General features: G+C 40.3%; 1 protein-coding gene across 1 annotated transcript; it reads right to left on the bottom strand.

The window, feature by feature from the left end:
• Positions 1 to 50,115: 50,115 nt before the first annotated feature.
• LOC126299577 (Down syndrome cell adhesion molecule-like protein Dscam2) lies at positions 50,116 to 262,349 on the bottom strand. The gene is made up of 13 exons (XM_049991586.1): positions 262,275 to 262,349; positions 256,034 to 256,271; positions 222,273 to 222,419; positions 214,609 to 214,764; positions 211,711 to 211,850; positions 201,224 to 201,492; positions 173,197 to 173,351; positions 156,611 to 156,709; positions 151,645 to 151,830; positions 109,340 to 109,633; positions 94,922 to 95,095; positions 92,569 to 92,834; positions 50,116 to 55,325 (listed from the first exon to the last, which is right to left on the bottom strand). Exons 1-13 carry the CDS (start codon positions 262,308 to 262,310, stop codon positions 55,212 to 55,214), a joined length of 2,274 nt encoding a protein of 757 aa, XP_049847543.1. The 5' UTR covers positions 262,311 to 262,349; the 3' UTR covers positions 50,116 to 55,211.
• Positions 262,350 to 275,467: the final 13,118 nt, after the last annotated feature.

The raw sequence follows: 275,467 nt of genomic DNA, 5'->3' as shown, positions 1-275,467 counted from the left end.
TCACTAGTACAGATTGTCTGTCAAAGCTTGTGGGCATCCACAAAAATTTTTGTGGGGGAGGGGTAAGACTAAAATTGCCATTTTTATATATAAATTCTTCAGTTTTCAGATACTCTATGCACACCTTCTCCCACCTGTATCAACTGTGGAGAGCATCACTCCCCCTGCTCGCCAGACTGCACAGTACTCCAAAAGAAGAGGAAAATTCTGGCATACAATACCCTGGACTGGATGACTTATTGGGAGGCTAAACTGAAGTATGAAAGGTTACACCTTATTCGATTGCTATCATCTTACACAGCCGCCAAGATGACATCATCCTCCTCAGACACAAAAGTCTCCTCACTTAAACCTTCTACAGTGGCCCCTGAGGGCCACCTTTCTCCGTCCCTCCTCCTGGTAGTTGGGGGCACATCTGTTTCTCCCAAAGCATCTCCTTCATGAGCACTGACCCCCCCCCCCCCCAGACACTGGGGACACAGTTCTCCTCCACCAACCAGAGAAACAGCAGCCTTCTCTGGCTCCTTTCCCATGGAACGGATCCCTTGGGACTCTGCCTTCTAAGGTCATTACAAGTGCAAAAGTGGACGTCAGCCACTGGCTGAAGGAGCCACTAGCTGCTGGTGGAAGGGCTTCATGGTCTTCATCCGTACTTACAGCTGCTTCCAAGAAGCTCTCCTGGCAAGCTCCTAAAGAGCAGTGAGAGGGCAGACAGTCCAGATCCAGACGTAATTGCAGAGCGTCTTGCCGAGCATTATGCTTGCACCTCTGTGTCTGGGAATTACTGCTCCACCTTTCGTCTCAAAGAGCGGGTGGAAGGACATCATCTTTCTTTTTCCCCATTGCCACCATGAGCCATATAATGGTCCCTTTAGTGAATGGGAATTTCTCACTGCCCTTGCCGACTACCCTGAAACATCCCCTAGCCCAGACCACATCCATTCCCAAATGATTAAACATCTGTCAGCAGATTACCAGCACCATCTCCTTGCCATCTTCATCCGCATATGGAGCAATGGCAAATTCCCGTCACAATGGCAGGAAAATATCATTGTTACAGTGATAAAGTCTGGTAAGAACCCGCTAGATGTGGATGGATATTGTCTTATCAGCCTCACCGACATTCTGTGAAAGCTGCTTGAATGTATGGTGAGCTGACGGTTGTGTTGCTCATTGAGTCTCGGGGCCTTCTGGCTCCATCCTAGGACAGTTTTTGCCAAGGGTGCTCCACCACCGACAACTTGGTCCACTTGGAGTCTGCCATTTGATCAGCCTTTTCCCAGTGACATCATCTTATTGCTGTCTTGTTTGACCTGACAAAGGCCTATGGTACCACTTGGCAGCCCCATATCTATGCTACTCTGCATGATTGGGGTCTCCAGGTCCCACTCCTGATTTTTACATGGAACTCTTTGTTGCCCCACACTTCCAGAGTTAGTGCTTCCCACAGTTCACCCTCATATCCTAGAGAATGGGTCCCCACAGGGCTCTGTTCTGAATGCAATCTTAATGGGGGGAGTCTGGCCATTTTAACTCTTCCTCACTCTTTCTTTGCTGTTTGTTTGGCTTTGTGTTCATTTTGTCCCTGTGTGTGTTCAACTCGCCTTGTCTTTTAGGCTGGAGCATTTTGTGTATTGCAGAGTGGCTGTCTCATGCTTTTTTGTTCTCGTGATCAGCCAGCCCAGGCCAACTGCTATTTTATTTTAATACCTTCCCTTATTTTTCCTTTTAGTGTATGTTTTCCCCTTTTGGTTCGCTTAAGCTTTCTCTTTCAGTTGTTCCCCGTTAGTGTTATGCCCCTTTGTTTTCTGTGACTCCTTTTTGGAAATTGTTTTCACTTGAGACTTCTTTGTCTGAGCAGGGTGATTACGACCCGGGAGATCCGGGAAAAACCTGGGTAGTTTTTCATCCCGGAGAAAACCGGGAAAAATCCGGGAATTCTTTTGGAATTCTGGGAATTTTTCATTGTTTCAGTTTTCACTTAAATTTTTGTTATTTTGACTGGTAAGAACCAATACTCTAACTAAGAATATTACTGTATCCCGCCTCTGCAGAATAATACTGCAGGAACAAAACATGAACACAAAAAAAAAAAAAGAGTATAACTTAAGTCGCAAAGGAAATGTGCTGTATACAACAAAACACAGTGCTCATACAAGTTTCTGCCAACAGCAACGTGTGTCAAAGACTTTAGGAAGACTATGCTATGCTTCTTAACAACAAATTGCCTCAGATGAGCATAATGTGACAGCTGTTTACAATAGATTCATTTTAGTGCAAGATCTTTTAATGTTTTACACGTACGAACATACGGCCTTCCTGCGTCATCGTAGCTGCGCAAGTGCAGTGACACCTATTATCTGGCACTCTCTGGCAACTGCTGAACCGAACCTATTTCTGACAGGTCACAGGAAAATATTGCGAATGGTGGTTTGAAAAGTGTTACTTTGAAAGTTAATTTCCTTTTATGCAAGATGAACTATGTGCAAGAATGTACGACGAATTTCTTAACTCGGAGCATTTGACTCTCATTTTAAAAATCAACACTTTGGGGACAACCATCTAGAATAATTTCTAGCCCAGAAGATCAGACATTTACGTCCGTATTAAAAATTTTACTGGCTCATTTATGTGATGTCTCTTAAAGTGTAACATGCGGAAAAGAGATCAACATTATATGTGAAAGCTTAGCTTCTCTTGCAGCTTATTAATCTTAGAGACCAATATTATATGTGAAAGCTTTGCTTTTCTTGTAGTAACAATATGTATATTAATTTAAACCATTAACTTTCCTTATTTGCGTGTTCGCGCTACTTAAGAGTGATCTTGCTACTGGCTGACTACATCATGTGTCCTAAGCTGTCATCAGCTGGCGAGATCACATGACATGAGCTGTGACTGGCTTATGAAACCGCATTGCAATCTCAATTTCACTGCTTTGGAAAGTAACCTGCGGTGTTTGGTGGAATTTGAATTTATACTTTCGTAACACGAAAATATGCAGCGTACATGTTGCTGCACATCAAATATCTTTCGGAAACATGTTTTTTCCCTGAAGTTTCATTTTCTAAAGTGTTGGGTAATTCTACGTCAGTGTATAAAACTATAAACAGTCAAAGGATTGATAAGTTTTACAGTGCCGAGGAAAAGTATACTGCCACTTAACACGGAAAAAGTGTATGTTCATCTGGGAGAAAGTGTGTGGTCATCTGGGAAAAAGTGTATTTTCAACCAGAAAATCCGGGGATTTTTTTCCTTGGCCATGTATACACCCTGCTGAGGAAAAAGGGACTGATGACCCTGTAGTTTGGTCCCTTTACACCCCAAACAAACCAGTCAGATTCGAGATATCATCCTACAAGGAATAAATAATAAATCTTGTTGGTGACATGGGAAACTTAAAATAGCCCAGCGAATTGTGGGTATCCACTCAATATTTGTTATAATTAGATTACTTTGATTTTTAAATGTAGGATTAAAATATGTGTACTTCAGTTTCCAAAGGAGAGGTGGAGTAACCCTCTGCAGCCTCTTGTAATGAAACATCCTAAAACTCATTATGAGAAAATATGACAACTCATTAATGTTTTGTACGTTATGATCCCTACTATGCCCCAGTGGATTCTCATTGTGATTAACAGCTATTCCTATCTACAAGAATATACTGTCTTTATTTCTGCCAAAGTATCATTGATTTTTCATTATTTGGAAATTAAGAAATATACTCCGTCCAGTTCAAAAATACTCTGAAAATGTTGTTGTTGTCACATGCACACTTCTGATCATAAAACTTCAAAGAACTAAAACAACCCTCAAAGGTCATGATTTTCACACCATTGAAGTGATCTACTCAGCCGTGATAATGTTTTGAGTGAGATTCTCACCAAGGCCTTCCAGGATGTGTACCAAACCTGAAAAAAATTGCTGGAAAAACGTATAGGTGCATGGCGAGAGTACTTTGAAGATTTCTAAACATTTGTAACTACAGCCTATATATTGAATAAATCGTTTTACCACAAAATTTGCATTGCTATATGAACACACCCGAGGGGTGTGTAAAGTCAGTGAAAGGATCCAAAGCGTCCATCAAATATATTGTGGAACAGTCTGATGTTGGAACTGAAGACACCACACATGAAGCCAATGTATTAAATTCCAGATTTAAAAATGTATTGCAGCATGGTGGTGGTGCTGCCATACAAATATTTTACCACTGCACAAACCATCAAATGAGAGAGGTGGAAGCACACTTTGTATTGAAAAGCCAGACAAAATTCCCATTAGTTTTTTCATTGAATACTGCACAGAATTTATCATTTCCTGTCTCATATTTATCAATAAACATTAATAATTGGATGCAGAAAATTACACCTCAAAATTACTATCATCTGTTTGTTGCAGAATTCTTAAACATATTTTAAACTTGAATTTTATGATGTTCCTGAAGGAAAGGAAGTTTCTCAAGGAATCAGCGTGGGTTCAGGAAAATGACTCATATGAATCAGCTTTAATTCTGTACACTGTATCTTATAAATAGTACGTGCAATGAAGAAGGTAGTTCATCTCGTCCAAGTTTCTCAAAAGACATTCAACACTGTCCATTGCCTGGAGCTGGAGGGGGACAGGTATTGCTCACCACATCTGTGGCATTTTGAATAAAACCACACATACCCCTTGGGTCGTTCTAATTGTCGAGTAACTCAGTATTTGTTTGTTCAGTATGGGCTTGGCCAACCCAGGTTTCGTCAGCTGCGGACTGGTAAATGCCTCTAGTCCTCTGTGGCCGTAAGCTCTGGGCATGCATCAGCAATCACCATGCATTGTGGCAGTGGATTGTTGAGCACCTGTGTTACGTATGGCAGTTTCAGAACATTCATTAGGAGGCAAACTCTGGAGCACCTGCCATACCTCAGTTGTATAAGGCTTACTCAGGCAAGTGGGGTTCTGTTTGAGTGGATCCTTATTTCTCTAGCTGCTCATGGGTCTGACATGGAACCATCAAACTTTTCCAAACCTCCTGCCAGCAAAATGAATTTACTGCTGGTAGGTATCAAAACCCAACCAACCAAGACAACTCATATTACTGGTCCTCCTTGTACAGGAATTTATTTCAATACTTAAGTTTATAATGATAGAACATAGGCTGCTAGACAGGGTCTGCTTTTAATAGTCAGGAGAATGAGACATTAGCTGTGTCTACATTCAACAGAGTTTAGAGGGCATTGTTCATACCTTAAAATGTATTAAGTGATTAAGGAATGTGACTGTTGGTTGGAACATCTGGTTCCCAGCAATCAATAAACCACTAGAAAACCGAATGTTTCAGGGAATATGCCATCAAAATAGAGCTACACAATGCCTAGAAGTATAACAAAGTTTGCTTCATGCAGGGTATGACGATATTTGCTAGGAAGAACTAAAGGACTAACTTGAGTTTCATGTGCAGCACAAAAAAGGTAGGTGGTGAACTGGTGAAAGTGGAATCCTCTGTTCTTAACATTCATTAACGCAGCCAAGGGATGAGTCAGTGTGTTTGTCAGTAACGCACACCATTCCTCTCCTCTGTCCTTGCTCACTGACCTACAAGCAGTTACAATTCATGTAGGTCAAAGAACCACTGTATGCTCACTGTATTCACCTCCATATGAAGCAATAGAATCTGATGCTCTCATAGGTTTTATAGACCAACCCACCCTGACCATTTGTCATACTGAGAGACTTTAGTGCCCACAGTGTATTATAGGACACTAACTGTGCTAACAGGGGATGAGTTTTAGAGAGCCTCATGACGTGCATCCTAAATAATGGACAATTCCATTCACTTCAAGGCTGCTAATGTGTCATCCTCAGCCATAGAGCTTTTTTTCTGCTCTGCAGTCCTCACCAGTTCAACTCAGTTGACCTTCATTTCCTAGTGATCACTTTCCACATTGGATACACCTACCAGATGGAGCAATACTTGTAAGGAAGCCACTATGGTGGATGATCAGCAGGGATACTTGGACCCTGTTTAGCCAGCTGACTGTGTTTGACCATGGAGGCAGCATTCAGGAATTGCTGTCCACATCAAATGAGTGATCCACTATGCTCCCAGCATAGCCATTCTGAAGTCATTCAGTCATCTTTGATGGCAGCCTATACCTTGATGAATTTATTCATGCCACTCAGAAATCTGGGTCAGGTGTCTGTCTCTGTGAGGGTTTAAGTGTGGCCCAACAGCAGGATACATTGCAGCCTTTCGAGCAGCAAGAGCCAAAGGTGGACACACAATCAGAGTGTAGAAAAATAAAAAAAATATGGAAAGTAATAAGGAGGATTTCTGGAAAATGCAGTCGGTTCCCTATAGCAATGGTACTAAAGCACTGGTGTTCCACACAACTCTCGGAGGCATTGCCCAGACAATGTTTGAGGCTCATCATACGGTGCCTGGTCACAATCAAATCTAATACAGCATGCTGCAAAACTTGCAAACAGTACAAGGGAAATACTCTTAGAATGTTTGAATTCAATATGGAATAGAGGACAGTCACAAAACTCTTGGAGGGAGGCCACTTTGATACCACTCCTAAAACCAGGATAGTACCAAATGTGCCCCAGTAGTTACCAGAGCATTACCTTAACTATTTGCATAGGAAAAACCTTGGAGCAAATGATTAACCATCGCCTGGTCTGGATGCTAGAGGCCAGACAGATTAGCCTTCTCAACGTGGATTCAGAAGATGCACAATCTGATGCTGCTAGAGACAGCTTTCCTATGTAAACTACATTGTACAAGGATATTTTTTGACATCAGTAGGATGTAGAGCACTACTTGGAAGCCCAATATTCGTAGACACATTCACCAATGGGGCTTTCTTGGGCATTTGGTGTGACCATTTGGTCCTTCTTATCGAAACATTTTATAGGTGCAGTAAGGAGTTGGTGATGTGTTGTTGGGTACTTTTGAGAAGAAGAATAATGTTCCTAGAGAGGTATTTTAATTGTTACCCACTTTGCCACAGCCTTTAAAATTACAATATATCCATGCGCCATTGTGCACGTGCATGTGCATGTATGTAAAATTTAGTCATTCTCGTATTTTTATTTTACCTGAGACACACTGATCTACATTTTAAGGTATCAGTGAGATTTCTGAGCCTAAGTTTTGATTCCAAACTGTGGTGGTTACCACACCTGAAGGCCAGGACCTAGAAAGCACTGACCGCCTTAAAGTGCCTGAGTCACAGGTTATGGGCTTGGCGCCAACTCCAGTTTTATACTGTTTTTGTGTGATCATGGCTATAGTATAGCTGCACAATTACAAATCAGTGAGACCTTCTTACTCAAGATTACTAATGCTATCCACCATGAGGGGTTCAGGCTGGCCATGGGTGCTTACAGGACCAGCCTCACATGCGGTCTTTGTGCTGAAGCTGGGGAATTGCTATTCACCATTCGACACATATTATATTGTCACTTGTTGCTTCTCCAACCATCCATGAGCAACAAAGCCATTTGGGACCTGCGTGAAGCATGTGCTGCTGTCGCATGGTGTGTAGCACGCTCAAACTCAAATGTAGGGTTTTAACCAACTAGCTCCCTGATTACTGCAGAAGCCTAGATTAACTTTAGATTTAATTTTTTATTGTAGAGATGGCACTCCTGTATCTGTTTTTAATAAATATTTTATAACATTTAAATAAGCACCAAAACTGTATAGCTGATTCAGAGATAGGTTTAAGAGTGTTTTCCCTGATTGTGTACAAGATGATATTTTGGGTGGATGTGATTTGTAATTTTCCCTGGTTGGCACCAGTGACAGAGCTGAGGCCAAGGCAGACTAGTATGCAAATATAGATTGGAATGCCAACAAGGAAGAATTGTTGATATTGCATGTAGCACTGACACACCACTGAGTTAATTGGCACACACTACACATTCAGTTATCCATACCACACAATAATGTCATTATTGTAGACCGACAGGTACAAATACACTGACCTCCAAAGTTCAGTTCCCAGATAACTAATCCCGAGGTAGGACTTTTCATGGTCCATCTGTGGTCCACCTAGATGACTGATCATGATGCATCAGCCAGTCCAGCCTGAAGGACTGAGCTACCATGGGCTGCTGACCCCTCATCTGATGGACAGACTTGGGTAATTAGTACCTCCGGGACCCTGGAGGCAGGTGATGGTACCTAGTGAGCTGCCAAACTATCACGATACCAGGGGGTGCAGCAGCCAACCGTGGCCTGCATTTGCAAGCAGACACTGGCGTCACTGGGCATTCTCTCGATGAGAGGCCGTGATACAACTCTTCACAACTACAGCTATCTTGTGCAGAATTGTTGGGTGCCTTTCCTGGAGAACACTCTGTGACATCAACAAGAACACCCTGGTAACCTGCTAGCCATGCTGCTGGCCACAGGGTCTATGAAGGCAACATTCACAGTGCATCCCCCACAATGCCCTGTGATGTATATGGTGCTGCATTCACAACCCCATTGCTGTGTCAGCCTAGAGTTTGAGCTGCACAACATCAGTGCATACCAGCTTTGCATGAACTTCACCTGCAAGCTTGACTATGGGCCATCTTAAAGAAAACTGTGTATCCATGAGCAATAAAAATGTTTTCTGTTAACAGTGTCCTACTACCACCTTCAGGTATCTGACAGATCCTTAACCCAGCACCCTGCACCACACTACCCTGACAACCATAGAAGCCACAGCTTTGGCCTTCTACATTTGAAGTCAGAACAGGTATTTGAATCCACACCCACAAAAGTGTATGATACCTTGATGCTAGAACTGTTGCCAGTGTGTATCCCATACCAAACATAACAGAAACTCTTGGCAAGTTGCGTCAGTGTAAATGTTTTTTGAGAGTGGATTTTAACAGTGGCTATAACCAACTGGAAGTAGTGCTGGAGGATCAGCTGGAAACCACTTTTACCATTCCATAAGGCCGTCACCAGTACCATTGAATACTGTTCGGACTCAAAAAATCACTGGCTTATTTTCAGAGGATGTTGGATGGAGTACTTAGGGGGTTAAAACCAAAATAATGCATGGTACTTCATGATGATATCATAGTGGTTTTGAAGGAAATGGAAGAATGTGGACCATGATTGGAGGAGCTGTTTAGAAGACTGCAAACAGTTTGTCTAATGCTGAAATTTGATAATTGTCATTACACAGCAACAGAAGCAAAGTGTCTCAAGCATGTGATTAGTCAGCTAGGCGTAAAAACTGATCCGTGGTTAGTTTAAGTGGTTTGTAATTACTTGTCACAGGCAGTGAAACAGTTGCAATCATTTTTAGGAGTTTGTAATTATTATTGGAACTGTGTTAAAACTTTTGCCGAAACTGCTGGTTAAAGAAAGGAGCACAAATTTTAATGGCCTATCAACAGTCAGTCAGCATTTGATGCCTAGAAACAGGTGCTAATGTCAGATCCAGAGTTAGTATTTCCCAGGTTCATAGAGTAATTCACTTTGCTCTGTGATGCAAACAATGTGGTGACTGGATGTGTGCTCAGTCAGAGTATAGATAATAAAGATCACTCAGTATCATATGCATCCAGACAATTGAATAAAGTGGAGGGGGATTATTTCACTATGAACAAGGAAATGTTAATAGTTATATACAGCATTTCTTACTTCCATTATTACTTGCCTAGAAAAAAGTTTAAAGTAGTGATGGCTCATGCTTCTTGAGTTGGTTGTTGGTATTGAAAAATCCTTCTGGTAGATTGACAGGTGGGTACTTAAGTTGAGTGAATTCAGTTATGAGGTGGGTAGTCCACAAACCAGGAAAAAGCATAGCAACACTGATAGTTTAAGCAGGAAAACTAGAGTTTTACAAGCACCGGGCAGGAGCATCGCTGAATGGCAGAGTGCACAGGTGACTGACACCAACGTAAAGGCAGTTAGGTCACACCTACAGCACATGATACACAATAGCCTATTGTGTAGAATGACAAAGTGCAGACCACCTGTGGTGGTACCAGTCGTATTCAGGGATGAAGTTTTGAAACAAGTGTGTGAAGTATGTTGGTAGGTCATGGTGCTTGCACAACTGACCAATGGCTAGTTGAAAGGTTTTGATGGAGGACTAGGAAACAAGATGTTGACCAAATTTTAGGAACTGTGTATCTTGTGTGCAATGAACTGACCTTGATCTTAATGAATTCCGTCACAGAGACTGCCAGAAGCCTTTAAATTATTTGCAATGATAGGACAGGATATTATAGCCCCTTTCAATCAAACATCTTCAAGCAATCATTACATATTGACCCTAACAGATCATTTTCCACAGTTTATAGCAATGATATCAGTTCGTGACCAGCAAGCTAGTACAACAACACAACCAATGGTGGATAATTGGTTGCTCACAATTAGCAATTCCAGATACTCTAATCATGGATCAGGGCACTAATTTTACGTCCGATCTGTTGAAACCGTTATGTCAGCTGCTTCACATTTGCAAACTTCAAGTATATCCTGACCACATTAATAAACCTTTAGAATGTCAAGAATGGATGGAACAAGATGTGAGGAAATTGTTATAATATAGGGTTGGCCAATTGGTTTTGATAATGAATCCACACACACCTAAGGTTAAAATGAAAAAATTTCCTAACCCAATACCAGGGACCATACCAAGTTGCAGAAATGACATCACCTGTCAATGTTAAGCTACAAATTCCAATGAGAATTATTATTCACATGGGGAGCTGCAGATGCTTTACCACAAGTTCTGACATAATCTTCAGCACCTAGTGCTGAGTCTACAAGAGTAAAAAAACGACCAGCCAGTAATAACCAAAGTGAACACGGGATGGCTTCTGCACTTAGACAATGTCAGTAAGTAGGAATGTGAACCAAATTTTTAGATTATTTTTGAAGGTTATTATATGCACTGGTTCTCTTTGTTCTAGGTTAATGATGGTTATTGCAAGCTTATTGTTGTGTTATGTATTGTGTATTTTGGAGGTTTGTTTTCTTTTCATTCTTTGTTTGTAAACTATGTGGGTAGGTAGAACAGAAGTTAGTTTTTTTTCTGTGTTATGATTGTGTTGTTGAAACTTGTAAATATATCTTTCAAAGGAAGTGGGGGAAGTAATGATGATTCTCCCTCTCACATGGTGCACCAACTTGCACATCCAGCAGGAATGTCATAATCATGCTGATCCTACATTTCATCAGAAGGGAAGTAGTGAATGCATTGCAGGACCAATCTCTCTAGTCTGGAATACTATTCTTCAGTCAACAGGATGCCTTACTGACTAACTGTCAGTGGACTCTTAGACTGACCCTCAGTAAATGGGAAAGGAGGAATGAGGTGTTGCAAAACACAGTTTTTGAGTTGTGTAAGGAAGTGCAGAAAGAAGGAGCTCTGACACATGTTCAAGATGGGTACCAAGAATTGCGACTCTAAAATGGGAAGGTAAGGGAACAGCTAAAGCAAGTGATGGACCTGGTACCATTAGCACTAGTATGTGGAAAGAGGATGTGGTTAGATGCAGGTGGAGAACTGCTCAAACAGTGTTTGTCGCAACAGACAGTGGAGACATTAGAAACCTGAATGAGACAGTGGGATACAGAGGCAGACAGCAGATGCTACTGAAACCACAAGAGAAGTTCTCTGTTGTTGCCTCTACAGTAATTTCTGGCCAGACTACATAGGGCAAAAGAGAGAATATACAACAGTGTTACAGCATATAGTGGAACCAACCACTAAAAAGAGTACTGTTGGAGCAAGGGTGAATGTGATAATTCTATTCCCAAAAGCAGGCATGAACTTATGATCGCAGTATTTTACAATATACACCTGCCTGGTAAAGTGGAAAACTATAGGAAAATGGGTACAGGTGCAAACCCAAGAGGTACTAGTAATTTTTGAGCAAAGTGAAGCTTATATTCTGATGTCATTGGACTTATGGAGATGTCAAGAGGGAAACATTACATTATGCCCAACTAGGTTGGTTCAGACTGACACACAGGCATGCAAGGTGCAATTGTTCTTGGGAAAAGTAGAAGAACTGTATGTTGAAGGGTAGTGTCAGCACCACACACACATTTTTAGTGAAAGAGTGTACTAGAATGTAAGAGATGAATTTGAGACCATTGTGGGTTAAGAGCATAAGTTCAATGTACTGAAAATGAAACATAATGTTATAGGATGAAGGGAGTAGGAAGATAACCATGATATACAGTGTATAAGTATTGATGTAAAACATGTATGATAAGATTGTTCCAGGAACATTCGAAGCTAAAATTTGAGTCGGATTTGCTGAAGGAAGGAGAGTGTTGTGTCCATGAACGATATTCAAGGCATACATGGAATGCCAGAGCTGGAACCCAGGCAGTAATACACAGCATCTAAATTGGAATGACCACTGATATGGCATGTAGCATGGGCACATCACTGTGTTAATTGCCACAAACCACTTGTGCTAGATGGCCAAAGTGCCGATGCAGCAGAATGATGTCAAGTCATTCTGTTGACTAGGCACAGATAAATTACAAAATGTAAGTCATACACAATACTGGCTTTACAGCACACAGACACTGCAGAACTAACCAAATTAAAAGCCTGAAGGAAAGAGTTGTGACATCACAGTGTGGTGCAGAGCACTGACGGGCTCAGAAAACTAGGGCACATTCTTGCCACATGATAATGTGATTGGCATAGACAGGTACAAATACTTTCACTTTCAAAGAGAAGTTCTCAGTTCACATCTAATCAGTCGCAAGGTGGGAGCTATGATGCTCCATCTATAGTCCACCTAGATGACTTTGATCTATAATGGAGCAGCCAGCCTGGCCTGAAGGACTTGACTGCCTTCAGCTGCTGCCACCCCATCTCTGCCTTGTCTAAAGACTTGGGTGCCTCCTATCACCAGGTCCCCAGGAGGCCTACCTGATGGTACCTGGTGAGCTGCCCAACTATCATCATCCTAGAAGAGAGTAGTAGCTTGAGCAGACACTGGCATTGCTGGCGATCTTCTCACTGAAAATCCATGACTTATATTTTCACACCTACAGCCACCTCATGCAGAGCTGCTGTGTGCCCTTCTAGCAGTACTGTCTTTAATATCAATGAGAGCAGCCTGATAAGCTGCTAGCCATGCTGCTCGACCCCGAGACCATGTGGACAATGACCTGTGATGTAGCTGTCTGCTGTGTGTGCAGCCCCTTCATTGCAGCAGCAGAGACTGAGAGTCTCAAAGGTTTCAGTGCATACTGGCCGTGAGTGAGTTTTACTTCCCCACTTGGTTACTGGCCACCATAAAGAAGACAACTGAATATCCATGTGCAACAAATGTGTTTTTCATTAACAATGTCTTACTAACACTTTTGGGAATCTGACAGATCCTCACCATCACCTTCACACTTTACACCCTGCTGTCCTGATAACTGTAGAAGCTAAAGGAATGAACGAAGGTAACGGCTTATTGCATAGCTGTGGCATTTAGTGGCCAGTAAGCATATTTATGTGTCTACACAGAGATATGGAGAGAAGAAATATTTACACTCAAAAATCAAGTAATGGAGAGAGCTTAGTATGGTGCACATATGTCTGTGCTTGATCACATGAAATAAATTTATTTTCTCATCTCCAGTAGATTGTAGCTGTACTACTGATTGGCATGTTGCCCCTTTTGAATAATATATAAATTTCAGAAAAGTAAATGAGTAATTGCTTGAAATTTAGATATGTGTGTTCCCACTTTAAAAAGATGATGTGAGTTCCATTTTTGTCACACTTCTTTCAAGATTATGTTGAAAAGTGTATGATTTGTGCGATATTTTTTAAATTAGTTGTCATTGTTGGTAAATTCCTGTCAAAATGAATATTTCCTATGCTAAAGAAAAACTTACCTCTGTTGTGCAAAGTAGTATTTAAGGTTTCATTGCTTGATTACCATGAGGCATTCAATTAACACATGTATTGTAAATGTTTGGCCATGTAAAGATAGCAGGGTGAAGTCAGTGTTTACTAGTTTCTGCAGCATGCATTTTTCAAATAACAGATACCTTGAAATTATCTCTGAACACATTTGTATGTGCGAAATGTGTTCCAGTTACCTTGTGATAGTGTGGATACTTTTTATGAATACATCAACAAAAATTCAAGTTTACCTAAAAAGGTTCATGCAGTTTTGTTTGGAGGTATAATTATAAACACACATCTTATAGATGAAAGTAGTAACACATCCTTAACAGTTTTGGCACATCCTTGTGAGTCAACAGTGCAACAAATGTAACTACAATATCAGTGTAGACAATATACCATGTGACCAAAATATGGAGATGGGAAAATGTGACACAGCTGTAGAAGAACTTGGACACTCATATCATGTCAGCCAAATAATAACAATAAAGACAGATATAGTAAAAATCCCCACACTGCAGGTCTAAAGAACTTTTTTTATCAAAAATGAAAATCCAAGGTTTTCAAGAGATTTAGCAAACCTAAGTCAGGATGAAGAGTATACTGAAACCAGTGTAAACATGTCACTCTCTAGGCTCTCAACATCATTAAAACTAAACTTTGAGAAGTCATTTCCAAAAGTACTCACATTAGTAGCAATGTCTCACAAAAAGAAATGGATAACAGCAGGCACAACAAGTTCTCCCACATACTTAAGTAACTTAGTTCCATGAAAAAAAAAGAGACATAATGAGCCAGAGTTCTTAAATTACTGTCACAGGTGCAAAAAGTTTTATAGGAGGGTACTGATTGTTGTAAAATTAATTTAATGACAAAATAATATATACTGCAGAGAATAAAAGTAAACCAGTGAGGGGTGTCATTAAAGAGGAAATGGAGAGGGAAACAAAAGCAAAATAACAAAATGTGAAGGGAAGGGGGATAAAGTAATAAATGATCTACCCCAACTAGTAAACTATGTGAATGATCATTTTTAAAGTATTGCTGAGAAATTACAACAAAAAAACAAAAAACAAATATAACACTTGTAAATAATTGTGTAGTAAGTGCAATGATGTTATTATCATGCCCAGAGCATGAAATAAGATAAGTATAATGAACACTTACTATAATAGGGTATCTAATCCTAGTTTATTATTTACGTTTCATAGATTCAAGAAAAGAGCCTAAAATGTGAGCTGTGGTGGTTCATATTGATAGTGGTTGTCCGCTATTATGTGTTTTTGTTAGCCAGCAATGGTTTGGTCATGTCCAGTGAGGGGGTGCAACCTGTCCACCTGCGAGGCTTTTACTTGAGTTACCACACAGGCTACATTCATTCTATTTTGGTGTTTGAACTGGATTGGCAGGGCAGCACCACCCAAGGGCCATGTGCTGGGGTTGTGCAGACACACAAGAGGAAGTGGACATGCTGGCAGAACTCTATTGTGCAAACATATGTGGTACTATGAGAGCACCAACTAGTGGCAAAAGAAGCTGGATGGCTGTACTGCTGCTGACTCCATCTCATTCAACTACTGCCATCACCAGGGGCATAATATTGGTGAGCACATTTCAGAACATATGCTTCTGACATTTCTGCAGTCTACAGACTATGCCTGTTGATACTCATCCATCCCAATTTTGTTTGGACTGTAAAGCTTCATCAGTTGCAGTAGCAAGTGTTTCAAATATGGTATTAGGTGCCTGATGCTGCTCTTGCATCTAGTTACTGTAGCGGATTGATTGAGGACTGTTCTGTGTTCCAGAGATTGACAGATGGTGTTTTTCTTAATGTTCAGGATCGTTATTTCATTAATTTTGCTGGGAATTTTGGAGTTTGAAAAACTTTTTAACTTTACTTTGTGTTTTCCTTGAAATTTACATAATTTCATTAATTTTACTGCATATTCCCGATGGATTAATTACTCTATTGACTGTATAGGTTAAGATAAGGCAGATTTATTGATTTTTTTTTATTAATTTTTAGGCACTTTTGATCTTAAAAGTTTGTAAAGGTGTTCACTATCTCATCTTGTGTAAAACTTTTATGACTTAGTTTCCATAAATTGCTTTATGAATGTTATAGAATGACCTGCCAGGGAGTTATGCAGAGTTAATTTCCAGTACTGGTGACTTGATCCAGCTCCTGGTTGATGGATTATCCAGAGTGTTTTAAAGGTATATAGTGTCTCTCTGGCACAGTGTGTTTTTATTGTAAGACTTTTAGCAACTAGTAATGCATCATATATGATTAGTGCAATACTGGCCTGAGTAAATATAATTTTGTTTTCTTTTGGAGAAATATGGCTTTTTTCCAACTGGCAATTTCTGGTCCCAGTTCCTCTCTCCCTTTCTTTCAAAAAAATTTTCCCTTATAAATTCATAATTTAGCTCCAAAATTATAAATAACACCTTCAACCATTAAATATGACTTCCATCAATCGTATAACTGTGGCTGCTTGTATTAATTATGCTGACATTAAATCAATTAGTAATTACAAAATATCTAGATAAGTTAATCACATTACTGAAAAAAAAACATTTGGTCTAAAAATCTTACATGTAATACAGAAAAAGTGAATAAACAGGCAAAAATAAGACTTTTGTAAAATTAGATTTTAATAGTTAAATTTAATTAATAAATTTATAAAATCACAAGAATATTAAGAAAAGAAAGAGAAAAAACTCAAAGAACTTAGAACACAATATTCTTATGACCAAAACAACTTCTCTATTATACATAATCAAAGATAAATGTGGAACTGGTATCCCAGGAAATGTATTATATTATTGTCTTTTATTATTTAATCAATCTTTTCTATTATTAATAAAGAAAGATTAAATAACATAAATTATTAAAACAAATATAATCAATAATATACAATTAAATGTATTGTATTTAATTATATTACTATAAATATTTTACTATGTAATAATTTCCTTTTCTGTACAAAATAGGTAGCTACAAGATTTGATAATCACATAAATTAAAATAATCAGTAACTATTAAATAATTAAACTTGTAATGATATATTTAATTAAGCTTTTCTTTAAATTTTAATACATAGAGGATGATGTCCATCTATGACGTATAAACCATGTATATTGACAAAACAGGGATACAATGTTATCTGCAATGAACCCAGCCCTTCAGCATTACCTCTCAGTTACGGAAATTGGACACACATTTGAATTACAATCCATAAGTGGGTGGATTAATACAGAATACAGTGGTAGCACATTGATGAAAGAGAATCATGTAAGTAATAGAAAATTATCAAAACAAAATATATGCTCAGGAAATGAGAGAGAACCCTCCACTGTCATCCACCGTCTAATGACAATGGGCTGCTGTTGCTTCCTCAGACATGCTGAGAGTCAGATGCATATCTATATCATGTAGATGACTATCAACAGTATCTCTGTAATGTAGTGTGGCATTTGTGTAGTCATGTATGAAAGTAAGGGGCCCATTGAGCTTTGCATCCCCATTTGATGGACTTTACTACAACATTGGTATTCACTCTTCAGGGTGAGTACGGGCCATGATTTTTTTTTACCATACTGGGATCCAGAATACCTCTGGGTCAGTGCTATAACACTAGCACTCATTAGTGGTCTTTTTTACAGAGGCCTACATTCAAAGCCGAGTTTGTTAGTGTGTCTGGTGATCACACAATCGACCAGACTTCAGTCCTCGGTACTGACATGGATTTTCTTGATGGAATCTTTGGAACAGAAGACAGTTGGTTTTGTGATTAGAACAGAGGACCTAATTGGAGAGGAAAAAGTGGATCTGATTTTACAAGACAGGATTAACATCTGGAATATTAGTCACCATATACTGCTGCAATTCCATTTTATTTTATTTACATGTCAAGTTCCGTAGGACCAACTTCAGGAGCAAATCTCCAAGGTCATGGAACGTGTCAGTACATGAAATTACAACATAAAAGTAATAACAGATAAAAATAAATGTTCATGAACCCGTAAAAAGTCAGTCCATAAATTTATTTAAATGCAGTCAACAATACAATAAGAATCAGCTTAAGTCTTCAAGGTGACAGAATAGAAGGAGTGACCTATGAGGAAACTCTTCAGTTTCAATTTGAAAGTGCATGGATTACTGCTAAGATCTTTGAATTCAAGCGGTAGCTTATTGAAAATGGATGCAGCAGTATACTGCACACCTTTTTGCACAAGAGTTAAGGAAGTCCAATCCAAATGCAGATTTAATATCTGTCAAGTATTAACTGAGTGAAAGCTGCTTATTCTTGGGAATAAGCTAATATTAGTAACAAGAAATGACAGTATGATAATATATATATTGAGAGGCCAATGTCAAAATACCCAGACTCATGAACAGGGATCCACAAGAGTTTCATGAACTAACACCACTTACTGCCCGAACCACCTGTTTCTGAGCCAAAAATATCCTTTTAGAATGGGAAGAGTTAGCCCAGAATATAATACCATGTGACATAAGTGAATGAAAAGAAGCAAAGTCGACAATTTTTTTATGTCAAACTATCACTTACTACTGATACTATTTGAATAGTAAAAAAGGCAGTATTAAATCTTTGAAAAAGATTCTGAATGTGGCCTTTCCGCAACAGCTTACTATCTATCTCAACACCTGGGAATTTGAACTGTTCAGTTTCACTAATCATATGCCTGTTCTGAGAAATTGAAACATCAGGTTTTGTTGAATTGTGTGTTAGAAACTGTAGAAACTGAGTCTTACTGTGATTTAGTGTTAGCTTATTTTCTACAAGCCATGAACTTAGATCATGTACTACCCAATGTTGCACACAACATCCTTTACTACCAAGCTAGTGTCGTCAGCAAACAGAAATACTTTAGAGTTACCTGTAATACTAGAGGGCATATCATTTACATAAATAAGGAACAGGAAACAGGAGTGGCCCCACTGATCCCACAGATCCCTTGGGGGCCCCCACTTGACCATACCCCACTCAGACCCCACATCACAGCTGTTATCAACATTGTGAATAATGACCTTTTGCTGCCTGTTCCTAAAGTAAGAGGTGAACCAATTGTGAGCTGCTCCCCGTATTCCATAATGGTCCAACTTCTGGAGCAATATTTTGAGACCAACACAATCAAATGCCTTAGTTAAATCAAAAAATGTGCCACACGTTCAAAAGCATATGTTTAGCCCATCCAGTACCTCCCAGAGAAAAGAGAATATAGCATTTTCAGTTATTAAATGACTTCTAAAGCCAAACTGTACATTTGATATCAAATCGTGTGGTATAAAATGATCAATTATCCTTACATACACAGCCTTTTCAATAACTTTTGCAAACACTGATGGCAAAGAAATAGGTCTAAAATTATCTACATTATCCCTTTTTCCCTTTTTATAAAGCGGCTTTACTACTGAGTACTTCAATCACTCAGGAAACTGACCATTCCTAAAGGAAAAGATACACAAATGGCTAAAGACAGGGCTAACATGTGCAGCACAGTACTTTAATATTCTGCTAGACCCTCCATCATAACCATGAGAGTCCTTAGTCTTCAGTGATTTAATTATCGACTCAATCTCCCTCTTGTCTCTATCACAGAGGAGTATTTCAGACATAAATATCAGAATGCCATTTGCCAAGAAAGTTATATGATTCCCTGTAGAAACTAAATTTTTATTTAATTCACCAACAATTCTCAGAACATGATTGTTAAATACTGTGATTGAGTAACCAAGGCAGTTAAAGTTTAATGTTCTGTCAGCCACTAGGACATTAGTGACAGAGCACCAGATCAGTTTCTCAGGGATGGTGGAGGAAATCAGCATTGATCTTTTGAACAGATTTTTCATGCCATTATCCTAAAACAGTTCATTGAAACCACATGAAACATAAATGTGGATGACCAGAAGATTTTTAACACTTTGACTGCTGCACACATAGTGATGGGTGTTTCACCTCCAGGTCAGTAGACACATGGCATCAGGCATGAGCAAGGTTCTGCTGTGATGGCCAACAAACACTCAGTATGAGCCATGAGGCTCTGCTGTGGCAAACAGCAGCCTCATGCCTGCCAGCTTTGGTAGGAATCGAGGTCTCATTCACAGAGCCACTATGCTTGCACTTGCACGCTTTCTACCATCTTACAGAAAGTTTCATTCATTATAATGAACTGAGATGCCACTTTCTCCATACCACCGATTAGTGTTGCTAGGCTGGTACCTATAATTTCAAAACTGCAGCACCAACATATCTCAGTTTCTTTCATGTACTAAGACAAACATGTTCAAAAATGATTTGCTGAGAGATTTTTAGATTGAAGCACTCTATTGTATACAAAAATAAGCAGAATACTTTCAGAGAAGCTAATGTCACTCTTCTTTTCATGAGTTTTTAGAAAATTTTTTGAAATACACTTTAATCCATACTAAAGTGTACTGCCATGTACAGCCAAATGGATATTATTGTCATCTATTTCAGAAACTACAAATTATAACTCATCCCTCTACATACATTTACAAAATTATAATCATCTTTCATGGCAGATAAAAGTTATTTGAGGAAAGACATTTTAGCCATTTATAACACAAGAAATTAAATTTAGTCTCCATGGTATATGAAGATGAAAAATGGGCTTATAATAAATTAATAGGCAAAATACATACTTATTGTGAAGCTAGATCATCTAAAAATATGAAAGCAAAAGGTTTTTGTTGGAGAAATGCTACTACCCAATAGAGTAGTATTGTTATGAATAACTTAGTGTAGGTAATCCATTGAAGGACTCATATGGAATGGAGCACTGCATGATATAAATTGTGAATAATGTTTCATTATGCTCAAATCAAACCAGAAGCTTGCAAAGGCATACAAAACCATAGTGAATAAATGCTAAGGATATCACACACATCACTATTCCTTGTTCTCATATCCTCAGTCATCTGTATCAATACTATTTCATTATTGCATTGCATCTTCCTAGGATGAAGTCCCCACAGAACACCTCTGAACCCCCCCCCCCCCCCCATCCCCCACCTCACCCCACCTCACCGCACCCCGTCCCATCCCACCCTGTATGTTGGAGCACTGGGGAAGGTGCAACCATGACTAAGGATCCAATTGTGTCCAATACAAATTTGGAAATGAGCTACTCCCTACTCTTCAAGATATGCTGAACTGTAAAACTCAGGTCACTACACTGGAACTAAGTAAAAAGTAGGAACTGGAAATTCACAATCTGTATGGTAAATTTGGTACATTTATCTTTTTTGGGAGGATGAGAATGATGGCAGTATTTGTTCTGTACAACATGAAAACCAAACAGGTGAATTTTTCAGCAACATGAGTAAGTAGTTCTGCATTTGGAAAAAATACTGTTGTAGGGAATATATTGTGCAGAATGGTACATGCAGCTACATTCTGTTTGAAACTTAACAAAATTGCAGAACAAAGTAGATAACATTTGCGAGTAAAAAAGCAATAATTTTCTAAGATTTGCCACAAGTTCTTAGTTTTTGGGTATAAAATTAATACTATACAATAGTCAACAAAATTTTAAACATTATAACTGGTGATAAAAAATTTACAAACTGTAAGTTACTCAGAACCATATACACTGCAATTAACAGTTCTGTTTCTAAATTACTGTTTATAGTACTATCAGTGTTTCAGTTTTTTATGTGATAAACATTTCTTCGTCAGTGATGAAATCCTCAAGGTGTGTGGATCAGGTGGCTGAAGCGTGGCAGTGGGAGTGTAGACAAAGAGTCTGGTGGGCATAAGATGGAAGGAGCTACCTCAAATGTAGCTGAATGTTGTGTTGGGCCAGAGTGCACCTTCTGTGGTGCATTGGTAGTTCTGTGAACTGGGTCATAGACCTGTTAGTCAGGTTCTGAGTTCAATACCCATGCAGGGTTGATTCTATGTACTGAAACCTTAATGCACATGTTGTATCTTGTAAGGCTCAGAATAGAGTGGCTGAAGTTTTGCCGTTATAGTGCAATCACGTGACATCACATCCTTATAGGCCACTAAGACTTTACTCACAAAAAACTTGGGAAAGCTATGACGCTGTGCCAGAGGCATCCTGACATTGGAGATATGCTGTCTGACTTGTTGGACCATTTCCCACAGTTCAGTGGTGTCAGGTAATGCCACAGGGTTGACAAAAACTACTGGGAGGTTCAATTTTTCATTTATGCAGTTCCTCCAACAGCGGGGCCTATATGTCCTCCATGAAAGCACTGTGAATACTGAGAAGCACCCATAGAAGGGCTTCTGACTATTGTCTTCCATGGCACATTGGCAACATTTTGAGCGAGTGGTGCCACAAATCCACCAACCTATTACTCTGCAGCTGATAAACTGTTTGTGAAAGCATTGTATATAAAGAGGCTCCACTATTCTTTGAACGGTGCTGCCTCAAATTGTCTGCACTGGTCCATCATTATTGTGGCATAGCTACCAAACCATGAGATCCATACATGCACAGAAGATTCATCTGTTGTCTTGGCCATGTTGTCCAGTATCGGTATAGCCTCAACACACCACATGACTTGATTGATGGCTGACGAAATACTCTTGTATACACCAGAATGAGGCAACAGATGGACAAAATCCAAATGTACATGCTGTAATCTACCCACTGGAGTGTAGCATTATCTGAGCTTTGGGCTAGCATGCCTGCCTGTTTTGCAGCATTGCCATGTAATGCATGTGTGCACTCACTTTTCAGTCATCAACCGACCAAACAAAGTGGTGTGTTACAAGGTTGGTCATAGGGTGGGTACCCAGACATGATAAATTATTGAGACTATCAAACACAAGTCTTCTCATTTGTGACAGAAGCAACGGTCTAAATTTCCCTCTCGATATGTCACACCAGACTTGTCTGTTCAATCTGGGGAGGCAGTGGTGCTCAAACCAAAGGCTCATCAAGGTGTTCTGCAAAGTTCTTTGATTTATGCATCTGCCTTCTGCAGTGAAGCAACTGCAGTGTGAAACTACACACTGGAACAGCACTGATTCTTGAGAGGAAGTCTGCCCCCTAAAATATGTTGCAACTCATTCGTAAACTCACTCACATAGTCCAAATGGTGAAGATGTCATCGTGGGCAGTCATTCTTGGGATTCTGTATAGACTCTTCTAGTCGTCTGTGAAAATAGTGAAGAGCTTACCTTCCACATCTGTTTTGAAATGACATACTGCTCTGTACACTACTAACAGCTCTCTGTCAAATAGAGACCATCTGCACTATGACTCCATCAGTTTGTGACAAAATAAATGTAACAGTTGTTGGAACCTGTTGACTAGTTGTCAGAGCACTGCACCAATCACCACATCAGTTGTGTTAGTGCTAACTGACAAGGGAGCCTCACTTACAGGATGTACCAGTCACGGTTTGTTGGAGGGACAATTCGATGTTATAAAAGGCCCTGAGCATTTCCAAAGCCCATGTCAAACCCTTTTTTTTTTTTGCCAATTTGAACGTTGGCAGCCCTGCAGCCAGGCGACAGCGCGAGTTTTGATGTTCTCGTAAGGATAAGTCTTTTAGATTATAAAACATATAGTTTACTTCTGATTATGTGGTAAATAGGTGTATTAGTGTGCCTTTTAAGTGTACCTTTAAAGGTTTCATTTTTCTTTAAGTAATATAGGAAAATACATGAAAAGATCGTACAGTCGTATTTTCTGTTTGCGTTTTGCCGCGGCAAATCTATAGAATTTCATTTAGTTGTTCTTTGCTCCCTCCAGCAATTAAACTGTAGCGTACCTCTTCATTATTTAACTAATATTTCGGGAAAGTAGCGTAAAGTTTAAGTTGTTGTTTCAGAAACTTTGCACTGTTGGTTTTGTTTACACGTAGTTGCGTATAGGCCAAATTTGTGGAACAATATTTTCGTGTTTATCTGTAATTTAACTGACTTATTCTTAATAAACTATTACTTTTATCATGAGTGAAAAGTGCTTTACTTGCTGTAGAATTGTTAGGTCGAGGCTTTGGTGTTATGGGTGCTGTAGTTTTTTCAGTGTGGGTGACTGTAGTGGCGTGGGAATAGGGAAAGTAAATGAGACTCATCAGTGGTTTTGTAGGATTTGTAATAGAGATAGGAAGATACTAGAACAGGATGGGAAAATTGCCACCCTTCAGGCTGAGTTAGACAAGGCCAGGGGAGATCTTGACAAGTTAACGAAGGAGAAGGGTAAAGAGAGGTGGGAAGTGGCAACAGGCAACAGCAGGAACAGGCCTAGAACTTTGTCTGACAGCTTCATAGTGAACGTGGAAAACAGATTTTACCTGTTGTTTCAGTTAGAAGCTGGTGATCCTCAAGCAGTTGCAGGTGTAGACAGGACACAACAAACTTTCAGCAGAAAATTCAAAAGTAAGAGTATAGGGAAATCAGTAAAGAGAAAGAAAGTGTTGTTATTAGGTAGTTCCCATGGAAGAGGTGTTGGCCAACTTTTGCAGGATGAACTAGGATCAGAATACCAAGTCACCAATTTTTTTAAACCTAGTGCTGGTCTGGAGCAGGTGGCAGAGGATTTAGGACCACTTTGCAAAGATTTCACTAAGGAAGACACCATGGTTATAGTGGATGAGGCAGATAATAGTATTGACAGAGATCCTGGGTACAGAATATAGTGTGACCTGGCAAAGATTGCATCAGCATCAAAGCATACTAGTGTTGAGTTTGTATCTGTTCTTGGGCGCCATGACCGACCTCATTTGAACTCTTCTGTAAAGAGAGTTAATTTGGAGTTGGAATGGCTGCTTATGTCGGGTGCCGGGGCACGCATTGGTGGGGTTCCTGTTGATTCTCTCAATAGGTGGGATTATATTAGGCATGGCCTTCACCTCAACAGGAAGGGGAAAGGTAAACTGGTTGGGAAAATAGCAGGAAAGTTAAAGGGGAAGGCACTGTCATGAGTGATAAAATACCAGTGGTTATAGGGTTCAGAAAAGTCCCCTTTTTTAGGGTAGCAAGGACAGAAAGAAACCAAATTTTAAGAGAGGTTACGACTGAGACAAACCTCCAGTTTGGGGAAAAAAAAGAGGGAGAGAGAGAGAGAAAAGAAAAAAAAACACCTAGCTTATTACATCAGCATAAACAGCTATTGGTTAAGAATTTTCAACAGTCAGCAGATATTTTAACTCTACCCAATTTTAACTCAGTCAATGTGAAATGTCAGCTATCTTCATTGCAGCAAAATATTTGAGGGCTGAGAAATAAAATTAATGCATAGATGAATTAGAGTCTTCAAACCCAGCTGACATAATCTGCCTCTCTGAACATCATGTGACCACTGGTATAGAACTTTTAAGTGTTACAGGGTTTAGGTTAGCATCTAACTTTTGTAGATCAGAAATGGAGAAAGGCGGTGTTGCCACATTCATCAGGAACTGTCATAAATTTAGGAATATAGAAATTCATAATTTTTTGCCTAGAACAGCATGTGGAAGCATGTGCAACAGAATTAGAATTTCACAAAAAATCCTTCATAATATTAAGTGTATATTGAGCACCTGTAGGTAACTTAAATCTGTTCGTAAACCACCTTGAAGCTGTACTGGCCCATTAAACAACCAAAAAGAAAGAAATAATGGTTGCTGGTGATTTCAATGTAGATTTCCTTAAAGACTCTACCAATAAGAACTAATTTGATTTAGTAACACTATCATTCAACTTCATTTCCACTGTAAAGTTCCCCACTAGGGTAGCCAATTGCTCACAAACAGCCATTGATAATATTTTTATAGAAAAGTTCAATGAACAAAATTATATTACAAAACTAATAGTCAATAGCCTCTCAGGTCATGACACGCAGTTCCTTCTGTTAAATGTTAATACTGAACAGTATATAAAATCTGTTAAATCTGAGCTCAAGAGGGTAATGAATAAGCCAAAAATTGATTATTTTAGGGCACTCCTCAGAGACATTACATGTTTACAGCGCTCATGGCATGAATAAAAAATATAACACTTTGCTAATAAAGTGCTTACCTTATTCAAACACTGTTTGCCCCAAAAACTTACCAAGGTTGGAGCAAAGTCTACAAAGAAGCCATGGATTACTCAAGGAATAGGGGTATCTTGTAAAACAAAAAGAAAACTGTATCTGTCAATCCAAAAAAGTTCCGATGTTGATGCTATAGCACATTACAAGAAATACTGCAAAATATTAAAGACTATAATATGCACATCAAAGCAAATATATTACAAGGAAAAGATAGTCATATCAGATAACAAAATAAAGACAATATGGGATATAGTGAAGGAAGAGACCGGTAGAACCAGACATGAAGAGGGACAAATAGCATTAAGAATAAATGATATATTGGTGACAGATGTGTATAGTGTTGCAGAACTTTTTAACAAACATTTTATAACTGTTACTGAAAAGATGCAGTTGTCAGGTTCTGTAAATGCTGCTATGGAATACCTCAGACCAGACATTTCAAGTAACTTCCATAATATGAATTTGACACTCACTGCCACAGCAGAAATAATGTCCATCATAAAATCTTTAAAATCAAAAACATCTAGTGGGTATGATGAAATATCAACAAAGCTGATTAAAGAATGTGATTCTGAGTTAAGTGACATATTAAGCTATCTGTGTAACCAGTTGTTTATCAGTGGAATATTTCCTGAATGGTTAAAATATGATGAAGTTAAGCCACCGTTTAAGAAGGAAGATAAAGAAATAACATCAAATATCCATCCAATTTCACTTTTGCCAGCATTCTCAAAAATTTTAGAAAAAGTAATGTGCAATTGGCTTTATAACCATCTTATTTCAAATAACATACTGTCAAAGTCACAGTTTGGATTTATAAAGAGTTCTGATATTGAGAAGACTATCCACACTTGCAGTGAAACTGTGCTTAATTCATTAGATAAAAAATTGCAGACAACTGGTATACTTTGTGATCTGTCAACGGCATTTGACTGTGTAAATCACAATATCCTTTTAAGTAAACTAGAATATTATAGTGTAACAGGAAATGCTGCAAAATGGTTCAAATCTTATATCTCTGGCAGGAAACAAAGGGTGTTATTAGGAAAGAGACATGTATCGAGCTATCAGGCATCATCCAACTGGGAACTAATTACATGTGGGGTACCACAAGGTCCCATTTTAGGGCCCTTACTTTTTCTTGTGTATATCAATGACCTTTTATGAGTAACATTACCAGATGCCAAGTTTGTTTCATTTGCTGATGATACAAACATTGCAATAAATAGCAGATCAAGTGTAGTCTTAGAAAGATCTGCTAATAAAATATTTGTGGACATTAATCACTGGTTCCTAGCCAATTCTTTGTCACTAAACTTTGAAACAACACACTACATGCAGTTCAGAACTTGTAAGAGGTGCCCCACGAGTATATGCCTAACATATGATGACAAGCAGATAGAAGAAGTGGACAGTGTTAAATTCTTGGCATTACAGCTTGATAATAAATTCAACTGGGAAAAACGTACCACAGAACTGCTGAAGCGTCTTAACAAATCTCTATTTGCAACGTGAATTGTGTCAGACATAGGGGATATATAAATGAAAAAGCTGGCATACTATGCTTACTTTCATTCCATAATGTCATACGGGATTATTTTTTGGGGTAATTCATTAAGACAAGCTAAAGTTTTCTGAGCACAAAAATGTGCAGTAAGAGTTATATGTGGTGTGAACTCAAGAACATCCTGCAGAACAATGCTTAGGGAACTAGGGATACTAACTACTGCTTCCCAATATATTTATTCTTTAATGAAATTTGTCATTACAAATATATCACATTTTCAAACCAACAGCTCAATTCATGAAATCAATACTAGAAATAAAAATAATCTTCACAAGGATTTAAAGTCACTTAGTCTTGTTCAAAAAGGTGTGCATTATTGAGGAACACACATTTTCAATAACTTGCCAGCAGCCATAAAAAGCTTAACAACCAATGAAATTCAGTTTAAGAGAAGCCTAAAGGATTTATTGGTGTCCAACTCCTTCTACTCCATTGATGAATTTCGAAGTAGAACCAACAGATTTTTGTGTATATATGTATAAGTACAATATAACTTCTGCACAATTTCAGTGCAGTAATGTGTTCATTATAAATAAGTATTATAGTAGTTGTATTACATGTTTATTACCTTATAAATAAATAAAAAAAAGCTTTATTGTTTTAAGTTCAGTGCATTAGTATTTGTAAGCTGATTCTTTCATATAGTGTTCATTAAAAAATGACGATCATTCCAGTTGGGACCTGTGGAATGGTACATTAGCTTATTTGTTTGAGTTGTAAATATTTGTCACGTATTTTTGTTTTTTTCTGACATGTTCTACATCCTGGAGGATCTCCTCACTACAGATCAATTGGAATGAAAGTAAATCTAATCTAATCAAATCTAATCTTTCCATGTTTATTTTTTACTGCCAGTGGGACTTGAGTAGTTTCAACCTACAGTTGATGTTACCTATAGAAGTTGATGGTTCCCAGAACTCACCTTAATTCTTCATAAGTTTGCAGCCAATGTAGAGCTTGAAGCAGTGCTGTTGTTTCTGTGTTAGGGTGGACCCCTGCTGCATTAATCATGTGCCCTAGAAATGTGACTTGCTCTAGGTGTAACTGGCATTTCTTCGTGTTGATCTCACCGCCATGATGATCAAGGGTATCAAACATAGAGTGAAAGTGTACCTCATGATCAGCTACATTTGATGAAAAATTCAAAATGTCATCACGGTAAGAATAAAGAAAGGAAAAATCTTAAAATTTTGTCAGTAAAACACTGCCATCTGTGCATGGCATTTTTTAGGCGGTAAGGCACAAAAAGATACTCATACACTCCTGGAAATGGAAAAAAGAACACATTGACACCGGTGTGTCAGACCCACCATACTTGCTCCGGACACTGCGAGTGGGCTGTACAAGCAATGATCACACGCACGGCACAGCAGACACACCAGGAACCGCAGTGTTGGCCGTCGAATGGCGCTAGCCGCCGCCGTCAGTGTCAGCCAGTTTGCCGTGGCATACGGAGCTCCATCGCAGTCTTTAACAGTGGTAGCATGCCGCGTCAGCGTGGACATGAACCGTATGTGCAGTTGACGAACTCTGAGCGAGGGCGTATAGTGGGCATGTGGGAGGCCGGGTGGACGTACCGCCGAATTGCTCAACACGTGGGGCGTGAGGTCTCCACAGTACATCGATGTTGACGCCAGTGGTCGGCGGAAGGTGCACGTGCCCGTCGACTTGGGACCGGACCGCAGCGACGCACAGATGCACGCCAAGACCATAGGATCCTATGCTGTGCCGTAGGGGACCGCACCGCCACTTCCCAGAAAATCAGGGACACTGTTGCTCCTGGGGCATCGGCGAGGACCATTCGCAACCGTCTCCATGAAGCTGGGCTATGGTCCCGCACACCGTTAGGCCGTCCTCCGCTCACGCCCCAACATCGTGCAGCCCGCCTCCAGTGGTGTCACGACAGGCGTGAATGGAGGGACGAATGGAGACGTGTCGTCTTCAGCGAAGAGAGTCGCTTCTGCCTTGGTGCCAATGATGGTCGTATGCGTGTTTGGCACCGTGCAGATGAGCGCCACAATCAGGACTGCATACGACCGAGGCACATAGGGCCAACACCCGGCATCATGGTGTGGGGAGCGATCTCCTACACTTGCCGTACACCTCTGGTGATCGTCGAGGGGACACTGAATAGTGCACGGTACATCCAAACCGTCATCGAACCTATCGTTCTACCATTCCTAGACCAGCAAGGGAACTTACTGTTCCAACAGGACAATGCACGTCCGCATGTATCCCGTGCCACCCAACGTGCTCTAGAAGGTGTAAATCAACTACCCTGGCCAGCAAGATCTCCGGATCTGTCCCCCATTGAGCATGTTTGGGACTGGATGAAGCGTCGTCTCACGCGGTCTGCATGTCCAGCACGAACGCTGGTCCAACTGAGGTGCCAGGTGGAAATGGCATGGCAAGCCGTTCCACAGGACTACATCCAGCATCTCTACGATTGTCTCCATGGGAGAATAGCAGCCTGCATTGCTGCGAAAGGTGGATATACACTGTACTAGTGCTGACATTGTGCATGCTCTGTTGCCTGTGTCTATGTGCCTGTGGTTCTATCAGTGTGATCATGTGATGTATCTGATCCCAGGAATGTGTCAATAAAGTTTCCCCTTCCTGGGACAATGAATTCACGGTGTTCTTATTTCAATTTCCAGGAGCGTATTTAATGGAGTGTCATTTGCTACATGTAGTAGTACTTACCCTTTGCCATCTTGAGGAGGTCCTGAAGTACCTGGCAAGGTATTCTGACCCTGAGTCAATAAGGAAACAACATATAGTCTCTTAAATGTTCCTTGAAGCTGTGTTATACTTCCAGAATGAGATTTTCACTCTGCAGCAGAGTGTGCGCTGATATGAAACTTCCTGGCAGATTAAAACTGTGTGCCCGACCGAGACTCGAACTCGGGACCTTTGCCTTTCGCGGGCAAGTGCTCTGCCATCTGAGCTACCAAAGCACGACTCACGCCCGGTACTTCTGCCAGTATCTCGTCTCCTACCTTCCAAACTTTACAGAAGCTCTCATGCGAACCATGCAGAACTATACTTGTTTAGCTTTTAATCTGGCTGGGTAGGTGACTTTTTGGTTGAGTGTGGCCCTGTGCACCTATCACAAACTTCCCCCAAAGTTTGTAGTTTGTGTAATTACATGGAACTGAGCAATTGCATACATTGTCTTCAAAGCGTGCATGGTACCAGGAAATCTACTAGTGTATCAAAGCCACAGCACATTAACTGCAGGAGTCAGCTGAGGATGGAGCAGAATTAGGCCGAAGGTCAGTGGACCCTCTTTGTGCACCATTGAAAGTGCTTGTGGCTGCTCAATCGGCAGAATCAGTGCAGAGCTGTTGTGGCCCCATCATGTCTGAGGGTAGCAAGTGCTGAGCTTTGTGGGAAGTGACTGCAGTACCCTGCGTGGTTGTGGGGGACTATGCAACCTATTGGCCAAACATTACCAGTTCTCTGAAGTGTCATGTCTCTCACAATTAACACTGAGTGAATGAGTGGTAGGAGTTTAAGCATCAAAACTGCCCTCCAAGTTCTGAATCACATACTATCCTACACGACAGATTTCCATAGTAGTATCCAAAATTGTGAGAGTGTGGTGTTACAGATTCTCTCTTCACATGTGAGTTGTTGAAGTTGTCTTCATCAGACGCTGTAGTAGTGCCATCTTTTCTGATTCAAATTTCCCAGTAGCCTGGGGAGGAGGGGGGGGGGGGGGGGGGGCGGGGTGGGGGGGGGGGGGTGGGGGGGTACTTGTAGAATGTCACTGATGATGTGAGCATGACTGGAGAGGTTGCACAGAAGGGTTACAAATTTCCGCATGTCATCCTCAATATAGTAACACTGCAAAGTGAGATCAGTCATCTGAAACCAAAAATGGAGATGAGACTGAAAAGCAGGTAGTTTGACCATATGACCCAGATGAAACAGTTTGTCACTAAAAGTCTGTCCTGGAAAAGTGGTAGACAACTCATTTCATCAGCATGGCCCAGAAGGAAGCCCAGGGTACATGTCACAGGGTTCAATTGATTGAGGACAACTTTTGTGGCACAAATGGGTTTCTCTGGAATGACACAAGCATGGAGGCATTTATTTTATTTTATTTCCTGTTATTAGATATGTGTATTCCATGGATCCATACATGCAAGTGATTTGCTTGGATATGAAAATTGTCAATACAGCTATACAAATACAATTAATATTACAGAATATTCATGACATAGTACAATAATATAAATAATAGTAAGTATCAATTTTTCTGATTTACTAGTGCATATTTATCTATTATTGTAATTCACTGTCTAACATGAACATAGTATTGTATCTTTCATCCAATAACTGAATAACAAGCTATATCTTTTTATTCAAAAAGTCCATAAAAGAGTAGATGGGAACTTTTAATTATCTCTGAAAAAGAATTCATCTAAGGAGTACTGTGGATGTACAAGCAGGTATTTCCTTAACATACATCTGAATGGCTTTTCATTTTCTTTTGCACATTAGTGCATTAAAAGTCTTAATAGCAGCATACTTTACCCCCTTCTGTACAAGTGACAATTTTTTTTTAAATTTACGATGGAGATCGTCTTTACCTCTAGTATTATATTTGTGGTATGAACTACACTCCTGGAAATTGAAATAAGAACACCGTGAATTCATTGTCCCAGGAAGGGGAAACTTTATTGACACATTCCTGGGGTCAGATACATCACATGATCACACTGACAGAACCACAGGCACATAGACACAGGCAACAGAGCATGCACAATGTCGGCACTAGTACAGTGTATATCCACCTATCGCAGCAATGCAGGCTGCTATTCTCCCATGGAGACGATTGTAGAGATGCTGGATGTAGTCCTATGGAACGGCTTGCCATGCCATTTCCACTTGGCGCGTCAGTTGGACCAGCGTTCGTGCTGGACGTGCAGACCGCGTGAGACGACGCTTCATCCAGTCCCAAACATGCTCAATGGGGGACAGATCCGGAGATCTTGCTGACCAGGGTAGTTGATTTACACCTTCTAGAGCACGTTGGGTGGCACGGGATACATGCGGACGTGCATTGTCCTGTTGGAACAGCAAGTTCCCTTGCCGGTCTAGGAATGGTAGAACGATAGGTTTGATGACAGTTTGGATGTACCGTGCACTATTCAGTGTCCCCTCGACGATCACCAGAGGTGTACAGCCAGTGTAGGAGATCGCTCCCCACACCATGACGCCGGGTGTTAGCCCTGTGTGCCTCGGTCGTATGCAGTCCTGATTGTGGCGCTCACCTGCACGGCGCCAAACACGCATACAATCATCATTGGCACCAAGGCAGAAGTGACTCTCTTCGCTGAAGACGACACGTCTCCATTCGTCCCTCCATTCACGCCTGTCACGACACCACTGGAGGTGGGCTGCACGATGTTGGGGCGTGAGCGGAAGACGGCCTAACGGTGTGCGGGACCGTAGCCCAGCTTCATGGAGACGGTTGCGAATGGTCCTCGCCGATACCCCAGGAGCAACAGTGTCCCTAATTTGCTGGGAAGTGGCGGTGCGGTCCCCTACGCACTGCGTAGGATCCTATGGTCTTGGCGTGCATCCGTGCGTTGCTGCGGTCCGGTCCCAGGTCGACGGGCACGAGCACCTTCCGCCGACCACTGGCGACAACATCGATGTACTGTGGAGACCTCACGCCCCACGTGTTGAGCAATTCGGCGGTACGTCCACCCGGCCTCCCACATGCCCACTATACGCCCTCGCTCAAAGTCCGTCAACTGCACATACGGTTCACGTCCACGCTGTCGCGGCATGCTACCAGTGTTAAAGACTGCGATGGAACTCCGTATGCCACGGCAAACTGGCTGACACTGACGGCGGCGGTGCACAAATGCTGCGCAGCTAGCGCCATTCAACGGCCAACACCGCGGTTCCTGGTGTGTCCGCTGTGCCGTGCATGTGATCATTGCTTGTACAGCCCTCTCGCAGTGTCCAGAGCAAGTATGGTGGGTCTGACACACCGGTGTCAATGTGTTCTTTTTTCCATTTCCAGGAGTGTATATTAGTTTCATACAGAGCATAGTTTTTAATGACAAAATTCATCAAAGAGAAAATGTACTGAATTATTCCTAACTGTGTGAAGAGTTTTCTACATGAGGTCCGTGGAGAAACCCTATGCATGATTCTGACTGCTCTCTTCTGAGCTGTTAGTGTTTTTTTGAGACTGGTGAATTACCGCAGAAGATTATGCCATAACTCATTAATGAGTGAAAGTACCCAAAATATGCTGATTTTAAGGTGGTGATGTTCCAAGATGAGTGATGATTTTTATAACAGAAGTTGCAGATGACAGCCTTTTGTAAGTCGGGGACACATGATGTTTCCAGTTCAGCCTACTGTCAATATGAACCCCTAGGAATTTAGTGGAATGCATCTGTTCTAGTATCCGGCTGTCATGTGCAATGACTATGTTTTCTGGATTTTTATTTTTAGTGTGGAACTGAATAAAATTAATTTTTTAAATATTAACTGAAAGAGACTTAATAATTGATATACTTATGAGCCTGTTGCATGGATCAAGGTATGTGGTCAGAGTAAAACACAGATGCTCTACAACACCTAAATTAGTGAATTGTTGATACATTTATTGTTTCCACGCACGGTCACCATTAACAGCATTGTCTGTACATTGCATCATAATGCATCTCTGTGTTTTAGTTCCATCTGATAATGGTCAATGGAAGCACTATTCCATATGAGTTGTTGAAAAAATGGATGCTGCTGAAGTGTGTCAATTGTTGAAGCAGCACTTAAATGTCACACAAATCCAGAACGGACAAACAAACTGCTGCACAGGAATGGGGTTGCCACCATAGGTAATCCATTGCACAACTTGTGCAGAGTGAAGTGTTAGCTGATATAAACTGTGAATAATGTTTTATTCCTCTTAAATCAAACGAACAAACGTGTGAGTGTCTGCTTGCAAAGGCTTATAAAACCAGACTGGCTAAACACTAAAAACATCACACACCTCACTATTCTTTGTTCTTGTATCCTCAGTCATCTATATAAATACTATTTCATCATTCTATTGCATTTTGCTGGTGGGGCGGTGCTTATATTCTGTTGACCTAGATGCCGCTCCTGTCTGGGTGTCGTCCTAGTCAGCATGCTATTGGCTGACGTCATCTCACAGCACAGCCCTCTCTCCTCTTCTGTTCTTCATCATTGTGCTGGCACTTGTCGTTATGCCAGAACATCCCCCCCCCCCCCCCCCCTACCCCACTAAAGTGACACAGGATGTAGGCAGCACAACAATGGCAGGGGATTCAGGAGGGTGGACACTTTGCTGGACTGGAAGTTGTGGCTGCAGGGGGCACTAAGGTTCTGGTCGTACCCCATCATCCGGCCTTTGCTCTGGTGGAAACGCCCCTGGAAAACAACCAGATGGGTAAGCGTCCACTTCCTGACGATAAGAACTAGATGGAGAAGGTGTCAGTTACTGTGGTGTGGGCGGGTTCAGCTCCATCGATAGGACGAGAGGAGGTGGAGGAGGTGTAGGCTCGTCTCCATGGGGTCATCCTGTAGTGTCATGATGACACCCTCTGGTGGCTGCTGTGGCCATGGTGTCTTCAGGGTCTGTGAATCCAGGGGAAGAGACGCAGAAGGATCACCATACAAATGAGAGTGACAAAGTTGATTGTGATGTTTGTGCTGCATATTGCCTGGAGCTGAAATGGGATACATGCAGGGACAAAGCCGAAGGACGGTCTTGCCTCGCACCCACCATCTGCTGCCACTAAAAACCCTGTAAACACAATATCATGCAGTGTGAAGCAGTACTTTCCCTTCCTTTGGGGCAGGATATTGAGGAGGGTGGAGCAGGTGGAGCAGTGTCTGATGGCAGCATCCGTGAAGCAATTCCGCGGGCGATGGTCCATCTTGTAGGTTCCGACGATAGGAGGTGAGAAATAGTTACAACACTTGATCCCTCATGTGTGTGGAGCAAAGTCTGGCCATCTGATGCTTGGAGGTTCTGACAAACTGTTCCACTTCACCATTTGACTGTGGATGGGATGGTGCACTAGTTAGATGCTGCATGCCATCACATTCACAGAATGTTCCATATTCATTTGATGTGAACTGATTGCCTTTGTGTGACTCTATGACTTCAGGTAAACCTTTGGGGCAAAAAATAGAAGACAACACCTGAATGTTGCTACATGACATCATTGAGTTCATTGGCACAGCAAAAGGAAATTTGCCATATGAGTCAACCACAATCAACCAATGAGTGTTCCAGAAAGCTCCTGTAATGTCTATGTACACACATTTCCATGGTGATTGTGACTTAGGCCAAGCAGAGAATTTTTGTTGTGGAGCGGACTGATTTTCCACACATGCATGACACTGTGACATCATATGTTCTACACTCCTGGAAATTGAAATAAGAACACCGTGAATTCATTGTCCCAGGAAGGGGAAACTTTATTGACACATTCCTGGGGTCGGATACATCACATGATCACACTGACAGAACCACAGGCACATAGACACAGGCAACAGAGCATGCACAATGTCGGCACTAGTACAGTGTATATCCACCTTTCGCAGCAATGCAGGCTGCTATTCTCCCATGGAGACGATTGTAGAGATGCCGGATGTAGTCCTATGGAACGGCTTGCCATGCCATTTCCACCTGGCACGTCAGTTGGGCCAGCGTTCGTGCTGGACGTGCAGACCGCGTGAGACGACGCTTCATCCAGTCCCAAACATGCTCAATGGGGGACAGATCCGGAGATCTTGCTGACCAGGGTAGTTGATTTACACCTTCTAGAGCACATTGGGTGGCACGGGATACATGCGGACGTGCATTGTCCTGTTGGAACAGCAAGTTCCCTTGCCGGTCTAGGAATGGTAGAACGATAGGTTTGATGACAGTTTGGATGTACCGTGCACTATTCAGTGTCCCCTCGACGATCACCAGAGGTGTACAGCCAGTGTAGGAGATCGCTCCCCACACCATGACGCCGGGTGTTGGCCCTGTGTGCCTCGGTCGTATGCAGTCCTGATTGTGGCGCTCACCTGCACAGCGCCAAACACGCATACGACCATCATTGGCACCAAGGCAGAAGCGACTCTAATCGCTGAAGACGACACGTCTCCATTTGTCCCTCCATTCATGCCTGTCCCGACACCACTGGAGGCGGGTTGCGCGATGTTGGGGCGTGAGCGGAAGACGGCCTAACAGTGTGCGGGACCGTAGCCCAGCTTCATGGAGACGGTTGCAAATGGTCCTCGCCGATACCCCAGGAGCAACAGTGTCCCTAATTTGCTGGGAAGTGGCGGTGCGGTCCCCTACGGCACTGCGTAGGATCCTACAGTCTTGGCGTGCATACGTGCGTTGCTGCGGTCCGGTCCCAGGTCGACGGGCACGTGCACCTTCCGCTGACCACTGGCGACAACATCGATGTACTGTGGAGACCTCACGCCCCACGTGTTGAGCAATTCGGCGGTACGTCCACCCGGCCTCCCACATGCCCACTATACGCCCTCGCTCAAAGTCCGTCAACTGCACATATGGTTCACGTCCACGTAGTCGCGGCATGCTACCTCTGTTAAAGACTGCGATGGTGCTCCGTATGCCACGGCAAACTGGATGACACAGACCGTGGCGGTGCACAAATGCTGCGCAGCTAGCGCCATTCGACGGCCAACACCGCGGTTCCTGGTGTGTCCGCTGTGCCGTGCGTGTGATCAGTGCTTGTACAGCCCTCTCGCAGTGTCCGGAGCAAGTATGGTGGGTCTGACACACCGATGTCAATGTGTTCTTTTTTCCGTTTCCAGGAGTGTATTTGGATATCCGCACCCTGCCAAGTACAGTATCGACGCGTTAACTGGTTTGTACATACAATCCCCCAGCGGCTTTGGTGAAGTAACTGCAACACTTCCTTTTGCAAAACTTTAGGGATCAACACACAGGACTGTCCATTGTCATTTTGAACAAGAATCACACCTTTCTGTATAAAGAGGCTATGCCAACATGCAAAGTATCAGCATATACAGAGTTCTTTATGCTATGCAAGGAAAGAGGCCAAGTATCTTATCAAAATCTTCAAATCTGAATCAGCTTTCATGGCGTGTGCAATTTTCCTATAGTTCAGCGGAAAAGATTGAAGCAATTCATAATCCTAAGTATTGATGTTACAACAAGATGCAGCAGAAGTATCAAAGTCTGTATCAGGGCCAATTGGAAGATGTGAAAGTGTGTCCACATTACCATGTTGAGCTGTCAGATGACTCAAAATCTCATACTGGTATTGAGACAACAACAAAGCCCATCTTTGCAATTTTTGGGCAGTTTGTACAGGAACAGGTTTCATTGGATGAAACAAGGGTAGCAATGGCTTGTGAGCTGTTACTAAGTAGAATTTTTTGCCATACAAATAGTGGTGGAATTTGGTGACACCATACACTATAGCCAATGCCTCTTTCTCAATTTGTCAATAGTTACACTGAGTGTTGGACAACACTTTTGATGCAAAAGTGATAGACTTGTCTTTATCACCAATTCTGTGTGAAAGTACTGCACCGATTCTGTAAGAGGAAGTGTCAGCTTTCAGTACAACTGGTTTGTCAGTATCAAATTGAACTAACCATTGATCACTAAGGATTGCATCTTTAAGATTTTGAAAAGCTACTTGGCACCCATCTGTCCAAACAAAGGGAACACTCTTGTAATGCAAGAGATGCAATGGAGCTGTGATTTGTGCAACATTTGGCATGAACCGAACATAATGGTTCATTTTCCCTAAGACTGACTGCTATTCTGGGACATTCCAAGGAACTGGCAAATCTCATATGGCTAACAAATGCGACTGAAGAGGATGTATACCTTGGCTGTTTATAACATGACCAACATACCCCAACTCAGGTTTGAAAAAATCACACTTGTCCAATCTACACTTTAGCCTTGCATCAGATAATGCATGAAACAAAGCACGCAAATTTGCAATGTGTTCTTCAGGTGTATGACCTGCTATGACAATATCGTCCAAATGGTTTGAATGGTTTGGTACTTGTGCAGTCAGCTGTTCCAAATACTGTTGGAAAATGGCAGGAGCAGAAACACTGCAAAAAGGCAAATGGTAATATTTGAACAAGCCCAAAAGAGTGTTCACAACACACATGGTTTGAGATTCTTCTCATGTGGTATTTGAAGATATGCACCATGCAAATCAATTTTTGAAAAATAGTGACCAGCACCTAGTCTGTGCATGAGATCTTCTGGGCATAGCAATGGATATATATCAGAGTGTGTGGGTTGACTGTAGACTTAAAGTCAACACAGAGGCGAATGTGACCTGAAGGTTTGGGTAGCAAAACCAATGGACTTTCCCACTGACTATCTTGTATGGGCACAACAGCTCATCTATCTTGCAATTCTCTATGTTCAGCAGTGACCTTGTCCTGTAATGCAATGGGAACAGTTCTGGCCCATCACAATTTTGGCTAAGCATTGTATTTCAGAGTGATATGTGCTTGGAATGCCGACACTGACAACACATTGTCCTGAATGTTAAAGTCAAACAAATCAAATGAATCAAGACCAAAGATGTTCCCACAATTGCATGCTTGTAGCACTATAAAAGTCACTGTTCCTGTAGTCGAGCGATACATGGCAGGCAGAGTACATATTCTGAGAATGAAAACATCTTGTCCATTATAAGCCAGCAGGTGCATGCTAATTTTAGACAGGCATGGGTAGCCTAATGTTTCATATGTGTGATGATACACCAGTGTAACAGAGGTGCCCGTGTCCAATTGAAATTTCCCACAAAGAAACAAGTGAACAAAAAGCTTGTTGGACAGGCTCGCTTGCTGGTTTTGATAATACCTTTTGCAAACTTTGAATATACTGCAATAATGACATGGGTCTTGTGACTAGATTTTTGTGAGTGGTCCGAATTCCAGTGTTTGTTCCATTGCAAATGTATGGATTGTACATGTCCTTTCTTGCCACAAATGTAACACCTTGCTTGTCTGTAGGGGCAGTCTTGGTGTTTGTGCCATGAATAACACCAAGGTCGTGACTTAATTCCCTTCAGTGGTGTAGTCACCTGTTTACTGAGGTGCTTATGCGGCATGGAGAGTCATTTACACAGTGTGGTGAGTGCAAGCTGTTGCTGCCAAATGGGCCATGGCAAACAAGGAACTCAACCTGACAAATTGCTGGCTGCTCAAATTTATCAGTGAACAGGGCACCTGAATTGTAGTGATCTAGTATTTGCACTAATTGCTGAAATTGGGACTGTTTCAAAATTTGTTCTCTGAGTTTGACATCACTTACATTGTACACGATTGCATCATGCAACATAACTTCTGAAAATAGAGCATCACAAGCACATTTGAATCTGCATTTCCTCGTCATACCCTGCAAATCTGTTACCCATTTGTGATAAGTTTGTCCTGACCATTATTTGCAATAAAAGGATTGATATCTAGCTGCTACCACAGTCACTTGTCAGTCATATTAGTTAGTTAGTGAATCTACAACCTGATCATATGAAACTTCACTCTAAGTGGCACTGGGGTACAGTTTTTGTAGGAGCCTAAACACTGCACTTCCTACTGTTGAGAGAAAGTAATGGATTTTCACAGTATCTGGTACATTGTGACTATGTGGGTTTCAGACTGTTGCAACAACTTGAGCCATTCCTCTTTTTGTTCATGAAACTGGCGAAAAGGCAATATAGCACTGGTAGTAGATTTTGCGTTTGCTGCATTAGTGGTTTGGTTTACCAGGAGCTGCCGTGCCACATTTAGCAGTGAGGATAGTTGCTTGTCCTGAAACTGAAACACCTGCATTAGTTGCATTGTATTTAGCACTGGCAGCTGTGATGTGTGATCAGAGGGTGGGATAGGTGGGGTGGGCATGTTGGAAGAGACAAATGTAATAGACAGGCAAGTCACGCAGGCAAAATAAGTACAAAAGCAAAGAAAATGTCTGCAACTTACTAGCAAAAATATGATAAGAGACTGTTAAAGCAAGTAAACACTCTGCAAAGAAAATACAAGAGACGATTAAGGCGTCAGAAAAAACAACAAAAGAAAATTCTGTGGCCATGAGGCACTGGGTTCTTCTTATAACTCATTGCCAATGTAGTATACTCCCCATTCATCTAATATAGGGTGCCTAGGAAGCTGTTTTCTCAGACCACAGCACAATAATTCAAGGAAATCGTATTAATGGAGTTTGTTACTCTAAGTTAAATTGACAATTCTTAACTTTGCATATTAACAAAAATGTGTTGCAAGCAACTAGTGACAGGCAAATAATCACTGTCCTTCAGTGTGTACAATTTCAATGCAAGCAAAACAAAACAGCTCATAAGTCACTACTGTAGCGTTTGTATGATGGCTAGTCTTCTACTGCCTGCGGCTAGGTTGAGTGGGGCTTATATTCTCTTGGCAAAGATGCCACTCCTGACTTGGTGTTGTCCTAGTCAGCATACTATTGGCTGATGTCGTCCCACAGCCCTCTCTGCTCTTCCATTCTTCATCCTCATACTGGTGCTTGTCGTTACGCCAGAACATTCCACACTCCAGTTGATGTCCATCTGTGTCATGTACTGGGGAAATGAGGCGAATCTGTAATGTTAACGGCATGTAGGTGAAGTTGTGTCATGTATTTTCCATTAACAGCGAGATACCAAATCACACAAGAACTGGAGGAGGACATGGTGCACAGAATGCCAGACCATGGGCCATGTGAACATAGGGTGCCCATCTCATTCCAGGTGTGATCTCTCATCATCAGGTGATACACTTCACATGCCGTAGGGTTCTTGATATGAGTCAAGTCTGCATGGAAATAAATGTAATTGATGAAGAAGATCCTGATGTTTGAGAGGAAGGTAGAAATGTGTGCCACTGCAACAGGTGGCACTATCCACAATTTAATCATCATATTTACATGAAGGGCAGCCACTCTTGCATGGATACTGACAACTCCAAGGCAGCCATCTCAAGGAGGAAGAGTTAGCATGTTGTAGTGGACTTTGGTGATAATATCCATGCTCACAAAATAGACAAACACCACCAGCAGTCTGTGTGCTGTTGCCTTAGGCATCAGTAAAATCTGTGCTAAACAGGAGAGTCACGATGCCAGATGAGTTCTGACAAATTCAACACATTGAAGCATGTCGAATGCTCCTAAGATGTTCCCATGAACATTTGCGCAGATCTCATGAAGAAGGTGTTCACTGTATGTTGCGTGTGAAGCTGATACCCCAACATTTGAGCTTTTCCAGTAATGGCAGTGGGGCCACACTCCTTGCTGCAAGACCTTACTAAAGATCATAGCACCAGACTTTACATGGGTGATCGCAGCAGCCACATATTGGGTAATCCATGCCAGCGTCCTTGCTCTTTATTGCCCAGTGGAACCAAGAACATCAAGTCACCTGCTTATGCATAGAAGATATAAGCATGTCCCCTCATTGGGATCCTAGTCAGCTGACTCCAGAAAACCATGTAACAGGGGCTCAAGGGTGATGGTATAAAGAAGCATTGTCAGCAGTCATACCTGTCACACAGCCATTGTCCAGCACCCACAACATGGTATCTTCAAGGAGTCACAAGACAATGTGCATAAATGTGTGGGCAGAGTCCATCTGTTGCAACACTGTCTCCAGGAAATCATGACTCACTCTATCAAAGACATGGTTGAAGTTTGCCATCACTAAGGCACTGCAAAACTGACAGGTTGCTGCCATGTCTATGATATCATGATAATTGCTGAGTGCTGTCTGAGTATTGCTTTCGCCACCAAAGCTTATTTTATCCATAGAGATGATTTGAGGTAGGGTGCACTGAAGGTGGATTGCAAGACTCAGGGTAAAAAACTTGAAGTTACATTTTAACATGATCTCCTGTCGATAATGTCGAACTCCCTAATCCCTGGATGGCTTTGGGACTGGGATAAGAGATCTTCTAAAAATACAGGCAAGAGGAGAAAGTCAGGGGTCATCAGTTCTTGATACATCTCCATCCAATGTCAAGCCATGATGTTGTGGAATGCATGATAAAACTCCAGCAGAAAGCTGTCTTGGCCTAGGGATTTGTTTGCTGCTCCCTTATGAAGAGTGTCAGAGAAATTGTCAGTGGTAATTGTGACCATAAGCATATCCACAGTCACTCCATCGAGGGTTTCCATTAATGAATAGTGGACATTACCCATTGTTTTGGTGTCCTAGTCCATTGCCACAAAAAATTGTTTGTAGTGGTACACAAAGGACCAGCAATAACATACAGGGACATTGATTGGTGATCATCTGGCATGCTGTGGGCATGGACCAGCACTCTCTGACACCACTGCTTCTCTTGGATAATACAATGCATGGACAGGGGTTCTCCTCATACCCAATCTTACATCTCGCATGTACCATTGTTGCCTTAATGCAGTAATGTGTAAGCAAACTTACCTTCACCTTAATGTGTCGAATTTCAACCTGGCCTAATAGTTTGCAGAGTAATGTGCAATAATATTCCATACCACCCAAATACCACTACATTTTGTCACAACCATAATTTATCGTCAATTGATGTAAAGCGGGCTTGGCTCAGTCAAGCCACAACCAGTGCATTGAAGGTTATGATGGAAGGCATCTCTCATAGATGTGCTCAGTCATCTATATGAGCTGCCTGCATTCCAGATCCTGGAGATGTGTGACACTCAGCTTCCATGTGCCTCACCCACACCACATCCCCTGCTGCTACAGAGAACAGTGCAAATGTAGGCAATATGGTCAGAGGAGGCTGTAGGCAATAACTCTCCATCAAGTGTGGCTGCTGTGAGTGCTTGGGATACATATAAATGATCAAGACATCTTGCTGAATGGTTGGTGACATATGTATAGCCAGGCCAATCACCATGCATGTGGTACCAAGTATCAGCAAGATTCAGATTGTGCACTGTCATCTTGAGTTCATAGCATGTGGTAAAACGGGGATGTTGATCCTTCTGGGTTAACACACAATTGAAGTGGCCACCAATAATAATATGGTTGTAACAGCCCACAAAAAAGGAGTGACCTGTTCTAAATAGAATCGTAACTATTCTGGCCACTTGACCATGCCCAAGGCAGTGTAAACATAGATGATTCAGACACCTTGGAAGATTACAGCAAAACCCCTAGCTGATATTAGGTAAGCCACTTTGTCAAACACAATACCTTCTTTGATATGAATATAATAGAGGGCAACATTCCATGTGGGAAAAATATATCTAAAAACGAAGATGATGTAACTTACCAAACAAAAGCACTGGCATGTTGATAGACACACAAACAAACACAAACATACGCACAAAATTCAAGCTTTCGCAACCAATGGTTGTTTCATCAGGAAAGAGGGAAGGAGAGGGAAAGACGAAAGGATGTGGGCTTTAAGGGAGAGGGTAAGGAGTCATTCCAATCTCGGGTAAGGAGTCATTCCAATCTCAGGAGCAGAAAGACTTACCTTAGGGGGAAAAAAGGACAGGTATACTCTCTCTCTCTCTCTCTCTCTCTCTCTCTCTCTCTCTCACACACACACACACATATCCATCTGCACGTACAAAGACACAAGCAGACATTTCTCATCTCCTGTTATCATGTATAAAATATTAGAAAAAAATTCAGTGTTTTATTGAAGAAGTCAATCTATTAAGATATGTGCCATAAATAAAGAGAAAAATCAAGTTCCATAATGAGAATAAAACAGCTTTTCAGGACAAATCTTGACCATTCACCTGTTCATTCCACTGAGGAAACATTACTTTTAATTTCGATTAACTAGTTTGCTACTATGTCCAGTGTAATTGTCCAAATTATCTTAAAATGTGTATTATATTATTGTCAGTGCACATACAGCATAAACTGGTATGAAAGAGGACGCAAAGAAATTTTTCCAATGGAGGGGGAAGGAGACAGGACTGTGTAATTTCCACTTTTCATACAAACAAGTTTGTTAGTATCGAGACCTGTCATGCCATGGGAACTAAATTTTATAATTAACACAAAAATCTTAGATATCTCATAGAACAAATGATTATCCTCTTAAAGCATAAATAAAAATTCAGTATCCCAGACTCAAGAGTAAAAATGGTGTCAAGTAGCACCTCTTTCTCCATCTTGTGGATGCCGATTCTTGTATGCATTTATGCAGAGCTATTGTTATACTTCTTCTTCATTTTTTTAAGGAATGGTTCATTATAATATGTGGTCCAACTTCTTAAATCATTCATTCATTCTGTTAATTCATTCAGGACAAGAATTAGTGTTATATTTGGACTGGATGACATTCCTATATGAGAAACAATCAACAGTTATACATGATTACAATTGATTACAATTATGTTGCTTAGGTTGCTCAATATGCTTCCAGTTTTGCAGTATGTTGGAGAAAGGGTGCTTATGGGGAAAAAAACTGAAGTCCATGTGATTCATATGGAGAAAAACTAAGTAAGTGAATTGATGGTACTATTTCATTGAGCAGAAGAAAATAGTAGGAAAGATGCTGCTGAAATCTCCCAACTGGCAAATCATGGATAAACAACAATCAAACCTGCACCAAGTACTGGAAAAAGAAGTTTATGTAGAGGGAACTTCAGTGAGGGCATGTGTCTTCAAAATTCTTATAGCAGAAAACATTAATTTGGGAAAAATGTTTGTCACATTCTGAGCAAGATTCACCCATAGGCTGTACCTTGGGCAAATGATTACTTTTATTACATCCCATTTTCCAAATGAAACAACTTTCATATAAATAACAAAAATCCAAAAATCAATTTTGAAAAGTCAGTCCCATTTGAAAATGGGAAACACTGTTAATCCTTTGTGATGGTATTGTTATCTGTAAATTGAGATGTTGAAGGAGAATTTGGGCTATCACCTGACAATTTATATCTCCATTGGTGTGTGAAGAACACCTGAAATTCAGGATGACTAGATCATAATTCAGTATTCCTTCAGAATGGGATGTGACACAAGAGGAATGACACTGATATTGCAAATCTGTTTACTTACCATAGCTGTCACTTTTATATAGTACCTACTTGAGTCTATACACATGCATTCACATTTTCTTTCTACTGCTCAAAATATTTATACATTTCATTTTCTGTGAAGCTCCAGAGAAGCTCCACCATTTTTGCATTTACCTCTTTCTTAACTGAAAAAGTCTCTGTCCTAGAGTGGATTTTCAGTGACAGTGATGTTTTTACTACTAAAAAACTGCTTCATGGAAGTAAGCTTTGTGTATAGGCATGTTTTCCTGATGCAGTATCCACCCATGCCTTTGCAACTGAGGGAGCTTTTTTCTCACATCTTCATTAAATATTTCCAAGTCTTTTTTATAATAATTTTGTTAAACATTTCACCACTGGGTACTCATTGTATCATAATGATGCCCTATAAACACAAGAAACAAATACACGTTACCTTGATTTATAGTGCAGAGACTGCTGCTCAGTTTCCAGATCATATGTAAAACTGCACATCTTAACAAGAACAAAAGTTCTAGATGACAACTCCTTCTACTCATTGGCTGAATTTTTAGATATAAATTAAGGGAGGGAAAAAAACTAACTTAAGCATTAGTGTCATGCAATATTTTGTGTAATGTAATATCTTGCACAGACATCTTTCATTAACCTGACACGTTCCACATCATTATGAAGTGTCGTATTCATGATCTATGGAACAAGTATTAATCTAATCTAATCTAATCTAATCTTCTCTCTCTCTCTCTCTCTCTCTCTCTCTCTCTCTTTATAACTGATTTCTTTATTAGGTTACTCAAGAAAATTAAATTAAATTTGTATTCCCCATCTGTGAAGCAAATCAGACTTTCAGCACAGATTTTTATGAGGGTGTGCTAGAAAGTAATGCCTCTGAATTTTTTGTGTGTGGAAACTCAAAACTTTTTAAATAAAATGAACAATATTTACATATTGCAGCTTTAATCTTCATGTTCACATATTTTCAGCATAAAATAACTATGTTGGTGCAAGAGGAACAGCATGCTGTAATTGAATTTTGAATTCAAAGAGTTTGTTCACACACAGAACACCCTCTCATTCAGTGTGACAATACCAGACCACGCATGAGCACTACGATATCTGCAACAATCTGATGACTTGGGTTCAATGTCACTGATCATCCCCATACAGTCCCGACTTTTACCCATCTGATTTTCATTTGTTTCCAAATCTCAAAGAACAGCTTTGAGGACTTCACTTTGATAGTGGTGAAGCAGTGCCAACAGAAGTGAGGCTGTGACACCATCAACAAAGTAAAACATTTTACAGAGGTAGTATCAACAAAATGCTCTCTCATTGGGAAACATGTGTTTGCCATCAGGGTAATTATGTTGAGAAACAAATATGTGGCAATGAAGAATAAGGTTGTTAAATGTTAATAAAGATTGTTTTATTTAAAAACTTAAAGAATTTTCACATGAAAAATATGGAGTTAATTCTTTTCAGTGTGCTCTCATACATATGCTTTCATCCTATTTTTTTCCTTTTTCAGCAAAGTCATGAACAATCAAATTTAGGTATTTCCAGGGCTGTATTGGAGGGCTAACTTGGGTGAGCACTGTTCCCCTTCTTTTTTTCCTAGGGGTACAACATTCTCTTACTATTTTATGTGGAGAATATTTTCTTATTACAGCAATTCTTTCATTGTCTCTCTAAATTAAATTATTGTCAATTCTGAGTTATAACTCATAGAACATTTTAGCTTTGGAGCCAACTGAACATTGATAATATATTCAGACAAATAGTGCAATATAAAAGAGCTATGAACATCAGGCACGTGGGGTCAGGCATCTGAGCAAAATCAAGAAGGAGGTTCGGCACAGCGTGGCAGGTGTGAAATATCAAATCGCACTGCTCTGCAAAACAATGTAAAGTTCCATGCAGTGTCGAAACAAAAAAGGAAATGCACACTCTGTTTGGACACTATTTCTCATTTTCCATTATTATTGACACACACATGTGCACACAATGGAGCATTGCTGGGCACCTACAAACACTCTGCTCCAATCTTGACAGTTTTGTGCTGCTCTGCATCATTCTGCACTCGGCATGGCTTATGGCATGTGGCCTTGACACTGACTGATTTGACTCTATACCCCAATATAATAACGTATGCACATTCGAAAATGAAAACAAATGCAGCGTAAATGCCTCCGCATTAGCACTAATTGCACGAGTGCCTGAAGATTAATAATTAAACAAACCTAACTCCTGTCTGAATTCTAATCTGTAAGATAATATGTCAATAAAATAAAAGCATTTCCTACTTCCTTATGCTGATATTGCAATTTTCAATGATATAACCACAATATTGTATGCCGGCTCTGGATTTCACCCTGTGATATGATATCATTCCAGTAGACCTGTTTATTATTTTGAATCATTGCTGTGCCTTTCGATTGTGCATTTATATAGTCCAATTGTTAACAGCATTAATCTGTAGCCACTGCGTGACTGGCATGGGTAATGTTGTTCAGTTTTCTTTTCAGTGAAGTTATAGGCATTGTAATAAACAGCTCTGTTGACTCCTTCAGTTCTACATATTACTTTGCTGTTTTCAGGTCTTCTAGCTGTCGTCACTGCCAAATGTAGATGTTGGCGTGTGGTGGAGGAATGTTGGATGTGGATGGAAACTGTCAGTATGTGCTGTATTAATACTCAGCTGTGATCTTCAAGTGTTTTATTATTCCCAGCTACAGTGCCGCGTGTCGAGTGGCCCGCCACTGCCTGGCTACGGACCCCATGTTGGCCTCAGAGGGTAGAACCAGCGACCCACCATGGACTGGAGCGCTGGTGCCGCATATGCTGCTGAGTGTAGCTGGTGGTGTGACATGCCCCACCATCCAGAAGAGCTGCCACACTTGAATCCTTCTCATTAGAAAACTGGCACCTATTTATATTCGGCTGTGCACCTCTGTTTTGCTAACGCACCACCCCGAATCATGTACTCATAACACATAGGTTGGGCCAGTGGGCCCTTCTGCCTGTAACTTGCACCATGCAAACTGCTGTGTTTACTCTTTTCAGTGGTTCTATGGCCTCCATTCTACTTAGCAACTACTAGTAATGGTAACTTACTGTCAACAGGCCCGTGCCTGGCTGGAACTTGTGCGCTGAGAAATATTGTACCGAATCTAACTTTTTCCTATCTTAAACAGTGGTGCCACTACAGTCTGGTATATTTCATTTTTATGTGAAAAGTGTATAAACTGTGCTAGTAATTGATAGGTGTAATTTTTCAGTATAAAATGCAGTATAGTAGATTATTTCAATAAATCTAGTCCCGGGGTTTCAACTACAGAAGATGGTCTTTATGATTCAAAAAAACATGAAGCTGATAATGGCCCATCTACTTCACATATGAGTAGTAGCACTGCAACAGGTATTTTAAAAGATAAATGCCAAAGATGTGAAGTAATTCCTTGTTATTTTGATCCCCAAAACATATGTAATTGTCCTGTTTTTTGGAATGACAGTACACAGAGAGAGTTTAAGATGAAATGTGAGTGGTTAGTGTGTAGGGAAGAGAAGTAGGGTTGCTTAGTATGTAAAGATGTGCAGAAAATGGGAGTGAGTAGATCACAGGGAGTGTACAACACTAAAGAATGGAGTAGTATTTTGGTGGGTCCAATTTAACTGCATGCAGACAATGAAAAGAAAGTCAAGACAATGTTCTAGAAAACCTTGTAGTTGAACAGCAGAAAGATATTTTTGAATATACAAGTAAAGTGTTTTGCACAGCATATTTTTTAGCGAAAAAATAACAAACCATATTTAGACTTTCACAGACTTGTGGATTTGCAAATTCAAAATTGTCTCAACATGGGCTAAACACTGCATAATAAACTCAGTTGTGCCAACACCATGCTCTGCACTGTGAACACTATGAGGAAGAATATCTTTTCATCTATAATATCGAAGAATTCCTAGGTCTTTGTGCTCATTGATGAGTCTATATCTGTTACTTCACAGTCAGTATTAATAGTGTATTTAAGGTCTGAAATCAGTGATGGGTGTGTAAATACATTCTTTTTGGATATTATTGAATTTAAAAGAACAGATACAGAAACAACAGAAGCAGAATTTCTTAAATGTCTCTCGCAGCATTGTTTTTCTTCATTATTTGAAGACAATTTGATCAGAGCATGCAGTGATGGTGCTAGTGTAGTGCTAGGTAGGAATTCAGGTGTTTTAGAATGACTTGAGAACAAGTGCAACAAACTATTCAAATGGCATTGTTTGTGCCACCAAATGAATTACCGGTTGCTGATGCAATCAAAGAGGTTCCTGGTGTGAATTATATTATCAATTTTTTAACAAGCTGTATCATCAGTGTCCAAAGAATCATCTTGAACTGTCAGCAGTTGCACAGAAGTTAGGTGCAGAACTTGAGAAGATATCTAAAGTATTGTCAGTGTGTTGGGTGGCTACAAACTTTAGAGCAGTGCAAGCAGTATGGAAGTCCTACCAGGCTCTGAATGCGTATTTCAATAGATGTTGGAATGATGTGACTAGAAAATCAATTTAAGTGAAGAGCTCATGGGTTTGCAGAAAACACTGTCAAGCCCTGAGCTCATGGGCAACATTGCACTGTTTTCTGATGCTCATGAAGACATTAGTATCCTCCCACAGTACCTCCTTCATCATAATGGGAAATTACAAGGTCAGTAAGAGCCATTGTACAACTGAAGAAAATGCCAGGTGCTTCCATGAAGGAAGCAGAGAAAACTATATCTGAAGGGTGCTTCAAAGACGTTTCACTGGTTCCCACAAGAGAATCAAGCAGAATGACTACCAAAATTAATACGAAAAAGTTCTGTCAGAGTCTTAGTGACAATTTGAGGCAAAGGCTAATTTAGAATGACAGTGAAGAATTCAGATCCTTTGTGAAAGAGATCAATATTTTGGACAGAAAAAATGGCCCTATGACATTGTGAACCATGGCTAAAAGGGGAAGAAAATCTAAGAAAAATACGCGAGTGTTTTCTTCTTCTTATCAAAATCTAAGAGAAGATTTCAGAGATTATATAAACAACAGTGGAGAGAACATTCCTGAAAACATGAAACCACTGATTGTTTGTGTTGATACACTCCCTGTGAGTACATTGGACTGTGAAAGGCTTCAGTGAAATAAACTTAGTTATTACAACACTGTGGAATTCACTTTCTATTTGCCACCTCTCATCCTTAATGTTTGTTTGAATCATGGAGCCTCCACTGTGTCTCTGGAACTCCGAGGATTACATCAAATTATGGATGAAAACCCTGAGACAAGAAGACACATGCAGCAGTCTGGTCAGTACTCCAACATATGAGATCTTCTTTAGATTAGTCCACCCACTATTTTTGTTAGGAAAACAGCACTGGGTATTTCTGTATTGAGTTTTCAACATCTGTAACATTTTCTTTGATTTTGTGGTAGTTGGCAAGGTTGGCTGTCACCTTATACACAGCCTGTGCATTTGGATAATTTATTATGCCACTGACAGATTTTCATCTTAATTAATTTCCAGTAAATAGTGATAAATCTGTAGTATTAACTCTTTAAATTTCATGAAGAACTTAAAGTACTTAATCACCTAAAGCTATATTCACACTGGGGGATTTGTCATAGAGATTAGTGCCTGGCACAAGCCATGGAGAAAAGTATCTTGACATGTGTACATTGCGACGTAGTTCAGAGACACGTGCCTGGCACAAGCAGCCAACGAGATTTCTCACTAGTGACACGAAACCACTCAGTTTCAGGAAACATGGTGTCCAGTGCAGAACTTCTATTTTTATGCACTAGCACAGTGAATATAATTATAAAAAGGAGAAAGGAATGTAGATGGTGGGTGCTAACTTCCTCATTAAATGGTGTAGTCATGGAGCTTACTGTTCAGTGATGAGTGACCTGAAAGTTCAAGACATGAAAGATTTGAAACGTTTTGTTTGTATGTCTATGACAAACTTTGAAGTATTCCTAAATATGACAGTTGCAATACTATGCACTGAGGGATGCAAATTTTTGAGAAACTGTAACTGCTGCTGCTGAACAACTTGTCATTACATTACATTATGTTTTTTAGCTACTGGAGATTCATACAGCTCCTTAATGTACATGCATAGGATTTCCATATCAAAAATCAGTGACATAATACCAAAAGTGTGTCAGGCTATAAAAAAGGCACTTTAGGGAGAAACTGAAGTAGGAACTTGTAATGTTTATTTATTTTTATTTAAAACTAAAAGCCATTAACTGCAGTTTGAAAACAAATTGATTTGGATTGTAGAAAATTTAGTTGTCTTCACTTAAATGTAACAAATTCTGGCTGCCCCTCATTCGTGCCAATTGGTGAAAAATTTAATTCCATTACTGCACTTGATTCATTCTGAAATTCGTATAGTTCTTCAAGTTTTGCCTAAAAAATTATGTCCTGCGCCCTCTTCTGCAGGGTCGTAAGACATCTTTTGTTTAAAAATTCTCAAAGTTCACATTCCAAATATTTTTCAAATGACATAAACTTGTCCACCTTTTTCATTAGGATATTTTCGCTGCATGCATGATCTGTCGAATTTTGTTGCACAAGTTTGTCCTTCTTGTGTGGTGGATTTTGAGGTGGCTCCAAATCAGTAATCGAAGTACTGGTACTTTGTTCCTCTTCCAATTGTGTTTCCTCTTTGACACTTCACATGTACCCTAAAGAAAGGAAAAGCACATTCTTCAGATTTTTTGTTTATATTTTCAGCTACTGAATACTGAATTGCAATGGAAGGAAATTGCATGAGAATTTGAGATTTGCTGGAACTTTCCCAATTGCACATGGGCTTTAGATGGAAAACACATGGGACTTGTTAATCCTGTTCATGCTGGAAGCGCTTACTACAACTATAAGGACACTTTCAGCATTATGTTAATGGCATTAGTGGGTGCTGATTACCAATTTCTTTATGCAGATGTGTGAATGCAAGAATGTGTCTTAGGTGGGAGGTGTATTTGACCTTACAACCTTTAACAAAGCTCTTCAAGAAGGTGAGCTGCACATAACAGGGCCGGACTCTCTGTCTGGTAGAGCAGTGTCCTGTCCACTCTCTATGTAATTGTTGCTGATGATGCCTTTGCAGTACACAAACATGTAATAAAACACATTCCAGGTAATCATAACAAAGGCAGCAAAGAAAGAATATCTTCTGTACAGGCTCAGTAGAACCCAAAGAGTTCTTGAAAATGTTTTTGGAATACTATCCTCTTTTTTTTTCATTTGTACAAAACCCTATTGAGCTTGAAACCCATAAAACAACTATTGTGACTTTGTTCTGCTTTTATCTTCATAACTTCCTAAGAAGAAATCGGGAAGCTCGCCTACTTTATTCACCACCAGGCAGTTTCGATTCTGAAATTCTAGAAACAGAGACCATAGAACCTGGGAGGTGGAGAGACCATCCCAGTTAAATCATTATAATGAATAGATACAAATGTTCTCAAAGGCACTAAGCAAGTGAGAAATGAGTTTGCAGCACACTGGAGGATAACTGGAGTGACAATATTTGTTTGCTTAGTGTCAATGATAGTTCAGTGATAGTTATCAAGTTCACTGAAAATGCTTTCCTTTTAATGCACTACTGTAAATAACACATTTGCATTTTTCATTGTTATGTAAATAAATATCTATGATGAAAATCATGTAAAATAAACATGCTCTAACTTAACTCAAATGTGGATAAACTAATTCTTGGTTTGTTTACATCCTTCAGGAAGAGAAGAGAATTGGATATGTACACATCTTCTCTTCTCGATCTCAGTATCTTCGAAGATATAGGTTTATTATGTTCTTGGAAGAATTGTGATCTGAGGGTATCAAGTTTGCTGTCCATCTACATATCAGACATGCCAAATAAAGATGCTAGCTGGTATATTTCATCATGTTTGTTGTCATGGTTTTTATAAACTGCAGATGTAGGATCCCATAATGAGCGCATTTCGTGAAATTCTTCAGTAAGTTTTGCCACATTATTTTTTGGGCACTTGATCTTTGCAAACAAATGGAAAACAATGTTACACTAACTGCTATGGAACATACACAGCTATAATCTCCATGTAGATGTGTACCCGAGATGCAACATCACAAGTCTGCCTGTGACTGTGCGTCCACAGTAAACAATGCATCTGGTGTTTGTACCATGTTTTCAATGAGTGAACAAATAGAGGAACATGTGCCAGAACAAAGTATTTCTCAGAATTCTAGCATCAATTTTGGAAGTTCATGTTGCAGGAACTTGCAAATTGTGCCACACTTCATTGGCTAGATGTTCTGGGCACAAATCTCTGTGATAAATCCCTCAGTGTGAATGTACCATAAGCAGTTGCCACAATTTGTCATCTATGTTTGTCATTGGAAAATAGTAATAATACTAACTGAATATCATAAACCAGAAGTCCACATTACCACAATGTCATCTTTGTCATTAATGAAAAATGTAGGCATTTTGTTTCATAAGTTTTGGTTTGCACATGTTCTTAAACTCATCCTGTTGATATTATCCTGTCCTAATCAATACCGGAGTATGTACACGGCATGATTCTGATGATTCTTTGTTTTTTCTAACATATTCTTGGCTGTGGTTGCACATTTGGAAATGTTCACCTCAGGACATATACAGCATACAGTTTGTTTAAGCATTTTGGACTCTGACTGATCTGCTGGGCTAATTACTGTACATGCAGTGTGCATATTCACTTTGAAGCTGTCTTGCTTCCTTTTGTTGAAAACAATAATTATTTAGTGCATTATCTTACGTAAATAGATTTATAGACACAATTTCACATTTATACAACATTTATTTTTTCTGGTGAGACAATTTAATGACATCTTATTAAATAATTTACATTATGTTATATAAATAGATATATAGACACCACTTCACATCTATACAACATTTATTTTTCTGGTGAGACTATTTAATGACATCTTGTTAAAGGATTTACACTATGTTATATAAACAGATTTATAGACACCATTTCACATTTATACAACATTTATTTTTTCTGGTGAAACAATTTAATGACATCTTATTAAATAATTTATAAATATTTTTAAATTTGTACAAAGTTGTCAGTAATGTAAAACATTTAACAACCATTCTTAATCATTATTTAATACTTAATAAGTATCATGAGTTGTTATGTCAAGTCAGAGAGTAACAGTTAGTTGTATGTAATATTCCAATGTTGCAGTGTAAGTAATAAAATGTATAGGTTCCATTACCTCCACTAAAAGTTCTGAAATACTGATAGATTTATCATCATTCTTTTATTGAGAGGTGACTGACATCATTTTAATACAGTAGATGGAGTGTCACAAGATAAAATATTTTGGCTTACTGAGTGGCATAAAATAAATTTTATATGCAAATATTTTTTTATGTGTGGAGAGAAACATTATTGTCACAATCACTAATAGTAGAATGATTTTGTACAAAACTTCAACCTGAGATCAACATCAAATATATACGTATATTTAAAAAAAATCACCTGCCTCATAAAGCTTTATAAATAGTGTTTTATTTCTTCAGTTAGAAGGCACTTAGGAGTTGACTTGCTTCTCTTTACTGCATTCTTCAGTGACTTAGTCATATTGCAAACTGTGAAGGATGGATGTTAGTATCTGTGTGCTTGATACAAATTATGCAAAGGAATCCATTCAGGAGTTTCATTTCCATGTTGAAATCCCTTATGAATTCTGGAGTATGTTGACTCAGTGCTGCTACCACACTGTAAAAATATAAAAAATAGATTGGCAAACACATAATCAAATTAAATTAAACAGAATTTGCCTTTTACCCAGTGGGATAACATTAGATCGCATTATTTGAAATAATAAAAAAGTAACTAGCTATCTTTTTCTTCTTAACTGCAGAGTGTGAAAGGCTGAAACAAACTGGAGGAACAAGTTAAAAAAATTGTCAACTCATTACATAATACAGTAGAAAATGCATGCACTCCTGCAGTACACTGTCTATGTCTTCTGGCAGTAATATCAAATACACTATTCATTTGTGGGTCATTAGGGTGTATGTTATCATTGCTTACATTTATTCCATTAAATGTTTACTCTTCAGTCCTCAGCATCGTGTACAACAGTGTGACTAATACAACAAACACCATAATTTTAAGTTGGCAATATGACATTATATTCTTGAATGAATCTTGCTTTAGTTTTTGACAGTTTGCTATTTGAATGTACAGCATTCAATACTGATGTCATCAGTCTCTACATAAAATTCTTTTTGAGTAGTTGAGTCTCAGACTTAACAGAAATATTTGCTTTTAATGTGTTAAAATAACAGTCAGGTGCCAGTCTCTGTTGGTGATGCACCAGGAGAGTAGTAAGTCACATATTTAGCTATTCCTGTTGGTTTTCACAGTTTAATTCTTATATTACTTGCATGTTTTTTTTGTGATTTCATAGATAAATTCTTAAATTCATTCCATGTTTCTGCATTTGAGAGGGTAGTCTTGTGTTTTAGTAACTGTATTGTGTACATTTGTGCACTCTGTAGTGCACTTGTTATTTGTTTTGAATGTCCAGTCACTGTTCATCACAGAAGCCACCCACCAGCCTCCATTGCTGATGCACCAGGAGAGCAACAAATCACACATTTACCATCTTTTATAGTTTAAACGTTAAGTTAGTAGTAGTAGTAGTAGCATAGATAGGGGGTATTCATGTTGTGAGCAAATGCATGAAGATCTCTCTGCAATTCATGAGCAGCTGAAGCCACCAATGGCTGTGATCAGCTGTTGCAGGCTGGCCTCAGGGTGTAGTGGTGGTGGAGCTGGTGCATTGCATGATACACCACAAGTGTCGCATGTTTCGTCCATCGGCTCTGCTGTCGAGTTCACCTTCCAGTACACCCAACACAGGGCAGCCACACTCACTGCAGAGTGAGTGGCAGCATGTTACGCAGTCATGTCACTTGAGGCAGAGTGTCACTGTGGAAATGTGGAGGCTGGCTATCTGTCTTCACCCATTCACCCTGTGAGTGGACAATGCCACAGTCCGAGCTGGTACACTGTAGGGGGAGGTCCAATGTTAGGTGCATTATGAAGCCCTTTAGGGAGACAGAGTCCAGAGGGCCAGAAAGAAGTCCAACATGTACTTGTTTGATGGAGGGCCTCATCCGAGGTGTAGAGGAGACCCTGCCTGCAGCTATCAAGGATGTAGGGTGCAGTCATTTGCAACTTGTTATTCATGGTGGTATCAATGATGCCTGTGCTTGTGCTCCGAGGCCATCCTCAGTTTGCATGGGTGGCTGGTGGAAGTGATGAAGGCTGCTGACCAAGTTCACAGGGTGCAAGGAGAGCTGACAATGAGCAGCATGGTTCCCAGAACTTATCAGGACTCTCTGGTTTGGAGCTGACTGAAGGGCCTCAGCCAAGGACTCCATTGATTCTGTGATGGTCTTAGCTGCAGATTTGTGGACCTGCATTATGGGGTGAAGAATTGTAGGACTCCACATGATAGGTAAGTTGAGCACTACACAAAGAAGCAGCTACTTTAATAGTAGACTACTTGTGGAGTGCACATGCGGGTTGTATAGACTAGGTGGTAGTCTGAGGTTTTATGATGAATGCTCACCAGCCTATATGCAGAGAGAAAAATCAGATGGTATACAAAATAAAGAAACTTCCACTGTCACAATTTTAACAGTGAACTGTCAAATTATTTGCAGCAAAGTTCCTGACCTTCATGCCCTCCAGGAAAGTTGTCACCTTCAAATTACTCTCTGAACTAAGAACTGCTTGTAACCTGAAGTAGAAAGCATTGATAAATTTAGTGAAGCATGGAATATATATTGACAAATATATCAGATGCCACAGGAGAGAGAGTGTTCAATTCAGTTGACAAAAATATAGTGTCTATCAAGGTCAAAATTGAGCCTGACTGTGAAGTTATTTGGACAGGAGTAGTTGCCCTAGACAAACTAATGTCAGTTATAGGATGTTTTTATGAGCCACTTAATTTAGCCTTAACAGATGTAGAATCATTCAAAGAACGTTTACACTCAGTAGCATGGAAAAACTGAGATTATACGATAATAGTTGGAGACAACTTTAATCTACTGCGTGTGGACTTGGACATCTATGGATTCATTGCAGGTGGTATGGACAGTAAGTCTTGTTGAATATATTTTCTAAAATCTGTTTTGAGCAGCTAGTTCAACATTCCAAATGCAGTGAAAGTACTTAAGACATAGTAGCTACAAACAGGCCTACTCTTACTGACAATGTCAGTAGAGAGAGAGAAATTAGCACTCAATATATCATAGCAATGATGGTTACTCAAGTTAAGAAATCCATCAAGAAGGCTAGGAGATAAATTATGCTGGAAAGAGCAGATAAGCTGTTGTCAGCATCCCACTTAGACGATGAATGAACAACATTTAGTTCCAATATGATGGCCATAGATGAATTACGAGCATAGTTTAAATTGTCTGTAAATCACGCCACGGATAAGAACAAGCTGAATAAATGGATTAAGGTTGGAAAAGATCCACTATCACTTAACAATAAAATTTGGAAAATGCTGAGGAAGCAGAGATTGTTGAGCTCTTGGATCAATAAAGAACACTCATGTGTCAACAGATACAAGTTACTAAATGTTCATGTGTCAGTAAGAAGATTGATGCATGAAGTGTGTAACAATTTTCACCATCACACCTTAGCAAAAGATTTAGTGAAGCACCAGAGAAAATTCTGGTCCTACATAAAATCAATAAGTGGGTTGAAGGCTTATGTCCTTTCATTCTTCAACTAGTCTGGTGCGGCAATAGAAGATAGCAAAAGGAAAGCTGCAGTTTTAAATCTCGCATTTAAGAAATCGTTCATGCAGGAAGGTCATACAAACATACTGTTGTTTGACTGTCACACAGACTCCCACATGGAGGATAGTAATAGGAACCTCTGGCATAGAGAAGCACCTAAAAGAGTTGGAAACAAATCAGTCACCAGGTCCAGACACAACCCTATTTCAGTTTTACAGAGTACTCTAGGGCACTGGCCCATTACTTAGCTTGCATTTATCATGAATCTCTCGCCCAGCACAAAGTCCCAAGTGACTGTAAAAAAGCACTGATGACTCCCATATGTAAGAAGGGTAAAAAGAATGAAATTCACATGATTACAGACCGATATTCTTATGGTATTTCTGCTGTCTGACACTATTAATGCATTTATTTCACTATATAAATTTAAGCCTTAGGCCATTTTCAAGTGTTATGGTGCCAAAAGTCATTCAGCTTGTGTGAAACACAAGTTATCGCCAAAAAATATAAATCAGGTTGTACTTATAAGCCAATTGTCCGAAAAGTAGCTGCGAGGACATATCTTCAATATACAAAAAGGCTGTAAATTAGTATGTGTGGCAAATGTAGTGAAGCTGTGATGTAAATAAGACATCCAAAACAAAGGCATAAGCTTAATTTATATATCACTGTATTTAAACATCAACTGATGTTTAGACACAGTGAAGTGACTGTGGCTCAAAAAGAAAAAGAAAAAAAAACCTTAACATTGGTTTGTTGCAGAATTCTTATACATAACTTATTCTGAGTTTGAGGGTAATAAATTACTTACAGACAGAAAATCATTTGTATTAAACTCAGCTTGCCCTTTTCTCGTGTGATATCCTGCAGTCCATGGATGGACGGCGATGGGGTATTCCATATTCCTAGATTTCCAGAAAGCATTTGACACAGCAGCCCACTGCACAGTGTTAACGAAAGTCCAAGCACATGGATCATGCTCCCAGATATATGAAGGCTTGAAGACCTCTTAAGTAGTAGAACGTAGTACATTGTCCTCAATGGTGAGTGTTAATTGGAGACAATGGTGTCATCAGGAGTGCCCCAGGGAGGTGTAGTAGGACCACTCTCTAAATATAAATGAAAGCCAGTTGGCATTCTGTGCATGAATCAACTAAACTCTGTCCAAACAGGCCTTGGAAGGCCCTACAGTACTGACCAGCTGCTGAGTGATCCTCAGCCCACAGGCATAATTGGAAACGGATATGGAGGGGTATGTGGTCAGCACATTGCTCTCCTGGCTGTATGTCACTTTACAAGACCAGAGCAGCTACTTTTCAATCAAGTAGCTCCTCAGTTTGCCTCATAAGGGCTGAGTGCACCCCGCTTACCAACAGCGCTTGCAGACAGGACAGTCACCCATCCAAGTGCTAGCCCAGCCCGACAGTGCTTAACTTCGATGATATAACAGGAACTGGTGTTACCACTGTGGCAAGGCCATTGTCCAAATAACATTAGCAAGACAAATATTTATTCAGTTTTAAGTATTACAATTGAATGGTCTTCTCTGCATCTGTGGCAAGGACAATAGATGAAGCACACAACAGTAGAATGTGCTGACAGACATCTCTGCCACAGAAAGATATCATGGATGAATGGAAAGAAATTTTTTAAGTTCTTTCCACCAGCCAGCACCAAGCCATATCAAACCAGGCCAGTGTGCCATGTAGCAATCATGATGTCAAACAGGTTGAGAACCAATACTGCAAATATTACAAATAATGTGTCATACTGCAAATACTGTAAATAATATGTCAAATCCCAGAAGTTATTACTTCATTTTGCTCAAGCGAGAAGTCTGAATTGTTAATTCTGTAACATGACCTCACTGAAAAGGGATCAAAATGTCATCCTGGCAGCTCAGCACGACGCTGCAAAAATGGCTAAATGTTCCACAACACCTTTCAGCCTTCTGAGATCGCAGAAAAGCAACAAGCTGAAGTACTGAAAGCCACTATAGTGACACTGAGGTGCGGCAAAGAATGCTGAAAAGCCAGAGCCTAGAAAATGAGGATACATGTGGTCATCCATTGCAAAACATAATGTCATTGCTTCACGTGGACAGCAATAAATACTCAGGCTTCCAAGCCCACATGTGACCCTATCATGTGCTGCCTATATTTTGTCAGATGATAACAGTCTTCTGCATTTGAAACTGGCAGCAGAATAATTTTACTCCACTATTGTCTATTTCACATAAGACCCAAAAAGATAAGATAAGAGATATTAGGTCTTGTATGGAAGCATGTAAAGAGTCATTTTTCCCTCGCTTCATTTGCAAGTGAAACAGGAAAGGAAATGACTAGTAGTGGTACAATATACCCTCTACCATGCACCTTGCAGTTGCTTTCCGAGTATGTAGGTGTAGATGTAATAGTTTGTCCAATAATAATAAACAGTTATTTATCAATGTTCATTGGATGCAGGTGGCTGGTTTATCACTGACGTCAGAAAGGAATAGTTAGCCACCATTACCCTTCAAATATGTGTGTGCTTGTGTGAACACATGCACTTGTCTGCCTACATGCATGCATCTACATCTACACCTACATCTACATCTACTTGGTTACTCTGCAATTCACACTTAAGTGCCTGGCAGAGGGTTCATCGAGCTATTGTCATACTACTTCTCTACCATTCCACTCTCAAATGGCGCATGGGAAAAAAGGAACACCTTAATCTTTCTGTTCTACATCTACATCTACATCCATACTCCGCAACCCACCTGACAGTGTGTGGCAGAGGGTACCCTGAGTACCTCTATTGGTTCTCCCTTCTATTCCAGTCTCGTATTGTACGTGGAAAGAAGGATTGTCGGTATGCTTCTGTGTGGGCTCTAATCTCTCTGATTTTATCCTCATGGTCTCTTCGCGAGATATATGTAGGAGGGAGCAATATACTGCTTGACTCTTCGGTGAAGGTATGTTCTCGAAACTTTAACAAAAGCCCGTACCGAGCTACTGAGCGTCTCTCCTGCAGAGTCTTTCACTGGAGTTTATCTATCATCTCCGTAACGCTTTCGCAATTACTAAATGATCCTGTAACGAAGCGCGCTGCTCTCCGTTGGATCTTCTCTATCTCTTCTATCAACCCTACCTGGTGCGGATCCCACACTGCTGAGCAGTATTCAAGCATTGGGCAAACAAGCGTACTGTAACCTACTTCCTTTGTTGTCAGATTGCATTTCCTTAGGATTCTTCCAATGAATCTCAGTCTGACATCTGCTTTACCGACGATCAACTTTATATGATCATTCCATTTTAAATCACTCCTAATGAGTACTCCCAGATAATTTATGGAATTATCTGCTTCCAGTTGCTGACCTGCTATTTTGTAGCTAAATGATAAGGGACCTATCTTTCTATGTATTCGCATCACATTACACTTGCCTACATTGAGATTCAATTGCCATTCCGTGCACCATGCGTCAATTCGCTGCAGATCCTCCTGCATTTCAGTACTATTTTCCATTGTTGCAACCTCTCGATACACCACAGCATCATCTGCAAAAAGCCTCAGTGAACTTCCGATGTCATCCACCAGGTCATTTATGTATATTGTGAATAGCAACGGTCCTATGACACTCTCCTGCGGCACACCTGAAATCACTCTTACTTCGGAAGACTTCTCTCCATTGAGAATGACATGCTGCATTCTGTTATCTAGGAACTCCTCAATCCAATCACACAATTGATCTGATAGTCCGTATGCTCTTACTTTGTTCATTAAACTACTGTGGGGAACTGTGTCAAACGCGTTGCGGAAGTCAAGAAACACGGCATCTACCTGTGAACCCGTGTCTAAGACCCTCTGAGTCTCGTGGACGAATAGCGTGAGCTGGGTTTCACACGACCGTCTTTTTCGAAACCCATGCTGATTCCTACAGAGTAGATTTCTAGTCTCCAGAAAAGACATTATACTCGAACATAATACGTGTTCCAAAATTCTACAACTGATCGACGTTAGAGATATAGGTCTATAGTTCTGCACATCTGTTCGACGTCCCTTCTTGAAAATGGGGATGACCTGTGCCCTTTTCCAATCCTTTGGAACGCTTCGCTCTTCTAGAGACCTACGGTACACCGCTGCAAGAAGGGGGGCAAGTTCCTTCGCGTACTCTGTGTAAAATCGAACATCAGGACCAGCGGCCTTTCCTCTTTTGAGCGATTTTAATTGTTTCTCTATCCCTCTGTCGTCTACTTCGATATCTACCATTTTGTCAACTGTGCGACAATCTAGAGAAGGAAGCACAGTGCAGTCTTCCTCTGTGAAACAGCTTTGGAAGAAGACATTCAGTATTTCGGCCTTTAGTCTGTCATCCTCTGTTTCAGTACCATTTTGGTCACAGAGTGTCTGGACATTTTGTTTTGATCCACCTACCGCTTTGACATAGGACCAAAATTTCTTAGGATTTTCTGCCAAGTCAGTACATAGAACTTTACTTTCGAATTCATTGAAAGCCTCTCGCATCGCCCTACTCACACTACATTTCGCTTCGCGTAATTTTTGTTTGTCTTCAAGGCTTTGGCTATGTTTATGCTGTGAAGTTCCCTTTGCTTCCGCAGCAGTTTTCTAACACGGTTGTTGTACCATGGTGGCTCTTTCCCATCTCTTACGATCTTGCTTGGCACATACTCATCTAACGCATACTGTACGATGGTTTTGAACTTTGTCCACTGATCCTCAACACTATCTGTACTTGAGACAAAACTTTTGTGTTTAGCTGTCAGGTACTCTGTAATATGCTTTTTGTCACTTGTGCTAAACAGAAAAATCTTCCTGCCTTTTTTAATATTTCTATTTACGGTTGAAATCATCAATGCAGTAACCGCTTTATGATCGCTGATTCCCTGATCTGCATTAACTGATTCAAATAGTTCAGGTCGGTTTGTCACCAGAAGGTCTAATATGTTATCGCCACGAGTTGGTTCTCTGTTTAACTGCTCAAGGTAGTTTTCAGATAAAGCACTTAAAAATATTTCACTGGATTCTTTGTCCCTGCCACCCATTATGAACGTTTGAGTCTCCCAGTCTATATCCAGCAAATTAAAATCTCCACCCAGAACTATAACATGGTGGGGAAATCTACTCGAAATATTTTCCAAATTATTCTTCAGGTGCTGAGCCACAACAGCTGCTGAGCCCAGGGGCGTATAGAGACATCCAATTTCCATGTCTGAGCCTGCTTTAACTATGACCTTCACCCAAATCATTTCACAATTCGAATCTCCGTCAATTTCCTTCGATACTATTGCACTTCTTATCGCTATAAACACGCCTCCCCCTTCACTATCCAGCCTGTCTCTGCGGTATACATTCCAATCTGAGTTTAGGATTTCATTACTGTTTACATGTGGTTTCAGCCAACTTTCTGTTCCTAGTACTATATGGGCGTTGTGACCGTTTATTAATGAGAGCAGTTCTGGGACCTTTCTATAGACGCTCCTGCAGTTTACTATTAGCACATTAATATTGTTATTCCTTGTTGCATTTTGCCTACTCCTGCCTTGCCGCGTCTCAGGCCTAGGGAGGGAATTCTCTAACCCAAAAAAATCCCATGTGCACTCCACACGTACTCCGCTACCCTCGTAGCTGCTTCCGGCGTGTAGTGCACGCCTGACCTATTCAGGGGGACCCTACATTTCTCCACACGATAGCGGAGGTCGAGAAATTTGCACCCCAGCTCACCGCAGAATCGTCTGAGCCTCTGGTTTAAGCCTTCCACTCGGATCCAAACCAGAGGACCGCGATCGGTTCTGGGAACGATACTACAAACAGTTAGCTCTGATTCCACCCCGCGAGCGAGGCTTTCCGCCTTCACCAACTCCGCCAACCGCCTGTACGAACTGAGGATGACCTCTGAACCCAGACAGCAGGAGTCATTGGTGCCGACATGAGCAACAATTTGCAGTTGGGTGCACCCAGTGCTCTCTATCGCTGCCGGTAGGGCCTCCTCCACATCTCGGATGAGACCCTCCGCCAAGCAGACAGAGTGAACACTGGCCTTCTTCCCCGACCCTTCCGCTATTTCCCTAAAAGGCTCCATCACCCGCCTAACGTTGGAGCTCCCAATAACTAATAAACCCCTCCCCCTGTGTGCCTGCTCAGACATTGCTGAAGGAGCAGCCACATGTCCATTCACAGGCAGAGCGGGCGATGCCACACGGCCAGGCCCTCCACCTCGTGCGCTGCGAACGCCGCTGAACCCGCCACTCCTCTTGGGGAGAGGGTGGCCCAACTGAGCCCGGTACCCGCGAAGATGTCTCGACAGCAGGGACAGTGGGTGAAGCATGTAACACCTGGGGTGTACCCTGCGACGCACCAGACTCCCCACTGCCTCTACACTCCGAGGCAGCAGCCTGAAGACAGCTGACCGCGGCCATCAACACGCTCAGCTGTTCGCGAAGAGTGGCTCTTATTTCTCTTATTTTATTATGGTGATCATTTCTCCCTATGTAGGTGGGTGTCAACAAAATATTTTCATATTTGGAAGAGAAGTTGGAGATTGAAATATTATAAATAGATCTCACCGCAAAGAAAACCGCCTTTGTTTCAGTTACTGCCACCCCAACTCACGTATCGTATCAGTGGCACTCTCACCCCTATTACATGATAACACGGAATGAGCCGCTTGTCTTTGCACTCGGTCAATTCTACATGGTAAGGATCCCACACTGTGCAGCAATATTCCAGCAGAGGATGGAAAAGTGTAATGCAGGCTGTCTCCTTAGTGGGTTTGTTGCATCTTCTAAGTGTTCTGCCAACAAAGCGCAGTCTTTGTTTCACCCTCCCCACAATATTACCTATGTGGTCTTTCCAATTTAAGTTGCTTGTGATTGTAATTCCTAGGTATCCGGTGTATCGTATGCCCAAAATTTATCGGATTTCTTTTCGTACCAGTGTGGATGACCTCACTCTTTTCTCTGTTTAGTGCCAATTGCCACTTTTCACGCCATATAGAAATTTTCTCTAGATCATTTTGTAATTGGAATTGGTCACCTGATGATTTTACTAGATGCTAAATTACAATATCATCTGCAAACAATCTAAGGGGGCTGCTCAGATCATTGCCTAGATCATTTACGTAAATCAGGAACAGCAGAGGGCCCATGACACTACCTTGCAGAATGCCAGATATCACTTCTGTTCTAGTCGATGATTTATCATCTCTCACTATGAACTGTGACCTCTCTGAGAGGAAATCACGAATCCAGTCACATAACTGAGACAATACTTAATATGCATGCAATTTGATTAATAGTCACTTGTGAGGAATGGTATCAAAAGCCTTCTGTAAATGTAGGAATATGGAATCAATCTGAGATCCTTTGTCGACAGCACTCATTACTTCATGGGAATAAACAGCTAGCTGTGTTGCACAAGAATGATATTTTCTGAATCCGTGTTGGTTATGTATCAATAAGTCATTTTCTTCAAGGTGATACATAATGTTTGAGTACAGTATGTGCTCCAAAATCCTACTGCAAATTGAGGTCAGTGATATGGGTCTGTAATTCAATGGGTTACTCCTATTTCCTTTCTTGACTATTGGCGTGACCTGTGCTACTTTCCAGTCTTTAGGAACAAACCTTTTGTCAAGTGAGTGTTTGTATATGATTGCTAAGAAAGGCACTATTGTGTCTGCATACTCTGAAAGGAAACTGATTGGTGTACCATCTGGACCAGAAGACTTGCCTTTCTTAAGTGATTTGAGTTGTTTAGCAACACCTAAGATATCTACTTTTATGTCACTCATGTTAACAGCTGTACTGGTTTTGAATTATGGAATATTTACTTCATCTTATTATGGAAAACTGTATTTGGTAACTTCGCTTTAGTGGAACCATCATCGGTAACATTTCCATCACCACCGTGCAGTGATGGTATTGCATATTTTTTGCCACTGGTGTACTTTATATATGTTCAGAATCTCTTTGGGTTTTCTACCATATTTTGAGACAATGTGGGAACTATTAAAAGCATTTCGCATTGACATCTGCACTAAATTTTGAGGTTCCATGAAACTTAGCCAGTCTTGGGGATTTTGCATTCTTCTGAATTTGGCATGCTTTTTTCATTTCTTCTGCAACAGTGTTCTGACGTGTTTTGTGTACCATGGTGGATCAGTCCCATCTCTTACGAGTATTAAGTTATGCGGTATGAATCTATCTATTGCTGTGGATGCTGTATCTTTGAATTTGTGCCATATCTGGTCTACACTTACATACTTAGCTTGGAAGGAATGGAGACTCTCTCTTAGGAAGGCAGCAAGCAAATTTTTATCTGATGTTTTAAATAGATATATTTTGCCTTTATTTTTATTAGCTTTGGTTGATATGGTTTGAGCCTCGCTAATCCCTGTATCCATCATTACGCTCTCTATTAGATCAGGATTATTTGTGGCTAAGAGGGCAAGTGTGTTTTTGCAAAGCATTTAGTACAATTTTGGAAGATGTTTTCTGTCTACCTCTGGCCTTGAACATGTATTTTTGCCAACAAATCGAGGGTAGATTGAAGTCTCCGCCAATTATAACTGTTTGAACCATTCAGCTATTATATCATCTGAGTCGGAGGGTCGGTAGAAGGAGCCAATTATTATCTTGGTACGGCTGTTGAGTATAACCTCTACCTATAGTAATTTGCAGGAAGTATCTATTTCAACTTCACTACAAGATAAACTGCTACCAACAGACACAAACAAACAACCACCTACTTTATTTAAGCTATCCTTTCTGAACATGATTTTTTGCCTCTGTAAAACTTTTGGCAGAATTTATCTCCAGCTTTAGCCAGCTTTCTGTTCCTATGATGATTTCAGCTTCAGTGCTTCCTATCAGGGCTTGAAGCTCCTGTACTTTTCCAACACAGCTATGACAATTTACAACTACAATGCTGACTGTTGCTTGGTCAATTCTTGTCATTTATTGGCCCTGTACCATTTGAGACTGGAGCCCTTTTTGATCTTTCCCAAGACTGTCTAACCTAAAAAACCGTCCAGTCCACGCCACACAGTCCCTGCTACCCATGTAGCTGCCTCCTGTGTATAGTGGACACCAGATCAATTTAGCAGAACCTGAAACCCCAGCACCCTATGGCGCAAGTAGAGGAATCTGCAGCCTACATGGTCACAGAACGGCCTGAGCCTCTGATTCAGACCCTCCACTCAGCTCTGTACCAACGGTCCACAATCGGTCCTGTCGATGCTGCTGCAGATGGTGAGCTCTGTCTTCATCTCACTGGCAAGACTGGCAGTCTTCACCAACTCGGATAGCCACCAGAAACCAGAGAGAATCTTTTCTGATCCATAGTGACACACATCACTAGTTCCGACATGAGCCACCACCTGCAGTTGGCTGCACCCTGTACCCTTCATGGCATCCGGAAGGACCCTTTCCACATCTTTGATGACTCCCCCTGGTTTGCACACGGAGTGCACATTGACTTTATTCCTGTCCTTAGCTGCCATATCCTTAATGGGCTCCATCACCCACCTAACACTGGAGCTCCCAATGACAAGCAATCCCACCCTCTGCGCTTGTCTTGAACTCTCAGGAAGACCGGCCCCTGCCGCAACAGGTGAGGCCACCCTTGCTGGCTCAGAAGTACTTTTTGCAGTGGGAAGTACCTCAAACCTGTTACGGAGGTGTACGGGTACAGACTTGCGGCCAGCATCAACTTTCGCCTTCCGCCCAGGGATTTGTGACCCCGCCACGGTTCGCCGATCGCCGTCAGGCAAGTATCAACTTGCAGGGATGTCTGAATCCGAGGGCACAGTGGCAGCAGAGATCGCAAGTGACGCTACAGATTCCAGAGGCAACAAAGCGCTGGCCTTGGGTGTCCCAATGTCACTGCGGCCCAGGGCAACAGCCTGGAGCCTGCCAAACATGGCCAACAAAGCTTCCAGCTGTTTACGGACAGTGGCCAATTCCCCTGAATCTGTACACAACAGGCGCAGTCCCTATCCATCCATAACAATTTTTTTCCTCTCTTTTATCTCACAAGCTGTTAAAAACAAACAGATGACTGATGACTATGTGAAGTTACACTATACGGGTACTAAAACGCAATGCTACAACTCTCGAGTACTATAATGTGCCCGAAATTTGAGAATTAAAATATGCAAGTACCCAAAAACACACAAAAATTTCTGAGCTTAGCCACATACCCAGCCATGTGGTCTCTCATTGTCAGACTGCTTTTCGTGTATACAGTGTAAAAAATATGTGCAGGGTGATGGCTTACAGTATTATGGTCAGCTCTCCACAAACCTGCTATTTAATTGCATTTGGTACTAGTGTGCCTTATTGCTATAAGTGGTGTAGGGGTGCCAAGTGGAGACCCCTCTAAATTGTCAGGATAGTGTTGTAGATATGTTGAGCATCTTTTGGCTCTAATGAAATATGATCAACAAGTTAATATTTATCGTTTCCGATTTACAGTTCAATGTCTTCACATCAGCCTTAGCTGATGCCTCATGCAGTGACAGTGGAATGCTGCTGACTCTTGTTGCTGGCTCAGTCCAGCTGGTTGCCAAGTCTGTTGGTGAAGCCCCATCATGAGAGTATGACCTATACTGTTAGAGCATCCTTGAAACAGCTCTGAAAGATGACAGTGACCCGTGATGACCCATCAGAATTAACCTCATTGTTGTAAGTTGTGTAGTTGGCTGATCCTGTCTCCACCAGACAGGTAGGCCATAAGCATCCTGAAGTATGTACAGCAATGATCAGGAACAGAGGAATTGGATGCCCCCCTCCCCCCCACCCCCCCACCCTCCACCCCACATTGATAATGATGTGAGTGCACTAATCACCACGACATGTACTGTTGTTGGAAGACCTTCGGTTTCACTATCATGATGTGGTAGTAGCAACCAATGGGAAGTCCCAGAAGTGGCAGGTTGTGGTTACTTGGATGTTGTCATTTCAGGAATGGTAAGCAGTGTATTCACGAGAAGTTCTGGAACATGTAAGACATGGATGTTACTACACAGTAATTATCACTGAATTGAGTGCCCCGGTATAAACATTATTGATCCTAATGACCAACTGACTTCAGATCCAGAGAAACACAATATTTATGGAGCCGGGCAGAAGGTAATGGCGTGGGGCCCTGTTTGTAACGACCATATGTAGCCCACTTCTTCACTAGTGCTCAGTGGTTCTCATTCTACTGTGTTTGCTTAACAATTTGTTATAGGCTCTTAACTGCACTGTCAAGTCTCTGAAATATGTTATTGCATCTGGGATAATACTTGTTGCGTGCTCATGTATGTGACCAACTTACAGTGTTGATTGTTTCTTTATGCTGCATAGCTATGCCACCACATCTGCAAGATGTCACATGTGACTGTGCTAGTGTGAACTTAAGAAAAAATTTAATTTCTTTCCCTTTTCTGCTCTGTAGTGTAACATTCCCCTCTTCTTCACAAAATCTGTCCTGAATTTACATTCTCTATATGTTACTAAACTAGTGTGTACATGTACTTACAATTTAATATTACTCAAAGTTCAGTCCCTCGGTTGCTTCTTGAGCTGAGCTGTAAGGCTCCTAATCTTAGTCTGTGTTAACATAATTATCCAACTTACATTGACTTTCTGGTCTGTTTCCTACTAGTAATACAATTTACAGATCCTATCCCTGATTCTTATCACTAGCACATATCTATTACATGGATATTTGATGGATTGGCGATCCATTTAAGCAAGATATTTTGCATTTTAAGCAGAAGTAAATTGCACAAATGAGTGCTATAGTCAGGATAACACTCGTGGATACCAATATCTAGTATGTTTTCTTGCTTTTCTCATGATATTCTTTACGTGTTGTAGCGTCTGATAATATTCATAATAGTTCTTCCAGCCAATACAACACTGATCCAGGTAATTATTGCTGTTCCTTTGATCTTAGTTAGAAGATGAAACTGTGTTCTGGCTATGTCACATTTGGTTCTGTTGATTAGTAATCCACTATTCCACAATTCTAAACTTGTCATCCATATTGATTTTCTGTTTCTGTAACAGTTGACAATCACTGTACGTAGTGAAAATATGCGGTAGTTGTCAGTGGTCTCCAATTTTTTGGAAATATGGCCCCGGGGATAGTACTTCCCTTTTACACAGCTTCCATTTTTCCAAGAAATAGTTGCAAAGTGGTTCAAATGGCTCTGAGCACTATGGGACTTAACTTCTGAGGTCATCAGTCCCCTAGAACTTAGAACTACTTAAACCTAACTAACCTAAGGACATCACACACATCCATGCCCGAGGCAGGATTTGAACCTGCAAGCATAGCGGTTCCGTGGTTCCAGACTGTAGCGCCTAGAACCGCTTGGCCCCACGGCCAGCTGAAATAGTTGCATTTCACATGCCTGTTCATCAGTCTGAACTATTCTGGCTGGACAAATGGTAATACGAGGTGCTATCCAAAATTTTTGGGACTGGTGCTGCCATCTGTTGAAAACCTTACCTTTGGACTAATGGTCACCATCACCCTCTAAGTAGGTCCCATCTGCATGTACACACTGGTCCCAGTGCTTATGCCACTGGTTAAATGATTCCTGAAAGTCCTGTTCTTTGAATGTGTTTATCACCGCCAGTGATGCTTCTTGAATGCTCTCTAGAGTGTCGAACTGATGGCCTTTCTACTTGAGTTTCAGTTTTGGGAATAGTGTGAAGTTGCAAGGTGCCAAATCTGATGAGTATGGTGGGTGGGGTACAACCGCCATGTTGTTTTTTGCCCAAAGGTTCCAGCTGAACAAGGACGTGTGACAGGGTGCATTGTCGTGATGCAGCAGCCAATTCCCTTGATGCCAGAGTTTGGGCTATTGACACCGCACATTTTCACAGAGCCATCGCAAAATGTCACAGTAGTAAGGGGAATTCACTGTCTGGTTGGGTGGGATGAATCCTGTCTCCATAGAACTTTTCCCAAGATTTGCACAGAATTTGGTACACACGCACTTTTCTGTTCATGGATCCATCATAAACTCACCACACACCAAACACAGAGTATTATGGAAATCACTGTGGACATGCAACACGTCCTCCCAGCTGAATGCCACTCCGCACACTGACTCATCAGATATGCAGCTCTCACCACCTAGCGGTGCAAAGATCTACTACTCCTAATTTACAGCTGGCAGCATCAGTCCCGAAAAGTTTGGATAGCATCTTTTCGTTCTGAGACCAATAACACTTTGTAAGTCTTTACTTGTACCCATTTATTGGTGGTGTCTCACTTAATCATATATAGATGGATGGTAAAACAGTGATATGGTGCATTTATGCCTACTACCAGAAATTGTATAGTGATGGATGAATCACTCAGTCAGTGCTAAATTTAATGACACATATGAGATGAAAGATGGGTATACATTTTTCTGCTACATAGGAGAAAAATGTTTTTAACCCTACGTAAATGTCCCTCTATGCATGTTGTAACACTATCAGAAATTGATGTGGGGTTAGCAGCATCACACTTAACTATCCACGGGTGATGAGATGAACTGCTTCTTGCAACAATTCAATTTCAAGCCTCATATCCACCAAACTCTCTGCTAGTGAATACAATCACTTGGCTACTACCATCCATTCGTCAAGCGCACTTAGGTACTTTGCACCTCCTGTAAATTACTATTCAGGGTATCCATAGTGCTCCATGTATACTGCTCTAATTCTCTTGTTAATTTCTGCACTGGTTTGGTAATATTTAATATCACTTCTTCTGTGTTAATTAGTTGTACTGTGTGCCAACCCACTATTACTTTTGCCTCTTCTGTCACACCCTGTATGATTCCTATAATGTCATTAAAGCTTGCTATGTCCACATTGTTTGCTGTTCCAAACAACATTTTAATGGATTCCACACTAATGATCATGGAACTACTTCCATCAATTGTTGCAATTGAGCCTTTAACTCGTTTTGAGCCCTTAACTCCTTCTGGGCCCTTAACTCTTTTTGAGCTTCTGCTAATATCCCTCCTTTCATCACCTCTTTGTGCAACTCTATGAACAGGCTCTGTAGTCTTCTGGCTTCCTTTCTCATATCCAAATTGTTGAATGTCAATTTAATTCTTCACTCATGATTTGTGAGTAGCACATCTGGTTATCTTGAGAGAAGAATCTACATGTCCAGAGGCTGGTCCTGAATCGTATCTCCTCTGCAAAAGTGTGATTTGTGAGTAGCACATCTGGTTATCCTGAGAGAAGAATCTTCATGTTCAGAGGCTGGTCCTGAATTGTACCTCCTCTGCAAAAGTGTATTAGTATTACGCCCATGGTAATCCTTCTGAATACCATGATTGGTTCACCACCTAAGAGAAAAGGAATCCCCTCCCTCCTCTGGATCAGTGTATATCTATGGGATCAAAAGACAAGCAAATGAAAAATAATGTTAATCCAATTAGCGTTATGTATATCTCAACATATGGGACATTACGTCCATCTTCTCCTTCCTATGGCAATGTCTCCTTATCTGGTAATAGTGAAAGAATCTGCTGTAACACATCAATTCCTCTTTAAAAGGCATCACTCTGCTGACATGGACTACAGATATCTCAGTAAGTAGTCACAGTATTTGTTACCCATGGAGTTTTGTTGAGAGGTCCTAACATATTGAGTCCTACCATTTGAAACAGTTTTTCAGCTTCTGGTAATCTCTGTAACTGTATTTTTGATGACTTAAATCACCTTTAAGTGCACATGGGATGCACTATTTGACATACTGTTCTACGTCAGTACACCATGTTTTCCATGAAAACCTTTCTGGAGCTCACTTATCAGTTGTCCTCCAACCCTAGACCTGACAATACATGGTCATATACCTGTTGTAAGACTTTGGTTCTGAGGATTGCAGGAACCAGGATGTGTCGACCACATTTTGTGATTCTGCATAGTAAGCTCTCATGTATACTATATGAACAAAAGTATCCAGACACCCCCACAAACATACGTTTCTCATATTAGGTGCCTTGTGCTACCACCTACTGCCAGGTACTCCATATCAGTGACCTCAGTAGTCCTTAGACATATTGAGAGAGCAGATTGGGGTGCTCCACGGAACTCACGGACTTTGAACGTGTTCAGGTGGCTGGGTGTCACTTGTGTCATTTGTCTGTATGTGAGATTTCCACACACCCAAACATCCTTGGGTCCACTGTTTCTGATGTGATAGTGAAGTGGAAATGTGAAGGAACATGTACAGCACAAAAGCGTACAGGCCAACCTCGTCTGTTGACTGACAGAGACCGCCAACAGCTGAAGGGGGTCATAATGTGTAATAGGCAGACATCTATCCAGACCATCACACAGGAATTCCAAACTGCATCAGGATCCACTTCAAGCACTATGACAGTTAGGTGGGAGGTGAGAAAACTTGGATTTCATAGTCGAGTTGCTGCTCATAAGCCACACATCATGCCGGTAAATGCCAAACGACGTCTCGCTTGGTGTAATGAGCATAAACATTGGATGGTTGAACAGTGGGAAAATGTTGTGTGGAGTGATGAATAATGGTACACAATGTGGCAATCTGATGGCAGCGTGTGGGTATGGCGAATACCTGGTGAACGTCATCTGACAGTGTGTGTAGTGCCAACAGTAAAATTCAATAAAATATGAATTCCTTCTCAAAATCAGGCAATAGCAACATGGAATCTGAGGTCAGTATTTCCTACAATTTCTCAAATGTTTCCTAACGTTCTGCTGTCCATTGAAACTTAACTCCCTTCTGGAGTAACTAAGTTAATGGCTGTGTCATTTCAGCAAATCCCTTTACAAACTGACTGTAATAGTTACGCAAGTCAAGAAATAACTGCAACTGTTATGTTATCTGTGGTTTTACAAAATCATGCATGGCTGACATGAGACAACAATCCACCCTCACTCCCTCCTGACTGATAATATGCCTTGGGTAATGAACTTTTGCTTGAGCAAAATGATTCTTCACTATAGTTACATTTCTTGAAAAATTATTATATCATCAAGATACACAATACATATCTTTGGTTTCAGCCCACAAAGTACTTAGTCTAGCAAGCACTGGAACATAGAAGGAGCATTTTTTAATCCAAATGTCATCCTGCAGTATTGATAATTACATGAGGATGCTGTGAACGCTGTTTTAGGCCTGTCTGATAGAAATGGTTATCAACAACTTGAAAGATGTCTGCAGCTCATGGTCTAGTGGCTAGCATTGCTATCTCTGGATCATGGGGTCCCGGGTTTGATTCCCGGCCAGGTTGGGGAGTTTCTTCACCCAGGGACTGGCTGTTTGTGTTGTCCTCATCATTTCATCCTCATCATCATCATTCATGACATTGGCTAGATTGGCCCGTGTAAAAAAATGGACTCTGTAAAAAAAATGAGACTTTGTACGGGCACTGGTGACTGCGCAGTTGAGTGCCCCACAAACCAAACATCATCATCTCAACTTGAAATACTTCTAAGAGCCATTGTCAGAAAATTCTTACATTGTCCCAAATTGTTTAATCCAGGATTGGATACACACCTGTTATAGTGTGTGTGTGTGTGTGTGTGTGTGTGTGTGTGTGTGTGTGTGTGTGTGTGTGTGTGTTTTAGGTAACAGTTGTCACAACACATTTTACACTTCTTGGTTCCATGACCTTTTTGGTACAATGACAGTATCACCATGTTTGATAATGCCCTCAGTTAGCTGTTGGTCTATAAATTCATCTATCAGCAACTGTAATTGTTTTGGTGTACTAAATGGCTTCCTGTAGACTGGTGTGTTATCACCTGTTGGAATGCGAAGTTGTGTTATGGGTGTTGCTGGTAATGGCCATCTGAGTTAAACATGTCTGAGTATTCGAGTAACAATGTTTCCATGGCTTCTTATTCACTGTTTTTCAAGTAATGAACTTTAGTGTAGTGCAGATGCAATGATGGTTTGCTTGAGGCTGAATCATCTGTTGATCTATTGATATCCTCATTGAGAATCTCTAAAGTAGCTACTATTATGTCCATCCCAAAATTATCCAGGCTTACCATTTTCCATTTATGTTGCTTATGCACACTATGCTCCTGCATATAAAATATAAATCAAAGTCTTTCATCTAATGCTTCATTGTTTGACAATGCCTCAACCACACATAGTACTCATTTTAGTATGTTGACATTCATGGTTACCCAGTACTTTGTTGTGTGAAACAATCTTTAATGCACTTGTTCACAGTTCAATTGGTGAAATTTTAACAGTCAATGTACCTTCTGACATTGAAACATTTTCAGCCGATACATCCATTGGAAATGAATTAATAATAAGTTCAACTGTATGCTTCCAAACATTAACTTTGGCACAATGCCTAGCCAGGAAGTCAAGCCCAGGAATCATGAAATATCCCTGTCCCACAGTTGGCAACACTTCCATGTGCTCACAAAACTCTTTGTTCCTATCTTAAAGCTTGCCTCTGTTGTCCCCAGTGATCTGCTCCACGTTATCAGTAACCTGTAGTGCTTAAGTCTCCTCCTGTCCACGCGATCCAGACTAACGACCAATACATACACACCAGTGTCTACTAGGAATATATGTTCCCTGTCCTGTACTAAGCCTATCAAAGCACAGTCCATCTCTGCACATGTTTTTGCAGTATTATGGTCTACTAGGTATGTTTATTGATGCTCTAAACATTCCCATTTATATGTAATGCCTGCTTCTGATTACTTTGTTTAACCTGTTTCTTGCTTCTACATTCATGTGCCTTGTGACCAAAGCATTCACAGCTATAATATTGTGGCTGGTGGCACTGCACCTTCAGATGTCCTTTCTTCTCACACCGACAACAATATTTTTCAGGAGCAAAGATTCATTGATCATTGTGTACTTGTGTAGCAAAGTTGATTTCCTGCAAGTGCATGGCAAAGCAAATGCTGCAGCAAAATCATTCAGACTGTTTACACAGACTAAATGTTAAAATTCTGTAGGAATCCCCCATAGAAAGATGTCTTCAGTCCTATTTACCAATCTGCTTCTGGATTTTGTGATGACTTATACATCTATGCATTAATTTTTTGAATTCTATCAGAAAAGGCATTGACAGTTTCACTGGCTTTCTCTACTAATCCACTCAGCTTCTCTCTAAAACACTGGCATTTGGTGTTTGCAGTATCTATGCCATAAATCCTCTGATAATTACTCAAATGTGCCAGGTTTGCTAAGTGTCTTATGATGCATCACTTATATTTTAGTCACCTGTTAAATATCTAATGGCCGTCTACAAAGTAGTTACACCTGAACAATTATTCATTACAGCTGTAGCTGAAACATCATTTATGTGTGCTGTCACATCCTCAGTTGTTTGTCTTCAGAAGGGTTTTCTATGTTAGCTGCTGTAGTGGCAGCTTCTGTCACTGAATGTAACAGCACACCAAATGCAGCGGGAAGAGGTAGAAGGCACTGTATTAAGACTTGTCTGATCTTTCCAAGTGATTTACTGTTTCCAACTACAGTGCCCCCATTCCTCTAGATCTGCATCACTGGGCCCCGCAATGCTGAGGACACCACTTCACTGTCTGTGAAACACTTTGGCAAGGAATGGCTGTCTCAGCAACCTGTGCACACACTGCTGTGAGTCAGCCTTGTACAGCAGCGGAGTTGTGTCGTTGTCAGGATGCCGGAAGTTGACTCAGCGGTCTATGACCCTGCCGACTCAGTGCCGCTCGGTGTGAACTGAAGGTGGCCAGCTGCGTGCTTCTCGCTGGCATGCCTAAGATTGCGGCAAAAACAAGCGCCCTTGATCCAGAGTCTGAATCTGCTGCCCTCCCCTCAGGATGCCTCCGGCATGTGTTGGAAGCCAGAACAACTGCCCGCAGTAGCAAGCCATGAAGTGGCCCACCACTGGCTGGCTATCGACCCCACGTTGGCCTCAGAGGGTCAAACCAGCGACTCGCTGAGGATTTGAGTGCTGGTGCCCCATCTGCTGCTGCGTGTAGCTGGTGGTGTGGCATGCCCCACCATATAGGAGAGCTGCCACACTTGAAAGAATCTTGTTTATATTTGGCTGTGTGCCTCTGTTTGGCCATACGTGCTGCTTCATGTCACATACTCGTAACATGCTAGGTTGGCGAATAGGCCCATTCTGCCTGTGATTTGTGCCATGCAAAACTGGTACGTATTCACTTTTGGCAATTTGACGGCCCTGTGGCCTCTGTTCTACTTCGCAACTGTTGGTATGCGTAACTCACTGCAATCCAGCCCGCACCTGGCTGTAACTTGCGCTCAGTATATTGCACTAAACTAACTTTCCCTATCATAAACGGTGGTGCTGCTACATTATTCCCCTCTTCGGAAAGATCCAGTCCCCGGATTGACCCTTAACTAGCTCTTAACTTGTTCAGGCATGGCATATTTCCTTACTATTAGAAAACTTAAATCTGGTCTAGTGCTGTCCACAGCAGGCTGTATTCAAAAATACATACTACATATGAAAATACAATACCTAATTACTCTATGCAAACCCAATGATACATGACACGAAAAAAAAAAAAAAAAAACTATAAATAATCTCCAGAATGAGATTTTTCACTCTGCAGTGGAGTGTGCGCTGATATGAAACTTCCTGGCAGATTAAAACTGTGTGCCCGACCAAGACTCAAACTCGGGACCTTTGCCTTTCGTGGGCAAGTGCTCTACCATCTGAACTACCAAAACACGACTCATGCCCGGTACTCACAGCTTTACTTCTGTCAGTAGTAAAGCTGTGAGTACCGGGCGTGAGTCATGCTTCGGTAGCTCAGATGGTAGAGCACTTGCCCGCGAAAGGCAAAGGTCCCGAGTTCGAGTCTCCGTCGGGCACACAGTTTTAATCTGCCAGGAAGTTTTATAAATACTCTACTACTTTCTGGGTCACAAATCATATGGTACTTCATGCTGTACTCTACCTTCCTGGTTTTCTCTGTGCTTAGCACCTCTCTTCAATATCTCTTTATTCCTCTTCCCTTCCTGTGTCATCCTGGAATCACATTTGGGCAACCCATAAATGGCTGTAACTGCCCAATGTGTGCTATCGTTGTTCTAGTTGGCAGCTGAAGCTTAACTTGCAACAATTTGGTATGGCCCTTGATACCTCGTAAGGAAATTCTTTGTTTTCCCTTTTTGCATATAGATGCTAGACAGCACTACCCATTGCCCCACTCTATACTGCGATAAACTTCCTTTCTGGTTTACTGTGTCTTCCTGCCTTTCCAAAGCCTTTGTATTCGCCTTTTGTACCTGTTTCCAAACATCTCAAAATGGCCTTGTGAACTGATGTACAGACTTACCAGTGCTTCCTTTCTGTAGCCTCACCAAATCAAAAGGTGATGGCATTTTTTGACCGTACTCTACCTCATATGGAGACAAACCGGTATTTGTATGGACTTTTGCATTGTACATGCATACAATATGCTTCAAATACTCGTCCCACTGATGGTGATGAGAGTCCACATAAAAACTCAGCATCTTCTCGATTGTTCTGTGTACCCGTTTTGTCATTTTGTTGGTCTGTGGATGCAATGTGCTCATCATCAACTCCTTTACGTTCAACAATTTACACAGTTCCTTTATTAAATCCAACATGAAGTTGGTCCCTTTGTCAGTAGTTATTGTCTCCAGTACACCAAACTTCAAAATCCAGTTGTTTACTAACACTTGCGGAGCCATTGCTGCCTGTTGATTTGGCATAGCCAACATCTCCACATACCTCAAAAAATAGTCTATTATCATCAGAACAAATCTGTTACACAGTGGTGTTCACCTGAAATGTCCTAAGACATTGATCCCCAGCATAGATAATGGACATGTCGCTTCCGGCAATCATTGTAGCTGTATCTGTTTCTGGCTCAAATCTACTCTCTGCGCACATGGTGTACAATTCTTGACATACTGATCCACATCTGTTTTCCTACCTTTCCACCAATACCTTTCTGCCACTCTCCTATTGATCGCTCAACACCATCCATGACCAGATAACACGTGATCATGTGCTTCCTTTAAAACCTCATCCCTCAACGTCACTGGCACTACTACCCTTGGCCCTAACTTCATTTCCCTGCACAGAAGACCATCATATACATTAAATTGTAGCTGTGTCTGATACAATTTACAATCATTGTCTGTGTCCCGTAATTCTTGCCATACTGCTAGGTCATGACCTATGACTTCTACTTTCGCCACCTTCCTACTTAGTGCATCCGCATTACCATGCTTCTTCCCAGGCTTGTGCACCACCTCGTAGTCAAATTCACTGAGCCTTACAGCCCATCTAGAGAATCTAGTGGACGGATCCTTCAACTCTAACAACCACTTCATTGCAGTATGATCTATCACTACTCGAAATCTTCTCCCATATAAATAACATTTGCTACGAAAACTCCTTTCCTCACATTCGCATCTACAGCAGTAAAATTATCCACGTTCACAGGAACTACTTGCCTGTCATTCCCCTTCTGTATCCGTACAACACTGCATTTCACAAAACAACCCAATGGGCCCAAAACTTCATTATCCTCCAACAGTCCAATAACACATACTGTACCCACAGGTAGATTTGACTCCACACTTACGCAAAGCAACTTCCTGGTGCCACTAGACACACACTCATGTGAATTAAGCCCTACTACTAATGTATGTGGTTCAATTTGTTTATTCATTACATTGAATGCCCCTCGCAACAGCTCTGCATTGACAACAGTTTCCCCTTGTTGAAAAAATATTCCACCAAGTTCCACAGTTTGTTGTCCAAGGTCAATTTTGGCATGATGTTGATGCGAGAAATCTACTCCTAGGACAATCTCGTAGCCCTTGCTTACCCATTGTACTACCTCAATGCATGCATTAAATCAGACTTCCTCTATTTGAAAGTCAACTCTCACTGACCCCAAAGGCGTGACTCCACGCAACCTATAACGTGGTGGGTCTAGCTTCCTTCATTCCATTATATTTTTAGTAGCCACTGACACTTGTGTCCTACAACATCTTAAACTTTTTGTTCCTATGGATCCTATCACTGAACATTCCACCTCTGCATACATTTTCGTAACATTGAAATTAAACAGGTGCTCCCTTAGGTGGATCTTGGCCCCCCTCTGCCATGTAACGCTTGTCCACCTCTCCTATCTCCACTTCTCCACCCTCCCTGCTGCGGATTTACACCCCTTCCTTTATTCCTCAGTGACTGGGTACATTGCCCCTGCACATGTTCTGTATGACCACACTTATAACATTTCACATCCGCTGTCAACACTGTTTGCCTCTCACATACCCCTGTTGCCACATCTATTTCCTCACATTGAATTTCCAGCTGAATGGCTGAATACAAATCTTTGAGAGTCTGTTCACGCACTTCCCACGACATATGTGCCAGTAACCCTCTCAAAAATACATAAAGTGCCCATTGCTCGGCCTCCTGCAACAGAATACTATTCGCTTCATCACTATGACCCAACTCGTAAGTATACTCATTAATTTCCCTTATCCTGTCTGCAAATTAATCCATCATCTCCCTCTGTCTCTTTAACATTGTACTTAACCTCTCTCTAAAGAAACAAGCACTATTCTGGTTTTTTTTTTTTTTTTACCTTTGTAAAAGCCCTTCCTTTAATTGCTTAAACTGTCCTGCCTTCTTTAAGGTCTCAGAACACCTTACATAGGGTTTTGCTTCACCTGTTAATCTAATCTTGGTTATCTGTAACAACTGCTCATCAGACCAACAATTCATCACTGCTGAAGTGTCGAAGTCCTCCACAAACAAATGCACAACCCCAGATGCCTTGCCAGAAAATGGAATAATCAAACTCAAGGAAGCTGGATCAATCTCCTGCACCCTAGGCAACAACGACTGATCAGATGCGGTTTCCCACTCGCTACTAGATGTTAATTCATTTCTCAACTGCATATTGTCTGGTGTCAATTGTGCTACTTTTTTCAACAAAATCTGTACTGGTTCTGGTTCTGACACACCTCACATTCCTGACTCTGCCATTGTGTTGCTTTTGTTGCCAGGTAGTCCCGAAACAAAATATTTAAGTACAAGAATAACCCAACTCCTTACACCTCAGTATCATCATACTCAGTAACATCATAATCAAGCCAATACAGAAGTAATTAAATGCCATGAAAAAAAATCTTACTGCCCCAAACACACTAACACTTATTCTGACAAAAAATAATAATATGCCTATACAAAACATCTGAAATGCCCTGGCAAGAAAACGTCCAATACTAAAAAATAATAATAATAATAATAAATAAAATAAAATAATGATAATAATGATAATAATAATAATAATAATAAACAGGTCAAAACTCACGACATTTTGTGAGTGTAATGTGGATGGTGGGCTCAAACATCGTACTGGACAGACAACATCCACTGTTCTGACATCAAATGTAGTGGAAACTTCTGTAACAGCAACACCAAATGTAGTGGGAAAAGGTAGAAGGCACCATATTAAGACTCATCTGAGCTTTCCAAGTGATTTATTGTTTCCAACTACAGTGCCCCCATTCCTCTCTCATGATCATTTCATCCCCATCTGGCATGCAGGTCACCCAAATTGGCATAGAATGTAATAAGACCTACACCAAGGCAGCTGGACATGCCTCGTAATGACAACAAACGCTAATTTCCAGTGGGTCCCACAATGCTAAAGACACCACTTCACTGTCTGCAAAATGGCTTGGTGCAGAATGGCTGCCTCAGCGACCCGTGCACAGTCGGCTGTGAGTTGGCCTTTTATGGCAGCGGAGTTACGTCGTCATCAGGATGCCAGCAGTTGACTCAGTGGTCTGTGACCCTGCTATCTCAGTGCTGCTCAGTGTGAACCGCAGGTGGCCAGCTGCATACTACTCGCCGGCGTGCCTAAGATCGTGGTGACAACAAGTGCCCACGATCTGGAGTCCAAATCTGTGGCCCTCGCCTTGGGATGCGTTTGACATATGTTGGAAGCCAGGACGACTGCCCACAGTAGCAAGCCATGGAGTGGCCCGCTGCTGGCTGGCTATGGCCCCGCGTCGGCCTCAAAGGGTCGAACCAGTGACCCGCCATTGACTGGAGTGCTGGTGCTCCATCTGCTGCTGTGTGTAGCTGGTGGTGTGACATGCCTCGCCATCCAGGAGAGCTTCCACACTTGAAAGAATCTTGTTAAAAACCTGCACCTATTTATACCTGGCTGTGGGCTTCTGTTTTGCCATATGCACTGCTTTGTGTCATGTACTCATAACATGCTAGGTTGCCCAGTGGGCCCCTTCTGCCTGTGATTTGACTCAGTGGTCTGTGACCCTGCTATCTCAGTGCCGCTCAGTGTGAGCCGCAGGCGGCCAGCTGCATACTACTCGCCGGCATGCCTAAGATCATGGTGACAACAAGTGCCCACGATCTGGAGTCCAAATCTGTGGCCCTCGCCTTGGGATGCCTTTGACATATGTTGGAAGCCAGGACGACTGCCCACAGTAGCGAGCCATGGAGTGGCCCGCTGCTGGCTGGCTACGGCCCCGCATCGGCCTCAAAGGGTCGAACCAGTGACCCGCCATTGACTGGAGTGCTGGTGCTCCATCTGCTGCTGTGTGTAGCTGGTGATGTGACATGCCTTGCCATCCAGGAGAGCTTCCACACTTGAAAGAATCTCGTTAAAAACCTGCACCTATTTATACGTGGCTGTGCGCTTCTGTTTTGCCATATGCACTGCTTTGTGTCATGTACTCATAACATGCTAGGTTGCCCAGTGGGCCCCTTCTGCCTGTGATTTGCGCCATGCAAAACTGCTATGTATACTCTTTCGGCAATTTGATGTCCCTGTGGCCTCTGTTCTACTTCGTCACTGTTGGTATGAGCAACTCACTGCAATCCGGCCTGCACCAGGCTGTAACTTGTACTCAGAATATTGCACAAAACATTTTTCCCTATAGTAAATTGTGGTGCCACTACACAGCTGAAAATGTACAGATGAATAGTGTACACTCACTACTGCCTTAACCATATCTGAACCCAGCTGTAACTATTGCATAGCTTGCAAAGCTTTTAGGTGCTTACGTAACTTGTCATTACACAACTTCTGCTCAGCACCATCCTCTACCAATGTTGATATGTGCACCATCAGAGCAGCTACAGTATTACTCATATTAGCTGATTGTATTTCTAGCACATTTGTGTAATTTATTACTTCCTTCACAATCACAAGTCTAACATAAAGGAAACACAAAATCTTTTAAAAGAAACAGAAGAATGCCACAGACATAGATACCCAGAATTCACGTACGTAGTCTTAACAATTCCTTATGCCTGATCACTGCCCAGCAACTCACTACAGTTGTGTAGTGCATAATAAGTGGTGCAAGTTACTGATACTATTCCAATACATGGGCTATTATGACCAGTTAAATTACAGCTCTCACTTTTTAACAGGTACCAAATAAGTTTCCCTACATTTTCCTCTAAATTGTGACAGATCTACAGGTTCTTCAGCATTCACAAAAGTCACTTTCCACTCTGCATGCCAATCTCTATGTCAACTCTGCCAGTATAAAACAACATAATAGAAAGGGCAGTAGAAAATGCTGTTGCAACTCACCACATTGTGGTCATAGACATGTGGACGCCATTTGAGATGTCAGATAGTTATTGCTGATGCTGTGACATCCTCACCTGTTTCATCAATCACTCCTAGACATCAGTGTCATACCAATGTCACCAAAGATCGCTTCTGGCACCAAATTACATGGGGGGTGGTGGTGGTTGTGGTGGTGCACAGAGTCACCGCTACATTGTCAGGATCTGTTGAGCATCTTTCAGCACTAATAAAACATTACTAACCAGTTAACATTTATTGATTCCAATTTACAGGTCAGTGTCATCTCATCAGCCTAAGCAGACGCCACATGCTGGTGATGGTGGCACTCTAACTCACTCCTGTTGTCGGCTTGGGCTGGCTGGTTACCAAGGCTATTATTCCATAAGTTCAGATTAAGTCTTGAGGAAGCAAATCCATAGTGAGAGAGTATGCCCCACACTGTTAGATCATCAACCTGCCAATGTAAGATGACTATGATCCATGATGACCCACAGGGATGTACCACACTGTGACAAATCGTGTAGTCAGCTGATCCTGATACCAATGGACAGGGAGGCCCTTGGCCACTGAAGCGCCTGCAGCGATGATTAGAAAAAGAAGCACTAGATGGCCCACTCACCCAGCAATGATGACAATGTTAGCACGATCAGCACCACAATAGGTACTAGTGTTGGAAGTGCATCAGTCCCCCCTCCAGCAACATGGTAGATGGTGACCAGTTCTAAGCTCCATGAGTGGCAGATCATGGTTACTCAGATATTGTCATCTCGGGAATGGCAAGCAGTATGTTCATGAGAAGTGCTGGAAAAACTAATACAGGGATGTCACAACACCATAATAATCACTGAATTGAGTGCTCTGGTACAAACAGTATTGATCCTAATGGCCAGCTGAATTCAGAGCTAGGGAACCACAGTATTTATGGAGATGAGCTGGAGATACTGGCATGAGGCACTGTTGATAATGACTGAATGTGGCTCACTTCTTTACTAGTGGTCAGTAGTCCTTGTTCTGCTGTGTTTGCTTAACAATTTGTTACAGTCTCTTAACTCCACTGTCAAGTCTCTGAAATTTGTTATTGCATCTGGGGTAATACTTGTTGCTTCATGTAACAAGAGCTAACAAATATACCTCCATCCCTTTCTCTCTCTTGGTTGACAATATGCTAAATTTGTAACTTTTGCTTGGCAATTGGTGCTGATGTAGCAGAGTGTGCTCATGTACAGACCAACTTACAGGGTTGATTGTTTCTTTCTGCTGCACAGATATGTCATCTCCTCTGCCAGGTGTCACCTGTCACTGTGCTAGCATGAACTTAATAAGAATTTAATTTATTCCCCTATTCTACTCTGTGGCATAAAAGTGATAATGGGTGTTTCGGACAGTTTGATTGAGCTGGGGTTAGGTTCCATTATGTACTGTATATTGGAGATGAGAATGTTCTTATTTTGAAAATTGAAAGAAAAAGAAATTGACATTAAAAGCAGTCATCCTCCAGATCTGAGCCATATTTTATTCTAAATGCAATTATTTGTTACCGTCCCTAGGAAGCAGAGTTTGTAGCACCTGAAACTTTAAACCAGCCATATATATTCTAACCCAGACACAGGTCATGCTACTTTCTTCAGTGGGTATATAAATGTCTTTCTCTAATAAAGTGACTACACAAAACATTGGCTTCACTTAGTGTTTAAGGGAAACGAAAAACTTTGCAAAAATTTAGAGTATGCATTATGGGCAGTGTCCAGTAGACCAGCATTAATAACAGTCAAGCCTAACCTACCCTCCATAGAGAAATATCTGAGAAGAACAGATGAGTCCACAGCAGCAACACAACTGAAAGTAGATAGAGAATCATCAGGAAAGCATAGGAAGCAGCCACAGAATCAAACAAACCAAACAGGACTGCTTCTTCATTGACCCCCCCCCCCCCCCTCTAAGCAGAAGTGCTTTCTGCACAGAAACCTCTTGTTGAAGAGGCACCATCAAGAGCAGTAACAGAAACACTACCATGAAAAAAAAAAAAAAAAGAAAGGAAGGCGAAAGTGCAGCTTTTTGTAATTACTGCAGCAACATTGCCAGCAGCAGTGACTCCAACAGCTCCATCAACGAGTTCAACAGTTTCACTACCAGTAGAATTGCCAGCAACAGCAGTGGAAACAGCAGCAATACCATCACCATCAATGGAGAAGTACTAGCAACAGCAGTGGCACCAAGAACACCAGCCACAGTAAGTGTCAACTTAAGGCCAAGATGTCCTGAAACGAAAAAGGATTTTTTCTCTCCCATCCCCCAAAAAAGATCAAATGTGACAATATTACTTAAGGTACAGTCTCACAACAATGCTATTGATAAATCTAGACATTCAATTGTAATTAATAAAACAATGACAGAATCTTCTCACAGAAATGTATGGACTAGTATAAATCATTAGTCTGTCACAAAAATCTATCTTCGTAATGTGCAGGAACTTAAGAATAAGCTAAATGAGTTAGAACTGTTAACAATATCAATAGTGAACTATCAGACACTCAAGTACTGTGTATTACTGAACACCGTATGAGGTCTCTCAAAACAGAATCAGTTGTATTAGTACATTTTAGGCTAGTGCATCCCTTTTCAAGAAAAAACTTCAGAGGTGAATGAAGCTGCATATTTGTAAAAGACACTGTTTCAGCTGCTCCAATACATATTCAATTCCTACTCTATTGAAAAACACATGAAATTGTCTGGCATTGAAACCAAAGATACTGATGATCATGTAATATCAGTTTATAAATCTCCCTTGGGCAACTTGCACTTCTTTTATAGAAATTTCACACCAGCATTAGAAAAAGTGATGAAAAGAAAACTATCAATGGTCATAATTTATGATGACTTTAATATCAATTTCCTCACTGAAGGCAATGATCAGTCTGACTTTAAAAACTTTATGAAATGTTACAACCTTAATATGAAGGGTACATCCCAAACTGGGGTAACTAGCCAAAATGTAAGCACTTTTGACCAAATGGTTAGCAACAAGGATTGTTCTGTTAGATTATAAATTTGGGATTTTTTGATCATAATGAACTGATTTTACAGACAGTCTTTCTTAAATATAAACATCAACTCAAAAAAATGACTATACAGTGTATAAGTTTCTGTCAAAGCAATGTACTCAAATTTCTGTCCCATATGAGAAAAAACTGGGAGACTGTATACCACTCTCAAACAGTAGATGGAAAATTTTAAACTTTTCCAAACATTGAAGGTATTTTTGTTCTGTCATTGCAACTATGCAAATGCATGATTTTTTTCAGCAGATGTGTTTGACTTTATTGAGGTAAAGCATCATCAGTGTCTGTAACTATGTTTTTACATTTTGATTTGATTTTAGATAAAAAAACAGTTTGTTAATAATATGTGGATTTGTATTTAAATCCAATCACTAAAATCAAATCAAAATGTAAAAACTTAATTGCAGACCACTCACTGATGATGCTTAACCTCAATAAAGCGAAACGCGCCTGGTGAAAAAAATCATTCATTTTTGTAGTTGCAGTGACAGAACAAAAGTACTCTCAAGAATTGTAAAGCAACTACAGACACTATGATCACACAAATGAAGAATTTTCTAAACATTTTCTGCTGCTATTTCAACTATCAATTCCTTTTAAAAACAAAAACCGTATGTAACAATGGAGCATCCTCCAACTGGATCACAGCAGGTATTATGCGGACACTATGTCATGGCAGTTTTAGGTGGGGAGTGTTTTGAACTGTATACCAGTAAAGGCCAGGCCTGAACTACCACTACCAACTGCAGCAAACAATGCTTTGTGTACTCCATTTTTCTTTCTGTTGTGGATTGCTTCTTCTTCTTCTTCTTCTTCTTCTTCTTCCTTTTTTTAAATGCGACCCTCACCAAAACAAAAGGAATCTGTGATCCCTATGACCGTTCTGTCAGTTTTGCTTTCGTGGAAGCACAGAATGCGGACATAGAGTGGCAGCCCTCCAAGTGTGAGGGCCTCTTCTCTCAGGCAGTCTAAGTTCTCATTTGTTTATGGTCATGGCTGACTGCCATGATATACTGTATGCATAATATCATAACATCAGCAAAGAGTAAGAGTGAGCTGTTCTCCCTCAGGGAGACTAAACTTTTGCACCAGTAAACAATTTACAAAAAAACTTTACTGCATACAAAAGAATATTTATAAATGTGAGTGCTGCTAAAAAACTACAAAATGACATCCTTCTGAAGTCTTCATACAACAAAAGCAAATACCCAGGGCAAATAATCAACACAAAAACAGATAGAAATAGGAAGAATGTAAGTAACATTAAACTTAAAGTAAATTCAACTTTAATTACTGACCAAGAGGAAGTAGCTCAGGAATTTAATTCATACTTTATTGAAACTATAGTAACACAAACAGAGCATCTAAAAAGCAGTGGCCTCCCTCAATCAGTCCTCAGTACCTCCATTAAAGACAATTTTTCATCACCTACAAGGGGAGCAGAGATAGCAAAATTAATCAGTAGTAAAATAAACAAAAGAAATCATCAGCAGTAGAAGACATTATCCCCTGCTTCGTTCTCCATAGATGTAGTAAAATTATTAGTAAGCCACTGTCTCACATAATAAGTGCTTCATTTTTTGATACAATATTTCCAAGAAAACTTAAAATGGCAAAAATCATACCCATACATAAAAAGGTATCCAAAGAAGATCCTAGCAACTACTGTCCAGTTGCAGTGCTTTCACTATTCAGTGAAATATTTGAGTATGAAGTGGCTGCCAGACTTAACTCATTTCCCAGAAAAAATAACATTCTTTCCTCTGCTTAGTATGGTTTTCAAGAAAATAAAACAACTACTGATGCAATATATGAATTCCTTGATTCTACCCTACACCTGGTTGCCAAGAAATTTCCAGCTTTTGGAATTTTTCTTGACCTTGACATGGTGAACCACAACATAATTTTGCAAAAGTTGGGTTGGTATCGGATAAGGAAAACTGTCTGTGGCTGAATTAGTAGCTTATTAAAGACTAAGCCCAGTATTTTCATATAATTAAAGTAAATCAAATTTACCAATGAGGCAAAATTCTTAGGGATCCACATCAAGGACACACATACATGCAAAAACCAGCAAAGTCTGTTATATGCTTCACTCAGTGAGGGATGAGCTAAATACCAGCACATTGACTTGTATGTATCTTTTCCATTCAGTATTAAATTATGGAATCATTTTTTTGGTCATAGTACCAACTCAGTGAATTTATTTAAAAAAAAAGATCTGTTTGAACAATCCTACACAAGCATCAAAGACAAACCTGTAAACCACTCTTTAAAAACTAAACACACTGCCTGTCTCTAGTCAATACATTTCCTAATGATCTCCTTTATTAAACAAAACATCAGTAGACTGGAGTGGAACCTGGATTATCACCACCATGACAAGGCTGAAGAGATTGTTGAGGTTTGTTCCCCATTCAACTAAACTCTACAGTAATGGAAATCAAACTGTATAACCATCTTCTGGAAAGAATAGGAACTATTCAAGAGCGAACGAAACTTAAGAAAAACTTGAAGAGCACTGTTAATAAATCATTGCTTCTACAGTATACAATACTTCATTCAGTGTGATCTATAAACCAATGTGATGTATACTAAGTGAACCAGAGGTATGTGTATATATGTTCCCTATTATGTTGTGCACAATGAATGATTGGGTAGGAATACATATGTAATATGTCTGCTGTGTGATGTATACTATGTTTAACAATGTTGTATGTATATGTGTTTTTCATCATCTGCATGACATGTCCCATATTGTGTTGTAAACTTCTGTACACTGAATGATTTAATGGATCAATAAAGATACAATACAAAAAATGTAAAATTCTGCATCATTCTTGACCACCCAACATGTCATCCTCTGCCAAAGGCATGACTGCATGCGGTACAGATGGGCCAGTTGTTAGTACACTCCTCTCCTGATTGTTGTTGGGTTTCTACTACTTACCAGTCAAGTAATCCTTGGTTAGCCTCATGAGGCTGAGTACATCCTGTACCATCCCCTGATCAAGCCTGGCCCCCTGTATGGCAGTCAGTCATGCTGACCACTCAGGTACTGAGGTGGATTCATTTCTTCAGTCATCCACGTATAAATTTTGCAACAAAATGAGCTCTATCAGGATTTAGCAAATCGTTAGCATATTTGTGCTACATTTTCATCTGACATCTCCAAACAGCAAATGATTATATATTTAAGCTTTTGCATTTACAAATGGAACCATCTACCAAAACTGGATTGCTGATCAGTTTTATGTAATGTATAGGATCTTTATTTAATTAGTGACTAAGCTCACATTACACTTAAATGATAATCTCATTTTTTTGTAAACTAAACCAAACTTAAGTATTTCTGTTGTAGAGGTGCCATAACAATGGTACTATGTAACAAAGATAAACAAATGGCAGGTAATCCTGTAAGTAGTGTAACAAAATGATGGAATGTATTACATGTAATGAGGTCTTTTCGTGAAGTACACATATTTGCCTACTATAAAGAAGTGAAATTTCTTTCTTTTTGAAACACACTATAAATCATGTACATACTTACTTACATAAAAATTGTAATGGTCAGTCCAGCACCTCAAGCATCACTCTGTATTTCAAGAACATCCATAAAGAGCTGGTGCAGTAAACTTTTGCCATAAAAAGCCCAACAGAAATCAAAATATATCTCAAAGAAACTGGCCACATAATAATTTTGAAATGAATTGGTGAAAATAAATGTAGATATTTTTAATACTGTAACATATCTCATTAGGAAGTTTTATTCCGCGGGGAATAAAAATAAAATAAAGTTCAAACTTTCTGTTGTGTTGTGTTGCCTACCACTTGCTTCAACAATATGATATGTTAAGGGAGTGTTACATAATATCCCATCATCCAGCAATAGTAATGTATAAAGACATCACAAAAGGAAGAGTTTGAAATTAGATTTCATTTATAGTCTGAGTAATTCGACACATTACAGTTATAATCTTGTAGGAGAAAATTAAATTATTATGCACCTAGAGAAGACATAATTTTAGATGGAAACTGAGAGAGAATGGGAATGGTGTATACAATGATTATGGAAGACAAATGAGACTGTGATCATTGATTTGAATAATATGAGAGAGAATAAAAGCACAGGGTGACAATTATTGAACTAGATGAAATAAAATTATCATAAAATTTGAATAATATGATAGACAATAAAAGTACAGGGTAACACTTATTGAACTAGATGAAATACAATTATCATAACTTCTGAACAGTATGCATTAGGATGTTCAAACTGCATGCTTGGCTGCGGGGCATGATAGGAAGTATGATGCACTTTGTTGTTTGGTTTAGGGATGAAGCACACTTTGATTTGGAAGGGTTTGTGAATAAGCAAAACTGGTGCATTTAGGGGACTGAGAATCCACATTTTGTGATCAAGAAGTCTCTTCACTCTCAATGGGTGACTGTGATGTGGAGTGTCCAGTCATGGAATAATCGGAGCGATATTCCTTGATGGCACAGTGACTACCAAATGGTATGTGGTTTTGGAAGATGATTTCATCCCCATTATCCAAAGTGACCCTGATTTTGACAAGATGTGGTTCTTGCAAGATGAAACTAGACCCTATCAAAGCAGGAGAATGTTTGATGTCCTGGAGGAGCACTTTGGGGACTGCATTCAGCTCTGGGGTACCCAGAGGCCACTGGCATGGGCCTCGATTATCCACCATATTCTCTGGATCTGAACTCATGCAACTCCTTTTTGTGGGGCTATATTAAAGACAAGGTGTACAGCAATAACCCCAAAACCATTGTTGAGGTGAAAACAGCCATTTAGAAGGTCATTGACAGCATCGATGTTAACGACGCTTCAGGGGCTCATGCAGAATTTTACTATTTGTCTGTGCCACATCATTGCCAATGATGGCAGGCAATCAAACATGTCATAACCTAAATACGAATATCTGTAGTGACATTTACATGTTGAATAAAGTGTGTGCAGTTTGTAACTAATTTAGGTTTTTTTCATATAGTTCAATAATTGTCACCATGTAAGTCAACTGATACTTTTGTTGTTTTCCATTATTTTGCTCCCTGACTTTTTTTCCACAATAACACACAATTTTTATCATTGACTCTAGATATCCTTCTTTTCATTAAAGAAAAACTTCAAGTTAATACAAACACTAGTCACTTTATGGTCTGCAAATGAGTACACATGCATTGTCACATGTTTTTAAAAAAAGAAAGGAGAGATTCCACTCATTAAATTTTGTTCTGTTAATGAAGTGTGACTGTCAACTGAATATAATTTAAAATTGCCTTTGTTTAGTCAACAGTAACTTGATCTGATCTAAGTCTGACAGTTTAAAATACAAGTAAATTACTGTAATTGTGTTGGTATTGAGCATATACACCTTATACCATGGTTTAATGCCCATATCACAAAACCTGCCAAGGATATATTGATTATATTATGCAGCTAGTTACATAACAGATTTATATCAAATAAACATATTACTGTCTTAAATAGTAAATGTACCTTGCTTATGTGTTGTTTGTGACTGATGTCCTGTGTCTCTGATTCCACTTCACCATCAGAGCAGTTAGGGCCACCAGAAACTGGCACTTGGAAAGTTGCATATGGACTTATGTTTTGTCTGTGACCAAGAGTCATGCACATAGGATTTGGCAGATATGTTGGTTCTGGGATGTTTGAGGAGTCCTTACCACTATCGCTGTTAACATATGTATTCTGTGCCACTCTTTTGTCTGCAATGGCTAACTGTCCTGTATCTTGAGGTTTCTCTGCAAATACAGAAAAATAAAAATCCAAGATTTATTCATTAATTGAAATTCTGAATGCTGAACAAAAGTTTTTATAGATTTTACTTTGAAAAACAACAGAAAATGAAAACTAGGATCTGCATGTTATTAGAACCTAACATGTTAACATATTCAGCTCAAATTAACTATTCCCAAATAAATAAAGAAGCTTTAGCCATCTTCGTTCACTCTCATAAGTTCCATTGCTACCTCTACAGAGTCCTAACAAACTGATTGTGAACCGTAAGTTGCTTCTGATAATTTTAGGTTAGAAAAATATATTCTGGAATGTATAGAATAATGACTGAAGAACTGGACATTGCTATTGAGTAACTATCACTGTAGCATTAATTTTGTATGTTGTTCAACACATAAAGGATACACCAACAATGGACTGAACACCATGGTCCATCACAACATTACAACAGATGGCTGGTCCTATAGTTTCCATGTGTGGCATCTGAGCCTCAAGAATATGTTTCCATTCATTATCTTCTAAAACTCCAACAAAAATAGTGTTATACTTGCCATAGAAAGTTATCACAAGCGAGAGACGTTGACACTGAGTCCCAGCTCAAGGTTTCCATATTCACCTTCTTACACATGCTGAATGGTATTTGTCATCTACCCCACAGCTCCATCCCATGGCTCTTCACAAGTACCATAACATAATGAATTATCCTGACTTTCAAGTCACCTCAAGAAATGAACTGCAGTGTGGTACTCAAGACTTTGTTTGGCAGCACTGTCCACAAAACCCCCATCAACAAGATGACCCCAGCCCAAATAATACATGGGCCACAATCTATAAATGGCAGTCCACTTTCTTTCCCTAGTGGAGCAGCAACTACTTATTCAAGTGTATAATTTATGTGCACCTTCTGTGAATGTTATATCACCTCTTCTTTTGAAGGTGAGCTACAACCAGGATCTAGAGACTTAACAGTGGCAGCTGCAGCAGGACAGTGATAATACTGCCCGGCAGTCCTCAAAGTACCTGCAGCTCTTTCCAAACATATCCAACATCCTTAGAGCAGGGGGAACTCATATACCTGCCCACAGTTGTTACTGAGGGATTGCCAGTTGGGGAAGTTAACTATGTCACATACTACAAATTTCCAGCACATATTACTTCTAAGTGCAGTTATAAGGAAGCACTCACTAGGATAGAGGAAGTTCACACTAATTTACACATCTCACTTCTCTAGCAACAAATGTTTGCATATTTATTGCTAGTGGAAATCATTATTCAAGGACATAGCCCACACAGCCAGTAGCTGGTCCTTACTTAAAAACCAAAGGTGTATGTGACATCTTTGCTTTTAAATCAAATACTGAATTGAAAGCTGTTGCATCTACTGTGTTATTTTGTACTGCTGTCTTTGTTTTATTTGCAATCTCTGAAAAAATATAGTTTAGACAAAACTTCAGTTATTATGGAATCACAACAACTGACAAACCACTTAGGCAGAATTATAAATTCATTATCAGTTTCAAGAAAGCCAGAACATGTTATAGATATTGACTAGTAGCAAGTATCCCCAGAACCATTTGTTGTGAAATTTCAAAAGCATTTTGTCAGGTACTGCAGAATTAATGTGAGTTGCACCCCATCTCCCACCCATATTGTCTTGGATTCTGGGTACACTCTTGACATGAGGTTTTTACTGAAGAACAGCTAGATTAATCTGTTTGTGTAACACCTCATTTCATTAATTCATTCTCCACCAGCAAGCCGTAACTGATTCCTTTCTTTATCCTTACCTAAACAAGCAGCTACTTTGGATTTATTAAATTTTGTAACAAAAATAAAGTTTTTGTATTATCTGATATTCTAAAGCTTTGTTTCTGATTTGATTTGTAATTTATTGTTGTTATTTCAGTAAAGTCATGTTTTAAATTGATCTTGCCAGATCATAGTTGTAAGGTCAGATAATTTACTACATAGATTAAAATTATATAAATCAAAGAAACTATCAATATTTTAATATTCATGACCATATTTGATAGAAACAAAGAATAAAAGATTAAAAAGACTCTCCAAAATATCAAATGTAAAAAATTGTTACCTCTGTATTTGTTACATGATATCATATTGTGTCTTCTCAAACAGAAAAACAAAACAGAAGTTGCAATAACAGCAAGTGTTAGACCAATGATAATAGCTGCTACTGTTCCTGCATCATTATAAAATGGTTTTCTTCCAGATCCAGAAGGTGCTCTTAATTCTGGAGCAACTGTAGCTGAAAGCATATTAAACAAAAAGCATCAGAATGAAGACATTAATAATCACAGTGCTTAGCTAGGCCTGATACTATTTGAGGTAGTACACCTTTGCTTTTGTGAAGCCTGAGAACCAGTTCACCCAGTGAATGATAGGGGTAATACAGTCTAATGTGAAATCTGGACATTGGTCCATCATACACACACTATTCATTCACAATAATGAATATCACATGAAATGCTACTAACTGCATAAAACCATCAGGGATCAAGCTTTCCATCCGTCCGAGTTTGTTGTCTGATGCTATCATACTAAGCCACAGTCCCACATATACGACAATGTACATGTCACACAGTATATGTCTAAAACTAAGGAATGTTAGGAGAACATAGAAATCTGAAGATCTCTCCACCCTGAACTAAAGAATTTAATGTTGTTAGAGAGAATAGAGAATAAAAAAGGCAACAAACATAGTTAAATAATTCAATATTATATCATATAATAGAGAATGGAAATGGCAGCAAAATAAAAGAGGAAATATCTATCTGCATAAAAAAGTGAGTGAAGTAATATGAGTGTATGCTGAAAAGTAATGCCTCTGAATTTTTGAATGAAAAATCTTAAAACATTTTTAGCATTCTACATCTTTATTCATCACGTTTATGTATTTGCAGTACTCTGCCTCTAGAGGATTCCAAATAGTAGCACGTAACATTGTGGTGTGTAATGTAAGTCTGTTGGTGCATGAGAAATGTAATCAAGTGTCAAATTTGAAGAGTTCATCCACACATGAAGCATTATCTCCTTCAACTTGAAAATGCCACATCACACATGAGTGCTGTGACATCTGCAACATCCCTACACCTCGGGTTCATCATAATTAATTATGCTCCCTTCAGTTCTGACTTGGCCCATCCATTCTTCATCTGTTTCTACAACTTAAATTACACCATCAAGGACTTCACTTTGATGGCAATGAAGTAGTGCAAGCACAGCTGAGGCTGTGGTTCCATCAGCAAAGTCAGACACTCTCAAGTGACAGTATTGTGGCGGCCCGCTACACAGCCGTGCAAACGCTAGAACTACTATCGCAGCTGACACAGCATTTACAGTGCGTGTGCGCAGATTTACCATTAGCCAAAAGCACGACAACAGGGAGGCGCACACCGGACTTACGAAACAAAGCGAGAACCAGTGCAAGCCATTATTGGAACGCACTGGACACATCACATCAAGAGCTGTCCTGCCTAGCCGCGAAGCACGTGAGTTGAGTGATCACATACTACCCACAAGTACACACGCAGAAGACGTCCTGTCCATTTATGCAGCCGCTTTCACCTTGCCCATGAAAACCACCACACTCCATAAATAGTGCCAGGAGCCGGCCATACAGAGACTTGCCCATGAGCACATGCCTATGCAACGTCTTGTGGAGTGTACACCCTCTGGATCACGCACTGCTCCACCTCAAGCTGTCAACCATGGTTACGCAGCCAGCAATGCACTATATCACACTCGAGTAAACACATCTCAATCCTTGTAATAAATGTGATTGCCTATCACCGGCATTTAATTTGTATTCAGTCGCCTTGGCCTCATCTGAGCAGAGTGTGTGGGCGTGACTAAAGGGTTGGCTCATCGCACAAATAATCATAAGCAGAATTTTGAGCAATCCGGCTACACTGATGACCCCGACATGATGTGTAGATCAATTCGTGAAGACAAATTTTCTTTTTACCACTCGCCATGCCACAAACCGCTTATCTATGCTTACGACCTCGCACAGTGCCAATTTTGTTTGTAAAACACAGTCGTGTGTGAACCTGAACTAAACACTGATTTTTGTGTTAAAATTTTGTGTGGATTTGTCTAGTATCATGTAAGATGGCAACCGCAGAGGAACTGGAAAGGACAGTCCAGGACATGCTAAGGCACAACCAGGCACTGGAGGCTGAGCTACGGGCACGAACAGCCCATGAGAAGTTAGCCTCCAAAAATTCACGCATGCATGCCGTCACAAGCACAGGACGCATATTAGTTAGGCTGCCACCATTCTGGTCACGTGATCCATTCCTGTGGCTTAGTCAGGTGGAGGCAGTGTTCTATAGCTACAACATGATGTGCAAGTTTGCGAAATTCAGCCACGTCGTAAGCCAGAATGTCGCTGTCAAAGTGTGAGACATTATCACTACCCCACCAACACAATCCTCACATAAGCAGCTGAAGGATGGACTAATCCGCCATATTTCAGCATCGCAGGAGCAACAGGTGCATCAGCTGTTGCAGCATCAAGAATGTGACCACAGGAGGGCCCTCGCAATTCCTGCGCCATCTCCGGGGCCTGTCATAGCCTGATATGGTCCTGGATTTGCTATTACACCATCTGGGTGTGCAGCCTGCCAACACAAGTACAAGCAGTGATTGTGGCCCAACTTCAGATGGAGTTGGACAGTGTAGTGGACCTGGCCGACAGAATCCTCGATGTGCTCGCAATGGTGCCAAACACCGCTGCCTCTGCCACCTGTACCGCGATAGAACCAGCACCAATGCTCAGCCCACGTCGAAACACTGCCCTGGCCATGCCGCAATGGATTCTGAGCTCCACACTGAAGTCTGCAACTTGGCTGCCCAGGTGGCATCACTAACCAACTAACCATACCGGTTGAGCACTTGGTGTGTTCACTGCCAGAGCACAGCAGGAACCACAGCAACAGCCATTCCGGCTTCAGACGATGCAACCCAAACTGCACTAGTCAGCCTGGCGGTATGTCACTGACGTCCGAATTAATGCCCGATGCTTACTCTTGGTACCTCGCCCGCTTTGGCAATGCCACGACAAACTGCTGGCCACTGTGCTTGCGCCCAAACATCAACCGCAGCCAGAATTTGTCGTGTCCAGCTGTGGTGCCATATCGAGGAGTCTCTACATAGCAGAGCGGGATGACAATGTCAGCTACCTAGCAAACATGGACTCTGACCTCTTTATATACCCACGATCTATGCTCAGGGATAAAGAGTATGGCACACACTACCAAGAATTGAACTTCAGGCTGCGCCGCATACTCGCGTGGACATTTACTGTGACAGACGTCATTGAGCCAACCCTGGGTGTGGACTTTCTAGCTCACTTCAATTTGCTAACTGACACAGCAAACGCCCCGCTTATTGACTCTGTGACTGGGTTGAAGATAGAAGGACAGCGGTGACATGCTGCCTTCTTCAATGTGAAACCAGTGCAGTGCCCTGGACCCTATGCCCACATACTAGACCAATTTCTGGAACTAACTCGACCACCTGGCGCACCAAAAGAAGTCAAACATTCCACAGTACACCACATATTAACCACAATCAGTCCACCAACCTCAAGCCGACCACGTTGCCTTGCCCCCGATCGGCTCACCATAGCTTAGTCCGAATTTGAGACTATGCTGCAACAAGGCATCATCTGCCCATCAAGCAGTCCCTGGTCTTCCGCCTTGCATCTCGCTCGAAAAAAGGACATTTCTTGGCGACTACCATGAGCTAAATGGGCGAATGGTGCCAGATCGCTACCCGGTACCACACCTGTAAGACTTCAGCCATGCTCTGGTGGGGTCGGTACTATACAGCAAGATTGACTGTGCAAAGCCATTCATACAGATCCCTGTGGCACCTCAGGACCTTCCAAAAATGGCAATAGGGACACCCTTAGGATTATTTGAGAGCCTCTTAACGACTTTCGGATTCCGAAATGCGCCCCAGACTTGGCAGCGTTTCCGACAGTGTGCTACGAGGCCTACCATGGTGCTTTGTGTACCTCGAAGACATCCTTTGTTTTCAAGGTCACCCGAGCTCCACGCCAACACCTGACAACCATTTTACAGCGTCTCAGCGAAGCCAGAATTGTCATCAATCCGGCAAAGTGCGTGTTTGGAGTCACTGAGATAGAATTCCTCGGACATCTCGACAACCCCAGCAGCTTCAAACCACTTCCCAAAAAGGTATGAGCGATCGTGGAGATGCCTCGTCCACAGAAGTACAAGGAATTACGTCGTTACTTGGGAGTGCTGAATATTTTCCGATGTCACATACTGAACGCCAAGGCCATCTAGGAACCTCTGACTGCACCTCTACAAGGCCCGACAGCAGAAGAGAAAACTCCTGTTCCTTGGACGGACGCACTGGAAAAAATTTTCAACTATTCGAAACGCGCCCTGACAGAAGCGATGCTACTTGCACAACCAGTGCATGACAGAGAGCTAGCCGTCGTAGTAGACGCCAGCCAGTCAGCTATAGGCGCGGTATTGCAACAACGCGTTGGCGACAGCTGGCAGCCACTCGCCTTCTTCTCCAGGAAGCTCTCGGAATAACAACGCCTTTGAAGCGCTTATGACCATGAGCTACTAGCGATATTCGAGGCTGTGAAACACTTCTGTCCGTCTGTCGAAGCTTATATTCACGGATCATAACCTATCACGCACGTGTTCGTGAAAAATCACAATAAGTGTTCACCACGCCAGTTCCGGCAGCTGGAGTACATCTCGCAGTTCTCTACAGACATCCGCCACATCTCTGGCATTGACAACATCATGGCCAACTGCCTATCTCACGTATGTGCCGTTATCCCTCCCCCTGTGAACTTTGAGGACGTTGCCGATGTACAGGAGAGTGACGACGAACGAAATAGCTCCGCCACGACGCCTACAATTCGAACTTCTGCCTGTGCCCGGCTCCGATTGCAAGATCTGGTGTGACACTTCAACAGGCACGCAGCGGCCATTTCTCCCCGAGAAATTCTCGCGCAGCACCTACGACCATGTGCACCGACTCTCGCACCCCAGTGTCAACAGCACTACGCCGCTCGTTGCCGCATGTTTCGTCTGGCCAGGGATGTGGAAAGACTGCCTTCAGTGGGCACATGCCTGCATTGCATGCCAGCGCGCCAAGGTCGGCAGACACACCCACGCGCCCGTTGGCTCGTTCCCCGATGCAATAAGGCGCTTTGCACACGTTCACGTGGACATCGTGGGTCCTTTTCCCTCGTCCCATGGCAAGGACTACCTGCTGACCATGGTAGACCGTTTTACACACTGACCAGACGTGACACTGATTGCAGAAATCATCGGCTTCATTGAAACTTGAGTGGCCCAATTTGGTTTCCCCAGTCACATGACCACTGACTGCGGCCACCAGTTCGACTGTGTGCTGTTCACACATGTCGCCTGACTGTGTGGAGTACACCTGCAGAAAACGGCAAGCTACCATCCAGCGTCCAACAGCGTGGTAGAGAGGCTCCACAGGATGCTAAAATCCACCTTAACTTGCTGCGATACGACTTGGACTGAGACACTTCCCCGATTCTGCTCGGTCTACGAGCCTATTCCAAAGGACTTCACGGAGAAATCACCACTGCCGCACGACCATTCCGCCCCACCACTGGCAGAACGTTTACGTGCACACATGGCTGGCCTCTGACTGCACGTGCCTACATGGCACAGTACAGGCAAAGAGTTTGTGCACGCCGACCTGCAACACTGCAGCCACGTCATTTTGCGCACCAATACCACACAACTGACCCACATACTCGGGACTGCACAGCATCATCATCCGCAGTGACAGAATGCTGGAGCTCGAGGTCAATGGCAAGCCGACGAAGGTCACCATCGATCGTGTCAAACCGGCTTATGTTTTGTCCGCTCCTGACACTGCACACTTCCACGACACCGTGGAAGACGTAACTGCCGACGAAGCTTGCCATGCTGCCAGCCCGGCGGCACCAATACCCCCCACCGACAATGGCACACAGACACTGCTGGCTGTCATCCTGCCGCCAGATGTCACCGTGACTCGTGTGTGCCTCACTCCAGCCCGCCCAGCCAGCTGGTGCAGTAGCCCGAATCACCCTCACCACAGCTGCCAGAAGAGTGTGTCACATGCTTTGGTCGGTGCGTCTGTTTCAAACGTCCTTGCTGTGGGACAATTGCGCCATGCCACCAGAGACTGAATGGGTGAGAAGCCAGGATGCCAGCCGCCGCCTGCCATAGAGACCTTGTCTCTAGCAGGCCACCTCATTGCCGAGCCGTTACCAGTCGAGCCCCAGACTCTGCCACCCACGTCACTGGTTGTGTATCCATTGGCACTCTTGGGACCACATCCATGCTGTGTTGCCTCCGCCACATCAGGCATCGAGGCAGGTTTCCCCTGCACTGGTCCCCGTAATCAGAACCACGTCTGCGCCAAGATGCCTCTGCCACGCCAGGTGTCAAGGCAGTCCTACACCCACGCCAGTTACTGTAACCGTTTCCCTGTCGAGCTCCTTACGCCACCCCAATGCTGCTGATGTGCCTGTCACAATTCTGGGACTCACGCACTCGTCACGATGTTACAGAGCCATGTGCTTATGCCATGCGATGCTTCAGACAGTTCAGAGCCAGTGCCACCAGCTGCTCCTGTCATAACCGCTGCACAGGAGACATGCCTCCCCCCCCCCCCCCCCCAGTTGCCCAGCAGTACTGCCTGCCACTGATGCCACTGGCCGCCGCGAGAGGACTTGCCACTGCATGCCAGCCAGAACTATGCGCTGACGTCACCAGCCACCTCACAATCGCTGCTTCACCAGACTATAGCCACCATGCTAGTGCTGATGTCACCACACAGTGCCCAAATTACAACAGGATGGTGTTGTAGACTGATGGCTGCACTGTCATGCAGCTCTCGAGCTCCACTTTCCAAAGGGGGATCTGTGTGGTGGCCCACTGGACAGCGCTGCAATTGCGAGAACTACTATCGCGGCTGACACAGCATTCGGAGTGCACGCAGGCAGATTTACTGTTAGCTGGAAGCCCGGCAACAGTGTGGTGTGCACCAGACATGTGAAGATAAAGTGAGAACCAGTGCGAGTCAGGCATCAGAATGCACCAGACACATCACACAAAGAGCTGTCCTGCCTAGCCGCGAAGCACATAGGTCGAGTGATCGTGAACTCCCCACACGTACACACGCAGAAACTTGTCCGTTTTGCAGCCACTTCCACCTCGCCCACGAAAAGCTCTGCACTCCACATATAGTGCCAGGAACTGGCCATACTGAGACTTGCCCATGAGCACATGGCTACGTGACGTCTTGTGGAGTGTACACCCTCCGGATCACGCACTGCTCCACCTCAAGTTGTCAACTGCAGTCACGCAGTCAGCAATGGGCTATATCAAGCTTGACTGTATGCATCTCAGTTATTGTAATAAATGTGGTTGCCTCATGTGGGCATTTCATTTGTATTCAGTCTCCTTGGTCTTCTTTGAGCGTGGCCACAATTATAGGGTTTGCTCATCGCAAAAATAATCATAAGCGGAATTACGAGCACTACAGTATCAACAAACTGGTCCCTCATTGCATTGCATGAAATGTTTTTGTTACCAGGATGACTATGCTGAAAAAGAAATATAAATACACGAGGAATAAAGATGTAGAATGGTAATGAGATTTGTTTTATTCAAAAAGCTTTACGAGTTTTCACATAAAAAATTCAGAGGCATTACTTTTCAGCATGCATTCAAACTTTTGGTGAACATACAGGGGTATCAACATAAGACTTCTTCCTGGTTGCACCATTTGATGCTTTTATATATGATCCTTCTCTTTATTTTGTATTGTCAGTGATGAAACTTCATTCTGTAGTGGGAACAGATGTTTAGTTGTCACTGAAGCCAAAACTATAATATACAGTAAACACCATCTCTGTATTATACTGTTTATCATTCATACACATCTCTGTTCATACACTGCACAGTTGGATCCTGAGTATAGCCATGTGTAGACATTATGGCAAATACATCAACAGAAAAAGAATCAGTACTCCATTTTCAACGTTTAAAATTCACTCAAGATTTATTGTTGCATCAGTGTATATAGAGTTCATGAAATCATTACATTTTCAGATCTATAGCACAAGCAGTTTTGAGGTACCAGGTATCAACCCATGCTGAAATACCCACATTAGTATGTGTTGCAGCCTTGACAGGCAGCAATGTAGGTGCAGATTCTGCCATACAGTCATACAGATGTCGGATACTGCCCAGGGATATGTTATGCCACACTTGCTTCACCTGCTCACATAGTTCTGTAATAATTGTTGGTAACGAGTTGTATAAGTCACTTCTTCTCCCAAATATCCTACACATGCTTGACTGGAGATAAGTCTGCAGACATGCTGGCCATAGAAATTGCTGCATGTCTTGCAGAACTTTGAGTTTCATGGGCAGTGTGTGGGAGAGCATTATCCTTTTGGAACAATACATCACCTTCCTATTGCAAGAATCGCAAAAGAATGGATCCAACAATATTCTGCATGTACCGAGTACTGGCTAGCACCCCCTCCACAAACACCAAAGGTGAATGACAGTTGTAGCTTATCACACCTCGAACCATAAGTCCAGGTGTGGAACCACTGTGTCTTGGATGAGTGTACTCTATGAGATGGTGTGCAGCAGGTCTACATCATACAAGCAAACTACCACCACCTGCATGCAAGCAGAATCTGCTTTCATCACTGAAGACCACATCACACCATTCCATCTTCCAAGTGATCCTCCGATGGCACCAATTGAGCCATGCACATCGATGCTGTGGTGTTAGTGGAAGATCAGCTAGAAGTGTGTGTGCCCATAGTCCTACAGCTAATAACCAGTTTGCAACAGTTTGTGTTGTCATATCTGGGCTCACAAGCTCTCCTTTCTGTGCTCTGCTAGCTGTAAAATCTGCTACTGCTGCCTTTACAATACAAAAAATGTGGCACTTGTCAGGGCTGTATGTTCATACAGAACCTCATTTATGGATATGAGAATGTCCACTGATGCAAATGTCAAAATTAGGTGGCACTTCTCTGAAAGGAACATTCTGCAACTCAGGAGGCCACAATTTTACCCCTTCCAAACTCACTCAGTTGGCTGTAGGAAGCACTAGTGTATCTTTATGGCATGATTGCCTCCTTGCTTCACATGTTTGCACCACAGTGAGATTTCTGGCTGTGAGTATTCCCTACTAAAGGGTAGTCAAAGATGGCGCTCTGTTAGCAGTGCCACTGCACTATCTGTTGGTGGAAAATTTTGAAACCATTATCAGTACATCTAATATCCCGCATACTGTGGCTCAGCACCTGAAGAATAATTTGGAAAATATTTCGAGTAGATTTCCCCACCATGTTATAGTTCTGGGTGGAGATATTAATTTGCCGAATATAGACTGGGAGACTCAAACGTTCAAAACGGGTGGCAGGGACAAAGAATCCAGTGAAATATTTTTAAGTGCTTTATCTGAAAACTACCTTGAGCAGTTAAACAGAGAACCGACTCGTGGCAATAACATATTAGAAATTCTGGTGACAAACAGACCCGAACTAATTGAACCAGTTAATGCAGAACAGGGAATCAGCGATCATAAAGCGGTTACTGCATCAATGATTTCAGCCGTAAATAGAAATATTAAAAAAGGTAGGAAGATTTTTCTGTTTAGCAAACGTGACAAAAAGCAGATTTCAGAGTACTTGATGGCTCAACACAAAAGTTTTGTCTCAAGTACAGATAGTGTTGAGGATCAGTGGACAAAGTTCAAAACCATCGTACAATATTCGTTAGTGGAGTATGTGCCAAGCAAGATCATAAGAGATGGAAAAGAGCCACTGTGGTACAACAACCGAGTTAGAAAACTGCTGCGGAAGCAAAGGGGACTTCACAGCAAACATAAACATAGCCAAAGCCTTGCACACAAACAAAAATTACGCGAAGCGAAATGTAGTGTGAGGAGGGCTATGCGAGAGGCTTTCAATGAATTCGAAAGTAAAGTTCTATGTACTGACTTGGCAGAAAATCCTAAGAAATATTGGTCCTATGTCAAAGCGATAGGTGGATCAAAACAAATTGTCCAGACACTCTGTGACCAAAATGGTACTGAAACAGAGGATGACAGACTAAAGGCCGAAATAGTAAATGTCTTCTTCCAAAGCTGTTTCACAGAGGAAGACTGCACTGTGCATCCTTCTCTAGATTGTCGCACAGTTGACAAAATGGTAGATATCGAAATAGATGACAGAGGGATAGAGAAACAATTAAAATCGTTCAAAAGAGGAAAGGCCGCTGGTCCTGATGGGATACCAGTTCGATTTTACACAGAGTACACGAAGGAACTTGCCCCCCTTCTTGCAGCGGTGTACCGTGGGTCTCTAGAAGAGCGAAGCCTACCAAGAGATTGGAAAAGGGCACAGGTCATCCCCGTTTTCAAGAAGGGACGTCGTACAGATGTGCAAAACTATAGACCTATATCTCTAACGTCGATCAGTTGCAGAATTTTGGAACACGTATTATGTTTGAGTATAATGTCTTTTCTGGAGACTAGAAATCTACTCTGTAGGAATCAGCATGGGTTTCGAAAAAGACGGTCGTGTGAAACCCAGCTCACGCTATTCGTCCACGAGACTCAGAGGGCCTTAGACACGGGTTCACAGGTAGATGCCATGTTTCTTGACTTCCGCAAGGCGTTTGACACAGTTCCACACAGTCGTTTAATGAACAAAGTAAGAGCATACAGACTATCAGATCAATTGTGTGATTGGATTGAGGAGTTCCTAGAAAACAGAACGCACCATGTTATTCTCAATGGAGAGAAGTCTTCCGAAGTAAGAGTGATTTCAGGTGTGCCGCAGGGGAGTGTCATAGGACCGTTGCTATTCACAATATACATAAATGGCCCGGTGGATGACATCGGAAGTTCACTGAGACTTTTTGTAGATGATGCTATTGTGTATCGAGAGGTTTCAACAATGGAAAATTGTGCTGAAATGCAGGAGGATCTGCAGCGAATTGACGCATGGTGCACGGAATGGCAATTGAATCTCAATGTAGACAAGTGTAATGTGATGCAAATTCATAGAAAGATAGGTCCCTTATCATTTAGCTACAAAATAGCAGGTCAGCAACTGGAAGCAGTTAATTCCATAAATTATCTGGGAGTACGCATTAGGAGTGATTTAAAATGGAATGATCATATAAAGTTGATCGTCGGTAAAGCAGATGCCACACTGAGATTCATTGGAAGAATCCTAAGGAAATGCAATCCGACAACAAAGGAAGTAGGCTACAGTACGCTTGTTCGCCCACTGCTTGAATGCTGCTCAGCAGTGTGGGATCCGCACCAGATAGGGTTGATAGAAGAGATAGAGAAGATCCAACGGAGAACAGGGCGCTTCGTTACAGGATCATTTAGTAACCGCGAAAGTGTTACGGAGATGATAGATAAACTCCAGTGGAAGACTCTGCAGGAGAGACGCTCAGTTGCTCGGTACGGGCTTTTGTTAAAGCTCCGAGAACATACCTTCACCGAAGAGTCAAGCAGTATATTGCTCCCTCCTACGTATATCTCGCGAAGAGACCATGAGGATAAAATTAGAGATATTAGAGCCCACACAGAAGCATACCGACAATCCTTCTTTCCATGTACAATACGAGACTGGAATAGAAGGGAGAACCAATAGAGGTACTCAGGGTACCCTCTGCCACACACCGTCAGGTGGCTTGCGGAGTATGGATGTAGATGTAGATGTACTGTTTTTCTAAGTGTACTAATTTTTTTCTCCTGGCAGTGTATATGGCATATGTCATTGATACCTCACAATCACTGGAACTAGTATTCATTGGAAACAAAAGAATTTATAGATTTACAATATAAATATATTGTGTTAGGCCCACTTCTGACAGATGCACCCCTGAAAGCACTTGTCATTACCCAGCAATACTTTGACTAACATTACTTAACTAAAACAACATAATCACCTCTTTTATAGCATGTTAGTACACCTTTTAAATGCAATTCTACATGGCATGGATCTGACAAGTTCTTGGTTGCTTTCTGGAGGTATGTGAAACAAGATGTCCAAGCAGAGGTCACACAGCATTTCAGACATTTTCCATCAGGTTCAGATCAGGCAAATATTTGGGGCCAAGGTATCAGAGTGTGTTCATTATCATGTTCCTCAACCCTCTGTAGCATGATTATGGCCTTTTTGTTTGACAGTTACCTTGCTGGAAGAAGCTGTCACTGCTGTGCTAGACATTAAGTGTGAAGGGATGCAGGTAGTCAACAATAATGTTCACATAGTCCACAGCTGGTTTTGTACCTCTGATTACTACCACATGTCCTGTGGAAGCCCCAGTGAATGATCATATAAAATAACCTCCAATGGCCTGTGTCCATGGTGCTGTGCATATTTGGGTGTTTGTTTGCTTGGATAACATCATATTCAGAAATGACTTCTGAGTTAGTGTTACAAGAAATGACCAGGCAATATGTTTCCATTGAATCAAAGTCCAAACTTGATGATCCTGTGCTCACTGAAATCATAAGCAACAATGCTGTTGGGTTAACATGGATGATGTAGGGGTAGTCTCCCATGGAGCCACGTTTTCAGCAATGTGCACTGAGCTCTGTGCTTTTAAACACTTATGCCTGCCCCAGCATTGCAGTCTACTGTCAAATAAGCCACGAAGTATTACTGATCCTGCTTTACAGACTGGGTTAGTCTCCAACCTACATATACTGTGCTGAGGGGTGGATGTCCAACACCTTGTTGCCTATTTGTGATTTTTCTGTCCTTGAATCACTTTCCATAGATGCTCATGACAGTAGCCTTGAACAGCTGACTAACTTCATCATTCCTGAGATACTCATTCTCAGGGATAAGGCCATAAAAATCTGTCCTTTGCCAAAGCCAGTTATGCAGTGTACTTCGCCATTTGCATCCTGTATCATTGTTAGAATGATTCCTCATTCTTCTCTGCTCCACTTATATACCCTCCTTTAGTGTATCCATATGCCTACAATCCCACTAGGTGCATTTTATCTCATGGTGCGTAATGGTCAATGTTTCAGTTCATTAGTGAATTTTAGACACCTCATCATTAGGCCTCTTTGGGCTGTTCTGTTTTCACGTGTTATAGTCTTCTTTATAAGTTCTGGATCATTATCATCTTCATTCAGCAATTCATGGGCAATGGCTACGTGATGTCATTTTTGGTCAAAATTCAACAATTTTGGAACAAACTTTGTTGCTACATGTTTCATTCCAAAAGCAACCCAAAAATTGCTTGAATGAGCCAAGGGATATGAAGACATCATCAGAAACCTCTCTGATGGTGATTCAGTGATTTTTTCAGAGCCATTTTCTGTACTTCTTCCACATTGTCATCAGTAATTGATGTTCCAGAGCATCCCAGGTGGCCGTCATCTTCATGTTCTCATCCTTCTTTGGAACTGTTTATATGACTCATAAACTCTTGTCTTGTTCATAGTAGATTTTTCAATCAACATTTTCAATGTGGTGCTCCACTTTACTCCATTTTTCAAGTAAAATTTAATCCAGATTCTTTAATTCATCTTTATTGAAAGTAAAAATTTTCTAAGCACCCAAAAGCACGTATAACTTTTTCAACTATAAACAACAAACTAAATATTCAAAATAGCTGAAAATTCAAACATACATCAGGAACATGTGTACCAACAAGGAAAAAAGTTTTGAAAATTGGATATATAAAGCCTATGAAATTAAAGAATTCTCATTACTTTTTTATCACACCTCATGTAACAAAAAAATTGGTACACCAAAATTTGAACTCAGGTTTCTTGGTAAGTAAGTATCATAAAAAATATGGATGTACTATAAATATTTAAGTAAAGGGAACAAAAACTATAAAAGCTAGTAACAATCTGAAAATGATTTTTATGCACAGTCTAACATGAAAACTCAAAAATAAGGAAGATATCTAAGGCAGCAGCTAAACAGTATCTTTTAGATAGCACACACAGGGCTGAAAAAGTATGGGACTTTCACATTACTTCTGTGACTTAATACCATTCACTGAGAACTAAAAGAGGTGAAGATAAGTATAACTAAATATCATACTCTGGCAATTAACTGCTGCTATAAACGTAATGAAAAAAAAGTAATAAAATGGAGTTGGAAAATATGGTGCAGTGGAATACAACTCAGTCTGAGAAAGATACTTATGTAATGGGATTTAAAAGCCTATACACCATTCTTTTAAACCCAGTATTTTGAAGCAAATTTTGTGTAACAATTACATACAGATTAATTTGATTTCACGAGGCATCTGTATTCATTTCCAAATGCAAATTTTACATTACATGAAGAATATTCATTATATCCATTTTATTAAAAAAAAAAACTTTCAGTAACTTTTATGATAAAGCTTTTTATCAGAGACAACAGCAAATATATTACCTCCAAAATGTGTGAGAGTAACAAAATTGTAATGCTCCACAGTTGAACCAGCACTGTTATGAGCAGTAACACGTAAGGTATACCAAGTGCCTGGATTTAGATCTAAAATGAGAAATTCACTCTGCTCTTTCTTGATGTTATTTGAAACAAGTGTCCAGGAATTATCATTCTTTTGTCTATACTCAATTACAATAGATGTAATAGGACAATCGCCATCATCCCATGATGTCAGGTTTAACAAAATAAAACTGGAATTTACTTGTATTAAATCAGATATGCTCGGTGCAAATGGTGCTGAAATAAAACGCACATGTTAATTTGTAAGTAAGGAAATATTACCATAATCACAATGATTCATTTAATTTACAACTTCTACATATCAATCATTTTCAGTCCACCAAGAACATAAATGTTTTATATTATGAAAAAGCAGCTCTGACACAAGTAAACAGACAGTTACAATGTTATTAGCATAACATGTAAATTCCATAACATATTCAAATATAGGAAAAAAGATTATCACTGAGTTGAGCACTACCTCTTTAAGTAATTTTCATTTGATGTATCACTGCTAAGTAACATAACTCAGTGAAATGTGGGTCATACATAGAAAGAACTGCTACAGTGTAGTACAGAAAGCACTTGAGAGAAACACACAGTGAGGAGAATGGAAATGACATTTTTAGTCAAATACAATAATTACGCTGATGTTATGACTATTCATGATGGCCCCTGGACATTAAAAAAAGTGGAATATCCTTCTTAACACTTAAACTAAACTCTGATACTAAACTTTCAAATGCAAATAAATATACAATTATAAAATAGCAATTTTATTGCTATGACTTGTTTTAATCAAAGCCCCAAGAAAGCTACAAACATACATTTATTACAAAATAAAAAGAAAAATGGACATAAACTACTGTGGAAATTATGAGAAAATAACGTTGTTTTGCTCTATGACATGTTTTTAATAAAAGCCACCATATTTATAGAAATACTTTGCACACACATACTGAACACTTGCAGCAAATATGAATTTGTTGCAGTCTACACACAGATTCTTGGTTTTATTTGAACTTATGCATCCTCTTATCTGCCAGGTCTTCTGTATCAGTATCTTTCATTTTTTAGTGGCTGTAATGAATGTGTGAAAAGGCCCTTTTCTTGACTATACAAACACAGAGAAGAGTCTGCTATTCTGAAAAGAAACATTTGTGAGGTAATATTTCTTTCCTACTGTCATCTCTCTGTAAAGGATCCATACATTGACTTCAGGAAGGTCTAGCACATTGAATAAACACGCATAGGCTGCCTGTGAAAACCAAAATTAACAGTGTACAGATGAGGCATCTGGTCCAGAATATCAATTCTGGATTTTGTGGAATTGTAGACAATCATCTATTATCTCCCAATATTGTGGAACTGTAGAGGCTCACCTGAATAAAACCACTGATGCACCATAATAATAAATGCTAAGCTTCTCCAGAGCAATACAACACACTGATAGAACAGCAACTACAGTATGTGATTCTTGAGTTTCTCCCGGAGTATTTGATAATCAAAATATCCACGGGTGTAGTGCCGGTCTATAGTGTCCAACGGGCACAATATTTCGGCGATCAAACATGTCGCCATCATCAGGTGAACTGACGGACTGAGCTCCTGTGAACGCGCCGGCACGGAGATCCGTACGCTATGACTGCTCAGGGGGAACTGGGTTCGGTCGCAGCGGCGGCCGATTTAAATACCCTCCGCCCGAGGTGCGCTCCCTCCGCCGTCCGCGCCCCGCGCCACGGTAGCGCGGTGGAACAGATTGCGACGGCGTCTGAGATGACGTCAGTGTGATGGCTCTGTCCGCCATGGTCGTCACAACTATGCGTTTGCTCGATTTACTCTTGATTAACCCAATCGCTGGTTCCCAAGCCTTGCTAAGATTATAGCCACAGTCACGGTTTATGAGGTCGTCATTGGTGCGAATTTCGATGGCCTCTAACAACGCTGTCCCAGTATCTCGACGTCTGTACCAGAATCCTCGTGCGGTCATACTCCATAGCGTGATTTTCCGACAAACAATGTTCAGCGACCGCCGACTTGCTGGGATACATCAGTCTAGTGTGCCTCTGGTGTTCACGGCATCGATCCTCGACGGTACGCATCGTCTGACCAATATACGACTTGCCACATTGACACGGAATCTGGTACACGCCGGCCTTCCTCAAACCGAGGTCATCTTTGGCGCTCCCCACCAGTGCACGAGTTTTATTCGGAGGACAAAACACAGTTCCGACCCGGTGTTTCTTCAGAATGCGGGCGATTTTCCCCGAGAGTGCGCCTGTGTATGGAATAAATGCAGTGCCTACCTCCTCCCTCGTGACTTCATCCATCTCAACAGGTTGTGATGCAGTGGTTGGGCGGAGAGCACGTTGGATCTGCCACTCTGAGTACCCATTTTTTCGAAATACAGTTCTCAGATGTTCCAATTCCTGGGGTAGACTCTCTGTGTCAGAGATAGTGCGCACCCTATGTACAAGAGTTTTAAGTACCCCATTCCTCTGTGAAGGGTGGTGGCAGCTGTCTGCGTGCAAATACAGATCAGTGTGTGTTGTCTTTCGATACACCCCATGACCTAGGGTGCCGTCAGCCCTTCTCCTGACCAAGACGTCAAGGAAAGGTAATTTACCCTCCGTTTCAGTCTCCATAGTGAATTTGATGTTGGGGCGTATGGAGTTTAGATGTGTAAGGAAGTCAAGGAGTTTATCCATACCATGTGGCCAGAAGACGAACGTGTCGTCCACGTAACGGAAAAAGCAAGTAGGTTTCCATTCGGATGACGACAGGGCTTCCTCCTCGAAGTTCTCCATGTACAAATTCGCTACTACCGGTGAGAGTGGGCTACCCATGGCGACTCCTTCCGTTTGTTCGTAGTATTCTCCATTAAAAAGAAAATACGTGAAAGTCAAGACATGCCTAAAAAGTTCAGTGGTATTCTCGTCAAACCTCTGACCAATCAACTCTAGCGACTCTCGCGGGGGACCCTCGTAAACAAGGAAACGACGTCAAAACTCACCATGATGTCTGACTCATCCAACCTGAAGCTATCAAGGCGTTTGACAAAATCCACGGAATTACGGATGTGATGAGGGCATTTACCCACATAAGGACTTAATATTCCCGTCAGGTATTTGGCCAACAAAAATGTAGGTGCCCTGATGTTGCTGACTATGGGGCGTAATGGTATCCCCTCTTTGTGAACCTTCGGGAGTCCATATAGTCTAGGCGGTACCGGACCTTGGGGTAACAATTTATTAGCGTCACCCTCCGGTAAATCTGCGTCCTTGAGAAGAACCCTCGTCTTGTTCTCCACCTTCTTTGTAGGGTCAACGCTGATCTTCCGGTAGGAATCGTCATTTAGCAGGCTGTGCATGTTATCAGTGTAGTCCTTATGGGAGACAACAACTGTAGCATTGCCTTTGTCAGCCGGTAAGACAACAATTTCAGAGCGTTCCCTCACATCACGAATGGCCGCCCTCTCTTTACTGCTGATATTTGACTTCATCGGCTTGGATTTCGTCAACGCACGACAAGTTTCACGACGTATTTCTTTGGCTGATTCTGGCGGAAGTCAATGCCGTCCTAGCATTCTTCACCCGAAGAATACTCCGAGCAGCTGAGGAAGCCACGCCAAGACGTCGCCAAGGAACACGAGACTTCTCGCGACAGCTACCGCGCCCTATCCTGGACGCGATAACCGAGAAGAACCGACTGTTTCGTGAATGGCAGCTCACTCGCCTACCAGACACGAAGCGCCGATTTAACCGCACGAGACGGGAAATTAAGGCAGCAGTCAAGCATCACCGGAACCAGGAATGGGAAGACCTTGTGTCTACCCTCAATCTTGAGGATGGCAGTGCATGGAGGGTGGTAAAGTCCTTCCTACGCCGGCGACAGCGAATACCGCCTTTACAGGTCGGGAACGACTTTGCCAGCGACCCTGACGCGAAAGCCAGCGTCCTGGCTGACGCCTTTGCAGCCAACTTCACACCGGTGGCCGACGTCATCGACGACGACCACATACGGCGAGTCCACGAGCAACTACCAACCATCCGCGGCGCAAGGGAGGAAGGCGACGTTATCGAGTTGATACGAAGGAGGAAGTTGCTGTGCAACTTCGCTCGCTGAACCCCAAGAAGGCCGGAGGCAGCGATGGCGTCACAAACCTCCTGCTGAAGAACCTTCCACCGGGCCTACACCGGCAACTTGCCGATTTTTTCAACGAGATTCTCCGATCGGGTGACTACCCCTCTGCGTGGAAACACGCGGAGGTCGTGGCCATCCTGAAATCTGGCAAGTACCCACGCCAGGCATCGAGCTACCGACCCATCAGCCTACTCCCGTCCCTCTCGAAAGTTTTTGAGAGGCTGTACGCGAGAAGACTGATGCGACACGTCACCCAGGAGGGCATCATCCCGGACGAGCAGTTCGGATTCCGAGAAGAGCATGCCACTTCCCACCAGCTGTTGCGGGTGGTATAACCGGCCATGAGGGCACTGGAAACAAGGGAATTCCTTGGCGCAGTGTTCCTCGACGTCTCCCGAGCGTTTGACTCGATGTGGCACGACGGTCTCGAGTTCAAACTCTTTGAACAAGGGATACCGACGTCTCACATGACGTTGCTGCGGTCGTACCTGTCCGAACGAACCTTCCACGTGAGGGCTGACGACGGTACGTCCACAGACCGGCAGATACGTGCAGGGGTGCCGCAGGGGTCGGTTCTCGGCCCCTCGCTGTACTCACTGTACACTGCAGACGCGCCGAAAGTGGCAGGAGTCGAACTGGCGCTGTACGCTGATGATACAGCCCTGTTCACGCGCAGCATGAATGCCCAGGTGCTGAGAAACCGCCTCCAACGCGGGTGCGACGCCTTGGGCTCATGGGCAACAAAGTGGCGGTTGAAATTCAACGCCACAAAGAGCCAGGCAGTCGTCTTCACTCGAAGACTTCTGCCGCCAGGGCTTACGCCGCTCGAAATCCTGGGAGAACCTATCCCATGGAGTGGGACGACGAAATACCTAGGGGTTACCCTAGACCGCAGGCTCACCTGGAAGCATCACATCCGTGATGTGAAAGGGAGAGCAATTGGACGCCTCCGCGCCCTGTATCCACTGCTAAACCCACAGTCGACATTGCCACCGCAACACGGCATCACGCTTTACCTAACATTGGTTCGCCCACTGTTAGAGTATGCGGCCGTGGTCTGGGGGAAAGCCGCAGATGCTCACATTGTGACTCTGTAACGGATACAGAACCGCGCCCTGAAGACTGGTATGCATCTTCCGAGGCGCTTTTCGACGCGCCAACTCCACGAGGACACCGGGATCCTGCCTCTCCGAGAAAGGTTCCGCGCCATCGCCAGGAAGTTCTACGAGAGGACGGAACACTCCCGCAACTGGCTCATCCGTGGACTGGGCCAACAACCACATCACAGGCCAACCACGCGTTGGCCTGATCTGCTGAGGGATTAAGTTTTACTAATCCCTCAACAGAGTGTGTCTTTCTCTTTTTCAGGTAAAACCAGACAGGACCATTCGACTAGACTGTTAATATATATTTCTCTCCCCTACAGAAACTGCAGGAATGACATATGTATGTCTATACTGCACCACCTCGAGCCAAGGACAGGCTCGTCATTCCAGCGTCAGCGTCAGCGACCGAACCATTCGAGACTGGGACGCCGTAGCGGAAGGGTCAAGCGGCAGCGCAGCAGCGGAGACGGGTGGGCAGGAGCAGCGGAGACGGGCGGGCAGGAGCAGCGGACGGGCCGAGCGGCAGCGCAGTAGCGGAGAGGGGCGTCCAGCTTCCCCCCATCCACGTCGAGCGACGCAGCAGCTCTTAGGCAGCAGTTGCCAACCGGCGACCGTCGCGAGAGGACGGCCACGTCTCACCAGAAGAGCAGCGACATCACCCCGATCCCCAATCTGTCCTGGATTTCGGGACATAAAAAAAGCATATCTGTCGTTGTTGCACTTCTGCTGCTAACACAGCAGGAGTGAAAGCAAATTGTTGTTGTTTCACTCCGGCTTTTAACACAGCGAGAGTGACGGCAAAACTGTCGTGTCCCCCACCACAACAGTGCCTCACGGCAGTCAGATCTGCCACCCCCTCTATAGGGAATAATCCGTGCCAGGGCCGAAGGCGCTGCCTCCGTAACCCGCGCACGCGTAGAGTGTAGGCGAGACTACCCGTGGAAACCTCGACCTTCTCAGGTCACGAAGAGGTGCCAACTAAGCGGACACGTTTCGAACCCACGTGTGCGGCCACACACACAAACTCTACAACGGTACCACCAGACAGGATGGCGAAGTACGGACCTGCCAGCTCCTTGGACGACAGCCCGATCTCCCCATCGGAATCTACTCTCACAGACACAACTCACGAGACACCAGATGACCCTGACTCCCACGGCCATGGTGAATGGCAGGAGGTGAGCCGCAACAAAAAAAGGCGCAGCTCGACCGGGAGCACAGCCCACCCAAGCAACATCAGGGACCCCAGACTGCTGACCCGCCAACCACAGACGCCGATCTTCTACTCCGAGACAACTACCTCCACGCCGCGAGATGCAACCTCGGCAGACACCCACCATGAGGAGAGAAGATCCACAACACGCACAACCTTCTTCTTTCGAAACCTCCCTGACAGAACGACAAATAAAAGTCTCGCGCTCAGGATAAGGGAATTCATCAGAGACCTCAACGGTACTCTTGACGTTTTTAGAGACGGTAAAACCGCTAAATTCACGACAGATAAAGACTATGACCCAAGCCAATTACAAGCTAAACTCCGCCAGTTTGTTGATCCAAAAGTGACGGTAGAACGTAAAACGGTTAGGCAAGTCCCCAGCACAGCGCGCAAGCCGAATGCAGTGATCAAGGACATCTACTTCGATGTAGAGAAAGACGACGTTATCACTGAGCTTAAGGCGCAAGGCATCGAGGTACTGAACGCCTGGCGCTATGCCCAGAACCGGCCGCGAAGGACCAATGTACAGAGTCCTATCGCACAACCGGGAACACGTAGATTTCATGCTAGAAAACGGGGTAGACACCTTCCTTGCACATTATAGAGTGGAACCTTCCCCCCCCCCCCCCCCCCCTCCTCGGCCTCAACCGGTCCAATGCCAGAGGTGTCAAGAATTCACCCACCACACAGACAAGTGCACAAACACACCGAAATGTAGCAGATGCGGACAGAGCCACCACATCTCGCAATGCGAACTGACACCAGAGAGATCACCCACCTGTGCTAATTGTGGAGGGGCACACTCGGCGAGATCGTTCAAGTGTCACTCACGTCCGCCTGTAGCAGAAAACGAACACCTACAAGCCCCATTACAGTTAGCTGACACCCCAACACAACAGGCAAACCAACAGACAGAACACCTGAACATCAATGATTTTCTAAAGACGATCACGTTCGCATTGAGAACACTGATGCAAAGTCGCAAAAAACGAGGTAGTTAACGCGATGGAACAAGTGGCCCGACGCTACTTTGACAGAGACCTAATTTACAATCAGAACGGACAGCAAGTGACCACGACCGTGACAAAACGCTCCTTCTCTCAGATAGTCAGAAGTTAAACACTCAACCTCCTCCCCCCCCCCCACCCCCCCCCCCCCCCCACCCCCCCCCACCCCGCTCCACCAAACTGACTATGGCAGAACACACCAGACGAGTACTTACCAACCTCCTGTTTGTTTACAGTACCAAGACCCAGACGACGACGACTGCTAATAGCTTGCCTACACGTCACCCCTGAAACCGAAATTCCCAGGGCGTTCCTAAGATACTTGACCACGTTTCCGGAGTATATACTAATGGGAGACCTAAATGCCAGGCACGATCTACTGGGAGACACTGCCGTCAACAGAAATGGCGAGGACCTATTAGACTTCCTCACCACAGAGAACATGTCTAGACTACCCATGAATACCTACACATTCGTGGGGCACGCAGGCAACTCCCTACCCGACCACATATTACTCAGTCCCACCCTATACGACACAATGACAGAAGCCACAATAGGCGACAGCATAACGAGCCAACACCTACCTATCGTCTTCCGCACCTCGGCCATACATCCCCCAACAGCACCTCAAATCTCACGCACCATCCGACTCTACAACAAAGCAGACTGGGACAAATATCAAAAGACTATAGACAAGGAACTACGAGCAGCCCTGACAATAACGGACGACAGAGACATGAACTCTATCAACGACAGAATAATAAACACGCTGAAAACTGCCATCGACTCAACCATACCGACCAAAACAGTGCAGAACTGGAAACCTCAACTACCACCGGACATACTCCTTCTAATCAGAAAAAAAAGACGACTTCACACAGAAATCGTTAGGGCAAAGAACCGTGACCTTAACCCAATTTGGAATAGACTAAACCTACGAATAAAACGACTGATCTCTGAACATAGACAGAAAGAGTGGGATGAAACCTGCAGCAAACTAGATTACCGAGAAGGACGAAAATTCTGGTCTAAATTCCAGACACTCACTGGGCAATCCACAGACAGAAACCACAGACTGACAATAAATAACGCGACCACCACCAACCCCAAGGAAATTGCAGAGGCTTTCAGAGAGGTACTAACTGAAGCACACAGCTTTGCCCACGACCAACTCTTCGACGAAGACTTCTGACAGACAGTTAACGACGAACTCCCCACTCTACTCAACATGCCCACCGCACCTACAGAACTCGACCACCAGCTAATGAAAGAAATCACTGAAATCGAAGTTGAACATGCCATCATGTCAGGTAAAAACACTGCACCTGGGGAAAACGAAATAAGACGTATACACCTTCGAAAATGCCCTCTTCAGACCATCACCCCCCCCCCCCCCCTTCTTACACTACTCTTTTACTACTGCCTGACGAACACCACCATCCCCACAGCGTGAAAAAGACGAAGACAATTATGATACCGAAACCCGGTAAACCTAAAGCCGACCCAAAATCATACCGCCCAATATCTCTCATAGACGTACTAAGAAAGATTTTCGAAAGAATACTGACAGACAGACTAACCAAACACGCAGAAGAATTACAACTAATCCCCCACATACAGTCCGGCTTCCGCAAAAACCATTCGACCAACGACCCACTACTTAAACTAACGACTGACACTACGAAGCACATTAACGTAGGACACTGCACGCTCGCTGTCTTCTTAGACATCGAGCGGGCTTTCGACAAAATGTGGCACGACGGACTAATATACAAACTATTAAAGACAGGAATCCCCCCAAAGACGGTAAACATGATAGACGCCCTACTGAAAGACAAACTATGCCAAGTACACGTCAATGACGAAACCTCAGAACCATTCAGCCCCCAGGCGGAGGTGGCTCAAGGCAGAATCATCTCTCCATTACTATACGCCTTCTACACCACAGACATTCCGACTACCACAAGGACCAACGAACAAGTACAACTTTATGCTGACAACACAGCATACTGGACTTCCGGACCGAACATGACTACCATAAACCAACAAACTTTGACCTACCTAACACGACTGCAAGACTGGATGTGCAAATGGCGTATCAAACCAAACCCTGACAAGACGCAACTCATACTTTTTAAACACAGACATATACACAGTAAGACGAACCAAAACCCTGACGACATCACACTCACACTGTGGGGAACCAGACTGAACATATCCGACAAAGCCAAATATCTGGGGGTGACCCTAGATAAATATCTGAACCTAAAAGAACACGTTAAGCAAACCCTCAACAAAGCCCGTAAAAGACAAAACCTCATTAGACTGGTACAAGGGAAATTCAATGGCTGCTGTGACAAAACAGCAATTAACACGTACAAAACGTTCGTTAGACCCCTCTTCGAATACGCAGCCGTGCCGCTAGCAGGAATGAATCGGACACAGACAGAACGACTATACCAGACTGAAAGACGTATACTACGTAGCATACTAAGGGTCCCGCCCACCACCCCCCGAACCGAGGTCTACGAGGAAGCTAGGGTCATACCACTGCAAACCAGGCTCGCACTACTTAGAGCGTGGTAAGGGAGACGCACTCTAACCAGACGGCACGACATGGCACACATATTCACAACCATACCACGCCACAGGAATAAGCCCAAATACAAATACACCTACCCACCACGCACCATCACATACAACACATTACTAACACACCCGCAAACCATTGAGAACCACGAACAAGCAGGCCAAATTAGCATACTAGCGAACGATAAACCCACCCCTCGCCACTTACTGGCATTGGACCCTGACCCAATATAAATATAAATATAAATATATATAAATATATAATATATATAAATATATAATATAAATATAAATATAAAAAAATATATAAAGTACCGTAGCAGACACAGGATACTCCCACCCCTACTCTGATTAAAGCCACTCTTTCGTCTTCTCACATCATATATAAATCTAAAAAATTTAATTTACTTAATGCTTAGACCCTTCCCTGCTTGACACAACAGGCTAAAACAACACAAAACTATCCATATAGAGGCTTGTTTTCATTTCACCATATTATATTGAGCTAATATCTATTTAATTTTCTATCCCCTTATGTATCATTTATGTTAAACAACTCCAAAGTCACAATTTTATTCTCATCTATTAATTTAGTTATATTTTATGTGCACCAGCACCAAATAATCCTATGGTGTTATATTTTATGTTGTATTTCACGAATTTGTTCGGCATTTTGCTCCCTTACTAAAACACACAAAAAAAGTATCATAGACTTAAGTTTAGCTGTAAGATTAGTTGTAAGATGGTCTAATAAAGGTACAAAGGAAAAATATAAAAACTGTGTAACTAAGGCCCCATAGAGCAGTCGCTCTCAGAAGGCCCGCATGTTCCCCTCAGGGACAGGAGTGAAAATGATAAAAAATAAAAAATAAATAAATAAATAAATAAATAAAACGACCGAACCCAGTTCCCCCTGAGCAGCCATAGCATACAGATCTCCGTGCCGGCGCTTTCACAGGAGCTCAGTCCGTCAGTTCACCTGATGATGGCGACATGTTTGATCGTCGAAATATTGTGCCCGTTGGACACTATAGACCGGCAGTACACCCATGGATATTTTGATTAGCAACTACAGTATGTTCATGTTTCCACTGATTGAAGTAAAATGGGAAGAAAAAGAGGGAACGAGATCACAACAATGAAATAAAATAAATTAAGAAAATGTAAAAATCCATTATTGCACCATAGAGACATGAAATGTAAAAAAATCACACCTATCAAAATGATCAGCTGTGTACCTTCAAGGTAAACATATTAATAATTTGATCACTTCTTGTAATAGATGTCTGTCTTTTACAGAAATTAACCACCAAAGTTCATTTAAGGTAATGAAATACAAGTCCCCTAAATTAAAATGCATGCTACGTATTAAATTTTAAACAATGCTCAATGGCCAGATTGATTGGTATGGTTTTTCTAGAGTTAACAGGGTGTATGATAAGCATGGACAGCAATGCATGCTCCACAACATGCTCCCACACTGCCAGAGGGTTGGTAAGAAGTTCTTGTGGCAGGGTATTCCATTCCTCCACTTGCACAGTTGATAACTGCCACATGGTCATTGGCGCATAAGGACATGTTACAATATGTCTCCCCAATTCACCTCACATGTGCTCAATGAGATTTAAGTTGGGCAAATGGGCAGGCCAATTATTCTGCCAAACATTGCTTCATTCCAAGAGCTCCTCCACCTGTGCTGTTCGATGCTGTCTTGCATTCTCATCCATAAAAATTAAGATGGGGCCCAATGTACCCTAATAAAGATTCACATGGGGATGTCACTGTAACACTGGCTGGTGAGTATACTGTGTTCAAAATTTTTGAGGTCAGTTTGCCAATGCGACATTATGCCTCCTCCCGCCATAACATCTGGACCACCAAAAACATAATGTTCTACAAAACAGGATATACCTTCATATAACAAGAGGTGCAAACGTGTAATACATCAAGGAACATTGCTGAAATTTATCATTTTGGTGTTGTTGATGTTATGGTGTGGGGAGGCATAATGTTGAATGGGCATACTGTACTCCAAATCTTAAAGCCTGGTACACTAACCAGTCAGTGTTATTTTGACACTGTAATCCTTCCCCACATGCAGTTTTTCAAGGCCGCATTTAGCCCTGACTAGATTTTTATAAACGACAGTGCGTGACTGCATCAGATAGCACAGGTGGAGGGCCTCTTGGAATGAGAGGATATTTGGAGAATGGACTGACCTCCCCATTCCCCCAACTTAAATCCCATTAATCACAAGTATGATGTATTGGTGCCCCCAGGGTACCATCATGATTCATGATGACTTCAATGTAATTATTCGCTTTGAATAAAAGTGTCATTTCATTTGTCTCATTGTGTATTTCTTTCAGTTACCTTCTGTACTACACTGTAACATTTCTTTCTATGTATGGTGCAAGTTTCGTTGAGCTTATGTTACGGGGCAGTGACACACCACGAAAAAAATTTTTCTTAGGTTTTGCACACCAGTGTAATATAATCAATATTATTGGGAAATGGATTAAATCCCTTTCTATTATTATTTTTACATTTACAAATTCAATATGCTGTCAAACTTCAAGAAATATGCATCCAAAGCAGAGTACGATGTTTGGAAACAGTTATAAGCATCACAGTTATAGCAAATGAGGACATATTCTATTTCCAGAGACCAATTGCACAAATAATGAATATTGTTTATTATTGGATGTGAATTTTACAGTTTTGCAACAGGAAAATTAAAATAGTGAAAATGGTCAAGCAAATGTTGTAAATTAGTAACAGAAGCTATTTTGATTAAAGTAATTAATAGAGGTCAGTGTTTACCTAGCAACATTTCTTAAGTCATGTTTAGAATTTAACACAATCTAGATTCTTATAATACCATATTTGCTAAAAATATTCATCTAATTTTTTTCAATTATTGCTGAAATTTGAAACCATTCAAGTTCCTTATGTACATCACTTTGATAACTCATACGGAAGTCTTAATATTGGTGGTATGCCTAATTAAAGAGGAAAATTGTATGTGCCCACTCCATCAAATACACTGAATGAATCCTTCTATGAAATACACTGCTGATACTTTGACAGATGAGATCCCCACCACTGTCAAAAGGCAAATAGTATTGCAATCTACATTTGCACCACAGTTTAAACTCTGTGCAGAGCTATGTCTACGAGGACAGAATAAGACATTGTGGACGTACACAAAAAAACAAATGCTAGATCCTAGCACCACCTGCTAATGATAGGTAATTACTAATGAAATCTAGTATTTTATCCATCCTTAGCAACTGTAGTTGTTTATAATGAAATAATAAGCAACCAGTTGTATAAAAGAAATTTAATTTCTTTACCAATTTCAGGCACTTAGTGACCTTCTTCAGACAGTTATACCTATCACATTATTTGCAGGTGTTGACAATAAAGCGCATACAGCAAAATGCCATGATCCTAAAAAAATGTACAGGAGCAATAAGTAATACAATACTGAATCCATTAACACAATAAGAGCTCTTAGATGTTTACATGCAGTTCATAGTATACTATGAACCACATGTAAGCATCTAAGAGTGCTCTAGTTATTTGGTAAATTATTTATTTGTTAACTTTTATTAATAGAATATAGAATTTGGTATCAATAGAATTATAAGATAATGAGTTGTCACGTAAAAAATATGTCTCATTTGTATGCTTGTGTTAATAATCAAGTGGTGATCCCTATATTACATTTTACGTAAAACTGTGCAGCAGTAGTGGGGGAAAAGTCTTCATTGGCATAGCCAGTTTGGCACTAAAGCATTCTGATTTGTTCTTGGGGGGTTAGGAAGGATTCATCAAGAAGTTCTGAAAGACACTCTGTGTAGGGTCTCTGGAGGGGTGACACAGTACAGATGTGGGTGATGAGAGTTGGTGTGGAATGGATTTTGTAAAGGACATTGAAGTCTGTGTGGATGATTCAGATGAGGGAAAGTGTTTAGTTCAGAGTGGCAAGTAGTCACAAATGCTTTTAATTTTGATGATATTTATAAATTTTTGAGCGATGTGGGACTTAGTCTCAGAGACTCTGTTCCACATGCCAGTGGTGCTTAGCATACTGCTATGACTCAGTTTATGCATTTCCACAAGTGTTACTGCACTAAAAATCATTATTAATTTTGCTACATATGAATCTCTGTAGGACTGCCATTTTAACAGTTCTCATGTGTTGTCTGACTGAATAAACTGGAACATACAACATAAACTATACACTGGAATTCAATCCTTATTCATTTATTATTATTATTATTATTATTATTATTATTATGTTTCAAATTGTATTGCTTAATAATACGCATTAAATACTAATACTTGGGTAATTTGACTGCAGGGTCAGAAGAAAATCACAGTATTGCAGTGAAATCTACTGATGGGTACAAAAGCAGATGTGTACAGCTCAAATGTATGACTGTGTCTAGCCACATGTGTTAATACCCAAATACCATCCCTAGGAAAATCACAAATTGCTTTCTAGTCAGGAATTTGGTTAAGAAAAAAAATCACAGGTAGATCACATCAAGTTCAATACAATGTCCTTCAATGGTTCCAGTTATCTGACATAAAAGACAAGCCACAATTGAAGTCATATGGTAAGACACCTGCCTTGTGCAGACCTAAGTCATTCTCTGTGGGCCCTGTAACATACTAAACATCATGTTTTCTCAAAAGATGTCCATTTTTAATTTAACCCTCAACTCAAAAGGTGACTTTTCTATAATGTACACTTTTAGGTGGGATACCTGGGTCTCCTATATTTAAACTGAGAATTAAGGCACAAATCATTCAAAATTTTTAATTTATGTAACATTTATTTTTACAATTATTTAAGTTTTGCTTATATACTTCTTGCTGATTTTATTGCAATAAATATAGCCTGCAGTGTTTTACTTTTAATCACATAAAATCACATACTTCTGTACACTTTTTTCAGTAAAACTTTTGAATAATGGACATTTTGGGGGAAAATAAAAATGTCCACTTTTAAGAAGTGTCTTCTATTCCAAAAAGGATAAAAATACAGTGCATTCAATGTACTGTAGACAGAAAACTGCTGTACTACTGTATAAGTAAAGCAGTGAAAATTTGTTTGCACAGTACTACACAATAAAGCCCCATACATTAGTACAATACAGTATTAAAATTTCTTTCATGCATTCTGGAAGGTTGGTTTGAAATAATCATGTATTTTTTCTGAATAAGAAATTCATTTATAATTGTCTTCTCAATTTGTGTTTCTACTGCTAATGTTAAACTGAAACCCTCTTCATCACTTCTCACTAAAAAGTAGTGTTTCAATTTTCTTATCTCTTCCACTTTCTGCTTACCTGAAACTTGAGCAAAGTCCAGTTCAGTTATGTCATCTTCATCTTCATTTTGTTGTCCGTTCTTGACATTGTCACCACACTGTTCTTGATTAAGCCCTTGTATGAGTTCACTTATGTAATTTCTGTGCACTGCACATAATCAGTATTGGCAAATCACTCAGATCCACCAAATTTCTCTACTAAAGTGAGAAGTTCATGCTCATGTTCTGTGAGGTTGTTTGCTTCAACACCAATGTCAATCACTGAAGCACAGTCATTAAAAAATGAGCCCTGCCTTCTTGAAACAGTTGCTGATTGTAGTGGATGTTACTTGTTGTAAGGCTGAAGAAATCCATGGAATTTGCAACCAATACACTAATAGATTTCCTAACTTCATACGCAGAGTAAACACTGTCCATGCGAGACGAAATATGTCTTTCTGCTGGTAAAACACTTTGAAATTTTGAATAATCCTCTGATCCAGTGGTTGGCAATTTGTAGTTGAATTTGGCAGCAAAATCATTATTTTCACATTTTTTTAGTGCAGTATCAAAATGGGAGGCACCATTATCAATAAACAAATCACTTTCCTCCTTTGTCTTTCCATTCTTCTATCAAATGCTAGCAACCATTCAGTCATTATCGAACTCATCATTCAAGATTGTTTATTAGCATACTATTCCACATTCAATTTACTCAAGTCAGTACTCTTAAATCATCTAGGCTTTGCTGCCTTATCAATAATTAAAGGCTTTTCAAATTCACCAATCAAATTAGCACACAGCATAAGTCATTTTTTTGAAATTTTGCCTCCTGAACAGTTTTCACCTTTCAGTGCCATTGTTTTACTGTGAAGAGTTCTGAAGAAAAGTCCAGTCTAATCACAGTTAAAAAGTGTTTATTCCTTCATAACCCTGACAAACTACTGTTATCCATTTTTGCCAGTCTGACACGATATTTTTGTCCATTGAACTGGAATCACCACACACAGTTAGAAGACTGATGTTATGTCTACTCCTAAATTTGTTAAGCCACCATACGGATGGTTTAAAATCATTAAGCCCTAACTCCTTGGTGATTTCGAGTGCTTTCTTGCAGATCAAGGCTCCACTAATTGGCACATTATTGCATCGAGTATGGCAGAACCATTCAAAAGCAAATTGTCAACTTTTAATCCTACTGTGTTGGGAAAAGTGCATTTACTGGTAAAATTATCATTTTCAGTCCATGATTTCAGATTGTCATTTTCATTTCATAAAATGTCACTGAATTGTATTTTTCTAACAGGAAACCTCATGGCCATATCTCTAACACTAAGCTCTTCCTTTTTGTAGACATTGATTATCTCAACCTTTTCATTCAGCATTAAAGCTTCCATTTTTGTGTCATCTTAGCACTGCAGTGCATAAACTCTCTCACTTGAAGTTAGTGATAGTTTGCACTTTAGGCCTTTTCACACAGAGCCACTAAGAAGCATTGCTCGGTGGTGCTTCTGCTGGCCAAGCAATGGTTTAAACAGGCATTTTCACACATGCCTTCTGCAGTGCTTGGTAGCAGACTCACCTCTGGTGCCGTGGATTGACCAGCCAAGCAGTGTGTCAGCACATATGAAAAGTTGGCACTTGAAGTCAATGTAGCAATAGCGATATCATCAAAGCTGTTCACAGCAGCATCAAAGGTACTAACAGCAACAACTGCAACTGTGCTCAGTGGCGGCATGCTGTGCCTTGCCATTTGAAGGCATGCATGATCATGATTGTTGCCAATTAACTTAAAACAGTTGTTGTTTTCATGTTGCCATTATCTGTAAGTTTTAATTGTTGTTGGGAGAGACATTTCAGTGTCCACATCGGTTGTTGGGAATTTCCACTATTTGTAAGAGTTTTATCATAACGGCTAATGTTATTTGGCAGGGGACTTTTTCAATGTCCACTCTTGACAGGAGTTCACTTTTGGGAAGAGCCCATTAAGGGAACTTTTACTGTAGTACCCACAAACAAACTGTTAGGGAACTGAATTTTACATTCTGAAAAAATATGGTATCCTTGTAGAAAATAACTTTTCACGTAAAACTAAATTCCAGGGTTCAAAGTTGCAAATAAAAACTGTCCTCTATAAATACAAGTCTCCAAAACTGACATTCAGAGTTGGGTTCTATGTTTCTCTATGTCACCACTCAGAACAAATTTGAATTTAACTAATAGAAACAAAAAGGTCCCCATCAAAACTGTTCTGAAATTCTACTTCTGAATGACCCTCCTTTTGCAGAAATGTGATCACAATCTATTACAAAACTGTTATCTTTTTTGTCTATTTGCTGATCTATATCACTGACATCTTGCTCAATCCACTGATTAACAATGTCATCAAACTTAGAATAATTAAAACAGACACATCCCTACAAACACATTTTGTACTACTGTGAAGAAAGCAGGTACATAGTTCACAAGTTGTGGTCTATGAGACCTCAATACATTTCAATAACAAGAACAACAAACATAAAAAGGCAATAATCCTACCAACAATAAAACATTTTAGAGTTGGTGAAATAAGTTAGGTAGGAGGGGTATAGAAGCATTCTGTTGGAACTGACCTGAGAAAGCGATTTAGAATATTTTTGCATGGAATGAATGAACACACCTTGTGAATTAAGGGTTAAATACTTACTGCAAAGGTAAAAAAAAATACTAACTTTAGACCCATCTTCCCAGTGCTTCACCCTTTGAAACTGCAGCTGATTGGTAGAAATGAACACATTAAATGTGTGACTCACTTTAAACAGCAGAAAGTATAACAATAACAGAAATTCCTGGATGGAGCAATACGTAAAATAGGCAACCACTCACCAATATCAAATCAAAGTGTGGAGAGTGGAAACAGGTAATAGGAAACAGCATTCACATTAGCTTTTGAGCATTAGCTCCTTGACTAGAAAAAGTAAACACATTCATACACATAACCAGATAGATACACAATTGCACATGCCTTTTGGCTGCAGCAAGGCTGCCTATTGATACTTTATACTGAAAGCAGTTTCCTGAACTGATTGAGGTGGGGAGAGAGTAGGGAAGGACACAAGGATGGGGGATGCAAAAAAGAGGCAGGCCATTGAACTAATGACTCCACAGCTGCACAATAAGATGACAAGAGTACAGTGAGTACAGCGAAAAAGAGATGTAGGAAGAGAGTGAGGGGGAAATGAAGGGGATGGAAAGGAGAGAAAAGGGGAGTGGAGAGGGGTTGAAAAGAAGGGGAAAGTAGAGTGGGCATGAAGGAGGAGGTAGGGGGGGGGGGGAGACAGTGAGAGAGAGAGAGAGAGAGAGAGAGAGAGAGAGAGAGAGAGAGAGAGGGGGGGGGGGCGGGAGAAAGAGAGAGAGAGACAGAGAGACTACGTTGGGAGCAGGGGAGAGAAAGAGTGGTGGGAAAAGGCAGTGGATGATGATCTCGATGGAGAAGGAGTGTTGTGAACAGAAGGGAAAAGGTAAGGTGAGGCAGTGGTAGCAGGTTAATGGAGGTTTAGGCCAGGGGGATTGTGAGACCAGAGGATATGTTGGAAAGACAATTCCCATCTGTGCACTTCAGAGAAACTTGTGCTGGAAGAGGATATTCAAATGGACCACATAGTGAAGTAGCTGCTGAAGTCATTTGCATTGTGGTGTGTAGCACATTAGTATGTTCAGCAAATGGATGATCAAGTCTGCAGTTTGACACAGTTTGACAGTGGCCATTCATGTGAGTAGACAATTGGTTACTTGTCATGCCCACACAGAATGCTGTACAGCAATTGCGGGACAACTGATATATAACGAGACTGCTTTCACAAGTGCCCCTCCCTTTTTATGGGAAGGAAATAACAGTGACTGGACTGTAGTAGGAGGTGGTAGGTGGATGTATGGACAAACCTTGCACCTGCACAACCACAAGGTAACGACTCCTAGGGTGCCGGATTTGGAGTAGGATTGGAGTAGATGACATGGGAGATTTGTTTATGGATGCACTGGATAGATTTCATCTGTGAGTAAAGGCACTGGTAAGATCAATGGAGTGTTCTGACAGCTCTCAGTTTTCACTGCAAATGTGGCATGTACAGATGGTGAGGCTGTAAGAATGAAACATTTTTTAGTTGAAACATGTGACAGCTCTCAAAGTGTAGATAGTGTTGGTTGTAGCTTAGAGATAGGTTAGAGGGTCTTGGGAAAGTACAGAAAGGGCTTGTTTGTCGAAGCGTGCAAGACAATCACACAATGAGAGTAGACTTAACAGCTACCAGGATTGTAGTTGTAAATTGTTTTAGCTGTGTTGGGAAAAAACCATAGCTCCAAGCTCTAATACAAAGCACTGAAGCTCAAATCTTGTAGGTTTCAAAAACTGGGTAAAGCCAGAGATAATTTCAGTTGATATTTCTACAAATATCCTAACATTGTCAGAAAGGACAGAAAATATAGCTGGTGATAGCATGTTTGTTTCTTTTAGAAGTAGTGTATCTTGTTGTGAAATCGAATTAGATAGTTCCTGTGCAATTTCATGGGTAGAGGTTACACTTGACAACTGGAATAAATTTAAAAAACTGTTTCAACTCCTCCCCCCCCCCCCCCCCTCCCCCTCTACCCTGTCTCCCTACTCCTCTCACACTCAGATGACGAAGTTGCTAAGCAGTTTGAGAAAACTTGAATATGATATCAAATAGGTACCCCACACATACCATTATAGTTGGAGGTGACTAATAATCTACCCTCGATATAGTGGTAAAAGTGCAAAGGAGGTGGAAGATGGTTGGTTGGTTCGTGGGGTTGAAGGGACCAGACTGCAAAGGTCATCGAGGAGGAAGATATAAAACATTTCCAGAATTTGTGCTAAATGCTTTCTGTGAAATTTATTTTTAGGAATTAGTTCAGGAGCCCACTCAGAGTGTAAATGGTTGTGAAAACATACTTGACTTCTTAGCAATAAATAATCTTGTGCAAATAGGAAGCATCATGATGGATACAGGTATTAGTGAACATCCACCACAACATCCAAATTCCCCAAAGTAAACACAAAATAAATCTATTTAAAAAAGCAAATAAAAATTCTCTTAGTGCCTTCCTAAGAGACAGTCTCCACATCTTCTTAATTGGCTAAGTGTAGGTGATATGTGGCTTAAATTCAAAGAAACAATATCTGAGGCAATTAGAAAATTTGTACCAAATAAATTAATGAAAGATGGTGAATGTCAGAACACTATTTAAAAAATGCCAAATTTAAAATAACACAAAATCTTCAAGATCAGTAGTGTTATACTGAAGCTCACAATTTAGCACTGACATCAATGTAAGATAATATGAATAGCTTCCATAATGAAACTCTGTCTTGAAATCTGGCAGAAAATCCATGGAGATTTTGGTCGTAAGCACAGCACACTAGTTACAAGACACAATCAATATCTTCACTCATGATACTAATGGTAATATTAAAAATGACAGTAATACTTAAGTGGAGTTACTAAACACAGTTTTCCAAAATCTGTTCATCGAAGAAGATGAAGAAAAGATTCCAGAATTTGAATCAAGAATAGCTGCCAACATGAATAACTTGTAAGTAGATACCCTCAGTTTAGTAAAGCAACTTAAATTACTACAAAATGCATCTTCTAGTCCAGATAGTACACCAATTACGTTCATTTCAGAGTATTATGATACAATAGCCCCATACTTAGCAATTCTATACAACTGACCACTCTATGAAAGATCTGATCTAAAGACTGGAAAGTTGCACAAGTCACACCATTACTCAAGAAAGGAAATAGGTGTAATCCAATGAATTATAGACACATATCACTAATAGTGATTTGCAGGAGGACTTTGGAACATCTACTGTGTTTTAACATAATGAATTGCCTGAAAGGTAATACAGATTTAGAAAATATTGTTCTTGTGAAACACAAGTAGCTCTTTATTCACGAGACGTAATGAGAACTATTGACAGGGGATTTGAAATTGATTTCATATTTCTAGAGTTTCTGAAGGCTTTTGACACTACTTTTATGTGCATGAACAGTTACTACCTTTACTTCTGTTGCACAGAAGAACAGGTGTGGACATTTTTAATACTGTTAAAAAGTATGTTGACAAAATTGATGATTTTCAAAAATGCCCAGCAGTCTGTATTAATAGTGCACCAGTTATTATCAGTAGCATAAATAGCTTTGTTGGTCAATTATGAAAAAGTGGAATACATTATTTTACTTTTCAATGCATTATTCATCAGGCAACATTACATGAGAAATGTGTTAGAATGCTGCCTGCAATGAAAAATGTAACAACAATTATGAATATAATACACTGAGGAAATCCATCACTATTTCATCAAAGTCAAGCAATTTTCGGTAGAATTTTACGTGGTATATGGAGATAGAATGTTTCATTCTGAAAATTGTTGGTTGAGTGTGGGAAAGGATATTGATATTTTTATTTTTATTTATTTATCTATTTCATTATTTTTTGCCCTTAGAACATTTCAAGTTTTTAAATAGAGAGGTAAAATCAGATAGTTTGAAATTTGAAAATAAGCTGAAGGGTTCATTTTCCTTTATCACAATCAGCATTTCTAATAGATGTTATATATCAATTGAATAATTTAAATTTATCTTCTCTTACAGGGAGTAGGTAATCCAGGTGAACTGTCTACTGCCACTGCAACTGACTGGTGTTGCTGTGGCTGGAGCGAACCTGTTATGGCAGCACATGAGTCAAGTTGGAGGGGGAAGCACTTGTTGGAGGGGGATGATTTGTGAGTCACATTTGGCCAGACCTGCTAGGGAGTATCATTTCAGCTGTAAAACTGGATTCATGATTTCCTGTCAGAAAGGTCACAGTACCTAGTAATAGAAGGAAAACTGTCTAGTGGAACAGAAGTGATACCTGCATTCCACAAGGAAGTGTTAATAGGACTTCTCCTGTTCCTGTTCAGTAAAAATGATATAGGAGACAATCTGAGCAGTCCTGTTAGATTGTTAGCAGGTGGTGCTTCCTTTTGCTGCCTAGAAGACCAAAACCAACAGCAAAATGATGTGGATACTAAGGTTGTATGGTGTGAAAAGTAGCAACTGTCTCTGAATAAGGAAAAGTGTGAGGTCATCCACATGAGTATTACCATAAATCCATTAAATTTCTGTTACTTGATAAATCACACAAATCTAAATGCTTTCAAATTGACTAAGTACCTAAGAATTACAATTACAAATATCTTAAACGGGAACAATCACATTGATAATGTTGTAGGGAAGGCACACAAAAACACTATTTTTTATTGACAGGACACTAAGAAGATCCAGCAGGTCTACTAAAGAGACTGCCTGCACTACACTTATCCACCTGGTACCCTGCTAGAGTATTGCTGTATGGTATAGGATCCTTACAAGATATGATTGATGGAGGACATCCAAAAAGTCTAAAGAAATGCAGCTCATTTTGTATTACCACAAAATATGTGAGAGAGCGTTGTGGATGTGAAAAGTGAGTTGGGTAGGCAATCATTAAAACAGAGGCATTTTTCATTGCGGGAAGATCTTTTCATGAAATTTCAATCACCAGTGAGAAAATATTTTACTGTTGGCAACCTCCATAAAAAAGAATAATCACTGTAATAAAATAAGAGAATCAGAACTAGCACAGACACGTTTAAGTGTTCACTTTTCCTATGTTCTGTTAGAGAGTGTTATGGTAGAGAAATAGTCTGAAGGTAGTTCAAAGAACCCTCTGCCAGGCACTTAATTATAAATTGCAGAGTAATCATGTATATGTAGATGTAGGTGCAGTTTATATGGGTGGGTGTGTTTATGGATCCATCTGAGAGGTGCGATCAATGCAATAGAAGGTGGCTTGATGAGTTTAGATAGTTCAAGTGAGGCAGATTAGGGAAAAGGTGTTGATGTTATGAAGAAAAGAGCAAAGGTGGTCCAGATCATAAAAGCATCATCAGTGAATCTGAATCATAAAAGAGATTCTAGGTGTTTACTGTATAGGAAGGGTTCCTCAAGGTGGTCAATAAATATGTTGGCATAGGATGATGCCATGTGAGCACCTTTGGCAGTACCATGGAGGGCTATGCCAGCTTTCTAACACTTATGCATACAAACCTCACAACTACGATCCCACCCCAGAAGTCCAACATGACCCCAAGCACCTCTTCAAGACCATAGTCCCATTCAAAAACCTGATGCACGAATCCATCACTCTCCTCACACCAGCAATCCCCTGCACTACTAACTTTTATCTGCTCCCCAAACCCAACAAATCCAACTCCACAGGTCTCCCTACTGGTTGTTGCATTATGGCAGGTAAAATCCTCCTACAGACAAAACCTCATGTTTGTTGACCAGTAGCTCCAAATTATTGTCCATAACCTCTCATCCTACATTCAAGACACTGCTAACTTCCTTTGCTGCCTCACCACAGTTCCTGTCCCATTACCACCAGACTCCTTGTTGGTCACTATGGCTGTGCTGACCTTGTACACCAAAATTTCCTGTGTCATCTGCTCTTCTGACACCAGTAAACCTGTTGCCTAGCCACTGACCAGCACGCCTCTGATCACCTGGTAATATGCTGGCCTTGAAACCCACAACCACATCCTCCACCAGGACTTTGACTACCTGTTATCATGCCCTGAGATGAGGGATGTCCTACCAAAAATCCTACACATATGCCACACAGTGTTCTGCCGCACACCCAAACTACAGAATATCCTTGTCCATCCCTATTCCAATCCTACCCCCAATCCTGCACCATATGGATCATTGCCTTGTGGTCGTCATAAGTGCAAGACCTCTCCCATACAACTACCCACCACCTCCTACTGCAGTCTGGTCACTGGCATCTCCTACCCACTAAAAGGCAGGGCCGCTTGTGGAAGTAGTCATGCTAGATATCAGTTATGCTGCAATTACTGTACAGGATTAATTTAAGATAGCACCCAGTGAAAAGTGCAGTGACACAGTGCTCTTGGAAGAAAACAAATTAAACAGTTCGTCATACAAGAAATGTCAAAAATGTGTAGTTAAAGGAATACTATGTGTTAAGTGCAACTTTTGCATGCATGAGAAATGCGCAAAAATGTGCCTTAAATTCATAAGTGAATACTTTAAATGGCCTTGTTTTGATTGCTTACATGAAGAAAACGTACGTCTAGCATCGGCTGTTAAGATGAAAGGTGAAATCATAAAAGCAATGCAAACAGAAATTGACACTCTAAAATGTGAAATATTGTCACTTAAGCAAGGAAGTAAGCTTACAAGAAAAACAAGGAAAGTCATTGTGTGGGCGGAGTCAAAAATGAAAATAATGAATTTCTTATTATTGGCGATTCTATACTGAAAAACATCATCGTGCCGAATGCAAAGGTCGATGTACATCCAGGAATCAGGACACAGCAACTAAACAAACATTTAAATAACATTCAAAACTCAAAAGAAGAATCTCCATAAAACTACAAGGGCATATTCATTCACGTAGAAATGAATTCTCTTCACAGCTCCAGTGAAGAAGACCTCATCAATGAAACACAAAACTTAATTCGAGTGGCAAGAAGCTTATACAGGACCTCAAAAATTGTTATCAGTGGTATAATATACAGCAGGTCAGTAAGTTATTAATATACGTAAACAGGATAAATAGTAATATCAGGGAGCATTGTAATGATCTTGGAGCAATATTTATAGACCCAAACTGGTTCTTGTGTAACAAATGCCTGGGGTTAGATGGCCTTCATCTAAACAGGCTAGGCTCCAAATTGCCTAGTAAAATTTTTACTCATGTATGCCACATCTCAAAAAGTACTAAAAAGAGAAACAAATAAGCACAGAAGGGGATGCAAAATCAAACGAAAATCAACCCACAGTAATAAATAATCTGGAACCATGTATATTATGCGTTACAATATAAATGGTCTAAACTCTAAATCCTCAAATAGCACGTTTAAAATAGATGAATTGCAAATACATCTGCCTGAATGCAAATTTGTAAAAAATGTATGTCTGAATGAACATTGGTTGATGAAAGACACTAAATTCTTTTTAATAAAATCCAAAAGTTCACCGTAGCTGCTAGCTACTGAAGACAAAATAAATCACAGGGAGGCTCATGTATAGTCATTCATTCTAATATAATGTTTAAAATAAGGAATGAGTTTGATCATTTGAATGAGGAATGTAGCTTTGAAAGTTGCTGTGTAGAACTTGTACATCTAGGTATTATTGTAATTTCAATTTACAGAATCCCGGGAAATCAAATAACGAACCACTTCCTATACAAATTAGAAAATATGCTCGAAAGCCTAACTAAAGAAAAAAAGTAGTAATAGCGGCTGAATTCAACATCAATGCCTTAAGTGAATGCCATGAAGCTGACAAATTCACTGATCTAATAAAAAAATCCAGCTTCAAACTAAGCTTCTTAGAATAAGCCAGAGAAAATGCCCAGTCAGCAACCAGCATTGGTAAATTTCTGACAAATTATGTGTTTGAAGACATTTATAAATTTTGCTTAGCTATAGGAATGTCTGACCAAAAAGCACTGTTTATTGAACTGGCAAAAACAAACACAGAAACCTCACCTAAAAATAAGCCTGGACATTTCAACTCAGAAAATTTGACTGTATTCCAGGACAGATTAAAAGAGACAGAATGGCAATGAACAATAACAAGTCAATTAATGAAAACTTTCAAAAACTTCTAAACAGCTTCCTTCTTGTATTAAATGAAACCTTTCCACCTAAGTGTACCAACACCAAAGTGACAAGTAAACTAACTAGGAAAACAGAAGGAATAAAAATTTCTAGTGCTAGGAAATGGCAGCTGCACAAAGAGCTTAAATATAACAAAGATCTAGCTTTTATTGAATATGTGAAGCATTAAAAAATGTTGTAAATGCAGCAAAACAAATGTTTAACAGCAACCTAATCTCCAATCATAAGAATAAATCAAAAGCAATGTGGTCTGTTGTTAAATCACAATTGGGCGTTAAAGTTGGCACCCATGAAATGTGTAAAATAAAGCAAGAAAACACAACCATTGTAAATCCTGCTCAAATATTGGAACACTTCAATGAATTCTTTATGAATGTGACAAAATCTAATGTCAATGTTATTGTTGTTGTTGTTGTGGTCTTCAGTCCTGAGACTGGTTTGATGCAGCTCTCCATGCTACTCTATCCTGTGCAAGCTTCTTCATCTCCCAGTACCTACTGCAGCCTACATCCTTCTGAATCTGCTTAGTGTATTCATCACTTGGTCCCCTCCATGATTTCTACCCTCCATGCTGCCCTCCAATGCTAAATTTGTGATCCCTTGATGCCTCAGAACATGTCCTACCAACTGATCCCTTCTTCTAGTCAAGTTGTGCCACAAACTCCCCTTCTCCCCAATTCTATTCAATACCTCCTCATTAGTTATGTGATCGACCCATCTAATCTTCAGCATTCTTCTGTAGCACCACATTTCGAAGGCTTCTATTCTCTTCTTGTCTAAACTATTTATCATCCATGTTTCACTTTCATACATGGCTACACTCCATACAAATACTTTCAGAAACGACTTCCTGACACTTAAATCTATACTCGATGTTAACAAGTTTCTCTTCTCCAGAAATGCTTTCCTTGCCATTGCCACTCTACATTTTAGATCCTCTCTACTTTGACTCCTTTACTACTTTAAGTGTCTCATTTCCTAATTTAATTCCCTCAGCATCATCTGACTTAATTCAACTACATCCCATTATCCACATTTTGCTTTTGTTGATGTTCATCTTATACCCTCCTTTCAAGACACCGTCCATTCCATTCAACTGCTCTTCCAAGACCCTTGCTGTCTCTGACAGAATTACAATGTCACCGGCGAACCTTAAAGTTTTTATTTCTTCTCCATGGATTTTAATACGTACTCCAAACTTTTCTATTGTTTCCCTTACTGCTTGCTCAATATACAGATTGAATAGCATCCAGGAGAAGCTACAACCCTGTCTTACTCCCTTCCCAACCACTGCTTCACTTTCATGACCCCCAACTCTTACAACTGCCATCTGCTTTCTGTACAAATTGTAAATAGTCTTTCGCTCCCTGTATTTTACCCCTGCCACCTTTAGAATTTGAAAGAGAGTATTCCAGTCAACATTGTCAAAAGCTTTCTCTAAGTCTACAAATGCTAGAAATATAGGTTTGCCTTTCCTTAATCTTTCTTCTAAGATAAGTTGTAGGGTCAGTATTGCCTCACGTGTTCCAACATTTCTACGGAATCCAAACTGATCTTCCCCGAGGTCGGCTTCTACCAGTTTTTCCATGGGGGACTATTTTACCTCCAGAATATTTTACCCAAGAGGATGCCATCATCATTTAATCACATAGTAAAGCTGCATGCCCTCAGGAAAAATTACGGCTGTAGTTTCCCCTTGCTTTCAGCCGTTCACAGTACCACAACAGCAAGGCCGTTTTGGTTAGTGTTACAGGGCCAGATCAGTCAATCATCCAGACTGTTGCCCCTGCAACTACTGAAAAGACTGCTGCCCATTTTCAGGAACCACACATTTGTCTGGCCTCTCAACAGATACCCCTCCATTGTAGTTGCACCTACGGTACGGCTATCTGTATTGTTTAGGCACGCAAGCCTTCCCACCAACGGCAAGGTCCATGGTTCATGGGGGAGATGTCAATGTTACAAATTACAATTAAAATGTATGTTCATATGGTCTTGATCAAAAAAATGTATCTCCCATGAATTTTAGAAATATTACAATGAAAGAAACAGAAGACTTTATTGTACCACAGGGGATTATTTTGTGCAATCAGTTTGGCTTCCAGCAAGGGAAAAATACGACAGATGCCATACATTATTTCACAGAAAAAATTTGCACAGCTCTAGACAAAAAAAAGTTGCCGGAATTTTCTGCGATCTGACAAAGATTTTTGATTCTGTAAATCCTCCTTGCTAAACCACAAACTAGAAAAATATGGGATTAAGGGTGCAATACTTCAATGGCTTACTTCTTATTTATCTAAAAGAAAACAAAGAACAAACATCTCTTCAAATGGTGCAAACTATCATTCACACTGGAAAACAATAACACAGGGTGTCCCGCAAGGTTTGATCCTCAGTCCAATTCTCTTTCTACTGTATGTCAACGACTTACCATTAAATATAAATTCACCATCCGTTCTGTTAGCTGATGACACATCTGCCTTGAAATGAGTGAAGAAACAGAAACGATTGCTGATAGAGTTACTGGTACATTAGACAAGCTAGAGTCATGGTTCCAGTTAAATGGTCTGAAGCTTAACATGTTGTTGTTGTTGTTGTTGTGGTCTTCAGTCCTGAGACTGGTTTGATGCAGCTCTCCATGCTACTCTATACTGTGCAAGCTTCTTCATCTCCCAGTACCTACTGCAACCTACATCCTTCTGAATCTGCTTAGTGTATTCATCTCTTGGTCTCCCTCTACGATTTTTACCCTCCTCGCTGCCCTCCAATGCTAAATTTGTGATCCCTTGATGCCTCAAAACATGTCCTACCAACCGATCCCTTCTTCTAGTCAAGTTGTGCCACAAACTTCTCTTCTCCCCAATCCTATTCAATACCTCCTCATTAGTTACATGATCTATCCACCTTATCTTCAGCATTCTTCGTTAGCACCACATTTCGAAGGCTTCTATTCTCTTCTTGTCCAAACTATTTATCCTGATACATAAATCTATACTCGATGTTAACAAATTTCTCTTCTTCAGAAATGCTTTCCTTGCCATTGCCAGTCTACATTTTATATCCTCTCTACTTCGACCATCATCAGTTATTTTACTTCCCAAATAGCAAAACTCCTTTACTACTTTAAGTGTCTCATTTCCTAATCTAATTCCCTCAGCATCACCTGATTTAATTTTACTACATTCCATTATCCTCGTTTTGCTTTTGTTGATGTTCATCTTATATCATCCTTTCAAGACACTGTCCATTCCATTCAACTGCTCTTCCAGTTCCTTTGCTGTCTCTGACAGAATTACAATGTCATCGGCGAACCTCAAAGGTTTACTTCTTCTCCATGAATTTTAATACCTACTGTGAATTTTTCTTTTGTTTCCTTTACTGCTTGCTTAATATACAGATTGAATAACATCAGGGAGAGGCCACAACCCTGTCTCACTCCTTTCCCAACCACTGCTTCCCTTTCATGCCCCTCGACTCTTATGACTGCCATCTGGTTTCTGTACAAATTGTAAATACCCTTTTGCTCCCTGTATTTTACCCCTGCCACCTTCAGAATTTGAAAGAGAGTATTCCAGTCAACATTGTCAAAAGCTTTCTCCAAGTCTACAAATGCTAGAAATATAGGTTTGCCTTTTCTTAATCTTTCTTCTAAGATAAGTCGTAAGGTCAGTATTGCCTCACGTGTTCCAACATTTCTACAGAATCCAAACTGATCCTCCCCGAGGTCCACATCTACCAATTTTTTCATTCGTCTGTAAAGAATTCGCGTTAGTATTTTGCAGCTGTGACTTATTAAACTGATAGTTTGGTAATTTTCACATCTGTCAGCACCTGCTTTCTTTGGGATTGGAATTATTATATTCTTCTTGAAGTCTGAGGGTATTTCGCCTGTCTCATACATCTTGCTCACCAGCTGGTAGAGTTTTGTCATGACTGGCTCTCCCAAGGCTGTCAGTAGTTCTAATGCAATGTTGTCTACTCCCGAGGTCTTGTTTCGACTCAGGTCTTTCAGTGCTCTGTCAAACTCTTCACGCAGTATCTTATGTCCCATTTCGTCTTCATCTACATCCTCTTCCATTTCCATAATATTGTCCTCAAGCACATCGCCCTTGTATAAACCCTCTATATACTCCTTAACATATCAAAAACAAACTTGATTCAATTCAGAACCAAACAGCCAAAAGACCAGGAAATTAGTATAAATCATAAAAGTGAAGCATTTACAGAAGTGCATTCTGCCAAATTTCTAGGTCTACACCTTGATAAGAATTTAAACTGGAACACACATATTGAGTATCTGTGCAGCAAACTGGGTAGCTTTGCATATGCCATGCATATATTATCAAGTGCTACTAACATGTCCACTCGCAAAGTAGTATATCTAAGTTACTTTGAATCAGTGATAAGATACGGCATTATTTTCTGGGGCAGCTCCAATAATATATCTTGTGTACTGAAGCTCCAGAAGAAAATTATCAGAAATTTGTGCACTGCACAGCAAAGAGAATCATGTCATCCATTGTTACAGAAACTAAAAATTTTGACTGTCCCCTCCCTATACATATACGAGCTAATGATATTTTTACACAACAAACCGGAATTGTTAATTAAAAATGAATTTGATCATCCATACAGTACAAGGAATAAAGATAATTTTATGCTTCCTGCCCATAGATTAAAATTATATGCTCAGATGCAACAATATGGGCATGAAAGTCTACAACAAACTTAAAGGCAAAAACATTCTAAACATGGAACTAGGGATACTAAAAAAGAAGTTACATGAAATTCTTATACTCAAATGTTATTACTCATTAGAAGAGTTCATGGAAGATGAATTGATAATTTGAGCAGAATCCAACTGCAAATCAGCATTATATTGTGAAAAAAAATTTCCATTATCAAGAAAGATATCTACCTATGCTGGGAAATAAGAAAATATAGTTACTGCTACATAGACTAAATATAGTTTCAAAAATTAATATTAGATTCTAGTTTGTAATTTTTCACGTGTCTCCTGTACCATAATCACATGATTTGTAAGTGTATGTTATGAGACTAATAAATCACAATTCACAATTCACAATTCTGTGTGGGCATGACAAGTAACCAACTGTCTACTTGCATGAACAGCTACCATCAAACTGCAGACTTGTCAATCCCGTTGTTGAACATGTAGTGTGCTACAAACCACAATAAATTGACTTCAATAGCTGCTTCAATATGTGGGACATTTGAATACTCCCTGTCAGCACAAGTTTCCCTGATCTACAAAGATGGGAACTGTCTCTCCAACATATCCTCCAGTCTTACAATCACCCTGGCCTAAGCCTTCATTAACCTGTTATCAATGTATCACCTTAGCTTCTCCCTTCTGCCTAAACCAGTCCTCCATTCAGACCAAGCACTGCCATTCTCTAACACTCTTCCCCCCATTACCCTATTGTGGTCTGTCTCTCTCTCTCTCTCTCTCTCTCTCTCTCTCTCTCTCTCTCTCTCTCTCTCTCTCTCTCTCTCTCTCTCCCTCCCTCTTTTTCTCTTTCACTTTCCCTATCCCCCCCCCCCCCCCCCCCCGCCCTGCTCCAACTGCTCTCCCCTTTTATTCTCCCTCTTCATCTTCACTTATCTCTTCTTTTCTGCATTCATTTTCCCCCCTCACTCTTCCCCATCTCAGTCATCCTACATCTGTTTTTGCTGTACCCTCTGTATTCTTTTCATTTTGTTGAGCAGCAGCAGTCATTGTACCTCTTTTCACATCTACAATCCTTGTGTCCTTCCATACCTCCTCCCCACCACCAGTCAGCTCAACCACTTGCTTTCAAGAATCAAGTATCAATAGGCAGTCTTGTCATGACCACAGGAGTGTGTGTTTATGTGTGTGTCTGTACAGTTATGTGTGTGAATGTGTTTACTTTTGCTAGCAACGGAGCTAGTGTTCAAAAGCTTCTGTAAATTTTTTTTCTGTTACTTGTTCCTGCAGTCCACACACTGACAGACTATAGATGATTGGCTTCATTTCCCAGCAGAAAGTATAGCTGATCTGAGTTAAATCAACTTGCAGATATTCAGCATCCAATACTGACGGATCCTTTGCAACTTGATGTGAAGTACCCCTGCATAATTAGACAAACTGCCACAACTGCTGGGTTGAAGGTAAGTTGCCTTCCTACAAGCAGCATGGCCTAATATACCTTCACCCTTCCCTTCCTCGGTGCTTATATAGACAGTAAATGTAATTGGTCAGTTCACATTCTGCATCTATGTAAGAAACTTAGCTCGGCAACATTTGCATTACGGGTAATTTCTTCAATGGCCGAAGTTGACTCCATTAAGGTTGCCTACTTTGGCTACTTCCACTCATTGATGTCATATGCTATCATGTTCTGGGGGAACCAACCACTTGCAAAAAAAGTTTTCACCGTCCAAAAAAAAGCAATCAGAATAATGTGTGGGGTCCATCAAAGACACACTTGCAGGCACTTGTTTCGAAAGATAGGTATCCTAACAACTGCCTCACAGTATATTTTATCCTTGCTGACCTTTGTGTGCAAAAATTATTCTATCTACCAAGACAACAGTAAATTCCATGGCTATAACACCAGAAACAAAAAAATCTACATGTCGAAATGAAACGTCTCACTCTGGTACAAAAAGGAGTTTACTACTCCAGCATTAAGCTGTTCAATGCTCTCCCACTACATATCAAATGTGTTCATACAGAACTGCCAAAATTTAAACAAGTTCTCAAAGATTACCTGACAGAGAGATCTTTTTATACTGTGGATGAATATTTGAAAGAAAGTGTACGTCATTACTAAACTTAATGTGTCTAGAACTAGTTCAATTGATTTTATTGAGCATTTGAGCATAATCACAGTTTTTGCAACAGCAAATTGGCTGTACCTGTATTTACTCATGTTGGCCTAATGTCTGATTTAACCTTGTGCTCTTATTTGTAACCTTTATTTGAAACTTTTTTCTGTTAAATAGTTGTTATGTTATTTAGCTGACATTGTATATATTACTGTATTTATAGTATGTCTTACTTAGACTATGTACAATTTGGCATTGAATTGCCCTTGTATTTATTGTAAGTTTAAATTGAAACCTGTACAATTTGACACGTTCCATATCCTTGTGATTGACTCACTAACTGGATCTACGGAACATGAAATAAATAAATAAATAAATAGTCCTTTATCATTTCCATAGTAAAGTGAAGGATTGGCTGACTGGAGTTGAGATGCTGCAAAAACATTTGCATGTTTTCACTTCTGTGAGGTCAGATAACAAAGATATCATCAACATACCTAACAGGTATAAAAATAGCATCAACTTCACATACTCAAGTCTCTTTCTAGGAAATTGTTGACAAAAAGATATAAAAATATTAGGGAAATTAGATGACAAGGGGTTTATCACAGTCACAGTGTCAGTCTATTCAAAGAATGGGTCAATGAATAAGAAACATGTAGAATGTAATATAGAATGCAATGATTTAGTCAGTTCATTGCTGAAAACTTGGTTAGCCACAATGAATTAGTCAACGTGGCAACTTACTGATACATTAGAACTATTAAGACACAGTTCCTGCAAATGATGTAAAAAAAATTAACCAAATGAATCATTTGTTGTTCACAGTTACCAACTAGAACCATCAGTAGCATAGCAAATGCTAATCAACAAGATCTATCGGAGCACCTGCATTGCGAAAAATGCATCAGAAAGTAACACACTCATTATGGATTTTGCATTTATCTCAGGAAGAAATGTGGGGTTAGAAGTAAGCCTCTTTACACATTTTTTTCCAAGTAGTTGTTATCATGGAGATTGTTTTCTTTTCTTTGTTACCATTTAGGTGGATTAGTACTGTGTCTGCAGTAAGTTAGGTTCCTTGCATATTTTAAATATAGCCTTGTTGATCCATCATAACTGTTGCATTGCCCTTGCCAGTGGCCAGCACAGCTGTGGTAGGGTCCTTTGTAAGACAATGCAGAACTGATACCTCTGCCACTAATATATTGCTCTTGGTTGGATGTGTCATGCTCAGAACTTGGCATGTTTTCCTGTGTAATTCCTTTACAGTGTAACATGGTAATTCAACAACTGTCTACTTAAATACGTTAACAAATTCAATGATTCACAAATTTATATTAAGGATCACAAACAGGACATGTTCTTTTTTGAACAATAAAAAAGACAGGGAGGTTATCTGTTGAAAGGTTGGTGTTGTTTTATGGTTTTACTTGGCCAAATTATTATGAGATACTCAAAATTTCTATGTTGTGGGAAAAAAGGACTTAGCGTTAACATTGCTTACCTCTGTGAGGGAAAAAAACATATTTGTGCAAGCAATAACCAGATAAGTTCTGCAATAGAATACTCAGATTACTAAATGCTCTTTCATTTACAGTGTGATGTACTACTGAGTCTTTTGAATGTATTATTGCCCATGTTTCAGAGCATGGCATTAATTGCTAAACATGTTAATCATTTTAATTCTCAGCCCACCAACCATATTAAGCAAAGAACTGGCATAGCTCTTGTCTGTGAGATTTCATTATTCCACTCACTAGATTATTTTTACTATCAGGAAATTTTGATCACTACATTTAAAGATTGCTTCAACCATCTTGGTATTTGCTTTGAGATTGGTTAGACAGTCTCACCTTTGACCAATTTGATAGTGAATTTTATTGTGTAACTGTTCAACAATCACTGAAATTTGAATGTTTATATGGTTAGATGCACTGAACAACAACATATCAATGTTTTGTGATAAGTGTCACAGTGAAACCAAGATAACAAAGCTTTATACATGTCAGGGGAAAATTTTAATGTGACTCTCAGGTGTTTTTCCTTTTTTTAGTCCAATCTAACAGGTAATTTTTAAATTACCTTGGGATGCTCCAGAGGAAGTTAAAAGGTGATCAAAGCAGTTACTGAAGAAGACACATCCTGTCAAGAGAAATATTATCAGTCCTGTAGGGTTTACTTCTCCTTTCTATTAAATAAGACCATGACACAGCTGTTACACCCAGTGATGAAGATAATTACACAGTTCTGCAGGACTGGCAGGAATGCTATCGAAAGAAGCAGTACTACTAGATGACTAATCTAATCACAGACTCAATGCTGATTAAACTAAACATGTGTGTGTTTGGGGGGGGGGGGGGGGTCAGGGTGGGGGTATTACCCTCTTCAGAGCATCTAAAACGAGTTTTGTCCAGTTCTGTTAAAGATGAAAATGGAAAATAAGATCACAAACATGTAGCGAAAAGAGATAGGGAGAGGGGAGGGGATGATTGCAGTCATCATCCTCATCATCAACATGCATAGCATGATAATCTTTGATTCACAAGTAACTGAGTTAACAGTTCAAATTCTGGTGAAAGTAGAAATTTTCTTCAGTGGAAGGTGCCTGGAAGAGGGACAACTGTGATGAAGAAAATGCTCTATCTTTGATGAAATTAGAAACCACTCCACAAGAATCTGTGGGAAATGGACACTGCTAATTCACCACTTCCCATTGTAAACAAATATTAAACCTGATGGCAGCATAGAATTCTTCAAGAGGAGAAATATTTAAGTTTCTAGCTCATTTAATATTCACTTTTTCTGAGACTGTAATGTTTACACTGAATACAATCTATGCAACATGCTATTAAAAACATATATCCATCATTATAACTTACAGGTTATCAATACAGTTATTGACATCTGATACATTAAGCTAAATGATCAGAGTGACTATGCAGACTTTCCTGGTTTATTAACAGATGAAATTCTTGTCGGGTCTTCAGCCGGATCGATCTGTCATCTGTGTACAATATTTCCATGGTTCACCTGGCTGCCATCATCAGATGAGAAAAGCTAAGTCACTTTTGTCGATAACTGATTCGAACTGTGAATGACAGAACTTTTAAATGCAGTGAATCTACGAAAGCATATGTGCTAACGTAATGCACAAGTGCTTAATTCTTGCTGCTGCCCGCTGGAACAAGAAGAGTTGCAGTCTCTCAAATGGTGAATACTGTCAAAAAAGATATATCTTTAAAAGTTGTTACTCATAACTAGCCAAATCAGATGTTGTTGTTTCTTCATATTTGATAAAATAGGATTCCAAGCTTTACTTAGTTGTATCCTTTACCACAGTTAATATTATCTGTTAGTCTGATTTTGACAGATTCTTTTAAAACACAATTCCAGTAAAGCAAGGCATTTGTAACCACTTGTGTCTCACTGTATAGCATCCTACACCCCTCTGTAAGACAGTGCTCAGCCACTGCAGATTTGGCAGGTTCTAATAATCACATACGGCAATGATGTTCAACACATCTGTCACTGATGGTACAAACAATTTGGTCAATGTATATTTTACCACACTTACATGGTAAAATACAGATTTACCAATTTATTCATTCCATCAATGGCAGAAGTGTTGAACACCGTCACCATATGTAATTATTGCTACCGTCAAATCTGTGGTGGCTGAACACTCTTTTACAGAGGGACATAGGATGCTATACAGTGAGACACAAGTGGTTGCAAAAGCCTTGCATTACTGGGATTGTGTTTTAAAAGAATGCGTCAAAATCAGACTAACAGATAACTATGATAATGGATACCAGCTAAGTAAAGTTTGGAATCCTGTTTTATCAGATATGGAGAAATAAGAGCATCTGAATTGGCCAGCTATGAGTGGAAAATTTTTAATGTTATATCTTTCTTTGACAGTATTCACCACTGAATGTGCTGTAACTCTTCTTCTACATCTACATCTACATCTACATCTACATCTACATCTACATTTACATCCATGCTCCACAAGCCACCTGACAGTGTGTGGCGTAGGGTACTTTGAGTACCTCTATCGGTTCTCCCTTCTATTCCAGTCTCGTATTGTTCGTGGAAAGAAAGATTGTTGGTGTGCCTCTGTGTGGGCTCTATCTCTCTGATTATCCTCTTGGCCTCTTCACGAAATATATGTAGGAGGGAGCAATACACTGCTTGACTCCTCGGTGAAGGTATGTTCGCGAAACTTCAACAAAAGCCCGTGTCGAGCTAATGAGCATCTCCCCTGCAGAGTCTTCCACTGGAGTTTATCGATCATCTCCGTATGACTTTCATGATTACAAAATGATCCTATAATGGAGCGTGCTGCTCTAGGGTATGGATCCTACACTGTTGAGTAATATTCATGCAGTGGGCAAACAAGTGTACTGTAACCTACTTCCTTGGTTTTCAGATTACATTTCCTTAGGATTCTTCCAATGAATCTCAGTCTGGCATCTGCTTTACTGACGATCAACTTTATATGATCATTCCATTTTAAATCACTCCTAATGCCTACTGCCAGATAATGTATGGAATTAACTGCTTCCAGTTGCTGACCTGCTATTTTGTAGCTAAATGATAAGGGACCTATCTTTCTATGAATTCGAACCTCACATTACACTTGTCTACATTGAGATTCAATTGCCATTCCGTGCACCATGCGTCAATTCGCTGCAGATCCTCCTGCATTTCAGTGCAATTTTCCATTGTTACAACCTCTTGATATACTACAGCATCATCTGCAAAAAGCCTCAGTAAACTTCCAATGTTACCCACAAGGTCATTTATATATATTGTGAATAGCAACGGTCCTATGACACTCCCCTGCGGCACACCTGAAATCACTCTTACTTCGGAAGACTTCTCTCCATTGAGAATGACATGCTGCGTTCTGTTATCTAGGAACTCTTCAATCCAGTCATACAACTAGTCTGATAGTCCATATGCTCTTACTTTGTTCATTAAACAACTGTGGGGAACTGTATCGAATGCCTTGCGGAAGTCAAGAAACACGGCATATACCTGGGAACCTCTGAGTCTTGCGGACAAATAATGCAAGCTGGGTTTCACACGATCATCTTTTTTGAAACGCATGCTGATTCCTACAGAGTAGATTTCTAGTCTCCAGAAAAGTCATTGTACTCTAACATAATACATGTTCCAAAATTTTTTTCATCCACCTACCTCTTTGACATAACACCAAAATTTCTTAGGATTTTCGGCCAAGTCCGTACATAAAACTTTATTTTAGAATTCATTGAATGCCTCTCGCATAGCCCTCCTTACACTACATTTTGCTTCGCTTGTACCATGAGGCAGCAGCAATGATTAAGCACTTGTGCATTACCTTAGTACATATGCTTTTGTGTTTTTGCTGCATTTAAAGATTCTGTCGTTCATGGTTTGAATCAGTTATCAGCGAGAGCAGATTAGCTTTTCTTATCTGGTAGCCAAGTGGACCATGGAAATATTGTGTGCAGATGACAGTTTGATCTAGCTGAATACCCAACAAGAACTTGATTTGAATAAGATCAGAGGGTTTCAGTGACAAACATTTTCACACCTTCAAACTTGAAACAGAAACTGTTAAATAAACTCTAATTTTCAAAATAAAAGTTAAAAAGAGGGGAAACTAAGTAGTTACCAAAACACAGTTAAAATAATTAATAGTGCATTATCATGAAGCAAAGGGCCACACACACATAATGTGAAGAGAAAATGCTGCTCTCAGTGGTCAGCACACAAATCGTCATCCCAGTTCAAGACAAAAGTGTACCTAGTAATACATATTTCTGCTAATAGGTTTAATAGAAATATGGTTTAAAAAATGAAGTTCTGACAATGCTATAATTGAATATAGCAGGGCCATGAACAGATAGAATGAACTCTGCCCTGTGCTGTAGCTTTCCCATTAGCTCAGTAAGATGAGGCAATGCTGTGGGGAATGGATACAGAGACTTGTCAATGTTTGAGTTGCGTTCACACGAATATATATATATATATTTTCCAGTTAAAGCTTCAAATAGAATTCAATTTACATCTTCACAATGCAGTGTCTTATGCATTTTTTTCTGTTACTGTTACCATTATTTAAACATTGAAACATAACATGAACTTCTGACAGACATAAACGACCACTTTGTTTCATCCATGACACAAATAAATCCAAAAGAAAATAGTAGTGCATACAGTAACATCATCCGTATCCACTAAGGTACAAAAACACAATAGGTAGGCTGCACTAGAACGTACATTATGCTATCCACAATAATTCCATACTATATATTTGACATCCAGGCTTCTCTTCACAGAGCTGATATGTTCAAATATGAGCAAAGTTCATTTTAGAGAAGGCTCATCCAACAATTGCGCCTGGTGGGCATGCCCATTCCCTGCGGGGTTAAGGCAGTGTAGTTTCAACGCCCCATCCGCAACTGTCTGTTGCTAGTGTCGGCATAGGAGCAAGAGAGAGAGAGAGAGAGAGAGAGAGAGAGAGAGAGAGAGAGAGAGAGAGAGAGAGAGAGAGAGATAGCTGCGGAGCGAGTGAGACTGCACTGCACTGCTCTGAGCTGGAGTGTCCTGCGGTCTGATCCAACGTACACAAAATATTCTATTTTAGAAATAGTTTCATGTAAGGGATATAGTGTCTCATTGTTACTGTTAGTAGTTACAAGTAAATATTTTTTGTTATACTTTATGCTACAGCTTTTTGTATCCCTTTTCAGAGTTAAGAAATCGGATCCTTAGTCTGCTGTTTTGTTCGTAATAATTTTAACTGACAAAGTTTGAAAACTTATTAAAATTGAAATAATGTTATACAGCTCTTTCATTCTTACAGTCAACATTGTTAAAGAAGACAATCAACATTTTACATGTTTTTCTTTTTTGAGGAAACGATTTTGACTAGGTTTGGTACAATATTCTGTGAAGTAAGTAATGAATGGTTTTTAGTTTTAGCAAGCTTTAAAAGAGAGAAAAAGCGCTCACAAATATACGTAGAACCAAACATTGAGAGAAATTTGGCCATGTGCTTGTGCAAAAGAAGATATTTCTATAGAGGAACACATCTGTAAAAGTCAACCAAAGTTTTAAACATAAGAAAGCGGTTCTTCTGGTGGATATCGCACTGCAGGTCAATCAGCTCTAGTTGAAATACATGTGAGACGTCCTCGGCCCGAAGGGAAAATGGGCCAACAAATATATATAAGGCCGGTTGAAGCTCACTTATCTCCAAACATCTGCTTTCAAACGGTCCTTTCATTTCAAAAAGGTATTTATTTCACCCCTCAAGGAGAAAAACTGATGACGCACCTTTCCTCTCCTCAGCCATCTCACTTCAGTGTGGTAGGGGATGTCTGGGTAGTCCGCTTTGATATCAGTCAGAAATTCTTTAAATTGGAGATGTGTGGGTCCATGCGATCAAAGATAATTAACCGTTCGAAGAACTGTGTCCATGACATTTTTTATGTTGACAATCTTCACACAAAGTGCCTCCTGGTATATCAGACAATGGGCTGCGATGAATAAGGAACAGCCAACTTCACCCCTTTTTGACCTGACGTAACCCAGGAATCCAGTTTGTATCCCTCGTAGTGCAGGGGCTCCATCTGTTGTTACGCTGGTCAGTCGTTCCCATTTTAAACCCTTTGACTCTAACACATTTTCATGGCTAGAAAAATATCCAAATCCGTGGTTGTGTCTTATAATGGTATAAGGTCGAGAGGCATGGTGGGCGGTCGGGCAGTCTGCACAGCCAGCTAAGTGACACGGCTCAGCCACTGCGACAACATACGAATTCGCCTGGGGTGCTGGCCGCGGGTGATCGGGGGCACTAGCACCGCAGGGGCACAGTTTCTATCTTTTAGGTCATGTACACCCATAAATAAAAATCTAGTGGATTAAGGTCCATGGAATTTAGAGATCAGAACATTGGACCTCCATGACCGATCCATTTCCCTGGAAACAATTCATTTAAATAGTTACCCACATTCATTCTAAAGTGTGGTGTTGCACCAACATTCTGAAATGACAGCTGTTGCCTAACCACAATATTTATAAAATGTTCATTGTCTTCCACTTGGCAAAAAAGCCATTCACAAACTGTATTCACAAAATGTGGTCTTTTGTCAACTGGTGTTGAGTTAATGCATAATGATATGTATGCAGTTCTTCATCGTGCAACACATCAACAACCAGTCTGATATATCTGGAACTGCCCTACAATATAACGGGTACTTCACATAGATGATTGGTGAATGGTTTCAAGAATCATGTTCTCTGTTTGTGGAGTACGTCTAGTCCTTGGACAATCTCTGTCCATTACTTGTGGATGAAGATTATTGATTTCCAGAAGCCATTGTTCCAGGCAATGAAAAATATTCTTATTGGGATGGTTCCTTTAAGAGTACAGTGCAGCATATGCATGAGCAGCAGCAGCAGCAGCCTGGTTAATTGATGCATGCAGCACCAAAAGCATATTAATGTTTTCATCATTTGCGCACTCCATTGGGATGCTGTCCTACTCGAACTTGACAGGGCCAATTATGACTGTGCACTGTCTAGTTGGTAGACACATGCATGCAGTTTAATAGATTTGATTGTCATGTGGTGGCTATTGTCAAGTGACAAAATGATGACCTGCTTCTAAATAGCAAGAACTAGGGAATGGACATCTAAAAAATAAAAAAAAAGAACCTGGTGAGAATTCGAACCATAGCTTCATGATGGATGGGCGTTTGATGTTCCAGCAGCTATGACAGTTGGTATGGTAGTGGCAGTGATACATGTTCCTCTGTTGCCATCTCCTTCTTTTCATGCATGTGTTTTTAAAATGCACCTGATCTGATTTTGCTACATAAACTTTTGTCTTGAATTTGGATGAAGAATTTCATGCTGACCTCCAAGTGCAGCATATTTTCTTCATCTTGTATATTTGTTTAAGCAAAAAAATCTGTAATCTTGCATGGGAAATGTTGTACAAACTGAAGCTGCAGTAGTCGCATTGATAAAGCGAAAGATAAGGGGCAGTCAAATGAAAATGAGACACATTGAAAACAAGTAATTAGCATAGTCAATTTATGAACACATACAGCAATTACATTTGAAATTATAAAGAATTTACTTACTTTTTCCATCTGTATTGGTTTCATTTGAGTGCCCCTTGTATTTCATATTATTTCTTTCACATTTCAATTTAATTCAACTATTGTAATGCCTTAATTACAGTTTAAAACTTGAGTGCAATGATTTTTGTATATTGATGTGCGATTATTGCATCATTTACCTGAACCCTGGGTAAATGCAGTGATTGTAGATGTTGGTTCACTGTGCCGAAGTTGACTGAATGCCTCAAGATAAAAGTAATACTTTGTGCCACATTGCAGATGGTTAAGTGTAAAACCAGTCTCCTCTGCCTTTAATTTGATTCTTTCCCATTCTCCAAATTCCCTCTTGTAATATAAATAATGGCCTGGAAAACATTACACAAAAAATGCACAGTTTACTGTTCACAATAAAAAACTATTTTTAACATTATTTAAAAGTCTGTACTAAATAAATGCAGAAAGGTCAATGAGCCATGCTCTCCTTCCTCTGGTGCATCGCCAAAGGGGGTCACAGTGCTTAGTGTGTGATCGCTGGCGGCTTTCAGAGAGAGAAAGGATGTAATAGCATACGGGCAATTCGTGGTAGGTGGCCTGCGTGGATGGCCGCATTTTGCGAGTGGGATTGTGTAGTATGGTGAGCTGTTTTGAGGTGGGAAGACACACCTTGTTGCAGTTTGTGTTGCGACTCATCCAGAGGGGCAGTGAGGCGATGTGCCTGGAGGCATGATGTTGTGCCATTTGTATTATCAAGTTCCCAGCTTCTTGTGATATGATTCTCTTTCCTTATGCAATGTACCTCCTCCCCCCCCCCCCCCCCCCCCACTCTTAAAGAGGATGTGGTGGTTTAAACTGTGGCCATTGGTGTGTGAAACTGTGGCCGTTGGTATTCAAAGCTGGCTCACACAGACTAGCCTCTTGGTTGCTAGTATGTGCCGGTTGTTTGCTATTTATTTTGCTGCCCACAAGGTTGTACCAGCAAGATTGCCTCCTGGTAGAGCAACACTCACTGTTTGACAGTTTGAATCTGCCTGTGGTCTTGTGTGTGTGTTCACTGTTAAATGGTAGATTGTCAACTTCATCTGCAAGTTTGCATCTTACGGATTCATGTGATGGCTTTCTTGTAATGTTCCTCAAATTTTCCTGTTGTTGAATGAGAATTTGCTTCACAGCAAGCAACAAGAGGAGCCTCTTGACAGAGTGTCATTGAGTGATCGATCATTATACAGTTGAAATTACTGTTATAACCAAATATGTCATTGCTCTGAGATTATTAAATACTGTTGGCAAGATTACTACTTTTTGACACAGTGCCATTGATATCCCTGTTGTTATTAATGTGCACCGTTGAATGACAACTTGTTTAATGCCAAGCCACAAGAAGAACCTACTGACAGAGCACCGTTGAATGCTCAATCAGTGTACAGTTGAAAATACTGATGATACCAAATGTTTTACAGCCGCTAGCAGTTGTACTCTGGGCTTGTGACTTCATTGATCACATAGTTTTAGATTTTTAAATAGATATATATGTTTCTGTTTAAGCCCCTTTTATGTCTGTGTATGTTGGGTTGTAGCAGGTCTGGCGACTGATTATTAGTGTTGTCAGCAAGATAACATAGTTCTAACAAACAGATAGAGGGGCTGGCCAGTACTTACTTCAGCTCAGTACACCCGATAGTTACACAAAACAGAACAGAAAATTTATGTTCGTAGCTTTCGGAACTTTGTTCCTTCATCAGGGAGGAGAGATGGGAAAGATAGGGAAGAAGGGAAAGTGGATCCAGTTACTCACAACCCATAATTCTGGGCATTTAATAGTCCTACGCACAACAGGTTTACCTGGTAGCTTACAGCCATCAGCTGTAGTATTCTGGGCTTGTTGCTTGGTAACCTATCATTATTGAGAATTGTGCCCTGGTCGTTGATTTGATTGCGTAGTGACCCTAATTTTGGTAAATCCTTTTAAGTACATTATTATGACTTAAGGCTTGGAAAGACAAGAAACATCTGTATTTATGATCATTGCAGGGCCGACATTGGTTTCTGATGTTCCAAACCCAACTGTGATTCTGTATCTTGGGTGCGTATTTTGTTGGGAGAGTTGCCTATTCTGAGGTGCTCCACTCTCAATTTTTGTTGGAGCCTGTATTGCTCGATCCCCCAGAACTTGGCCTAGCCCTCCCACTCATACTCCTACTTAACAATAAATCCAGACTTGAGTAGGACCATATCAGTCAAATTACCAACTTCATTCCCTATTTGATCCAGATTCAATAACCCATGCTAATTATATACAGCAAGCATTAAAAAAATGCAAGTTGTTAAAAGAATTAGGATGACTCAACAAACGAGAACTCTTGAAAGGGATAATGGTATTCAAGTACGGTTGGTGTAGCACCTGGAACTGGGAACCTGAGATATATACAATTTTGACCTGTGAAATGGCACCATACAAAATGTTTTACAAATACAATGTAGTTAGGAGGTTACTCAGATAGATTTTCATCATTTATTTCCAGTTAGAACAACATGATACATATTCTCTAAACACAAGATAAAATGTGGATTACAAAGTGTGAAATCAGCTGGTTTGCAAATGAAATTAAACTATGTTAATATATCCAGGGAAATCATTTAAATAATATTTCTCACCCATATTATGGAGGAAGAGAATACATTTTGTAACTTACAAATGCATTAAAATCACATGCATATCCCATCAGTGTGTTAATTATCACCAAACATTACAAATTTTTGAAAATATCATATAACTGGATACTAAAAAATCTAACCACCAAGTGACAGCTTGAAAAAACAGATATAAAATTTATGGAAATGTGCAAGCTTTTGGAACCAGTTGCTACTTATTCAATCAGAAGGTTTGAAGGGCAAGCAAGACAAATGAAGGCAAAGGACTGGCAAGGTTTTGAAAATGATGAAAGTTATGGAAAATTCAACCAGAACCCCAAGTCATGAGAGATTTACTATATTGGATGTGAAGGAAAACTTGATTGTTGAGGACTGTAGTGTATAGTGGTTGAAAACCTGAGGGCCTAAAGGTGGAAGATAGGATAATAAGCAAGACAGGTATTATTGACAAAACATCAAGCAAGAGTTTTAAGCATAGAAAGGAAAGTGCTTTAGTTATGGTGGGTAGGTAAGGCGGGAGGTGGGGAAAAATGAACAGGTCAGAAAATAAAAGATATAGAAAACTAAGAGGGACTGAAGAAAAAGAATAGCTACTGAAAAGAAATGTCCAGATCAAACAAAAATTTAGGCCAGGTGGCTGATGAGAGCCAAGGACATGTTGTAATGCCAGTTTCCACCTGCACCGTATATTGTGAGTTGCCAGTGTAACCCTCTGTTGATACCCTTTGCATCTAACTGATAATTTGGTGGTAGTCATACCAATGGAGAAGGCCAAACAGTGCTTACATAACAACTATTACATGACATGTCACTTCACTGGTAGCTCTCACTTTAATAGTTGTGTTTACCAATTATGGATCTGGTATAGGTGGTAATAGGAGTGTCTATAGGGCAAATCTTACAGTAGAGGCAGCCACAGGAGTAGGAGCCATAGCGTAGGCAAATGGGTGCAGAAGGAGCATAGGGTCTGACCAGGAGTCATAAGATTTCTTGGAGGGATCAGCAGCAAAAGCAGATTTCCCGGGCCATTACATGCAGTCCTGGTACTGCTTATCCCTCCATAAAAGCAACTCAGAAGTACACCTCTTGTCGTTGAGTACTACTCTGTTCTTGAAGGTATCAATCATCTAATTTGACAAGGCTATGTTTTCCTAAAATCATGCCCTCAAATTAGGTCCATTCTGTTTGACATTTTGTCCACTACTCCTAGAATAACTTTCCATCACCCGCCCTCCCCAAATCTCCACAATATCCTGGTCAGCCCCTAAGCTCCTTCTGCACCCATTTCCCTACACTATGGTTACTACTACTGCAACCTTTCCCACTATCAGACTTGGCCTATGCACTTCCTACCACCAGCTATACCAGTGCTGTAACTGGCAAAACATATGCTGTAAAAGTGAGTGTCATCTGTGAAATGAAACGTCATACACCAGCTATTAATGTAAACACTGTTAGGCCTTCTACATCAGCAGGATTGCCACCAAGTTATTAGTTAGGATGAACATGAATAGAAACAGGGTGGACACTGGTATCACACAATATACAATTGCAGAGCATGCTCTACAACATAATAGCCATGACCTTGGTGCCTGTGTCCTCACTGTGCCATCTGGATTCTTCCCCCTGACACCAGTTTCTCAGCGCTCGACATGTGAGAAGAGACATTACAATATTTTCTTGTTTCTCATCACCCACCTCGCCACACTACACATTAATTTCTTTGGTCTCATCATTTCTTTTCAGTAATTATTCTTTTTCTTCATTCCATTTTAATCTTCTACATTTCTTATTTTCTGACATTTCTACTTTTCCTTACCCCCTCCACCTCACCTATCAACCACACATAATGTACTTAGCTTCCCATGCTTAAAACTTTTTCATGATGTTTTGTCAGTAACCTCTATCTTGCTTATTAGCCTATCTTCCACCTGTAAGCTCTCATGTTGCCAAATGTCATCCTGTGCAATCCCCAAGAATCAATCAGTCTTTCCTTCTCATCCCAACCTGTAAGTGCCTGCTGACCTGGGGCGCTGGGTGACTTTTTCGTGACTCTCCTCATTTCCTAAACCTCACTAGTCCTTTTCCTTTATCCCTCTCCCTACCCCTTCAGCTCATCTGTCAGAAAAAGTAGCCACTATCCCTGAAAGCTTGCACATTTCCATAGCTTTTACATGTGTTGTCCTGCCATCACTTGATAGTAAATTTTTTATATCTGTCCAGTACTACTGTATAATGTGATGCACTGGTCCACATGCAATTTGGAACTGACACTTTCATTCTTTCAAGTCTGGTATTGAGACAAAAGGAGCAACTGTCAGACAGCTGAAAATACCAGAACTATAAAAATATGCATCTGCATTAAAAAAATTTTAAAAAATAGCATGATTATTCAGCAATCACAACTATGAGAATTTCCAGTTTCAACCAAACAGACTTAAAATAGAGATCTGATGAAGTTATTTTGTTAGTCTACTTTCAAGGAGCTGTATTCACCTTGAATCTTATGATCAGTATCTGATGGAAGCAGCCAATTTAGTGTGATGCTTGAAACAGTTGCCGATGAAGCATGCAAATTAGTTGGTGCTAGTGGAACTGAAAAAAAAAGAGAGGAAATAATTTAATTACTCATTGTCAGCTATCTATTAATGCCTCTTTCACAGCTAGTGTATCTACTCATCAGTCACCAAATTATATTTATTAATGAATAGCCACTCCAGTTGCTATGTTGATTATGTATCTATTGTATTATTCATTTACAAAGTCAGTTGCAGATCCAATAGAAAATGACTTAAATTTAAACCCTATACCAGCTCTAGACTAAAATAAAGGACATATTATCAACTGGTCTGGAGACTCTTAAATCACTACACGAGTGTGGAGCAACAGCTCTCTCTAAACATGAAAAGCTAATCAAGTATATTTTTTTTCTTTGAGTGAGCTTGAGAAATCTGAAGGAAATAGCTGAAGAGTGGAAACAGAAAATGTTCTTAGTGGTATTAAACATATTTTCAGTGCTATTCTGTTGCACGTCCCTAGATTTTCTCCAAGAGTCAAATCATGTAGAAAAGTTTGCAAACATTTATTAATTGACTGTGTGTGGTCTTTATCAAAAGTAATACTTCCATCTGAAGTTCCATGTGCCATGTGTCAAGATCCCCTCCTTGTAGCCTGAGATGGTTTCAAGAGATAAGACACAAGTTTTTGGTGGGTGGGCACAGCATTTTTAGCTGTGACAGATATCTTACAATTATACAGGGTGTTACAAAAAGGTATGGCCAAACTTTCAGGAAACATTCCTCACACACAAAGAAAGAAAATATGTTGTGTGGACATGTGTCCGGAAATGCTTACTTTCCATGTTAGAACTCATTTTATTACTTCTCTTCAAATCACATTAATCATGAAATGGAAACACACAGCAACAGAACGTACCAGCATGACTTCAAACACTTTGTTGCAGGAAATGTTCAAAATGTCCTCCGTTAGCGAGGATACATGCATTCAACCCCCGTCGCAAGGAATCCCTGATGCACTGATGCAGTCCTGGAGAATGGCATATTGTATCAGAGCCGTCCACAATACGAGCACAAACAGTCTCTACATTTGGTACCGGAGTTGTGTAGACAAGAGCTTTCAAATGCCCCCATAAATAAAATTCAAGAGGGTTGAGGTCAGGAGAGAGTGGAGGCCATGGAATTGGTCCACCTCTACCAATCCATTCGTCACCGAATCTGTTGTTGAGAAGCGTATGAACACTTCGACTGAAATGTGCAGGAGCTCCATCGTGCATGAACCACATGTTCTAGCAGCACAGGTAGAGTATCCCATATGAAATCATGATAACGTGGTCCATTGAGCGTAGGTGGAAAACATGGGGTCCAATCAAGATATCACCAACAATGCCTGCCCAAACGTTCACAGAAAATCTGTGTTGATGAAGTGATTGCACAGTTGCGTGCGGATTCTTGTCAGCCCACACATGTTGATTGTGAAAATTTACAATTTTATCCCGTTGGAATGAAGCCTCATCCGTAAAGAGAACATTTGCACTGAAATGAGGATTGACACATTGCTGGATGAACCATTCGCACATTCGCAGGAGTGTACCCGTGGAGGCCAATCAGCTGCTGATAGTGCCTGCACACGCTGTACATGGTACGGAAACAACTGGTTCTCCCGTAGCACTCTCCATACAGTGACGTGGTCAACATTACCTTGTACAGCAGCAACTTCTCTATGCTGACATTAGGGTTATCGTCAACTGTACGAAGAATTGCCTCATCCTTTGCAGGTGTCCTCGTGATTCTAGGTCTTCTCCAGTCACAAGTCATAGGCTGGAATGTTCCGTGCTCCCTAAGACGCCAATCAATTGCTTCGAACGTCTTCCTGTCGGGACACCTATGATCTGGAAATCTGTCTCGATACAAACGTACCACGCCACGGCTATTGCCCCTTGGTAGTCCATACATCAAATGGGCATCTGCCAACTCTGCATTTGTAAACATTGCACTGACTGCAAAATCATGTTCGTGATGAACACTAACCTGTTGATGCTACGTACTGATGTACTTGATGCCATTACTGTAGAGCAATGAGTCGCATATCAACACAAGCACTGATACCAACATTACCTTCCTTCAATTGGGCCAACTGGCGGTGAATCAAGGAAGTACAGTACATACTGACAAAACTAAAATGAGCTCTAACATGGAAATTAAGCGTTTCCGGACACATGTCCACATAACATCTTTTCTTTATTTGTGTGTGAGGAATGTTTCCTGAAAGTTTGGCCGTACCTTTTTGTAACACCCTGTAGAGAAATGAAGAACAGTAAGCAAGGCTTAAGTTGCACAAAGTTTACATTAGGCTGTTGAGTCAGCTCTAGCAGTGAGCCCATTCCATGTAATTCCAATGCCTACAGCTGAAGTCTTTGGTTTTAAACACACTGCCAAAACAGTGTGATCAATGCTGGAAGTGTGGTCAATGCTGGTGTGTAAGATATCCAAATGCAGTGTGATCAAACTGTCTTGCGAGAATTTTGTTCATCATTGAATATGACAGGTTGATACTGTGGGTTTGTTAGGGATGAGGGTAAAATGGATGGGTAAAGCATGGAAACAATTTAACAAAAGATGTTGAATACTATTGAAAAATGTCCAGAAAACATGTGCTCTAAAATGCATGCCTTAAAAGTTGCAAACACTTGATCATTAGAAGAGTTGTGTTTCAAAGTAGCAAAGATGAACAAGTGCTCATAGCTCTTAAGGAATGCATTTTAGAGCACATGTTTACTGGACTTCTTTTTCTTGTTTTGGTCCATACTACCAGTTCCCAAAATACAGAAAGCAAAGAACTTGCAGTAGAAGGACTAAAAACCATCTGATGCATTTTGTTATCATTCAGTAGGAAGCCATTTGCTTTAAGCTAATAGGATGCTTGAGCCATTGTCTCTGCAACGCAAGCTTTGAGGCTACTGAAATCATTACTACAATGAAGGAACGTTGTATAATCTGCATATAGTACAGTCATGGAGTTGATGAATGAGGGCAGAACATTAATGATTATTAGGAACATAAAATTCCCCAGTACAGATCCCAGTGATACACATATTTTAACTAATTCAATACAGCAATGTTTCTTTATCTACACAAACAGTTTGCTTCCGATCCCATAGGTACGATTTTAATAGTTTAAGGCTGTTAGCTCAAATGCTGTAGCACTCAATTTTTTCTAGGAGTATTTTATGCTCTACACAGTCAAAAGCCTTACTTAGATCACAAAAGGTGACTTTAGCAAATTCTTTATCCTCAAACTCTTGATGTATGTGTTTGATTACTGAGTCTATAGCATCAACAGTTGACAAGTTTTCCTAAAACCATACTGTGATTCACTAATTATTCCTGCATTTTCAAATTACATGGATAACTGTTGGTATATTACACATTCAAACACTTTAGAGAGAACTGGGACTATGGAAGTTGGTCTGTAACTTGAAGGTAAGTCAATATCTCCTTTTTTATATATATTGGGACTACCCTAGACTCTTTCAGCTCATCAGGAAAATATCCCTCATATATACTCTTATTTATGCAGTATGTTAAAGGATACACAATTCATCTACTACTTTTTTTTTAGAATGTTACAAGAGATGTCATATATATCTACACTCTCAGATGATTTCAGATGTTTAAATATTTTTAGGATGAGACTAGGTGGGACCTCAAGAGAAGGTAAGCATACTTTGTATTTACTTGCGGTTTACAGACATTTTTTGAAAGAATCTCAGATGAGCTAATGACAGGTTTGGTGATAGCATTTCCTACTTCTTGTAATGATTTAATAAAGAAATCATTGAATTTCTGAGGGCATATACTGACTTTATTATTTCTTTCATCTTTAGTAACATTATTTATTGGTTTCCATGCAGCTTTGCATTTATTCATGAATTCTCAATACTGCTTAATTTGGGTACTCTTTTGGCTTCCACAATGGCTTTTTTGTACTTATTCCTACATTGAACATATCCTGATCTGGCATGGTCATTCTTCAGATTTTTATGTATACTGTACAACAACATAACTTGGTTTTTCAGATTTGTTAGTTGTGCAGTATACCATGGGTTTTGTTTGTTTGTACCCTTGCCTTTGGAGCCTTTGTCGACTATTTTGCATTTCTTTATCAAAATGCAGTCATTAAATTGTGTCAAAAATGCTTTGAAAAACCTTTCAAATGTTAGTTTTGCTGACAGATCTTTACATAGACTATAATTTGTGTCACCGGACCATCAGCCAAACCAATCTCTGTTAGTAAGGGACTTACAAAACCTGTCAATTTTATCATTTGTGGCCGAGTTAGTGATTACCATTTTCGAGACAGATTTATCAATGTTACTCTTATCAGCACAAAACCTACTTATGTAATTTAATGATACAGAATCATGACCTGAGAATGGAAATACTGTCACATCACATGATTCTTCTGTAGTGTTGAAACTGACAAAGAACTGTCAACACATGTTTCATCTCTTGTGGGTCTATTATTGATAAATTGCAGATTGTACTGTCTTAGAAGATTTTTGAGCTCAGTGACACTATGTTTAGCAGTTGTTACACCAAAATCTGCATTCAAACCTCCCCCCTCCCCCTATTACAATGTCATAATGTAACCTTTTGTCTTTCTAAATACATCTAACAGCATTCACACTAATGTTACCCTTAGGTGGCCTGTATAAGGCTATTATAACTAACTTAAAATTGTCACTAACAATACCAGTGGCTTCAAAATTCTGTTCATCACACAAATAGTCTAGATCCAACATAGTGACGGAGTGGCCGAGTGACTGGTTAGCATACAATGCCACGCCACCCCTTTTATGCATTTTTCTACTGTAACCATTTGCTACTTTATAGTTGTCAAATTTGATAGCTGTATGTTCACTCTCTGTTGCTCAGTGTTCACTCAGACAAAAAATATTAAACTTGTTCTCTAGTCCAAAATAAATTCTTTGTCTTTTGCTTCTTGAATATTCAGGTAACAAATTTTAAAATCAGAATTGTTATTTTATGGGTTTCATCTTATTGCTGTGTTCAACTAAAAAATCATGTAAACGGAGAGGAGGCACTGTTTTCTGCTTATCTACAACACTTGATACTGCTTCTTCTGCTGTAGTTGTCTTCCCTCCTTTTGGTGGGATTGTAGTTATTTTTGCTGGTGTAATTATGCTGCAGTTGGTGGAGGTGCTTCTATAGCTGATACATTTTCTAATACTGCTTCTGATGATGCCAATGGTAACAATGATGGTTCCCATTCTGATGCTGATGTAGGCCTAATTTCTTCTAGAGATATAGCCAGAGATTTTTCTTAATCATGTGCTGCTGGTGGATTCTCCATTTGTTTTGTCATCAGCAATGCATCTATTGCAGATAGTGCTAGTTTTTTGTGCCTGTCAATCCCTACTGCTTTTATTGCTTGGAGATTTTCTTTAGCAAGCACTTTCTCACCTAGCTGATCTCTATGGAGTCCATGTCTTGTAAAATGCTCTCTGACAGAGTTGCTTGCTTCAATGAAGAGTGTGTGTACAAAACTGCTGCAGATCTTTCTGAGTTTTTGGTTTGTTGCAATGATTTCACTATTTACACATGAGTTTTCAAATAAGTCGTGTCGGTGAGGAATGCTTACAACAAATACTTTCGCTTGTGACATTTTGCCTGGTGATTCTTTCAATGCTTTTACAGCAAGGCTACTCTCATTTTTATACATATAATTATCTCCTCTAATTGTGATGTAGGTCATACCATCTTTTACTGCAGTTTCACAGTTTTTCAGCACTTCTCATAAAGGTACTACAGGTTTTGTAATTCCAGTGACTTTATAGTCTGACTGAATATCGGACATGATTGTAGATAGTCCCTTACCATGACTCGTTGATAGAACATAAATTTCTTCTTTCTCCTTCACTGTTTTTTTTCTGTCTTCCATTCCTTATTGTCACATATTGTGTTAACACCATGTTTATGTTTAACAGGACGTAATGGTAACAAGTTGCCACAGGCACTTTTTTGGTCGATAGACGTGTATGAGAAGTTTTCTGCCACACTGAGATTTTTTTTTTTTTTGTCTGAATTTAATTCCTCGTACCTGTTCATTACTGTAACATGATAAACATTTGTATTTAACACTGGGAGGGAACATTTCTTAGGCCTAATAAACACACACTCCTGTTCACAGCTTTGTGTCTCTGTCACTATGTCCACATACTGAATCAAACTTTTCACAATTTCAGCATGTTGTCTAGCTTCAGTTAAGTCGTTTTGTAGTTCTTCCCTCACACTTATTTCAAGTGGGGGGGGGGGGGGGGTGACATTATGACAGTAGTCACTCAGTGCACTCAGGCACGGTAGCACAATGCCCTGAGGGTGCATAGGGGTAGGGGTGGTCATCAGTGTGGTAACTGTATTCCTCACTGAACACAAGAGGCAGATACCATGGGTTTGCTATTTATGGGGGATAGAATGGATGGGTGAAGCATGGGAACAATGTAATGAAACATATCCATATACTCAACAGTTTCTTTATTGGAACGTTAACAAACACAATTATTTGCAGAATTCATTTACAAAGGTAAGTTGCCACATATGTTTCCATGAACAAAAAGTGTTAATCAAGTTGGTTTGGTAATCCGCAGCAATCATGAAGCTTTTACAAGTACACATGAGCAATATGCATGGTCCATATGTGAGGAATCCATTTACACAGGTTTTCTTAATACAACATGAGAAACATTATTAATGTTCTTGAAGTATGATAAATAAATGCAGCTTATCTAACATTAGTCAAGGAAATTAGTAAATGCAAGTAAATGAACATGGAGATATCATATGTGTATTTGATTTAATACAGTGATCGAAGCAAAACACAGTAACAAATGATCAAACTTGAGTTACCATAAGTGAAGCTAATCTAGCACTGTGATTAGAGCAAATGCAAAATGCAAATAAACAAACTTAAAGTATCATAGGTGAAGCTGATCTAATATTGTGGGAATTTTAGTCAGTAACAGCCATATCCATGGAGGTGCAGTGGTTTGCATACAGTTCACAAAAAGAGATTAGATCTCGCTGCATTCATCATAATTTAGTGGGGTCTGTCAAGTAGATATGCACAGGATATGAGACCATTAGGTAGTTGCTGAATAATGTTTCCATTAAGTAGGATACAGACCTCACCTACCAATTCTTCATAGGCATCATCACAGCCTGCAATGCTGTACGCTTTATACACACACAAAATCAACTCACCACTGATGTTTTCACAGTTAATATGTCTGTCTGGTAGCAACTGAATCTATGAACTTTCTGCTTAGAACAGTCATTTGAAGTAGCAGGTGTCCTTTTCTCAGGAATTAAGCTGATTCTGATCTCACTCTACCGAACCCCAGATGCAAACATAAATATATTTATAACTTACTGGGAACAACTGACACAGCATCTACAGAAATACAAGAATTTCATTATAATTTATCTAGGGGATCTTAATACTGATGTCTTAACCCAGTCAAATGCTAAGATCCAATTATGTAATATTTTAAAATCAACTTCTATCTGATTAATGACCAACCAACAAAAAGAAGTCTTGCCTAGATAATATTCTCACCAACATGGATAGAAATTCATTTTCATATGGAGTTGAAGATCCACTCATCTCAGACCACAGTGGGATCTGGATTAAATTTCCAATGCCAAGAACCAAACATTATAAAAGTGAACAGAAAACATTCAGAATGTTAGGGGAAAGGAACATAGAAAAACTGAGATTCATTTTAAGGGAGATGGACTGGGAGAATAAATTTTTAAACTGTAAGAATGTAAATGAGGCCTTTACAAACTTTTTGTCAACACTTAGCTTTTATATTAATAAATACTGTATAAAGATAAGAAAGGTACTAAATAACCAAAATAACTTGAAAAGGAAACAGAGCTGCAAATGGTTCACTCCAGAACTTGCAGCCATTAGGAAGGTTATAATCATCCTTCATAAAAAAGCCAAACAGGGAAACCAGGCAGATAAAGATAGGTATACCAAGGCAAAACAAGTCTATAGAAGGGAGATAAAAACAGCCAAGATAAGAGCTGTTGTTCGCAGATTATGCTGTAATTTACCATCTAGTAAGGTCATCTGAAGACCAGTTGCAAAGTGATTTAGAAAAGATTGCTGCATGTTGTGGCAGGTGGCAGTTGACGCCAAATAACGAAAAGTGTGAGGTGATCCACATAAGTTCCAAAAGAAATCCGTTGGAATTCAATTACTAGATAAATAGTACAATTCTCAAGGCTGTCAATTCAACTAAGTACCTGGGTGTTAAAATTACAAACAACTTCAGCTGGAAAGACCACGTAGATAATATTGTGGGGAAGGCGAGCCAAAGGTTGCATTTCATTGGCAGGACACTTAGAAGATGCAACAAGTCCACTAAAGAGACAGCTTACACTACACTTGTTCGTCCTCTGTTAGAATATTGCTGCGCGGTGTGGGATCCTTACCAGTTGAGCTTGACGGAGGACATCGAAAGGATGCAAAAAGGGCAGCTCATTTTGTATTATCATGTAGTAGGGGAGAGAGTGTGGCAGATATGATACGCGAGTTGGGATGGAAGTCATTAAAGCAAAGATGTTTTTCATCATGGCGATTACGAAATTTCAGTCACCAACATTCTCTTCCGAATGCGAAAATATTTTGTTGAGCCCAACCTACATAGGTAGGAATGATCATCAAAATAAAATAAGAGAAATCAGAGCATGAACAGAAAGATTTTGGTGTTCATATTTCCCACGCACTGTTCGGGAGTGAAATGGTAGAGATAGTGTGATTGTTGTTCGATGAACCCTCTGCCAAGCACTTAAATGTGAACTGCAGAGTAATCATGTAGATGTAGATGTAAAAGAGCCATTGAAAATTTTATCAATAATTCTAAAAATAAGTGTAAAGCTGCCTGGGCAGGTATAAATAAAGAATTACAAAGAAAAGTAAGAAAGGAATCAGTGCCTATTGCACCTAACATACTTAATGTGTTCTTTGTAAATAGTGTTAAAAATATTACTCCCACTGACAATCTCGAGTTAACATATGAACATAGAGTGAGCAACTAGACGGCAGATAGAACTAGGGGATAAAATTTTAGTTGGAAACAAGTCATCCCTAGGGAAGTGTCTAAATTAATTGCAAAATTGAGTAACTCCAAAACCGAGTATTATTACAGTTTCTCTAATGCAATATTAAAACAAATCTCAGACACAATATTGTTAATGTTAATTTATCTCATAAATTGCATCCTTGAGGAGGGAATCTTTCCAGATTGTTTAGAAATGAATATCACAGTTCCAATCCACAAGAAAGGGGACAGAGATTGTCCAAATAACTACAGACCAGTTTCAATTGTCCCTACTTTATCAAAAGTCATTGAATATAGCATGAAAACACAACTATTTAAGTACTTTGAAACAAACAATTTATTTAACAATGCTCAGTTTGGATTTAGGACAGGTAAATCAACCATTAAAGCCATAGACAATATCATCAATGAGATTGTTACCAATTTTGAGCTACATTTAACTACTTGTATTACACTCTTAGACCCCAGGAAGGCTTTTGACACTATTTCCCATAAGATCTTATTTTCTAAGTTAAAACTATACAGAATAAAGGGCTCACAGTTATCGCTAATAGAATCGTACCTTGATAACAGACAACAAATGGTCATAATTGAGAACCAACTATCAGACATGCTCAAAATTGAAACTGGAGTTATTCAAGGATCAGTAATGGGCCCATTTCTCTTTCTAGTGTATATCAACGACCTCCTGCACAACTTGCCTGACAAATCAATTCGATATGCTGACGACATCACCTTAATAACATCAGATGGAAATCTGAGAACTTTACAGGGCAAAAATACAGACATGGTAGAAAACTCCACCACATGGTTGCAAAGCAATAAATTTGTCTTAAATGACAATAAAACAGAGACAATATACTTTCATTTGAGTAAGCTGAAACGAGAAGGGACAGTAAACACATCTGTCAAACTGCTAGGAATTTATTTAGACCCGAATTTGAACTGGGGCGAACATACACAACAACTATGCAAGAAACTGTCCAGAGTAATTTTTTTTATTGCGCAAACTTAGGACTTGTGTCAGTAATAGCCAAATGTTAGAGGCATACTATGCCTTTTTCCACTCACACCTGGTCTATGGCATAATACTTTGGGGGAACTCTTCAGGGGCTCTGGAAGTTTTTAAGTGGCAGAGGAGGGCAGTTAGGGGTATAAAGGGCTTACCCGACAATGAATCATTCTGACCAGTATTCAGGGAGCTGAAAATAATGACTCTCTCTGCAGTATTCATATACCACTGTCTGATAGACATCAAAGAGTAACTTCACAGAGTAACTTCACAGTAAGGGGGGAGTTTCATTCACACAACACAGGAAATAAACATTACATTGACATGCCCCAGGTAAGGCTTAAGAAAACCCAAAACTGTCATAACTACAAGGGGATTAAGCTATTCAACAAACTGCCTATAACACTGAGGGAAATGCCAGTACAGCAACTAGGGAAGAAACTAAAAAATTGGCTGATTCTGAATACAACCTACAACATTCTGGAATTCGAAGAAAACTTGAAACACCTCCAGAATGAATGATAATTATAGCATGCAGTAAAAATATAGGTGGTATCATATTCTGTGATTAATTTGATCCAAGGAGATGTATAACTTTAAATACTTTTCTTTTCTGTGTATTTTATAAAAGCTAATTGGTACCTCTAAAAAAACTGTATTTATGTATTGTATTGTGTTTTGGTACCTTTCCTTGTATTTTTTGACTCTGTCTATTACAACAATAAAATTTGATTTGATTTGATCTGAATACAGCAAGCTGTTAAGATTTGATAATGAAATAACTTGAGACATAAACTTAGCACCAAAGGAACATTAAATCACTGCACTCATGTGGATAATTCAGCATCAGTACAGGAAGTGCCAGGGGAGTTCAGAATTGGTGCAGAAAGTGCCAGGCGTTGGGGACATGCTTTAGGAAAAACCCCACTCGCTGTGACAAAGAATCACATGGCAGAGAAAACTCTGATATTCGGATGCATACAGATTGAGATGTGTTTTTTTTCTGGGTGCTCCGTTATCTGCCACAGTAAGATCTTATCCACTAGAGCAGTTGGTTGGCTGACACAAACATGTAGTAGTGCATTGCCACAATCTCATAGGCATACATCTCAAATAGCTATTAAAAATTCTAACTCTGAAACAGAAAAATGATAAAATTTTAATGTATACCAGAATATAAGAAAAATATCATGGAAAACATATGCCATGCCAATCTTCACCTGAAGGACCAGCCATATTTATCAGTTGCAAAACTGGAAAACCTTTTGATGATGGTGATATTTCTTAATATCCATAGGTGTACTTCTGGACTACAGTGTCCAACGGGCACAACATTTCAGCAATCATACATGTCGCCATCATCAGGTGAACTGACGGACTGAGCTCCTGTGAATGTGCCGGCATGGAGATCCGTACGCTACGGCTGCTCAGAGGGAACTGGGTTCGGTCGCGGACCCGGTCGCGCAGTGGAACAGATTGCGACGGTGTCTGAGATGACGTCGGAGTGATGGCTCTGTCCGCCGTGGTCATCACAACTATACATTTGCTCGATTTACTCTTGATTAACACAATCGCTGGTTCCCAAGCCTTGTTAAGATTAATGCCACAGTCACTGTTTATGAGGTCGTCATTGGTGCGAATTTCGATGGCCTCTCTAACAACGCTGTCCCAGTATCTCGACGTCTGTACCAGAATCCTCGTGCGGTCATACTCCATAGCGTGATTTTCCGACAAACAATGTTCAATGTTCAGCGACCGCCGACTTGCTCGGATACATCAGTTGAGTGTGCCTGTGGTGTTCACGGCATCGATCCTCGACGGTACGCATCGTCTGACCAATATACGACTTGCCACATTGACACGGAATCTGGTACACGCCAGCCTTCCTCAAACCGAGGTCATCTTTGGCGCTCCCCACCAGTGCACGAGTTTTATTCGGAGGACAAAACACAGTTCCGACCCGGTGTTTCTTCAGAATGCGGGCGATTTTCCCCGAGAGTGCGCCTGTGTATGGAATAAATGCAGTGCCTACCTCCTTCCTCGTGACTTCATCCATCTCAACAGGTTGTGATGCAGTGGTTGGGCGGAGAGCACGTTGGATCTGCCACTCTGAGTACCCATTTTTTCGAAATACAGTTCTCAGATGTTCCAATTCCTGGGGTAGACTCTCTGTGTCAGAGATAGTGCGCACCCTATGTACAAGAGTTTTAAGTACCCCATTCCTCTGTGAAGGGTGGTGGCAGCTGTCTGCGTGCAAATACAGATCAGTGTGTGTTGTCTTTCGATACACCCCATGACCTAGGGTGCCGTCAGCCCTTCTCCTGACCAAGACGTCAAGGAAAGGTAATTTACCCTCTGTTTCAGTCTCCACAGTGAATTTGATGTTGGGGTGTATGGAGTTTAGATGTGTAAGGAAGTCAAGGAGTTTATCCATACCATGTGGCTAGATGACGAACGTGTCATCCATGTAACGGAAAAAGCAAGTAGGTTTCCATTCGGATGAGGACAGAGCTTCCTCCTCGAAGTTCTCCATGTACAAATTCGCTACCACCGGTGAGAGTGGGCTACCCATGGCGACTCCTTCCGTTTGTTCGTAGTATTCTCCATTAAAAAGAAAATACGTGGAAGTCAAGACATGCCTAAAAAGTTCAGTGGTATTCTCGTCAAACCTCTGACCAATCAACTCTAGCGACTCTCGCGGGGGTACCCTCGTAAACAAGGAAATGACGTCAAAACTCACCATGATGTCTGACTCATCCAACCTGAAGCTATCAAGGCGTTTGACAAAATCCACGGAATTACGGATGTGATGAGGGCATTTACCCACATAAGGACTTAATATTCCCGTCAGGTATTTGGCCAACAAATATGTAGGTGCCCTGATGTTGCTGACAATGGGGCGTAATGGTACCCCCTCTTTATGAACCTTCAGGAGTCCATATAGTCTAGGTGGTACCAGACCTTGGGGTAACAATTTCTTAGCGTCACCCTCCGGTAAATCTGCGTCCTTGAGAAGCGACCTCATCTTGTTCTTCACCTTCTTTGTAGGGTCAACGCTGATCTTCCGGTACGAATCGTCATTTAGCAGGCTGTGCATGTTATCAGTGTAGTCCTTATCGGAGACAACAACTGTAGCATTGCCTTTGTCAGCTGGTAAGACAACAATTTCTGAGCACTCCCTCAGATCACGAATGGCCGCCCTCTCTTTATTGATGATATTTGACTTCATTGGCTTGGATTTTGTCAATGCACGACAAGTTTCACGACGTATTTCCTCAGCTGATTCAGGCGGAAGTCAAGCTGCAACCTGTTCAACAACACTAACAATTTCGGCAACCGGAGTGAACTTGGGGTGAGAGTGAAGTTGAGACCTTTCTGCAAAATCGAGAACACATCATCATTCAACACCATGCCACAACAGCAATATTACAGTCACAGAGGAAACAAGAGAACTCCTTGCAGAGGAAGCAAATGAAGCTCTCAAGGAAGTTTACGATTGGTCAGTAAGCAATAAAGTGACATTGAACATAAAGAAAACTAATGCCATGAATTTCAGTTTGAAGATGAAAAATGACAATGTTAAATTAAATGTAGATGGCACTTGTATTGGGTGTGTAACAAATGCAAAATTTCAACGAATGAATATTGATTCTCAGTTGAAGTGGTGTGAACACACAAAGGTACTTGCAAACAGAATGTCATCAGCATGTTATGCCCTTAGAATGCTATCAACAGTATGTAACGTGCAGTATCTGTTAGTTACATACTATTTATGTGTACACTCAGTTCTTAGCTATGGCATCATTTTTTGGGGAAAAAATGCACAAAATATGAACACAGTTTTCAAACTCCAGAAAAGAGCCATAAGAATCATAACCAAAAATGGTAGTTGAGCTCATTGTAAAGATCTGTTCAAAAGACTGGGGATTTTAACTGCTCCATGTGACTACATTTACCAGTCAGTTGGGCACATCAAAAATAACATTTGCAATTACTGCACAAACAGTTCTGTCCATGACCATGGAACAAGAGCTAGACTCAACTTACATTTGCCAAGAAAAAATAAACATAAAACTCAAAACAGCATTTTCTACCAATGAATAAAACTGCACAATAAATTACCAAAAGAGATAAAAGAAATAGCGAAAATACACTTATTTAAAAAGGCAGCTAAAAAGTACCTGTTATGCAATACATTTTATACATTGAAGGATTGCTTAGATAAAACAGAGTAGGGGGTTGGTAAAACAATGTTATACAAATAAATAATAATAATGATTATAAAACATCCAACATTCCACATAACACCTTCACACAATGTTTTTTCCTTTTCTAGAAAAACTAACCCCCAAGCTATCCATAGCACAATACTAACACCTCTTCCTCTTTCTAAGCTCAACAGCTCACTCATTATAGAGGGATGCTGACTCAGTTTTTCAGGATAGCAAATGGGAAGTTGTGGTATAGAAAATGGCCCAGAGGTCACCAGCATGTGTGTGTTTGTGTGTGTAGTGAGTGAAGTGTTATGAAACAATGTGTGTTTAGTATGTGTAGTGACTGATTGTGAGATATGAGTCAACAGTGTGTCATTGAGTATATCTAATGATTGTCTCTAAGTAGAAGTTTGTAAGTATATGTGTGTATGAGTTAGGTCATTTTAAATTGGCCTAAACTTGTAAATACTTTGACATGTCCTACATACTTGTAAAAAGAGATCTGCAGATGAATAAAACTACTACTACTACTACTACTACTACATTACTGTTGTATTTCTACACCTATATTATTACAACGAAAATGTGTCTATGTATTAATGGTACTTGAAATAAGAACTTTTGTACTGGCACTTATAACCAGTCGGCTTCCTGGTATGAAACTTTGAATGTTTTCAACTGATTACTTATTTTCTAATTTGTCTCATTACTTTTTGCAGTGGAGATGTAGGCAGTAAAATTCCGTTGTTTCACAATACCTACACAAGCTTTGGATACAAATAAGCTACACACAAAAAGAGATACATTGTTTCCCTAGTCTTCTGACAAATGTGAAATCTGGCATTTAGAACTATTCCCATTTCCACTCATCAATTATTCACAATTTTTGTGATAAAATAACCTCAGTATTTGTCCCAGACAATTAACAGAAGTCAAATCAAACAAAAAACAAAAAAAATGTTTGTTCTACCTGCAGTTTGCAGTTCGTTCCTACAGGAAGCGACTTCAGTTTCTAAATCACACACAGAGTATTATACAAAAAGAATGAAGAGAAGGAATACCACTTGTATGACTAACCTCATTTGTCATTTACAAAAATATCACTGGACAATAAATTGAATATTAGTTTACAACTTATTAAATTGAATATTAGTTTACAACTTATTAAAATATGCTTGATAAGTAAATTATGTAATGTCACACAATTATTCATTACCATGCCTACACCATTCTTATAACTACAACTTTAAAATTGTTGTGAATACATGCAAAAAAGCAATGAAGTATTTAAAAAGTGTCTGTTTCATCAAATTTAACATATTTATGCCACTTAATTTCCAGTGAAACAACTGGAAGATTTACAATGAAATTTCTTTGTGTGAGTTTCAGACTATCACATCTTGTTGGGAGTAAAACTAACTGTCAGCCTGATGCCTCAGGTTACTGTTTTGAAGCAATCTACATTTTTCTCAAAGTGTTCATATTGCAAACATGAAGTTGTCATATAGATAGCATAGCTTTGGTATTACTGATGTATAACTTGTTAAAAATTTAGCTGGATGTATTAGGAGTCCGAAAGTAGCACCAAGACAAAGAAGATTGCCCTCTGTTATGAAATTAAATTGTTTGTGTGACAATACAGCAGGCTGTGATCTACAAAAAATTCACAGTTCCTTAAGCTCTCAGTAATGCAAATTAATATTTCCAGAGATAACAAGGAAAAGGAAAGAGACACAAGATATTGAGATCCACATAAATACAAGTTATTCATAATCCCAACAAAAGAGTGACAACTAGTGTCTGGGCTGGAGTATACATCAGTGTAATAGAATGTTTCATCATCTTACTTAACTATACATTAAGTCCCTTGTAATTCAAGATAAATTGTAGGTTTGTGTTTAGCCTTTCCTAATTTCATTTGTCAGTATTTTTTATCTATCCCATTAACTTTAAAGGAGAAAGGATTGGTCAATATTTGTGTGTTAATATCTGGCCTGCTTTATGTGTTAATATCTGGCCTGCTGCCATATGTTCTATGTCTGAAATTTTAATACCTTATACTTACTTAACAGCTCCATCTAATTTAGCTCTTTTACTTGATATCTTTAAAATTTAAGAGTCTTTTATGATACAGATGAGCTAAACTTTACACATTTTTTAGGTTCCTGCTAAATATGAAACTTACCTTGTACTGCAACATAGTAGGTGATTTTATCTTTCCCATACATATTTTCTGCTGAACATGAATAATTTCCAGCATCAGTGCTCTGTACTGGACTGATCTGCAGTAACCAAGCATCAATTATTTGTGTACGACTATCCTCTTCAATTGGGTTTCCACTAGAAGCAAGGAATCAATTATAATATTGAAGCAAGTGAAGATAAAAAATTGAAATTTTACAAGAAATGGACCATATATGTTTATCTTGAATTATGATGTAATATGTATATCTGGGTATATCACTTTTCATCAAACAGAGGAGGCTATGAGAAGAAAACAGACATGTAGAATAAGTGGAAAATTAGTTAGCTTCCATCAAGGCATTTCCATCAATACGAATTTGTGCCAAAAATTTTATGAAAAGTACTCACAAGATAGCAGCTTTCCAAATGTATCCCTGTACATAAAAACTAAAATAGAGAAAAAGCAACTGTTTCCTTTTCCTTTCATAATTTTTTTCAATTAAATATTGTAAGTTTGATACAGAAACAGCCAAAGTTGTGAGATTCGTGTTGTTATTTAATTGCTGGCTAGTTTTGGGTTATCTGAACCCATTTTCTGATCATTCACACCAATAAAGCAAATTATTTTTATGTGTAAAAAAATACTAACCTTGAATTTGTTATATGCTTATGTATAATCTTGGCATGGTTTATTACTGTTTTGGAAAATATTGCTTTGTCTGTCATGATGATTTCAAAATGGTTTCAGGTAGCTTGAAACTGGTCATCTATTAATAAAAAGTGATTCTTGCAACTTTGGCTTCTGTTTCTATATCAAACTATTAACAGGAATTACTGTCATGGAATTAATCGAGCATGCTGTAAATCCATAGAACATTTAAAGGCATGTTAAAATAAAAAGTAAATAATTAGTCCCACTGGGCATACCACGATCCTATCTTCCTGACAATAATTATCACATAATAAGAGTTTTTTATATCTACAAGTGAAAACATACTGTAGATAGCAATATCTTAAAATATTAGAACAAAAATATATATAAATGGTGAAATGTATCTCATTTTGTAATGAGTTTATTAGCACAGCTGTAAGATCATCTAAATCCAGTGGTACATGCTACAGGAGAAGCATTGTGAAACTGGCTTTGGTTTACTGTTTAAATTAGAAGACTACTTATTCTAAGAAGTCTGGAAACTTAGTGCTGCTTACACACATGTCTCATGAAATGATTGTTATAATAAAGTCTGATAAATTCCAGCTCATACATACAACTGCTGATTGTAGTTTGCATGGGGTACACAGATGGAGCCTACATCTACATATATACTTTGCAAGATATTAAAACAATGTGGAGCAGTTACAGCTAATGTTCTGAGTTACATCTGTAATGCATCACTAACTCAAGGTATTTTCCCAGACAGGTTAAAATATGCCATTGTCAATCCTCTCTACAAAAAAAAAAGACACACCACAGATGCCAATAATTACCAGCCCGTATTCTTGCTCACAGCATTTTCAAAATTTGTTTAGAAAGTAATGTACTCAAGAGTGGTTAGCTATCTCAGCAGTAATGGGATACTTAGTAAATCACAGTTTGGATTGAAAAAAAGGTGTTCTACCGAGATAGAAATATACAATTTCACTGCCCACATAATAGAGTCTTTAAATAGTAAAATGTCACCAATAGGAATTTTATGTGACTTATTCAAGACATTTGATTGTGTGGACCATGACATAATGTTACAGAAATTACAATTCTATGGTATAAATGGAACAGAATATGAGTGGTTTACTTCATATCTACAAGACAGGAAGCAAAAAGTTTCTGTATATGGTTTAAGTGATTTAAGGAAGTTTCCCACTTCATCCAACTGGGATGAAATTACATTAGGTGTACCACGTAGTTCGATCATGGGTCTCCTTCTGTTCTTGATATATGTGAATGACCTCTCTTCCTATCTGAAACAAGAAGCTAAACTGACACTGTTTGCTGATGATACAAGCATCATTATTAATCCAGCAACTGAAACTACAATAGAAAATGATACAAATAATGTCTTTGGAAAAGTTACTAATTGGCTTTCTGCAAGTGGGCTTGTTCTGAACTTTGAAAACACAGCACATACAATTTTCTACTGCAAGGAGTACACTTCCTTCAATAAATATAACACGTCAACAGAAGTCAGTAACTAGGGTAGAGCATACTAAGTTTTTGGGTGTACATATAGATGAGAATCATAAATGGAAAATTCATATTTTGGATCTCCTAAAGTGACTAGGTTCTGCAAATTTTTGCAATCAGAGTAATTTCTAATTTTGAGGATACAGAAATTAGCAAGTTAGCATACTTTGCATACTTTTACTCTTTGATGTTATGCAGAATAGTGTATTGATATAACTCAACACTTAGGCAAAAAGTATTCACTGCTCAAAAGAAAGTGGTCAGAATAATATGTGGGGCTCTCAGTCGCACATCTTTTATGCACCTGTTTAAAAGGTTAGGAATTCTTACAACAGCCTCACAGTACATTTACTCAGTAATGAAATTTGTTCTCAACAACATGGACAAGTTTAAAAACAACAGTGACTTACACTATCCCCTTCTTAAGCTATCTTTGGCACATAAAGGGTTAAAAATATGCTGCTGTAAAACTTTTCGCTAAATTACCATATGAAATAAAAGGTCTGACAGACAGTAGTAACAGTTTTAAAAATAAATTGAAATCATATCTCCTTGACAACTCCTTCTATACCATAGATGAATTTTTGAATAGGAATAAATAAATCTATAGGCATAATATATGCATGATGTGCCATTTAAGGGCTGGGGTAGGTAACAAAAATTTTGATCTCCCTTTTTTTTTTTTTTTTAAAAAAAAAGGAAGGAAGAAAAGAAAACCTTCATTCATGTGTGTATTTCTTATGCACTTGACACATTTCACACGGTTACCATGAGATTGGTTGAATGGGACATGTAACTAACTAAAAATCCATCGTTTGGTTCATGGCAGAGGGGTACGCTATTCCACCACTAGTCATTTCCTTTTCTATTCCACTTCCAAATAGAACAAGGGTTAAAAAACTTACTTTATTTCTCCATACAAGCCTGTTGTCTCCTATCATCATGGTCCTTACATAAAATGTATGTTGTTGTTGTTGTTGTGGTCTTGAATCCTTAGACTGGTTTGATGCAGCTCTCTATGCTACTCTATCCTCTGCAAGCTTCTTCATCTCCCAGTACCTACTGCAACCTACATCCTTCTGAATCTGCTTGGTGTATTCATCTCTTGGTCTCCCTCTACAATTTTAACCCACCACGCTGCCCTCCAATACTAAATTGGTGATCCCTTGATGCATCAGAACTTGTCCTACCAACTGATCCCTTCTTCTAGTCAAGTTGTGCCACAAACTTCTCTTCTCCCCAATCCTATTCAACACCTCCTCATTAGTTATGTGATCTACCCATCTAATCTTCAGCATTCTTTGTGTAGCACCACATTTCAAAAGCTTCTATTCTCTTCTTGTCTAAACTATTTATCGTCTATGTTTCACTTCCAAACATTGCTACACTCCATACAAATACTTTCAGAAATGACATCCTGACACTTAAATCAATACTCAATGTTAACAAATTTCTCTTCTTCAGAAACGCTTCCCTTGCCATTGCCAGTCAACATTTTACACTCCGTGAAATTGAAATAAGAACACCGTGAATTCATTGTCCCAGGAAGGGGAAACTTTATTGACACATTCCTGGGGTCAGATACATCACATGATCACACTGACAGAACCACAGGCACACAGACACAGGCAACAAAGCATGCACAATGTCGGCACTAGTACAGTGTATATCCACCTTTCGCAGCAATGCAGGCTGCTATTCTCCAATGGAGACGATCGTAGAGATACTCGATGTAGTCCTGTGGAACGGCTTGCCATGCCATTTCCACCTGGCGCCTCAATTGGACCAGCGTTCGTGCTGGACGCGCAGACCGCGTGAGACGACGCTTCATCCAGTCCCAAACATGCTCAATGGGGGACAGATCCGGAGATCTTGCTGGCCAGGGTAGTTGACTTAACCTTCTAGAGCATGCTGGGTGGCACGGGATACATGCGGACGTGCATTGTCCTGTTGGAACAGCAAGTTCCTTTGCCGGTCTAGGAATGGTAGAACGATGGGTTCGATGACGGTTTGGATGTACCGTGCACTATTCAGTGTCCCCTCGACGATCACCAGAGGTGTACGGCCAGTGTAGGAGATCGCTCCCCACACCATGATGCCGGGTGTTGGCCCTGTGTGCCTCGGTCGTATGCAGTCCTGATTGTGGCGCTCACCTGCACGGCGCCAAACACGCATACGACCATCATTGGCACCAAGGCAGAAGCGACTCTCATCGCTGAAGACGACACGTCTCCATTCGTCCCTCCATTCATGCCTGTCGCGACACCATTGGAGGCGGGCTGCACGATGTTGGGGCGCGAGCGGAAGACGGCCTAACGGTGTGTGGGACCGTAGCCCAGCTTCATGGAGACGGTTGTGAATGGCCCTCGCCGATATCCCAGGAGCAACAGTGTCCCTAATTTGCTGGGAAGTGGCGGTGCGGTCCCCTACGGCACTGCGTAGGATCCTACGGTCTTGGCGTGCATCCGTGCATCGCTGTGGTTCGGTCCCAGGTCGACGGGCACGTGCACCTTCCGCCGACCACTGGCGACAACATCGATGTACTGTGGAGACCTCACGCCCCACGTGTTGAGTAATTCGGCGGTACGTCCACCTGGCCTCCCGCATGCCCACAATACGCCCTTGCTCAAAGTCCGTTAACTGCACATACGGTTCACGTCCAAGCTGTCGCGGCATGCTACCAGTGTTAAAGACTGCCATGGAGCTCCGTATGCCACGGCAAACTGGTTGACACTGACGGCGGCGGTGCACAAATGCTGCGCAGCTAGCGCCATTCGACAGCCAACACCACAGTTCCTGGTGTGTCCGCTGTGCCGTGCGTGTGATCATTGCTTGTACAGCCCTCTCGCAGTGTCCGGAGCAAGTATGGTGGGTCTGACACACCGATCTCAATGTGTTCTTTTTTCCATTTCCAGGAGTGTATATCCTCTCTACTTTGACCATCATCAGATATTTTGCTCCCCAAATTGCAAAAATCCTTTACTACTTTAAGTGTCTCATTTCCTAATCTAATACCCTCAACATCACCCGACTTGCCCGATTAAGGGACCTGACATTCCACACTCCGATCCATAGAATGGCCATAGAATCGGTAGAAATGTATGTTGGTAGGTATAAAATCATTTTGCAGTCAGCACCAAATGCCAGTTCTCTAAATTCTCTCAATAGTGTTACTTAAAAAGAATGTCACCTTGCCTGCAGTGAGTTCCTGAAGCATCTCTGTGACACTTGTTGTTGTTTGAACCTAATGGTAAGAAAACTAGTCACCCAACTCTGAATTGTTTTGATATTTTCCTTTAACCTGACCTGGTGTGAATCCCAAACACTCAAATGGTACTCAATAATGGGTTGCACTAGTATTCTGTATGTGGTCTCCTTTACAGATCAACCACACTTTCCTAAAATTTCCCCAATATACTGCAGTCAGACATTCGCATTTCCTACTATGATCCTTATGTGCTCATTACATTTCATATTGCTTTATAATGCTATGCCTAGGTATTTAATCAATGTGACTGTCAAGCAGCAAACTATTAATTCTGTATTCAAACATTACAGGTTTGTTTTTCCTACTAATTTGCATTAACTTACATGTTTCTAGATATAGAGCTAGTTGTCATTCATCACATCAACTAAAAATGTTGTTTAAGCCATCTTGTATCCTCCTACACACACTCAATGATGACACCTTTCCATACACTACAGTATCATCAGCAAACAGGTGCAGACTGTAGCTTACCATATGAGTCAGATCATTTATGTATACGGTAAATAACAGCACTCCTATCGCACTTCCCTGGGCCCTCCTGATGATAACCCTTGCTCTGATGAACACTTGCCATCAAGCACAGTATACTAAGTTCTGTTACTTAAGAAGTCATTGAGACACTCACAATTCTTTGGACTTATTCCATATAATTGAACCTTTGTCACCAGCTGACAGGATAGCACCACGCCAAATGATTTATGGAAATCTAGGAACATGGAATCTTTCTGTTGCCCTTCATCCAAACTCCATAGGATATATTGTCAGAAAAATGCAACTTGAGTTTCACATGAGTGATTCTTCCTAAAATCATGCTGATTCATGGACAGAAGCTTTTTCCTGTCAAGGAAATTTATTACATTTGAACTCAGAAGATGTTCAAGGATTCTGCAGCAAACCAATGTTAAGGACATTCATCTCTAATATTTTGTGGACATTGGTTTACTCTTCTTGTATATGCAAGTCACCTTCACTTTTTTCCAGTCACCAGGACTCTGCACTGGGTGAGAGATTCACAGTAGATGCAAGCTAAGTAAGTTGTCAATGCTGTTGAGTGCTCTTTGCAAAATCGCTATGTGCTCCATATGAGTGTCTGAGCAATGGTCAAACAATGGTATGTTTGCTTGGTTCTTTTGTGTGAACAATTTCTTAAATGTGAAATTTAAAATTTTGGCTTTACTTTTCCCATCTTCTACTACACCATCAGGCTGGTCAACAAGTGACTGGATAGAAGCTTTAGACCCACTTAGCAATTTCATGTAGGACCAGAATTTTCTTTGGTTCTCAGCAAGGTCTTTACCTAAGGCATGGAAGTGGCAGTTGTTGTAAGGATCATGCACTGATCTTTATACAGATGTACAAGTTTCTATTAACTTTTGCCTGTTGTCATTTGAATTTTCTCTTTTGAACTGACAGTGCAACAGCCCATCTTTCCTCAATGTTTTTCAAATTTATTTGTGAAATCACGTTGGGTCTTTTCCATCCTTAATCCATTCAAATGGCATACATTTCCACAGAGTACAAATTGCAGTCTATTTAAATTTTGCCCACAATTCCTCTTCATCCATCATACTGAAACTAAATAATACCAGTTCATTAATTTTCTAAGTGGGTTGCTAACAACTGTCTATCTACTCTTTCTTGCAGAAATACTCAACCAGCATTCTTGAATTATGGTCACTAACCCTTGTCTCTATACTGACACCATCAATTAGATCAGGCCTGTTTGTAGCTACAAGATCAAAATATTTCCACTGCATGTTGGCTGTCAAATTAGCTGCTGAAGACAGTTTTTGGAAAATGTGTTCAAAAGAACTTCACATGTCTGTCTGTCTGCACCCCCTGCAATGAATCCATAAATGTCCTAATCTTTACTCATTTGGTTAAAGTCACCTCCAACTAATATTGCATGATCTGCATACTTCTGTGCTACTGACCACAGACTTTCTTTGAATGACTCTAAAACCCTCACAGAGGAATTACATGGCCAGTGGTGAAAACATTCAACAATGAACTTGATTTCAGATAGATGTGTTATATATGACCAGATAACTTCACTGTCACAGTCAAATTCAACTTCAGTAGAGACAATATTTTTGTAACTTCAATGAACACACCCCCTCCTATGGCATCTAGTCTGTCTTTTTGATATATGTCTCATGAATCTCTAAATATCTCCTCCCCAAAAACTGTATGTAATAAACAATCAGGCAAACCGTGGGCTTTGTAGAGGAAACACAGACATTAAACTTTCTATAAGTGTACCACCAATAGAAAGCACCAATTGCTATTAGCCAGCATGCATTAAGGAAAGGGCTGGAAAAATTGATGTGGTGACACTCCCAGGCCTGCAAAGGTTGCAGCTACAGAGACAGCATTGCCCATGTTGTAGCTTACTGTGATGTGGGTTGAGAACATGCTGTAACCAAACAAATGATATCACCATCTGAACCAGGCCCAGAAACACAGTGGAAGGCTAATGCCTTGGTATGTGACACACCCCAATGATCAGTGTGCAGCAATTGCAGGATTTTCGAACAGAGAGCAGAGGGAACCACTACGTGAAGAGCTAAATAGTCCATATCAAGGAGCAGAACACCATCCATGATAGAGAAACAATTATGAAACACACAGCAGCTATGGAGGGGGTCAGATGCCTGTCATGGAGGTGCCTCAGGCCAGCCATATTCTATGAAATGTACCGCTTTTCATAAAATCGTATCAGCATGACCTGAACACTAGTGTTTGGAAAACCACCAACAGTTTGTTGGGCACATTCATCAATGCGGAAACAGAGTAACTTCTCCCAATCAAAAGCTGGGGTCAGATGGACTGGAAGATAGGAGAGCACATCAACATTTGCATGTTTAGCCCTGGGGTGGAAGTGAATCCTGTAGCTGTACTGAGAGAGGAACAGGACCTAACATTGTGTGGCAATGATGCTGAGGGGTTAAACTGTGAATCTACCGGCTTATGATGAGGTGGAATTTTACACCATAGCGGAAAACATGAGAATACTTTAAGGCATAAACCATGGCAAGTGCTTCTTTCACTATTTGTAAATATCTCATGACAGCCGAACTAAGGGTCTTTGACATGTATGGAACAGGCTGCTCAGAGCCATCAGAATATTTATGAGCTAACTCTGCTTCCAGCCCATGCTGGGATGAATCTATTGCTAACACTAGATGCCGACACAGTTGGTAGTGCAGATAGTAACATAGACTTCAGTTTGGGAAACGCCATTTCACATGCCTGCGACCACTGGAAAGACATCTCCCTATGCAGCAAGTCAGTAATCATTGGTGATAAACAACTTTAACTAAAAAAACCTGGAGTTCCTTCACCAATACAGGACACATAAGAGGAACAATGGCAGAGACATTCAGATGAAGGGGTTTGTCACCAGCGCTGGAGACCTTGAACCCAAAATAAACAACAGAAGGGTGAAAAAGGTGGCACTTTTCCAAATTACACTTTAACCCAGCGTACTGAAATATCGAAAAGAGCATATGTAAGTTGTTGAGATGTTCAGCAGTGGAGCAGCTGGAGACCACAATATCATCAAGATAGTTGGCACAGACAGGCACAGACCTCATGAGTTCTTCAAGTAACTGTTGAAAAATAATTGAGGCCCTGGCCTTGCCAAATGGTAACTGCAGGTATTGATACATGCCAAGATGCATGTTAATGAACAAGAGGCATTGAGAATCAACACCAACAGGAAGTTGCAAATATACGTCAGAGAGGTCAACCTAGGAAAAATACTGACCACTACTGAGCATAGCAAAACGTTCGTCAGGGCATGGCAAGCCTATTGACCTCCATGTTCACTTGGTCATGGAGCACCATTCCCACTTTGTGAGCCCGAAAGAAGTGGCTGAAGGTTTCATGGTGATGTGGGCTTTGAAATTATTGGCACAATCCAAACCCACAGAAAACAGGGTGGAAGATTCAGAGCACAAAGAGCTGAGTTATGTATAGGGCACTTGATCAGAGACAAGATTAACTTCATCGGAAACAGTAAGCCCAAAAAGGTTAAAGGCATACAAACCAAACAAATTTCCAGTCTGTGCAGTGTTCACCACCAGAAACGTCAGTGATGTACCATAGTTTTATAGTGTCTGGGGCTGAGAAACTATATAAAATCTGAATACTATGTTTATTATAAGTGACTAATGTATGTGACACTCGTGCTAAAGTGGGAGAAACCAAGTCCATGCACGTCTGCAAATTGAATTATGACACGGCAGCACCAGTGTCGGTTGCATATGCAAAACCTTCTCATAAACCTTGATGTCAATAAAAAGCTTAATAGGAGGAAAGGACATTGCTGATACACAATTGACATCCATGTCAGCTGTTGGGATTTTGGATTACAAACAAGAGCAATGTGGCCCATTTTGTTGCACTGGCAGCAATTGGCCCATTGCTTAGGACAATCCGGCCTATGAAGAGCGACAAAACATGGTGGACAAGAGGGAAGCATGGGGTGCTTGTGTTGTTGTGCAATACAAGGCTTGCTGTGCAGCTGCAGCTGCAGCTGCGGCTGTGGCTGTGGCTGCTGTAATGAGTTGGACTGGCCGTTGTGATGTTTTGCTCACATTTGGACCATTACCACCATATCATACCCCTATGAACCATCCAATAAACACACCATGATTCCATTTGAGTACCCAAAGCCCTCAAAACCTAAAACTATTGTGTACTAGCCAGAACATTAGAGAGGGAGGGGTTTTCACATTGAATGGACCACTCACAAAAATCACAATTGGGGGCCAACTGAAATCATTTGGTCAGAATATGACTCTTAATGGACATCAGTGACAATGATGGCTTTAACTGTGAAGGCCAGCTACCCAAGTCTTATAGAATGTTCTGGTTTCTTGTGATACCAATAGAACTCAATCTCCATCAAAGATGCTGCATCCTCTCTACCAAAATGTCCTTAATCCAGTCACAAATTTCACTTGATGCCTCATATGACCATAATTTTGATAATAAGCATAAGTGTGGCACTGACTCAAATGCTTTTCAGAAATTGAGAAATACTGCATCTACCTGACTGCCTTGATCCAATGGTTTCAGTATGTCATGTGAGAAAAGTGTAAGTTGGGTTTCACATGATTGATGTTTTTGGAATCCATGCTGGCTGGCGTGGAGATCATTCTGTTTGAGATACTTCATTCTGTTTGAGCTCAGAATATCTTCTAAAATTCTACAACAAATTACTGTCAAGGGTATTGGATGGTAGTTCTGTAGATCACTTCTTCTGCCCTTCTTATGGGTGGGTGTGTTCTGTGCTTCCTTCCAACTACTGGACCCAAGTTTTTGTTCAAGGGCTCCAAATAGACTATAGTTACAAGGAGGGCTAACTTAGCTGCAAATTCAGTATAGAATCTCAGAGGGATTTTATTGGACCTCAGAGCTTAGGTTAATTTTAACAGTTTCAACTGTTTCTGAACACACTGCTCTAATACTTATGTCACTAAACTTTTCAGTCATACGAGGATTAAAGTAGGACAATTCTCCTGTGTCTTCCATCGTAAAGGAACATTTGAAAACAGATTTAAGCATTTCAGCTTTAGCTTTGCTATCACCAATTTCAGTTTCTGAGTCATTTGCTAGGGACTGGACACTAACTTTGGTGCCACTAACAGCCTTTACATTTGACCAGAATTTATTAGGGTTTTGAGAAAGATTATCTGACAGTATGCTACTACAGTAGTCATTGAAGGCTTCCTGCATTGCTTTCTTAACAGCTAAATGTGTTACATTCAGTGTCTCTCTATCTACAGTCCTATGCTTTGTTTTACACTTGTTATGCATCAGTCTCTACTTGTTTAGAAGTTTGTTTACAGTGAATGTATACCTAGGAAATTCCCACCCATTATGAACTGTTCTACTGGGTACAAATCTGTTCAGTGCATGATCAACTCTTCCTTTAAATTTGAGCCATAGCTCCTCTACATGCGCTTGCCCTGTGCTGAAAGTTCCAAGTTTCTCATTGAGATACGACACTACTGATTTTTTGTCTAGTTCACTGAACATATATATCTATCTGCTTGTTGTAGCTGTCCCTTGAACTTTGGTAATTATTTTTGCCACAACCACATCATGGGTACTTATATCAGTTTTGATGTAGACATCCTCAGAGAAGTCAATCTATTTGTTGCCATTAGGTCCAATATATGTCCTTCATGAGTGGGCTTCAGAATTATATGTTGTAGGTAGTTTTCAGAGAAGGCATTTAGTAATGGGTCACAGGATGTTTTATCATGCCTACTGCTAACAAAACTTTAATTTTCCCAATTGATTGTTGGGTGGTTAAAGTCTCCACTGATGATTACAGTATGCTTGGGGGACTTACATAAAAGTGAACAGAGGTTTTCTCTGAAGTTTTCTGTTACATCTGGAGAAGAGTCTCATGGTCAACAGAAGAATACAATTACCATTCTATGCTAATCCCTGATACTGAGTCTTGCCCAAACAGTCTCACTTGCATCTTCAATTTCTATCTCAGTGCATTTGAGTTTCTTGTTTAATGTAACAAATACACCACCTCCATTTCCCTTAGCCTGTTGTTTTGACATACACTTAAATTTTCCCCAGAAACCTCAATGCCAACAATCTGAAGTTTCAACCAGCTTTTTTTACCTAGGATTATGTGAGCTTCACTGTTCTTCAGGAGCCCTTCAAACTCTGGCACTTTGTTGTGAATCCTTTGGTAGTTAACCACTAGGATTTTAATAGTCTCACTTTTGGGAGGCATTACTTTCAATCTTACACTAATACTCCTGTGTTCCCTATAGCTATCATTATCTGGATTGGATGGAGAGCTTCCTAATATAAACAATAAAAAAAGGTTGCAGCTTCTGATGTATAGTGCACACCTGATCCATTAGAGGTGTTCTACATTACTCAACCCTATAGTGCAAGTTTAGGAATCTGTACCCTCAATTGTCACAGAACCTTCAAAATCTTTGGTTCAGTCCTTCCATTCATCTCAGAACCAAGGTACCATGGTCATTTCTGGGGACAATGCTGCAAATTGTGAGCTTTGTTGAAACTGCTTGGGCGGGGCTGGTCTTCTCAACCTCCTCTGATAGTCACTGGAATAATCTGAGTACGACCTCAGTGACCAGGTGACAGGTATCATTTGTTCCAATGTGCAGAACAATCTGCAGTTGGTTGTGCCCTGTTCCCTTAACAACTGCCAGAATAGCCTCTTCATCATGTTGAATGATGCCCCACAGGCATTCAAACTGATTGCACCTGGTGCTCTTTCCCATCCCTTGCTGCCATTTTCCTAGGGGGTACCATCATTCACCAAATGTTTAAGCTGCCAACAATGGTAATAGACCCCTAACATTTTGCATTTGCCTCTTCAAAACATGTATCCCAAGTAGGAGAAATGATTTCCACTGGCTCAGTTCCAGTGAAAGACAGAACCTTGAAATTGTTGGTTAGGGGGTTATATACACAACCCTGAGTCTTCCCTGGTTCCCATCTACCCTGTACAGGATGCTTAGATCTATCACTGAAAAGCCACTTATGGTCAAGTGGATGATAATGACAGATCCCATATTTCCTGCAGAGGAACAGGCTCCACAGAAGAGGATAGTATTTGAAGTACCTTGGGTACCAATATCACCAGTAGATACCTCTCAGGAGCGCTTCCAAAACACAACACACAGCTGCCAATCATCTCACAACAGTCACTGTGTTTTCCATATGGTTATGAACATCAACCAATTTATCCTGTGTTCAAGAATAGCATTTACAGCAGGGCTGCATTTTGGCAAGTGTAATGTATTACAGGATAATGAAGAAATTGCTTTAAACTAAGCCTGCTAACTATCACAACACTTCAACTCACGTCTAGTAACCTATGCTGATGACACCTCCCTCTTATTGTAAATCCCAGCTACTAACATTTAAAACAACTGCTTGTTATGAGGCTGAAATAAACAATATTTGTGGTATTGCATCAGCAGAAACAGATAGCATTAAATTTCTTGGTGTCCGCCTGGACAAAAACCTCTGTTGGATAAACCACATTACTTCTATGTGTGAGAAAATCAGCAGTAGCTTGTATCTTATGAGTCAGTTGGCAAAAATAGTGCCAATCCAAACACTAAAATTTGCTTAGTATGGAACATTTTCTGTATTTCTTAATTATGGTATTGAACTGCAGGGTTGTGCAGCAGACCTGCACCTGAACACAATGTTAGTGTTACAGAAAAGAGCCATTAGGTTAATGCATGGATGAAAGTACAGAGAGTCCTATGGTGAAACCTTTATCCGACATAAACATCTAACAGTATATTTCTTGTATTTGTATAAACTTATTTTTTTTTCTGAATAGTAAAAATAACCTAAATAAGTGAAGTGATACATATATTAATGATACTAGAAATAAGGGGAACTACTTGAGGTAGAGGACAAAATTAAAAATAGTTGACAGTAGTCCTTACATTAACAGGCAGATATGGTTCAGCAAGTTGCCACAAGCTTTGAAATATTGTGAACCAAAGCTGTTCCAAAGGAAGTTAAAAGTCTTCTCAGTAAATAAATGTTTATATACAGTCAGTGAATTCAAATCTACTTGCCCTCTCTTGTAACACGTAATTAGAATATTAAGACAAATGTATGTACCATTACTGTATGTAAGTGCTATCTATAGTAATCTTCTCAACCTATGTATGACGTTTGCAAAAGACATGAGCTTGATGGCCTACACACAAAAAATGTAAATAAATAAATATTTTAATCTGTTGAGCTAAAAAATTACTACCGTAGTTCCATATAAGAACTGAAGCAAATATACAAAACAACATATCTATTAAGGCACCAGAAAAACATATGGTCAAAATTACTAGTGTTTAAAAACTTTTTGAGGTTGATTATAGTTGTTTGCAAACTCGAAAATAGGGCTAATTTATGATTAATGTAGATACTATATACTCCTATCTTAGGGAAAACCAGATATAACACAGTATCTCAGTTACAATATCTGCTGTAGATGAAAATGGATCAATAAGATGGATCATATGGTGTCACACAAAGGAAAATTTCAAAATCGGCTTCTACATATATATAAACATGTGAATTGCTGGGATTTTTTACTTAACTGTTTCTGTGCCAACTTCTACAATGGCGTTGTGAAGATGAACACTGCAGCATGAGTTTATCTTGGTCAAAATTGCGAAAATGTGAAGCACCAACAAAGTATGTCTTGTGCCCATTGTAGCTAATCATTGAAACAGAAACTTTTGCTGTGAGATGTTTCCATGAAATTATAATCACTAACTTTCTCCTCCAAATACCAAAACTTTTTTTCGACTACCAACTACATAAGAAGAAATGACCACAGTGATAAAATAAGAAAAGTCAGAGATTGCATGAAATATTCAAGTATTCACTTTTCCCATATGTTATTGGAGGCTGGAACAACAGAAAAATAGTCTGGAAGTGGTTCTACAAATCCTCTGTCAAGCACTTAAGTGTGAGTTGGAGAGTAATCATGTAGATCTAGACACAGATATGGATAAGATCATTATAAATTGTGCTGTTATCACATTGTTTGGTCCAGTAAATGATCATTGCTGCCCATGACTCTCCTGTATCCACTCTTTGTACACATGCATCATAGCCATATAACAGCACACTTTGTTTGAGACCAAATGTGGAAATACCATGTTATGAACCCATTTATCATCAATTATTTCTTCCCTTTTGATGTCACTCACCTGCTGAAACTGTGACCTTCGATAACTATAGAATAGCTTTCCTTGCAGTTAGACATGTTTTATCAAATGCATAATTATTAAATCTGATGGTAATTTTAGGTACTGTTTTGCAGTCCAGCAGGTTCATTTTACCGTAGTTGATACAGTGATCATGTGCATCATTTGGGCTTTAAGAAATGGTCGCGAAAAATACAGAAACTGCAATACTCCTTTTGTGAGCAACTTATGCTGGGTTCATGGGATTTTCCTCAAATTTGGGCTTAGCAAGGTACTCAAGACTGCTTTCACTGCATGGAATATTCAGAGTATTTCTTATGATAGAACAGAAAATTTTACAGTTGTTACTTTACCAAATTTCCTCCCTTGTGCTCAGAGTCTATGCCAATGAGAATACTTGTAGATAAGAAATGTGGAATGTATTTTGCATTATAGGTGGTGATTCATTATGAGGTGCAAATTTTCAACTACTTTGGGAGTTTCTCCTAACTTGTGATATTATGGAAACAGCCATTGACCGTTTTCATGACAGAAACAAAAACCACAAGAACCAGTACATGGAGTGTTATCACTCAGTTTTGTGGACATTAACATTTTTGCAAAGGTTTACAATGTTTTATGATAATAAATTTGATGTAGTAATGGGTGAGTGGCAGTTGTTAGTTTCACAGTCAAATATATAGTGATTTAGCACCAGCTGATTTCATATTTGAGGGCAGATTTTGATCAGGTCAGGGAGGTTATCATTAAATGGACTTGGCAAGGTTTGTTAGAACCTGAATAAACTGTTTTTTTTTTCCAAGAAGACAGGACTGTTTGGTTTTGGTGTGACTTTCTGACCTTCAAATCCTAGAATTGATATTCTGAGAGTTAGTTTTTTCTTTCCTAATATTGCTGAGGACAGTCCATATTTCGTAGATAAATGAATAATATTAGTGTTCATTCTCTGTCAGGCTTATGAGATATCAAAACCTGCCTGTTTAGGAAACAAATGGGTGGGATGAACTTACTTATATCTCGCCCCAATATCAGAGACTGATCACTCAACACAGTAATCTTAGACTTTGAGATTATTGTTAGACAGTGAAGCATAAATTATCTACATCTACATCCATACTCCACAAGTCACCTGACGGTGTGTGGCGGAGGGTAACAAGAGTATCTCTATTGTTTCTCCCTTCTATTCCAGTCTTGTATTGTTCATTGAAAGAAGGATTGTTAGTATGCTTCTGTGTGGGCTCTAATCTCTCTGATTTTATCCTCATGGTCTCTTCGCGAGATATACGTAGGAAGGAGCAACATACTGCTTGACTCCTCGGTGAAGGTACGTTCTCTAAACTTTAACGAAAGCCTGTACCGAACTACTGAGCGTCTCTCCTGCAGAGTCTTCCACTGGAGTTTATCTATCATCTCCGTAACGCTTTCGCGATTACTAAATGATCCTGTAATGAAGCGCACTGCTCTCCGTTGGATATTCTCTATCTCTTCTATCAACCGTATCTGGTATGGATCCCACACTACTGAGCAGTATTCAAGCAGTGGGTGAACAAGCATACTATAACCTACTTCCTTTGTTTTTGGATTGCATTTCCTTAGGATTCTTCCAATGAATCTCAGTCTGGCATCTGCTTTGCCGACAATCAACTTCATATGATCATTCCATTTTAAATCACTCCCAAAGCGCACTGCCAGATAATTTATGGAATTAACTGCTTCCAGTTGCTGACCTGCTATTTTGTAGCTAAATGATAAGGGATCTATCTTTCTATGTATTCGTAGCACATTACACTTGTCTACATTGAGATTCAATTTCCATTCCCTGCACCATGTGTCAATTTGCTGCAGATCCTCCTGCATTTTAGTACAATTTTCCATTGTTACAATCTCTTGGTATACCACAGAATCATCCACAAAAAGCTTCAGTGAACTTCCGATGTCATCCACAAGATCATTTATGTATACTGTGAATGACACTCCCCTGCGGCACACCTGAAACCACTCTTACTTCAGAAGACTTCTCCCCATTGAGAATGACACGCTGCGATCTGTTATCTAGGAACTCTTCAATCCAATCGCACAATTTGTCTGATAGTCCATATGCTCTTACTTTGTTCATTAAACGACTGTGGGGAACTGTATTGAATGCCTTGGGGAAGTCAAGAAACACGGCATCTACCTGTGAACCCGTGTCTATGGCCCTCTGAGTCTCATGGACGAATAGTGTGAGCTGGGTTTCACACGAGCGTCTTTTTCGAAACCCATGCTGATTCCTACAGAGTAGATTTCTAGTCTCCAGAAAAGTCATTACACTCAAACATAATATGTGTTCCAAAATTCTACAACTGATCGATGTTAGAGATATTGGTCTATAGTTCTGCACATCTGTTTGATGTCCCTTCTTGAAAACGGGGATGACCTGTGCCCTTTTCCAATCCTTTGAAACGCTGTGCTTTGCTATAGACCAAAGGATACACCGCTGCAAGAAGGGGGGCAAGTTCCTTCACGTAATCTGTATAAAATCGAACTGGTATCCCATCAGGTCCAGGGCCTGTCCTCTTTTGAGCAATTTTAATTGTTTCTCTATCCCTCTGTTGTCTATTTTGATATCTACCATTTTGCCATTTGTGTGACAATCTAGAGAAGGAACTACAGTGCAGTCTTCCTCTGTGAAACAGCTTTGGAAAAAGACATTTAGTATTTTGGCCTTTAGTCTGTCATCCACTGTTCAGTACCATTTTGGTCACAGAGTGTCTGGACATTTTGTTTTGATCCACCTACCACTTTGACATAAGACCAAAATTTCTTAGGATTTTCTGCCAAGTCAGTACATAGGACTTTACTTTCGACTTATTGTGATAAAGCCAAAATACCTGAGTACTTATCCATGATTAAACAGAAGTGACTGCACAAAAATAGAAGACATAACACAGGATACAATAAACACAGAATTTTCAAAGGACTGAACAGAAGATATAAAATGGAGCTTGAAATTAAATTTCTGTATGAGTGGGAATGAAGACTGAAGCTCACAGTGCCCATGGGGACAAATGTGCAATTTACTTGTATCGCAGTCTATAATTGTGAAAGAGGCCCTCAATGAACTCATCACACAGCTTTCACACATGTTCTGCACCTTTGGGGATTTTAATGCACACAGTGATCTGTGGGACTCAGTTACCATCTGCTCCCAGCATTGAGCAGTTGTGAGCCTCTTCTTGGTTTATTACTTATGTATTCTAATGATGGGACAGAGACTGAATATTTGCTTTTCAACAGGATTATTCTCTGCCATTGATCTCATTATTTGCTGTCTTAGCCTTGCACACAGTATTCAGTGTGAAGGAGCTGACAACTTTCTCTTCAGACACCACGTCTTGATACAGATATGAGTGTGATAAAGAGCGGTACCTAAGTGAAAGCCATCCATCAATATGCTAAGAAAGCAAACCATATACAGTATGGTTACTGGCTGTGTAAAGACAATGCCTAGAATTGTGGATTACACCACTAGTAAGATGCACCATGCTCCTGACACATATATGGATCATTCCCAACTAAGTGCACCAGTGGTTGCTAGCTGACCTCTTATTTGAATGAAATTTTACAAATACTTTCCTTACAGAAAAAAATTAGCTTTGTAAAGTTTCAACTAAAGACACAAAAAATTCAAGGTTTTATATAGCTTTCATCAGGGTGCTGCAAAATGTGAGTGAACTCTATGAAAATATTAGTTAAATTTGAGATGGCTCTAAACTGAAACTAGTGGTAATCCCTAGAAGGTATCTGAATCAGACACACAACTGTTTGTTCCCAGCACACTGTTGAAGACTGTGTCAGTTACCATTCTCATGTCTACATGAAGACAAAGTTGGGGAAAAATCAATCACAACAATTTTTCAACTATTTTATGACCCTAATACTTAACAAACAATTGAAGAACATTAAGCACCCTTTAATAGTTCTCCAAAGAAGTTACTTGAAATAAGTTTTAGCAAACTACAGCACATATTTGTGAATATTCTAGAAGTTATTAATATGTAAACACACCATCTGGGCACATTATCATCTGGTGCCAGACATTGGCAATGCACACCTCATAAACAATATCATGGGCTTATTAACTGCTGGGTTTTGACACAGCGCAGTGGTGCATGACACCAAACTTATCCAGGCAGCAGATATGCCAAGCTACTGGAGCAGTTCCACGTGACCTCCAGGTGCTCTATAAAAGGTATGTCACACCATTGTGCTCTAAAATAATATTAACACAGGCCCATTAATTTCATGTAGGCCAAGACATGTTACTCTAGGCTGTTATGCTAGTGCCAAAGCAGAGTTCCATGCAATGTTGAAAGAAGGCATCATACACGCTTCTAATAGTCTCTGGTTGTTGGCTCTACACTTGGTGCCAAAAAAGTGTGGCATGTTGTGCCCATGCCTCTAATGGTACAACAATGCCATACCTATTAAGAGACTACAATTATGCATTATCTGGGGCAACTATATTTAGAGTGCCAGGCTGTGCGGAGGTCTACACACAAATTCCTGTGGCTGATGAGGACATACTGAAGACAACTATTGTTACACCATTTTTCCTACTGACATTTGGCTTATGAAATGCTGCACAGAGTTGGCAGAGGTATATAGTTACAGAGCTACAAGGTTTGTTGTATTGTTTCACATATCTAGATGACATCTCCATTTTTTCAGATATGGCGGAGGAACACCAGCAGCACTTAGTCAAAATCTTTAGGCATCTGGATAAATATGGGGCTGTATTAAACACTGCCAAGTGTGTTTTTTTGGGAACCTGAAGATTGTCTTTTTAGGCAACCTGATCTTACCAGAATGATCGTTACCACTTCTGTTGAGTGACTTTGCACTGTATGCCAGATACTTTGTTACAGCACAATCAGGCCACAATGGTTTATTGACAAACCTGCAGATATATTGAAACATAATTTCTCTGAACAATACAGCCAAACAAGTATGGCCCCTCTAACTATTGGTAGAATTTATAGAAGAATCGTATAATCAATGGAAAGAGAAACCTCCTGTTATGTAGGTCATATTTCAAGAAAGCTGTTGAAGGCTTGCTGTGATTAAATATGCTACGTTTTGGATCATATCTGCAACATCTCCCTTAGGCAAGATGGGGTTCCAGAAAGATTGAAGTATGCATTTTTAGACACCTTTGCAAAAGTGAGGATGCCACAAGTATCTCAGACCATCATAAGATCACCCTAGTCTAAGCATTTTCTAAAGTTGTTGAAAAAGTTACGTAGACTGCTCTGCGAAACTTAAAGACGGTTTAGGTAAAGTAACTCACCATATTAATTACTCAGTGGAAATGAATGAAGTGAGGGAAAATATTGCCAAAGGTATCCCAGACATACACAGAAAGTTGGACATCATATGACATGAGATCAATGTCACAATAGTGCGAAATGGGGCCAGCCCCCAAATATGACACAGTTGAATGAACTGGAAAAGGCAGTGTGTGTGTGTGTGTGTGTGTGTGTGTGTGTCAATCAGAAGCAGTTATAGTGCAATGTGGTGATGTTCTTCATTACAAAATGGACTGGAGGCAACATCTGGATGACTTCACATGAAGAAGAACCATCGAGAAACTTGAAGAAGGATGAAGTGTGATGAGTGTAGCTCAGGAGTTTGGAATTGCCCACAACATTGCTTCATATGCATGGGCAGCTTTTGGAATCACAGGGACTGAAACATGAAGAAGGATGAAGTGTGACGAGTGTAGCTCAGGAGTTTGGAATTGCTCACAGCATTGCTTCACATGCATGGACAGCTTTTGGAATCACAGGGACTACTGCCTGAAGGCAAGGAGGTGGTAGACTATGGTCAATTACAAAAGCAGATGACTGTTACAGTGTGCAACAAGCAAGGAGGACACACATCAAACACCATGTGCAATTGAAACTTCATTTCACATGACTGCAAGGCACAAATATAATGCTCCACAGTCACTTGGTAATTGCATGGGATGACCTCTTTGCCCAACAACAAGTTTGTTGTGTTCCACTGACAACCGCACATTGGTGGTACCATTTGGTATGGTTGAAAGAGGATAAGGAGTGGACTAATGAGGAATGGTGTTGTGTGTTCGTTTTGGATGAGGGCAGATTCAGTCCGAGTAGTGATTCAGGATGTACCCTTGCATGGTGAGAGATGGGAACACATAATGGAGGAGCATAGTTGAACATGATCATTTTGGTGATCCAGTTGTTAAAGTATGAGGTGGCTAATGTTGTATGGGTGTACTGACCTCCAAATCTTTGAACACAGTACACTCATCAGTCATTGTTATTTTGACATTGTACTCCTTGTTTCATGTGTGACTTTTCGGGGTGCTCTTGACCCCGACTTCCTTTTTTATCGATGGCAGTGCACAATTGATTCAAATAGTGCAGGTGGCGGAGCTCTTGGAATGAAAGTGTTATTGTGACATTGTACTCCTTATTTCATGCCTGACTTTTCAGGGTGCTCTTGACCCCAACTTCCTTTTTTATCGATGGCAGTGCACAATTGATTCAAATAGTGCAGGTGGAGGAGCTCTTGGAATGACATGATATTCAGTTAATGGATTAGTGTGCCCATTCCCTTGACTTACACCACATTCACCAATGATCATCCATCAGTTGTCAACTGTCCAGGTGGAGGAATAAAATGAATGCTCTACCACAAGAACTTCTTACCAACCTTGTGACCATAGTCTACAGAGCATGCAATGCTGTCTGTGGAGTTCACCATCTTATTACAAACAATGTCCAGGGGAGTAACATTAATTGCTGTGAATTTGGTGTAATTATTGTCCATGAATAAAAGTGTAATTTCTTTTCATATCAGTCTATATTTATTCCAGCTACTTTCTGTACTATACTGTAGCAGTTCTTTTTATGTATGTTCCAAGTTTCATCAAACTGTTACTTGGCAGTGACACATCATGTGATAGCCACTTTTGTCATTGAGTTCTGCACAACAGTGTGTAACAAGTTGCTGTCACACATTGGAAACCTGAACATCATTAACAGTAATGACTATGGCCTTCAAAAAGCAACTTTGACAATTCGAGCAAGCTTTTCATTTACCAGTAACATGATGGAATCCCTTAACAGAAATAGGTTGCCAATCTATGTCTTGGGCAATCTCTTAAATGCTACAAGATACTTCTAGAGAAGGCAATCACTATGTACTCTCAGGTCCTATATATGATTTTCTTGAATCTTATCTTAAAGAAGAAGTAGAAGACAGTCATAGGTGTCTCAAATGGCATATCGCAAGATGTGTCCACTTCTGAGTGAGGTACAATATAGCATGGTTCAATGCTTGCGCTCTTGGCATTTGTGATATATGCAAACAATCTGCTTCTATACAGCCACAAAAATTGTAAGTTCACAATGTTTGCTGATGACATGGGCATTGTTATGGATAACATCACAGCTGTTAAATTAGAGTCTGATGTCAATGACATAGTCGAGGCAGTTCTGGCCTGGTTCACAATCAACTGCCTACCAACAAATTTAAGGAATACTAATCTCTTCCACTTTCACTATAAGCACTAGAACCCAAAATAAATAGTTATTGCACATAATGACCAGACCGTAACAAAAGTGTACTCTTCAAAATTCCTTGGCATTCAAATAGGTAGCAGGATGATTTAGGAACACTATGTTCTCCAATCATGAAATTGGTTACCATCAACAAAATTTGCTTTAATGGTGATATCCCATCTTATAGAGTGCAATATATTTAACTTTACGTGGCATAATCTTTTGGGGAAACATATCATAATCAAAGAATATCTTCTAGGAACAAAAAAGAGCAGTTAGATTCATGTGTAGGATACATCCCCAAACACTATGCCATAATGTCTTCCAACAGCTTGGGTGAATGACAATATCATCTCAGCATATATTTTCTCTGATGATTTTTGTCATTAATAAGCCAGCTCAGTATAAAATAAACTGCCTAAATGATTGCCTCAGCACTAGAAGAAAGGATGATCTACATCTTGAACTGAAGCATTTGGTGTTTGTACAAAAGGGTGCAAAGTACACTGGTACTAAACATCTTCAGTGCACTGCTTAGTAATACATGCTCAAGATGTAATATGTTTTTGTTTACAAACAATTTTAAAAAGTACTGGATGCCAGCCCACTTTACTCAATCAAAGAATTCCTCTGCAGAAATAAATGAAATCTGTTAAGTGTGTCCCTCTTGTGCTAACAGAATTAAAGAGAAAAGTTTATTAAGTTGATATTAAAATATGAAAACTCCACTTAATTATTTCTCTATCTTACAAACATTTTAAGCTAATGTTGCATAACTTGTAATTCTTCTTCTTCTTCTTCTTCTTCTTCTTTTGCTTCTTCTTCCTGAAATGTTTCTGCTGATGCGGGTTGTTCACAAAACTTCCTCCAATCTTTTTTTTCTCCCAAAGTCTGTCGTTCAGCATTTCCTCCCAGTGTAGTTCTCTTTGATTCACATCATCCTTCACCTGCTCTCTCCATCTTGTTAGTGATCTTCCAATCACTCTTCTTCCAGGTTTTGCCCATCCCAGAGCTCTTCTTGGTAGACTTTCTTTTCTGATTATTTTTGTTATAACCTTTAATCACAATAATTGCGTGGATTTTCACACTCTCTCTTAGAAACAATAGCTGATCACATGATTACAACTCAGTCTCTCGTATACGACTGCTGTGCCGTGACATGCGGCCGGTGCCGTTCGTAGCTAGGTGGCGCTCCCGCGCTCATCTGATTTGCGGAGCGCCTCTATCGCCGTTTGTGCGTACTGTCGTGGCGGCACTGTTAAATGTCGTGGCACTATCACAACACTTTTCCCCCCTTGAAAAAAGTAAACACTCACTTCCTTGGAGACATGGACAGCGCAGAGACATCCATGGCCTCTTGTGAGGCCCCGAGGAGATCCCGCGCAGAGACACGGGAGTATGGTCGAAAATGTCCAGGACGGAAGCTCGTGCGAGGAACGTGCCTCCTGGATGAGATGATGGGTGAAAACTCCGGAGCAGCATCCATAGGTGTCATTGACCTGGGAGTGTGCTCCAGCGAGATGGGTCCCGGAGAAGGCGGCGTCGCGACTGGGGCCGGTTCCGGAGTACTTGGAAGCGGCAGCGACGGCGGCTGCATCAACACGGACGGTAGATCGGCAGCAGCGACAGGACTGGCGTCTCGAGCTGGTGGAGGCGAAGGATGGGGCGGTGGCACAGGCGTGGCCACCACTCGTGGGCGCATCTGGTCATAATGGCGAACAACCGTGCCGTCGCCCGTACGGATTTCACAAAGCCGGCGGCCGCGAAGAGCCTTGACCACCCCTGGAATCCATTTAGGGCGAGATCCATACCCTCGTGCCCACACGTCGGCGCCCACTGAGTATTTTCCCGCACTAGGGGACACAGTACAAGGCCTGACAGGGTGAAGCAGGTGCAGTAGAGTGCGCGGTTGGCGGCCATGCAAGAGTTCAGCAGGGCTGCGATCACCCAGAGGCGTGAAGCGATAAGAACTCAGAAATTGCAGCAGGGCGTCATCTGTGGAAAAATCACTAAGGAATTTTTTCATCTGGCATTTGAAAGTGCGGACAAGGCGCTCGACCTCCCCATTCGATTGCGGATGGAAGGGAGGTGCGGTAACATGATGAATCCCTTGTCCAGTACAAAAATCACGGAAGGCCTGCGAAGAGAACTGAGGGCCATTGTCCGTGACGATCGTGGATGGAAGACCTTCTAGCGCAAAGATTTTGGACAAAGCCAGCGTCGTCGCCGCAGTGGTGGGCGACGGACATCTAACAACAAATGGAAACTTCGAGAAGGCGTCAATCAACAGTAGCCAATAAGTACCGAGGAAGGGGCCAGCAAAGTCGGCGTGCACCCGTTCCCATGGCTGAGCTGGATCAGGCCACGGAGAGGGCATTGTACGAGGTGCCGCCAGTTGTTGAGCACACTGGCCACATGCAGCAACCATATGGGCGATGTCCGAATCAATGCCGGGCCAATAAACGTGCCTGCGGGCCAGGGACTTAGTCCGAGAAATACCCCAATGGCCTCCGTGCAACAGTTTGAGAACATCTTTGCGAAGAGAGGCTGGCACCACGACCCGTGGAGATGCGCAATCCGTGGCCAGAAGAACAACACCATCACGAACAGACAGGCGAAGGCGCAAGGCATGGTAGTTGCGAAGGGGATCCGATGCCCGGCCCCCGGTCCTGTCTGGCCAACCTCGTTGAACAAAACCGATCACCCGACGCAGGACCGGGTCCCGCGCAGTAGCTGACGCGACCTGCGAACCTGTAAGTGGAAAGCCCTCGACTGCACGATGTTCTTCCTCATCAATGTGGAAACAGAGGAGTTCATCGCGATCGAAAACAGGGTCGGGGCCCATCGGCAATCGCGACAATGCATCCGCGTTTGCGTGCTGGGCCGTGGGGCGATAGTGAATCTCATAATGAAAACGAGACAAGTATAAGGCCCAACGTTGCAGGCGGTGAGCTGCCTTATCCGGAAGTGACGCCGAGGGGCTGAACAGAGAGACCAGCGGTTTGTGGTCGGTGATGAGGTGAAACTTAGAACCATACAAAAAAACGCTGAACTTTTTTAGAGCATAAATGATAGCGAGCGCCTCCTTTTCGATTTGAGAGTAACGCCGTTGCGCCTCGTTGAGGGTCTTGGAAGCATAGGCGATGGGTCGTTCCGACCCATCCTCATACCGATGGGCGAGAACAGCCCCTAGGCCATACTGTGACGCGTCAGTCGCCAGAACCAAGTGCTGACCCGGACGGAATGTGGCAAGACAAGGCGCCGACTGCAAATGAGCCTTCAGGCGGACAAAAGCCTGCTCACACCCGTCGGACCAACAGAAGGGGACGTTTTTGCGTAACAGCTGATGCAGAGGATAAGCTACCGCTGCTGCGGATGGAATGAATTTGTGATAATAAGCAATCTTGCCTAGAAACGCCTGAAGTTCTTTGACCGTAGACGGCCGGGGTAGAGCGTTAATGGCCGCAACGTGCTCACGGAAAGGGCGTATGCCCTCACGGGACAACTGGAAACCAAGATACTCAATGGAGGGTTGGAAGAACTGTGACTTGTCCAGATTGCACCTCAACCCAGCCGAATGCAAAACCCGAAACAGTGAACGTAAATTACGAAGGTGCTCCGCAGTGGAGGCTGGTTCCCGCAGAGGGGCTAACTGAGATAGCAGCTGATAGACCCGAGGGGAAATCCAAGATAGAAATAACGACTTACACATAGGAGCGTCGACAACGCCGAAAGCCAAGAAGTGTTGCCGCAAACGCTTCTCATAATTCTCCCAGTCTTCAGCGGCCTCGTCGTAAGGAGGGAATGGAGGCGGAGAAGAGGAAGACAGACGATGAGTAAGCGACGTCGACAACGCCTGAATCGCTGCCGTCAGCTGTGTTTGTTGTTCAATGAGCGCTTGCATAAGCTGTTCCATGTCTGCCCCGTCACGAACACGCAAATCCACAACGCGGTGAAAATATCCCATCCTCGTCGCCAAAAAGTGTTATAACCTTTAATCACAATAATTGCGTGGATTTTCACACTCTCTCTTAGAAACAATAGCTGATCACATGATTACAACTCAGTCTCTCGTATACGACTGCTGTGCCGTGACATGCGGCCGGTGCCGTTCGTAGCTAGGTGGCGCTCCCGCGCTCATCTGATTTGCGGAGCGCCTCTATCGCCGTTTGTGCGTACTGTTGTGGCGGCACTGTTAAATGTCGTGGCACTATCACAACAATTTTAATATGACCAATCCAATTCAGCCAATTTTTTTCCACAATTTCCTTCAGAGGACTGATCTGAAGCATGTATCATATTTTTTTATTTCTTATCCTGTCCTTTCTCATCTTACCCAGGATTCCTCATAGAAAGTGCATCTCTGTTGCTTGTATTCTACTCAGATCTTTCTTTGTTAAGTCTCACCATTCTGATCCATCATTTTCAGGTATCAAATAAGCCTTAAAACAAAACCAATATTGAAACTGATGAAACCTTTGAGCAGATCTGTTAGGTATGATGTTCAACATGGCTCTGATGAAAGATGGACTGGTCTGAAGAAAAATATAAAAATTAGGACCTGTACTACCAACCTTTTACATCTGTCTATACTGTAATATGATTTAATGGAAAAAATTGTTGTCAATATGCCACTTTTTGTAATATTATCTTAAAACTACTACTGCACTGTTGTATCATTACTATTTATATGCTGTATATGTGTATGTTCTATGTATTGATAGCTATGTATATACAGAATGAATTAGGCAAAGGTCCCGACTTCGAGTTCTGGTCTGGCACACAGGCTTAATCTGCCAGGAAGTTTCAAATCAATGCACACACTGCTGTAGAGTGAAAATTCATTCTGAAAACAATATCCCAGGAGTGATAGTCCCACAAGGTATACAAGAGAACTTCTATGAAGTCTGGAAGGCAGGAGATGAGGTAATGGTGGAAGTAAAGCTATAAGGGTGGGTCATGAGTCATGCTTGGATAGATTAGGTGGTAAAGCACTTGTTCACAGAAGGGAAAGGTCCCAGGTATGAGTCACAGTTCAGTATATAGTTTTAATCTGCCATCATGTTTCAGAATATATTTATGTTTTCTTTTATTCTCCATACTTATATTACATTTGTGTATTTGACTCATTCTACATCCAAGTGACTAGCTCACACCTCTGGATCTATATTAATAAACTAATAAGTAAGTTATTCAAATAATATGCACTTTTTAGGGGCAATTAATATTGCATTATTATAATATACATATTTACTTACTTCTTCCTCCAGTACTGATGTGGATCAGGTTGGCCTACAGCACGGCATGGTAGTCTTAGAGTTTCGTGAAGAGCTGTAGTGATAAATTGACCAAATGAGGCTATCTTTGCTGGAGCATTATCAGTTGGTGCTTGCACTATATGCCTTGATTCTGATCCCTCTCCAACTGTTGTAACTGCTGTTACCCAGAACTCATACTGATTGTCTGTTTTTAAAGGTGAAACTATGTGGTGAGTTCGTTCAGCAGGAATGTCAAATTTATCTTTATCCTGAAAAAGAGGGTATGTTCAAGTTTGCTTCTTGTGATGAGACTTACATTAAAGTGAGAAACAAATACAGATAATGGACATACTGTCCATCACCAGAGGAAATTTTCTGTAGCAATAATTGCATTTGATGAGTTTTCCATACTTACTAGATTACTTACTTAGTTATTACTATATTAGGGCCACATTATTAACTACTAAATTTGACTCTTTGGGGATGTCATGTTCACAACAATAACAAAATCACATCCCATCATATAATTCAATGGTACACAGTCACTTAAGTAGTCAGTCAGTAGTGCTGACAAATGAAGCATGTTAATGAATTTATACTAGTGTCAATACAAAACAGATCCTGTGATGTAAGTGTCTGAGTCCATCATACATGCACTGTTGTAACACATTTTTGAGCTATTTTGCTTAGGTTACAGGAATGATTATATCACAAGAAAACAGAAAAAAGGTTACTAAAATTGTGGAAGACAGCCAAATGTTGATGTCTTAACATAAGTTAGGTTTTTTGATTAATTTGTGTTAACAGGTGCTTCATCATTAAGATACAGCATCTCTTATAACAGTTGTTAATTCATAATATATTCCTGATGACTATGTACCACACGGTCACATGAATTGCACATTTTCATAGATACCTTATTGATTACCTGCTTCTCAGGACAGTTCATTGAAGAAAATGTCTTACTAGCTGCAATAATCACTCCTATTGTATGGATAACTATTATAACAATGATTTTTCACTTGAGGCTACCATTTCAACTCCATTGTGCAGAAGGATGTCTATGTTTGGAGTCAGCTGATCCACTGCACATAGTAGTCATTACAGAAACTGGAAGTAGTGTTTGTAAAGTCAGGGGACCAACTGCAGGGCTAAATCTTGAGCTCTGGAGCCTACAGAGGAACATGTGAGTGGTTTCCAGTCTGTGATATTCTCATAGACTGAGTTCATTTGACAGTGTCAAAGTATTTCCCAAATCATAATTTACTTTTTTAATATGACACTTCACATTCCCAAAAAAGGGAATTTTATGACAATACAAATTCCCAAGAAAGGGAATTTGAAGAAAACTATGTGAACTTCATCACCTTAAGTAGTCCTCCAGACCCAAATAAACTTCATGTTATGAAATGATTGTAGGACCTCATAGGTTGGACTACATCTTTCAAGTTCACACCAATGCTGAATGCTTTTTTGCAACAGGACAAGAGCTGAGGGTATCAAGAACAGTGAGTCATCACTGAACACAGTACTATTCCATTCATCAGCAGCCCATTGGGACCACTTCAAATGCAGCCATCTGTGTTGCAGAGTTAAGAGCAGCCTATTCATGGGACAGAAATTTCCTAGTCCAGTTGCATTTAAGCATCTGACCAACAGTGCTGAATGACATAGAATATCGCAGGGTATCCATTACTAGTTCATGAACGACAGGTGAAAATGTTAAGTGATTGTGGGATGCTTGGTGCATAATAAGATGATCCACTTTTGCAGTAGACAGATGTGTTTGTCTGGAGACTTGATAGTGAGTATACCTATTGTAATGTTTCCGTGTTGTCCAACAGCATGTTACTCTCATGTTCATGCAACTTATATACATTACTACACCTCATAATAACGCTAACACACTCTGATGGCTATTCTACCAGTCACATGGAGTTGCAACTTTAATCATTTACATACCTGCTGAGAGTGTGTATGTATACAAGGTTACATTGACACTGGACAATGTCGTCTCATTGCTTCACTTTTTTGGTCAGGCAGAAATAACACTGGACAACAAAATCTGTGTGTTTTAATGTTAAAAAAAGTGTAACAGGTGATTATGGCTGAGTTGTTTTGTGCTAAATTCAAATCTTTTTATAGAACTTTTCCATCACCCACAGTTTGTGAGTAATCACATTACTAACATTTCTGGTAATTGTACAGTTGAGTTAATGTAAAACATTACCTAAAATATATTTTATCTACTTAAAATGTATGTGAAGAGTTTTTTGACTATACTTTGCTTGACGAATATCTCTTGAGTGTTGAACAGTAGTCTGCCAACATAGTTGAAGTCAATTTTCCCTGGTAGCCTTCTTCCATTTCATTGACGTCCTGGTGTAAACACTCACCATATTCATTGCTGACAGCTTTAATGTTCTAAAGGAGGAGATAAAGATGGTCTTCAAAATGTATATTTTCAATAACATATTACATACATCTCATAATGTTGTAGGCCCCAGTCAATTCACTAATTAGTTCTCTGTAATGTTCAGTCTTGTGGATTTATAGAAGACGTATGACAATGTTTTTGAAAAAGGTACCATGCAGCTCATTTTCACATATTCAACTGGCTTTCAAACTGTCAATCTTTCATAAGTTCACTAATTTGAAAGCCAACAAATACATCCTCTTTTAGCTTCACTTCACTGATATTTGGGAATTTGATTTTTAGGAAGAGAAATGCACTCCAATCATGATCCACTGATTTAACCATTGTCTACATTGTCAGTGGGTCATTAAACCCTAAACTTACTTCTTTCTTCCTTTCATTCATTTCACAAAATTTGTAATCAGTTCTAATTTCATATGTAATGGAAGCAACAGGATTTTCTCAGCACTTATTAGTGGTTGATGAACAATATCTGCCTGTCCTGGACTGAACGACTCTCTCTTTGGCTAGCTTTTATTAATATAATGACTGCAAAGTAGAATAGCTATCACCTTAAAATCTGTGCATATCTGCCACAAATAGTCATCATATCAGATACTGAATAGCAAGAGATGCATGCTCATGTAACTTTTCTTTGTACCAAGTGTGTGAGCTATAGGCATGGATGGAAACTTATTTCCTTTATGTAGCAGGACCCATATCAAGCTGGCTTTTGAGGAATCAATGAACAATCACCACTCTTCAGTTTTATGTTCAACACCTAGTCATTCCATCAAATGGTCAACATTATTACAGAAAATTAGGTCCTTCTATGTACAAAATGAATGCTCAAATTCCTTTTGGCCTTGATGGAAAAAAACTTAACTCTGATGACATCCTGCAGCAGGTGCCAGCCATTCAATCTTGGAGCAAGTAACTCTGCTTTACTTTGAGTTAACCTGACACTACAACCCACATCATTTAGACCCTCCTGTGTTAGGAAGTAGGGTTCATTTGTAGTAGCTCCTTCCACAAAATCTAGGTAATTCTGTTGTTGTAATTCACTAATATCATCAACACGTTCAAAATCTTCAGTCACATTTTTGTTATCTGGTGGAGTGTGTGGTCCACAAGGCACTGGTCAAAATTCTGTTATAACAGATATATTTCTCAAGCAGAAGTGGGAGTCTGTTTCATGATCTTTAGGTTCCCATCATGTCATAGAAAATGAAAAAGGCATATGACATAACCCTTTTAACAAGCCAGTTAATACTGTTATAAATTTGCGACAACAGATTTCTGGAGCCCAAAACTTATTGTGGCCTATTCTGTTATCAAAATAATACTCATAAGTGTTGTAACGTGGACACAAAACACAACCAAGAGTGTTAGTGCACTTAATTAGACTGTGGCATGTATGTCAATCACTATAACATACACTGAAAAATAAGGTAAGGCAAATATATGCAAGGAGAAATAACATGATAACCAAGTGCAAGCATATTGTGGTAGGGTTTCAATAGGCATTTCCCTATGGTGGGCTGCATCAAAAGTTCACATTATTACTATTTCACAGTGCATTCTTGTGGATGACAACACACTGCTAATGCCTGGGGCTTTTAAGTGTGTGTACATTACTTCATTCCTCTTCCCTTGGCAAACAGAATGGATTCAAGAGATGTTCATGGCATTTTCCCCCATGAGGTTCTGACTGAGATGACATGTTGATACTGGAATGTATGACCGGAAGTACTTGGGACACAGGCAGCATCACAGAGTGCCTTCTCATGTCAACTCATAGGGTAGGATGGGTGACGATGGCTCGAGCTCCAACCCCAATTAGGTCGAGGGCCTTGTGGTGGTTGTGCCCCCACAGTTGGTGACTGAGATGTAAGAGACAGCTCCACTATGGGTGGTGGCTGCATCAGGTCTGGTGGCAGTATTGGATAAGCTGCACTAGGTTCATTCACCAGTGACGATAGACAGTTTGATGCTGTGGCAGAGACCCAGTCACATCAGGTGATCCATCAAGTGATGCTGACTGGTGTGGTGACATCAGTGTCCTACCCAGGGTTGTCCAGTTATCTATGTATAGGTGCAACTGGTCATATTGACAAGCACAGGGGCCCTCCTCTGTATGGACATCACAGAGGCAGTGACCGCAGCATCAGTAGATGATGGCGGGAACGTATTTTGAGTGATCACTAAACCCACATGTCCAGGCAGCCACCCTGGACCAGAAATGGGATGCCTACTCTGGCTGGGCTGCAGGAGATGCAGGAGAATCCCCAGTTCACACATGAGGAGCACTTCAGTGGGGCTGTTGTCGACGAACAGTGTGAACTGATAGGAAGACAGAAATTGATCCAAGGCAAAGTCAGACAGGGAATGAGTCATGTACTTTTTCATTTGCTTTTTGAATGTTATAGCCAATATTTTTGGCCTCACAAATCTTACAGGCATTGCAGATGGAGGCAAACTCCTGTGAGACAAACTGAGGGCCATTATCAGAGACCAATATTGCTGGAAGTCCTTTGATGGAAAAAATTGTCAACAGGGCTGGCACGGTGGCAGAAGCCAAAATTGATGGACAATGAACAATGTATGGGAACCGAGGGAATGCATCAATTATTATTAGCCAGTATGCATAAAGTAAAAGGCTGGTGAAATTTATATGGAGATGGTCCCAAGCATGCAAACGCTGTTGCCACTGAGACAACATGGCTTGTGGGGCAACATGACGTGATGCACATTTAGAACACGCTGTAATCAATCAACAGATGACACTGTCCAAACCAGGCTAAAAACCATGACAGCAGGCTTATGCCTTGATCTGTGGCAACACCAGTGATCAGCGTGCAGCTATTGCAGAATTTCCAAATGGAGAGCCACGGGAATCATTACACGAGGAGCTGAATAGTCCATATCAAGTAGTATAAAACCATCAATAACAGAGAAATGATGCCCTTGATGGAGGCATCTCAGGCCAGCCATGTTGTAGACAGTGTATCACTTTCCATAAAATTGGATTGGTAGCACTAAGATGCACCACCCGAGTGTTAGTGATTGGAAAATCACCAACTGTTTGAGGAGTGCATTCATCAATGTGGAAACAGGGTAACTCCTCTTGATCAAAACTGGCATCCAGACTGGACAAGAGATGGGAGAGCATTCAGCATTTGCATGTTTAACCATGGGGTGGAAGTGAATCTCATCATTGTACCAAGAGATGAACACTGAAGGAAATGTGCTGCTTCATCTGGCACTGACACTGAGGGGCTAAACAGCGAAAATAACAGATTTTGATCCATGATGAGATGGAATTTTACAACATACAGGAAAACATGAAACTTCTTCAAGGTATAAACACTGGGTTTATTTCTTTATTTGTGGATATGTAGTCTTCAATGCATATGCCATAGGCTGCTGAGAGTCATCATCAGAATATTTATGAGTTAACACTATGTCCAGCCCATGCTGGGGCACATTTGCTGCTAACACTAAATGCCAATTCGGTTGGTAGGTTATGAGGCAATGTGCAGTCTGTAACATAGACTTCATTTTGGAAAACAAATTTCACATGACTGTGACCAGAGGAAAGACATCCCTTATGCAGCAAGGCATTTCATGGTTGTGCAACCACTGCTGCCCCTGATGATAATAATCAATCTTACATTAAAACAATCTGGAGTTGCTTGACTGACATAGGGTGTAGAAGAACAACAATGGCAGAGACATTCTGATGAAGGGATCTGATAACAGTACGAGAAACCTTGAACAAAAGATAAACAGTACAAGGGTGAAAGAAGTGGCATTTTCCAAATTGCATTTTAACCCAATGGCCTGTAACACTGAAAAGAGCAAACATATGTTGTTGAAATGTTCAGCAGTGAATAGGCTGGAGACTACGACATCATCAAGATAATTGGCACAGCCAGGCACAGACCTCATGAGCTGTTTGAGAAACTGTCAAAAAATCACCTGAGTGCTGGCCACACCAAATGGTAACCACAAGTATTGATAAAAGACAAAAGGCATGTTAACGACCAAGAGCTGTGAGAGTCAGTATCAACGGGAAACTGAAAATATGCATCAGAGAAGTGAATCTTGGAAAAATAACTGATTACCAGTGAGCTTAACAAAAACTTCATCATTGTGGAGCAAGGAATACATGTCAATGATAGATTGAGCATTGACAGAAACTTTGAAACCGCCGCAAAGGGATAACTGTCCCAAGGGTATCTTATTGACAATGACCAACTGGATAGGCCATTCTCTGGATACGATCGGTTGGATGACCCAAGAGGCTGTGAGGAGGTTGAGTTCCACCTCCACTTGGCCATGGAATGCCATCAGTACCAGGCAATCCTGAAAGACACGAGGTCTGGCTGATGGTTTCATGGTGATTCGGGCTTTTACTAGCACAACCCAAACCCAAAGAAAACAGGGTAGGAAATTCAGTGCATAAGGTGTTGAGTTGTGTGTAACACACTTGGTCAGAGACAAAATTAACTTCATTGGAAATAGTAAACCCAAAAAGGTGTCCAAACCAAATAAATCTGTCATGTGTGCATTGTTCACCACCAGAAAAGTCAGAAGATAAACCACAGATTTATGTGTGACTGACTGGGGCTGAGAAACCACCTAAAATCAGAAGAATTTGTTCATTGTAAGTGACTAATGTGTGTGACACTGGCTCTAAATGTCCATGTATGTTTGCATGTTGAGTAATGACATACAGCACCAGTGCCAACTTGCATGTGGAAAACCTTCTGATGAACCTTGACATCAAGAAAAAGCTTAGAGGGTGCAATGGAGATTGCCTGTACACAGTTGACATCCATGTCAGCATTTGCAATATGTTGCTGGAATTTTGCATCACAAACAGGAAGAATGTGGCCCATTTTGTTGCACTGGTGACAAACAGTGCACAGCTTAAGAAAATCTGGAGGGAAGTACGGAGTGCTTGTGTTGTTGTTCATTGCTAGGATTGCTATGCTGCTGTTGCTGTGATCATGGTTGCTCGCACATGCACTGCTGCTACTTATATTGTACCCATGTGAACTGTCAGACAATCAGTGGGGGAGGCAGTTTAAACTTCTGCAAAGTCACACCACAATTCAATTTGAGTACCTGCAGCCTTTGATACCTCAGACAACTGTGCAGTAGTCAGAATGTTGAAAAGGGAGGGGTTTTCACATTGAAGAATCTGCTCACATACATCACTATCAAGGACAAACTGATTGATTGCATCACGAACTATTTGGTCAGCATATGGCTCCTTATGTACATCAATGACAAATTGAAAACAATGGCTTAATCTGTGAAACCCAGCTTCCTACTAAGTCTTATAGCAATGTTCTGGTTTCTTGCAGCACTGATAGAACTCAACTGAAGCAGCAATGACATGCATCCATTTACAGTAGTATTTACAAAGAAGGTCACACATGTCATCAAAAGAGAGTGTAGACAAATCCTTCAGGGGCCAGATGGCAGAGGAGTTGATAAACAAGACAAAAAAGTGCACAGCATAAGGTAATATCAGTCAATCCAAACAGCTCAAAATGCTGCCACAATGATTTTCTGTAGGCTTCTCATTCTACAACAGACTCATCATGAGCCAAAAACAGTGGGGGAGAAATGACTGGGGTAGTGAGAGGCAAAACAGTAGGTGCAAGGGGTGACATGGCAGGTGGTATACTCTGGGATGGCCCAGAACTGGTGAAAAGATAGGTAATTGTTTGCAACACATGGATTTGATTGTGTTGCAGTGTGGCAAATGCATCCTGCTGTTGACTGAGATGCAACAGTGCAGTAAAATCCCCTTGCTCATCTACCAGCTGGCATAAAGACTCATCAGTAGGACCATTACACATTGTAGATGCAATGGAGGACCAACCAGAGACTGAAAACCACGTGGAGAATTATCTCATCCCAGTTGTCACTTGTGTTGCAGCTGGGACAACCAACACAACGAAGGATGTTAGCACACTTTATTAGACTATGGCATGTACGCCAATCACCATGACATCCACTGAACGCAATAACTTAAGGCAAATGCATACAAGCAGTAATAACATGATAACTGAGTGTGAGTGTAGCATGGCAGGTTTTAAACGGGCACTCACTCATGGTGTGCTCTATTGGAAGTTCACAGTGTGTGCACATTACTTCAAAAAGTTCCTTCATCATTGTGGCTTTGATATTAAAGGATACTTCATCAGCTTCAGTTTCACACATGCGAACTTTAGTCTGCATATTATCTGCATCTCAATAACTGACTCCTGTACCTGCAAATTTGTGAATAACTACTTGATAAATCCTGCAAGGATGCACACTTTCTGGGCACTACTTTGCATCTATATTCTGGAAACCACTGAGATGTGCATGGCTCAAGAAAATCATGCTCAGTTTCACCAGCATCTTCCATACAGTACCAAAGTTACCATGCTGTGTCATGGGGTGACAGACCCTCACTTTTTTTTTAGGATGAATGAGGCAGTTCTATTACTGTGAGGTGTTAACATTATGTAAACATGTGAGAGACACTTCAGTTCTTAGAGCTCTTTGGCTCTACTCTATACAGTTCCAAATCTAGTCATACAGCACACCTGACTTTATGAGGGTGGAGACACCTTACACACTATCAGACATTCTGAAGTAGCAGCAAAATGTTTGTCCTGGGATTATGTTCAAATGGTTCAAATGGCTCTGAGCACTATGGGACTTAACTGCTGTGGTCATCAGTCCCCTAGAACTTAGAACTACTTAAACTTAACTAAACTAAGGACATCACACACATCCAAGCCCGAGGCAGGATTCGAACCTGCGACCGTAGCGGTCGCGCGGTTCCAGACTGTAGCGCCTAGAACCGCTCGGCTCGGATTATGTAATTTCAAAGAATGCTGACATTGTTTGACCACCCTACTCTCCAGACCTTTCACTCTGTGATTTTTTTATGGGGAAATGTGAAGGGTGTCATGTACCAAACTGGACAAAGAATGTTATTTCAAGTCAATATACAGGTTGAAGAGCAAAATGACAACACCCCAGCTGACACACTGCACTCTGTTGCGAAAAATGTATAGCAATGACTTTCTAAATGTGTGTGTCAAAAGGGACAGCAGCTCTTCTTGCCTGAATGGCTCTGTCTTGTGTATTAGCCTGCATTGCACTTCTAATGCCGGAAATCTATCCATTCTCCACATTTCACTTTCCATGTTGATTTATACGATTAAATGAAATACAACACAGGAATAATTCATGATTCTATGCAATGGGCACATAAACTTACACTTTAAAAACAGTGTTTATGTGCAGTGAGAAACAAACTGTAGTTTTACACTGACACTGTTTGTCATATGGAAAACATGATGGGCAGTGGGGTCTGTATGTTTGGCCATCTGCACACTGAAAAACAAAATGGCAAATACATGCTGAAATGTCAGAGAAAATGGGACCTGATAATACTACTTGAAAGATATGTTGTATATATCACAGCTAATAATGAATATCACCAGTGACGCTGAAACATTAATAACACAAGGTGAGCTGGCTGAAGGATACATAGCTGAAGAACAGCTCATAATTAATCTCTTCTTTGTAATTAGAAGACAATGAACTGTTACAACTACCTGATTTTAGGCAATAAGTGACAATAAACACATTAGTTGCTAAGAAATTATCTTGTGACCTCTGATAGGTATCATAGTGGACTGTAATTTTAGAACAAAATGGGATAACTTACTTAAGGACTAATTTAAAAAAATGCTTCAAATGGCTCTGAGCACTATACGACTTAACATCTATGGTCATCAGTCCCCTAGAACTTAGAACTACTTAAACCTAACTAACCTAAGGACGTCACACACATCCATGCCTGAGGCAGGATTCGAACCTGCGACCATAGCAGTCGTGCGATTCCAGACTGAGCGCCTAGAACAGCTAGACCACCGCGGCCGGCAAGGACTAATTCATCATTACATAATGCCATGACAGATATGTATCATTATTCTCAACACACATAACTTTTAATTTTATTTTTAAAAATTGTGAAAAATTCTGCTCTTACCATTGCCATCCCCGCTAGTGATCTCATATAAACTCTATAACTTCTGATTATTCCATTAGGGTATAGTGGTGGTAACCATGAGAGTAGTATTGTTCTTGAGTCAGTCACTGCAGCTTTTATATTTTCTGGTTCAGTAGGTACTGTAATTAAATAATGGAACATTAAGGAAACAATGATACATGTATAGAGAAAATGTAGATTTAGTAATATGACCAATTAAAATATACTCATTTCACAACATGAATTAATGAGTGAAATTCACCAGATCTGGGACATGAAAATTCAGATTTGTTTGTAGTAAATACAGAGGCAAATAAACAGTTATAACAAATGACAAAAGGTCCATAATAATTTTATAAATTATATTTGTAGAAACTCTGTTAGGAAAGAACATTACCATGGTTTAAACAATCATACATAACATCAGATTAAAGATAAGCATTTCTGAACTATATTAATGAAGTCAATGGAAGCACAATTATCTAAAAACTTTCCATACAAATACTCCAATGTTTAATTGTTTATATTATGTAAAGAACTTAAAGGCATTTGGATCTTACATAAATATTAAGCTATGTTAATTCAAAAAAATTTTATTACTGTTTAAAGCTGTCTTTGATTTTACAATGAAAACCGGTTTCATTCATATCTTCAACATCTTCAGATCCCCTGCAGTTGCATAGCAACCCATTAGTTTTAAGTTCTGTATGCAGCCTCCAAAAGTCACTTATGACTTACAAAGTATGTGAAATTCACAGGTTCCTCTGTAGTGACAATGGCTCTGAAGATGGTTAGAATATGAATGAAATTGGTTATCATTGTAAAGACTGTAATAAAAATTATTAGTAATTCAGTTCTCAGAGATTGATACACATCAAAAAAAGTTTTTCATCACCTCCATTCTGAGAGTTCCAGAACCTTTACAGAAAATTGGAATAGACATACAAACATAATTTCTGCCGTTTTTATTGCTCACAAAAACCCCACATTGCATGTTGTGCCACTATACAGTGAGACCTTCAGAGGGGGTGCTCCAGATTGCTGCACACACTGTGTACCTCTAATACTCAGTAGCATGTCCTCTTGCATTGATGCATCCCTGTATTCATCATGGCATACTGTCCACAAGTTCATCAAGGCACTGTTGGTCCAGATTGTCCCACTCTTCAATGACGATTCAGTGCAGATCCCTCAGAGTGGTTGATGGGTCATGTCATCCATAAATAGACCTTTTCAATCCATTCCAGGCATATTCGATAGGGTTCATGTCTGCAGAACATGCTGGCCACTCTAGCTGAGTGATGTCATTATTTTTAAGGAAGTCATTCACAAGATGTGCATGATGGGGGCATGAATTGTTGTCCATGGAGACGAATGCCTTGCAAAAATGCTGCCGATATGGTTGCACTATCGGTCGGAGGATGTCATTCATGTATCGTACAGCCATTACGATGCCTTCCGTGACCACCAGCGGCGTATGTCTGCCCCACATGCCACCCCAAAACAGTAGGGAACCTCCACATTGGTGCACTAGTGGACAATGTGTATAAGGTGTTCAGCCTGACCAGGTTGCCTCCAAACACATCTGTGACAATTGTCTGGTTGAAGGCATATGCGACACTCATCAGTGAAGAGAACGTGATGCCAATCCTGAGCGGTACATTCGGCATGTTGTTGGGCCCATCTGTGCCACCCTGCATGGTGTCATGGTTGCGAAGATAGACCTGGCAATGGACGTCGGGGGTGAAGTTGAGCATCATGCAGCCATTTGTACACAGTTTGAGTTGTAACATGCAGTCCTGTGGCTGCACAAAAAGCATTATTCAAAATGGTGGCATTGGTGTCAGGGTTCCTCCGAGCCATAATCCATAGGTAGCTGTCATCCACTGCAGTAGTAGCCCTTGGGTGGCCTGAGCGAGGCATGTCATTGACAGTTCCTGTCTCTCTGTATCTCCTCTATGTCCAAACAACATCAGTTTGGTTCACTCTGAGATGCCTAGACACTTCGCTTGTTGAGAGCCCTTCCTGGCACAGAGTACCAATGCGGATGCAATCAGACTGCAGTATTGATCATCTAGGCATGGTTGAACTACAGATAACATGAGCCATGTACCTCCTTCCTGGTGAAATGACTGGAACTGATCGGCTGTCGGGTCCCCTCCATCTAATAGACACTGCTCCTACATGGCTCTTTACATCTTTGGGTGGGTTTCAAAATGGTTCATCAAATGGCTCTGAGCACTATGGGACTTAACTACTGTGGTTATCAGTCCCCTAGAACTTAGAACTACTTAAACCTAACTAAACTAAGGACATCACACACATCCATGCCCGAGGCAGGATTCGAACCTGCGACCGTAGCGGTCGCGCGGTTCCAGACTGTAGTGCCTAGAACCGCTCGGCCACCCTAGCCGGCTTTGGTTGGGTTTAGTGACATCTCTGAACAGTCAAAGGGACTGTGTCTGTGATACAATATCCACAGTCAACATCTATCTTCAGGAGTTCTGGGAACTGGGGTGATGCAAGACTTTTTTTTGATGTCTGTATTTTCACTTGACATCAGGTCAGGCTTTCAAGAATATTAAGATTTTTACTGTGTTAAAGCTAAAATCATTTCAGATGATATTCACTGTCCACATGTGTGAGTAACACATGGAACTGAAATTATCAGAATAAAAATTCAGTTCTTACAGATTTGTCTTCACTTGATATTAAGTCAAGCTTTCAAAAATATTAAGCTTTGTGCTATGTTAAAGCTAAAATCCTTTCAGATGATATGCAGTGTCTACGTGTGTGAATAACACATGGAATTGAATTAATACTTGTTGAATTTCTTAGTCTCGTCCATTTTTGTTCAGAGTGCCATAATTAATTGAATGAAACTAACATGTGTCATACCATCCTCTTGAGTCCTGCAGAAGGTAGGTTGGCTGCTCACACCATCACCTTTACTTGTAAATGCTTGAACTTGTACACTGTAGTTGCAAAAATGCTCAAGTTTCTTCAGCTCCACTTTTTGGTCAATTGTAATTAGTTCTGAAGGAGCGGACACCCCTAAAAAAGATTATTATTGAGTTATATGCAGGATATAATAATGTTATAATTTAAATTTATTGAGATGTAAAAACTTCCTATATTATGCAGTTATTGTACATTTATAACAATTTATTAAATTAATAGAAGCTACATGCATAGTTTGGCACTTCCTGTGAGCTTCATTTTTTTAGATGGGTTTTTTCCCTTTCATTTTCTTTAATTACTGCATTTTATATTTTGCCTTTTCATCAATTAAACTGAATGTATCCTATGATATCCAAGGATTTCTACTAGGCCTTGTCTTTACCCTATTTGAGCCTCTGATACCTGCACTATTTCAGCTCTATAAGCTAACCACTGATTTTCTGCTGTCTTTATTTCCCTAGTTTCAATCAATCATTGCCTAATGGTCCCTCTAAAATGCTCAACAAACTCTTGTCACCTTTATTGGAACTGGTGCTATCAAATTATGTTTTTTGAACAGGTAGTGGCTATTATTGTGGATGGACCTCAAAATGCTGGTTACCATCACACAGCAGTCCTTTAGGGGTATGCCTTCTATGGGGTACAGCTCTTGTGGGTCTCCTGAAGACTCAGAATTTCAGGCTAAGAGTGTTCTTCACATGATTTTCATATTTTGTTGCTTTCAACAAAAGGCAATAAGCAGTGTGGACGAACCTTCACTTTCAAATCCCTATCCTATCTTATGGTTTGATATGTCATTGATCAATAGTTAATATTAATGTTCAAATAGAACTGAAGACAGATTTTTGTTTATGGGCTTTGCCATTATATCTGCTGCAGAAAAGGGACATTAAGTTTCCAAATGTCTTGCTAGGGTGCAGTGGAATATGCTTGCATAAGTGGCACCACCTAGCTAGATTTTCATGAATGACTATGTGAAATAAGTGCATGAAATAGGTCCTGTTACATTTTGTTGCTAAGAATTTTGTTACTTGCTGATGCTGTTTGTGGGATAAACTCTGTTATTATCATTTTTTAATGAATGTGTCATGGCTGAGTTATTACTAGTTTTATTTTCTTGTGAATAGCTATAAAGTACTGAAAATTTGAAAACAGGACAATATAAATCCCATGTGCAATGTATTAAACAAAAATTTGGAATGTGACTTCAGCAAAAGTGAAGGTACGTGATGTATCTCAACCCAAACTAAACATTAATGAAGGTTTGTGTTTGAAATTTTGTAAAGAGGTCTCAAGGCAATGAAGAATGCCCTTGTTTTAATCACTTCCACGCCAACTCATTTATCATGTCCATGACACTCTCCCCCCTGATTCAAGGAAATACAAAATGAAGTGTCCTTCTCTGGAATTTTTTTTTGTCCACCTCCAGTCCTACTGAGTAAGGATCCAACACTGTACAACAAAACTTTAGCGGAGGATTAGCGAACATAGTGTAGGCAATCTCTTTAGTAGACCTGTTGCATCTTCTGACTGCTCTGCCAATAAAACAAAGTCATTTTGTTTGTCTTCCCCACAACATTTTCTACATAATAGTTTCAATTTATATTGTTTATAATTGTAATTTCAAGGCATTTATTTGAATTATCAGCCCTTAGGTTTGTGTGAGTTATCATGTAATCAAAATGTAATGGATTTCCTTTAGTACTCATGTGGATGACCTCACACATATTCTTATTCAGAGTCAACTGCCACACTTTGCACCAAACAGATACTGTATCTGTGTCATTTTGCAATTGGTTTTTATCTTCAGTTGACTACTTGGTAGATGACAGCATCATGTGCAAACAATCTAAGAGGGCTGCTCAGATTGTATCCTAAACCATTTATATAGATAAGAATAGCAGGAAACCTGTAACACTTCCTTGGGAAACATAAGATATCCCTTTTCTTTTACTCGATGATTTTTCATCTATTACTGCATAATCTGACCTTTCTGGCAGAATCATGACTACAGTCACACAACTGAAATGGTACTCAATAGACACACAATTTTATTAGAAATGTCATTTGATGAATGGTGTCAACGGCTGTCTGGAAATCTAGACATACGAAATCAATTTGAGATCCCCAGTCAATAGCAGCCATTAATTCATGTGAATAGAGAGTTAATTGTGTTTCACAAGAATGATATTTTCTGAATCCATGCTGACTATGTATTTATAGACTGTCTTCTTCAATGTAATTCATGATGCTTGAACACAGCATATGTTATAAAATCCTACTGCGAACAGCTATCCATGATGTGGACTATTCCTATTTCTGTAGTTCCTCTTGACTTAGTAATTATTAACTGCAAATTCCATACAGAAATAAATGTATGTGGATAGCAGCATTCAGAATTTTGGGATGCTTAAACAATGACCTGAACTGTTTGTGCACTGATACAGCAGTTCTGTGTAACTGGAGTCCACTTGGTTAAGAATATTCTCTGTGAATGCACTGAATTACCAAAAATTATAATACTTTTCAAAATCTGTCTTTACAAATCTACAGCTTGGTAGCTATACACCTTCTTGGGTATTGGTAAGAACAGGATTCCAGTTTGGGACAGAATTATCATAGGTCAAAAGTGCAGACTCAGCAAGTTAATGATTTCAAAGAGAAACAACACAAAAAATATGTAACATGCTTTCACAGGATTGGTATTGACATTATATGGTTTGGTCAATACTTGGGTCTCAGAGCGTCACATATCAAAAGATATAAATGGCAGAGTTAAAAACAAGTTGAAGTCCTAGGAAATATCTCATCAAATCAAAGGAGTTAGTGTGTTATTATGATTACACTTTCAAGAATCAAATAATCACAATTTGTATGATTTTAAGACCACAATCAATAGTCAAAGTGAAATTGAATCCTGTGTAGTTTTCATGATCAAAGGAACTGTTAACCAAGATTTCTTGAGTTTCAAAAGTGGATCTACCAGATCATTATCTTCAGGTACCATTAGATGACACTTCCAAGCAGTACATGGTGCAAATAGATTTTTCACCTTATATCAATATCACCAGCATCAATATTGAATATCCAGTGCCCCAGCAACCTTTCAGGGGTTCTTTGAACAGTTAACCCATTTCGTTCCTTCCTGCATGAGTTAACTGAATGGCACCTGTGTCATATGGCCCATTAAGGAAGAAGATACAGAACTGTGCATCTACATCTACATACATAACCCACAAGGCACCATACTATGTATGGTGGGGGTACCATTTCTTTCCTATTCCACTTACAAATGGTGCAAGGTAAGGGTGAGTTGCTAGATGCCTCTGCATGAGCCCTCATTTCTTTTATATTGTCTTTGTGGTTCTTATGTGAAATGTGCATTGGTGACAGCAGAACTGTGCTTCAGACAGCTGTGAATTCCTGTTGTCTAAGTTGTGTGTCATCAAAAGAACCTTTTATCCCCTCCAGAGATTCACATTTCAGTTCATAAGACACTTCTGTGTTGATGAAACCTACCAATAAAAAATCAAGCAGCATCCTTCATCATCACTTTGGTGTCTTTCTTTAATCCAACCTGGTGAGTATCCTAAGAATAAGTCAAACAAGTTTTCTCTATATTATTTCCTTTTTAGATGAGTTACAGTTTCCTAAAACTTTACCGATAAACTCAAGTCAACCATTCATCTTCTATACCACAGTCCCTATGTATGTGCTCCGTTTCATAGCAATTTGCAGTGTTAGGACAAGATATTTAATCAACATGATTGTGTCAAGCAGCACACCACTAATACTATATACGAACATTACAGGATTGCTTTTCCCACTCGTATGCATTAACTTACATTTTTCTGCTTATAGGACAGGATGTCATTCATCACAACAAATAGAAAATCTGTCTAAGTCCTCCTGTATCCTTCTACTCAATGACATTACTTTTATGTATACTATAATATAGTCATCAAACATTTGCAGATTGCTACTTGTCCTATCTGTCACATCATTTGTGTGTACACAGAACAAACTGGAAAACTGATTGCTTCCTGATAAGCATCCTAGACAGCATGGCCACCCAGTTGGCTTCTACATATATGGAAGAAATAACCAAGATACCATCAACTCAAAACTTAAAAGATCTCCAGATGAATCATTATATTAAATTTAACGCACATGCAAAATAGTATCACAACCTTCAGAGGAGCTCTCCCAGGAAGATGTTCTGTAGGTTTGGTATGCAGATTGTGAAAATTATACGTGAAAACTTTAGCCATTACAGCTGTCAGATCCATTCTTAGTACATATTATAGTAGGGATACTGCTCACACCCACTACACAGGTGTGCTGTCTGACCTTATAGTGCCTCAGAAATGTTATACAAAGTATAGTTTAGTTACTCCTAAGCTAAAAAAGAGTCATTACTTGTATTTATTTCCCTACAAAATTTCTGCCAACATTTGTTTGCTATAAAGTTACACCTCATCATAGATTACAAACTTGAGCTTGCCATTTTCTGTCTATTAGGAGACACACCAGAGTGGATGGCTCACAATCTTCAACCATCTTTATTGCACTACAGCATGGTATGCAAATGCAGAAACATTTTACCTTCTGTCAGTGGAACCTGATACATGCTTTGATATAAAATATGTAAGATTTTCCAATGGATGTATCTCATATTGCTTCACAGATAGATCAGGAGCCAGTCCTGTGGAAATCATACAGTTTATGAGTTAGGTGTAGCCATCACTAAAAGGTATGTGAATGATCCACCCATCAGTCAGTACTTTACGTCACAATGTCATCAATGTGATGCAACTAGAAATCTCCTACTGCAATTGATCTTTTGTGAGTGTTGGGTAGTACTATCTCCTTCATTAATAATGAAAGTTTATTGATTACACCATTATGGTGTCAATCACATGAAACAATTAACTGAGTATCTGGCATAGGGCTGTGAAATTTAAGCAGAGAACCAAGCACAACCTACATAAGTCTTACCTTGTAGCCTACCCTATCAAGGCCATGTGGATTTCAGTGACTATTCTGTACAGTCATTATGAATGCTCTCTCAGGCTTTCCCGATATCACCTCAATATTTTTTATTTCAATGGATGGTTGGAAAGGTATTTCGACATCATATGCTGGCCACATCAAAGGAAGATGTGTTGAACCATTTATCAGGTATTTATATGCCTACTCTGTTAAATGGGAGAAGCCCATATGATATTTAATATGGACAATAGCATCATGGCTCATTTCAGGAAGTTCATCCCCAGGAAAACGGCTGGACCCTTAAGTAAAAATTCAAATTTAAACCTTTGGACACAGCCAGGATGTGAACTTTTTGATAACCAAAGACATGGTCATAAGGAACTGTCACAATATTATCATAACATTGTTGACAGCAAGAATGGTGGACATCCAAACACCAACCTGTCACCAATATCAAATGATGTACTGACACTTATGCATAACTCAGGAAGTGCTGCCAGCACCTGTAAAATCAAACAGCAACCGGATTTCAATCAGGGAAGTGTCCCCAAGTGATATGCAGCCCACCAAGTATTTTTCCATCCTGGTTTTTCATCCATTTTTGAATATGAAGAAGCTGAACCACTTGCAGTGGTAGACATAGAACAGTCACGATCAAAACCCCCAATATGGATGAAGATTTTACACTACTCACATCATTGAAGATACTCCTGAAAACCAATTTGAGAAGCCATATCACCCCATGATTCACATTGTCAGCACTTAAATGTCTGCAGAGCCATACTCCTGTCCCTGATTTCAGAGCAGCACTCCTCACTCAATCAGAAAGCAGACTACTTTTCAGCCAATGGGGGTGTGCCAATAGTACTGGCAATTGAAACAGTGCATCAGGTTAAAGACATATGCACCAACATAAGGCAAATAAACCCTGCCAATATATGTTCAGGCAATGATGGAGAAATATAGATATCTTGTTGAGTTCAGCATTATACTCTTCATCATGTTTTTGACATACATTGTTTCCTTAAATTTCCACTCATCTTTCACTCCCTGCTGTCCAGTATTCAGTAAACCTCTAATAGACAAAACATCTTTGTTGAAAGTGAGGATTTTGTGCAGCTCTATTGATACTGAGAGTTCTTCAAACTACTTAGGATTATAGATCTGTTTCGTTTAGTAGGGAACAGTTATTTCCTCCAAAAGAATTCCACTTCTGAACCACTTGAGACATTTGTGTATTCCAACATATTATAAGCCTTTGTATTAAATGGTTATGCATTCTCTTATGAAACGTTTACATGAGAAGTTTCACTGGAAAATAAAGCAGTTAAAAAAAAGTACATCAATCATACCATATAGCAAAATATTTGTAATTTGTGGTTGCAAAAACATTATATGTCGTTAACAATGACATGCATACAGAATAAAGGTTACAAGCAGATAATAAATAAAACTCCTCAAATGATCTCTCTCCTCCTTTTTTTATAGTGAATAAGATAGTATGAAGAGGATGCAAAGTCCTTTTACATGTAGTAAATTTCTTAAAAGCTGATGATCTCATTGTGCTATCAATAGCCCTCTTTGTCATTGAAGTATTTTTTCTGACATATGAAGTGATTAAGGCTTTTGAACTGAATTCCCTACCAGGAAGTTACAAGCTGCCTCAGGCAGAGCCTCACATTCATGAACAAGCCCAGCGTATTTTTGGTGTAACAGGTGTCCCTGAGGCTGCCACTAATGAATATTTTAACCCAACAGTCATCCACCAATTTGACATGTAGTGTACCTTGAGGCTAGGGATTTCACCACCCCATGATGTGGTTAATTAAGGAAAAAGCCATGTTTTCTGTATCACACAACATTCCTCTGTCATAACATATGGTGGTCACACAAGAATTTCAGAGATTACTTTGTGATCCATTCTACATTGTCAAAATACTTTCTTTGCAATCAGAGTTATGGAATACCATGTGTGAATGAATGAATGAGTGAGTGAGAAATGGCAAAACTGGTCTGCTCACAACTCTAAAGCTTTGACTTTTCCAAATCTGTAACCAGCTAAGACCAGCTGAGTTTCCTGAGCTGTTCATCATTTGATATGACTCAGAGTGGAACATATAGCTTGCAAAATGCTAGAAAAAGACACGTGAACTGAGAAAAAGTAGATCACAGTCAGTATAAAAATTGTCTTCTGTATGGTTCCAAAAGTGAAACAAGAAGAACAGAGTTGAAGCACATACAACTGGACCTAAAAGAAATAAAAAATTATGACATTCTATTCCAAGCAACATAAAATGTTCATTGGTTATTATTTATTATTATAGTAAGTTTCATTATACATTCATAATTGCAGTTGCCTACTACTGGGGCATATTTTCTACAAAATTTCCTTTTTTACCACTCTCATTACATACAGCAAATTTCCTTGGAATGACTAACTGCTCTACTTTTATTCATGGCTTACTGTTTTCTGAGAAAGCTACTTATCATCTGCTGTAAACTTTATTGCTTTGTGTGTTCATCTTAATGAAAAAATTTCAGTTCTACAGTCACTATAAAATAAAACAAGCAAAACTCCAACTGTTTCTAGGACAAAAGGACATTATTACCTTCTCCATAGCATAAAGGTTTGTAAAGCACTTTGTAGCCTCTTAGCATTCCATTGAACTCTGAAGCTGGTGGTGGAGACCAAAGCACCAGGATGCTTTGTGATGTAAGAGATGTGCACTGTACATCATTTGGTGGTGCACCTGGAACTGAATGAATAATAATTATATAAATAATAATATGAATAATTATACATAAATTTTAGTTGAGCAGTTTTTTTAAACATCTGAGATAAAAAACATACCACAGAAGGTTAAAATTTAATATGTAGATTTAGGTGAGTGATTCATTATGCAACATACGTGAAAAACAGCCAGGTTATGGTAAATTAATATTTCCTGCTAATTGTTTCTGGGATTACATTTTGCAACACACAGAATATGCATATATAAATATGCAGTACACTTCTCCTTCCATTACTTAAATGGTTTGCTAGTCCACAGTTAACTCTCTGACTTTTGTGACTGCATTAAGGTGCAGCAAGATACATTTCACTAGATGTAGTGGCATTTTAACAAGCATTCATTTGCCTTTTCCACTGCACTATAGGTGTGATAACATGTGTTATTTGCTTGGCCTCTGAGTGCTGTGAATGCCTGTTGATTATGTGCACTTATGTACCTGTGTGCTGTGGACATCTTTACATGCACAATTGAATTGCTGTCCTATTCATGCATTATCCATTCATAATTCAGGTTGTTGGTTGGAATATGTGTAGGCATTGTCTGTTCCAATTTCCTGGTAATGTTTTCAACTTCTCTTTACATTTCTGGCTAACTGATTGAGAAAAAGAGGCTTTTTCATCACTTTTCACATGTGTTTGAGGATTGTACTTCAGAGCATAAGTGCTGACTAGTAGATGGTCATCTTGAAATGATATTTCAGACTCAGTGAGCTGGCACAATAGTAAGACATTGCACTTGTATTTGGAAAAACAGTGTTTTGAATTCCTTCCTGGCCATCCATATTTACCTAAATATGGATGGCCAGAAAGGAAATTATGACAAACCTTGTCATGATTTCCTTAAACTGCTTAAGGTGAGTATCAACATGGTTCATTTTACATGGCACAGCTGATTTACTTCCTAAACCTTACTGTGTTTTCTATCTCTGATGACCCTATCTTTGACAGAACACTGGATTCTAATTTTCCACCATTCATGATAATTCTAATACAATACCTCGTGATATTAGTGGTAAATGAAAAAAAATTATTTAATTCATTTACTGAAAACAATATGAAATAATCATTTTTGTTTTTATTCCAATGTAACAAGATATAGGACTGCTTCATTGTAATTTGGCCTTTCAGAATTCAGGTAAAATATTAGTAATCTTTGGCTCATTGCAGTACACCTGGCAACTTTAGTTTCCAATGAAATTATATTTCAATAAAATTTATGTTTTTGACAGTGCTGGACTTCACTAATAACCCTGACAGTATCTGGGAAGAATGAACACTGTTCATGCAGACTGTTATTCAAGTTCAGATATGTTTATCTGGCTTTAAAATAAAAAAAATAATATTAGCATCTGCTTTTGTTTGTAGTAATGGATAAACCACATCAAAGTTGCAGGAGGAACTGATCTGAGGAGAAATGCACTTTATATCAATTGACATATTTCTTATTGACAATTAATCTGTATGAAAAAGAAGAAGAATGAATTGTGGCCACCTTCAGTGCCATCAAAATGCTTGAGATGGAACAGGCTGACAAGATGCCCAGTGAGTGGGGCAAGTAAAAAACACTGCAATTTCTTGATCAAAACTCAAGTATGGTGCAGCTTTTTAGTCTGAACCTACATGTTTTAATGTCTTGTGATTTCCATTGGGTGTTGACTGTGCAAGATACACTCCTGGAAATTGAAATAAGAACACCGTGAATTCATTGTCCCAGGAAGGGGAAATTTTATTGACACATTCCTGGGGTCAGATACATTACATGATCACACTGACAGAACCACAGGCACATAGACACAGGCAACAGAGCATGCACAATGTCGGCACTAGTACAGTGTATATCCACCTTTCGCAGCAATGCAGGCTGCTTTTCTCCCATGGAGACGATCGTAGAGATGATGGATGTAGTCCTGTGGAACGGCTTGCCATGCCATTTCCACCTGGCACCTCAGTTGGACCAGCGTTCGTGCTGGATGTGCAGACCGCGTGAGACGACGCTTCATCCAGTCCCAAACATGCTCAATGGGGGACAGATCCGGAGATCTCGCTGGCCAGGGTAGTTGACCTACACCTTCTAGAGCACGTTGGGTGGCACGGGATACATGCGGACGTGCATTGTCCTGTTGTAACAGCAAGTTCCCTTGCCGGTCTAGGAATGGTAGAACGATGGGTTCGATGACGGTTTGGATGTACCGCGCACTATTCAGTGTCCCCTCGACGATCACCAGAGGTGTACGGCCAGTGTAGGAGATCACTCCCCACACCATGATGCAGGGTGTTGGCCCTGTGTGCCTCGGTCGTATGCAGTCCTGATTGTGGCGCTCACCTGCATGGCGCCAAACACGCATACGACCATCATTGGCACCAAGGCAGAAGCGACTCTCATCGCTGAAGACGACACGTCTCCATTCGTCCCTCCATTCACACCTGTCGCGACACCACTGGAGGCGGGCTGCACGATGTTGGGGCGTGAGCGGAAGATGGCCTAACGGTGTGTGGGACCGTAGCCCAGCTTCATGGAGATGGTTGCGAATCGTCCTCGCCGATACCCCAGGAGCAACAGTGTCCCTAATTTGCTGGGAACTGGCGGTGTGGTCCCCTACGGCACTGCGTACGATCCTACGGTCTTGGCGTGCATCCGTGCGTCGCTGCTGTCCGGTCCCAGATCGACGGGCACGTTCACCTTCCGCCGACCATTGGCGACAACATCGATGTACTGTGGAGACCTCACGCCCCACGTGTTGAGCAATTCGGCAGTACGTCCACCCGGCCTCCCACATGCCCACTATACGCCCTCGCTCAAAGTCCGTCAACTGCACATACGGTTCACGTCCACGCTGTCACGTCATGCTACCAGTGTTAAAGACTGCGATGGAGCTCCGTATGCCACGGCAAACTGGCTGACACTGACGGCGGCGGTGCACAAATGCTGCGCAGCTAGCGCCATTCGACGGCCAACACCGCGGTTCCTGGTGTGTCCGCTGTGCCGTGCGTGTGATCATTGCTTGTACAGCCCTCTCGCAGTGTCCGGAGCAAGTATGGTGGGTCTGACATACCGGTGTCAATGTGTTCTTTTTTCCATTTCCAGGAGTGTATATCAGTAATGGATTTTAATCAGCTCTCTGGTCAAAGAACTTCTAGAAACATATACAATGGAATGGTGAAAAGCTGATATAGGAATAAATTGTAACTACAAAAATCTTCTAATACTTCCTGAGATCCATTTTACAATTGTTATAGCAAGTAAATAATCTAATAAATGTGTAATAATGTGTATGTGTGCAGTTAACACAGGACTGGCATTCGGGAGGATGATTGTTCAAATCCGTGTCCAGCCATCCTGATTTAGATTTCCGTGATTTCCCTAGATCACTTCAGGCAAATGCTGGGATGATTCCATTGAAGGGGCATGGCTGATTTTCTTCCCCATCCTTCCCTAATCTGAGCTTCTGCACCGTCTCTAATGACTTTGTTGCTGTTGAGATGTTAAACACTAATCTCCTCCTCTCTCTTCTTGTGCAGTTGACAGAAAAAAGAACTTTGAAAGAAAACAGACACAAATAAAATTCATGGAACCTACTCTTATCTTGAGTACCATGATATGACTTAACAACACAAATAAAAGTAACAAAGCAATATAAAGTGTACAGGAATTATGGCATGAGTGATATGTCTCAAAACAGTATTTCAAAACAGGAATACTATTAAACAAAATTCAAATATGGTGAAGCATATAACTTTACCAGTGCCTTATAAAAAGCCTCTAACAAAAACAAATGTGGGAAACACATTGATTACACAAAAAAGTATTTTGATGTTTAACAATATTATGAAAAGGAAAGTTGCTACTCACCATATAGCAGAGACATTGAGTCGCAGATAGGAACAATGAAAAGTCTTTCACAAATAAGGCTTTTGGCCATTAAGGCCTTTGTCAACAACACACACATACACACACACACACACACACACACACACACACACACACACACACACACACACACAAGCGTGCACAACTGCAACTCACACATATGACTGCAGTCTCAGGCAGGTGAAACCGCACTGCGAGTAGCAGCACCAGTGCATGATGGGAGTAACGATAGGGTGGGAGCAAGGAGGAGGCTGGGACAGGGAGGGGGAAGAATAGTATAGTGGGCGTAGTAGATACTGAAGTACTGCGAGTTAGACAGTAGGCACAGGAGAGGTGGGGAGGGGGGTTAGTGGAAAACGAGAGAAGTAAAATATTTGAGTGTGATGGTGGAATGACAGCTGTATAGTGCTGGAATGGGAACAGGGAAGGGACTGGATGGGTGAAGACAGTTACTAATGAGGGTTGAGGCCAGGAGGGTTACAGGAATGTAGGATGTACTGCAGAGAAAGTTCCTACCTGCACAATTCACAAAAGGTGATGTTGATGGGAAGGATCCATATGCACAGGCTGTGAAGCAGTCATTGAAATGAAGGATGTCATGTTTGGCAGTGTGCTCAGCACCAGGGTGGTCCACTTGTTTTTTGGCCACAGTTTGTTAGTGGCCATTCATGTGGACAGACAGCTTGTTGGTTGTGAGGCCCACATAGAATGCAACACAGTGGTTGTGGCTTAGCTTGTAGATCACATGACTGGTTTCACAGATAGCCCTGCCTTTGATGGGATAGGTGATGTTCATGACCGGACTGGAGTAAGTGGTTGTGTGAGGACATATGGGAAAGGTCTGGCATCTAGGTATATTACAGAGGTATGAGCCATGAGATACAGGGTTGGGAGCAGGAGTAGTGTAAGAATGGACAAGTATTGAGTATATTATGTAGGTTTGGTGGATGGCAGAATACCGCTGTGGGAGGGGTGGAAAGGATAGTCGACAGCACATTTCTCATTTCAGGGCATGATGAAAGGTAGTTGAAACCCTGTGTAGAGTCTCTTTTTATTTCTTTCTTGTTATTCTTATTATTTGTCAGGCATGCAGAGCTGGGCTACATGGGTTCTTCCCTTGGCTCAGAGGATGAGGTACAATAAAACATCCCTTACTCCAAGAGTTATTTATTGACAAACATTTCCTTGACAACAGTGCATTCAGTGCACTTCAACCGGTTTACTTTACTCGCTTGGTTCAGCGCTTCCGTAGCAACACGGTGTAGTGGCCTCGATGCTGGCGGCGGCAAGACTGTGTGCCGGCGAGTGTACTGGATTGAAATTCCAGGTGGCTGGCCGGCCACTGCGATGATGAAAGTTGCCCTGTGCTAGGAGCTAACCCGTGTTCTCAGATTTGGCGGGTCTGGGCGGCGTCCATTGAACTGGAGTTCTTCCCAATTCACGGGTCACTTTATTGGTTCGGCCACATCCCTTCATCCAAACCAGTCACCCGGGTTATTCACTATACGTCTCCCTCTGTTGCTATAGGTGAGACTTCGACTTTAATGACTTGACTCAGAACGAAGACTCGACTTCTGTGACTTACTGGCGAAGGGACGACATCTTCTTCTTTCTTCGTAAGTCGTGGTAACTAGACGTTGCTATCAGTTTCTATGCTGTCCTACGACCTCCCTAGCTGCCGCTTCTTCTTCATGCATACCGTCGGGAGTACATCAGCACGCCCAGCGAACGTCACGAGGCTTCCGGAACATGACAAGCGTACTCCATAAGTTGACCAGCAGTTCCAGCAGACTTCGAGCAGACTCCCAGCAGACTTCAGAGGAAGCTGCAAACTTCGAGAAGGAGCTGCCTCTTTCCGGGGTATTTATTTCGTGTTCCTGCTGACGGCGGGACGTTTGTAGCACAGTGACTGACCTCTGTGGTTCGATGCTAGAAGGTTCCCTCGTGTATCGTACACATGACTTATGCTGGCTCCTGATCCGTCTGCCCTGCTTTCCAGTGGGGCGCTCAATGTCCTCCGGACGACGCCCCCAGTAGACTGCTGACTGCTTGGTTCGCATACTCGATCGGACGATTACCTCTCCGTGGTCCTGCTCCACTTCCATGTATCTGTTAGCATGTTTGAGTCCCTGTAACTTCCTTCACCAAGTCTTTACTTAATTTTATAACTAATATTTACACATACGATCACTACACCTATTAAACCTGGCAGAGAATGTAACTTAGTTGCTCCAGTCCTGGGTGGTACTGAGTTATGAGAGGGATGGTGGGACTTTGGGAGGTGGTGGGAGACTGGAAAGATAAGGCACTGCAGATTTGTTTTTGTACAAGGTTGGGAGGATAATTACAACCTGTGAAGGGTTCCGTGAGATCTTCGGTATATTTCGAGAGGGACCGCTCATCACTGCAGATGCAACGACTATGGGTGGCTAGGCTATACAAAAGGGACCTCTTGGTATGGAATTGGTGGCAGCTAACAATTGAATATTGCTTCTGGTTAGTAGGTTTGATATGGGGAGAGGTAGTGATATAGCCATCTTTAAGGTGGAGGTCAACATCTAGGAAGGTGGCTTGTTGGGTTGAGTAGGACCAGGTGAAGCAAATGGGGGAGAAGTTGTTCAGGTTCTGGAGGAATGTGACCAGGTCATGCATTGAGGGTGAAGACATTCACAATGAAATTCTATATACATGTACCCAGCATGTCAAGAAGTAACGATAATCATAAACAAGTTGAAAAACCCAAATACCTTGGACATCTATGGTATCTCAAACGAAATTGTTAAATTTTCAGCCAAAATCATTGCTAAACCCTTGACCAACATGGCTAATGAATCCATCACAGAAGGACTGTATCCAGATAGTTTAAAAATTGCTAGAATGGTACCACTATAGAAGAAGGTGACAGTACAGAACCTGATAACTACAGACCGTATTATACTGGTAATATCTCATATCTTTGAACACATTCTGTATAATGGCTTAATAAGCTTCTTCACATCATAGAACATCATAGCCAGAAGGCAACACAGATTCCAAAAAGATAAATCTACTACCTCAGCAACACAAGAACTTGTGGAACATATACTGAAAGCACTTAACAGGAAGGAATGAATAACTGGTGAATTTTGTGATCTATCCATAGCTTTTGACCTAGTTAATCACAACATGCTTATTAAAAAAACTAAAATTCAAGTATGTAAGAGCAGATATCAAAAAGCAGAAATAACAAGTGAGTAGACAAATAAATACTACTGAGACATGGTAATGATCCAGAATGGTGTGCCCCAGGGAAGTGTCCTAGTGCAATTGCTATTCTTAATATGTATTAGGGACCTACTGGATGAAATTCAACAAAAATCAATAATATTTGCAGATGATATAAACATGAGAATGGATCTATAAGAAGCTACATGTGGAGCTGAAAGTATATTATGCACACTAATAAATTGGTACAGAAATAATAAACTGATTAAAAAAAATCATGAGCCTTAAAAACAATCAAGGAAAACAAACTTGAACAAGTAACATGTGTAAAATGTCTCAGTCTCCACTTTGATGATAAATTAACATGGGCAGAAAACATCAATAGTATAAATAGTAAATTAAATTCAGGATGCTATGCAGTATGGAAGTTAGCCAAAAATTGTAAGTATTTAAATCCACTTTTTTTTTTACTTTGTGCTGCACTTTGAATCCATGTAATTTGAATTAGAACTATGGGGAAGCTCAGTACATACAAGAAGGTAATCATCATAAATAAAAGGGGTATGTGCATAATGACCAAAGTGAAACAATGAACAAGCTGCAGATTGAAATTTAAACTGTTAAACATCTTAACAGCAATATATATAAATTTGAAAACTGAATAAATCACGGAATAATGTAGATAGAGAGGTACAAATTGACACACATGCTTGGAATGACATGGGGTTTTATTAGAACCAAAAAAATACAAAAGTTCAAAAAATGTCCAAGAGATGGCGCTTCATCTGAGCAGAATAGCAATAATTAGCATAACAAAGTAAGACAAAGCAAAGACAATGTTCATAACAGGAAATGCTCAATATGTCCACCATCATTCCTCAACAATAGCTGTAGTTGAGGAATAATGTTGTGAACAACACTGTAAAGCATGTCTGGACTTATGGTGAGGCATTGGCATTGGATGTTGTCTTTCAGCATCCCTAGAGATGTCAGTCAATCATGATACACTTGCAACTTCAGGTAACCCCAAAGCCAATAATCGCACGGACTGAGGTCTGGGGACGTGGGAGGCCAAGCATGACAAAAGTGACAGCTGAGCACACAATCATCACCAAACAATGCGCGCAATAGATCTTTCACACATCTAGCAATATGGGGTGGAGCGCCATCCTGCATACACTTCATATGTTCCACCAGGTGTAGATCAGCCAGGCTGGTGAGGATGTGATTCTGTAACATATCAGCATACCTCTCACCTGTTACGGTAGCAGTTACAAAACCAGAATCACGCATTTCCTTGAAGAAAATAGGCCCGATAACGGTAGATGTGGTGAATCAAACCCATACCGTGACTTTCTCATCGTGCAATGGAGTTTCCATGGCAGTTCTAGGATTTTCGGTATTCCAAATTCTGTAGTTGTGGGTTTTGACAGACCCTCGGAGTGTGAAATGAGCTTCGTCAGTCCACATCCCGTTACTCAACCAATTGTCATCTTCTGCCATCTTTTGAAATTCCCACACCACAAATGCCCTCTGCTTCACTAAATCGCATGGTAACAACTCATGATGCCGATGGATTTTGTACAGATAACATCGGAGGGTACGCCTGAGTGCCAACCAAACAGTAGTGTGTGGAATGCCGGTGTGACATGCAACTGCACGAGTGCTGACTTCCCCATGCATAGACAAACACGCTACAGTCTCCATTTCTTCCTAAACTGTCTCAGCAGCATTACGCCTTGTGATTGGTTGGCCAGTACAGGGTATATCGTCTAAACAATGCGTGGCTTCGAACTTCGAAATCGTTTCTCACCACAGCTGCATTTGTCAACAGACCTTTAGATTGAATTTACCAGAGGTCATACAGCATGACAGTGTCATCAAGATCTGCAAGAGGCATCCGGGGAATTGGCATTATCCTACAGAACAGTGGCACGTTGGGTAAAAGCCTCAACAAAGATCGGCAAACTGTGGCAAACATGCACTGGGCAGATTGTCCTAGCATCTCTGAAGAAGAAGTGCATGCTGTTGCCCCATTAGTGGACAGTGATCGACATCATACAATTTGTGAGCTCACTCACAAAACCAGATTAGCGCACACAACTGTGCTTTGCTTCCTGAAGGAACGCCTGGGCATGTGAAAAATTGCATCACAAAGGGTTCCTCATGACTTGACGGAAATGCAAAAATGGATGCATTACAACACTGCTCAGACACACTTAGAGCACTGTGAATGAGAAGGAGAAGCTTTCTTATGCTATATCATAACACTGGACGAGATGTGGGCCACGTCCTACGAGCCAAAACTGATACGCCAATCCCACGGATGGTGTCATTATGGGTCACCGCGAAAGTCGAAAGTGCTTCAGAGTCACAGTATAGTGAAAGTTATAGTGATTCTTGTGTACAACTGTGATGGTATTATCCTAATGCATTACGTTTCTCCACAGCAGACTGTCAATGTACAGGATTACTGTTCATTTTTGGAGCACCACCTATGACCAGCTTTACGAAAGAAGGAAACACTTTCTACACAACCCACCCATCATTTTGCATGACAATATGCAGGTGCATACAGTGCAACCTGTGGCTCCTCTGTTCAGTCAATGGGACTGGGAAGTACTGTATCATCAACCATACTCCCCAGACTTAAGTCCTTGTGACTTTGATTTGATTCTGAAGATGAGGGCACCACTTCATGGCATTCACTTCAGAACTGTTCCAGAGATTTGGCAGACAGTAGACTGCTACATTTGCACCATCAACAGAAAAGGCTCTGCTAATGGTATACTATGCCTTCCACATTGCTGGCAATGGGTTCTACATAATGCTGGTGACTACTTTGAAGGACAGTAACAGGTGCAAACATGTAACTCTTTTGTATTGGTTGTGAAAAAATAGTTGCCACCATTTAAATTCCAACCCTCGTAAAATACCCTACTACACACCAAGAAGAACATTAGGAATTTTAACAAAAATGAAGAGGTCCACCAACATGAAACAAGAAACCATTGGAACCTGAGAGCAATCCAACACAGGACAAAATTACTAAAAGAGTTTTGTAGCATACTTGGGAATGTTTCCATTCAGTTACCTTTCAAATAGTAAAGAACATTATTACCGTTAAAGGAAGTGTCAGAAAAATACAGAAGAAAAATGCACTTTATTCCTTAAATGAATTTACTGATAATTGCAAGGAAAACCAAAAAATGAGACTGAAAAAAAAGAAAATGTAACCGTTATTCAATTAAAAAAATATATAAATGTATCTTTCTAAATTGAAACGCAAGTCAAATAGTCACATACTGTGAAAAATAACATAAACACTGTGAAATATCATAAATATACTATACTGTAATCTGTGCTACACAGACACTGAGTTCTAGAATGCACTAAGTAATTGTTATTGTATAATCAAAATGTCAAGGGCTATATGTAATGCTACAATGTTCTCAACTGAAATATGTCAAATAGCTAAATAAATAAATATCACAAACTATCTGTCTATTTCGTTCACTGCATGACTTACTAGCATGCTTCGCACAACAACCAAACTAAAGTAAACTATGGTATGTATTATTCAGACAGATGCCTTTGATGGCATGATGACTGAACAAAAACAATTCGTATACCTATTAATAAATGAGTTCATTTCTCAAATTATAACAGTAAGGCATACATACAGAATTGCAGGATTATATAGCAAGGAAGGCACAGTGACAACTGCAATGAAGTGGGATGTCAATTTTATCATAGACTTAAAATCGTGTAGAAAAATGAGTACAAACCCATAGTTCTTAGTGAAAAAAGAAAATCTAAGATCTCTCTGATTTTTCCATTATGGTAACTAGTTCATGAAGAAGCATGAAAGTCAGACATTAATTATCTGAATGGCTTCTCTTGTTGTCATATTACTTTTTGCCTCAAACGGTAAATTGACTATGTACAATTAGATGGCACACTAAGCTGTAGTTTGCATCCCAGAAGCACTATTAACCACTTCATCAGCTATTTCACATTCCTCTACTCCAACACTGTTAAATACTCATCAGAATGCCCCTTCCTTTCTTGCTAAGGTAAATGGTAAATGGTGTCCTGGATGATTTGGTTACTTCTCTCTGGTGAATAAAAGTGGTACTTGGCAGACAGACTTCTGCTACAATGCCTTCAGGGTGGGATGACATTCAATGCTAAGCACAACAGATTAATTTGGAAGATGAATTTTGAAGTCATGGTCAACAAAAGTGTTTGTAAGGCTTCCAAATAACTAGGACAGAGACCTAATACAATTTTGAGATGAAACCTTCATGTTTATTATCCCTGTCAGATGTTGCTCTCTTTGAATCCCAAAGTTTCCTCATAGTGTTTGAGTGTCACACAATAAGTGCTCCATACATGGATAAAGATGAAAATAAAAGCAACAGCCCATTAGAGGAAAATCTCTATTGGATTTACATCACATGAAGCTGCTACTGGGCAGAAAATGGCAGCTCCTCATGTAACAGAGCAAGCTGGAAACTCCTATCTGCTCTTATTGCACCTTGTAAATATTTTTTTACTCATTTGTAACTTTTCATTCAAGTGTCCATACATGTGTAATATGTATCTGAGTCCATCAAAACTGTAATCAGACTTCACAACATCTCTGTGAAAGTCCTGTGCAATCTAGCATATACATAACACGTAAGTATCAAAATCTTAAAATATTGTAATTTGCATGTCATACATTGGTGAACCTCTTTCGTCAAAGTTCAGTTCACGCCTGAGCATCATTCATGTAGTACGTCATTGTTACTTCCTGCTTGTATTGTATTAACTGCTCAGTGTAGCTTACTGTGTCCACCATCTGTGTTATTTGAAACCTATTCAACTGTGACACTTCATATACAAAAATGCACTGTCGTTGTATTTACCAATGTCAAAATGGTTTTCAGGAATGTGGAAGTGTTTATCTACAAAAATCCATTTCATGAGAAAACAGGAACTGGTCATTGTACTGCTTATAGTGACAATAAAGGATGGAAAAATCACACTAATTAAAAGTTGTGTGGTGCATCTTATCAGAAGTTTTCCCATAATACCAGTTTAACAGCAACTTGAAAAACGTTTTACAATGTAGCACCAAGGGGGAATAAAGATTTGCAGGTAGGTTATGTTCCACTTGGTGCCTTGTGGTTTGAGATGACAGTTACGAACAATACAGCAAAAAGATTCGCAAAATATTGAAGTAAAAATGTAGAAACTCATAAAAGTAAATAGTAGCATTAAGTTTAATCGACATCTGAAACATATGAACTGTGAGGGACAGTGTACAAATGAACTTTTGTATGACACAGTAATGATGTAAGATAGGAACAGTGGAAATAATTATGGAGACAGTGCACTGTGTAATAACAGAAGAAAATAGTTTAAAATAGATGGCGTGTAGATGCATTAATGGCAGAAATAGTGGCCATCTTTGGAAGCACTTCAGCCAATGACAGGATGTGGAGGATGACAACAGTTTTGGTGGACAGCAGTTGGTGAAGAACCAGCCAGATGCTGGTCCAGATGTGAATAAAAAATGAAATGACTGTATGGCATTGTTGGCTAGGAGTACCTGTCTGTGGAAGTTTGGCCACAATGTTGCAGGTCTTATTTCATGTGACGCCACATTGGGAAACTTGCACATTGATGAAGATGAGAACAGCATAAAATCTCCAACCTGGATAGGAATCGATCCCAGGCCTGCTGCATGGGAGGCAAGCGCATTACCACTGAGCTAAGCAGGTGGACAGATGTGAATAAATCAGACTGAAGTGGAAATAATGGGCACAATTATGAGCACATTGACTACAGCAGTAACCAGCACTTAGACAATTCAAGGTTAAAGTGTTTGTTTCTAAAAGTGTTCAACAGATACTGAGAAATGAGTGACCAAGTGGTAGAAGGTAAGGCATTTGAGCATAAAATATACAAAAATTGTGTAGTTGAAAACATTAACTTAGGAGTGAGGTTAATGACACAATAGGGGTCAGAAATCAATAGTTTGACAGAAAACATAGTTGACTTATATAGTAGCATTGCATGTGGAATGAAATCAGGTTTCTGAAATGTAGGTAATAAATTATATTCAATGCAAAAAAACATTGGAAGTAGAATAGACAAATTTGGAGAAAATATGTTATTAACATTAAACGCTTGGAGCCAGTCTGTGTGGCCTAGTAGAGAAAAGCTTGAAAAACTGCATAATAAGGAACAGAATTTGCTATTGATGATTCTTGTCAGGATGAATTAACAGATATAGCATGTATTTATTCTTATGGTGATAACTCTGAAATTGTTTCAGATGCAAAACATGTAAATAAGATTGATGCTCAGAATTTGGAATAGATCAGAAAGATGAGGGTGTAAATAGTGGCACGCTGAATGAGATTAAAATAGGATGTTCCTGATAATGCTGATGATGATGAAACAGTGTGTATACAAATAGTGAGTGAGATTACTGGTAAAGTATGAGGGTGGGATGAAAATTAATGGATTCAAATTTTTTATGTGAAAATTCCAAATGAAATGAACTTTATTAACATTACACATGTTTATTTTTTATGTATACATATTTATTCCTCAATATAGACTCTGGTGACAAACACATTTCACCCAATGAGCACCAGTTTGTTGATACTGTTGCTGTAGAACGACTGACTTTTTTGATGGAGCCACAATCTCATCTCTGCTTGTACTATTTCATTATTATCAAAGTAAAACCCTCAAAGGTGTTCTTTAAGTTCAACATAGTTATATTACACACAGGCCACAACCCTTTAGCAGCAGGGGTTCCAACTTTGTCAGCAATGTGGGAAAGTCGACTGAGTAATATGCATGAAATGTAAATCCTCAGCTAATACTGACCACAGAATAAAAAATGGAGGCATTGCTTTTCAGAAAAATTTCACAAAATTAGTGAATGCCACTTTAAGAAAAAGTAGAACTTTGATGACTGATACAGTTGTTGTTGTGGTCTTCAGTCCAGAGACTGGTTTGATGCAGCTCTCCATGCTACTCTCTCCTATGCAAGCTTCTTCATCTCCCAGTACCTACTGCAACCTACATCCTTCTGAATCTGCTTGGTCTCCCTCTACGATTTTTACACTCCACGCTGCCCTCCAATACTATATTGGTGATCCCTTGAGACCTCAACAATATGCCCTACCAACCGATTCCTTCTTCTAGTCACGTTGTACCACAAATTTATGTTCTCTCCAATTCTATTCAATACCACCTCATTAGTCATGTGATCTACCCATCTAATCTTCAGCATTCTCCTGTAGCACCACATTTTGGAAACTTCTATTCTCTTCTTGTCTAAACTATTTATCATCCACATTTCACTTCCATACATTTATACACTCCATACAAATACTTCCAGAAACGACTTCCTGTTAATTAAATCTATACTCGATGTTAACAAATTTCTCTTCTTCAGAAACAATTTCCTTGCCATTGCCAGTCTACATATTATATCCTCTCTACTTTGACCAACATCAGTTATTTTGCTCCCCAAATAGCAAAACTCATTTACTACCTTAATCATCTCATTTCCTAATCTAATTCCTGCAGCATCACCTGATTTAATTCGACTGCATTCCATTATCCTCATTTTGCTTTTGTTGATGTACATCTTATATCCCCCTTTCAAGACACTGTCCATTCTGTTCAGCTGCTCTTCCAGGTCCTTTGCTGTGTCTGAAAGAATTACAATGTCATCAGTGAACCTCAAACTTTTTATTTCTTCTCCATGGATTTTAATTCCTACTCCAAATTTTTATTGTTTTTCCTTTACTGCTTGTTCAATATACAGATTGAATAACATCAAGGATAGGCTACAACCCTGTCTCACTCCCTTCCCAACCACTGCTTCCCTTTCATGCCCCTTGACTCTTATAACTGCCATCTGGTTTCTGCACAAATTGTAAATAGCCTTTCGTTCCTGTATCTTACCCCTGCCACCTTCAGAATTTGAAAGAGAATATTCCAGTGAACATTGTGAAAAGCTTTCTCTAAGTCTGCAAAAGCTAGAAACGTAGGTTTGCCTTTCCTTAATCTATTTTCTAAGATAAGTCATAGGGTGAGTATTGCTTCACGTGTTCCAACATTTCTATGGAATCCAAACTGATCTTCCCTGAGGTCGGCTTCTACCAGTTTTTCCATTTGTCTGTAAAGAATTCATGTTAGTGTTTTGCAGCAGTGGCTTATTAAACTGATAGTTCGGTAATTTTCACATCTGTCAACACCTGCTTTTTTGGGATTGGAATTATCATATTCTTCTTGAAGTCTGAGGGTATTTCGCCTGTTTCATACATCTTGCTCACTAGATGGTAGGGTTTTGTTAGGCCTGGCTCTCCCAAGGCCATCAGTAGTTCTGACGGAATGTTGTCTACTCCTGGGGCCTTGTTTCAACTGAGGTCTTTCAGTGCTCTGTCAAATTCTTCACACAGTATCATATCTCCTATTTTATCTTCATCTACATTCCCTTCCATTTCTATAATATAGTCCTCAAGAACATCACCGTTGTATTGACCCTCTGTATATTCCTTCCACCTTTCTGCTTTCCCCTCTTTGCTTAGAACTGGGTTTCCATCTGAGCTCTTGAAATTCATGCAAGTGGTTCTCTTTTCTTCAAAGATCTCTTTAATTTTCCTGTAGGCAGTATCTATCTTACCCCTAGTGATATATGCCTCTACATCCTAGCATTTGTCCTCTAGCCATATCTGCTTAGCCATTTTGCACTTCCTGTCAATCTTATTTTTGAGACGTTTGTATTCCTTTTTTCCTGCTTCTGTTACCCAAGGATTCCTATTAGCCCGTGTCTTTTTACCTACTTGATCCTCTGCTACCTTCACTATTTCATCCCTCAAAGCTACCCATTCTTCTTCTGCTGTATTTCTTTCTCAAATGCTTGTCAATCATTCCCTATTGCTCTCCCTGAAGTTCTCTACAGTCTCTGGTTCTTTCAGTTTATCCAGGTCCCATCTTCTCAAATTCCCACCTTTTTGCAGTTCCTTCAGTTTTAATGTACAGTTCACAACCAATAGAGTGTGGTCAGAGTCCACATCTGCCCCTGGAAATGTCTTACAATTTAAAACCTAGTTCCTGAATCTCTGTCTTACCAATATATGATCTATGTAATACCTTCCAGTATCTCCAGGCTTCTTCCATGTATACAACCTTCTTTTAGGATTTTTGAACCAAATGTTAGCTATGATTAAGTTATACTCTGTGCAGAATTCTACCAGATGGCTTCCTCTTTCATTCCTTACTCCCATTCCATATTCACCTACTACGTTTCCTTCTCTTCCTTTTCCTACTATCGAGTTCCAGTCACACACGACTATTAAATTTTCGTCTGGCTTCACTATCTGAATAATTTCTTTTATCTCATCAACTTGTACTGCTGTGGTAGGTGTGGGCTTCTTATCTATCTTGGCCACGATAATGCATTCACTATGCTATTTGTAGTAGCTTACCCACATTCCTATTTTCCTATTCATTATTAAATCTACTCCCGAATTACTCCTATTTGATTTTGTATTTATAACCCTGTATTCACCTGACCAGAAGTCTTGCTCCTCCTGCCACCGAACTTCACTAATTCCCACTATATCTAGCTTTAACCTATCCATTTCCCTTTTTAAATTTTCTAACCTACCTGCCCAATTAAGGGATCTGATACTCCTCACTCTAATCCATAGAACGCCAGTTTTCTTTCTCCTGATAACAACCTCCTCCTGCCTAGTCCCTGCCAGAAGATGCGAATGTGGGGCTAGTTTCCCTCCAGAATATTTTACCTAAGAGGACGTTTTCATCATTTAACCATACAGTAAAACTATATGCCCTCGGGAAAATTTACGGCTGTAGTTTCCCCTTGCTTTCAGCAGTTTGCAGTACCAGCACGGCAGTCCACATTCTTGTCCAGTCCACAGAAAGAAACGTTTCTATTCTCTATTTTATCAGTGGGATCAGGACTATGATTATAAATGATGATTCTGAGTTCTAATTGACAGATATATTTGGTAAACTTTCACATACTCATCATTGTAATATTCATTATGTTAATAATGACAATAAATCTATCCTAAACAGCACTATGAGCAGTTCAGAGGCGATCTCTATGGTAAGTTCGTATTATATTGTCTTTTGCCCTGACATGATAATCAAAAGAATTGCTCGCCACAAAAGTGGAAAATAATTGTCACCACTTGCCACGCATATTTTGTTAACATTACGGGCGGCACACTAACAGTTACTTTGGTGAAAACTAAGCGATCCAAGACGGTGTACAGTCCTCGCGAGTTCACTTTCTATTATTACTGAAAATATGCGTTTAGTAACAGCTTGTCTCTGACGTCATCCGAGGCAGCGCTCACTCCGGCGTTTGACTGAAGCGGATCGTACACTGGCTGGGTGCGAAGTCGAGCCTACCATTTCCTCTCTGTCTGTATTTATGTACGTGGCGTAGCAGACAGCCAAGGGAACATCTGCTGTCATCCGCTCTATGCCCACGGTAGCAGGCTCTAAACGGCCGCTTACGCCGACGCATAATATTTCATAACACTGTTGTGTATTAATTTAGGATCTTCGCAGTTTTTGAATGCATATAGTTAAGTTGCTTAAAATTACAGAAAAAGTTTCAGCTCGAATTTATTTAAACTTTACCGTCTCGAATTTTTGGAGCGGAACTGACAGTAGAACCTGGCCTCTGAACTACAACTTTAAGAGACCTTGTATTTGTTATTATTTACACCCAGGCCTTGAAATTTGTTAAAGCTCTATTATTTAATAGGTTTCATCGCACGCTGTTACCAAAACTTTGTGCCATTAATATAAGAAATACAAGGTGTTTCAAAAATGACCGGTATATTTGAAACGGCAATACAAACTAAACGAGCTGCGATAGAAATACACCGTTTGTTGCAATATGCTTGGGACAACAGTACATTTTCAGGCAGACAAACTTTCGAAATTACAGTAGTTACAATTGTCAACAACAGATGGCGCTGCGGTCTGGGAAACTCTATAGTACGATATTTTCCACATATCCACCATGCATAGCAATAATATGGCGTAGTCTCTGAATGAAATTACCCGAAACCTTTGGCAACTTGTCTGGCGGAATGGCTTCACATGCAGATGAGATGTACTGCTTCAGCTGTTCAGTTGTTTCTGGATTCTGGCGGTACACCTGGTCTTTCAAGTGTCCCCACAGAAAGAAGTCACAGGGGTTCATGTCTGGCGAATAGGGAGGCCAATCCACGCCGCCTCCTGTATGTTTCGGATAGCCCAAAGCAATCACACGATCATCGAAATATTCATTCAGGAAATTAAAGACGTCGGCCGTGCGATGTGGCCGGGCACCATCTTGCATAAACCACGAGGTGTTTGCAGTGTCGTCTAAGGCAGTTTGTACCGCCACAAATTCACAAAGAATGTCCAGATAGCGTGCTGCAGTAATCGTTTCGGATCTGAAAAATGGGCCAATGATTCCTTTGGAAGAAATGGCGGCCCAGACCAGTACTTTTTGAGGATGCAGGGACGATGGGACTGCAACATGGGGCTTTTCGGTTCCCCATATGCGCCAGTTCTGTTTATTGACGAAGCCGTCCAGGTAAAAATCAGCTTTGTCAGTAAACCAAATGCTGCCCACATGCATATCGCCGTCATCAATCCTGTGCACTATATCGTTAGCGAATGTCTCTCGTGCAGCAATGGTAGCGGTGCTGAGGGGTTGCCGCATTTGAATTTTGTATGGATAGAGGTGTAAACACTGGCGCATGAGACGATACGTGGACGTTGGCGTCATTTGGAACACAGCTGCAACACGGCGAATGGAAACCCGAGCCGCTGTTGGATCACCTGCTGCACTAGCTGCGTGTTGCCCTCTGTGGTTGCCGTACGCGGTCGCCCTACCTTTCCAGCACGTTCATCCGTCACGTTCCCAGTCCGTTGAAATTTTTCAAACAGATCCTTTATTGTATTGCTTTTCGGTCCTTTGGTTACATTAAACCTCCATTGAAAACTTCGTCTTGTTGCAACAACACTGTGTTCTAGGCGGTGGAATTCCAACACCAGAAAAATCCTCTGTTCTAAGGAATAAACCATGTTGTCCACAGCACACTTGCACGTTGTGAACAGTACACGCTTACAGCAGAAAGACGACGTACAGAATGGCGCACCCACAGACTGCGTTGTCTTCTATATCTTTCACATCACTTGAGCGCCATCTTTGTTGAAAATTGTAACTACTGTAATTTCGAAAGTTTGTCCGCCTGAAAATGTACTGTTGTCCCCAGCATATTGCAACAAATGGTGTATTTCTATTGCTGCCCGTTTAGTTTTTATTGCCGTTTCAAATATATTGGTCATTTTTGAAACACCCTGTACTTAATCTACTGCAAAGAAGAACATTTTGGTTCCAAGTTTAGATCCCAGCAAATTACTCGAAAACTATTAGAGGCAGCTCAGTGAGATTACATAATTAATATTTTTATGTTGAACTCAAGGTTCATACAAATTTTGATATTCCTAAGTATAATATTTAACGCCTTCAATTTTTTTTAAAAACGCGGATTCCGACCACAATATTTGTTTAATCACGTTGAGACTTGTACCAGTTAATTTTGACATACATCTGCATATCATGACCAATTTTTGGGTTTCTAGCTTTATTATTTAGCGTCACCTATTTTTTCTTAAAATGATGTATTTAAGGCAAAATATTGACCTGATCATTATGAGATTTGACAGTTTACAGTAATTTGAAGAGCAATTTTAACTTTTAGTTCCATTCTTAGATTATGGTGCAATACTTGGGCTATGCACAGACGCATTGCGGTGATGTGGCGCGACTACCAGTGAAATGGGGTAAGTCCCGGCACATTCGCTCGCCTCTGTATTTCTCCATTGATACAGCCCTTGTTTCGCCAGAACAGTGACAAACTGTCACCCCCAACTGCCCCAAGAACTGTTTATTTATACAAACGACTGTACTATTTATTTCTTCTGAGAGAAAAAAATTTAGATTATCAATTTTTGGGAGATGTGGTGTCTGTGAGGACGGAATGAAGAACACTTACTTAGGGACAAAATTCTTTAAATCTTGTTGTGATACTTTTCTTTATCTACCCGTTTCTCCTGTTTTTGAGAGTGACATTAATGATTTTAATGAAGTCCCCAGGACACCCTGAATATATCCAATAGCCAGATGTGGATGGATATCATTTGAATAGGATATTGCAGTTTCGCATTTACTGGCATGGTCATCTTGACCACTTGGTATGGGCCCCAATAATGAGCGTAAATCTTAGTCTTTCCCTTCACAGTTTATAGACACATCAACATAACACACCACTCTACACAATATTAAGTAAATGGGCATTCTGTTGCTCCATTCATTCCTGTTGTTCCAGGGCCTTCGTATTCACTTTCTGCACTCTCATGATTCTTTGAACTGTTAGCCACAACAACATATCAGTGTATTGATCATTAAGATGAACTCTTTCCATTTTTCCCATTTGTTTGTGGGTTTAATGAGCTTGTTTTTAACTGATGTCATCATAACATGTGAAAAAGTCAAGAATGGATAAAGGAGCCTGTTATCTGGCTCTTTTATTTAGACAATTATTTTACTTTTTTTAAGATTTGTAATATTTATTTTTATTCTCTCTCTCAAATATTGCATTAACCAGCTTCAATATGTATCGATTCAGATACTTTCACAAACTCTTTGTTGAGTCAGTGCATCAGCAATGAATCTTTGCAGAGACAATTGGCCATCACACAGTGACATGCTCTGTTGGTTTAGAATGCCATGTGGGTCTCTATTCGAAGTCAGCCAGCCATCAGATTCATGTACAGTACCTTGGAGAGCTAAGATGTGGATGCTTCAGGGCCATATGTTAGAGTGTTAGGCAGAATATGGGACTGATGAAATTACTTTCATCTGATGAAGAGCCATTCTTTTGAACAGTCTTCACTATCTGCTTTCATGCGCACAAGTAACAAAACAACCTGAATTGTATTCCGCCTGATTTCTATTGAGACCACATAACAAAGGTGCTTCGCGGGTTTTCTAATCTCTCTGTGGTACTGTCATTTAATTATACAAAATGGATACCATGAGAGACCACTGGAGAACATGGATATTTATGGTATTCAATCCAGATTTAAATCAACACCATGATACTGCCAATACTAGGAAACAACATACTGGAGATGAGACGGTCCTTAATGGTTGTAAACTTTACATTTTACAGTATGTGATATTTCAAAAAGAGTACCACACTCACTAACATCTGAGACATCTAACTCTATCCTATAAATCATTCAGTAATCTTAATGTAAAATTAAAAATTTTATGTACTGGTGATTTAGAGACAATATCTGGATTCCCAAAGTTCTATGACACTTCAAAATAGTTTTGCTCTCTAAAAGGTTTTCCCACAGCTGCTATGTATCGATCATATGGCGAGTGGTTTTGCATAAATTGGTTGTTGAACTAACCAGTTAAAAAAACACAAGTAGCATGTGCAAGTGCTGTATGTATATCTAAACATTAACAGAATACAAGTGCCAGTATCATTATCGCAAGTAAGGACTGAAACGGGGATCCTATCAAAACCTTTATCTCCCTGTCAACTAACGACAAAAGAAGTTTAATATCAGTGAGTAGTAGGGCAAGACCAGTGTCACCCCACATTCGAACGTGCCAAATTTAATCAGATCTTTGTACTCTAGCAATGACTCTTCCATTGCTATTCTTTCTATTCTTTACAAGTGTACAACCTTGTCCTCTCATGCAGCTAAACTGGTGACTTATTTAAGCTTAGGGTCTGTTTTCATTCTGTCTAAATGTCCTCCTATAAAAGCTTCAAATTGGCGAATGTCAACCCTTTGACAATTTCATGCACATGGTACCAAAAACTATCCCAATGGCTACCACCTGCTCACCATCTAATTCATGAACATAAACGACACTCCTGCATATGAAACACAGTTCTTTACGTAACTCCTCGTTTTCCTTTATTGATTCTAATACACACAACACATTTCCTGGAAAATTAATTCCTATGCTCACCCAAAATAGCTTTCCCATAACCTCTGGTTGATTATCGCACAAGTTGATGTGGTTTCCCTTGTACTGAGAATGAACTTCACAATAGTGTGACACTGTCAGCAGTTTCCCACAGATGGAACAAATCCTGACAAGTTCTACAATGTGTGATCAAGGCCAATTTTAGTGTGATACTTAAGCAAGAAATCTAATCCTAAGACAGTACAGTAACCATCACCTATACGAGGAAAACCTTCCACAAAATCCCTGAAAACTTTCGCCCCAATCCAAAAACTCAATATCACTGGTCACAGCGAATGCATGTGGTTCCCACCCACTTTGTTTAACATACATCATCATGGTCGCATCCATCCTTTTCCACATGATATCCAAGATTGCCATGGGCACCTGCAGACCCATCTCCAACAAAAATTTGACCTTCCTTCCATCCACTAAGCCATCTAATCAAAATTCCACTACTGCACACATTTTGGCACCATTTATATTCACAGTTAGTGCAGTAGCTCTGGTAGTCCAATTGCCATTTCATGGCTAGTTACTGTTCCCACATTGTGTCCCCCTATCACCTCCTTTGGTAGGGACAAGAACATGTGCTGCTAATGCCTGGACTGGAAGCATATATATTCGCTCTGGCTGGGTGCTCTGTGACATGAACCGACTTCCAACCACATAAGCAGCTGCTGAAGCAGAGCGTAGCGCCACCTCATGTACTAACCCAGCTCACAACTACAGGAGATTACTGTGTCACAGAGTATTATGCCAGCATTACTTTAGCACCCAGCTGCATAATTTCGTAAGTGTTGGCCCTGAACACCCTTCGACTAGTTGTCTTACCTAAGGTTGAGGCCACAACACCTTCTACGTTAAACAATTTTTAATAAGCATCAGGAAACTTACCAAGGACATTGATGCAGTCTGTTGTTCATTTACAGACTTCTTCTTTCTGATAGAAAAAATTTTGATCGTTAGTTTTTGCCTCTCTGCATTTTATATGTTTGGTGTGAATGCTATTTATGTTAAAATGCATCAAAAATGTGCTTACTGCTTTTACATATAGTTTTAAGAACAGCTTTACTTAAAGATTTCTTGTCACCCCCAATCCCTAACTGTTCAGAATTTTGCACACATCAATAAATATACTGCTGAGTATTGTAGACTCTCATCTGTTCAAAGGCAGGCCATCCTGTATTTAATAATCTGTGGGTGTAAACTCGTTAGGTTCTACTAATATTGTTCCTAGCATATTACACCATTCTTTGAAATGGCAGTTTATTTTGCCTATATATTTGTTGTTCTCCGATCGTCTATGGATAATATCACTTGTTATTATTCTTGATGTTGCAAATTCGTGTTTCAGTGTTTTGATCACATTTCTAGTTCACATTTTCTCCTACGTAGGATTTTATTTCGTCTTTAAGAGCTTCAGTGCGTCTGTTCACTAAGTTTATCAACACTACAAGTTTGTCACCTTCAAACACACGATATGACTGAGGAAACGCTCCACCTACAAAATTAAAGTTGTGTTTCACGAACTTCTCATGAAACAAAAAGCTGCACTTCACACACTTTTATCATGTGCCCTACATGCTATACTACTAGATGTTAGATCTTTTTGTTGAGACTGAAGTGTCACTTCTCTGACATGTCGACATTGGTGTAGTACCGAGTCAAATGCTTTACAAAAGTCAAGAAGGATTTTAATTTTCTCGTTTGCAGGGGTTATTTCTTTGAGTCTTACACCAACTCTCTGGGGTATCCTACAGTTATAATAATCTGGATTAGATGGGGGTCCGCTGAGTGAAAAGATCATTGTGTGTCCTCCATACACAGTCAGCCAATTGGATAGGATAGCAGCCTCTGATGTTAGTGCCCCACTGATCCTTTTAGAGGGACTAGTGCCCTGCTGATCCTTTTAGAGGGACAATACAATTTTCAAACGTATGGCATAAGTCCAAAAATTACAGCCTAAGTTTTAATAGAACCTTTGAAGTCTCAGGTACAGATCTTCTACTCGTCTTCCCGGCGAGATCTTGACATGTGGAACAATCGAGTCTACTGTCAGATGTTTGTGTCGCTCTGGCTCAATATTTCGGCCACGTAACTCGTTGCCTTCTTCAGGTGATACCTGAGACTGCTGTGTTGGAGGATCTTGTCCAGTATTTATGCCCAGAGGGCGCTTGGTGCTCTCTTTGCCGTCCGCACCCGCCTGGTGCTGCTTGTAATGTGTTGTCCCTTCCCCAGTGTTCCCTCGGACGTCTGCGCCCTACTTGGGCGCCATCTGTGGCAGCTCTCTGAGGCCTTACCTGTGTCGGGCGTTCCGACACAGATGGCGCCCAAGTCGGGCGCGGACGTCCGGGAGAACACCGGGGAAGAGACAATACGTTACAAGCTGCGCCAGGCGGGCGCGGACGGCAAAGAGAGCACCCAGCGCCCTCTGGGCATAAATACTGGACAAGATCCTCCAACACGGCAGTCTCAGGTACCACCTGAAGAAGGCAACGAGTTACGTGGCCGAAATATTGTGCCAGAGCGACACAAACATCCGACAGTAGACCCGATTGTTCCACATGTCAATGAGCACAGTTATTTCCATGGACATCACTACAGTCGATGTAGCACATGAGCAGGAGTCAGTAAATTGCTTTGAATGCTCCAAATTTTTGGGCGTAGATGTTGAGGAAAACTTGAACTGGAAACAACATATTACTGAACTTCTCAAACAATTACGTTGAGCAACATTTGCTCTTTGTATAATTGCTAAATGAACGAATTAACCTCCTGACATATTTGTCATATTTATACTAAAAAATTTCTCGTGGAACAATCTTCTGGGGTAACTTATCACTTAGAAAGAATGTATTGATTACATAAAAGCAAGCAGTAAGAATAATATGTGGTGATCACCCAAAGACATCACGTAGGTATGTCTTCATGGAGCTAGGCATTTTAACTACACTGTCACAGTACATATATTGGCTAATGAAATAAGTCATACATAATCCACCACAATTTGAAATGAGCAGTGATGTCAATACCTAAAACATTAGAAGGAAAAATGACCTCCATTACCCTTTACTAAAGCTGTCTGTGGCTCAGAAAGGAATTCGGTAAAAAAAAACCTTATTTTTAAGTGTAGTCACATGTCTAGAGTTGATAGTACCTTGTTGCCTCAATGGCTACTGGAACAGCCTCTTCAACATGTTGAATCGGGTCCCTGGGCATATACAGGGTGATTTTTTCCACCACATCCAAAGTCTTGGGATTTTCACTGTGAGGATATGGAAAAAAAGATCTAGTGAACTTAAGTCCGGAAATGCATGGTTTCCATGCCAGAGACTATGTATTTAACCATGCTTTCTTACAAAGATTGCAATCTAACACGTGTTGTACCATGCAGCCACAGTTAAGTATCTGTTGAAAATGGTTTTCATTTGTCTGCATGCATGTATGCACTGTAGCATGTTCTGCCTCGTATGTTCAGATTGGGCAAGCTGCATCCAAACAGTGTCAAAGGCAGCATGAATACACTGCTCCAGTGTCTCCACATCTGGAATGGGCTCGGCATACATGATACTTTCGAGATATTCCCATAACCAGAAATTGCACGAGTTGAGATCTGGTGAATGAGCAGGAAACTGGACCCTCTCGTCTGATCCATGGACCAGGGAGACACAATTGAGATCATCTGTAAGTTAACGGCGAAGTGGGCTGGAGCACCATCGCACCATCATGTAGCAGCTACATAACCTTTCGAATCATCAATGGCACTTCTTCCAGCAGGGCAGCCAAAGCCACCTGCAAGAAACGCCGATAGTTCTGGCCTGTAAGGCCAATTGTCACAGCCCACACACTCTGGCTGCACTGATGCTGATGATTCACTGTCACCATATTGTGCTGATGTAAGCTGTCGCCAGCACACCAGCAGCCAAAGATGAAGCAAATCTCGATAGTAGGTTCAAATGGCTCTGAGCACTATGGGACTTAAAACTGAGGTCATCAGTCCCCTAGAACTTAGAACTACTTAAACCTAACTAACCTAAGGACATCACACACATCCACACCTGAGTCAGGATTCGAACCTGCGACCATAACGGTAGCGCGGTTCCAGATTGCAGCGCCTAGAACCGCTCAGCCACTCCGGCCGGCAAATCTCGATAGTAGCCACTGGATGAAGTGCACCTATTACGAGAGAGGCCCCAGACACACTAACAAGCAACAGGCCACTAACGCCCTCTCAACAGCATGCATTTAGGCCGCCGCTGCTGACCGGAGGGCTTCACTGACTCTTTCTTCCAGTTTGGCGTCTGTCAGTTGATTTGCAGAGTGGTGCAGTTCATGTCACAGGCTACGACAGCACATAGCAACCAGATTAGTGATTATAGCAGGTATAGCAGTGAGACTAAAGTTTGTAATAGCAAAATTACATCAGTCTGCAACAGGACTATTTCTGAGGAGCTAGAACCACAACAACTCCATTCAAGTTAAGTTTCCAGTTCATGTAAATAAAGGACTGCATTGATCCATGTGTGCATTTGTGTTGTAGAAGGAGGATAACGGCCACGCATAACTACAACCTCTCCCTTGCTTCTTTGTGGTACGAGACTCTACAGTGGCGATGAGGATACTACAGTGGTGATGGCGGTACTACAGTGGCGACGAGGATAATTCAGTGACGATCGACGATAAGCAACTTTGCCGAAGAGTTTGCTTGATTCTCTTGTGTTTTAGCCTGCAGCGGTGATAGTGTTCAAGTGTTTCTGTTTGCTAATTTGTTGTCGTGTTCTTGCATGTATTCCGAGAGGGGAGCCACAGAACTAATCAAATTTCTCTTTTCAGAGACTTTGCTTGTTTTTACTATAACATATTTGTGTAAACCATGAATTCCCTGCTCCCACCACCCCCTGCCCCCACATCAGAACTGTAGATGAGAACTGTGATGGATCTAACATAAGTTTTTCAGTTTCAGAACAAAAATTTGCTACCTTGCTGACGACGGTACGATAACTACTCGCTTACTGGCTGCACAAGCTGCATTGGCTGCTCAACCACAACTGATCAAATAACAAGTCCAACAAGTGCCGCTGACTAGTATCCCACCGTTCTGCCAATTTAAGTTCACAGGGGAGGAATAGGTTGAATACCCGACTCAGTTCTAAGCACATTGTCAGGTTCATCATGTTCAAAGTACTGTAAAGTTACAATATTTCCTTTCGATTGTGGGTTCCCCGGTGTTCAGATTAATACAAAAAATGTTCCCAACCGCGTCTCCCGATGAACTCAGCAATGGCCGAGTAATCGCTGCGTTAACTCAAAAGTATGACCAGCAAGTCCAAGTAGCTGGAGCTAGATATCAGTTCTTTTGTTTGAAGAAAAAGCCGGAACAGTCATACTGCCCTGCCTGTGGTACATAGAATTAACGGGCATGACAAGGAAGTTTAAATTTAAGCGTATTTGTGTGACGTTTATTGTGATTTAATGATCTTGGATGATTAATATTCAATGTCCCAGATAGTAGAATTTGGGAACAGATCTTAAAGTACTCTGACCCATCACATCTCCCAGTGTTGCAAATCTTAGAGCAATAAGATATGGGTACCACACAGGCCAATAAGTTTGACCAGGCCCTGATTTCTCTGGCCGAGTCATTCCTTGCCCATGACTGCCCCACGCAGCCACAACAATGAGCATGTACACAACCACATGCACAGCCACATCGACATTTAACAGGCCTGTGAGATTAGTGAAGTCTTGCCCTATATGTTTTGCTCGCCATAAAAAACAGCGTTGCCAATCACATAATGCAACACGTTACACGTGTGGAAAAAAAGGTCATATCCAAGCAGTTTGTTTGCAACGGCACAAAAACACCAATTTTGACCACTCCCAGAAAAAAACAGGCTTGTGCACATGCAGTGAATGCTGTGTTTTCGAAACCTACAGCAGGTTCTGACAAAAGTAAAATTAAGGTTGTGCTTCCTACTCACCCTAGTGCAGTGCAACGACGTTCTAACAAACTATTTGTCTCATTACAAATTGCTGGCCATCGTGTGAACTTTCAGTTCACACAGGTGCCTCAGTAACTTAGCTTAAGTGTGCCATGTACGAACAGTTAGGCTCACTACGCTTTTCTCAATCTATCAAGCACCTCACTGCTTACAATAGACAGGAAATTACAGTGCTTGGACAGTGTAATTTGCCTGTCACTTACAAATCTCACACTGGGATGGTGAATTTTACTGTACTGAATCAGGAGAAAGTGAGAATCTAAGTAGGGGAACAAGGACGGCATCATTGCATTTCTTAGTGCAGGTTGCCTACATCAGGGGCAAGTATGCACTCAAGTGCAACCATATTATTCTCTTTTGATTGACAGATAATGACACCCTGGGGATAATCCATCCTTCTGATTGACAGGTTCCCCCACCCCTCCCACTCTTTCTCCTCCTGCTCCTCGTCTTCCCAACCTACCAGGAAACCTCTATTCCACCCCTCTCCCCCTCGCTGATAAGGCACACTTTCTGGCCTGAGTTGTTCGCACTCTTATCGATTTGATTGACTACTTAATTAATTGGATGAATTAATTAAACCTTCCCCCTCTGGTAAACACCCCAATCCTCTCCCTCCCCCTCCTCTCCACCATCTGGGAATTTGCGGCTGTGAGATGGAGAGGAAGGATCTCATGACAGGAAATTCAATTACATAGCTAAAGGTATATTGTTTATTTATAAAACAAAATCAGTTTCAGGGATTGGATTTCTGTTGCTCATCATTCTCAGGTATTTGGGAAGATGCAGGTCTAAAAAAAAAAATGGCTCTGAGCACTATGGGACTAAACTTCTAAGGTCATCAGTCCCCTAGAACTTAGAACTACTTAAACCTAACTAACCTAAGGACATCACACACATCCATGCCTGAGGCAGGATTCGAACCTGCAACCGTAGCGGTCGCGCGGTTCCAGACTGTAGCACCTAGAACCGCTCGGCCACCCCGGCCGGCAATATGCAGGTCTAGTAAGAAGTAATTACATATATCGCTTTTTTTCATTCTGTTGCGCAAGGAATGCAATCATGAAACGAATACGTAATTTTTCTTATCTATTATTCCTGTCAGTCGTTATCTGGTAGTAAGAATCTATGGATTTCGCTAATAATTATAACAACGCTGATCATTCGCACACCCAGTCAACCACATAAAGAAACAGCGACTGGCATTCATCCCTCGGGTTTACTCGGCCCAGCTCGTATAGACCTGGCCCCTTTTGTCTGTGGGAAAGCTTTTAAAGATGCGACGGGCATTCCCCTGCCAGCATTCAAAAATCAACTTATGATTCGTTCAGGAATCAACTTAGTGGGTGTTCAGAAATGTTCAAAAACCAATAAGGATGCATTCCAAAATCATATGAATAAATAATCGGTAGACCTGTGAAACGAGGTTATGTTCCTCCAAGAATATGAATTTGGCGCCCTCTGAAACTGCATCCAGGGGCAGATAATCTGGTACACCCCCCCCCCCCCCCCTCCCAGCCACCAGGTTCAGGCCTGGTCATGGCCCATATGCTTAGTACTTGCACAAAAACAAACGACAGATTAATGATAGCTGCACCTGCAGCTGATGCAACTCCAGAGCACACATTGTAGGTGCGTGTGCTCTAGGAAGATGCAGTGGGTAGAGTCTGCACAGACTACCGTGGCTGGTAGATGTGCAGGCGGCAGAGGATGTGTGAGGAGACATATTGTGTGGGTTGCGTCAGGCACTATAGGGGAAATGCTGAGCACAGGAGGGGAAATGCCATTCTAAATTGAAGCCTACACCCACATGTTTGCAAGTATTAAGCAGGGCTCTCCAAGCCCACACTAGCATAGTGATCATTCAGAACTATCTTTCACCTCTTCTTTACGAATAGTTACCATCTAAAAAGAATTCCGCTGAAAAGGCAATAATTTATTTTCGTCTGGCTTGTTAACCATAAGTAACTTCCAGAGAAGTGTCATGAGTGCCGAATTTTGTATAAAACCCTAACATTTCTCTTGTTGCTGTGTTAAAATTTTCTTTCTTTTGCCAAAATACAGCGCAGTTTACACCGTCTCAACTTACTAACATGTGCAGACGCAATTGCGAGAGAGTTCTTAAACAGTGGTTTGTTAAGTGAGACCCTGAGGAAAAGTAAGGTCAGTATCTTATGAAAAAGCGCATCCTCGGTACAAAATAAACTTGTAATGTCTTCACTTATATTTTTCCAAAATTCATGGATGTGCTATGTCAGATGAGCTTTGCTGAGATTGGTGACAGATAGAAATCTCCACCCACATCTAAAGAATAATTCAGTATGTTAGCTAAATTTCATATGCAGCTACATATTATGTAATATGCACCAAAGGCAAAATCCTAATGACCCCTATTTTCAATTGCAAACTTTTCGAATTTTGTGCAGTGTCTTATTTCCACATAAATATCACAATAACTTTGACCATTAATGAAATTATGGTCACATCACAATGAACCTTACACATAACGCTACAAGTGAAGCAAAATTGAATTTAAATTTTTTGACTGAACAGGTTCTGTAGAACCGTTTGAAAAAGACGGTTCGGAGTGTGACTCAATTCAGTCATTGCTGACGATTCAAAAGGGGCAAACACTATTGACGTTCCCTTTTTGACAAACTAATGAATTCACCCAGCGGTTTGAATGTAAATTGCCCGCTGTGCTCGGTCACCTTATCCCGCACGGACTGTAATGGTCTTCAGGTATTAAGGACTGGATCCAAGAGCAACACTGAGGAACGAGTCACCCTGGCACATTTTGGATGATGCTGCACCCGCTGTATACAGAAAGACCAAAGAAAGCTTCACAAGGCACTCAACACCATGGCAGTATGTCACTCCGGCTAGATGAGATACTGTGCAGATGGAGAGAAAACAAATGAGGTCGGCGACCACTGAATGAAATGATTTTTTCAAGAATCTACATTACATTGGTGCAAGTAATCACGAAAGCGACAAACCTAAGAAATGAAAGTGAAACGTGGAATCGCTTGTAAAGTGGAAATGCTGCTGACGTGCTGCCCTAAGCCCAATGAATCGAGCAGACAATGGCTGTTGACCAGAGCAGTATGACGGCGAATCCAGTAGTGGAAACAAAATGTCAACAGTTTAGATGCACCCTAAAAAATAAATACAAACAGAAGAGACTCTGTAGCACTATAGTAGTATTAACAGTTGGGCCACTGGTCAAGGTTTTTTTTTAAATTGCAGTTGTGTAGTGGCAGAGAGTAATAGTAGTTGCAGCATTTTTGTAGAATTAGCATTTTTTTAAAAAAAATAGAAACAGAAACAAATAATTAATACACATATATATTGCTGTCCACAAAAATATGACTGTATGGCCTGTATTAGCATTCTGGATAATAGGATGTGATATGAAGAACAAATAAATAAATGTGATTTGCCTAAGAGGTACCATTATTCACTGTACTGGTACCGGTACATATTTACAACAACATGAACTGCAAACGATTGACAGATCTCACCATTTTGCGTTTGCTCCTCTTCACACAGGACAATGATGCAGTTGAATTCAAGAGCTAAGCTTATGTCTTAATCATAAAATGTCAAACATTGATTTAGAAGAAATAGGTCAAAGAGCGTCAAAAACGGAATTTGTCACTAATTATATCAAACTTAAACGGCGATAAAAAGGAGCGATGGTTTTCTGAAAAGATATTACTATTTACCAAAGTTGGTACGACATACAAATGAAGGTTATAATTTACACTAAGAAATATGTTATGGACAATAGTGGCAACTGTTGTGTTGTTCCCAAAACTACTCATTTTAACATGTAAAAGTGGACTGAAACTATGGAACGACTGTTTTTAAACGGGGATGCTGTTGCCACAAATTTTGTAAGGAGTACTAATTTAGTTTACAACTGATAAAATAGTAGTAATTTTGTGCAGCAGTCAAAAATGTTAGAAAACACACAGTACATTACGATATACAAAACACTAAAATATTATAGTCTAGAATCTCGAACCGGTGCTATATGGCATATGAATTGCCACACCAAGGAAAATCCGAATGTTGGCTTAAACATGTCACTGAATGTTACAACCACTACCCCTTCCTCCCGCTCTCTCTCTCTCTCCCATGGCCCAAACAGCCGCGACGAGTAATGTGTCAAGAATTTGGGTCTATAAAATATGGCCACTGTAACATTTTATTTGTTGAATTCAAAATTTTTAAATTTACGAATGTCTGCTAAATGCACACTCATTTAATGTTTTATTTTTGTTTTTATAACATTTTAAATGCTTGATAAATGTACGAGGTTTGAAAACCAAAGTACGAGATTTTTAGTTGTTTATGTGCGAGGAAAAAAGTTCTATGCTTGGGAACCCTGGTCCAAATGCAGTTGTGCTGCAGGAAATGGCATAGTTTCCTTAAACAATGTGGCAATCCCAGAAACGTACCTCAGGCCCACACAGTGGTTGTTATAGCTGTAGAAGTTTCCATTCTGTTCATCTGCATCATTGTAGAATTGCTTAAATTTGTCGTTTGGTAGACTCATAAACAATCATTTCCCAAAGTGTATAGGAATTCACTACTGGTAATCAGTAGACTGCTTGTACCCCAGATTCTGGGGGGAGATCCCTATCTTCCCCCCTCTATAGCTCCACTTCACAGATGCTAACATGGCAACTGTACATAATTGTCTTAGATTTGTCTAGAAGGTGCCCTCTGTTTGTCACAGATAGAAGGGAGAGGATGATCAGACAGAGCAGAATTACAATAAACATGAGCCCATATTAAAAAACCACACACACTGACCAACTTTTAAGAATAATAATGAGTCTATGTGAATGTTGACTTTCCTGGCATATACTGCTGACAAAATGTTCTCAGGCTTCTGTCTAGGTTACTGCACTGTCATTCCATTATGTTCCAATGAGTCAGTCTCATCATCTTCTGGTGACTTATGTGGAAGATATGTGAGAGTGAAACTCACCAAAATACCATGGAATTTCAGTACAGCCACCCATATGAAAGCATCAGAAAATTTTGTCATTATGAGCTTATTCATTTAGTCAGACATTTCTGTTCAGTGTAATGTACTGACAATGAAAATGATAGACTGTGAAAAAAATAATCTCTCTTTTTGTCAATATACTTTGTATAGTCGTCATTGACTTTTCACTCTTACTTAAAATAAGTGCCTACTCTCGACATAATTTCTTTGCAAAATGAAACAGTAAGATGCTTATCAAAATGAGTATGTGGGACTGGAGTCTCTTGTTTCCATTAAATTTATGTCACTATTAAAGGAGTTGATAACAATAACATATATTATACTGAACGCTGAGTTAGTAAGTCAGTTCAAAGACAATATTTCGACTCACCATCTTCATCTGTTGCTGCAATAACCTCTTGACTTCGTGGACCAGCGCCAATTTTGTTATAAGCCTGGACTAACACCGTGTACTGGGTATACTTCTGAAGATTTGTCAAAACATATTGCAAAGGCGTGTCAGGAGGCATATCGTAAGTTTTATAGTGATATGCTTCCGTTGAATTTGATTTTTTGTATCCAATATAATAACCTATTATTTCACCATGTTGAAGATACAAATCAGGAGGCTGTAACAAACAGATCTTAATTTTATTGTCTCTTAAAAACAATATGGTATGATAAAGTGACATACCTTGGAACAATTTTAGACTTTTGCCTCTAGCCAGCCCTGTAATTTTGGAAATGATAGTGTTCACTTTATGTGTACTGCTGTCTTTTCCTGAAATTACAAAAACTACTCCAGAAAAGTAAAGTTTTTCCAAATTGGAAAAACTGTTCCAAGGTACATTATGCTCATGTACCTACGAACAGATTTTCTATTCAAATTTAAAAATGATGCAATCCAGAAAATCTTGCCAATTCTGTATTTTGCAGTCTGTGTGTTACATTATTATTCTGCTACATACCAACAAGCAGTAACTGAGATAAAATTAAGAAGAAGTATTACCAGAACACAGTGTCAAATTTAAATAATTTTGAAACAGAAGCTACTGGCAGCAAACACAAATTTCCATTTTTCAGACAGGCAAAATCTTAAAACACTTAAAAACTCTGTTATTTTGCAAATATCATGTACTCTGTAGTAGGTGACCTCCTTCAGTTTCAAGGTACGAGATCATGGATGATCAGTGAAGTGTGCAGAACTGTCAATATGCTATGTAACTAGTTTTTAAATTATACAGAATACTATTCACCATAAAACATTCTAATTGAAAAATGAATATCTTCCAAATAGCTTTAAAATATTATACAGCACTTAAATACACTCCTGGAAATTGAAATAAGAACACCGTGAATTCATTGTCCCAGGAAGGGTAAACTTTATTGACACATTCCTGGGGTCAGATACATCACATGATCACACTGACAGAACCACAGGCACATAGACACAGGCAACAGAGAATGCACAATGTCGGCACTAGTACAGTGTATATCCACCTTTCGCAGCAATGCAGGCTGCTTTTCTCCCATGGAGACGATCGTAGAGATGCTGGATGTAGTCCTGTGGAACGGCTTGCCATGCCATTTCCACCTGGCACCTCAGTTGGACCAGCGTTCGTGCTGGACGTGCAGACCGCGTGAGACGACGCTTCACCCAGTCCCAAACATGCTCAATGGGGGTCAGATCCGGAGATCTTGCTGGCGAGGGTAGTTGACTTACACCTTCTAGAGCACGTTGGGTGGCACGGGATACATGCGGACGTGCATTGTCCTGTTGGAACAGAAAGTTCCCTTGCCGGTCTAGGAATGGTAGAACGATGGGTTCGATGACGGTTTGGATGTACCGTGCACTATTCAGTGTCCCCTCGACGATCACCAGAGGTGTACGGCCAGTGTAGGAAGTCGCTCCCCACACCATGATGCCGGGCGTTGGCCCTGTGTGCCTCGGTCGTATGCAGTCCTGATTGTGGCGCTCACCTGCACGGCGCCAAAAACGCATACGACCATCATTGGCACCAAGGCAGAAGCGACTCTCATCGCTGAAGACGACACGTCTCCATTCGTCCCTCCATTCTCGCCTGTCGCGACACCACTGGAGGCGGGCTGCACGATGTTGGGGCGTGAGCGGAAGACGGCCTAACGGTGTGCGGGGCCGTAGCCCAGCTTCATGGAGATGGTTGCGAATGGTCCTCACCGATACCCCAGGAGCAACAGTGTCCCTAATTTGCTGGGAAGTGGTGGTGTGGTCCCCTACGGGACTGTGTAGGATCCTACGGTCTTGGCGTGCATCCGTGCGTCGCTGCTGTCCGGTCCCAGGTCGACGGGCACGTGCACTTTCCGCCGACCACTGGCGATAACATTGATGTACTGTGGAGACCTCACGCCCCACGTGTTGAGCAATTCGGCGGTACGTCCACCCGGCCTCCCGCGTGCCCACTATATGCCCTCGCTCAAAGTCCGTCAACTGCACATACGGTTCACGTCCACACTGTCGCAGCATGCTACCAGTGATAAAGACTGCGATGGAGCTCCGTATGCCACGGCAAACTGGCTGACACTGACGGCGACGGCGGTGGTGCACAAATGCTGCGCAGCTAGCGCCATTCGACGGCCAACACCGCGGTTCCTGGTGTGTCTGCTGTGCCGTGCGTGTGATCATTGCTTGTACAGCCCTCTCGCAGTGTCCGGAGCAAGTATGGTGGGTCTGACACACTGGTGTCAGTGTGTTCTTTTTTCCATTTCCAGGAGTGTATGTATAACTCATAATATTTACAAATGCTGCACAAAACACTGCCTCATGCCTCACAACAACAAAAACAAAAAACAGGAAGTGACAGAAATTGCTTATTGTGGTTTCTAGTGAATGTTTTCTTCATCACTGTACAAAGAGCAACAAATGGGAGTGGCAGTGAGTGAAAGAGGTGTAGATGAAAAGCAGATTTTAACTGTTGTAGACTAGTTTTAAAAACCCTTTACAGTAATTTACAAATATGGCAATGAAAAATTCTTGATTGAATATAAATAACAGAAGCACTAAAGGTATCAATGCGTTATATAGTTGAGACATTAAGTGGTCAATAACACAAAAGAGAGACTGAAAGCACTGTTAAGCAGGTGGATGATGTCCCTCTCATGTTTACATCTACATTTACATACATAATCTTCAAGCCACAATATAGTGCATGGTGGAGGGTACTTTGTACCACTCCTTGTTATTACCTTTCTTGTTCAATTTCCAAATGGAATGAGGTAAAAATGACTGTCTGACTTCTTCTGTATAAGCCCTGATTACTCTTATCATTGAAATTCTAAGGAATAACTGGTGGTGAAATGTGGATTACCATCCATAGTAAGCTTATCAGTAAATCATATTGTTAAAAAGTATTTCAGTACAAGCAACATTAGATTGGAGATCATGAAGAGCTGTAGTTATTTCTGAACAGGTTGTTACAGATGACAGAATTGGTTTTAACACTAACAATGTAATCAGGTGATCGAACAGGCAATAGGTAAGAGTAGGGGATGTTATAAGCTGAAGATAGTATCGTTGAGACAAAAAGGCAAAAGTATTTATCTATAATATATAATTACAATTTATGTATGTGGTGTACAATTTAGCAGGCATGAGTCATTTAAAAATCAGATAATACAGTTTATTAAATCTAGTCTTTATGTAAGTCATTGAAAAACACTACCATACTATTTGCCTAGGCTGCATATAATGCACTAAATTTTTGCAGTGGAGGAATCTATTTCAAAAGCTGAAGTAATATTTGTATTTGATTTTTCAGTATAATATTCACAGAAATCAACCTTCCTGACACTGCAGAAGAATGTGAACCTCTGGCACCAATGGAGCACTGTCACTTAGCTGATTACATAGGTTCAAGTAAAACAATTTTATCCCCCAAAAACATTTGTACTCCTTTTCCAGACTTGTCATATAAATGCAAAATTAGTGCCACTGGGAGAAAATATATAGATAGAATGATTCCGATTACTGTAAGAAATGCAAGAATGTTACTAAATGTCAAACTATTTCATTGTTTTCATTTAAGCTGAAGCCTTGTATCCACACTATCAGTGAATGCACTTTGCCCAGTAAATTAAACACACCCAGTGAGATGACTATCAAAAACTTGTTGTAGATATAAAAATTCACAATTGTTGAAAACACAGTAGTATTCTGGTTACACTAATAAGATAGTAAGAGATATGAGAGGAGAACCTTGTGTACTAGAAGCATTATAAATTACTTTATTAAAATTATTGAAATATTGATTGAAGAGAAAGGCATATAAAGTATTAAATCAATTTCTAATTTTTGGAATAAATTTCAGTACTGTAGAGAGGAACTGCATACCAAGAAAAATAAACTAAAAAAATGTGTGCTGATGTTATGAAACTTTGCTGAAGAGTAGAACACATGAAAGATCGTTTCCACACAGGTTTTGTAGAGCACAAATAACACCAATACAAAGTACCTTGAGCACATACAGTTATAAGTGACGTTAATGGAAGTATGACTTTCATAAAAACTGAAAATAATTCGCCTTGACCACTTGTGTCAGTCTGGCTTCGGACTGTGACCAGAAACATGCCTCCTAGGGGTTCAAGTCAGGATATCAGGCAGACTACTCCTCTTAAAATATATTCTGTTTTAAACATTGTTATGTGGTATTAGTCCTGTGTATTCAAGTATCATTGATTTGTAGGATTAAATCACCACTTGCTTAATCAGAAGAAAATCATATAAAAGCATCAATGGCATCCCATAGATTGACTTGCAGAGTCACAGTTCCATGTGTAAATACATGGAAAACTGTGTATCTTGCCTAGTCATCTCTTCAATGAATGGTTGATGGATGGTAAGTTCTGGCTACTTACTAAATCAAAACAAATTATCTGTCATGTTGTAAACTAACACTGGACACAGCCATGAAGGAAATCATATTACACTGATTGAATTCTGAATGTTCTCTCTTGTAGCAAATCAGGAGGAGTACATGGATGGTTGGTAAAATCACATAATCATCACCTTCATGAAACATTTCGCACACAGTACTCTTGATATCACCAATGTCATGGCTGCAGCAACAGGTAACATATTGAAGATGGGATTGAAATTCTATTTTTTGAGTGCATAAGAGAAAATAATGGTAAATTCTGCATATTATAATCCTTGTCTGACATCTGCTGAAATGTCTGGATACTGAACCGCTATACAGTGGCTCTCAGAGTAGATATGTAGATGTAGTAAACGACTGCTGTTACAGCAGCGAGAACATTTAGTCACTGATCACTTATATATGAATTTGACCTGCCTCACATCTTTCATTTGCCAATTGGTAAATGAGGCCTTCGTGCCATTAGTTCAAATTAGCTATCCCAGCATCATTCATTTACTGAAATTCACACATGTAGTCTGCAGAGCTACTAACCAGGTTTGAGTCTCATTCTAGCACATTGTTTTAATTGGCAGAAGATTTCAAAAAAGTACACACTCTGCTGCAGACTGAAGGATTTTTTCAGGAAACAATCTCCTTGGCTATGGCTAAACCATTTATGCTCCGCATCCTTTCTTTCAGGAGTGCTACTAGCCTTATGAGGTATACAGAACATCATGAAGTTTGAAAAATATGAGAGAGGTACTGGCAGGAGCAAAGATGTGAAGGTAGGTTGTGAGCTGTACGAGTAGTACTCAACTGCCAATAGAACTGCCCATCAAAGGCAAGATCCAAGTTTGAGTACCAGTCTGCCTCACAGTTTTAATGTGGCTAGAAGTTTCAACACAGTGCACACTCTTTTCCAGAATGAAAGATTCCTTCCTGCAGACACATGGCTGTACTTAAGCCATTTCTCTGCAATATCCTTCCTTCCAGAATTGATTGTCCCACAAGGTATGCAGGAGGAATTGTGTAACTTTTGGAAAGTAGGAAATAGATATTGGCAGCAGTAATATGGTGATGCCAGGAAAGGTTTTTTAAATATAGAACTTGTATTTGTGGGTAGGAAAAAGCGTCTTGTCCCCTTGTCTTCAAGAAGTAACAAGAGTAAAGTACAAATCAAAATTCAGAAAAATGGGAAGCTAATAGAGGAATTTATGTATACAGTTGACTAATAGAGGTAACAATAAGTCAGGAATTACATCAGTTTATGAGACTTCAAGTTACTTATTCCTTATGTCGCTAATTTTTGCATCCCCTGAAATCAATATTCCTCTGTTTTCATCTGTAATGACAAGGAAGGAGGATACCTTTGCTTCTATTTTATGACAAACTTTTAAACTTTCAAACTTTTTCTAACTTCCAGTCCCCTGATTTTATAGTAATTTGAGTAATTTGTAGTAATTAAACTTTCATACTGATGGTGCTTCAGGAGATCCATTGTGATGCTGCTTTATGTGTACTACAGTTTCGTAATGGCCCACTATCAATTCATTGTTTGGGAGGATCAAGTATTTCTGGTACAATATAGTTTTAACTACCATGAGATTAAGTAAGAATGAAAATAAAACTAAGAAGCTATACATTTTCTCTTCCCTTTATCCAACAGTATTCCATGCACTATTTACATACTTTCACAAAATATGTGCCAGTACAGCAAATGTTAATGAATTATTTACTCACCTTCCATGTGACAACAAGAGACGTTGAATCTTTCATTTTCACCTTAACGTCTCTGGGTGGTGCCTCTGGAACCTCCTCCAGAGTAGTGACAGTAAGTATATCACTTGAATTAGACATACCAACTGAATTTTCAGCAAGCACTCTGATATTGTAGGTATGGGCAGGCATTAGGTCATTGATAGACCCACTCAAAGTGTCCCCATCCACCACAACCTGAGCAACATTCTTGTGCCAAGCAACTGTCAACAAACACATTTACTGCTCTAGCAACAGTACTTTGCAGTCACTATGGTAAGTCATAAATTATGTATTTTATTACAAAAATAAAACAACTTACCTGATGAATTTTTGTACTGAATAATGTAAGACTTGATTGGACTATTGCCATTGTATGGTTGTTCCCACATAAGATCCACTGAACGACTTGAGTAATTGCTGATATGCACATGTAATGGCGCATCTGGAGGTTCTTGTACATATAACCACACCTCTGAACGGTCAGTGCCATATTTATTTTTTGCAACACAAACAAATAATGATGTGTCACCTTTGTCAACATTCTTGAAAGTCAAAGTTGAGAACATGCCTTTATCTGTATCATTTTCTAAGAGAGTCATTCTGGAATTATTTACCGGACTAAATTGCAGATCTCCTCGATACCACTTTATAGAAATTGGTGTATCGCCTTCCACAGTGCAGTCAATAGTTACAAAATTTCCTTTTATAGCTGTCACATTCTGAAATGGCTTCAAAAATTTTGCAGGCACTGAAAGAAAGCATAGTTGTTTGCTGGCATAATGAGTATCAAGTGTAGCCTTAGGTGAATAAATAATGACATGAATGATAAGTGGCTTATGTGGACCTTACTATGTACAAACATTTACTAAGCATATTCTTTTGACAGGTCACATCAAATATCAGCTTTATATATATATATATATATATATATATATATATATATATATATATATATATATATATATATATATATATATACACGGTAGCAAAGGATGTCTCAAGTTATACATTACTCTTAACATCAGATAATGTGAATTATAAATGCTAAATTGTGAAATAAATGTTCCTTGTACTTATAAAATTAATGCATCACTAATGTTCTTGGTACTTGTACTGGTCATGATTCCTGTTTGTGTTAGAACCCTCTCAAATGATAAAATATAAAACAGTTAAATTAACTTCTCATGAAAAATTCTTGTTGCATATCGTGATCTCCCTAAGTGGTTCACAATGTGCCCATAAAAATACTGTCCAAAATAGTTACTACAAAAGAGTGGAAAGCAACAATGTTTTTATTGAGTAATATTAATCTTAAAATATTGTATCTGTTCGCAATGATTGAGCATGTGATATCATAGTGACACTTTTGTTTAAGTGGAGGCTGCTCTATTCCACATGGATCTACCACACTGAACTGCAAAGTATTTAACAGACTACCATGATTGTTATGTATTTGCCACTTTATCTCAGGAAACTTTTTATAACAAAATAGTCAGTAGTAGAATATTGTGACATCAAATAATATTAATAGGAGCGTATAGGCAGTAGCCAAAATAGTGCATCCATTAAAGAGCTGTATAAAATATTAGCTAAGGAAGTACCAGTTCAATAACACTAACACATAAAAAACATAAAGTAATGCTTCAATCTTTGTATTGAGAAATCCTTTACTGGCAAGGAACACCCATCCTGGTAATTGTTCACATAACACAATTATTCAGAGAGAAACAATGTTCACTGCTGATAATGAAACAGTGCACGAATTTATCAAAAAGATAAAAAGTCTGTAGCAATTGCAACAATAGTTATTACAATGTGGACAGAATGATGACATAATTATGATAGTTGCAGTGTTGCAGGCCATATATTCAGCAGCCGACAGCTCCTGCAGAGAATAAAAGAAGGATACCTTTCTTGAGCATATTGAACAAGTATGTAGAGAGATGTACATCCTCTGAAAATGTGTAGCATGAAAAATATTGCCCAGAGAGAAAGAAAAACAACAGTATAAAATTTTGCAGTGCTATACTGTTCTGAGAGAGCTCAAAGAGATTTATGCCATTCACATAGTTATTATAGTTATGTTTAGTCCTGATTACATTAGATTAGATAAGTTTCAATTTTCATACCATAGATGATTCTGGTGGGTGTGGAACATGTCAGAAATTATAACAAAAAAACATAAAAAATCTGAATATAATACTCATCATTTGTCAGGAGGTTACCAAAGCAGGTGAATACATTACAGTAAACTGGAACTGCTAATATTTACAGAATTAATACACTGTTAGAATGAAACTTAGTTATGCACTTTCAATAAATTTATCATACACAGAATACCTAATCTTGTCTGTTGAGACCAAGTGCTGTCAAAACTGAAATCAAACAGACATTTTTACTTAATCTGATCTAACAGTCTCTGTTCAGATATAATCAATAGAGTAAGTCTTTCAAACGTGCTTTATCTGAAACCAAGTTTTTAATAGTTGCTGGCAGTTTATTGAAAATATTTGTTCCTGAATACTGGACTCCTTTTTGGACAAAGTTAAGTGATTTTAGATCTTTATGCAGATTGTTCTTACTCCTGGAATTGATACTATGTATTGAGGTATTGGTTGGAAACACAGATATATTACTTGCAACAAGTGTCATTAATGAATAAATATACTAAGAAGCACAGTGGTTAGAATATAAAGCTCCCTGAACAGCTTTTTACATGATGTTCTTGAATTTACACAACAAATGATTTTATTGCATGCTTTTGAACGCTAAAAACGTTTGCTTGGTTTGACAAGTTGCCCCAGAATATGATCCCGTATGACATTATAGAATGAAAGTAACCAAAGCATGCAATTTTTTAAGATATTTATAGCTCCTACATCTGACATAATTCTCACTGCAAATACAGACTTGCTTCGGTGCTTCAGCAATTCTGTGTAATGCTCTTCCTAGCTTAATTTATTGTTGAGTTGTAATCTCAGAAATTTAACACTGTCAACCTCTTTGATCTGCGTATCTTCATGTATTATACACATTCTGGAAGGAAATCTCTTACAGGTTCTGTACTGCACATAGTGAGTCTTTCCAAAGTTTGATGGCAGTGAACTAGCATTAAACCATTTATTAATGTAAACGAAAATTTAATTAGCAGCCATTTCTAAATCTGTACTTGACTTGCTACTTATGGCAATGTTTGTATCATCTGCAAACAAAACAAACTTAGCATCCTGCAGTGTAACAGATGAAAGGTCATTAATGTACACAAGATAAAGACGGAACCTTGAGGAACACTATATGTAGTTAATTCCCAATCAGATAAAGACTGAGTGCTTACTGCACAGGTATTTTGCAATGAAACACTTTGTTTCCTATTAATTAGATAAGACTCAAACCATTTCACAGCAATGTTGGTGACACCATTATATTCTAATTTACTTAAGGGATGCTATGATTCACAAGCCAAAGCCTTTTGACAGGTGGAAGAAAATGTCAGTAGCTTCTAAATTGTTATCTAATGAAATAAATACATTCTCATTGTATGCGTAAATAGCGTTTTCTATATCAGAGAACTTAAGAAACCCAAATTGTGACTTGAACAATTTATTATTTGCACTCAAATACTTAAGGAGATGCTTGAACACTACCTTTTCAAACACTTTTGAAAAGGCTGGCAAATGTGATATTGGCCAATAGTTTGATGGTATCTCTTTATCTCCCTTCTTGTAAAGAGGCTTAAATTCATCATATTTTAGCCAGTCTGGAAATGTTCTGCTGATAAGAAATTGATTACACAAAGAACTTAAGAAAGAACTCAACTCGCATGAGCACTCTTTGACTAACTTCATTGATATGTTAAAACACTCACTAGAATACTTAGGTTTTAAGGATTTTATGATGGATACTACTTCTTTGAGAGAATTGAGTGTCATTTCCATTTTACTGAAGTCATTTTTAAAGAATGGTCTCAAATACTCCATTGCACTGTTCACTGAACATGATATCCTCAAGCTGTCAGTAACAGAAACGAAGTACTGCTGCAACAGAAGCAGAAAGATATGTTTTGTATATGTTTCATTTTATTTGTCAATGTAACTTTTAAACCTAATTTTCATTTTCAAATTATTTTCAGTGGAAATAAACTGTTTAAACTCAGGTTTGTTCTGCAGATAGTGAAATTTCTGCAACTCAGTGCAGTAGCACATCACAACAAACTGAGTTTACAGTCCCTTAGTTTTAACTACCTCATGACACTGTTATCTGTGGGAAGTCATGTGGCTTGGCACATACTGGAGAGAGGAGTACCATCTGCCTTCTTCAGTTTGATGCCCAGAAAGCAAGTTAGATTTAATTAACACCTACATAAATATACCTTCTCACTGGCACTGCTCTAAGCAACTACTTCACCATGTTGGTTACCAGTTGGAGAATTGTATCCTAACTATCCATTATGTGATGCATTATTAAAAAAAAATCTGTAAGTAAGGATTTACTAAGAAATTCTAAAATAATATGTGGTGTATTTCCTTTTTTATTCAATAATTTTCTGACAGTTGGTTTGAATACCACAGTGGTTGACTTGTCATGGCACTACTCTATGTGTTATGCCATTAACTTCCTTCAGCCTTTGGACTAATATACCCTGCCAGTTACATGGGAATCTACAGTTTAATTTGGATTCCAAAACATGGTGCAACTCAGAATTTTTTACACTAACAAACAGTGTTGGAAGTAAAAAGTGACAGGTTAAAGTCCTAGGACTCACCAGGCTGACAACTTAAGTTCAGGTGTTGATCGTTACCACATCTTCCTGAGACTGTTCTTTACAAGATAGAGGTTAGGAACTATGATAAAGTTATTGTAACAATGGTTATAAAAGGCAATAAGTTCATAGTCAATGAGATAACAGTGAACAGTTTGGTAGATATGACAGAAAGTCAACAACATTCTACTTGAAAGATAACTTGAGACACTGTATTTCAAAGATGAGAAAAAAATCTAGAATGTAACAGGCATAATGATTACACAGAGAACCAATAAGGACCAAGTAAGGTAATAAAAGATAATGGACATCCACCTTAGTTTGATATCAGCATTTGGAAAAGGAGAATGTTTTGAAAAGAGAGACTGTTTACACTCTTACTCCAGAGACAGAATATAAGAAAACTGGTAAAGAAAACCTAATGGCGACACATGGGTCATGCATAAGGACCACAATAATTTTCAGTCTGATCCTTGTAGAATGTCTACCCGAAATTCCTTTGAAGTTCTAGCTTTTAAAAGCCAATGAACAGATCCAAATCCTCCTTTCAGTTCATAGGCTTTTATAAAAAGTTTTCCATAGGGGCAACATTCAGGGGTTGCCAGTCTGAATGTTGCCTATTTATTGTGGTGAATTTAGAAACATGTCATTCCCAATAACTAAATTTGACAGGTGTACACAAATCTTCTTGTACTGGTGTCAGAAGATTAATAGTTATCTACTTAGTATTTTTAACATACTGATAGATTACTTTGGTACCAAAATGATAAGCATATTTCAATATTATATGCAAAGTACATCTTTTTATTTCATTAATACAAATATAGATAACATCTTGATTTAATGATCTGGAATTACATTCTCATATGATTAAATCCAGGGTATCCAATGAGTTGTGAAATAAAGCTAGAAAAAATTCACAAAAATAATTTACTAATACTTTCACAATGTTAGGCTGAAACTGAAAATTCAAAACCTGAAATAGGAAAAGTCAGAATGACAGAGAAAAGCTAGTTGCATGTCAACAAATATGCCACATTAATATTCCTTGAAGTGGAGACACAGGGAATAAACTTTTAAAAAAGACTTATTCGACTTTGAAGCCATCTATAACACTTTATTGCTTTTAGAACTTCCAAACTGTTCATGTTAATGGATTTATTTGATTATTTTGAGGTGTTCTAGTTTTTAGTGTACTACTAAGTGAAACTGAACAAAGTGTATTTTGAAATCTACATTTAATGTGGCTGATTAGGAAAAGTGTAGTTCAAGAATGATATATGACTAGATGAATGTGAGAAACCTTCCAAAACCATCATCTTCTCAAATTGTGCAGTATGCCAAATGGAATGCAAAATTCTTAGCTTTGTGACAGCATGTTGCACTGTGTTGCCCCCATACATTTTGAGAACTTGACAGTAATGTTGATCTCGTTTTCCCTTCTTGAAATTTCATATTTTCTCCCTCTCTTCTAGTGAAGAAAATATTTTCTTTCTCTGATACAATTTACGAGGACTGTGTTCTTCTAAAAGTAGTACAATGGCTATACCATGAAATGCTGAATGCAGACTCTGCTAGCCATGGTGGGTTTTATTTTTCCATACAAAAATGCTGAATTAAGTGTTGGTAATTCCAGAGTGTATCCTTATATGAACTGAGGCTGGATGAATGGCTGCCATGTTTAAACTGTTTGTCCAAAAATTTCCAAGATTGATTGTGTTCCTGGCACAGAAGCAACGGCTGTGCAGTAGTTATGGGAGCAACTTCAAATACCAACTGGAGCCAGTGGGGTCCCGAGCGGTTCTAGGCGCTACAGTCTGGAACCGTGTGACCGCTATGGTCAGGTTCGAATCCTGCCTTGGGCATGCGTGTGTGTGATGTCTTTAGGTTAGTTAGGTTTAAGTAGTTCTAAGTTATATGGGACTGATGACCTCAGATGTTAAGTCCCATAGTGCTCAGAACTATTTGAACCAACTGGAAACAACACCTGTCGAAAGTTTCAAACAATTTCAATAGATGGCAGACCTGTAGCAAACCATCAAAATTACATCTACAGAAAACAGTTGTTACAAGTAATGTACTGTAATCAAATTTATGGGAGGCAAGACGTGGCATTATAAATACAAATTTAGTGCAAAATAACAAAGTACAGAAAGGGTCTCTGATAGTTCACCTAGACTGAAGAAGGTGCAGATGATAAGTCTGAGTGAACATAATGCTCATCACCATTTTTGCCTCTGACAGCATTATCACATCTTCTTTGCTCTTGATGGGATTGTTTGGGCAAGATTAAATATCAAGGGTGGGCATCAAGCAATAACTGGATCCTTCTGTGGACCTCCAGAAGTAACTGGAAACTTCCAGTTAAATTTCATCACTCTAGTATGTATGTTTCCCTATCATACTGTCATAACTGAAATAGACTTTAACCATCCAACAACTGGTTGGGATAACATAATTTTGATCTGTGACAAGACTTCATCTTACATAATCCCAAACACCTTGGGGGTTTGATTAACCCACTGCCATGCACTAAACTGTGAGTTGCAGAGTAGTCATGTAGATGTGGATGTAGACATCTAAAGACTACATAGAACAAATAGTTCAGAAGGGTACTCATGATGAAAACTAGATATAATGGCAACAAACAGTCATGGCCTCCTTGAAACTGTACATGTTAATCAGTGAGTACATGGTGGCTTTAGTGACAGCAGTTACCAAAGTACAAAGAGCGAATAAAACAACAAGAAAGAGTCACATGTTCAGGAAACTACATAAATAGACAAAAGTGTCATTTCTGAAAGATGAAATTGAAACTTTGAGCCCTGGGCGTGTAGAAAAATGAGTTCCAAGTTTAAGAGAATAATTCACTAATTATTGGATATGTATTTACCTAACAGAACAGTTGATGATGGGAGGGACTCACCATAAAGCACGCCATCTATAGAAGAGCTTCTAAAGAAACATTGGCTACTGCACAATAGGCATAAGACAGAATAGGGCTATAAACAGATGGCCAAGGGCAATGTGTGAATCCTTCAATGACTACTACAGGATCTTATTGATATGCTGTAACTCTCATAAAATCAAAATATATTCTGATATAATGTAAAGGTCATCAATGTCTTATCAAATTACTGTACCTCCCAGAATACCCAAATATATTCTGGCCATATGTAAAAGCTGTCAGTACTACAGAATGCTGAACACCTATTTAAACATTGCTTTAGAAAGGATAATGTAGGAAAACTGCAGCATTTTAACAGTTGCACCACTGCAAAGATGAGTGATACAGACACAGTGGGAGTGAGAAAAATTTGAAGTCACTAAAATTGCACAAAGGCTCTAGGACCAATGATATTTATGCATTAATGTGTGCATATGACTCTGTAATATCCTTTCTTCCAAAAGTGCTAGTCTTGCAAGTTACAGAAGAGAATTTCTGTGAAGTTAAGAAGGTAGGAGGTGAGTTACTGGTGGAAGCGTAGCTGTGGGGATGGGTTGTGAGTCATACTTGGGTACCTCAGTCAGATAGAGCACTCGTTCCTGTCAGGAAGTTTCATATCAGTGCACACACTGTTGCAAAGTGAGAAATTCATTCTGGAAACACTTCCCCAGGCTGTGGCTAAACTATGTAAATACCACTGCACAAAACAAACACACTTGTGGATGACTTTAGAATCATGACAATCCTAGCTTGTGACTTTAGTATTACACTCATGTGATGTAATGGTACTGAATTCTCTGGTGTTTTCATAAATCAAGGAGTGGATGCAAGCACTTGAACTACAACTAATTAATTTGTTTCAGACAATAGGCTCTTTCTTCATCATAACCTAAATTTTCCCAGGATAAAAGTTCATTCTGATGTAACATAGAAGACATATTCTCCTACAAACTAAAATTACTTCAAACTGTCTCTTTTCATATTAGTCTTTTCACTTATAATTACTTTATCATGCTTTCTTCATGCAACTGAAATTCTCACATTTGGTTTTCCTTTTAGAAATTATTTGCAGCAGTACTAACATTTGTTGGAATTCAGAACCACTGCTTTTTTTGCAGTGAGATAATAGGTTTTGTTGCATATAGCTTCCATGAAGGAATTCCTGAAAGTCTGGTATGATAGCACTGCTCAACTGAATTTTCAAAAAGCGTTGTGAAGAAATTGAAGTATCACAATCAATGTAAATGGTCAAAATATCTGGATACAGCTACCAGCAAGTTCTTTCAAATAAATCAAATGTCCTGTGCGAGAAAGTCTGCAGCTGTGATGAATTTTTTGAATAATATCATGATACCTTCAGCTGCCATTCTTATTTCATGTATGAATGTACAATTCAGCCTTAGACCATTTACAAATATTTTACAGATGATTCTTTAGCAGTATATTATTTCCTGTATGTCCTTGCTTATATGACTGCTTGGAATGCTCATAAAGTAAATTAGAGAAGTTTTTCAATATTTTAGAAGCACATTACTTTTGAGCAGGAATTACTCAAAAATAACAAAAAATCTCTCTAATTTATTTTATGAGCAATATATGCAGTCATAGGAGCAAGGACATACATGGCACAATATACTACTGAAGAATCATACATAAAATACTTGAAAATGTCCTAAAGCCAAAATTGTACAACTGTACATGAAATAAAGAGAATGGCAGCAGAAGGCTTCATGAAATCATTCAATAAATCACAATCGTCTTGAGTAATCAGTCTTCTGACTAGTTTGATGCAGCCTGTCACAAATTTCTCTCTTGTGCCAACTCCTTCATCTCAGAGTAGCACTTGGACCCTACTTCCCTAATTATTTGTTGGATATATTTCCATTTCTGTCTTTCCCTGCAGATTTTATCTTATGCAGCTCCCTATAGTACCGCACAAGTTATTCCCTGTTGTATTAACATAAGTCCTATCATTCTGCCCTTCTTCTTGGTAGTGTTTCCCATGTGTCCCTTTTTTCACTTATTCTGCAGATAACCTCTTCATTCCTTATCTGTTCAGCCACCCTAATCTATAACATCCTTCTATACCACCACATCTTGAGTGATTTGATTCTCTTCTTTCCTGGTTTTCCCATAGTCCATGATTTGTTACCATATACTTGTCATGCTGTGATGCAAATATACTTCCTCAGAAATGTCTTCTTTAAATTAAGGCTTATATTAATACTAGTCCTCCCCATGAACCATGGACCTTGCCGCTGGTGGGGAGGCTTGCGTGCCTCTGCGATACAGATAGCCGTACCGTAGGTGCAACCACAACGGAGGGGTATCTGTTGAGAGGCCAGACAAACGTGTGGTTCCTGAAGAGGGGCAGCAGCCTTTTCAGTAGTTGCAGGGGCAACAGTCTGGATGATTGACTGATCTGTCCTTGTAACAATAACCAAAACAGCCTTGCTGTGCTGGTACTGCGAACGGCTGAAAGCAAGGGGAAACTACAGCCGTAATTTTTCCCGAGGGCATGCAGCTATACTGTATGATAAAATGATGATGGCATCCTCTTGGGTAAAATATTCCGGAGGTAAAATAGTCCCCCATTCGGATCTCCGGGCGGGGACTACTCAAGAGACTACTCAGGAGAAAGAAAACTGGTGTTCTACGGGTTGGAGCGTGGAATGTCAGATCCCTTAATCGGGCAGGTAGGTTAGAAAATTTAAAAATGGAAACGGATAGGTTAAAGTTAGATATAGTGGGAATTAGTGAAGTTCGGTGGCAGGAGGAACAAGACTTCTGGTCAGGTGACTACAGGGTTATAAACACAAAATCAAATAGGGGTAATGCAGGAGTAGGTTTAATAATGAATAGGAAAATAGGAATGCGGGTAAGCTACTACAAACAACATAGAGAACGCATTATTGTGGTCAAGATAGATACGAAGCCCACACCTACTACAGTAGTACAAGTTTATATGCCAACTAGCTCTGCAGATGACGAAGAAATTGAAGAAATGTATGATCGAATAAAAGAAATTATTCAGATAGTGAAGGGAGACGAAAATTTAATAGTCATGGGTGACTGGAATTCGGTAGTAGGAAAAGGGAGAGAAGGAAATGTAGTAGGTGAATATGGACTGGGGCAAAGAAATGAAAGAGGAAGCCGCCTGGTAGAATTTTGCACAGAGCACAACTTAATCATAGGTAACACTTGGTTCAAGAATCATAAAAGAAGGCTGTATACATGGAAGAACCCTGGAGATACTAAAAGGTATCAGATAGATTATATAATGGTAAGACAGAGATTTAGGAACCAGGTTTTAAATTGTAAGAAATTTCCAGGGGTAGATGTGGACTCTGACCACAATCTGTTGGTTATGACCTGTAGATTAAAACTGAAGAAACTGCAAAAATGTGGGAATTTAAGGAGATGGGACCTGGATAAACTAAAAGAACTAGAGGTTGTACGGAGTTTCAAGGAGAGCATAAGAGAGCAATTGACAGGAATGGGGGAAAGAAATACAATAGAAGAAGAGTGGGTAGCTTTGAGGGATGAAGTAGTGAAGGCAGCAGAGGATCAAGTAGGTAAAAAGACGAGGGCTAGTAGAAATCCTTGGGTAACAGAAGAAATATTGAATTTAATTGATGAAAGGAGAAAATATAAAAATGTAGCAAATGAAGCAGGCAAAAAGGAATACAAATGGCTCAAAAATGACATGGACAGGAAGTGCAAAATGGCTAAGCAGGGATGGCTAGAGGACAAATGTAAGGATGTAGAGGCTTATCTCACTAGGGGTAAGATAGATACAGCCTACAGGAAAATTAAAGAGACCTTTGGAGAAAAGAGAACCACTTATATGAATATTAAGAGCTCAGATGGAAACCCAGTTCTAACCAAAGAAGGGAAAGCAGAAAGGTGGAAGGAGTATATAGAGGGTCTATACAAGGGCGATGTACTTGAGGACAATATTACGGAAATGGAAAAGAATGTAGATGAAGATGAAATGGGAGATACGATACTGCGTGAAGAGTTTGACAGAGCACTGAAAGACCTGAGTCGAAACAAGGCCCCTGGAGTAGACAACATTCCATTGGAACTACTGACGGCCTTGGGAGAGCCAGTCCTGATAAAACTCTACCATCTGGTGAGCAAGATGTATGAGACAGGCGAAATACCCTCAGACTTCAAGAAGAATATAATAATTCCAATCCCAAAGAAAGCAGGTGTTGACAGATGTGAAAATTAACGAACTATCAGTTTAATAAGTCACAGCTGCAAAATACTAACGCGAGTTCTTTACAGACGAATGGAAAAACTAGTAGAAGCCGACCTCGGGGAAGATCAGTTTGGATTCTGTAGAAATGTTGGAACACGTGAGGCAATACTGACCCTACGACTTATCTTAGAAGCTAGATTAAGGAAGGGCAAACCTATGTTTCTAGCATTTGTAGATTTAGAGAAAGCTTTTGACAATGTTGACTGGAATACTCTCTTTAAAATTCTGCAGGTGGCAGGGGTAAAATACAGGGAGCGAAAGGCTATTTACAATTTGTACAGAAACCAGATGGCAGTTATAAGAGTCGAAGGACATGAAAGGGAAGCAGTGGTGGGGAAGGGAGTGAGACAGGGCTGTAGTCTATCCCCGATGTTATTCAATCTGTATATTGAGCAAGCAGTGAAGGAAACAAAAGAAAAATTCGGAGTAGGTATTAAAGTCCATGGAGAAGAAATAAAAACTTTGAGGTTCGCCGATGACATCGTAATTCTGTCAGAGACAGCAAAGGACTTGGAAGAGCAGTTGAACGGAATGGATAGTGCCTTGAAAGGAGGATATAAGATGACCATCAACAAAAGCAAAAAGAGGATAATGGAATGTAGTCGAATTAAGTCGAGTTATGCTGAGGGAATTAGATTAGGAAGTGAGATGATTAAGGTAGTAAAGGAGTTTTGCTATTTGGGGAGCAAAATAACTGATGATGGTCGAAGTAGAGAAGATATAAAATGTAGATTGACAATGGCAAGAAAAGCGTTTCTGAAGAAGAGAAGTTTGTTAACATTGAGTATAGATTTAAGTGTCAGGAAGTCATTTCTGAAAGTATTTGTATGGAGTGTAGCCATGTATGGAAGTGAATCATGGACGATAAATACACTCCTGGAAATTGTAATAAGAACACCGTGAATTCATTGTCCCAGGAAGGAGAAACTTTATTGACACATTCCTGGGGTCAGATACATCACATGATCACACTGACAGAACCACAGGCACATAGACACAGGCAACAGAGCACGCACAATATCGGCACTAGTACAGTGTATATCCACTTTTCGCAGCAATGCAGGCTGCTATTCTCCCATGGAGACGATCGTAGAGATGCTGGATGTAGTCCTGTGGAACGGCTTGCCATGCCATTTCCACCTGGCGCCTCAGTTGGACCAGCGTTCGTGCTAGACGTGCAGACCGCGTGAGACGACGCTTCA

Source organism: Schistocerca gregaria, chromosome X (assembly GCF_023897955.1).
Source record: "Schistocerca gregaria isolate iqSchGreg1 chromosome X, iqSchGreg1.2, whole genome shotgun sequence".
NCBI lineage: Eukaryota > Metazoa > Arthropoda > Insecta > Orthoptera > Acrididae > Schistocerca > Schistocerca gregaria.
This window is presented reverse-complemented; position numbering and strand designations above follow the sequence as displayed.

Excerpts from the sequence above, each read along its gene's own strand:
- LOC126299577 (XM_049991586.1), bottom strand. The coding sequence starts at position 262,310 with ATGAAAGATTCAACGTCTCTTGTTGTCACATGGAAG. Across the intron at positions 222,420-256,033 it reads TGCAGCAACAGATGAAGATG|TTCCAGGTGCACCACCAAAT; the intron begins GTGAGTCGAAAT and ends TTATTCATTCAG. Across the intron at positions 55,326-92,568 it reads ACAAACAACACATAAGCAAG|TGTGGTAGCAGCACTGAGTC; the intron begins GTACATTTACTA and ends ATATTTTTACAG.